Here is a 288,358-nt window from a genome sequence, read left to right as displayed (position 1 = left end):
AATTAGAAAGTAACGCCGAATATATTTGTCTTTTCATTGTATATTGCTATATCTGTGAATAGATTATTTCTTGATTTAATGAAGATTTATTGAGTAATTAAGTAAGCTTCCATTAGTCTGCAGTTATTAGTAAATGTATAAATATTTAGTAACTTCATATCTTGCTCTTCATTATCTAATTACGCAATTGTGTTTATGTGCTATTGTATTGACGAAATAAATACATTGAGATAATTATTTTTATATTTTAGATGGAAAAGTTATAAAACAACGAAATCTGTTTCCAAACATTCTGCCATTAACTATAGTCAGTATATTGGGAACTGTGCTTCAGATTTTATCATTCTTCCCATCTTAATCGACGCTGTACATGGAATTTGTTGTATTTACAGTATTTCGTTCATTTTTGTTCAGCTCTGCCATGTTATATCTTGTTTCGGCGTATGTATATATGTTATACTCTTACCTATACAAAATTACGGCGATGTGGTATGATTCCCAATGCGACAACCATCCACCCTAGACCAAATGACGTAGATGTGAGCATGTGGATTTATGTTCGGCTTTTAATCACTAATCACTCTTACCCAAATCCTTTTCGATGTCTGTGTTATTTTTGTTCTGTTTTCGAATATCACTATTCTCTCTCTATTGTCCTAAGAGTTTTAAAACTTTATTATTATGTCATAGTGGCTTTTGTACTATAATAACAGTTATATTTTTCTATCATTTCGCTTGATAAATATGCATCCAAAAACTCTATCACTTTGATAGAATGATGATGGATAGCTGGATGGATGAATTGGTGTTTAACGTCCAGTAACAAATTTTATGTGCATATCAGGACAATTTCATAAGATGATACGAATATACAAGGGTCAAATGCTTTTTAAACACATTTTGTCGTTCGTTGTTTTCTGTACTTTTTAGTTATTCTACTTATCTAATAAAAAAGAATGCTTTCAGTATTCAAAAACCTGGTTTCAAATTTTACCACATGTTAGTGTGCCTGGTAAATTATTTCCTCTGTTTCTATATATAAATATACCATGTACTTGGCAAATGTAAGATGTAAATAAACTCAAAATATATACCAGGATTAAAAGTTTTACGCCTGACGCGCGTCTCGTCTACAAAAGACTCATCATTGACGCTCGAATCAAAAAAGTTATAAAGGCCAAATAAAGTACAAACTTGAAGAGCATGTGCATTGAACAAGAGGAGGCGGTACATTATTGATATACTTAATGTATGAAATACTAGTATCTAACTTCGTGATGCAATTTTATTTTTCAAAAGAATACTTGTTCCATAAATCTAAACTCTGTCATCTTGCCATTATTATGCCCTACCCCTGAACAACGATGATCATTGAATCAGGTGATAATTAGAGAAAAACGCGAAGACTTAAAGAAGTATAGACTTCTTGTCGTCCGGATATATAAATTTGTATCCTCGTGCGGTCGGAAAGAGGAATTTAATTCCTATGGTAGGAAAGTAATAAAACACATGTAATAACTCTTTGAGAGTCCGTATGTGACCTATGATTGCAGCCCTAGGGCAAAATTTCTGCCCTACCAATGACACCTTCTAGTTCCAGTGGTATGCCAAATTGTTACTTTCCCATCCTTTATCTTGGTCGATCCACTTGACAGAAACACTTCTTTTTATATCTTATAGTAATTTAAAAGTTTATTCTGTTCAACTGAAAATGCGTGGAATATTTGCCACTGAAAATGTCCACGAGGTTGCAATCGTTGGTCATCTCGATTAATTTGTGATGAAGTTTTGTATGCGTTATATTAAACTGTACACTAACTTTGGCATTTCAAAATCCTAACCACGTTCACTTAGTCGTGAAATAATTGAAATACCATCTCTGACCAATAATTATATTTATTTTATGTCTCTATTAATTATTCTTCACGGTAAAATGCAAGATTTTGATTGGTTAATACCAGAGATATATTCTGCCCTATCACAGGACTTTTATTTTATTTACCTTCGGTGAGACAAAGTTTTTTCGAGGGGTAACAATCTGCGCTATCCCCTTCTTGTTTATTTGTTAATTAATTTAATAAACTGACTGTTCTGTCATTATTGTCTTTTAAATTTTAAATTGAAATAATACTCTATGACATCATGAACATAACAATCATTCGTATTTAATAATCCGTAATTTTACCGAATGTGTCCGATTTCTGACTGCTAAATTTTGACTGAGTATGTATTCGCATAGCGTATGATGCATGCATAGTAGGAAAGCTTACTATGTCGACGCATCCGGTCCCTCATTTTTGACTTTTGTCCCTCATAAATTTTAATTTTGAAAAAAGCTAGTATAAGGATTTTTCCTCTTGGCTAAATTTCTTTCAAGTAATAACTGCATCATGCGAACTAGTTTTTGATGCATGCTACCTGCTGCAGATCAAGAGTTATGCAATTTGATTTTTCTGCAATATACTTATTCACAGAGATAAAGCAAAACTAAAGAATTTTAATCCATACCGTGTACGTTTTGAAATATGTATTTCGTATGTATACTGTACATATAACAAGTTGGCTTTAAATCTTCATAAATGTTTATGTTTATGTATACCTTGTATTGTACAATTATAATATTTAAATATCAAATGCAATTAACCCTTTTCAAATTCAAAATAAATGTTGTTAGGTTACTTTCAATACATATATCATTTACCTTTAGTTATCTATTTAACTTTAGTGCATGTATATTAGTGACGACTATCAAAACTAACTTACTAATGCGTGAACATTAATCGTCGTCTGAATCTGATAATGATGTATTTCCCATTTGGTAATAGTGGAAGAAATATTTGACCGAGACATAAAAAGTTCTATAGGAATCGAATTTACGTACATGAAGAGTAACTCAGTGTTCGATTGTTTTTTTTTAATATACAAGCAACTTAGACATATAATGCATCCCCAATTCTGGAGATAGAACATTTCACTACAAACAATATTGTTTTAGAAATTTATCCGTATATTTCCATTGGAGATAAACCATGGATGTTTTAAACTTTGTTATATCCTCAATTCTGTACTGCTGGATTTGCTAAGAATTGCTTATAGATTGAGTTCAAACCATGCAAACCAGATTATCGTAGTATTACTAAGATAAGTTTGATTTCAATTATTTAACAGCAAAAATACATGAGTGGATATAAATATGATAGACAACGACCATAACCACCACTGAATTATAGGCTCCTGACTTGGGACAGGCACATTCAAAATGTGGCGGAGTTGAACAAATTTGTGAGTTCTTAACCGCATAACCTGGGGCTGTTGTGTAATAGTACATCATAAGAACAAACTGGACAAATCAAATCATATTTAGATATGTTGTGGACAAACCTTGATATATCACTATTGCAGACAGTTGCATTTTCTGCACTTCTTCAGCAGGATAAATACATTTTTCAGTTGCTCTTAGAATCGTAAGAGTACTGGGTATTTTTTTGATTTCTTGTGTTACCTGAAAGCCGTTTTGCTCCACGCAAAATCCCTTGAATGTAATTGGAAGTGGAAGTGACAAAGATAAAGACTTGTTTTAACAAGATATTCTATCTGATAGTACATTTTTCGTTCTTGGTACATACACTGCTATCAAATTAGAATTAAAAGAAAGTTGAAAGATACCAATAGGAATATTCAAACACATAAGTCTAAAACAAACCACAGTACACAAATCACAACATAAGGAATTAAAGACACAGCAAAACGAACCCCACAAAAAAAAAAACTGGGGGTAATCTCATGTGCACCGGAAGAGTTAGCAGATCCTTCTCCACATGTGACACCCATCCTATTGCTCATGTAAATACAAATCCGGTGAAAAGTTTAATTTGGTAGGTCACATTCGAATAAAAGAGGACGGGAAACGACACGTGGTTACGACAATTGAAACATATCCGTCGTCATCTGTGAAACAGACATTCCACAATGGTCACCACCTCGTGATGGCGTCCGTAACATTTTCGAATTTATGCTGTCAACTTCACAACTTGGAACTCTTAGTTCAACAGCTTCCTTGTAAGCAGCAACTTTCTATTAAAGAAATAATGATAGAAAATGCAAGCTCCGGAATATCCTATCAACTGGGAGATATATACTTGATGTGCAGGCGCTGCTGGATTGTTGCTACATTGAAATGGAAAGTTCACAATTGGGAAGCTGAAATCATCTCTTTTGTCTTAAAGGTTTGTTCTCAATCGACCTTCAATGACAATTTCTAGATGTAAGTCAAGATATGAGGCAGACTTGTCTCATTGGCAATCATACCACTTCTTCTTATTTTTGTTTAATATTAGCTGTATCTATTACATCCTTTATTCTAGTTCGATAAAATAATTTCGTTCAACATAGTCACTTAACTTTGAATTATTTAGTGAGAGGTTTCGTGGAGCCCTTAGAAGACCTACCAATAAAGTTGTTTGTAAGGACACTTATGTAATCTAGGTATACAATGCAGAGTAGGAAGATCCAGTTCTTCATCTTTGGTTTTTATTAAAAAAGAGTATATTACATACATGTACCAGAGTATTTACAACTTCCTCAAAATGCCTTTTTTTATCTTTATTTTTTAGCTTTGGAAGAATGATTAAAAACAACATATGGAAGTCCCAATGAGCCATAATTTCTCACAATCATGCCTTGAATTTTTTACTTTAATTTGAACTGATATGAGGAATCAAAGAAAAAATACGTACCATTATGACTTCAAAAGTTTGTTTAAAACTAAAATAATGATTTCAAAGAAAAAGATTTAAAAAACATATCAGACTAACAATGACTGTTCAAATGAGGACCAACATACAATATTTTAGGACGGACTGTCATGTAATCATCTTCTGGTAAGGCTAAGCGCTAATATCTTATTTAGTGGTGACAGTCAACATTTATTTCATTTCGTTAAAAAATTACAAATATATCGTAAGAAAATCATACCACCAGTCACACATAATATCATTTCAATCAGACATTCTCACTAGTAAATACAGTCATTAAGATCCGTTCTGTATATGTTCCGACTGTTCAGTAGTAGGTATTTACCTGAACAAATCAACATTATACAGAATTGTCTTAAAAGCTAATGAACAGTACTGAAATGACTACAAGCTAAGTGTCTGAACAGTACCGAAATGACCGCAGTTGATAAGTCTGAAAATTGACGTAAGGCTGAATATGACTGAATAATTTATTGCTCAGACTACAAGTGTGGACACAGATCAGTGTGGAAAGTATGTTTGGATGCTTGACAGTGTTTTGTATGACAAAAGAAGTTCTATGTTTTTCCCATAGGGTTCTATATTATTAACTGTGTTGCATAATTACAACCAGCCTGAGCATTAGTAGTGTTGTTTATTTAATATTTAGTTTTTTATGTTCAAGACGGGCATGGAAGAGACACTAATTGCATTAATTACCAAATGATTATGATAGAATATGTTCCACATCTTTGATTTTAGATACATTTTGTAGCTAGGAGAGGAACACATAATAGGTTCATTTTTTCATGATGTGATTTTTTTTATATGGGAGATGGTATCTGAGAACATGTATTTGCTTAATATTTGTATGGTTCTATTTATATTACGTTGTGGTGAATCAGCAGTATCATAAGTACAAGATTCCGTTTAAATGTCGAAATTTTTTCTTAGATTAGAAGACATTTAATGGTTTTTAGTAATGACAATGCCTGACATGATGCTTGGGGCTAGATAAGCTAGAAACTAAACCTCGGTGTTATTTTTTATTAATTCTTTGAAAATATCTCCTCCAAAGTTGGTCAAAGCAAAAAAAAGTTTTGACCAATATGAAAATGATATCAACAAAAGAACCTTTGTGAGTATGCTTCAAAGACTCATAACTACTACTGAAGTCATCTGATAAAATTTCAAGTGGATATGAACATCTACTTAATATGTCTAAAGATCTAAAAAGTAGATATAAAAAAGTAATACCAATACAGTAAGGCAGTTTTGTTGTGGTATGAAAGTGTACTGTAGTAATTAACATTTACTGTTAATCCACACAAATTAAGAAATAAACAAATGAATGATAAATGTTGAACATTGTTGTCTGCTGTTGTCTACTCTTTAGTCGGGTTGTTGTCTCTTTGACATATTCCCCATTTTCATTCTCAATTTTATGTACAATGAAATATAGTTTCAGAAATCAATTAGGCTAGATAGGCCTTATGAATTTTGGTCCTTTTATTTTTAACATACTGAATGACCCTTTACACTCAGGACTGAATCGTCAGTAGGCAGTACAGATGTATAAAAATAAAGTGTAACAAAACAACCTAGCATCATATTGCTAGTAGCACGAGTAGCATTGTTTGGTAAATTTGTGTGTTTTTTTTTAAATTTGGCTAATGGACAAAAATTTGTTGGTTCAAATCTAAATAAAATGCTTTTATCTCCCTATTATTTACATTGTACATAGAAAGGATACTACTTTGACAATTCCTTGTACATGAGAGTTGTCTGTCAAATCTTTATTTCACAAAGAATGAATTGCATAACAATGAACTGAGCTCAAAGCAAAGCACTTTCATAATACACTTAGACAAAGAGCTCAATCCAGTGATATACTTTGTACTACAGGTCCTTCATGAACATCTATCGACCAAAACCATATCTCAATAACATACCATACTACATGGTTGGATCAGAAGTCCTGAAAAAGACATGAATTTTATTATCGTATTTACCGGTTAAAACTTTCACAAATTTGTGGTAAAAGCATTAAGAACCTAGCAACTATCAATCGCTTCATGCACAAATTGATATAGGCTGAGTGCCCCTCTGTCGTAAATAAGAATTTACCTTCACCTAATTTTCATGATTTTAGTTAACTGATCAAGAAACATTCATAACTATACAATGTTATCTAAGACTTGTCAGTGTCTATTTACCATCACCACTGAATCAATAATATATGTATACATATCTAAGAGTAAAATTGACATACATATATAACACTAAAACTGACAGTCGGTCTTTACTCCACCTTCATTCCTCAAGTCGATGTTCAAATCTGAGTTCATGATAAAATAAGATTCCATATCTACAACCAATGAAATACCCCTCTAATAGACTAGCCGCTATGAAATCCCAGTTTTCTAAAATGGTAGGTGGAACCTAAAACGATATATTTTAAATATTGCTACTATACTAGTATACATTTCATAATAATTCTTCTAAAAAATTCGCTATATTTTTCCTTAGTTTGTCTTTTGTTTCAGACTATACATTGACCTCTAGATGTCTTTCAATTACATCCAGGTTGGCGTGGATTGATGTCTGATTGTTGTACATGTAATATATCGACGTGGGATTTGTTTATATAAATAACAACAATTCCCTAAAATTCAAATAAAATGGATGTAAGAAATTATAGGCAACCATATGCATATCACTTTCAATAAACAGCTGCGTCATGAGCGCATGATACCCTCGTCACATTTACAAAGAGAAAAGTTCAATTACTTCTCAATGTCATATTAGATTGAAATTTATGAAAATCAAAAAGGGAGCTTAAGCTACATCAATAGATATAAACAATTCACCAACGTTTAATGAGAATTGCTGAAAACATTATCCGAAACTGGGAAATCCCCCCTGTTTAATATATAAAACCCCATAACTTGGAAATGTAAAATTTATAAAACTCTAAAGGCAGCAGGTTACGTTACTAGATATAAACAGTTCACAAATGTTTCATGAAAACTGCTGAAAGATTTTTGAGTTATAGTCTGAAAACTGAAAAATACCCCTTTTTTTAAGAATAAACTTGGAAACGTAAAATCTAAATTTATAAAAAAAAAAAGAAACGGAACTCACGTCAATAGATACAAACAATTCACCAAAGTTTTATGCAATTTTATTAGAGCGTTTTTAAGTTAATGTCTGACATATTGACAACGGACGGACAGACAGGCAGACAACGGTATATCATTATAAACAGGCGTATAAAAATGAAACAAAAACCCGATCTGTATATTCTGCTGTAAAAGAGCCCAACATGTTTATATTGGGATTCAGTTTATATTGATATAAAGATTCAAGATTTTTAAAAAAAAAAACCTTTCATGACATCATAATTATTTGTATTTGTTCAGTTGATTGATAGTGGTACATGTATGAAGATTGGGATGAAATCAATTATATATAGTTCTGATCAACAGATTCATGGTAAATAAGTTGTAGTAGGTTGTTTGAAGTTTGCAGCATACTCAACTTTTAACATCTTTTTCAGGTCTGCAATCCATATAAAAAAATCAGTCTATGTCATATGCCAATGAGACAACTATCCACAGAGGTTCAAATAACAAAGTAATTATAGGAAACCATACAGCCTTCAAAAATGAGAAAAAAAAACAGTCCAGACATGTTAAATATGCAACAATTAAATTGAGAAAAGTAATGGCCTGATTTACAACTTATAAACAACAGGTTGGGACGCCCCCTAAAAAAAAAAGTTCTAAAGAAGATAAAAAGAAACTGTAGCCTTTTCAACTTATAAAGGGGGATCTGGAGGGGATTCATTACATTTGAAACAACTTTTCTAAAGGATGGATACATATAAAAATTACAATATGTAATATATATGATTTCCAATGAGCATGATGAGACAACTATCCACAGAGGTTCAAATGACATAGCAATTATAGGCAACCATCAGTTACCATGCATACAGCCTTCAAAAATGAGGAAAACTGTCCCAACATGAAAAGTATGCATCAATACAATTGAAGAGTAATGGCCTGGCTAATTCACAATTCCACTTATAAACAGGTTGGGAACATCCTCCACCCCCCACCCCCCCAAAAAAATGAGGGATATTTTGCGGTTTTAAAAAAAGGAAAACCACAGATGCAGCCTTTTTAACGTTTAAAGGGTGGGATTCATTACCATAGGAACAACTTTTTTAAAAGATGATTTCACTTATTTTCAATAAATAATAAATATTGAAGTGTATCTCGGGCATCTGGGAACAACTCAACAGTACATCTATACATGTATTAATATATTCCAAATTGTGGAGGCATTTTGGAACAGACTCAACAGTATTTCTATACATGTATTAATATATTCTAAATTGTGGACAAACCCGACATCAAATGTTCTACTTGAATGAATTTAGTGGATGAGATCAAATTAAAAAGACCCAGTGGTGATATACTCCAATGGCAGTCTTTCCTGCTAAAATGTAATGTGTAGATCGTAATATACTATTTTTAGGACTATATACTGTCCTTTATATTTAGGTCATTTTGACATAGCAAAATATAAAGAAAACGTTAACTATCGGGAAATTGAGTTCTTTTTCGCAAAATTAACCCACTATAACTCAACTTTGAATGCAAACGACCCTTAAATGGCTAACATATATTGGTATAAAGAATAGTTTATGAGGATTCTTGTTAAGAGTTCATGAAATATAAACAGATTCTGTCAGTTGAACGGAATAGAATGAGATTAGATATATATACATAAAGGTCTTTTCAACAGTTGTGGTGTAAATCAGTTGTATTTTTTTGTTGACACACATATATATATATATATATGTATACATATATATATGTATACATGTAGATCATTGGCTTTTCTACACATTGATATTTTACAATATCGATCATCTGTTTATCGTTCTATTGCTGGTATCTTTCACCTCCCTAAAACAGTTTTAACGCTAGATGAACTCAAACTTGGTAGGGTCTCCTCGCACATTATGACGTCGCTGAAAAATTTTGGTTGACATATGTATATATATCCTCTTTTCCTGGGTTTTCGTGCTATTAAAGTGTAATACTCACAAGGTCAAAGGTGCATGTACAGCTTACCATATTAGGTGAAATACCACCATTGATTTTCCCCTATTAGTCTTTGTTAAATTTGCACTTTTCAAAAAATTGTGCAGAATTTATCTTTGTTTCAAATAACGAAATACTTGGCATGAGTAAAGTTTTATCCTGTCCAGTACTATAGAAAATATTTCACATAACATTTCATTGCATATAAGAGAATAACCATCACTGGAAGTTAACCAATCAAATTTTCCCCTTTTATTAACCTGTTTACAAGCTTTAGTAACCATGTAACCTCAAGTTTCAAAAATATCCTATAGAAAAATAAAAAAATAATGGTGCTTTTAAATATAAATACCCAAGATATATGTTTATGACCCAGAAATGTTTTACTGCAATGAAATGTAGGATTGATTACCTACAACTGTCAAATTCAAGGGAATATTTTTTTCGACCTATTTTCGTACACAACCGGATGTGACGTACTATGATTTTGTGGTATTACACCTAAAGAAGACTTTTTTGTTCAATAAACTGAATGTGACTTTTTGTAATACTGGTTATTTCAAGCATTCCGGTCAAGTTTTGTCATAATCAGTTCAATAGTTTGAGAAAAATCTAGTATAATGTAAGACGACATCTACAGCGATTCGAGCAAAATTTCTTCAAAAGATCTAAACCAAGCCGCATCATGATAGAATATAGTGTGGACCAATAAATGATCAAATATTAATCTCATCTACCTACAAACAGTTGAATGTGATACAAAAGATTACTTTTAGAATGATAAATACCACTAAAGGACCTCTTCGTCTTCCTTATAAGGTCTGTTTTGGTCCATTTATGCCTCTCATTTCCTCAAAATTTCAACTTTTTAGGCCAATAAATAAAAAATTTGGGATAACTTTCACTCATTTATGATAGAAATGTTATAATAAATGAGTAATTGAAGTATTCAAGCTGGATGAATTATCAATATAAAAGTTTACAGTCTCCAAGGAGGTTTCAATAAGTCCTTACGTAAAACTTAAATTTACGCCGCGTTCCAGAGAGGGACATAAAAAGCTTCTCTTCTAGTGAATAATTTGTTGTTACTGCTTTAAAAATAATTTCATTTACTTATAACTATATATTTATTAAAGTATTTCTTAGGAAAATTTTTCTATTATAGCAGAATATAAGAAATAAGGAGAAAAAGCTCCCCAAAACACTAAGTATGGCTTGTTCTGTCAACTAATATTCATGGTAAAGTCCTATTTCAAGGAAATTTTCTCATAAAATGTGTTTTGGAGACTCAATCCAATCAGAATATTTCATTTTTTGTAATATTTCACTTAAAAAGCAAGAAATTTTAACACATGAGAGTACTCACAAGGTCAAAGGTGCATGTACAGCTTCCCATATTAGGTGAAATACCACCATTGATTTTCCCCTATTAGTCTTTGTTAAATTAGCACTTTTCAAAAAATTGTGCAGAATTTATCTTTGTTTCAAATAAAGAAATACTTGGCATGAGTAAATTTTTATCCTGTCCAGTACTATAGAAAACATTACACATAACATTTCATTGCATATAAGAAAATAACCATCACTGGAAGTTAACCAATCAAATTTTCCCCTTTTATTAACCTGTGTACAAGCTTTAGTAACCATGTAACCTCAAGTTTCCAAAATATTCTATAGAAACCCCAAATAAAAAAAAATGGTGCTTTTAAATATAAATACCCAAGATATATGTTTATGACCCAGAAATATTTTACTGCAATGAAATGTAGGATTAATTACCTACAACTGTCAAATTCAAGGAATATTTTTTTCGACCCATTTTCGTATGCAACCGGATGTGACGTACTATGATTTGGTGGTATTACACCTAAAGAATGCATTGTGGCGTCACAATTTCCATTGAAAAGGCATGCATAGTACGAATTCATATGACAAATGTATGACGTACGAAAACATATGATCTGACCATATATGTATAGATTATCGGCTTTTCTACACACTGATATCGACAAATATTAGTCAGTGAGCCGCAATGAACCTTTTTGACGAGTGAGCGCAGCTAATGAACTAAAATGAATCAAATTGTGTCCTCAATTGGTGATATTTAAAGGTATCTATACGGACTACGGAGAAAACCTGATTATCTGTTTATCGTTTTATTACTGGCTTTTTCACCTCCCTAACTTGGCCTAAGACAGTTTTACGGTAGACGAAAGCAAGTTTGATAACGACTCCACACACATATGTATAGATTATCAGCTTTTCTACACACTGATATCGTAAAATATTAGCCAGTGAGCCGCAATAAACATTTTTGGTGAGAGAGCGCAGCTAATGAGCTAGAATGAATAAAATTGTGTCCTCAGCGACAGTGGGTGATATTTTAAGGTATCTATACTAAGAAAACCTGATTATAAACCAATGAGCCGCAAATAAACATTTTTGGTGAGAGAAAAGTAAAATCACAAAAATACTGAACTCCGAGGAAAATTCAAAAAAGGAAAGTCCCCAATCAAATGGCAAAATCAAAAAAACAAACACATCAAACGAATGGATAACAACTGTCATATTCCTGACTTGGTACAGGCATTTTCTCATGTAGAAAATGGTGGATTTAACCTGGTTTTATAGCTAGCTAAACCTCTCACTTGTATGACAGTCGCATCAAATTCCATTATATTGACAACGATGCGTGAACAAAACAAACAGACACAATAGGTAAAAATGTCAAAAATAGGGGTACAGCAGTCAACATTGTGTTATCATCTTAATCACTATAAAAACAAACAAATGTAACGAAGAAGCACAAAAAGGCATACATCAAATTTAACATCCTCATTTTGCTTATATTATACGATTTTATCAATGTAAAATCCACCCATAAAGGATAGAAGGTTTTAAGTACTAGCGTAAAATCGCGCGTTTGAAATTCGCACAGGTAGACATAAAATAATTTTGTCGTTCAAAGTATGACAGGATACATAAATACAGAGTCACGTAAAATGGATATAACAAAAAAACAGACTTAACAATAAATGTAATGAGCGCAGCTAATGAGCTAAAATGAATAAAATTGTGTCCTCAGCGACAGTGGGTGATATTTTAAGGTATCTATACTAAGAAAACCTGATTATCTATTTATCGTTCTATTTCTGACTTTTTCACCTCCCTAACTCGGCCTAGCCCTAAGACAGTTTTACACTAGACGAAAGCAAGCTTGATGACGACTCCTCACAAATTGTGACGTCGCTGATTTCATCTCCTCAGACATTATGACCCGAGTTATGACGTTGCTGATAATGCTTGCTTTTGTCTCATAGCAGTGATACGAGAATTACGGAGCGACTGAGCAGGGTGACGTAGGGAAGGGGTGGGATATGCAGAATAAAATTGAGAATGAGTACATATATACTTCAGATCTGACTAGACTAGAGACTTCATGTGTACAAACCTGACAACAAGCTATGTACTATAGAAGAAGAGACACTTTTGTCTCTAAGCAGTGATACGAGAATTACTGAGCGACTGAGCAGGGTAACGTAGGGAAGGGGTGGGATATGCAAGATAAAATTGAGAATGAGTACTTCATATCTGACTAGACTAGAGACTTCATATGTACAAACCTGACGTAAAACTATGTACTATAGAAGAAGAGACAAATAATATCACATTAAATCCTATCACATTACATCTAAAGATAACAATAATCCAAAGTAAATTAAATTACGATGTCAATGGAAGAAATTCCCGCGCAAATGTCATGACTGGGATAGACCAAAAAGAATTTTAGGTCAATGTATCATCCACATTCCGATCAATTTACTCAGTTAAATAAAATATATATGTTAACTATATTTATATTGGTTTTGAATTTAGTTAATCTATCAGAAAAATGATTTATTTATCGCAGACAATCCTTAATCCTTAATACTATACACCAACTCGACACTGAAGCTAAAAACCCCTAAAACATATTGGTATATATGGAATCGTCCAATCGGATTTCCTAATATTGATAAAGGTGATAGATTTAGAATTGTGTACACAGACATAAGATCAGAAATAAAGCACTATGTAAGGTGAAAAAAAAACCAAACTGTATAACATCATTGTTTATTAAATTTGCTTGCATAAGAACCGTGAAGTTAAAATTTATAACGATAACGTGTATCCTGTCAACCCCTGAAAAAATAATAATGTCTTCTTGACTACTTCCGCGCGCGGTCGACAGTAAAATTAATATTTTATTATATAGTATGTTAATTAAGATGATGTTCAGATCAAAATGACTTTTTCAGACAAAAATTTGTTTACAAATGTCTGTTTACATGTTTTTTCAGAATTTAATTAGTTAAACTATTTCTATTGATGTGGCCGTCCTTGCCATTGTGTATGTTACTGTCTAGTCCACGTAGGAACTATCGATGTTTCTATATATTTCCATATTTTCAACATATTCAATGGACATTTTTTTTAACTGCAATGGCCTGTATCTGTGATTTCACATTGGCACAAAAACCATGAATCATAAGAAAAGACAATTAAATCATTACTCATACACTATTATAAACCAATATGTAAAGAAGTTCAGAGAAGGTGATTGGATATGTTTAATTACAAATGAACGACTATCACAAGAGGGTCACAATAGACATAATGTCAAGAGGAAATACAATTCAAATATATCTTGAACTTGAACATTAATTTCATTCAAACATATTACACTACCGTATACGATTTTTTTTTACTTTATACATATAGTTGATTAGTACATTAACTTCGTTTTAAATAAATTCTGTAGTGACTATTCTACCTGAAGATATGGGGATATGGGTACTAAGTCAAATCTGAATCGGAAGTTGTGATAATATTAAAAACCGGCATGGATAATTATAGAATAACTAATCGAAGAATTCAAATAGAGAAAAATATTCAACGAGTGACCGAACAACACATTAATTCACGAATGCGCGTAGCGCATGAGTTAATTATCAGTGTTGTTCGGTCACGAGTTGAATATTTTTCGATATTTGAATTCTTTGATTAGTTATTCTTTTTATTACATTGGCAAAAGGCTTTTTTCAATGAAATTAATGTAGAAAATGTAAGGAACTATATCTTTTTTCTACGAACTCACAATTTGTTTTGATCCGACGTTATCGACGTCTTGACAACGCCTATTGTTGTATGACGTCAGAGGGTGAAATAACCACGTTTATTTCACATGTGAAATTATCGGTTTTTATTTGACTGGGAAATCAATGTAATTCAATGCTACCAATGTAATAAATGTTTATAAACGATGTAAAAATGTTCAGGCTTTAATAAATCTTTGTTGGGTAAGTTGATGAAAGGATTATGATCTGTATTATTTCTTAGACAATATTAGAGGCAAATAATGTTAATACAATATACTATATGATGTAAAAACATGTTAGTTATGATCATGAACATCAAATGTTTTGTACATTTTTTCGAAGTGTAGGTTAGCAGAAATGTAAAAAAATAAATATACTTATTGTGAGTTATCTTTCGTTAACAGTCACTATCCTATACATTTACATGTACGAATGCTGGTTATATTGATAATTTAGAATCTTGATTGCAGTACTAAAAGTAATTGATTCTTGAACGCAGTTATAATTCACTCTTTAGATATTTCATTTGTTTACAAGAATGACCTCTCTTTGTACTATGTTTGAATTCCAAAAAGACGGGTAAATTTATGAGCTTATTGTCTCCCTTGAACAAAAAGGAAATGAAGAAAAATGAAGAAAAAGGTAGGTAAAGTAACAGTTTTTGGGCTTCCCGAAGTTGTACCCTTTAGCTTTACAGTGGTAGGTTTAGCTGTAACAGTAGATGTGGTATATTTGTTGTTTGTCTGTCCAGCAGGTATAGATGATTCAGTAGTATATCCTGCAGTGATCGTAGGCGTGGCTTGAGATTCTGATGTATAAATTTCAATAGATCCTGTACTTGTTTCACCTCCCACTGTCTCTTCTGCAGAAGATGACTTTGCATATTTAGTAGTAGAGCTAGTTCTATCTGAAGTAAGTGGTGTTGATACTGTGCTTGCAATGTCTGTAGATGGAACTGAAGAAACAGTATAGTCAGTTACACTAATAGTGATATTTGTCATAGAGGACATTGATGGAATACCATGATCTACTATCATCACCTTAAATTTATACACAGCAGTTGTATTCAGAGGAACTTTTGTTTTGATGTTTCCAAGTGTCTCGTCTATGGTAAAAACTGCTTTAATATCTTCATCATCTATCTGAAATGACGTTTGATCGTCATCAATGTCATAACCTGATAGTGTTAATATAACTGATCCAATCGAAACATCAAATGGCACAGTCTGTGAGTAACTGGTCATGTTGAATATGGGGGCATACATGTTACGTGGTCCAAAAGTGATATCATGTGTAATTTCCACATCCTTCTCGGCTGTTTCATTAGAGGGGATAAAATCAAATATATGAAGGAAGAACTTATTAAGAATATGTGTTGTCTGCCATACATTCTTTTCAGTTATTAGTTTCCTGTTTGAACTTGATTCACATTGTAGCAAATATTGACTATCAGCAGGATATGAACTTGTAATGTTATTCTCCATTCTAATGTATGTCCATGTTGATGTGTTTGCCGTTACTTTGAGATGTACCACTGTATAGACTTTGTTTTGTGATCGTACGTACGAGCTTGTGTATAACTGAGTAGTTTTTCCTGTATACACGTCATATACATCTGATCCATTCTGACTGTTATAAAGTTTATCTGGAATAGCATCACTGTCCACAACGTCATTCACCAAAAAATCATCAAAGTCATCAATAAAGTGTTCTGTATCCATTCTAACCAAATGAATAAGTTCATGATATTCAAGTTCATCCAATAACGATAACTGTGGATCTCCAAGGGGGTTGATGTTTTCAAAGGTAGCAGTATAGTTGTAGAATGTTCCTTTAAGAGTTGATGTCAAAAGCCAACGGGCAGTTTTTGTTTCAAAGGAACGAATGTCTCCAAAATCAACTGAAAGTGATGGAGCAATTTGATCATTTCCAAGTTGTGCACCTATAATCTTGAAAGTTATCAATAATAAAATTGAGAATGGAAATGGGGAATGTGTCAAAGAGACAACAACCCGACCACAGAACAGACAACAGCAGAAGGCCACCAACAGGTCTTCAATGCAGCGAGAAATTCCCGCACCCGGAGGCGTCCTTCAGCTGGCCCCTAAACAAATATATATACTAGTTCAGTGATAATGAACGCCATACTAAACTCCAAATTGTACACAAGAAACTAAAATTAAAAATAATACAAGACTAACAAAGGCTAGAGGCTCCTGACTTGGGACAGGCGCAAAAATGCGGCGGGGTTAAACATGTTTATGAGATCTCAACCCTCCCCCTATACCTCTAGCCAATGTAGAAAAGTAAACGCATAACAATACGCACATTAAAATTCAGTTCAAGAGAAGTCCGAGTCTGATGTCAGAAGATGTAACCAAAGAAAATAAACAAAATGACAATAATACATAAATAACAACAGACTACTAGCAGTTAACTGACATGCCAGCTCCAGACTTCAATTAAACTGATTGAAAGATTATGTCTTCATCATATGAATATCAGGCACAATCCTTCCCGTTAGGGGTTTAGTATCATACCATCATAACATATATGTGAAGAACATAACCCGTGTCATGCCAACAACTGGTTTTTAAATAAATGTGTTTAGTGCAGATGCATAACCTTTTTCATTTTCAATGATTTCTGGCTGAGCAGATGATATGCGCAGAGCCCGTGCCGTTCCAAAGCCATCATTCATTACAGACACTGCTAAACTAAATGGAACAATTGGCTCAGCAAAATCTGTTGTTAATGGATCATCTCCTCTTACATATTTTTCATGGAAATAATGCACCACCAAACTAGGATTAGGTTTTACAGTTATAGTGTCTGGTAGCAAAGGAACAGAGAAGTTTGAACCACCAACTCTGTATGATAACCGACCTCCAACATCATACAATGTATCCTCTTGTGGTGCTGCTGTAGAATATGGAATCATTAACCATTCAGCTGACCCTGACAAATCTTTTCCTAGGATCCCTTTTCCATCTACACCAGATATTCCTATCAAAGACGGTTTACCTGGAAAAGAAATACATGAAATATGTTAAGTCTGCGCAAACCTTAACAAACAAAAAACAACAAAAAACACAAACACAAACCCCTCTCCCTCCCCCCCCCCCCCCCCCAAAAAAAAAAACAAACAAAAAAAACAAAAACTAATGGCGACTTTGAAGAAATATCAATCAGAAATTTTCCTATTTCATCATTGCATCATATTTCGTTGGGAAATTGCTTATAATTTAATAGAATGCAGTTTAAAGTATTTACATAAAGATAAGTGTCCTATTATAAAAGAGAGGCGAAAGATACCAACGGGACATTCAAACTCATAAGTCAAAAATAAACTGACAACGCCATGGCTAAAAAAGAAAAAGACCATCAGACAAACAACAGTACACAAAACAAAACATAGAAAAACTACAGATCTTTAACTGGGTCGTATATTATTTCACTTTGTGTATGTGTTTATTATGAATGCTTTGTTCTTTCATTTTACCAAGTGGCCAAAATGTATTTCAAAGATGCAGTTTGTAATCATCTCTCCAATCTGATCAGCCTTTGAAAATGTTTTAACCCATTGCTATTGAACGGTTGCTAGTATGAAGCAAGTGCAGTGTAATAAGAATATTCTTGCCATCCAAATACAGTGATTTAGAAGAAGGCTCTGAATAGGCACAGTAAAAAAGTCAATTTTAAAACCCCCTGAATTATGGGAAAACATTTAGAACAAGATAAATATGCATCATGGCTTTATATGTGACAGATTACGTAAAAGAGTGAAATAAGGACATTGTTTTAGGAAAGTTGTAATACATGGTGTCTACTACCATTGTATATATAAGCCATATTTAACAACGAGAAACCCAAGAAATTCATATTTTATTACAAAATACAAAATTCCATTGAATACTAAATTTGTTTATTATTCGATCAAAAGAACAAACCGTGAATGGCAGTGGGATAAAAGGTATCTTTACTTTAATACTTAATAAAGGGAAAAACCAATATAGTACATGTAACTCTAACATTAAATGTTTAAGTACTCTGTCAATTCAAGACAAATTGAGATGAGGCTAAAACACCATAACAAATTATTTTTAATATTCTTTAAAATGGTGATAAAGTTAAAATATCATTAACTATCAGCCATTCTTCACAATTTGAAGCTTTTTTGCTTGTTTGCTGCGCTAACTCACAAAAAAGGTTCCATTTGTGTCTCGTGGCTGATATTTTACTATATAAACGTGCAGAAAAGGCCCGAATCTTTACTTATTATAGCTCAATCTCTTTCATATATTATACAATCCCTTTGATATTGATTCAAGATATATATGTTTTCTTAAACGTATGCTGATGAAGTGGTCATGCTAAAATGTAAGATTATATAAAAATGATAAATAGATAACTCATCTAAGTTTATTTCTTCACCTATGGAAAACTTATCCTGAGAAGACTCTCCATTTCCATATGTTTGAGTAATTTTTATCTCCACCATTATATTTTCCAATGCAGAAGTTTCTCCATTTTCTATCTCCAATCTAGCATTGAAAGCATCACGTGTGAGAACTAATTCCTGGACAATTCTTACTCGCACCTTTGCACAAACAGATTCACTCGAACCTCCACTACTTCCACTCTGTAAAATATTCCAAGAATGATCATTTTGTAGCTTGAAGAGACTGTTTATATATCAGAACAGTGAGTGAATTCACAAAAAGATGCCCTGTCGTATAATTTTGCTTATATTAACCTAAGCATGTCGGACAAGAACTGTTATCCTTTCGCTCATCCTCAAAATATATTCTATATCAAGTTTCATCAATATCTGTACAGTGATAATTTGCCACTGGACGTTAAGCAACCAACAATCAATCAATCTGTACAGTGATATAGATGGAGTTGCGCTTATGAGAGAATATTACGACATATAGCAACACTGAAGTCTCTTAGTTAGATTTTGATCATCTTTATCATACAGGACCGGGATTATATTCTTTCAGTTATTTCCTAAGGTAGTGTCCTCAACTGTATCAAGTTACAAGGCACATTGACACACACACTTATGGACAGGATGATTCTTTTAACTCCCCATAAAAGTTTGCTTGTCGAGTGTATAATTAATAAGATGATCAAGTTGTGAGTCTAGTTTGCCTTACTATGATAATACAACAGTCTTCATGTTTGGCTTAATATAAAAATACAGACTTATGTATACAGCATGATTTAATTGATTGTTTGTAAGTGTTGCTTTTGTTTAAATAATTATAAAGTGCGTTGTTTGTTTTGAAAACTTTACACTCAGTTAGTTTCGTCGTAACACATTTTCCTATCATAATATCTATATGATACAAAGTTGTGCTTATTGCTGATGCTAAAAATTACATTGATAAATATATCATCTATCAAGCAAACCTTTTCTAGTGTGGTCAAAATTTTGGAAATAATGAACGAAGGGGTTCCATACCTATTATCACTTACATTTCCATTCTTGTCTATTTTTTAGAAAATGTAATTACCTTGACAATTAAAGGTAGGTTGTGCATAAGGATACTAAAATATTATATGTAGATAGTAATGGTGTATATATAAAAAAAGTACTATATATGGAAGTTGTTTTTCAGTTCTAACAAGACTGCCCAACTACATATTTTATTTCAAGTTTTTTTTTAATCCAATAAATCAAAGACACCGTTGATGTTCTTCTGATCGTAGCAAGAAACAGTGGCTAGGCAAAATTTTGAACAGCAAAGACGATAGGATTATGAAACTCCTATGAAATTGACCGAAGTTGAAACTTTAAACTTTTTAAATTTAATGGTTCCTTATTAAACCCTTACTGTGATGCAATAAAATATCTCGAATAGAAAATGAAAACTGGGAATGTGTCAAGGAGACAACAACACGACCAAAGAGCAAAAAACAGCCTAGGGCCACCAATGGGTCTTCATTGCAACGAGAAAATCATCCCGTGCTTCAGCTTGCCCCTAAACAATAATGCATACTAGTTCAGCATCATGGACGCCACTCTAAACTCTGAAACATACAAGTGAACCAAAATTTAACACACAAGACAAACAAAGGCTAGGGGTTCCCAACTTGGGACAGGCGCAAAAATGCAGCGAGGTAAAGCATGTTTTGTGCGATCTCAACCCTCCTCCTTCACCTCTAACCAATGTGGAATAAACAAACAAACAGCAACACGCACAGTAGAACTCAGTTTAGAAAAATGAGTATTTATCTAGCCTATCGATTAAAAAGGTTTCAAGAGTGAAAAGTTGATCTTTTTTCCAATCAATTGCTCAGTGTTATAGAAGTTTTTTTTCTTTTTCCAAAGGTTTGCGGATGTTATATACTAATCACAATTTTTTTTTTTATTCCTTCATATTCATGATATTTGCAATCCTTAATCATAAATTATTAAAACAAATACTATTTTGTCTGAACTCAAATACATAAGTTATCAGAAATACTAAAATGCTGATACCTGAGCTTCTTGTTCAGCTGTTTTGTATGTTTTTGTTGCATGGTCGAAAACATCAAATATTGTGTCAAATCCCTTTGTCTTAGCGCTCTTGAAATCATTAATGTATTGTTGAATTCTTGAACTAAGATTCTTTAAGATGATAACATCAGCAGTACCGTCAAGTGTGTTTAATGTTCCATCCTTCCATGCTGTGGCTTAAATGAAAAATAACAAAAACACTTATGGAAAGTATTTATATACATTGTTATTTGCTGAACAACACTTTGAAACTATTTGAATCTTATATGTCAGAGCCAAATCTTTGCCCATTCCTATTGTTATGTTTAGGCAGGTCTGTCCTCTCCACAAACCAAAAAAGAAGACAACATATTCCTTGGTCATGATTAGATGTCTTCGAAATTGGCTTACTTCCCCAAAAGTAATTAGTTAATTAATAAAGGTCTTGAAAATTCTCCGAAACCATTTCAATTGGTTCCATCTCCAATTGTTATCTATAAAAATAATCTACTATTCCAGTATTCTGCAAAAACATGTGTTTCGTCGGTAATCGTACTTAGTATATTGCTTAATTCGTCTGATAATAGCTGGACTCCTAATGACAGTCTATCGATATTGACATTTTGAACATGTCTGAACCTGTAATATTTTCTCTATCGATATAGGTTTTTAGATGAAAGACTATACTTGCATTTTATTCATATGCTAAATCTTAGCCTTGTCGACCATGTTCATGATGTTAGTTGGTAGGGAGGATCATCGGACATATTTGTTGCACAGTGGGTGCCGAAAGGATGATTATGGCCAAGTTTGGTTCTAATTGGTCCTAAAGTTTCAAAGGAGAAGAGTTTTGTAAATGTAAATGAAAGACAGACTCCAAGTTAGTTAAAATAAAACAGAAATAAAGTACCTGTGTTGTTCCATCTTTCTAAGAATTTATTCAACGTAGATTTTTGTGTTTCGTCGTTAATCGTACTTAGTATATTGCTTAATTCATCTGATGATAGCTGCACTCCTAATGGGCTTTCATCAGATACAACTGTTCTAAATGTTCCATACCATGAGGAATCAACATCATACCTATAAAGAAAAATAATGATTATAATGAGGTTCTTCCTAGACTAATAAATTGTTAATAATGGTTTTACAGATTATTTGAGATAATTGTATGCTTTCAAAGTGCTTTTTGGAATAATCTTCTGGTACTAAGGTAATTGATTAGAAAACCAAAGATGCAGCTATATTATTATCAAAAAGTTCTAAATAGAATAACCACAAGTGTATTAGGTCAATTTATCGAGACAGCCCAGAAAACTTGGGAACACATAAGGTGCAAGGACTAGTACTACTTACAATGCAGTGAACAACCATTTAACTTAAAGGGGTAGATCTGCTTTATAATAGAAAAAAATCTAAATGGGAGAAAATCTAATAATCCGTCACAGCATTGGCCAAAAAAGATATTAAGAGTTTTCCAAAACGATGAAAAAAACGTCTGGATAAGGTTTATTTACAAAAACAAATTGAATCCAAGTGTTGCTTTGAATATCCGAAGCATTACAAGAAATTCGTTAGACCATATCTACATACCTGACTTGCTTTATTTTTAATTTTATAAAATATTTTTTTTGGTTTTTCAGTCCATATGTTTGACCTTTCAGTAATTAATCATCAAGATGGAGAGCAACAATATCGAAGCATTGTTCCATTAATTATACATAATGCATGTACATGTACATGTACAGTCTGTCTACTATCATTGTACGTAGATACTTTTGTGATCTTTAGTATATAAACCTGGTTATCTCTTAATTCTATAAAATGTAATTATTTTATTTACATGTTTTCATCATTAAGAATCTGCTGCATCATAGACAGAAAATTATCAACAGGCTTGGCAGCATCTAACAAATTGTTTACAACTTCACTACTAACATCACGTCTTCTCCTTCCACCATTCTCACAATCATTAGCCACATCAACCAGACATCTGAATAATGTCAAAACATATTGAATAATGATAAAATGTTTTCATATTAGGACATTAAATCTACTGCCAGACTTTGACCCATTATGACAAAGAAGTCAAACAATATTATATTTCTGAAATGGAATAAACCACACAGAAGAGAATTTATGGAGAATTATAACTGTTCTTTTGAGAACAATTGGTTAAGATGAGAAGTATGGCATAAATTTTAAAATACTATACTGGCCCTGTAAAACAATTTTGCATGTTAAATGTTAAATGTCCCTAAATTTCATTCTATTAACTTAAAGGTGTTAGCATAAACATTGTAAAAAAATACTATGAATATTCTCGAGATAGTAATATTCATTTTAGCTTCTTCTGCTTCAAGACTTAAAAAGTTCACATTGCAATCAGATAAATGAGAAAAAAATAAATCTTCAGGCAACAGATTACTCTAAATCTTTTTTCATACAAATAGTTTTTGTGAGAACAAAGGCTTGTCCATTACAACATGTACAATACATTTCAATATATTACCTAGCAGCTGTGTAAAGCGTTGAGACAATGCTGCCAGCAGGACCTAAAAACCCTGCTACACAACCAAAAAATGTATCAATTAGTCCAAGTCCAGCGTTCAGTGTACCAATCAGTGCACTTCCTCCAGTTCTATCATCCTGTTAAAAGAGCAAGCAAAATAATTTCTGGGAATATTTCGGCAAAATAAAGTTAAATCAATACAAATTCAACAACATGTTATGAACTAGTAAATGAATCTAAGTCTTTACTGACTCCAAGCGAAGTGTCTGAACAGTACTGAACATTAACTGAAAGACTGGAATCGACAAAGTAATGTATTATTCAGTCTTTTAAGAGCTCTTCAGATCAAAATGGCCGTTTCAGATCAAAATTGGTTTACTAGTGTTCAAAAGCTATCTAACTGTCTAACCAACCCTAATTGTATGCTAACTGTACTTATTTCAAAGTCCCACTGTATTTCCATGTTCCGTACTCCTAACAACAAAATTATGATATTTAAATTTACCTGTGTACGTTATTTTACTAAACGCCATTTGTCTCAGGTTAGAGTTGTCTTTTTGACACTGTTCCTACATCTTTTGTTTTAGTATTGTATTTATATTGTGTCATAGATCAAACTTATTCGTTCAGTGTATGTTTACTTGTTTTTGTTTAAATGTCTTTTTGAACAAGTTAAGTCATTTCAATTGATATTTTATAGTGTGTCTTTTTATGTTGTAATACTACACTATTGTCTCAGGTTAGGGTGAAGGTTGGCGCCTGTTAAAACGTTTAAACCAGCTGCATTTTTATGCACCTGCCCTACTCTAGGAGCCTGTTGTTCAGTGGTTGTAGTTTGTTGGTGTGGTTCATAAGTGTTCTCGTTTTTTATATAAATTAGACCGTTGGTTTTCCTGTTTGAATTGTTTTGCACTTGTTATTTTGAAGCCCTTTATAGCTTGCTATTCGGTGTAAGCCAAGGCTCCGGGTTGAAGGCCGTACTTTGACCTATAATTGTTTTCTTTTGATACATTGTGACTTGGATGGAGAGTTGTCTCATTGGCACTCATACCACGTCTTCTTATTTATATTATGTATTGTTATCAACCATGCGTAAACAAAACCCTATTAACAGTAAAGAACTCTTTTTGAAGTCCTGATTCTGAATGTGTGACATTAAGCCTGTCTAAACCAATCAATACATATGACAAAATATCTGTTTAAGTAATGCATGTAAAGTGTTTACACAGGTTTCACACTTAAAAATTGATTACCCAATCTGAAAACAATTTTTGAAATGGAACATGTGGAATGCACTAAGGTGACTTTTGATATGAATTGAAGTGTTTTCTTAGTAAAAGTTAAATGTTGCATTCATTTAAAAGTCATTAATTCGAAATGATATTTCCCAATTGTAAAACTTAAGGCAACAGTAGTTTACGGATGAAAAGCACGAATAAGAAAACAAAAATCCCGTAAATTTGTTTTTGGAATGCAACACACAGTTGATGGTTGAATCCCAAAAAATTACCAAATTTGAAACCTTCCAAGAAAAGATCCTCAACATAAAAATGACAATTTAACAACCTAATGGGACTTTGATACCATGTAGAAATGTCAAATTGATTATTAAATGCTACCGTTATAATGCAGCTAACGCTTCCAAATGCAATGGTGTAACAGTTGGCAACGGTAGCAATGAAAACACTTACATTTGATGCGACTGTCATACAAGTGAGAGGTTTAGCTAGCTTTAAAACCAGGTTTAAACCACCATTTTCTACATAAGAAAATGCCTGTACCAAGTCAGGAATATGTCAGTTGTTATCCATTCGTTTTTTGATTTTTTCCATTTGATTGGGGACTTTCCTTTTTGAATTTTCCTCGGAGTTCAGTACTTTTGTGATTTTACTTTTTACAACGGCCGGGATCAGACGTCAATCACGAAAGTCTGTTGCAAGTGCTATTGAATGTCAGGAATTGTGTTTTTGTTGTAAATAAATACAAGTTTTGTATTTTGAATACTTCTTTTCGAAACTATTCTAGTTATAGTTTTATTTATACTGTAAATGCTTGTATTAGCTATTTCCTTACATCATAATATGATTTATCATATTGTTGTGTTTTATTTCTGGTTAAATAGCAAATTTATACACTTGTTGAAACCGAACAAATTTTACAGTCCCGACTGTGTTCTATTCTGTTCAGAAAGGTGTCACTGTCGTTTGAACAGAAACTGTAAAGTTTCAACTACATTGAATCAACTCGTTCAAAGCATATATTTATCTATTACGAAAATGACTTAATGTAAAAGATTCGTGTGCAGAACTTTGATGACATCAAATCAGGTCTGTACATTTCTTTTTTACTTTTTCAAAAAATACAATTTTTGTTATCTTGAATTATGACATAGTTTTCATCATACATAGGAATTACTCGTGTACCTAAATATTGACATTATTCTAGTTTTCACGATGTTTTATTCATGAAATAGTACATTTTACTTTTACACAAAATCATGTTTGTCACCTTCCTTGTACCATTTATAAAAATATACAAATATCATATTTGCAATCAAACTATAAGTTGTATAAATCCTCCTTCTGTCTCTAGTGTATGTCTGTATAAAGGGCTATCATACTACATTTCCACATTCAAATTAATTAATGCACAGACTTAAATTGATCGATTTTGTCATTACCACACTGTATAACTTTTTTCCTTTTTCCAACCATTGAATCTGATTGGCAATAAACTAAACTTAAAAGTAATTTGGGAATAATGAGACAGTCAAATCCAGGATAACATATGTACATCCTTATATCATATATAAATTTATAAATCCTGTGAAAAGTGTGTATATGAATTCAATAGGGACAATTAAAGATCTATCATTTACTACAATTTCCCTTATTTTCACATGCCTGTTTCGTCACGAATGATATGTTACAAAAACATATTTTGACATCAAAATCAATTATTTGATCACAGAGTGCGTTTTCATACACTGAAAGTAAATTTCGCAAATATTTTTTTAGCAAAATTGTATCATAATATTGGTTATGCTGAAATGACTTGAAAAAATAAAAGGTTTAAGGTACACCAGATGTGACTTTAAAACTCAGAAATGCCTTTTTTTTTGTTAAAATTGTATTCATTGAAAACATCTATTCACTTTCTATACTATGAAAGGTCAAAGTACATGTTTTGTATTGGAAACTCCAAAATAGTGCAGAATGGCATTATGTCGTGAAAAATCCGGGAAAGTTTGATTGGAATCCATCAGGGGCAAGTCCAATTTTGTGTATGAAATCTCAGAAATCGTTCCGATCAGAAAGTAGAATAGAAGATGCACAATGGCATTACGTCATGAAGAATAAGCAAAAGCTTGATTACAATCCGTTCACTTGTTTAAGCAGAGTTGTGTATGGTGGATGTTCACCCCTATGATATGAAAGGACAAAGTCCGTGTCAAAAACGGTAAACAGGAAATTGTTGAGAGATGCATTTAAAAACGCATTACATGGTATACCAAACCAACCAGATGCATGATAACAAATTTCAGGAAGCTCTTATTTGTAGTTCCCTTGATGCAATACAAATTTCATACATGGTTATTGTATGTTAGAATATATAAGTATTAAGGTAATTCGGAGCGGGGGTATAAACATAAAAATGTTCTTACACTAAATGATGTTGCCAAAGATGATAAAGCTAGCCCACATCCTGCAATAGGATGAAAACCCAAAGCACAACTTTTAATCAAAGTAGCTGCACAGTCACATGAAAGTGGTGTCACAGGATTATATGTTATTGATGATCCAGATCCTGTTCCAGAATATCCCCCAGAATCTACAATGAAAAAATAATCAAATATTTCAGTTACTAGTTATAAATATATTCTCATAAATAGATCTAAAACTTTCGTCACATTTAGAAAAAAAATTACATCACATCATCCTTTTATAGAATGATGACATCCCAGATACACATTCTTAGGAATAATAATTAAGATAGTAATAAAATACTCACAAGATACTCCTCCTCCTTCTGCACCACCACCATCTCTCCCACCACCACCTCTACCACATGGAAGAGGTGGTCGGCCAGGATATTCTCGTGTTAATGTTATGTCAAGATTTCTTGTCTGTTTACTGCCACATATATAGTCATACAATACAGCCATTCCACATACTGAAGCTGCAATTAAACTTCTTTTCTTTCTTGTATTCTTTGGTGTCACTAAAATCAATACTTTGATTGACGTGTTTGCTGGGACGCTGCCAATCTCATCAACAGTCTGAATGAAAAGAGAATTTTGTTGAGCTCAAATCTATATTTGAGGCTTGATAAAACATGAATTGCTCACTATCATTTAAGACTATTGGCAACATGGCAGCCCCTCTCAACCCCATTAAACTTGTGTAATCGCCTTACTTAATGTGCAACTAGCTGGCCCAATACTGAATTTTCTGAAATTTAAAATCAATAAGAATTTAGACTAAGTGATGGCTCAGGTGGAAGTGTACTGCTTTTGTAGCTGTCTGTAATACAACTGAAGAGGGATGCGGGTCATCTATACTACTAAAGGAAGAGACCGATTTCATTGAGCCGCAACTCCTCTGAAACCATACAAAGTCGGAAATATTTGTGATATGACGTATAAATGTAGTGTTTTGTACTTCCTAAATATGTCTTTGAAACAATCTTTTTTCCACAGAAAACGCCAACTTTTGAGAAAATATCCAAATTCGGAGACCGTTATCGATCCGTGTATTATACGCCTTCGCGCATGCTCAGTCGACGTACTGTCCTATAAAGCGCACCACCAAACGGTGTATATTAGATTTGCTATAAACACGGGTCATAATCACACCTGAACTTCGTCATTAAATAGGGTTGACACTACTAAATTCAATCATTGTCACATTGTTTCCGGTTGTAGTACTTTAATCAGTTTGACTTTATAAGTAACAATAGGAATACTAAAAATCCAGACTTAAAATAAGGCGTAGGTACAGTTTCCAATTTGTTAGCCAGCATGACGTAAAAAACGACGAATCAAAGAATTCAACTTTATATATAACTAATATAGAACAATGCTGTTGATTACAAATTACACCACTCCAGACCTTTTGTTTTCTAAATATTTAATATTACAAATAATTAATAATTTCCAGGTCGACGGGTTCAAACAGAAAGATTTTGAAATCAAAGAAAAACCGTGCCTCTTATAATCAACATGACTTTATTATTACTAAAATTCCAGACTAAAAATAAGGCTTTATCATAATTAGATACTCTAATTCAGTCACGGACCCGCGACGTCGCGGGTGTGTTCTAGTGAACCATAATTTCTAAAGAAGATAGTTAGCCATAATTTTACAAACGTTTTGTTGCACTGTAAGTAGTTTGTACTTTATATCCTTCAGTTCCCTAAAGTCGGCCATTACCCAAAATCAGTCACATATTAAAATCACCATTTCCTATGGGTATACTGTAGATTTTCCAGCTCACTTATCATAGGTCAAGTGCATCTGGCACCATTGAAAATTACAAATGAAAAAAACAAGTAACATTCTATTGTTTCCTGGGAAAATTAATTCAGTTTTGCAGTATATTTGTCTTTTGAGTCATAAAAAAATCTTGGCGTATAAGGATAATTATTGGGTGAATGCCTTATTTGACATATTTATGCTGAAGAGTGGATAATGTTAAAATTAGGTTATTCATATTTGGTCAAACTTCCTAATTTCATTTAACTGGGTGCCTTTAACCATTTGTTTAAAAAGAAGTACCACTGAAACAAAGTTTTGCAGCAATTTGCTCTTTACATGATTTGTAACAAATTTTCTATTTTTTCCATAATGGTGGTGGCTATGCATGAAGGAATAAAGGAACATCAACCAATATTCTTGACGAGGATCATAAATGTATCATTTTAAGAAAGTATTTTTCCTGCACACGCCTTCAATGACCTTTAACATTTTTTTGTATTGGATTGTTTGTCCAATTTTCCTTTTTCAGAAAATAAAGGAAGTCATATGAATATTTGAGGTCATATTTTCTAACTCTTATAAGGTATAAAACCACTAAATCATAGCCCCATTGCTTTCTATGTTAAATTCTGCAATTTCAAGCATTAATTGCTACTTTGTCTTAAGTTCAAATAAAGTGGCAGTCATTTCATGTTAAAACTATACCTTATCCTGACTTCTGCTGAAAAATTCAACATACCTTTAATTGCATATTAGAGCGTACTGGTTCCCGGAAGTTTGATAGTAAAAAAACCGGTACTTCTGATCTGAACAACAGGGAAAATGTGCCCTTCTATTATAATTTTATATACTTCTTTATTATTAAAAAAAAACTTTCAAAGAGAGTTCTACAGTGATCCCAAGTCCCAAGGCTTTCATTTGATACCAAAACTATCCTAATATTTCACCTATTGACAAAGATGCAGCTATGCGGAGGAACTATTTTGTTTGAAATATGTACTACTTTCTTGTATGTTCTTTCCGACCGGGCCTGGATTAGTGGTTCTATACCATACAGGATTCAATTCTAGTGCTTTCAAAGTAAGAGATTTGCCATAAGTTTATGAGAAATGGCTTATAATGGATAAGGCATGAACGATGCAATTACAGGGTGGAAAAAGCTTAGACGGGTCATTTTGGCTACCTGGGTTAATAAGTGGTCCATAATGTAAAATAAAAATATCAATTTTTTTTATCATTTTTGAGCGGCATCTCAATTGAAACTTTCTTATGTACAAATTATATTTGATCTTGCTTTAATTTTGTTACATAGTTAGACTCAAACAAGAGTGCAAACGCTGAAATGTCTCGCATGCTTGAATTAGGATTGGATGGATGTTGAAAGTCTGTAATTTATTTGGCCGTTTTATTTCTTTCATTTATTATTCGAGCGTCACTGATCAGTCATTTGTAGACGAAACGCGTGTCTGTCGTACACAATTTTAATCTTGGTATTTTTGAAGAGTTTAAATAATGGTTTTGCTACAAATGTCATATAAAATTAACATTATCAATGATCCATGAAAATGTGTTCAAGGTCACATAAATCATGCCAGACAGACATATACACCTTATAATCGTTCCATACACCAAACAGAGTGGTCATATTGTTTGTAGTACCTGAGAAACAAACAAAACCACAAAAACTAAACATTGATCAATGCACGATGAAAATGGGGTCAAGGTCATATGAAATCTATCAGACAGACATGTACACCTTACAATCATTTCATACACCAAATACAGTTGACCTATTGCTTATATAGTATCGGATAAAATGACAAAACTATGAAAACTTAATATTGAACTCTTTCGTTGCAAGCGGGACAAAAATGCTTATTGCAAGACAAATGGGGATCTGTAGATGTTCACTTTACTTTTCCAGAATATATTCTTTTAAGTTCAATTATTTATAACTACTTACCATATTGAAATTGAGATAAGCATGGTTTAAAGGCAAAGCAAATCTGACATCATCGGCTCTGATCAACCCGTGATTAGTAATAGTAAACTCGAGGGTATCTTCTTCACCCAATTCATATGGAATAGTATTCACCTTTGCAGGGTCTACTGTAACTACTGGCATTGGGACCTGTAGGGTTACAAATATAGCAAACAAGTTATCACTGTTTATGCATGGTTAAAACTTATAAAGTCATTCTTTAATATATGTTATTAGACGCATAGCATGAACTTTATCACAATATACTAGTAATTCAAATTTTATATGGAAAGAAAACAACGCATTGCATGATGAAACTTCATACAGAACTCTATGTATCGATTCATTACTTTTAAATATCACCTGATCTGAAAACTTATCCTTCTATTACTTCGAGGGTTTACCAAGCTGAATGTGCCAGTGACCTCAAAGTAATACAAATTGTGCCTATTTCTCAATATGATTATTAACTTTGATATGAATTTCATAACAATCATGCAAAAATGGTATGCCTTTACAAGACAGTATGGACGGACGCATTGATACACAGATACACGGAAGGACACCTTGTATTTTAACATCACTATCACATCATTAAGGCGGAGGCATAAAGGAACCAGACACCATGGCCCCCTACAATTATAGGCAGGCATACAAACATATTAACACAGGATCTATCAGCTTACATGAGTTTCAAAAGTAGATTCCAATGTGATGACATATTTATCTTGGACTGTAGTTGGTGTTACTGTCCAGGTGTATTTTACAGCTATCCGTTGCAAGAAAACTTCCTGTTTATCACTGTCAGATGATGCTATGATGACAGCTGAATATGAACTATGACCCACTGCTTGTGCATAAAGAGTATACTGGTCTTCGTGTATATCTTCAAATATTACAAATCCTACAACATAAAACATACCATATCAGATTGTATGATATTTTGTATGATTTTAAATAATCACATCGATAAAAATTTCATAGCTTTTTACGGAAAATACATAGGAAGGTTTTAACTAAAAAGTAATATCAAATTATTGATTTCAAGATTCTCCTCTGCATAAAATCAGACGTCTTCAACTTTTAAAAGTGGTGTAATAGGAAAAACCGCTGCCCTGAGTACAAGTTGATGAATGTCTGGTTAAAAAAAAAAAATAACAAGTAATGGATCAGGGGATTCGCCAAAGAAATTTTATCAATGAAGTATGACCAAAACCACGACTGTATCAACCATTAGAGCCCCGTAACTAAAAAAAATACAATTCTAAGAATAAATAAAAAGGAGATGCAGTTAAAAGTTGTTATAGGGTTATGTGAAAGAAAACAAATACTTTGTTTAAAACATTTAAAGCTTTTAAAGCATCGTCGGTGATGTGATTCACCAAACTGAACTGAACATCCACAGTGTCAACCATTACATTACATTATTTCTTTACACACTCATGTAAGCTGATAGTTCCTGTGTTATTATGTTTTTATGCCTGCCTATACTCGTAGCAGCAGTTGTTGGAAGACCTCTTTTCAAGTACTCAAAGCAATATACATTTATGGGTAAAAATGATTCTTAATTTGATAAATTGTATTCGAGCAAATTCTTGTTATTTAAATGTATCATTTTCAACAGTTAAGTAAACTTTTGTAGATAATTCTCTTATCTACAATCATATCATTGATATGGTCATATTCATAAATTAACTGTTTACAAAACTTAGAATATTTTGGTATATTTAGGACTTTCTTCCCAAGGAATAGATTACCTTAGCTGAATTTGGCAAAATCTTCCGGAAATTTTCAGTATTTTTGTGATTTTACTTTTTAGGCCTCAATGCTATTCAACTTCGTACTTTATTTGGTCTTTTTAACTATTTGATTAGAGTGTCACTGATGAGTCTTTTTTAGACGCAACACGCGTCAGGCGTACACAATGTTAAACCTGGTATCTATGATGAGTTTGTTTTTTATTTAGAAATAGCAACTGTTCATCCTTTTAATATATGAGATTGAATTGTCACCCTTACGGATTTAGCTATTGGGACCATTTAATTTTTTTCTTTGTACAAACTCCTGTTTAACATTTCAAAACAGCTATCAAAACTCGGGATAAATTATTAATTGATTGATTTATGGGGTTTAATGCCACTTTCAGAACCACAATTGGCTATTTAGTGGCGGTCAGTTTTAATTGGAGGAGTACCTGGAGACAACCACCGACCTTGGGCAGTCCCAGTCATTTAAGACTGGAGTCGAATACACATGCAACGTGCGGGGTTCAAACTCACATCTTCAGCCTTGATAGGCTTGTGATACATTAGTTGAACTATTTAGACCACCCTGCCACTATAGCGCCTCAAAATGATTAATGATTTTAGCCCGAAAAGTAAATTTGAGCTCGGAACAGGATTTCTATTAAAAAACAACTGATAGAAAAGATTACCGAAAAGATCATAAATCATGAATCCAATGACAACAGACAACATAAGGATTAAATAAAGGCAACAGTAGTATACCGCTGTTCGAAATTCATAAATCGATTGAGAAAAAAACAAATCCGGGTTACAAACTAAAACTGAGGGAAACACATCAAATATAAGAGGAGAACTACGACACAACAGAAACACAACATTAAAATGTAACACACACAGAAACGAATTATAATATAACGTAGAACCAATTCATGTTTAGCAAATAATTAACAGAATAATTTTAGGTGGTATAAATCAAAATCAATTATATGCAGATAATCAAACCTATCATTTCTATATATTGACCATCTTACACAGTATTGAGGTCAAGAATTTGTATTAAGTTGTTTATTTAAAGTATCTGTTCAACTATGTAATGCAGGTCTTATGTAATGTGGTCAAATGGGATTGACATTAAAGAGTAGGGGATTTCAATTAAAACTCGACTGAGTGTAATTGTGTATTAATCATGACCGTTGCACTCATATTGGTATTGTATCAGTACTCTTACTTATTAGTAGAAATACCAAACTAGCCAGCAAATAGACAAAACTAATGACATCAACTTAGATAAATTGCTCTTAAGATATAACCCATTTTTTATCATTTAATGTTAGCACATTTACTAGACATGAGAAGTATGAACAACCTATTTCAAAAATGTTAAAATCAAACGAGAGCTTGTCAGTTTGGCACATTACATTGTTTAAAACGTGTAAATATACAAAAAAAAGCTAGCAAGAACTATCATTAGACGTGCTTAAAAATTGTTGAATTTCAAATTTTATAATCACTTTAACATTAATTATAATTTTCTTAGGTGCCGGTAATTTTTTGTGATTATGCTACTGATAATGGTTTTAAAAAATAGGTTATAAAACAAAACAATTGATGATTTCATAAAAATATCAAGCTCAAAGCTTTCTGCAAACTACAAAATTGATGGGGCAAGTGAGGTATTATTACCAATTAGCGTCTGTCGTTGCCCTTCAAATTTTACATAAATCTTCTCCGCTGAATAAAAGGGCCAACTGATTTAAACTTGGGTACAATCGTTATTCGAGTATTTAGTTTCAAAACATGTTAAGGAATCCTGCCATCCAACCAAAATGGTCGACATGGCTTAAAAATAAAGCATAGGGTAAAGTGCCAGTTTTGTCTATTATCATAAAAACCGCTATAGATAACAAATAATCGGACATGAACAGAAATGACCAAATGTTGAGATCTACGTACTGTCTATTTGTACCAAAACTAACAGAAAACTCCATATTGGAGTAATTGCCCTTATATGAGAATTCAAGAAATTAAGAAACATATATATTTTCTGATGTTATCTAAATGATGCAAGAAATGGTATAAACATATGATACTAATTTCATATTTACAATCATCATTTCAGGTACAAAACTTAAATAATACTTTCCATTACTATGAATGTGATAATCTTTAAAACAGAAATGTTAAACCCCACGAAGAAACGATGTTTTCACCAATCAGAAAATTGGCACTCACTAAAATTGTAATTACACAGTAATCCCATGAAGTTTGGAGTAGCATTAAAAAGTATTTACATTTCTTAAAACTACCTCAATGCAATTTAATATGTTTTTCCCTAACCAATTCTAACAAAATGACTGATTTTCTAAATAAGATATATCAATAACCTGTCTCATTTGTTGTGAATCTTTTCTCTGAATATTGTCTTCTCGGATTAATTAATCGAACTTCAGCTCCACTCACCAGTGGTGCACCAGATGCAAAGTATGTATACTCATCTTTCATCGTAATAGTCAGATTCAGCTTTATTATTGATGTGATATAAAATCTATAGGATATCGATGCTACTGTTAGATCTGTGTTCAAAACTATGGTACCTCTCATCTCCCCCAATCCATCATTTAAACCAGTTGTGACAACTAAAGACATCATGGCTATTTCATTTGGACCTATCGTGATCCCATTATTGTTTTCATTGCTGTCTAGACTGCCAATTGTTGCAAACGAAACCAGGGAAAGTCTGTTATCATTTGGAAGAGATACTTTGACATTCGTCGCAGCAACTTCCCCATCATTGTGAACCTGAACATCTAGTATTTTCTGAGTTCCACGTACAATGTTTTCTCTTAGTGTAGCAGGTGTGAATACAAGCAGTGGTTTACGTATTGAGAATTGCATGTTCACTTGAAGCCTTGTTTCTGTTCCTTCTGGAGTTGAAAATATTATATAAATTCGTCCATTCAGTGGTCGGGCTTCTGTCACAATAAAATCAAATGTATAAGTTTCAAAGGCATCAAAGGAATCCAAGAAAATATTTTTGACAGTACTTGACATCTTTGCTGACTGGAAATAGGTTCCATAAATTCCATCTACCTATTTATATAAAATTATATTAATTAAAAGTATTTTTTTTTATATATTTATACTTGTGTGGATGCAGATTTAATGTTTAGTATATATGTAAGACTCAGATCAACGTTCGGTCTCTAATCGACGTCAGTTTCTCAAATCGACGTCCAAATATGACGTTATAATGAAATAAGATTCCAAATCGACGACTTATTTTATGCCCCTCTAATCGACGTCCAATATTTGGCTTCTCCAATCGACGTCCCTTTTACGGACTTGCCACAATATTACGTCACAATTTGAATGAAAACAACTGTCATATTTCTGATTTGAAACAGGTATTTTCCGAAAACAAATGGTTTGGTTTAACCTAAAACTAAAACAGTTGTTAAAAAGATAAGATTTTATATCTTGCAGAGTCCAAATATTAATACTTTTCAACTATTGACTGTATTTCTTTATTCTGTTAATTGTTTGAGACTGTATATTGCTCCCTAGATGTCTTTCTATTATATTTGTCGTTGGGTTGTTGTCTCATTGTCGTATATCCACATGTCATTTATTTAAATGAAAATGAAAGGAATAAGACAACCGGTAGATCGAGTTGATTAACTTCTTTCACCAAAATATTTATATGCATGTACATGTAATATGACGTCAGTGCTTGTCTTATTGTCAATTACTGGTGTTTGTCCTTTTATTTTTATTTAGGTGATTATTTGGGACGGGATGTTGTCTATTTTGTTGATCAATGAGCGGATACTCCTATCGATAGGATATCGTTTTGGTAGTGTAATACACGGCGTCATATTGGACGTCGATTGGGGGTACAAATATTGGACACAGGTTTTAGAACGTGTCTGTACATTGGACGTCGATTTGAGGAACGGACGTCAATTAGAGACCGGACATCGATCTGAGTCTAACATATATACATAATATATATATATAATTCGTCTCAAATTTAGCCCAACAATGTAAGATCTGTCAATTTGTGTTCTTCCCTCAGCAGGATTTGAACCCTTGCTTCTGTGACATCGTGGCAACACCACCTGCAATGTTCAGGTCCTAGACGACTAAAATTGTGGTGAATTGGTGAACAGTGGTTGTCGTTGGTTCATGTCTGTCATATTTGTTTTTTTCGTAAATTGTTTTGTTATAAATTAGGCCGTTAGTTTTCTCAATTGAATTTTTCATATTTTTCATGTCGGGGCCTTTTATAGCCGACTATACGGAATGGTTTTTGTTTTATTGTTGAAGGTCGTACAGTTGCCTACAATTGCTAACATCCACTTCATTTGAACTTTGGTGGATAGTTGTCTCATTGACAATCATACCACATCTCCTTATTTTTATATTGGGTCTCAATTATGGTGTTTAGCCTGTCTAACCACGAGTTATCTGATGGAGAATGTCTGTCATAAAGTTGTCACATGTTAAGACGTATATATATATATATATATATTGGACTTGGGACCAATGGATCTTTTTCTCCAAAACTTAACATAAAAAGGTTGTTTTAGGGGCATTTAATAAGTTCACATGTTAGTATACAATTTTCCTTCTCTAAAAATTGCCAATTGATTTTGAAACAATTATATGACACTGAAAATGAAAAGCTGCAGGATGGCATGATAGAAGATATTTGTAAAAGTTAACAGACGACGGACGACGGACGCCAAGTAATGAGCTAAAAAGCTGCTAAGGGGGAGATTGCTTAGTACACAAAATACACAACTGATTAAACAGAAGTAAGAAAGGTATATGTAATCCCATTTATCTTTTCATTTAAAAGTAGAAGAAAAACTGAGACAATCTTATAAATGATGCACATACCTACTGATAATTAGCTCTAGACGAATATTTTAAAGTTTTGCATACTTACACGACTGGAGATACTGAAAATATGTTGCTCCCCTACATTTACTAAGGATGTTATATTTTTGAATACAACAGTGTTATTTTCTATGACAGCATTCCATGTTACATAATGTGGCACACATCTCATTCCCAGTACTGTCCAATTAAATGATCCATTTCTTGATGGTTCCACTGGGTGACTAGCAACCTAATAAAACAAATACAAAGTTTGAATTAAAACTCTGACTCAATAAGAACAGGATTTGTTTACTTTTAAGTTGTACTGAAATATTTCTTAACAAACATACGTGCCCATAAGAAACCACGCCTTGTTCCAAGTATTACAGGTGTTCTATTTAAAATTACCAGTCTTCTTTAGTTAGAAACCAAAACAAACAAAAGGGTAAACACATCGTCATTCAAAAGCAATCAAACCTGTATTGAGTTTACTAAAAATTTCGGCAATATTTGACTTATTTGTTGATCTTGTCTTGCTGATCGTTTTTGCTATTCTAAGTGTTCATATATCTTTTATAGTTTTTAAGATAAGAGGCCAACATGAAAAAAAGGTAAAAATCGTCATAATTAGGAGTCGACTAACTGGTCCTTATTGCTATTTAACGTTTCTCTCTATCCGTTATAATTTGTAAGAAAATGTGTAACAAAGAGCTGCGCCATGAGCGCATGATACGCCCGTCGCTTTTTCAACGAAAAAAAAAGTTCTGTAACTCCTCAATGTCATATCAGAAATTTATATAATAACTAAAGGGAGCTTATTTTAATAGATATAAACCAGTCACCAAAGTTTCATGAAAACTTCTCAAAGTACTTTTGAGTTATTGTCCGAAAACTGGAAAATCCCCCCTTTTTATGAATAAAATCCCATTACTCGGAAACGCAAAATCTAAGTTAAAAAAATGAAAAAGGGAGCTTACGTCAATAGATATAAACAATTCACCAAGTTTCATGCAAATTGGTTAAAGCGTTTTTGAGTTATTGTCCCACATGTTGATGACGGACGGACAGACGCGACGGACAGACGGACGGACAGACGGACGGATGAACGGACAAAGGTATACCATAATATGTCCCGTAAACAGGCGTATAAAAATGAAAGAAAAATGTGTGTTAAAATCGTCATTTAAGGGCAATAACTTCTATAAGCAGTCATCTGACAGTTTTGATATGCATAGACAGCAGGCAGATCATACTATTCTCAAAAATTCTTCCCTGTCAGATTTTAATTTTTTATAACGGTTTTCAAAATAAAACAAAACTTGCATTGTACTAGAATGTTCTATATCTAGCCTTGTCAGCAATGTTGATTGGCAGACAGGGTCATCGGACACATATTTAAAACAAGATACCTTAATAATGATTATGGGCAGCTTTCGTTAAATTTGGTCTAGTATATGTTCTCCCATTTATTTGTATTGTAGTCCTGTCATGTAATGTTGTCATTTTAATGTTATATTTAACATTGCCATAAAAGCGGGAGGTTTGGCTAGCCACAAAACCAGGTTCAGCCCACCATTTTTTTCTTAAAAATGTCCTGTACCAAGTCAGGAAAATGGCAACTGTTATCGTATAGTTTGTTTCTGTGTGTGTTGCATTGTCGTTTGTTGTTTTTAACTTCAGTGTTTCTGTTGTTTCGTTGTCCAGATGTACTATATTGTATTGTTTATTTGCATAATTCTCTGTCCGTAATGTTGTACTGTATTCATGTCATGTAATAGTGTCATTTTGGTGTTATATTTAACATTGCCATAAAAGTGCAAGGTTTGGCTAGCCACAAAACCAGGTTCAACCCACCATTTTTTTCTTAAAATGTCCTGTACCAAGTCAGGAAAATGGCCATTGTTATATTATAGTTCGTTTCTGTGTGTGTTACATTTCAATGTTGTGTTTCTGTTGTGTCGTAGTTCTCCTCTTATATTTGATGAGTTTCCCTCAGTTTTAGTTTGTAACCCGGATTTGTTTTTTTTTCTCAAACGATTTATGAATTTCGAACAGCGGTATACTACTGTTGCCTTTATTTAGGAGAAGAAGAGTTTAGTAAAAGTTAATGGACGATGACGACGACGAACAAAGGACGACGGAAGATGAACGGCAAGTGATGTGAAAAGCTCACTTGGCCATTCCGAAATTATTTACCTTCTCCAGGTATTTATCTTATACCCTTATTTCAATTCAGTTATTGCCATATGCATATTCCACAAAGTATGTATATCAGATTTTAACTTTGTCTTTGTTTCATATCTTTTTTTCAAATTCAGAAACATATTTTGGCCTTGACCTTGCAAATTATTATTTTTATTTCAATTGAAGAGTGGCAGCACATAGTTCAGGCCAAAATACATAAGAACCTTGATTCTCTTTTATGACCTATTGCCTCATTTTAAATGAAATAACCACTGCAGACATTTTATATCATAGTAAAATTGATAAGCATCATTTTGAGTAATATATATTTAAAAAAATTATATAAAGATAGGTTAGATGTAAACAAAGCGGTTTCAGGCACACAAAATATATCAGAACATCAATTCCTTACTCACAAGTTTTTACCAGCTTTAAATCATATTTCTAATAATCTTATTACTAGTTGAGTTTGAGAGTTGAGAATCTTATTACAAGTTTCTACCAGCTTTTTATCCTATTTCTAATAATCTTATTACTAGTTGAGTGGGGACCATTTATATTTTCTAGTTTGATTAGATTACCATGGCAAGAAAGAAAGGGTGAAAAAATGCCTGGTCATCAAATTTAAAATTTAATCATCGCTTCGCACGCATGAAATTCATATGTTGGTTTCATTTTTTAATTTATACTTACTGCTGATATGATTCCTACATCATCTGGATAAGGATGATATGTGGCAAAAAAACTACTAGAAGATAATGGGTCAGTCAGCGCAGGCAGAACTCTAATTCTTTTACTGTATGAGCTGACTACTCTAAAACGTAAGGTAGCAAATATGACTTCAAGTATATTTCATAAAGCAAATATGACTACAGGAGTATTCCATAACGCATATATGACTACTGAAATATTCCACAAAGCACATATGACTACAGGAATAAGACATAAAGTTAATATGACTACATGAATATTGAATAACGCATACATGACATCAGATATATTTTATAAAGTAAATATGACTTCACGTATATTCAATAAAGTAAACATGAATTGCTGTATATTTCAAAAAGCAAATTTAACTTCAAGTTCATCCCATCCAGAAAATATGACTTCGGTTACATTCTACAATGCAAACATGACGGCATGTGTATTCTATAAAACAAATATGACTTTAAATATATTACGTAAAGCAAAAATATGACTTCATTTATATTCCATAAGGCAAACGTTTTACATGACTTCGTGTTCATTCCTTAAATAAAGTATGACTTCATGTATATTCAATAAATCAAACTTGACTTTTAGAATATTACATAAATCAAACTTGACTTATAGAATATTACATAAATCAAGCTTGACTTTTAGAATATTACATAAATAACACTTGACTTTTAGAATATTACAAACTGAGATAAAATCATTTTACCGGTAAGGGAAAAGATTCGTAAATGTATGACGAGTTATTGTTTTTCAAGTTGTATTGAACTCAAACTTATGTGAATAAAAAACTTAAAAACTGCAAGTTGTCTAATTATAAATCGATTATCAATGTCTACAGACGAGTTAACGCACTTCAGCAAGGTCAAAATATCGATCAATAATTAGTTGTTTGCTGGTTTTAACGCCACTTTCATTATACTTGGCTTTCCATGCCAGTATAGAAAGCCAGAGAAAACCACCGGCATTCGACAGGAAAACGAGACCCGCCTGTCTATTTTAAAAGATTTAAGCAAAACCCATTTTGCCGAAGAAAGAACCAAAGTCACAGCTTCAGTTTTGACATGCTAGTGGCCATTTAAGTACTACGTAGACCACTCGGCAATCTAGTTCCCTACACATATCGACAGTTCCAGTTTACTTATGATAAATGAATATTCTATATCAAGGTTGAAACTCTTTAAAATGGATAGCATTTGTTGAATGTGGTTCGTCTTTGATATATCTGTAATATTTGCCACTGAACGACGAAACGATCTATTAGTCATTCATAGGGACGGCGGAAATGTATTCTTACAACTGGAGTAAAATTAATAGTTTAGGGAATTTTGACCATCAATATCATTTTCTACGTACTGTTAAGGGGACGACCATGAAATTGTTTGAGGAGAGGGGACAGTATATGATTTTCGGGTAGAGAATATCAATTTTCCCCTTTTGCTTAGCCGGCTTATTTATCTAAAATTGTCTTTTTTCAGAAGATTCATTAAATAGTCCCCCTCCCAGAATATCAAAAGGTCGTTCCCACATAAACAAAGAAAAACTTTATTATTTTTTATACATATTAATAGAGAAAATTGATTAAGAGATTTTTTGATAGCTGCGTAACATCAACAATCGATAAACAGTACACGTTAATGTTAATGCGAAATGTCTCAGAATATACTCTGATTTATGAAGACCGATACACTGAGTTGATATTTTAAAATGATGACTCCGTTAACAGTCCGAAAAAGAACTCATTGTTTAATATTTTGACAAGGCTTAGTCTTTGCTCTTATACTGCTGATAACTACAAAATTAATACCATTTGTAAAGTCTTTGGTTTTTTTTTGGATTTAGACAAACCCACGACCTCTAGGCCTGTACTTGGGGAAAATACACGCTACCGTGAAACTACCGATGTGGTTATACAAGAAAATAATCTAGAGTTAACTAGAACTTAATCAAAAGCAACAAAATTTGTATAGGATATTTCAGGTAAAAGACTTTCATTTATAACCGCCCTTTCAAATAAGGTTGACATATTATGTGTGCCATTCTTCCTGTGTGGAAGTACTCTTGTAAAAAAACTCTTTTCTTTTGAAGAAGACTTATGTACATACGATAATGTGGGGCCTGTCATCATGACTGGTACAAAATGTATATTATCTTTAATTTTGATCTCAATGTCGAAGTATCAATGTCGCATTATTCGTATTGAAGTTACCTGTCCAAATAAAGTCCTAATTCTTAACCTTTTTGACTTGATTTTAAAGGAGTTGGTGTAATTTATTTGTCAATCTTAATTGTTCATGATATTGGTACTCTTAAAAAGTTATCGGTTTCTACCTTTGTGTTCGTGTGACATTAAATCAAAAAGAAATAGATTTTAGGTTTGAAGGTTAGAAATTTTTCATACAATAACATCTTGAACTAATTTTAGCCAGACTATTAAATTCTGTGGTATTAGACAATCTGAGTGTAGAGAATATACGGAGAAGTGCTAAACGTCAAAATGTAATATTGGGAGGGGAATTGTGTTTTCGTCATCGGTTAAAATTGTTATAAACTGACTACTTAAATTTTCAAATATTTGTGCAAGCTTGTCTAGTTTTCATTTACCAAACAAAAAACGATATTACGATAACATTTACAGCTCGCCTTTCTCATATGATATTCAAATAGAAGCGGATGCTTCGCATGCTCAAGTCAATAGTTATTCCTGAAACACATTGCACACACACTTAATCTTACATGACACAAACATGCACAGTCATGCAGGATTCAAAGATTCGTTGATGGGTAAAATAGATACACATCTAGCATATTCGACAACACTTTAACTTTTTAAGCTAGGAAATCCAAACGGATCAAGGTTTTAAAAGTTCTTTAAAGGACTATACTTTTTTTAATTTCCCACGTATTCTTCTTTCGTTTTGATAGCAATCTAAACTAGGTGCGTAAAGATGGGTACGATGCCCGTGTTAAAGATTGAAGCTTGAAAAAGATTAAACAGCAACAGTAAGACCACATCAATCTGATATGTTGTTCTTCAGTCATCTACTGTAAAATTTAAGGAGGGGGGGGACGATGTTTTTTTGTTGATTTTTTTTAAGGCTCTATAAGAGAATTAAGCGATCTATATATATTTGTTTTTAGATTAACACCTTTTATACGTTCAGGAAGGATCGACGGCTTTTTCAATTCCAGTGTCAAATATACAGTAAATTCATATTCTGATCAGTATACACAATATAAGTATGTACCATGCTTTGTGATTCGACTGCCACACTATTTTCAAGTCTTTTGTTTGATACTGTCGGGGATTGAGTACACCACCTTTCACATTTGCAGAGAGCATGCTACTAAGATTTCAGTACAATAATGAAGATAGACTATAAGATTTAGTTCTAAATATTTAAAAACCCAATAGGGTATCCTGTCGAAGAGGTTAACATTTCAGTACTATAGTTTGCTTATACGGATAGGTAAGACTAGGATGAACCTAGCCTGTTTTCGTGTTTATAAAGAAATCTGATTACAGTAGTTGTCGTCTGTTTATGTAGTTCATACGTGTTTCTCGTTTCTCGTTTTTATATAGATTAGACCGTTGGTTTTTCCGTTTGAATGGTTTTACACTAGTAATTTTTTGGGGCCCTTTATAGCTTGCTGTTCGGTGTGAGCCAATGCTCCGTGTTGAAGGCCGTACCTTGACCTATAATGGTTTACTTTTATAAATTGTGATTTGGATGGAGAGGTGTCTCATTGGCACTCATACCACATCTTCCTATATCTAATTATAACGCATGTCTAGGCGATGCCCGGAAATACCGTGCAAAATGTGTAAATATGCAACCACGTAAAGCATGGTAAAATTAATCTGATTCTTCTTCTAAATAAAGTTAAACGCTCTTTTGCGCTTTAGAACTCTTCTGGCAAAATTCTGTGAGTGGTCGGAATGAGGCATGTTGTAAAAAGAAACTTCTATCCAACATATCTACTTTTATGGACAGTCCAAATATTCTGACGTAAACACGTTTTATGTTACAAGTATGATTGCAATCATTAATCATTACAAAATTGATTAAGATATTATTCATAGCATGGAAGTATTATATTGTCAATATAACACTTCCATGTTCATAGTAGGAACAATCAGAAACAAGCACATGTATGTTTTATATCAGTGAAGTTTTGAGCAGTCATGGTCCTAAATCCGACATCGGCGATTGTTACACCACTGTCCAAGTTAAGCGCTAACAGACATGTTTAAACCGCCTCATTTTATATGTTCCTGTCCCAAGTCAAGAGCCCGTAATTCAGTAGTTGTCGTCGGTTTTTCATTCTTGTTTGCTCTTAGGTTATTGTTTACGCATATACTGGCCGTACCGTTTAGATTTCATTTAATTTTCAATTGTTTTATATTGTTTTAATTGCTTTTAATTGATAGCTTACTATACGATATATCATTACAGTATTATTTATTTCAATGCTTATATTCTGCCATTGTTTGATTATTGTTGAAGTATATGGGGTAGTTGTTATGAAAGTGGGATCAATAAACTTAATAAGTTATTAAAGAAATCTGCAAGGGTTATAGTAGAAGCTGACATAATGACATCCTCCAGTTTATGGTTTAATAGTTTAAACTGGTTAAATGTGGAAAGACGAATTCAATATCAAAAGGCAATACTTGTATTTAAATCATTGAAGAATATGGTTCCTAACTATTTACAAGAAAACTTTCATTTTACTGATAATCAAAATTATAATTTACGTTCAGCTGATGAAAAACTATTAAATTTTCCGAAGCCAAAAACTAAGTTTTTGAAGAAAACATTTACATATTCTGGTTCTCAAATATGGAACAGTTTACCACAAGAAATAAAGATGATTAATACACTTGTATCTTTTAAAACAAAATGTTGCAAATTTCTCATAAATTGTGCAAACTTATATGCTTTTTCTTTAATATCTATATACAATTGTATATTGTGTATATATCAATATAATATTGTCATTATAATATTGTATATACTTTATAAACATGTTATTATTATTTTGAGGACTCTCAGGAAGATTTGTTTTAACTAATGGGATTATCCTCTTGAAATAAAGATTATTTATTTATTTATTTATTTATATACAATGAGTTTAGCCCATTGGTGACGGTCATGCGGTGAACCCATGTCTGTTGGTCTCTGGTGGATTTAGGTCTCATCCTAATTCTTGTACAAATCGGTTTTTTTATTTTTAATTGTAAGATAATAAAAATCTATAGAAGGCAATATTATTTTTAACATATCATCATGTCAACATAACCATTACACTGAGATTTACCTAGTACCATGGTCATATGTGTATTGATATCATGGAAAGATTGTCACACAAACTTGCATAAGAGTAGTGTCAATAGGCCGATTCTGCGGCACTTTCCATTTTAAGCACAAATGCAGCATAGGAACCCCAACCCCAAACATAAAATGCAAACGCAATACGTTTCAATTAGCCTAAGGGTAAAAACAAGAATGTCTTTCAGTTTAGCACAAAACCCAAACACCTAAGAAGGATGTAATCCTAGGGTAAATACAAATATGTCTTTTACACAAAACGTCAGAGATACCCCAGCCCCAAATACCTTAGAAGGAAGCATTCCCCAAATTGATATACATGAAGGGATGGCATCCAATAGTGTTGATATGAATATGGATCAGTTCAAAGAGAATGAAGAACTCAAAACTTGTGGTGCTCCACTCAAAAGAAAGAAGGGGTAGTTTTGTAAGAGTAAACCAGGGAAAGATGGTCTTTGCTGGAGACACAGTAAAGAACCACACCAGCAGGAGGATACCCCAGTTGTAGGGAATATTGTGGTGAAAACACCATGAAAGAACTTCGAAAAATCGCAAAGAAGGAGGGTCTTAAGGGATATAGTAGGAAACCCAAGGGGGAATTGGTTAAGTTAATTGAGACCAATACTGCCCACAAATTTACTCGCGAAGAGGTTTTTACCAAAAAGGAACTGAAGACCATTGCCAAAAGACGGGGAATTACCAACTATTCCCGACTAGGGAGAGCTGACCTGACCGAACTGGTGAAAAAGAACATTGAAAATGCCCCCGTTGAAGAGGAAATCAAAATTGTTAACCGACGCGATGCATTGAAAGGTGTATTTGGCACAATCACCATTGAACCCTTGAAACAGCATGATATGCTAACGTTTTTTAATGTAAGTCAAAGCACTATCGCCAGCACAATTTCAGATGCACTCACCAAAAAGAAGGCCCTAAAAGTGCAATTAGTACTACAGGTGGAGATGGTAAAAACAAACCCAGCGACCGGAGAAAATATCTACGTTATTCTCCACTTTAGATCTACCCTTACCACCATCGAGTTGGAAATAGCATTTATGGTCGAGAAGGTCAAAGAAAATATGGCTAAATACATGCGTGAAGGTAGTGGATAGACATTTGGTCATATTGAAAAGCTAGAAATCCACTTAAACAAGTTTAAACCTCTCAAGGGCAGTTCCTACATAGCATTGCCAAAACCGCTCGCTCAAAAGAAAGCTATCATCAATGTGCAGAATACTGATCAGGAATGCTTACGCTGGGCCATTCTTTCAGCCCTACATCATGAGGAAGTTGACAAAAACTGTACCAAACGGGTGGGTCAGTACAAAATGGGGGCTGATGAGTTCAATTTTGATGGCATTGAGTTTCCAGTCTCGCTAAAGGCCATTGACAAATTCGAGAGGCAGAACACCGACCTAAACATTAACGTCTTTGGCTTTGACGGTGTAAAGAAGGGTGAAGATGAAGAAGAGGACCTCCAAATATATCCCCTCAGAATATCTTAGAATACAGGTTCAAGACATGTGGATCTTCTGTTCCTGACCAATAAGAGCAAGCAGCACTATTGCTGGATTAAGAGCCTATCTCGACTTTTGAGCTGTCAAATCTCAGAGCATGGTCATGAACTGTTCTTTTGCCGCAGGTGTTTGTCTCACTTCTCAAGACAGGATATCCTGGATGAGCATATGGAGTATTGCAGTCAGAAGGATGCAGTAAGGATCGAGATACCAGAGGAAGGAACCCACATAGCCTTCCATAACCACAAAAAGTTGATGAGGGTTCCATTCGTCATTTATGCGGATTTCGAGTGTTTTACGGAGAAGGTCGACACTTGCCAGCCAGATCCATCACAGGCCTACACAAAGGCATATCAACAACATCGACCATCAGGTTTTTGCTATAGGGTGAAATATGCTCACGGTGATTACAAAGACTCAGTCATCTACTGTGGAGAGGATGCAGCTAAAAAGTTTGAACAGTGCATGGAGCAGGAAGTTAGGGAGATTGCTAAGCTTTACAAGGAAAACAAACCTATAGAGATGACCGACGCTGATAAGGAGATTTTTGGAGCAACCACAAACTGTCACATTTGCGGTGGTGAATTAGCTGGTGACAAGGTTCGCGACCACGATCACCTCACAGGTAAGTATCGCGGCGCAGCACACAACCAGTGCAACTTGGACTTCCAACTTCCAAGACATGTACCCATTGTTTTCCACAACTTGAGTGGATACGACGCCCATCTTTTTTGGTGAGCGAATTAGGAGTTGGCGAAGGTAAGATAAACTGCATCCCTAACACCGATGAGAAATACATCAGCTTCTCGAAAGAAGTAGATGGAGCATTGGAGATGAGATTCATAGATTCATACAGGTTTCTACCGAACTCCCTGGAAACCTTGGCAGGGAATCTTACAAAGGAACAATTCGGGGCAATAAAGAAGTGCTTTGGCGATCGATATGAACTGATGATCAGGAAGGGAGTATATCCCTATGATTACATGGATGGACCTGCCAAGCTAGAGGAAACACAACTACCACCCAAGGAGGAATTCTTCAGCAAACTCTATGGCACACACATCAGCGACGAGGACTGTGCACATGCTCAGCAGGTGTTTAAGGAATTTAGGTGTAAGACTTTGCGGGACTACCACAATCTATACCTGGAAAGTGATGTAGCCATATTGGAGGATATTTTTGAGGACTTCAGGAATATATGTATGGCTAACTATAAACTCGACCCTGCACACTATTTCACATCTCCAGGACTATCCTACGATGCAATGCTAAAATGTACAGGAGTGAGACTAGAACTCCTCTCGGACCCTGATATGCTGATGATGTTTGAGAATGCAACCAGAGGAGGTGTCGCCATGATCTCTCATCGACATGGCAAGGCTAACAATCCCTACATGAAGGATTTTGATAGCTCCCAGCCAACTAAGTATTTAACCTATCTTGACGCCAACAACCTCTACGGATGGGCGATGGTACAATCTCTGCCCACGGGAGACTTTGAGTGGGTAGAGCCAGAGGAGATTGAGGAGATCCTAGAGTACCCCGATGACCATGAATATGGTGCCATGGTAGAGTGTGATTTGGAGTACCCCGAAAAGATTCATGATGCCCACAATGACTATCCACTAGCTCCAGAGAATGTGGAGATAAATAAGGTGCGAAAGCTAGTGCCTCACCTAGGTAAGCGCGAAAAGTATACTCTCCACTACGGAAATCTCAAAATGTACCTGACGATGGGCATGAAACTCACCAAAACACGTCGGATTATCAGGTTTAGACAATCCCCATGGCTCAAACACTACATCGATCTTAACACCGCTCTCCGCACCAAAGCTAAGACCGATTCTGAGAAAGACTTTTTCAAACTTATGAATGTCTCAGTTTTCGGAAAGACCATGGAGAACATCCGCAAGAGAGTGGACGTCAAACTGGTCAATAGTGAAAAGCAGGCACTTAAGCTTGTAGCCAAACCCAACTTCGATCGTCGGGTCGTCTTTACCAACAACTTAGCAGCCGTCCACATGAAAAAGACCAAGCTTAAGTTTGATAAGCCTGTGTATTTGGGAGCCTGCATTCTGGACATCTCAAAGACCCTGATGTATGACTTTCACTACGGTTTCATCAGGAAGATGTACTGTGACAACGCCCAGCTGCTCTTTACCGACACTGACAGCTTGGCCTATGAGATTAAGACCGAGGACTTTTACAAGGACATTACACCACACGTCCAAGAAAAATTCGATACCTCCAGCTACCCTACCGAACATCCTTCAGGCATTCCCACCGGTGTAAACAAAAAGGTGGTTGGAATGTTTAAGGACGAGTGTGGTGGTAAAGTGATGACAGAGTTTGTAGGTCTCCGGGCAAAGTTATACTCCTACAAGATGAACGACCACACTACCACCAAGAGAGCAAAAGGAGTAACAAAGTCTGTTATCAAACAAAACATCACCTTTGCTGAGTACAAACAATGCCTAGACACTCAGCTGGAAATATGTAAGCCGATGAACATCATCCGCAGCCGCCTTCACCAGATCTACACCGAGGAAATCAACAAAATAGCACTCTCGGCCAAGGATGACAAGCGACATATTCTGGAGGATGGGATCAGTACTCTTGCCCATGGACATTACAAAATTAAAAAGGATATCTAAAGGTCACTTTTGATTCATATAAATAAAGTAATGGGTAAAAGTAAACGCAACAATTATACAAAATTCACCAGGTATGCTGGTTCGGGTCAAGAATGTATTAATGAATATCGCCAGAAGATGGAACTCTATGAAAAACAAGATAAACTCAGAGACCGTTTGGAGATTCAAAAGAGAAAGGCTGAAGAGATTAAAGAACAAGAAGCTGAAAAGATCTTAGCGATGATGGAATTTACCAAAAATTATTACAAGATTTTACAACACCTCAGCAAGCTAGGATTAAATAAATGAGCAGCATACGTGTGCACAACATAACCCTTCCCAATAAACCTCTTTCGAATGTAGACCTTGTGAAAGCCGCCAAGGACCTAGGAATCCCATGTTTCAGAGGGGTGTTCATGCGAGATACCCTACCACAAAGCCCGCGCCGCATCGAATGTGGAATCTTGAATCACGATAGCTGGGAAGGTCCTGGAACGCATTGGACCTGCTGGTATAAACGTGGGCCGGTAAAGTATTACTTTGACTCCTATGGATTGCCACCGCCTGACGAGATGGTAAACTACTTACAGCCTGAAATTCGATATAGCACCGATGAATTACAGCAGCAAGGCTCGGTGGTGTGTGGTCACTTTTGCCTATTCGTGTTGAAATTGCTGGTGACTGGAAAATCGCTGGAAGATACAATCTTCTCACTCTATAAATAAATGGATAAGTTTGGATCTCATGCAAGAAAGCGCGCATCCCTTTGGCGAATGCTGCAGGATTTGGATATGAACGACAATCGCATTACTAGCCTAGGACATCCTAAGGACAGCTCGGATGCTGTGACAAAACGGTGGGTAACCCAAGAGTTGAAAGATGGTATGAAAGATATTGATAAATTAGATTCTGAGTGTAAACAGATGCAGAGGACCATCACGCGAATGCAAAAGGAGTATGACTCATCAATCGGAGAACTCACAAAAAAGGTGATGACTCTAAAAGATAGTAAAGTCGATAAGTCAAAATGTGCCTTAACCAACGGTGGTAAGATAAACGCTGAGCTGGATATGCAAAAGTTTCACGTGCTGAATCTCCCACTCCCAGAAACTGACAATGAACCCGTCACCAAAGCCCTTTACGATCGTCTACAGTCGGATTTGGATGCATTGAGGGTTTTTGTTGAATTGAAGCATGCTTAGTTTTTCCAAATCTTTCCAGTCTCAAGGTTGAGACCGGAAAGGTTGTTGAGGATTATTGTAGATCTGATTGTGGGACCCACGAGTTAAAATTCTTAGGATAACCCTTCCACTTCACAAACACCTCATTAATCCCGTTCTTGGTTCGCCTGCGAAGGATCTTCTCTATGCGGTAGACGTCCTGATCAGTCTTTTGAAGTTCGAGCTCATAGAAGGAACCCTGAATTTCCTCGCCGCTAAAATCCTTGAGGCGATAGGTGGGCGGCTGCGTACCCAAAATTTGGGAGACGGTAAACACCTCTTCAGTCCAACGGGGTGTGTAACCCTTCTCAAATGTGCCTTTCTTCTTGGTAATTCGAACCTTATCACCTATACGAAACCGTGCCTGCTGCATGGGAGGGAGGTCTCCATACAAATTCCAATACACCTTGTTTTCATGTTTCTTGAGGCTTGCAATCACAGGAGTCATTTTAATGGATCTATGTTTGGCGGTGTTGTACTGGCGAACAAGATTATCCAAAACATTGATGTAGGTGCGTGTAGAGTTGGCCGAGAAATATTTCTCTTTCATGGTGCGATTCTAGCGCTCAATCACACTCGACTTCTCCTCATTTTCGGTGGAGTAGAGCTCAATATCATGCTTTTGAAGCAGCTGATTTACATCCTTGTTGTAAAACTCAGTGCCTTTGAAAGGCATCCCGCACCGTCACCCCCTTCTTGTTTTTGAGTGGTATCAACCAGCCATATTTGGAGAAGACATCGATGATGCTCAGGATGAACTTATTTCCCTTGTTGTCCCTAGAAAAGGCACTCATATCAACAAGGTCGGCCGCCCAGGTCTCATCCACACCACCCACTACCACGCGGCGTTTTTGAAACTTACGTCGAACTGGTCTGTGCAACTCCTCAGCTAAATCATCGGTCCAGCGAACTTTTTTTTTTAATACCCAGACCGAATCGAGCTTTGGTACCGATGATGGGTCCGACGATGCTGCGGTCCATGCGTTCGCGTGTGGTAGGGTTGGGAATGGTGTTAAGCGAGGCTAGCATAGCTTTGTTACAGATGGAGTTGCGTGAAGCGGTATCCTTATGCTGGGCATAACAGAGATCGTGGTGATATGCAGCTTGGTCAACTCGATTAATGGGTTTGGACCAAGCCTTTGGGGTACCATCGGGGAGTAGTCGCTTGCAAAGTTTAGTCCCTGGCCCGGTAAAGTTGTGTCCGGGTAGATGCATTTCCATGGGTAATCGGTTGATTAGTTTGTTCATGAACCCTGCACCGGTTGTAGCAACAAACTGAGACTTCTTGGCACCGCACACCTTGCAGTTGCCAACCTTCCTCCGTCGCCCGTTGCTGGTAATTGTTTCGCCAGGGTTAACTGTGTCCGTCTTCCTACGACATTTCACGCAGAAGATCATCGTTATTTTATTTAAATAAATGAACGTCGAAGACATTTCCTACAGTGCCAACGCCCCCAAGAGGAGCAATCACTACCTCCTACCGCAGCGGTCGATCAGAGGGTTGATCATTGGGAAGTCGGACTGTGGTAAAACAACGCTGTTGAACAACCTACTCCTGCGCGATGGATGGCTCGACTACGATCGATTATACGTCTTCGGAAAATCGCTTCACCAGCCCATCTACCAGCTGTTGCAGCAAGCGCTGGGAAAAGGCTTCCCTAAGGAAGATATTCGAGACCTCCTACAGTGTAAGAGCAATTCACCCTACTCGTTGATCGATGTGGTCGACGCCTTACCACCACCACGACACCCGAGTGGTATCGCCACTGTTTTCTTCGAGCAAGGGAGTGATGTACCAGACCCCCGAGAACTCGACCCCAGTCGCAAGAACCTCATGGTGTTCGACGATTTGATGCTGAGCAAACAGAACACGTGTGAAGACTACTACGTGCGCGGTCGCCACAACAACGTCGATTGTTTCTACCTATGTCAGAACTACTTCAAACTATCCCGACAATCGATCCGAGAAAATGCAAACTTTATCTGCCTCTTCCAGCAAGATGCAAAGAATCTCGACCACATCCGACGCGATCACTGCAACGATCTCACCAAGGAACAGTTCGACGCTCTGTGTAAGCATTGCTGGTCCCAACCCTATGGATTTGTAACCATCGATCTCACAAGCCCCAAGTCAGCAGGGAAATACCGACGCAAATTAGAAGAGTTCTATGAGGTATAAAATAAAAAAAATGGATCACTTGCAGGAATTTTTCCTGGAGAATCAACGGAACTTGGATCGGGAGTTTGAGAATGCTCCCAAGTCCTCACGACCACCCCCTGAATGCAAGCACGAGTGGGACTCGGTCGATATGACAAGTATGTGTTGGAAATGCGGTCGCACGATCATCCGCCCGATCGATAGCAGTAGAGGTGATTTCGACGCGTGGAATTCTGGCCGTCTATATGGTAAGGTGCAGCGTCCCCCACAACCCCAATGCCCTGCCAAGACGATTCGAGGCCACCAGTGCACAAACCCATGCCAACCGCGTAAAGACCTCTGCCTAAGACACTTGAATCTTTCGAAGAAAAGGGATCCGTATCAGCTGTGTAATACCTTCATGTGCAATTTATCGCGTATGGACGTTCGAACCAACGCTTCGGGGCGTTCACACCAACGCTTCGGGGCGTTCGAACCAACGCTTAGGGACGTTCACACCAACGCTTAGGGGCGTTCACACCAACGCTTAGGGGCGTTCACACCAACGCTTAGGGGCGTTCACACCAACGCTTAGGGGCGTTCGAACCAACGCTTAGGGGCGTTCAACAGCGTTCGATCCTATAAATAAATGACGTTTATCAAGATTACCGACCCTAAGCAGCGTGAGGCACTTGCAAAGGAGTTGCATGAAACTAAGCGGAGCATTCAAGCCAGCAACATGCAGCACCGCCTTGACAATATTGGACTCAGCCGAGACCTTTCCAAGGTGTTCAAGCCTGTGGTTGAGGCTCAGCGGGAAGCAGCTTCAAAAATCACCAAAACAATCGAAGATTTACCTCCAGCAGTGCCGGCCCTCCCTCCTCCACCGCCCGAGTTTGCCGACCCACTACCCATCGCACCACCTACAGACACCGTCCTCGGACCTCGAGCACAGCAGTATTTGCAGCTCAGTATGACTCCTTCCGCCGACCACACCTTTGGATTGCGATCTGAAAACGATGGTATCTTCATCGGAAGCTCACCAGTTACTTTTGACGATGATGATATTTTCGTAGATGGTGTGAGGTACAAAGGAACCCTTGGCCTCTGGGAACTCATGGTGAAAAAGAAACCAGAATCGTTTGAGCCCGACGACCTTTACGACTATGCAGAGATCCTGAAAAGTTCCGGTGCCATGTATCAAGGCAATTCCACCCTCTCGAGAACCCCGAAGGCGAATAAGAGTTACAAGTGGAAGGAAATCGTATCCCACATCTACAAAAAGGATAAGTTTGGCAGTGGGCTGCAAACCGTGTTTCTTCCTTCCAACTTCAAGCAGCTTCTCGATCGCTTGGAACTGTGTGCTGCAGCATACGGAGCAGGAAACAATGGTGTGCGCAACGAAATTGTGTCGATTATCGATGCTATGAAAAGGGGTAGACATATCAGCATCGAGGAATATAAGGCACTGCATCGTAGCATCCTATAAATAAATGTTGCAAATCAAGAAAGGTTACGCTCGAAAGTACGCCTACGGTGGTAAAGGACTGTTTGACACAATCGCCAGTTTGGCTGGACGCATGTTTACTTCCTCTGCCGCCCAAACCCTAGGAAGTAAGGCCATGAACGCTGCCACCAATGCAGCCTTGAAAGGTGTTGAAAAAGGGGCTTCCAAAGCCGTCGACCATGTGGTTGATAAAGTGACCCGCCCCAGGAAACGTATTAAAACCCCTCAACAGCCTAGTGTTCAACGCAAGAAGCCAAAGCAAGTTCGGTTAAACAATCTAATCTCCGGCTCTGGTATCAAAACCATCCACGACTTCGTCCAACGCTATAAATAAATACATTATGTCTAACATCCTTACAATCACCGAAGGGTTGACCTTCGACGAAAGTCTCCAGGAATAACAGGTTCGAGAATACGAACCACAAGCCGGTGCCCAGCTGAACAATCCCGGTGCTGAAATCCGAATCAACATCGAAACCCAGGATTTGTTCCTACACCCCGCCGAAAGTTATCTCGTGGTAGAAGGTCGACTTCTCAAGAATGATGACACAGCATATGCCGATGGCGATCTTGTGTCGCTCACCCATAATGGTATCATGTATCTCTTCAAGAGCATCAGTTACAGGCTTTCCGGTCAGCAGATCGAACATATTAACGACCCCGGCATCGCCACCACTCTGCTTGGAATGTTAACCTACCCCGACGACTTCTCCAAATCGCAGGGTCTCAACCAACTGTGGTATAAGGATTCTTCCGCCGATGCTGAGGCTGAGAACACTGGATTTGCAGCCCGCCATGGATACATTATCACCAAGCCCACCAACAAAGGATCGTTTTCGTTTGCCATCCCCCTAAAACATATTTTTGGATTCGCAGATGATTACAACAAAATAGTGTACGGGTTCAGACACGAACTCTCACTCGTTCGCGATTCAAATGCTAATGCCATTTTGAGAGCAGCTGCCGTCAACGATCCGGCAAAGATCGTCCTGAGTAAACTATCGTGGTTCGTCCCTCACATCACCCCCTCAGACGAAAATAAGATGCAACTGTACAAAACCATCCAAAGTAAATCCAAGATCCACTGTGGATTTCGCATGAGACAGTGTGATTCCATAGCCGTTCCCCAAGCCTCACAGTTTAACTGGCGCCTAGCTGCCAAGAGTGGTCGCGTAAAGCCTAGATATATCATTGTTGTCTTCCAAACCAACAAAAGTGGTGACCAAACCCATAATGCTGCCGTGTTCGATCACTGTCGATTGCGAAATATCCATGTCACCCTCAACGCTGAACGTTATCCAGCAGTCGACTATAATGCAGCTTTCAACGAAAATAGGATCGCCAGAGTGTTCAAAGAGGCCTCCGACTTCAGAAAGAAATTCCATAACATGGACAGTCTCCTCAGTAATGGTTGGATTAATCCCTCCGATTTCATCGACTTGTACCCCTTGTTTGTGATTGATGTGAGTCATCAGTCTGAGCGTTTCAAAGAATCCACGGTGGATATTCAGATCAGAGCCGAATTCGCCCGTAATGTTCCAGCCAACACCGAGGCGTTTGCACTTGTCATTTCCGACAGAATCCTACAGTTTGAATCCGATGGTCAAAAGATGAACGTTGTGTACTAAAAGTAAATGGATAAAATTCACCTACAACTCCTCTTTGCCAGTCACCCCGCCGAAGTCTATGCGATCATTGTGAAGGCTAGTAAACAACTCAAGGAGCAGTATGACGGTATCGAAGAGTGGAAGCAAAAATATGTGACAATGGTCTACCATAAATAAATGGACAACACATTGTTGCAGCAAATTGTCGATAATACCGACCCAAAGCATGGGTTTTCCTTCATCGTCTCTGGAAACGATAACCAAATCCTTACCCGGTTCAACCCCCCACTACAACTCAAGGAATCTAAGACCTACGAAATGGCATTAGTAAACCTGGAAACCTATAACTCCATCCCCAACATTCATACAGGTAACAATTCCTTCCGCTACTCCCCCGACGATGGTGCCAACTGGTTTCCCATCGCACTAAGCACAGGTTCCTATGACATCGAAGACATCAACAATGAGATCCAGCGGCGGCTACGGCTCAACAAACACAAAACGAAGATCATCATCGATGCCAACCGGGCGACCCTAAGAGCAACGCTGACCCTCGCCAGACACTATCAAGTAGACTTCAACGTTGTCAATAGCATCAACGCCGTCTTGGGATTCGAGCGGCAGATTTACACATTCGATATGATCACAAACGGCTATACGGAAGGGGAACATATTGTAAATATCATCAGCATCAACAGCATTCTGGTGAATAGTGATATCATCCATGGAAGTTATGTGAATGGTACACAGCAGTCTACCATCTACAACTTCTTTCCCGCAGACGGTCCTGGTATGAAGATCATTCAAACCCCAAAGAATCTAGTATACTTGCCGGTGACCTTGCGAACCATCAATCGCATGCAAACGTATCTCACCGATCAAGATGGTAGGCCCATCGATTTCAGGGGTGAACATCTCACCATCCGCTTTCATCTTCGTGAGGTATAAATAAATGACTTATCAAGAACATGGTTTGAGTTTGACAAAAGGTCAAGCTGATAAACTACAACGGGCGGCTAAGAAAGGTTGTCCGGTCTCCATTCGTTTGTCCCACGCAAACCTGCAAGGCGAACACAAGATGTGGCTCACCACCCGCCAGGTTCAAAAGATCGCCAAGCTCCTACAAAAGGGTACTGGTGGTATGGTCCTAGAGTTGAGTGCGACCCAATTGAAGGAAAACATGCAGAAGGTGGGTGGTTTTCTACCCATGTTGGCGGGGCTGGCAATGAGGGCACTCCCCATGTTAGCAAAAACCATTCTACCCGCCTTGGGTGTTGGAGCCTTGAGTGGTCTTGGTGGTGTAGCCGTCAACAAGGCCTTAGGGTCTGGATTGTACCTGAAACGTGGTGGATGCGTTTGCACCGTGAAACCTAGTGGCAACGGTCTCTACCTCAAACCTTCAAACGCCCGGATCACCTATGGTGATGGACTCTACTTGAAGCGTGGTCAGCAATTCCACGACGGAGCTGGTCTGATCTTAGGTGCTAACAGCCCCTTCAAAAATATTCCCCTCCTCGGTATGCTCCTATAAATAAATGGATGATTTAGATTCTGGATACCGACAGACCAGAGTCGAATGTATGGAAGATCAACTCAACGCGGATATACATAAGTATCAACATACCTTGAAGATCTACAAACGTCTGGACAAAGTTGTATCTGTAGCACTGGGTGTTTGTTCTGTGGGCAGTTTGGTGTTAACCAGCTGCACCATGGGTTCAGCTTTGACCGGTATAGGTATTATAGCCTCCCTTCCCCTAGGATCCCTTGCGTGCTTGAGTGCCACTGGCGTGATGGTACTCACACTAATCTCAAGGCGTATCATGAAAAAGAAGAAAAAACACCGCGACACCTTGCAATTGGCACAGTCCACAAAATTTTTGGTTGAACAATGTATTAGTACTGCTTTGGCTGATGATGAACAAATTGATGATGCTGAGTTTGGGAAAATCACCACCTGCCTCAAAAACTACTACGATGAAAAAGATAAGCTCCGACAACCTTCCACCACTTTTAGTGAGGACCTTAATGCGCATGCGCCGTAAAAAACGTCACACATCATTCCGTTACACTTCACTCCACACATCGTTTCACGATGTGCTCCATTCCGCTTCACTTCATGATGTGCTCCGTTTCAAGCATAAAAAAAAACTTTTCCAATCCGGCAGAAATGTCGGATCGGAAAAAATTTTTGTACCCCACCCGGCCCATTATTTTTTTTTTGGACTTAATTTCTCACAAGGTCGTAAGAGAAGTACTCCTGCTTGGTCTTTTTGCTGACTTTAAAGCCTGTACTTCTCACGAAGGCTCCTACCATGGGTCCTGTCTCTCTGTTCAGTCCACTGCAGGCCCACACCCTATTCGTTTCTCCTTCTCTGTTTTTCAAGGTGAGGATCTTACTCTTTCCAAACTTACCATCTACTTCCACCACTTCCAGGATTTTATAGATCACACCGGTTGAGAGTTCCTTCCATTTCAGGGTTTCCAGGCTCTGATCCTTTGCCTTTTCCTCGAAAACATTATCGTTCATAAAATCGTTGTCTACGATTTGTGGACTTCTGAGTTTCTCCATCTTTTGTACGAAAGCCATATTTTGTTTCTACCCTAGGATTACATCCTTCTAAGGTGTTTGGGTTTTGTGCTAAACTGAAAGACATTCTTGTTTTTACCCTTAGACTAATTGAAACGTATTGCGTTTGCATTTTATGTTTGGGGTTGGGGTTCCTATGCTGAATCTGTGCTTAAAAAGGCAAGTGCCGCAGAATCGGCCTATTGACACTACTCATAAGGAAATCTGTTTGCAATTACAGTAAATGTATTAGCAGATACGACAGGAATAAAATAAGATATCGAAAATAAAAAAAGAACGCATTTCTTCATCTCGTAGTTTTTGCTTCATATTTTCAATTTTCTTCTGCTTCTTATAATAAGGATTGGCCAGACTGTTCCAATTGTATTATTAATTTACATAAATAAATAGATATATGATTTGCTTAGAAAATAGCCTTTTCCTTTAACATTTTTAGGTATTGTACATCTTTTTAATTTGTTTTAACCTTGATCATATAACAAAATCTTGTATGTGCTGGCGTTGTTGTGCTCGTAAACAGAAAGATGAAAACGGGAAATAAACCAATTAGGTAATAGTTAATATTTAAGAATAACCAACTAAAAAGTCGCTGTAAACGCAGCGCAGTTAGTTCCCCCTGAACACATCTTTTGCAATCAAAGGGAGGTAAACTGTACGAGCATAAAGATACAATTTAGGATCCATAATGGAAAAACTCAGTACAATGTCTAGTTGTAGATGTATGCTAAACATTTACAATATATAATAACTTTATTGGAAAAAGTAAAAACCTTAACTATATAGATAATGCAAATGAATATAAACAATACAAATAATAACGAATGTACGAATGATAAATACCTGATTAAACAGTTTAATAGAATAATACAGAATATTTGATGTATATAAAATAAGGAGATGTGGTATAATTGCCGATGAACAACTATCCACCAACGTTCAAATGAAGTGGATTTAAACAATTATAGGCAACCGTACGGCCTTCAACAATGAGAAAAACCAATACCGTATAGACGGCTACAAAAGGCCCCGACTTGAAAACTATGAAACAATTCAATTGAGAAAACTAAAAACCTAATTTCTTGATAACCCTCGAGAGTGTTAAATTATGTACGAGGAAAATAGGAATTTGAATGTAAAAGAAATTATATTAAGATGGATAAGGGAGTAAAGAATTATGATCAACTTCTTGAAATCTGACAAAAAAAAATGTTTTCTTTAATAAATGATTCATTAGCCGATAAATCAAACCTGAGACTAATATACTGTACAACACTGAAGTCTCAGATCATACTACTCAAAGGTATATTAAACATCATACAAAAAGTCATGTCATAGTAACTTTCCTCGTAATCGGATAATTCAGTGAACAATGAAAAAAAAGATTAGAATAACCGGAGTACAAAATTAATGCTATATTTTTTTAAAATTTGGGTAGAAATATTATACTTTCTCAAACATATATATTTTTTCAAACGTAATTAGAAACTGGTTTTTATATGAAATTAAGTATTATCTTAAACTAATTTCCTTTAAACTTCTCCTAACTTTATGTGTACTATAAACAATAAATCTCATTACAGATGGGGTTAAATGTGATCTAATTAGACTTTAATTGCAAATAAACATAACAGAAAAAATTCTCTTAAGTTAGAAGTAGAAAATATTTTAGATTCGCGTTATTCGTTATTAAATTCCAACTGTAAAACATTCAATAAATTCTGATAAACTTGAAATATATTGTATTGTAAATTCACTTTAATGTGAATTAATTTTCAGATCTAAGTAATTCAGTAATTTCCGACAAACTTGTAGTAGAATTTGCCTTAAATTTTAAGTATATTTCTAAACTTAAGTAGAAAGGAATTTATTGAAAAAATAAATTTTAGTAAACGCATGCTTTCATGCAGTGAACATGACTTCGTGTTCATTCCTTAAATAAAGTATGACTTCATGTATATTCAATAAATCAAACTTGACTTTTAGAATATTACATAAATCAAACTTGACTTTCAGAATATTACATAAATAAAACTTGACTTTCAGAATATTACATAAATAAAACTTGACTTTTAGAATATTACATAAATAAAACTTGACTTTTAGAATATTACAAGAATCAAACTTGACTTTTAGAATATTACATAAAGCAAACATGGCTTCATGTATATTATATAAAGCAGACATGCATTCACGTATATTCCATAAATCAATTATGAATTCATGTAAATTCCTTAAATCAGATATGACTTTTATGAATATGCCATAACGCAAACATGCTTCATATATATTCCATAAAACACCCATGACTTCAGGTAAATTGCATAAAGCAAATATGACTACATGTATAGTCCGTAAAGCAAACGTGACTTCATATATATTCCATAAAACAAATATTCATTTGGTCAGCATAAAACATAAAATTTCCCACTAACTTAAAACTTATTATTTATTCAAGAGAAATGGGAAATGTTGTATTACATAGGCATACAACTTTGACCGTGGATAAACTAGCCTTAAAACCCGTAATTGTTTACATCACTATCATAGGCTGGGCATAATATGTTTTTTTCTCATGACTGATATTTATAATTAAGTAATAGTATTGGTGCATTATCAAAATTTTAGAAAATATTATGGAGCGTATAAAACATTATGAGAATGCACAATGCAATTATAATATACTTTTACATACCTTACATCAACTGGAACAACTTTTGGTTGTACTAAATTGTTGAAAGTCACCTTTCCCATTATTGTAACAGTGGTAGGCACTGGTAATATTCCTTCTGGTTCTATTTTTGTAACGGAGGCTGAATAGGAAATAGACACTAATAACTGCCATGACACAACATCTTTTCCTATGATATTGGTTACTGTAGCAGTGATCATATGGTGTGTCAGAGTAGATATTGTAAAACCCCATTGCACATGTCCAGTTCTTTCATCAATAGTCATACCAACAGGATACTGATTAAGAGCCCAAATTACAGGTAAACTTCCCTGTACAAGATTAAAAAAAATATCATAGATTATAATAATAAAGAATTGTACAATGACTTCATTATATGACCCCCCCCCCCCCCCACCCTCCTAAAAAAAAACAACAAAAAAAACAACAAAAAAACAACAACAAATAACAAGCGCATTATTTAGACCATTACACCAGATGGAAAAATCTGAACATTTTGGAAAGGTTAATTTAAAGATATCAAAACAGTTACACAATTTGATGGGATAACGTAAAAATACGAAACTCTCAAAAGCCTTTAAAAATCAAACGTTGATTGATAATCTCCTTTTTTAAACTTTGATATTATATTTTTTAAATAATAATACCCATATCAAAATAATTGATAAACAGGGCAAATTTCCATTCCTCGAGGATAAGTTTCCGTTGGATCCTTCTTAATAATAATGTATACTTCTCAGTTCGATCAAAGGTTTGAAATGAAGTTTTGGATTTCAAAGAACGGAATATTGTCATTTCTAAAAAACTTTCACAGCAGCTATATGGCTATCTTAAATCTACTGATTTCATCACAGATGATTATATAGAGTCTTATGATTGAAGTTTGATTCAGCAAGTAGGAATGATTTTAAAAAGTTGGTGTTTCACATCCAGTTTTAGAAAGTAGTATTGCTTATAAAACTAACAAATTATGAACTTGTCCTTCAAATTCGTTTCTTTGGCTTATAAGACTTATTGTTAAAGCATACCTGCCAACACACCAGTTCTACACATGCGGAGAAGGATCTGTTTATATTGAAGGAACACCTGAGATCACATCCGGTTTTTAGTGGGGTTCGTGTTGCTCAATCTTTAGTTTTATTTGATTTGTTTTGTGTACTTTTTTTGCCATGGGGTTGTCACTTTATTTTCGACGTATGAGTTTGAATGTCCCTTTGGTATATTTTGCCTCTATTCTAGGAGGGGGACTTCTCTTTTTTTGTAAATAAAATCCAATTTCCCCGATCCTGTTACCTGCGAAGGAGGTAAACGTTTCCCCCTTTGACAAAACACCCTATTTTCAACACCTTTCATTATTTCAGTTGTTTTGATAATATTTTCTGTGATTGATTTGCACCCTTTTGAAAAAAAAACAATACTTATTTGCATAGAACAAAAACATCCCATCTCATCAAGAATTGTTTTTACTATTTAAATCCTTCATAGAGAATCTAAAATTTTTGTTTTTATATGGAGAAATTTATTTTCTACTCCAAATTGGTATAGAACGGTATTAAACCGGAAAATATTAGGCATTCCTGTTAAATATGCTCACTCGGTGACAAAAAAGTAGTAGAATCAAATGATTTTGGCAATAATGCTTCATTTGCCAAATTTCTGTAATCGAAAAATGTAAAAGTGGATAAAAATCTTTTTAATGCCATACATGTACATGTGCTTTTATCGCCATCTTCATGGTGAATTTGATTCATTGAACCTCCAGCAATAACTTCGGGGAAAAGGAACTGTATTATTCAGTGCATTGCTAATCATAATCAGAGTATAAGATTATCTGGTTGTGAAAATAGCATTATCGATGTCGTTCTTGCTAAAATATAGCGTTTCTTTCTTATATGTTTCTTTCTTTCAGAATAAATTGATTGTAAATACTAACTAAGCATGATTATTACAATTCATTGTGGGTCAACTCAAAATGGATAATGTAAATAAAATATGATTTTCATTAGGTCAGTAAGTGTTTGCCATTCTGTTTGCATTGCCAGCTGTTTGAAAGCTTTTCGAAATTTTCAGAAATAGAAGAAAGTTTTGCTGATGATCCCGCATTCCAAAAAAATAAGACCCTCAACAATGCTGCAAGTATATCGAGAAGCAGTAAACGATTGTTTGAAATTTCAATATCGAGAAGCAGTAAATGATTGTTTGAAATTTCAATTTCGAGAAGCAGTAAACGATTGTTTGAAATTTCAATATCGAGAAGCAGTAAACGATTGTTTGAAATTTCAATATCAAGAAGCAGTAAACGATTGTTTGAAATTTCAATATCGAGAAGCAGTAAACGATTGTTTGAAATTTCAAACAATTACTATCCTTCTCCTTCTGCAGTTTTTACCCTAAAGCTTCTATTATTTATTCCTACATAAGATTGGGTGTTCTTGCTTGGTAAGTAGATGACAATGGTTTTAATGTAGAAAATGGTTATAAGGAATTTTGAATATTTCAATTATGGGTGTCGTGAACGTGTTTGACTGATGTAATATGATGCATTCTACAAGGTCAACAGAGAGAATTAGCTTCAATTCATCTCATGAATATCCATTAGTAATTTGCATATTAATCTCAGTGTGTATTTTTGAAATTTCATTGTGTAAATAACAATTCTCAGTGTGTGTTTTTCAATTTATTTCATCTCAGTGTGTCTTCTAAAAATCTCAGTGTGTAATTTTAAATTCTCAGTGCGTGTTTTTTATTTTTTTAAATCTCAGTATGTAATTTTGATTTCTCAGTGTGTTATTTTAGGTTCTTAAATCTCAGTGTTTTTTTTTTTAATTTTCAGTGTGTAATTTTTTCGAAAAAATGGTTAAAACATAGTTTTGACGAGAACGGCTTGCCATACTATAGTTCTATATTTGTCAAAAATATATGGTAAGGCATTTTTTTAATTCAAGTTAATGAAAAATGGGGATGCCATATGTCTTAGCTGCTCACCCTACCACAAAGGGTAGATTGAGAAGTGCATCGATTGTTTTGGTTTTTAACATAAATAAAATTATTAATATAAAAATAAGAAGATGTGGTATAACTGCCAATGAGACAAAACTCCTCCAGAGACACTTATTAACACTACTTTTTTATATTTTCAAAAATAGTATGCACATATACAATTGCTTAGAATTGTGTTCCACTTCTTCTCAAACTTTTAGAGATTTTGCATTCACAAAAATATATCTATTTCCCCAAACTAATATTAAAATTTTCACAAAAAGGACATCTACATCTTATGCACAACAATAATACAAACTTTCATCCGCTTCCTACTAAGTCTTGTTCTTTTATGCATACACGATAAATGTTGCCAGACAGACAGACTGACGACAAAAGTAAAACTATCCATGTGGGATTCTAATAAAACAAACAGGCAAACACTATTCCTCAAAACATTACTAAGAAAACCAAACATTGAGCATCATACACATAATCAAATTAAGTCAATAGTTCTAAATTTAATCCACAGCTAAGAACATTTTCCTATCCTCTAAAAAAGGTTCTGGAGCTCAAGGCCAATGCACGTAATACAATCTCTATTTAGTAAACTAATTATCTAACTGAAGGGATGTAATCACCGCAATTAAGGAATGTATCTCTTTCTTGGATAGCCCTGATTCATTGTAAGGGTCTCATCTGGTGCAGATAAATTGGTACTGTTAATGTTATGAAGGCTTATTTCAGAACAAAATAAATCAGGCAATAACAACATTCTATCAAATTCTTTAATAACAAACCTGAGTCAAGTTCAAACCATACTGGTATTTAGTTCCTTCCACAACATACTGAGATTCTTCTTGTGGCATTATCTTTGGAGCTAACAGTTCTATTGTACATCCATCTCCCGTCCATGGCAAGTTACAAGAACATCCACCAAACAAACACTGACCTCTAGGAGGCTCTAGGTGACGTCCACAAGCTCCTTGTGGGCATGTTGCATAATATGTAAACATTATCTGCAATGTATGAAATATCTGCATAAGAGGATGACATTCAAATAATGAAATGTTGAACAGTGAGCTATTGTTCACTAATGATACTCCCACTACAAGTATTCGATAAACAGGAAGTTAATGAGCAATTGATGTGAAAATGGGTCACAGCGTATAGCATACTGAAATAATTCTGGATTCGAAATTTCAGAAAACCCTGGATTTGTAATTCGTGAGAAAAATGCGGTGGTAGTTAGCTCATACGCTATTTTGAGATTAAAAATTAGATTTTTACAGTATACTGTACTACTTTTGGGACAATTTCAAAGGTCCTAACTAAAAATAAAGATAATTTTATGTTCAATGGTTCTTGAATTCAGTTTGACAGCTTCAAGCATACTCATTTTTTTAAATCTTTTTCAAACCGAGCAAATCACTACTTTAGATTCTTGACCAAAACTTGTAAGTGTAATTTCATCACCCTAAAATTATTTTATTCATAAAAAGTGAAGAAATAAATTGGGCATGTATATGAAAAAATGTTGCAAGTATTACAAACACACAATCCTCACCAAGAACAATATTTGTAGACAACGAAAATATAAAAGATGATATCCACTGTTTTCGGACCTACTATTCTTGATATTCAATTAAATATCAATCAACAAAATGTTTTACCTTATTATTCGTAAAATCTGTACCATTAGGTGATACTTCAAGGAATACGCTTCCTCCTTCATGCTGTGGTGCAGTACACGCGACATGGTTCCAAGCTTTCCATGTTCCATTGACTCTCTCTGAACCAAATTTACAAATGTACATATGCCCTATCAAGTCCGGGAAATTGTGTCCCAATACATGAACCACTGTACCTCCTTTGTCTGATCCTTGATTGGGTACTACTTGTAAAACCATTATCAAGGGGAGACAGTCAGGACCATAGTAAGTCTCACTGCACTTGTCACACAAGTAGCCTGACCAGTTGACACCAATACAATCACACATACCTGTTAATAACTATTTTATCAGCCAGTTACCACTTATATTCAACTAATGTTTATAAGAGGGTGAGGACAAACATTCATCTGCCTCAATCTCATTCTCTGCGTACATACAACCAATGAGACACTTTTAAATTCAAATTTAAGACTTCTTTTTACTTTAACTGTCATTTAAGCAAACTAACAATCAACCTTTCTTTGTTTTAAGTATAGATAAATATGAATAAAAGTACAGATTATCAGATTTCTAATTTATAAATATTTGATCGCACGGCATACCATGAAGGTTTTCGGAGGACAATCAAAGCTCCAATTGTTGATGTGTCAAGAAGAAATTTGACAGTAAATAGTTTTAAAATACATTTTATAATATGCCGTAACTGATAACCTATTATTGGTTAATATTTAAAAAAAAAATGTTAGACATGTTCTCTTCGCTTCAAATATTGCAAAACTTTTGATTACTCTTTACAGAATTATACATGTCTAGCAGCTAAACATAGGAATTACTTTAGATGAAGACAGAATGAAATGTTAATGAAATAAACAAAAATGTGCCATGTAAAATTAATAAGCAACAGAATTACATGTGATATAATATATACCTGTTGTAAGATTGCAAGTTCCATGTTGACAATCTGGACATTGACTACAGAAAGGTCCCCAGTGTAATGGAACACACTGACTACAGTCTTCACCATTAAACTTTGATGCACATTTGCACACTCCTGGTCTCAGACATATCCCATGCCCACTACAATTCTTAACATCACTATGAGGGATAAAATAAAACGATAGGAAATATGTGCGTATAAGCTTTTAAAAACTACTATTGATTTAATGGTTAACAAAATGTGTGTACATTTATGAAAAATATCTTTTATATGTTTCTGTTTTTCTTTAAAAAATGTGTAGCCCCCCCATATTCTTTGTGGGCCTGTCACAAGTCAGGAGCCTGTAATTTAGTTGTTGCCGTGTTAAAGACATGTTTTAATGAAGTCACAGTCAATTGTTTCATGAATTCACAGCTTTATTTACATTTGGCCATTATCATGATTATAAAAAAAAATCTAGAATCTGTCCTAACTTTTTTCTTAATTGAGGAGTTCTTTTGGTTTTTTTATCAATATTTTTGAAAACGTCTAGCAAAATATTAAAAATAGCCATTAAAATTGGGTTGGTTGATGACAATCTAGGAATTTGTTTATTTATGGTCCTTTCTGAAATGTTTTTCTGATTTTAAATGGTAGTGGCTCCAACATGATCAAATCTGACCTGCTACCTTGAGAGCTAGGAGGATGACCTTGCGATCTGACGTCTCATTGTGAACGATCTGTGATCTTTAAAAATGTTCAAAACTTTACTTAAAAGACTTACTTAAATTTGCTTAAAAGTGACATGGTAACCTGAGAAATTTTTTACAGCGACCTTGCGGCCTAAGGGGTAACCCTGCTGGAGCCCTATGATATAATACTGTTTTTGCCAAAATGATGTTCAGTGTTTGTCGTTTGTTGATGTGGTTCATATGTGTTTCTCGTTTCTCGTTTTTTATATAGATTAGACCGTTGGTTTTCCTGTTTGAATTGTTTTACACTAGTCATTTTGGGGACCTTTATAGCTTGATGTTCGGTGTGAGCCAAGGCTCCGTGTTGAAGGCCGTACTTTGACCTATAATGGTTTACTTTTACAAATTGTGACTTGGATGGAGAGTTGTCTTATTGGCCTTCATACCACATCTTCTTATATCTAATAACCATAATTCTTAAATAAAAAACCAATTTGTGGTAACTGGGTGTATGTTTTTAAATAAAAGAAACAACATATAAAGGCATTACTGAGAAAATTCACCTACAATGAAGGAGTCTTTCACAAAATTGCAAAGTATGCATTTAATATTAAATCCTGATCAAATAAAACTTTGATTCACATAAATTATTGTATCCACCATTTTCTACATAAGGAAATGCCTGTACCAAGTCATGAATATGACAGTTGTTTTCCATTCGCTTGATGTGTTTGAGCTTTTGATTTTGACATTTGATAAGGGACTTTCCGTTTTAAATTTTCCTTGAAGTTTGGTATTTTTGTTATTTTACTTTTTAATTAATAACAACTTTTCCATTGCCAGTAATGACAGATACTTACATACATAAAGCTACAATGCATGTATCACCTTCCCAGCCTGAATGACAATCACATTTGTTTGGTCCAACACATTGTCCATTTCCATAACAATGATTTACATCGGAACAGTCATACTCAGTACAGTTTTTTCCTATCCAACCTTCAAAATATGATATCAGTTTGAAAAGAGTCAAATCTGATTAATCAATAAAGAATTGAGTGATGTTTGTTTTTTTAATTTATTTTAAATAAAAGCTAGTGACCTTCACATTTTGCATGTATCAGTGAAGCTTTACTAATATATTTCTCATTTATTAAAATGAAAAAGTATATGTTGTTACAAACTTTGGCAGAAATTGTCGAGTGAGCTAAAATCAGTATCATTCCATATGAAATCAATTATACGTCATATAGCTAAAGTTGGCATTTCGATATAAATAGCTCGTAAAATATTTATAAAATTTCAAAGCTATTAGCTCGAAAAATATTTATCAAATTGCAATTATTATTATATACATGCGTATCATACTAAAAATAATAATATGTTGTTATGTATATAAATGAATTATACATATTTACAAGATATACTGTCAAATACTCTCTTTTCAAAATTATAAAATATGCGTTTAAAGCATAACAGTTTGCACAAAGTACATGTAGGCAATTAAAACAATATGGTAATTAATTAGGTGGGCGGAGCTTATAATTCTATAATATTCGGTTATGACAGAATCAAATGATTCATCTTTTGGCCATTAAAAGATCAGTATTTGTACCAGACTTGAAGACCTACTGTTAATATTCATTCATGACATAGGTTAAACTCTCAACTATAATCAAACTATACATATCTAATTAAAAGCTCCACCTGTGCTACTCTGTTGATGTAAATTGTAATTAAAAGCAACCAAACATCTCGATTGTCTTTCTTTGAGCCCATAAAAAAGTTCTCAAACAAATTTGACTTGCACAAAAAACTGTCACAAACAGTGAGAACCTTCTCATGTGAATATCTCCTCTTGAACCTACTCAATTCTTCATGCCCAGGGAATGTTTAAAAACATATATTTCTTTTAGCCAATATGATAATTGTTTTCTTTTTGCGGTACCATACACCTATAACGCAAACACATTTCCAAACAAGAAATAACAATCTTTTATAACATACTAGAATCGATCCATTCTCATAAGAATATTGTTTCATGGTGATGTCGTTTATACAGCCTGTTAATTCAAAAAGGAGCCATGTACATTCATTGATCCTTTGAATAAACGTATTTTTTAAGGTTGTCAATTTGTTTTTGTAGTAAGATCTTTGAACACTGCGTTTATCGATACTAACATTTATTTTGTTTTTGATAACAAAAACCATACTCATGATCCTACATCATTATTACAATGTCCATCAATATAATGTGCTTATATATTGTCATTGCACGATGTCATACTTTTCTGAGACTGAGTACTTATACATTGGATGTGTACTAATTGATGATTTGTGTTGGAGATAATGATTTATTTATTAGTTGTGATTGGCTTTGAACTGACTTTCAGTAGCTGAAAGAACTTTTCGATCGGTATTTTGTATCTTTTGTCTTTATGTTAGTTGTTTTTTGTGCTTTGTGCAAATCTGATGAGTCAATCCATTTGCAACTGATTCTAACAGTTTGTTTTTATATTGTGTTGCTACTCCACTTTCCCAGATTAGGAGTAGGGTTCAGCGTTCAAGAACATGTTTATCCTGCCACATTCTTTTCGTGCCTGTCCAAAGTCAGGAGCCTGTATGTCATTTGTTGAGAATGGTTGCTGTCTGTCCTATTTGTTTTATTCGTTGATTGTTATGTCATAAATCAGACCACTGCTTTTTCTTATTTGAATTGTTTCACATTTTGTCCTACCGGGGCTTTTTATAGCTGACTATACAATATGAGTTTTACTTATTGTTAAAGGCCATACAGTGACCTTAGGTTGCCTACATCCACATATTTTGGACACTAGTGGATTGTTGTCTTATTGGCAAACATACCACATCTTCCCATTTTGATACTAATCAGAACTAACATCATCATAGCTACCTTACCTGAAAAACACCTGCATCTGTTTGGGCTGACACATTGTCCTTGATTGCTGCAGTTGTTCACAAGAGAGCAATCTAATGTCCATTCTAGTAATAATGGTGCAACAGTCACAGACATTAGATTTGGGTCTTGTCTTCTGTCATAGATTCGATCATAAACCAGTGACAGCGTCATGTTACCAAACCAATTCCTTGTAGCATTAACTGTGTCATCTCCTACAAATCAAAATATAATATATATTAAAGTCATATAAAACTTCAAATTTTAAACAAAAAGTTGAATAATTTTTATATACTTATATGGCTAAGTTTTACTATAAAAGAAGTGTCCGTGAACTTTCTTGTAAAAGAAAATCCTTTATATTATCAAAATATTCATAAAAGTGCTGCTGATGAATTTCTGTCTTCCCGTACACTAATTCGTCGATATTTTCCCGTATGTAGTGACCTTAACTACGAGACCTCTCGTTAGAACTTCGACCACCACACAGCGCAAGTGCGAGGGGGAAAACTGTGATGAAAGAATGTAAACAAACGTGCACTGGAAGGTAAATAGTAATAACTGATTCTTAAAGAACAAATTTAATACAACAAATCATTGACCAACTATTAAGGAAAATTAATAAATGGGAACGCATGGAAAATAAAAAAAAAATAATATCATTGCTCTATCTATTAACTTTTTTGTTACGTGCTCCACATGCTCTGTGTTGATTGTTCATCATTGTCACGATCCGGGAAACGTCGGCAACAAACTCGAAAGTGAATTAGCTTGCGATCAACAATCATTGAATGAAATATTATGTATCGATAATACGTTATAGATTCGTTATAAATTAAAAAAAACCTGCATAAAGGACTTAGTTTAGTATATATGCATGCATTGGTGCAATAATTTCGATAACATTAAAATTACAGATTTTTCCTAATAAGGACTACAAAAATGTGTGTCACTATGCAAATAAATATTTAAGATAGCTTGACCATAGCTGACATGATTATCCAAAGAAGCCTGGTTGTTTTATTAAGAGAAAACGACATAATGTCGACAAACTTCAGAAGAAACCGTCTATCAGTAAAATTCTTTAGACGATTTCAATAGGTTTTAGAGATTTTCATCCTCAGGAATATTACATTTGTCAAAAAATGAAAAAGATCATCTAATAGTCTTATAAATTATTATCGTAATATTTTATGAACAAATATTTTTATAAAGTATATATTTGATTTTTTTTTTACCCAAATGGAAATTTAAATAATGTGATTATGCTTCATAATTTACATAACAGTAAAACAGTAAAAAAATGTCAGAGGCTCACGAAGGGTAAACAATGATGAGTATTTGTTAATTTAAAATCACGCTATTTACACACCAAATACTAAATTATGGCTGAATGTATTATTATAAAATATTGCCTACATTAGAAAATTATTTTCACTGCAAATTACAAAATTTTTCATGTATGTGGAAAAATATAAGGTTGTGCCTCAATGCTCTTCAATTTCGTTCTTTATTTTGCCTTTTTAACTTTTTTGATTCGAGCATCACTGATGAGTTTTTTGTAGACGAAACGCGCGACCGGCGACAATTTGTTTATCCTGGTATCTATGATGACTTTATTATCAATATTTCTGGTGGTAAAAAAAATTAGATATATGTATACTGAGTGGTGCATGTTCAACATATAACTATAACTGAATAAAAACACTTTGACAGGGGTAATCAGTAACATAAGTGTTGCTCATGTTTTATTCAGAAACTTGAATAACATGTGATATTTATTTATGAATATTTATTTTGTCCAGAATTTGAGATACAAAATGCCCAGTAAACCACGTATTTTAAAGTTTAAAACCTCTCTCGAGTAGATAAACATACTTATGAACGGGATATTCAAGTAGCATCTATATATCTTGCTTGTGATATGATTGGATGATATAACTGTTTGAATAACAGCTCAGTTTTTGCAGTCCAGGTCTTACCAATGAGAATGTCTATGAAAACTTCGGTGTTAAACACTACACATTTAAAGTATCCATATTAAATGGCAGGATAAAAACAATATATACATTGTATATTTATCACAATGCCTTATATACTACGGTTCTAGAGTCTTAAAGATTATTTAACTTAAAATAAGAGAGCTGTTGTGATTTTTCGTAGGACGTTTCGTAGGAATAGGAATTATGGCAAAGCACCTCTACGAAGGGAATCATTTTTGTTTTTCTGAAGACCAAAAATAAAATCATTTCCGTCCATATAAAACTGAAAACATTTTGATGAAAAATTTCCTTGAACAATGAGTAAAATTTCAAACTATCAGCAAACAGGAAGTGGCTGAATGACAGATGTAAATATTGCTTACACACTACAATATTATCAAACTATAGACCCCAAAAAAATCATTCCTTTTCATAGAAGCCACGGAAACTTTAACGAAAGTTTTCTATCCAAGGTCTTCTGACGGATGGACGGACGGAGTCAAGCGATTACTAGATCTGCTTTCGCCATTGGGGACGGAAGTCTAAATAACATATACAGTACAATAATATATACATTATTATTGTACATGTAACTATGTTTTAATCATTAATTGCTATTTTCAGGTGAATATGGCGAGAAACAGGGTCAGAAGAACCATTGAATTTAACAACTCTTTTTTTTTTAGATAGAAACTGCTTATTCAGCGCATTCACGCTTTGATTTGTTTATTTTCGGCATTTATTGTCTTCAAAATTTTTATACTTTTGACTTTCTAAATATCTATTAAATTATCTCAGCATACAAGGAGGTAGTAAAAATCCAAAAATATGTGAAACAATTTTTACTATAGAAACTTTACTTTTTCAGCGAATTCCCGCTTTGGTTAGTTTGTTGTTTTGGTATTTATTGATCTTCAATGTTTTATACTTTTGACTTTTATATTGTCTCCAGCATACCAGGTGGTAGTCACAATCCAGAAATCAAACACGTGTTGTGCATGGTTTAGGGAGCAACCATTTGATTTTTATGGGGGCTTGGATGATATCTGAAAAAAAGGCAGGACAGGAGTTTTGAGGGAAAAAAAAGGCAGGATGAGCAACTTTGCAAAAAAAAAAAGGCAGGATGACAATTTATGTACAAAAAAGTCAGGATAAACTAATAAAAAAAAAAGGCAGGACCGAATAGAGTGAAAATAAAAAGGCAGGACAGAGATTACAACTAAAAAAAAATGCAGGACAAAATTGTTCATCCTAGCCCCCCTCCCCCTTTCCCCATAAAAATCAAATGGTAGCTCCCTTATATGGTTTTAAACCCTTTCAAAATATTTTGAGGTATTAGCAATTATTTCTTTCTCATGTGCAAACAAATAAATAAAAGATGTCTTAAATAGCTTCTTATTTGCTTTATAACCAAGATTGTAAGAATGCTATTAAATCTGTTATTGTTGATCAGAAGGGAATACTTTGTGTTACTGATCCTTTTAAAGTGCACAGAACGGCATGCAAGGTACTATGATAACAGTCTGTTAATTTATACCTACCTGATCCAGTAGTATAGAAATCAAATGTAGAATCATGGTTGTCAAAGATGTTCTGAGAAATATTAAAGTATGACGTATCTAGAACCACTACACCACGAGATACTTCATTCAGGATAAAATTATTAAACTGCACTGTTCCCTTAGGATATGCAAAATGACTGTGGCTTTTTAACTCTATAACACAATAACCATTTATTCCCATGAATTTGTTCGTAAATATGTCAAAAACATGATACGATATGTCACGGAATCCATCTGCAGAAATACTGACGAAACACTTATCAATTGTTGGACATGAACTTCCTGTGAAATCATTGTCATGGAAACTAATATTAACACTGTCCCAAGTATTCAAGGTAATTCCACAGGTTTCAGTAAATGTGTTGTATCCAATATCAACAAACCTTTGTGCTCCATTTTGACTGCCATAGTAAGTTCTTCGGTAATTAGGTACGTTGATTTGCACGGCATTCCTTGAGATATTATTAAAAGAGTTGTCTCTAATTTTAATGCTGTTAGGAGAGTAGTAATTATCAACTATCAACTGAAAACCTGTCTGGGAATCGGTCACTTCCATGTCATGTATTGTAATATTTCCTGCATTAGTACGGTGTCTAAATTCTACATGAACTGCAAATAGTGACGATTTCTTTATCCCAATTTTATGCAAAGTTAAATGTCCAGTTTGATCAGTTATAAGTTGTATTCCTTCATATGAAGATGATATATCTAGTGCAGTAAATGAAGCATTAATATATTTGGATAGAAAAAGACCATGGTTTAAACAATTATTGAATAAACTTCCTTCAAGGTCAAAATTTCCTTCGGCACCTGAAAGCATCGACAAACATGCACCGGAACTGTTGTTAATGGTAATGTTTTTCAAATCTAAAAATTTATCTTTTGACTGTATTCCAATCTCTGTATTGCTGATGTAAGCATCATGGAGTTTAAAATAACCTATTAATAAACGACATTGTTTAAATAAATAGATGTCTACAATATAGAAAACCTTTATTAAAATATTTAAGTTAAATTAGTATGAAGTACTTTTAACTAATTTGATAATCCTTGAAACTTGGCATGATTTTTTTTTTCTGTAAAAAGACCTTAAATTTAAAACGTGTTTACTAAAACGTCACATTTATACTCGAACTTCACATTAACACTCAGACTGATATGTATTATTTATTTTTTGGCAGTCCAGATCAAAATGACATTGATCATTGTGAATGAATGACTTCATATATCACAAAACTACAGTAACATAGTAATAGAAAACATATCTTAACATAACTATAAGGTACAATTATTACATGCATCTGTGAACAACACAATGAAATTAACTTGGAGGACTGACTTTAATATTTATAATTTTGATAAATTTACATAATATTTCTAGTTTTACAATTTTTATTATGTTAAATAGTTGATCAAATTTATAGATATTAGTGTTTGACCAACTGTACTGTTGTAAAAATGTCGTTATTTCTAAATCAAGGGTTTTACAATTCATAATGTAATGGTACTCGCCATCAATGTCACCTTTGTCACAGAGACAGCAAACTCTGTCTTCTCTCTGTAAAACTTGTTACCACTCAGACTCATCTTGCAGACGGTGACTACTACGTATGCTGACCTATTTGCAGATATTGACTTACTGATCATTTTTGTTTTTAAAGTTCCTATCTATCTATTATAGCTTTCAAAATGATAGGCACAAGTGCGGGTCCTGAGGGTCACGCACGGTCGGCAAATTTGTCATTTAAGGGCACTAACTTGTCTAAAGAGTTGACAAACAATTTCAGAAATATCAACTTATTTGTAGATCTTGCCTTGTGGATCAATTTTGGTCTCTTAAATTCTCTCTCTATCTGTTTTAGTTTTAAAATGATAGACAAAAACGCATAAAAAGGATACAATTCGTCATTTGAGGGTGATAACTTCCAAAAGGAGTCAACTTTTTTCGCAATACAACTGATTTGTAGATCTTATCTTATTAATAATTTATACCTTTTTAAAGTTTTTATCTTTCTATTATAGTTTTCAAGATAATAGGAAAATATTTGAAAAAAAAATTGGGAAAAAATCGTCATTTACGGCCAAAGCACCTACAATAAGTCACTTGACAGTTTCCATGAAAATTTGCAGAAGTAAGATCTTATCATTGTGAACATTTTTGCCACTGTCAGATTTTCTGTATTTATAGTGGTTTTCAAGATAACAGACACATTATTCATTTTACCCGTATGTTCTATTTTGAGCCATGTCGGCCATGTTGGTAGGCAGGTGGGGTCATCGGAAACATTTTTTCAATTAGATACCCTAATGATGATTGCTGCCAAGTTTGGTGAAACTTGGCACAGTAGTTTCAGAGAAGATGATCTTTGTAAAAGTTGACAGACGACAACGACGGACTCCAAGTGATGGCAAAGGCTTCCACAGGCCATATGGGCCAAGTGAGCTGCAATTTAAGTTTAGAGAGGTATAACATATTGGACTGTAATGCTGGATTATTCCCTCATTTATGTAATTTGTATCTAACAATGTAACAAATTTCATGTCAACATACTATAAAAGTAAAAAGAGCTGATGTGGAAATTGTATTTTGAAGGGTCGGTAATTTGTAAAAGTCAATCATATCATGATGGCATCTATAAAATTTTCAAAGACAGGACTTCGATTTTCACATCTAGAACCTTTGTTTCAATAGCTATTTGTAAGCAGTAAGCTTCCATCAAGGAAATCATGATTGGAAAAATAGCCTTAGAATACTGTTACATTTGGGATACAAACTCTATAATCAGGGGCTGCCGGGATAATGCTAGAAAAATCTGGAAAGTTCACAGTTGGAAAACTGAAATCTTCATTCTTGTAATAAGAATAACCTCTTAACTGACCTTAGCTGTCAATTTCTATATTTTAGTCTTGATATGAAGCAGACATCTCTTTGTCTATGGGATTGATTCAATTAAACAAAGTCACCATGTGAATTATTGAGCGATAGGACATTATCTATATATCGGCCTGTGAAGTTAAAGGATAATGCTAGATTCTTTTCATTAATCTTGAAAAGAACCTGTATGAAATCTTCCTCGTACAAATAAAGGATCAACTCGGCAAGAAGAGGATCATAGCTGGCTTTCGTAATAATGACGATTGTCTGAAAAGGTCAATTAAACGTAACAAATCACGTTATCAAAATGAACCATCTTAATAATGTTAGTTTCATAGAACTTTTTGCTTGAATCTTTATGGTTCATAAGTTGAAAGAAGCATATTCATCAGACTTGGTGTCTTATTCCAATAAACACATGCTTAGTAGGATCTTATAGTGTACCTTATTTATGGACATAAGATAAGCCATGTAAGGAATTGTGATAACAATATTACTACAAAGGGTTTAAATCAGATGTCTGGATAAATTGATATTGAAATACATTGAAAAGATTGTAAGCACTAAGGTCTAATTGTTGCTTTTAGATGAATAATAATTACGTAACTTAGCAGTATCAGTGGTGCATGTGCAAAAAGAATCAGATATATAAATAACGGCTGAATTACAAGTTGTAGTCAGACACAGTATGATACTGATTTTTATATAAAGTTGCAATTACAATAACTCATAAGCTATTTATCACTTGAAGTTTAACTTTATGGGCAGATTAAAGCCAAAAAATATTTTGATATAAAAAAAAAATGCCAAAAAACGTGTGTGACATTATGAGAATGGGAGATTACTCAAGTTTATCAACTGAGAAATGGAAATTGAATTATGTTATTCTCCTCTAGATACATCCTATACAAGTTATAAAACTTGAGTTCACTTGGTATCCAAGCCTAAAAACAGTATTTGGTCTAATAAGTCAATACAATCCATCGGCAAATAAACTATAAAATATGGGTCACTTGAACTTCATCTTGAGGTCACTATTGAGCAGTTGGTAAACATTACTGACCAGTTGAACATTTTAATTTCATAAAACATATTGAAATTTGGTTAGAATCTTGAATGAATTTAAAATGGTTGAAAACAACATTATTAATCAAGTCACAGTAATACTATCCAACAAAGGATCATTGATCTGGCCTTGCTGCCATACAAATTTCGAATGCGATAATTATACTCAGACTCAACCAATCAGAATACTGGACTTTGTGTGACGAGCACACATTTTTTACTCCCCATACTGAGTAAAGTTTTATGACCGACAAAAAGTTATTTTCTTTTACATGTTTTATAATGTCCATTAAGTTGGAAACAGACCCCGTGCATTGCTATTTGTAAAACAAAGCCTAACAGATCAGTTCTCAGTAAATATTTAGTGATTGCCCATTCCGTAACAATTAAAATGGGGCGGTATCCTAATATTGAAATAAAACAGACCATTTGCCTGTATTGCAGCAGGTAATAAATTGAGGACGAATGCTAATTCCTCCAAATCTGCCCATGCTATGTTTATCGATCTTATACAACTAAATTGCATTCAATAATACAACTGAGGCATATGTCCATACTGTTGAGCAGCGGTTTACCAGTCATTATAAAAAAAACAATAGAAGTATAAATAAATTTTAAGTATGTGAACATGAACGTTAATGACTATAGAAGAATACACAAAAATTTGTAGTAATTTTTTTTCCACATGAAAGCCATGTTTACTGCCATATAATGTTATGATTGTCAGTGTAATTTGATTGTAACCATTGTTGTAGCCTTTTGTCCGACTGGGGATGAAGAGGATAAGTAAGTATGTAAATTATTGTGATGGAAAGACTTCCTTCTGAACCCTCTTCATTGACGAAATTAGTGTACACATGAATGAAAGGGTTTCAAAATACGGTCTTGCCAATGTAAACGTGTTTACACAAATAAAAGGCGTCTAATGTCCAAAGACGCATGTATTTGTCTCTCTCCAAGATTGAATTGTACAAAATAATACGTAGCTGTATAACAGCTGACTGAAAACTGACAGTGGATACACACTTAATACAGAAATAGATTTAGAAACCAAGGATGTTCAAATAGTGCCCCTCAACTTTAATTAAAAAATTTAGAGAATGAAAGAGAAGAGCTGCACTTACCAGTATCTTTTGAAGAAAAGACAATACCATACCATAAACTTGAAACTGATCCATTTGTAAACAAAGATTCACTTTCTCCAGCTTCAATATTCAGATTACCTGAAATATGTAAGAGTAATGTTCACAATCAATGAAATTAAATGGTTGTATCCTCGCTAGATTTCAAAGTTCATTTGACATCGATATTAACAAGATGTACTCTGAGCTATTACACTCTTATTGCAAGCTATGAAATTTCTAACTTTCAGCGTCATGTACATTCTTGCTTCTGATAGTGTTGCTCACTCTTGACAATAACTCCTGTAAGGAGTGGTCTGACAATTATAGTCAAAATGAACGGAATATAGATATGAGATTTCGAACTTTTCTTTGCCTTTTTTTCTATCTATCTATGTTTAAAAGCTTAAGATAAGAATTATAGAACCAGTTGACCTTTCATATCAAAGTAATGTTTCTATTTTATATCGCTACTTAAAAATTATTTATGGAAGCCAAAAGTTTATAAGAAATCTAACCATAGGTATGCCTATTTTTGTGAAACTTTTCAACTAAATGTATCAAAGTTAAAAAAGGGCAAAATTTGATCAAAATATAAGGCTAACTCATCGTAAAATTGAAAACGAAATAAAGTTTGTCATAAATTATTTAAATTCTTACGGCGAAATGTGCAAAAATACCTAGTGCTAGTATTAATTGGAAAATGCAATTAACAAATGTATGTATTTTACCACACATTTTATTGCTATGTCATCATTTGTTGTTGGTCTTGGTTTTTTAAGTATTTTTACTAGAACATATCACCAAGCACAAAATAGAAATTTATGAAAGAATCTCTTGTGAACTCTCATAAGTGCCAATAAGGTACAATTAATTTCAAACTGTAAGTTACCTTGTATATATATCCCACGTTTATCATCAAACTGCATCTTTATTCCATTTTCTATATGCAATGAGGCATTTGTCCTGCAAATGATTTGTACAAAAAAAAATAGAAAAATACATTCATCAATAGAAATCGTTGAAGGAAAATGAGTCAGTTCAATATAGGTGCACCTGCCTGCAGCACAAATATGTAGAAGAAAGACATAATATTGTCAAAAGAAGGTTAACCAGAATAAAAGACATGAATTTTAGGTTAAAGTAGTGGTTAAAGCTTGTTGAAAAAAGTAAAAAAATAGTATTTCTGAAGCTGTCAAAATGAAGTATAGACACTCATACCATAGAATTATCCATATTGTGAGTTACAGCTAATAAACTTTTCTATAAATTTGCTATAGTATGTTCCGAAAGTAGTACACTACTCTGTTAAAATTTTTATTGAAAAAGAGAAGGTGCGAGATATTTTTGTATTTATTGTCTAAAAGGAATGCATTTCGAAATAACTCGGGCCAGTACAGAAAATCGCACTGAGGTGAAAATATCGGGAAGTGATAAATTACACTTAACAATGTTACCATGTTGAATATCAATAAAAAGTGACAGTAGGTATGAATATGAACGTTAACAAAATAAAATGTTTATGCCATAGAAATTAAATAGTTATTTAACTGACAACACCATTGCAAAAATCGAGAAACGACCAAAAGACAAACAAAAGTATGCAAAACAAAAAAAATAAATAACCAACTACAAAAAAAAAACCTTGCGACACGAACCCCTTTAAAATTCGGGGTTGGTCTCGGGTGCTCCTAAAGATCCAGCAGACAATTATATAATAAGTAATGCTGTCAGACTGTGTACAATTTGTGTTTTACCCAAATTTGGTCGATACTTATGATATTCCGTACCATTGTGACGTGTAATTTATCACTTCCCTATTTTTCATTTTAGCGCTAATTTCTGTATTGTTTTTATCCTGATGATGGTGCCTCAGGCACCAAAACATATCGATATAAATTAAAATTACTGCAGCAATCCATGAAGTGTTATTGATATAACAGTCTTCACATTTTATGTATTTTCGTTACAACCCTGCATATCCACTTTAGGAATTCTATCGTTTTGAAAATTTACTAGTCATTGGTTCAGCATTGTTTATAGTAAACATATTATATTTTGTAATTAATTGTTAACAAAACTTCTGCAAATAAACAAATTCTACCTTAAAAACCAACACTTTTGACCAAATAATTAATAAGTTTATAAACATGTAACTCTTTGAATAATCAAGTAATCAAAATCTAGATAAGACATGGATGCATTCCTTTATTATGTTAAAAAAAATATTCTACAAAAGGAAAAAACCTAATATATAAAAATATTCCACTAAATAAAAAACCTTAGATGTAAACATATTTCAAAAAATAAAAATTAAACTTCGAGCTGAAACACAGGGAAGGATTTGAGCTCTTGGACTGAACACCGTTAAGTCATTGGCAAAGTATTCCAGTGAAATGGAAAAAAAAATCTTACTTCTAAAATGTAAACAAGTTTATTTGAAGCAACATTTGAGTCATTCAGTTAAACTAACAATATTTTTGTTTATAGATGGACAAGGGTAACAGCATGACCCCCTTCCCCCAACCACCCTCATTAATCATGGCAGCTGCTTTAAAAGTAAAGTCATGCTTTACCTTACAAATAAAGAGCGGCTAATTCTCTTTGCCTCCTCTGTGTATTCAATAGTAAACGTTCCTGTGATTTCCCCACCTAAGACATTCTGTACATCAAAATCATCTTGAGCATAGGCTACAAAGTCATTATTTTCTTCACTAGTGGAGAACGGCAGATAATACACATAACTTTTTTCCATCGATCTGTCAAAACCACATACCATTTCTACTACATCAACCAAACTACTACTTCCCCAATAATTATGTGTGGCATTGATTGAGTATGTCTCATCAAAAACAGGGGCTTGTAGCTCACACATACCAGTGGTTTGACGATTCATAAAGGTGTTTCTATTCACAGATACAACATGATAGGATTTAAGATTAAGACAAGAGTCTGTAAAAGTATTGTCCTTGAATATATTGTCAAAAATTCTAATCTCATTTTTTGACACAGAACTTGCAGAAGATGGGTTGACAGAAATTGTTAAAATATCTTTTGCAGTGTTATTAATAAAAGTGTTCTCAACTAGATCTACAGAATCTTCATCCCTCAGGACAAGTTCAATCAATGTTTCAGATGTTTCCTTGTTGTTGTTGAAGATATTATGACTAATGTCTATCTTTGCAGCATACTTATAATAATAATTTCGATAAAGATAAAGAATCCTTCTCTCAAAACTAAATCTATTAAACTTCATGTTAAAAGTTAAACTTCCAGAAGTATAACGGCTCTGAGCAAAATAAATTCCATTTTTCTGGTTGTATGAAAATGTGTTGTTCAGAAAAGTAACATTAAATCCCAAGATAGGTAACTGTTTATGTGTTATTTTACATGTACCATATGAATAATAGTAATCACGACTGTTATCTGTCACAAAACAGGATTCCAGTACAATCTTGTTTGTTGCAAGAACCTCTAGAGCATAAAATTTATTTTTATGTAACGTTGATGACTTTATTATAACATCTCCACCTTTAGACTGCTCTACAAGCACACCACGTTGCTTATTTTCTTGGATGAGGCAGTCTTCTATTACTGTTGCTATATTAGCATGTATGCTGAAACCACTTTCACCATTCTGGTACACACTACATTGTGATATTAGTATTTGTGTTACTGTTGTTATGTCTGCTGAATTTATTTGTATTCCATTTTTTTTATTATTCGCTGCCTCAAGTTCCTCAAATATTGAACAAGATATATTTCCACTTGTTTGCTGCAGATTGATTGTAAATCCATGTCCTTTAGAAAAGGTTGATGAAATATTTTTCATTTCAGCATAATTTCTTTTCAATACAATGCCTTCTAGTGTCCCATTGACATGTAAATAACACAAGGTTGTTGGGTAAACTCCTGAAAATATATTTCACCTTTAATAAATATAAATAAGAAAATGTGGTATGAGTGCCAATGAGACAACTATCCATCCAAGTCACAATGTGTAAAAAGAACATATAGTTGACTGACCGCAATGGGTCGTGGTCACGGCCAATTTTGAGAGTCAACAGGGTTGTGAAGGTGTTTCTGCTCATGCCATCCTCACTCGTTACGGTTAGCGCGGTAAAAGTCACATGTCATTGAGTTAATTTTTTTCTTTTCATTCTATAAATACTATTGGTCAAATACCAAATGCATCAAATAAAATAAAATATTTATTGTTAAAGTTAACTATAACAAATTAAATTGTTAACTGTCATTTGGGTTAACCTATTCCCTCCTTCATTCACTGTTATATTTGGTCAATATGAACATTCAAAAATATTGGCGTCATGTCAACGTGATATAAAATGAACGCGTCTATGTCCAATTATTTCATCTTTCTGAATACTTTCACGCTATACATATTGTTATATTTTAACACAAGTTAACCATCAAATGGTCTTTTAACACTTGCAACATTACTATTTCAAAAACCTGACTCATATCAAATAAGTATTTATTTCTGTTCTCTTTCTTCAACTTTATATTGATATTATTGGTACATACATGAAATGATATTTTAAAACAATTCTATTGTAATATCGACATGTTAATTCTTTACAGTGTTTTAAAGTGTATATCTGTCCAGATATAGGATATATGTATATATATTAAAGCCAGTTTACATAATAATTATACTGCTGTACCCCAAGTTTTTACATTTTTACCTATTATGTTTGTTCTGCTCACACATTGTTGGCAATATAATGGAATTCTATGCGACTGTCATACAAGTGAGAAGTTAAGCTAGCTATAAAACAAGGTTGAATCCACCATTTTGTACATAAGGAAATGCCTGTACCAAGTCAGGAATATGACAGGAGTTTTCTATTCGTTTGATGTGTTTGAGCTTTTGATATTGCCATTTGATACAGGACTTTCCGTTTTGAAATTTTTCTTGGAGTTCGGTATTTTTGATATTTTACTTTTTAATTAGAAATTGGTTTCTACTCAAGAAACATTTTATTCAATTGCCATAAATACAAACATTGAAATACAACATCCCATACATGTTTCCTTACTTTATCATTTAATTCTGAGAAAACGAATGATTACAATTTTTAGAACATACATGAAATTCTTAAACCAACAGATTTATACCGAAGCGAGACAAAACGTACCAAAGGAATATTTAAACTCATAAGTGGAAAACAAACCGACAATGCAAAGCAGAAAACTAAAAATGACGAAAAGTACAGAAAACTAAATACTGGGTAACACGAACCTCACCAAAAATCGGAGCCGATCTCAGGTACTCCTGTAAGGTGAGCAGATTTTATTCCATATGTGGCATTCGTCTTGTTGCTCATGTAAGTAAAAACCATGTAATAATTCTAATTAGGTCACATTCAAGTAAAATAGGACGGGATTGGGGTTACAACGATTGGAACATATCCGTCGTTATCGGAAACATATATTTGATAACGGTCCACCAATGCATAATGGCGTATGTACAATTTTCAAAGGGATGATTTCAACTTCAACACTTAAAACTGTTGGTTCAATAGCTTCCTTGTGAGCAGCAACCCTCTATCAATGAAATTATTATATTAAATGCAATCTATGGAATATTGTATCAACTTGGAGATATATATTCCATATGCAGACGCTATTGGAATGTTGCATCAATGAAATGGAAAGTTCACAATTTTGAAGCTGAAATCAACGGTATCGTTGTCAACCGACCTTCGTTGTCAATTAGATGCAATGCAAGATATGAGACAGACTCAACTGCATCTGTTGTCTCTTTTTTCAAGTTTGATGCGATAGATGCTTTTAACATAGTCACCAAACTGAATGAATTATTTAGTGAGAGGTCATCATCTATATAGCGGAATGCGAAGTTAAAGGATAATGCTTGCTTCGTTTTATTCTTTTTAAGAGGCTCCCGTATGTAGTCAGTCTCATATGAATAAAGGAACAAGTCGGCAAGAAGAGGAGCACAGTTGGTTCTAACGGGAATGCCGATTGTTTGTTGAAAACACGTCATTTAAAAGCAACAAATAGGTTGTCAATCAAGAGGTCAAGTAGCGTGATAATGTCAGTTTAAGAGAGAGTTTTGATTGAATCAAAGTGATATTTTATTAATTTGTCCCTCCCTAAGACAAGATACTTTTATCTACGTTGACCCATTTTTTTTATGAAACAAAGAAGGACCAGTTCTGTTAATTTTTCTTTTAGTTTGGAGTTGGGAATACTTGTGTATAGAATAGAAAAGTCAAATGTTTTAATACTATTCCAAGAGGAAAGAGACTTAGGTTTAATGTACTCTAACATGTCTTTGGTACTTAAGTACTTTTAAGTATCCATATTTTCACGCAGCCCCAAGAATATGTAGTTTCACAATAACATTAAAGCCCGGCTTTGGCAGCTGATACAATTGATGATTTAATACCAGTTTATATATAGACTGGTATTAAATCATCAGAACCCTAAACCATAGTTTGTTGTTATTGACATCATAAACGATCATGTTACAAAATGGAGCCCACGTAGTTTATGGATTGATGACACAGTCAACTCAGATTAGATATACCAGTATGTGTGTTAAGTGACCACCTAGTTAGACGACAGATGAGACCACGTGATGTGTTTGTTTACCAACCATGCGCAGAGGTCCAAAGATGCACGTGCTAATATGTACATCCGTTGATGTCCACATGCGTTTATTTACATTAACATTAACCGTTTCCAGTTTTGAAGATTTCTGAAATCGGAAGTTAAAAGACGTAAACATGACACTACTACATTAATAATTTAAAAAGAGGTTATGTGGATCACTTGGAAGACCCAGCAATATAACGTGTTTTATTAGGACACTTATAAAAATTGTGGTAACCAGTACAGTAAAGGAAGATCTAGTTCTTCATCTTTGGTTAAAATTCCGAAATTCCGGAATCAGACCTATGATTATTCAGGATACAATCGAACGATGTTTTTGGGGATTTATCTTCGCGGAAACAACATATTTGTTATGGAGGTAGGACAGATGCTTAGCAACATGTGAGTCTTTAAAGATCGATGTTCATATGCATTCATAGACCCATTCTTTTTTTTTAAGTCTAATTAGTATCAACGATCTTACAGTCTTATCTCATTCGAGAGTATATACGTTGCACGATAAGCCCACTGCCTCGCATAAACTTGACTGAATCCATCAGTATTTTGGAGTTGTTTTTCCAATTGACGGATTAAGGCTCACGATATTTCGGGCCTTTAATAGCACATGTTGCAGAAGTGTTAATAGCAATTTTCAGGTGGCCAGTAATAATTTGGCCAGCGGGATTATATATGAATGGGAAGCTAGGGCAGGTGCAATCAATCAGAAGATTTGACTTAATGTAGTCAGTATTGAGATACTGCAACACGTGAAAAGTTTAGTTTCAATTGGTGTGGTATAGGTATAAGATATAACATGTACAGATTAATCTTTAAAGAAGGTATTTTCGAGTTAACTGATTTATGATGACTGATATTGCCCAAGTTGCTTGCCTCGAAACTTTTGTTGGCAAAGATAGTTTTAGAAAAGATATCTTCTCCTTTTCATCTTTTCAAATGCGAACCGGTCTGAAAAGTCTGTGACTGGGAATATTCGAGATGATAGATATAAGTTTCTATTGGTTTGAATAGGGGTTTGAAATAGTGGGTCCTAACATAAGTTTTAAAGAAAATGAAGTTTTGAAAAGGGTAGTAAATAAAGCTTTGTGTGAATGTGATGAATACCTAACGGCTTTTGCATAAATGGCAGAAGGTCATTAATGGGGACAACATGAAGAGTAGGTGATGTAAAATGACGATGACCATAATTGCGTCTACGTCGAGTAGCAGAGTTAAAAATATTCATCCTATTTACCGACCTACAGGAAGGACTACATAGAATACCGTTACCATAAGTTTGTCATTGCAACCATATGGTGTCGCAGTTGCAAATTCTCGAATCTATTTGTCTTCATTTTGTGTCTACGGAGAGGTGTTGCAAGATGAAGACGGTTAGCCCTATGGTATATTTTTTGATATAATAAACTCTCATAGCAAAAATTCAATGATCAGACTGATTTAAATGCCGGTGAATAATGTTATTTGCGTTGTTGTTTACATCTGATGTATGCCCGTACATACGTTTATTAAGGCTTCTTTTCGTTTCACTGATAAATACTAATCCGCAAAGGTTACACTCTAATCCGTTGACGATATTTGTTGATTTACAATTCAGTAAGATGTTTTAGTTTAATTGCTAGTAATTTGAGAATCTGTTTTTAAAATGTTTCGGACTTTGCAGTGGATGTTCATAGCAAACTAGCAAAGCCGTATGATAATCAAATTCATTTTTTCAAACTTTTTTTGATTAAATGCTGTTCAAATTTACTGAATCTTTATAAAAATATGTTTAAAAGAAAGGGAAACGAAGAACAACACAAAACCCCTTTGAAAAGAACTAGAGGTGCTATCATGTGGTACGGAAGTGTAAGCAGATCCTGTTCCACATGTGGCACTAATCGTGTTGCTCGTGTAAGTTTAAACCCGGTGATAAGTCTTATTTAGTTGGTCAAATTCGAGGAAGAGGACGTGATTATGGTTATAGTCTGGTGTTATAACTCGAAAAATGGAGAGAATTTATTGATTTTAAATTGGGAATTCTGGATTCGCACATTTAATCATGGTGTCAGAAAAATCAAAAACAGTTTTAGATCAAAGCAGCTAGATAATTTAAAAGTTGATCACCGGATCACAAAGTCAACCAAGGTCTTCCTAACTAGATGTATGAGGAAATATTTATATGACGTTTCACAATATATAATGGTCAAAGGATTCTGGATAAAAAGCTTCTGAAAACAGGGAAATGTGACCTCGAATGTATATGCTTTGGACCCACAAAAAGTTCATGGAGAAACAAGCAAACCTTCTACAGTGTATATGTCTATTCCACGCCATGCTTCTCCGTGAACTGTTTCCAACATCATGACTGGCATTTCATTGCTTCCATTTACTATCAAGGTACCTGCAGTATAATGTAATTGAATCTATGAATTATAAAATAAACTTAGTAAATGTCTGAACATAAGTACAGTTTATAAGGAAACACATGGTACAGAATGATTTAAAAAAATTGACACTATATTTAAGGTTATACACAACCGCCCCACCAAACATAAATAAACATATACAGATATAAAGATAAGCAGATGTGGTATGATTTCTTATAGGAGAACTGGTCATAGACCAAAGTATAAAGATGAGAACAATTACAGGTTACCTTACATTCGTTAACAATGAGTGAAACCTATACCGTATTGTAATCTACAGCTTTGTTAAGGGTCGAAGCCCTTTTTAGATTCAAAGTGTACTAAAAAGTAGTACTGTCCAGGGGACATAATGGTTTTTACTTCGCAATATATTCTCGATGAACTATAATGAAATATAAATATTCTACCTCCATCATATTGAACTTACATGAGCAACACGATTGATGCCACTGAAGATTTTAGCTATTTGACTTATTTGTAGAGCTTTTCTCGCTGATTAGTTTTGCTGTCTAAAGTTTGTCTCTATCTATTTTAATATTGAAGAATAGCAAGAAACACGTCAACCATTTGAAAATAAAAAATCTTCATTTAAGGGTTATTAATTCGAGAAGGAGTCATCTGACAATTTTGGTCAAAATGGGCAGTAGGAAGATGTTGACATTCTGAACATTTTTGTAACTGCCAGAGGTCACTCAATCTATACCAATCTTCAATACATTAGCGATTTTGTACATTTTCCCCCTATGCCCCTTTTTAACTATTTTTGTTTTAAATCTTTCTGCAACTGGACGAAGATCAACAATAAAATCACTGTTCATTTTATTATCTGTTATATCCTAGTTTTCAATGAGACTTTTTTTCTGCGTGCACATCTAAAATTCTTTTTTTTTTAAATTCCATATGTGAAATATAATACCATAAATAAATATAAAGAAATGTTATAAATAAATTACTGTGTTTGCTCTGCTATTCTTACCCACAACATTAATTCCAAAATCTTTTTTAAACAATAACGTTACACCTGGTTCTAACGTTAGTGTATCAAATTCTCCAACTTCAATGTTTGATGTCACTGTATATGGACTTCTGTCAGCTGTCAATGTAAGTTCACCATTCACAAGACCCCCAATATCTCCAGTACTGCTGATGAATGGTGGGTCTTCATTTTGTATATCAGAGAAATTCCTTGATCCAAGATATGGTCTAAACATAACATCCATCAGCGTGTCATCATAATTCTTATCATAAATCTTCTGACCGATTTCTTTTACATCAGTCGTTCCCCAAAAATTAAGGGAAGCGTTTACTATTTCATTTTGATATTGTACGGCTGAGTTTACCTTGATATTGAATGTAGCGTTAGGATTCTCAAAGATGTTATGGAAAATGAAAATATTTGGTGATCTGAACAGTAATATGGTGTTTAGATTGTTTTGAAAAATATTCCCAGAAAGTAAAATAGGAGGAACATTAGCATTCGGTTGTAACAAATTTAATACGGCAGTTGATCCAACATTTTCAACAAACACATTGTCAGATATTGTCATATTTAAATCAGAATTATGGACATCTATTTTCACACAGTCCATGCATTGGTGGAACGTATTCTCTAAGATGGACGTTGCACCTACATTTCCATATATATAAACAGCATAATTCTTTACAGATGTAAAATAGTTGCCTTTTATGTCAAACAAATGACGAACATATGAAGCATACAGATACATGTACATGCCATACCGATTTATAGCTAAAGGACTGTGTGTAAAAACATTATCATACAAATGAAAGGAATGTATGTGACTGTTAGAGTAACGTTCATATACATAGAAATCATAGCCTGAGCTCATACCATTAAATGAATTATTAAAAATATTGATATTTCTTTCTAAATCAGTATTTAATTTTGAACTCTTGCTGCACGTAAATTGAAAATCAAAAGATTTTTCTGACATTCTAAATATGTTTTGTGCAACTTCAATATTAGAAGCTTGGGTACGAATATAAATGTTCCTTGAATAGGCATAGGTACATTCAAATGAAGATTGTCTTATTAGTGAATACAAATACCCAGAACAAGAATTAATATTAATTTGATAAGAGCTGTATGTTCCATATGAATTAAGATCACTTCCAAATAAATCAAGAGATATATTGGTGATACTATCTTGTATTTGTAGTTCAGAAATCTCAAAGATTTTTCCAACTTTACTGGAAAAGATGCTGGTATCATCTCTTATGGCTATACTATTAGATTTCCTGAATCCAACTCTAAGCATTTCATTGCTGACAGTAATGTTACTATTTCTAAAGTATATATTTAGCTCTCCAATAAATTCAGCAGCTACGAGAAAATTATCTGTTTTCAAAACTGTTGTATTATCTATGTTGACATCACAACTTTCCAAAACTTCTATACACATTTCTACATCTCTAAGTGTAACATTATGAAGGTTTAATCCTATAGCAGAAAAATTGATTAAAGTATGTAAATATGAGAGCATCAGACAAATTATGTATTAGTCCCATATTATATTAATAATACAAGTAACTGATTTCTTTATATAATAACAAGATTTTGAAAGAAAATTATACAGATAACCAAGCTAGCTTATGTACTTCAGCATAAATAAGCATGTCATTTATTCGTACATGTAATAATGAAATTCATTCTATTGTTGGGATTTTTTAAACAAGTATATATATACTATAAGCTTTTTGGAGATATGTGGCGTTACAACTAAGTTGTATGCCAACCAGCCGTCATAACAGGATGAACTTTTTAAAATCTCCATACCATCAACAGATCATCGATCCCAAAATGTTAAAAGATGAAAACTTGTAGTTTCAAAGGAGAAAAAAAAATACTTATTAGAATTAAGAGCTGGGCAAACATGTTCCTCATTTTGACTAAATAAGTTTGGAATTTTTAGATTTGATATTCCATACAATACATTATTCTTCTTTATATAAATGAAGCAAAACAATTACAACCAAAGGACAAGGATGTTAACAAACACAGGTCAACATAAGTTTGGTTCTGATTGGCTTTGTTTTTTTGCGATTGAATGACAAATAGGCATGTTAAATTGTTTCAATGAATTATTTTCGCTAATTGTTAGAGTACACGCGAAAAAAAACAAAAACATTGAAATATTCTAAGGTGAAAAAAGAACTTAAGCAACAGTAACCTTATTGATTGACAGAGACTCAGTAAACAAGAAATAGAAGTATTGGAAACATCAAAAGAAAGTAAACTATGTACAATGCGGCATTCTAAAAAATTACGATTTTTAGAATTTCTATGAAGGTATAAAAAACCATTTTAAAAGCATATTTATTATTTAATTTTGTACATTCTACAGTATGTGCCAATTAGTTCTGGCTTGACAACAATCAAAAGTTGTTGTTAAAGGGTTATAATAGCTATGATTTGGATAACAAAAAATAATAATGATTTGTTTTTGTTTTAAACATTTATAAAAACGGTATATTAAAATAATATTCCGCTTTTCGCTGTTAGTTTGGTTCAATTTTGTCAAAATAAGCTCAAACACATCGATAACGTATCATTGGCATGCAAGTCAATAATTCAACGTCATTTGAATCCGTATTCATGTAACCTCTATTGTGACCCCGGATAACACGTGCGATAACCGTGTTCATCATGTTCATTTATTAAAGAGAAAAGTTAAATAAAGGACTCACCATGAAAAATTATTTTGTTGATTGATTTGTCCCACACAAAATCATTCAAATGTAAGTACAACGATGATTGTTATTTTTTTCAGTCTATAACAAGAAATTAGGCAGTTTCTTACCTTTCTCGTAAATGTGAATCCCAGTCCATTTAAAGTCTGGTCCCTGTAGTTCAGAATTTGTAATTTCTAACTTTCCTGCAAAATTTTAGATTTTTATGTGCCTCAATTAATATACAAAGTCAGGACTATGTTATATTTATACATATGCTTATACTTCAATAATAAATAACAGTTCTTCTATTGTAAATCAGATGACACAAGTTATTCCAATGTATTTTGAAGAGCCGATCTCTTATACAAAATGCTATGTTGTCAAAATTTTATATTACTTTGACAGTATCATGGTAAAGTTTTCAAATGACAAATTTTATTTGTCTGCCAAAATTCAAAATGACAGCCACACAGAGTCCATCTTGGAAAATATGAAATTTACTATAATAGTACAAACAGAATCACATTCAATGTGATGTTTAATAATGGGATCTTTTAACAAACAGCCTAAAAAAACCCAAATCTTAATAGTTTCTTCTCGACCATTTTAATATTTCCCATGGTTTTTTTCTTATATCAGCTCTTAAAGAAGTAGGTCTTCTTATTCTGTTTTTTCTCTTTTGTAATTGTTATCTTGCTTTATAATTGGATCATCTTACATATCTATCTGATAGTGACATCACTTCTAAAGCCTTCACCATAAAGTCTTGTGTGCAATCCTAACATGTTTTTTATTATGTATCCTATTGGTTTTATAAAATGTGAAATACTTGACAAAATGCTTGACATGACAAGAATAATTAAAAAAAAAATCCCCAAGAGAAAGTTTCTGACAAATATCTCTAATTTCATATATTAATAAAAGAGACGTAGCTATTTGTTAATGAGTCATTCACCCAACACAACAAAAGACAACTTATGTATATCCTGCGACCTTGGGAACTACTTTAGGATTCCCATGGCATATATGAGCCAACAGCGTGATTTTCGTTCAGTTTTTGTAAAGAGATATTTTGCAAATTGTAACCTTGATATGAAATCTTATTGATTAAGTAAAAAATAAATCATCAACTTACATAAACTTTGTAATAGGACACATCAACTGAAACAAGAGGCTCCCGAGAGCCTGTACCGCGAACCTGGTAAAAATATACTACCGGTATTTTGATATTTGGTTTACCCTTACTTCAATCAGTTATGGCTATTTATTTATAAATCATTTTAGTGGCATTTATGTAGATATTTTTTAGATGATTTTTTTCTGTTGTTACAGTTTTGATTTACTTATTTCTTTTTTGTAGATAATTAGCAAAAACATGTAATGATTAAAACACTTTTGCCCACCTGTCAAATTTTTCTATATCTGTAAAGGTTTTCAAGATAACAGACAAAACTTGCATTTTACCCATTTATTCTATTCTTAGCCATACCAGCAATGTTAGTTGTAGGGCAATCTTCTTTCGAGAGCAATCACTCTTATGAGAGGTCGATTGACAATTTCGGTTATGTTGATTTATTTGTGGGTCTAACATTGCAAAATATCTTTACCATTTAAAGTTCAGCTGTACCTATCATAGTTTCTGCAAAAAACTTAATAAATATTGTCTTTCAGTGGCAATAACTCTTATAATGGATCAATTTACATTTTGGTCATTTTATTTTTTTGTAGATCTGAAATTGTTGACCATTTTTGTTGTTCAAAATTGCTATTTATCTCTAAAAGTTTGAAAGATGATACCTAAAAACATAGAAATTTCTTGAAATTTATTATTTCAGGGACAATAACTCCAAATAGGGTTGTGTGATATGTCTGAAAATTTTGTGGCAGATACATCTTAATATGCTTATCATTTTAATCCATATCAGTTTTGCTTTAACTGATCTATATTTTGAGATATATGCCAAAAGGCGCATTTTACCCCTATACTTTTGCCATGTCAGTCATACTTCTTGATTGACAAGAATAAAAACGAAACGTTATACTAGATGCCATAAGGATCATTCAGCACAAGTTTGGCTGGAATTAGTCCAGTGGTTTCAGAGTAGAAGATCTTTGACAAAGTTTACACCGGAGGACGGACAACGGTCTCGAAGGGATGGCAAAAGCTCACATGGCCTTTTAGGTCAAATTAGCTAAAACAAAAATTAGAACTACCCACATCAATAATTGTATTGCATACCATAACTCCTTATTCCTCTGTCCTCGCTGAAATTAAAGGATGCTTTGGATATCTGTACATCACCATTTTCTGTGATTAGTATACTTCTGTTTACAATAAATATACTATCCTCTGGGAAAAGCAGGGGAAGTGAACTATCAAAAATACCTTCAACTATGTATACATTTTCGTCTGATTGTTGAATGAATTTAAAAGCATTAGATATGTTAAGTGTTGAAAGCATTGTGACATCTATGTAAAATTGATCTACAGTTACCAGTGCTGCTCTCGAGTCAACAAAAAAGTCACAAATCTTTGACTTGATAGTATCTGTGTCTGTGTGACCCCAAAAATTATAACTGGCTGAAATTGTATGAGTTCTGTTGAATTTACTTTCAATCTTGATGTAACATGGCGTAAACAGGTTGTCAATAAATTTGTTCTCAGAGAAAATGTGTTCAACTCCATCTTTAATGTCTATAAGAGAAAACATCACGCAACTTTCCACAATATTTCTGGTAAAATTCAATCTAGCATTAGATATTGTAATAAAGGAAGTTTTGCTATTACTTGACACTTGGGTGTTGTTCACAAATACATTTCCTTGGATATTGATTGGCATAATACTGTCCGGTCCATTAACGGATATTACAGCATACGAGTTCCTGAATGTATTATCAATTACCTTCCAAATCTGATTTGTGTCCTAGTTTAGTGAGTCCTAATACTGGAGAGCTGCCAAGACAGTTATGGAAACTGTTGCCAATTATACTAATGCTTATCTGCCCTGAATGATAGACATCAACAGATCGGTGAAAGTTACTTTCAAATGTTGTGTTGATAACCTTAAGGACAGAATAGAAACAAGAATAACAGTACATATACACTGATTGTTGTCTATTGTTAGATAACTCGGAGTTCATAATAGTCATATTTTCTGTGTAAGAGCTTGCATACCTTCGATAGGAATAAATTCCAATTGATCCAGTATGGCCTTTAATGACGGTGTTATTAACAAAAATACTAGCAAGGCCCGTTGAACCTGAATATATACCATTATTGGAGTTACGTTCAAAAGAAGACATGTCTATATAAAGACGTGATAAAACATCACTTAATGCTCTATTGTACCAATTACCAATCTGTATTCCATATCCAGAATTAAGACTTATATTACATTTTTTTATGAAGAGCGATGGATTTTCAATCGTTCCTAGAAATTGTATTCCATATTGATTGTAGATAAATTCTGAGTTTCTGATTTTAAACGCTGTTTCTGGAATAGACTCTTCGTTTCTTACAGTTAAATTAATGCCTTCACTAACTCTCAATGCAGTATTACATGAATAGAAAGTGCCAAAATTTATATCCATGTCTTCACTGATTCCTTGTACACATATATCTCCTTGTCGTATAACTGAATGTGAAATATTCAAAGTACCTGAAATAAGATGAATTACTAAAATAAGTATTAAAAAAACAGGAGATACGGCAATATTGACCAGTAGACAACTACTAACCAGAGACCAAATGAAGTAAAAGTAGGCAATTATGCGTCCCCATATGACCTTCGACATTTTAATACAAGTGTCCCTTTTTAGGATTTACATAGGTACTATACACACAATCTATTTTTCCTACTTAAGTAACAGCATTTTACACTGACTACTAGTTAGATTTTATAGAACTCATGAAAATTCCAATGCTAGGAGTTAATACCCTTACTTGCATTGGCACTGGACGATGCATAATAAAAAGTAGCTATGTAAATTTATTGTTCACAAGTAGAGTTTGGTTTACATATTTTTCACAGCTACTTAAGGTCTCTTAACCTTCAACATATCTTCAACCCAATTGAATATTAATGCTGAAAATATATTTCAAATACTTTATACCGTATTCTATAACATTTCAGATCACAACATTTAAAAACTTATTGACAAAAAACGAAATGAAAAGCCTGCATTGACTACTTAATTTTGTCAGATTTTGCTCAATCATGAATGACAATTTGTGTACCAAAAAAATTCCACTATAACTGTTCTACAATAGATTTTTTTACAATGATTATTTTTATAACACTATGTCATTTCCATGGCATTCATGGACGAAATAAATAAAAAAAAAAATCATAGATGATTCAACAATTGTCTTAAGATTTCATAAGACTGGGTCAATCTACCCAACTACAACTACAGTTGTTGTAAATAACCATTGCTCCTGCAGAGAAAATACCATGAAAACGAACATAACAGTTCACCTATAAAATAAAATATTTTACATGTTTTATAGTTATCAGATTGGAACACATGGAAAATATTAAAAAAATAAACCCAAATAATCATCGCTCCATCATCTCACTACTTAATGTATACACATTCATTATTCTGTGCTAATTGTTTAACAATGTCACGATCAGTAAAACATTGGCACCAAAATATGAGCAGCCAAAGATTTCGATCAATAATCATAGCAAGATGCTCCTTAGAGCATGAATTGCTAAAATGGTTAGTATATGCCATTTTGATAGTAATTCTTACCTTCATTGCAATAAATTATGTTATTTTCGGACAATAACTCCTTAAAGAGTCATCCAATGGTTTCAGCCTTATTGGCATCTTTGTCGCTCTTGTATGGCTGATAATTTTTTGCTATTCATAATTTCTATCTATCTATTTCAGTTTACAAGATCATTGGAAAAATCATAAAAATTAGTACAAAAATGTTTTTTTAGGGCAACAACTCATATTGAGATTCATTCAATGGTTCAGTTATATTACCTTTTTTGTATATTCTGTATAACTGATTAGTTTTGATGTTTACAGTTTTTATCTATATTTCATGGTTCTTAAGATAAGTGGCCAAATCACGAAAATTCGTCAAAAAAACCTAATTTCAAGACAATAAGTCCCGTTTAAAAGATTCATCCGATGGTTTTGGTCACATTGTTTTCTTTTGTATATCGTATATTGCTGAACATTTTGCTTTTTTTTAAATTTGTATTTATCTGTTATAGTTCTTGAGATAATTGGCAAACACATCAAAATTTATAGACTTTCATATACCTTATATATTTTACCTTGGAGTATATTTGTTGTACGTTTTTTTTGTCAAAATTCGTCATTTAAGGACCATAACATCTTATTGAGTCCTCCAATGGTTTCAGTTATTATCAATGTTTGTTAAATTTGTATATGACGTTTTGCTTGCTTCTAATCTATCTTGACATTCTGAGCATTTTCCCCTGTCATATTTTCTCTATCTTCTTTAGTTTTTCAAGATATAGGTCTATTAATGTGTTTTACCCTTATGTTCTATTTTAAGCCATGCTTGTTGAATGACCACATACCGTATACAAGATGCCCTACAAATTATTTTCCACAAGTTTGGTTAAAGTTGGTTCAGTAGTTTCAGAGGAGAGGATCTTTGAAAACATTTACGAAGACGATGAACGACGGCCGACGCCAAGTAATGGCAATAGCTTAGATGACCTTATTGCCCAGGTGAGCTGAAAAACGGGGTCGACTCTATATCGGTTGTCTGTTTTAGCTGAATTACAGTTAGACAAAAGATCATTTTCCAGGTCATGTCTCGAAATCAAATTCGTTTCATAAGCAATGTCCCTACTAGAAGGAACATTTGTATAAACTCATATGGAACAAGATTGCTTTCAATTGATAAAGACTTCTAGGGATTTTCAATTTCATACTGAGAAAGAGTAGTTACTGAAGCAGTTGGGAATTTCATCTTAATTATAAATTCGTTCAGAATATTCATTTTAAAAAGTTGTAGATAGTTTCAACGATGAAGGCTAATCCAAACCACCAAGTATCCAACGAGGGTGTTTTTTAACGACCTTGGCTACCAACGAGGGTCTTGCACGGTCGGTAAGTAATCAATTTTAAGTCCATTGTAAATTTGATAATTTCAAGCAATTTTCTATGTCTTAAAGCGATATCGTCTACAAAATTCGCTCAACTAGAAGGAAACTCAAACTTAATCTGTAATTTCTGTAAGTAATATTGCTATATACCATTTTCGCGAAGTTTTTTTTTTAAGTCAGTTGACAGCCTCATCGTTTACCCCAGATTAACCTATGTTAAAGATATTAAACAAAATATAACATTTTGAAAGTATTAACAATGATATATATTTCACATTTGCAGGTTTGGAGAAAAGTAAAAGCAGGTCAATTGTTTCTTTATAAATATTTTTTGTTTAGTTAAATATATAAATGACATTAAAGATTGTATTTTTCACACGTTTTTTTTTTATCCCGACATATTTTTCTCAGCTTTGAAACTGAAATTGTCTCTTCTATTTGTAGTCGAAGTGAACATTCCTTACAAACTTCACTAGTCCAGCGATTTTTAATTTTGATATTTTACTACTTCAAGAAGTACAAGTGATTGCCCAACTTTTTTGGCTTTTCACGGGTGATATTTGGCTGAATCGTCGTTTATGTTTTCTTATAATTGTTTTTAACTGGCACCGCATATAGGCAGCAGTGTTTTACATACAATGCACCGGAACTTGTACTAGGTATTTATAATTGACAAATGCCAATATCCCCCAAAGGAATGCTGCTGAATATTTTACGCAGGGAACCATCCTATGTTTTAGGTAAAGTGAACTGAAGCACATTATGGGACACCGATTTAGATTATGCATTATGGCTAACCCGAGGAAAAAAAATCTATCATCAATCATTCATTTAATATCTAATCAATAGATTCAGGCATTACAGAAAAATGTAGAAAGCTGATATTTTCTGGCAATTTTCTATATCTAAGGGCAAAATCTCCATCCTAAATTGATCAAGTGCATTGAAACTAAAACTTAATCTATAACTTCTGATGATATCCCTTTAGTATCAAATTAGCTGATTCATACATTACAGAGGACAGAGTAATATTATATTGATATAGATACATTTTTTTTCCAAAGACCAAGACTTCGGCAAAAATTGAACAACAGGAAAATAAATCAAACTTAATATGTAACTTTTTAGGATCTGATTATACTAAATATACAAGCATTTGAAAACTAGAGGCTCAAAAGAGCCTGTGTCGCTCACCTAGGTCTATGTGCATCTTAAACAATGGACACCCTCCAACATTGTAGACTAGAATATAAATCATAACTTAAACTGCTTTTTTGTTAACATGTATTGCTGATCATTTTTTCCGTTTAGTTTCTCACTGCCGTTTACAGTCTTTGCTTAAAACACAAAGAGATTAAGAATTGTCATTTAAGGACAATACCTCCCATAAGATAACAACTGATAATTTCATCTTTGCTGACCTATTTGCAGATCTTGTCTAGGTGATAATTTTTGCTTTTATGGAATAATATTCAAAATTTAAGACAATAACACATCAAATTGGTAAAAATCGTCATCAAAGGGCAATAACTATTATAAGGAGTCCACTGACGATTTCGGCCATTTGACTTATTTGCAGATGTTGTTATTTTGACTATTTTTGTTAACTGAGATTCAATCTATCTATTTTAGTTTTCAAGATGAAAGGCAAAAACGCAAAACATTTATGAAAATCGTGATTGAAGGGCAATACCTATTGACTTACTTGTAGATCTTGTCGTTTTGGTCATTTTTTTTCTTTTTAAATTATCTGTCTATCTATCAAATTTTTCAAGATTTTCGGCAAAAATTTAACAAAATTGGTAAAATTCGTTATTTAAAAGCAATAACTCATATAGAAGTAGTCTGACAGATTTGATGTAAACTAACAGTAGGTACATCTCAACATTTTGACCATTTCTGATAGTGTCAGATTTGTCAGAACTAAAGCGGTATTCAAGATAGTAGACACAACTTGCATTTTACCCCTATGTTCTTTCTTGAGCCATGTCAGCCGAGTTGATTGGCAGGCGGGTTCTTAAGACAAAGATTTTGTTAACTCTATACCCAAATAATGATTATGGCCAAGTTTGGTTAAATGTGACCCAGTAGTTTCAAAGGAGAAAAAATCTGTTAAAGTTAACGGACCACGACGGACAACGAAGAGTCCCGACGACAGACGATGGCGGCTTCATTTTTAGGACACAAGTGAGTAGAGAGATTTGATTTCTTATCGGTAGATTTAGACCTCGAAAATTTACCAAACGGATCACGTTTACGCTGTTCCATTATAACATTGATGTACCGTCTGCTTCATAACAACAGGTAAACAACTATTCAAGGTAAAAAAAACGCTTGTAATATGAGGCGTATTTTAAAACGCTATATTGACGTAAGTTAATTCAGAATTTCAGTAAGAGTTATCTTTTCTTAGGTGTACGGTACCCCCTAAAGAGATACTTTTTTTTCAAAAGACATAATTCATATACAAAGATGTTTGATTTACCATTATATTAGTTTTGGAACATAAATGACATTCTTAATTCAGTTTCCGTTCATTCTGATCAACCTGTGAGTTGTGAAGTGCTATTCTGTCCTATGGTAAGAGATAAACAATATGAATGCACAGTTTTTCATCCACAATTTTTTCAATCTTCAACAATTTTGAAGAAAGCTAAAACTTTAGCATTATTACCTCCTGGTTTAAGTTCTAGACCTTTCCATCTGTTCTTGATGCTTGTAAGAGGATAATCTGAACTGAACATTGCTGTTAATCCTGGAATTCCTTTCGTAATCAATGAACCTTAAAAACATATAAAATATATTTAATTGTTACATTCAAATCGAGAAGGAGACAATCACAGGTTGCTCCAGTATAAAATTGGATGCTGTTTTTCTTATTTTTGTACACAATGCAAGTAAGTTATCATCACATTGTGCCGGATGTGGGAAGCACTTCCTGAAAAAAATGTTATGTTCACTTGCTTTCATTTCATATCAATTTTCAAAAATACAGCATTTCATTCTTATGTTTATATATTTCTAAAATAAAAAAAAAATATATAACGTTCAAATTTTTAATTGGAAAGTAAAAGTTTGAAAAATTGTCTAGTGAGATAAAAGCATATATTAAGTCATATTGCTGAAAATGGGATATGAAAATGCCGATTTTAAAGTAGATAGCTCGTCAAATATTTATCAAATATCAATCATTACTAGTATTATACATGTATAGTTTTCACAGGAATGATCATTTTCTGTTATATATTTATATCAATTATTATCAAAAATGGTCAACACTATTTTTTTTCAAATTGATGTTGATGGGCGTGTTTATCGTCCTTCAACGGAACTTTATGTCCTGAGTCAGATGGGTTTGTTAAATTATTAAAATTTGCAAATTGTGGCCGGGTTGGCCAAACTTTAATTACTCGTGATTAGTGTTCGTACTTGCCGACAAAGCCGCCAACAATTGGGCGTTTGAATGATTTTTAATACTACATGGAGGTTCCTTAGAATGAAATTATAAATTCTCCTGCATTAAGGTCCGTGCTCTCTATAAAGAGTCATAAAGTAAACACTCATATCATTATAACATCTCAGCTTGATGCTTCTTTTTAACATTTGAAGGTCCCCACTATGTATTGGTTACCTTAACTACAAAAAACCGTAAAATATCGTTTCATCTCATCCTCTTGTAAGTGTTCTACAACTAATCGTGTAGTGCTTATAACTAGTTCCTTAACTTCTATAACAGAACTTATAATTAACGTATGATATAAAGCATATGAAAAAAGTGGAATTGATTATTTTTGGAGTGTACAAAATTTGTTGAATGTTTAGATAAATAACGTGCCTTTGATGGTCCTTTTAATTTTGTTGACAGTTTTGAATTTTCATCTCTTTACACTAGACTTCAGCACAATCATATCAAACAAAGGTTTTCTTATTTAATTAAATTGTCGTTTTATAAAGTGATTGCTAATTAATTCATTTGCTGCAACTTATATAAAGAGTTCTTTTGTCATGAGCAAGTTAATACTAGTATGCTTGATATACTTACTTGACGTGTGTGATGAGATAATTAAAGCTTTAATGTTTTACTTTGACAACATACTTTTAAAGCAGACTTGTTCTTTTACTGTTACGAATCACAGTTTTAGGCCAAAAGTCAGTCAATACCTGTCTAATTTCCATTTAATTGATTAATTCAACAATACTCACCGTTATCTTGATGATATATTTTCATTGAATAACTCAAAGTTCTCTAAGTATACTGCCGAAATTTACCAAAAGAATTTTACTTTAAATGAATCAAATATAAACAGCAATGACTATTCTTTCCTAGATTTAGATATTTTAGTTTTATACGGTAAACTCTTCACCAAAATTTAAAAAGGGACGATTTTTCGTTCCCATTTGGTTATTTTTTTATTTTTGGACGATGATTTTCCTTTGGCACCATCTTACTTATTTTATGTATCCCAACTTGTTCGCTATACCCGTGTCCGTGGTGACGTTTTGGATTTCAATGAACGTAATCCCGTTCATACATAGTGAGAGGTTTAGCTACCTATATAACTAGGTTTAATCCACCATTTTCTACATAAGGAAATGCCTGTACCAATTCAGGAATATGACAGTTGCTTTCCATTCGTTAGATCTGTTTGAGCTATTAATTTTGCCATTTGATAATGGACATTCCGTTTTGAATTTTCCTTGGAGTTCGGTATTTTTGTTATTTAACTTTTTTTCATATATATAAAGGTTTGGTCTGAAAGTTTGTCTGTTCTTGTAGAAAACCTATTAGAAACCAAAGATCTTTTAGAGTACATCAAATCTAAAACTCTTTCATCTTGTAACGTACTAAAACATTTGACTTTTCTACACTTTACACAAGTATTCCCCATTCCAAACTAAAAGGCAAATTGAAATAGTTGGTCCTGCTTTTGTTTCATAAAAAAGAATGGCCAACGTAAATACGTAAATATCTTGTCTTAGGGAGGAATAAATGCTACTTTGTAAAATATCACTCTGATTCAAACAAAAAATTCCCTGAAACTGACATTATCAAGATGCTTGATTTCTTGATTGACAACATATTTGTTACGTTTGGAGGACGTGTTTTTCAACAAACAATCGGCATTCCCATGGGAACCAACTGTGTCCCTCTACTTGCCGACTTGTTCCTTTATCCATATGAGGCTGACTTCATACATGAACTTCTTAGGAAGAAAGATAAGAAGTTAGCAGTATCCTTTAACTTTACTTTCCGCTATATAGATGATGTTCTCTCACTAAATAATTCAAAATATGGTGACTATGTTTAACGCATCTATCCCATCGAGCTTGAGATAAAGGATACAACAGATACAGTTAAATCTGCCTCATATCTTGACGTACATCTAGAAATTTGACAATGAGGGTCGGTTGAAAACAAAACTTTACGACAAAGGAGATGATTTCAGCTTCCCAGTTGTGAACTTTCCATTTCTATGTAGCAACATTCCAGCAGCGCCTGCATACGGTTTGATACGATATTCCAGGGCTTATATTTCCTATCATGATTTCCTAGATAGAGGGTTGCTGCTCAAGCTTTTAAACCAAGAGTTCCAAGTGGTGAAGTTGAAATCATCCCTTCGTAAATTTTAGGGACGCCATCATGAGTTGGTTGACCGTTATGGGATATCCGTTTCACAGATGACAGCGGCTATGTTCCTAATGTCATAACTACAATCCCGTCCCCTTTTCCCGAATGTGACCTACCGAATTAGACTTATTACCGGGTTTGCACTAATATGAGCAACACGACGGGTGCACATGTGGAGCAGGATCTGATTACCTTTCCTGAGCACCTGAGATCACCCCAATTTTTGTTGGGGTTCCTGTACCAAGTCAGGAAAATGGCCATTGTTATATTATAGTTCGTTTCTGTGTGTGTTACATTTTAATGTTGTGTTTTTGTTGTGTCGTATATTTGATGCGTTTCCCTCAGTTTTAGTTTGTAACCCGGATTTGTTTTATCTCTATCGATTTATGAGTTTCGAACAGCGGTATACTACTGTTGCCTTTATTGCTCAGTCTTTAGTTCTCTATGTTGTGTTTTGTGTACTATTGTTTGTTTGTTGGTCTTTTTTTTAGCCATGACGTTGTCAGTTTATTTTCGACTTATGAGTTTGAATGTCCGTTTGGTATCTTTTGCCTCTCTTTTATAGTACATCCTAATTTTTACGGAGATGTTCTTCTCGCTGTATTGAAGACCCATTGGTGGCCTTCGGCTGTTTTCTGCTCTTTGGTCGGGTTGTTGTCTCTTTGACACATTCCCTATTTCCATTCTAAATTTTATTTACCTAGCCCGTAAATTTAGATACGATCCGGGTAAACTTATCGATCCTTTGAATAAATTTATTCTAGAAAATTACCAATTCAGCACTGTAATTTGATCTTTGAATGTTCTTTTTATGGGTACAAATATTGATTAAGTCATCAATAAATTAAAATCCAACTAAATATTATTGTTATACATATATTTACATCCACAGTCCTACAATTTGTCGATTCCTTTATTTTGGCATTGAACAAGGTCATGTTTTTTTCTGACTGGTAATGACAATAAACTAAACCCCAACTAAATAGTATTGTTATACATATATTTATATCCACGGTCCTACAATTTGTCGATACCTATATTTTGGCATTGCAAAAGGTCATGTTTTTCTTTGACTGGTAATGACGTCTTTACACTAAAGTTGGATGTGTACTGATTGATATGATAGTTTTTGATACATGATTTAAATATTATTTTTTATTGGCTTTGAACTATATTCCAGTAACTGCAAGTACTCTCAGATCTGTACTTTGCGTCTTTTGTGTTTTTGTCAGGTTTTGTTGTGTGCTTTGTATCGATCTGATGAGTTAATCCCCTTTCAACTGATTTTTGTATTGTTTTCTTATTTTGTAATGTTACATCAATGTAAGGGTTTGGCGCAAGCAAACGTGTTTAACCCAGTCACATTCTGTATGTGCCTATCCCAATTCAGAAGCATGTAATTCCACGGTTGTCGATTAATTGTTGCAATATATCATATTTGTTTTCGTTTATTGTTTTGTACATAAATCATGCCTTTTATTTTCTTGTAAATTTTTTTTTATATATTTGTCATTTTGGGGCCTTTTATATGTTACTATGCGGAATGTGTTTTGCTCTTTGTTGGAGGCCGTATGGTGACCTATAATTATTAACTTCTACGTCATTTGGTCTCTGGTGGAAAGTTGGTTTTTTGTAGCAATCATGCAATACCTTCTTTTTTTTGTATTATTGTATGGTGATGTCGAGCGGACGGGTATGTAGGCGGGAGGCTCAACTGAAAAGTGGGTACCTTGTTTGTGTAATCAACTTTTCCTAATATTTTCAACCCAGATCACTGAAACTTTACAGGGAAGATTGCAGATATGGTGAAGATGTGCACCTACTTTTATATAATTTTGGAGGAATTTTCTCACAATTTTCAAAACTTAGGAAATTTCTCAATTGTTTAAGAAACAATTTGCGGAACCCGGCCATTTGAGTCTTTGATATATTTAAACAAAAAATAATCGTGTGCACTAATTTCAAGAACAAAGAAAAAAATCGTTGATTAATTAGGTAAGCAAAGCTAATAGTTCTATACTGGGTTTCTTTAATTCTATACAAAAGGAAAGCATATGACATGTTCAAATGGTTCTTATTTCAGCCAATAAAAAATAAGAATTTGTATGAATTGAACATCTTCTGTAAATATTAACTGATGCAATAGGCTCTGCCCTTTCACAATCATAGTTGCCAACCCATAGTAATGAGAAATCATAAAAATGACATGACATGACTTGCTAAAAAGTGTGTAAAAATAGCTGTATTTGAACTTTTTGAGTGTCGTATCCCCGTCACTTTTTGGATGAAGATCGAACTTTAATGTAAATATGTAAGTTAAAAAGGTTGCAAAACGTGTTGATCAGCCTTTTGTCATTTTTTTTTAATTCTCGTTAAATGCCAATTCCCAAGCGTTAATAGATATTAAAGAACTGCTTCCTTTTTAAACTGAGCCGATTACTGGTCTGCCATTACACCTGTTTAAGTAAACGACCTCTTTAGCTTCTAAGTATCTAGCATTTCTTCTAAAGATTGCAAAACTCTCCAATGGAAACTAGTTATGACCTTAATCAGGTACAGAGATGAATTCAAACTGCAACTTTAAAGAAAAACAAATAGGTGAATTGATATAGTGAAAGAGCAAAACCTATTGTATAAGCACTGTAATATTTACCAAATATCTGTATTCCTGCTTCAGGTTTTGTAAAGATAACAGATACACCTGCATGTATTTCTAGGGTTACTGATGGCCTTATTTCAATTGTTTTGTTGATGATCACTGGGTTTTGACTTGGAATCCATGCTGTGTTTGTCTACACAAAGATATACCCGTATAGATCTTATATATATACAACATTTGAAAGAAACAAGTCCTTTTCACAAAACTTAGTGATGACTATATATATATTGCTTTTTTGTGTTGATATGAATTATCATTGATATGGTCATTATTACAAATGACCTGTTTACAAAAGTTTGATTTTTAAAAAAAATTTCTTTGTAAATTGAATGCCAATAATTTACTCGTAACCTGAAGTATACGGTTTTTTTTGTGTACTCATGAAATTGGTCTTCCTTCTGCTGACTTTCCTAGATTATTTGTTTCAGCTGACATTTTTTTCAATCACTGTACATACTGGACTCATGCTTAACACATTTCTGACAAATGGAATTTGGCATGTTTCCGTTGATCTTTGTTGAACACTTTTGATATCATAAAAAGACTGCTTAATCAATAGAAATTTATAATAAGAGAAATTATCTATTTAATCATTATTTTTAACTATGACAAATGCATGATGCATAATAAATTATAACATAGATATTTTAATGTTCTGTATAAATCCGAGACACCAGGAATTATATTGTTTGAGGGTTGATACAGTTTTTGATATTGAAAAATCCATATGCTATACACCTTATTACGTAATTCAAGTAAATATTTTCCAAGTGACATGACGTAGTACGGATTCAGGGTTCGATAATCCTTTTCAAATGTGACTGATATCGATGATCAGACGTCATGCAGATTAAGGGTTCGATAAAACTTTTGCAACCGTGAGCTATATTCTTATTTTCACGGATGGCATACACAGCACATTGATTGAAACACATGTATTTGTAATATTAATGTAGAGAAAGTGCAGTCATGGGTGTTGCATTTTATTGGAAAATAGAACATAACTGTAAAAAACTACATAATAGTGTTGTCTATCAATCAAAATCATTCAATCATTATGAAACATTTAATTAATGTAAATATTCACACGAGTCTTTCTACAAACGAAATAAAACTCCGAGCATCAAAGACTCTGCTCAAATTGGAGAGAGACCAAAAATTGATGATCACTCTTTTGCAATGAAAATGAATATTCATAAAATTAACATATCTGTCAAGAGTTCACATTGCTATGTCGTGACAATTTCGCCATTACTAAATAAGTGTACAATACCTCAACATCTTTGGAAAATTGGGTAACTGATTTTATTTCATCTTGCAAATGACAACCATATAGCTCCACCTTCAAAGATGGACGTCCATAGAAGTTTGTAGGATTGAATATTATATACCTTGTCTAAAATGTTGGAGGAAAACATAACTAAAATTATACAAGATAAATATGTGAAAAAAAAAATGAAGCATTTATCAAATTTTGAAGAAACAAAAAATTTTCCAATCAACTTATATATCCTACTGAACAGAATGTTTGAGGTTCTATGGTGTTTTGGTAATGATTATGACAGGTACTGAATTCTATGACAGTGCAATAATTGTGTACTAGAAAAACAAAAACAAGATTGCTAGGCCGAGATAAATGTCTTCCTCCCCTGTTTATATTAGGAAGACAATTGTAAGTACAGTATAGAGTTGCACAACAGAAACACAGATTACATTATAAAATGTATTTATATCTTTTGTTTTGTTGCTGTTGTTCTTGTCACGTCGAGGTAATCTGGTGTTTCTACAAAGGAAGGAATATGCATTATACTGGATTTTTATATATGAAAGGAACATTTTGAGACAAAATTGGGAAGGTATCTTAACAAGAATTCTGTGTAATCAAGTTGTCCAATACAAACCGACATGAAGATTATGATGCATTCATAAGGTGTCATCATTAAAAAGGCCAACCATGGTGCCATTATACATTGGAAGTACAAAAGTATAAAAATGTTCCTTAATTAGGTAGAACCAAAATAACAATAAAGTATGGTAAACTCCACTTGATGGGAAACCATCCAAAGAGTATGAGAGATTTTTGTAAAACCTTGTCAGATATGTTGCTTCACAAGGTGGTACGATAGTCCAAAAATGGTGAAAGTCCAATGACTCCCGTAAGATTGATCGAATCCAAAAAATAATATTTCAATATGTCAACAAAATATGATAACAAGCAATCCTGCCAAATATAAGAGCTTTCTGAAAAAAAAAGGCCTCAGAGGAGTTGCGTTCAAAATGTGTCATTTTGTTACAATATGTTTCAATAGTCCAAAGAATGGTCAAAGTGCCATAATTCATTAAATCAAATCGAAAATAAAATAAGGTTTGAGATTTTGATGAAATATTTCAGTCAAGTATGCAGAGTTTCCACCAGACCATCTCTGCGTTTTGAAGTGTTTCAGACGAACGGACGGAAGGAAGAAAACTATATCCTCTAAAGCAAGCGGTGGGGTACAAAAAGATATCAAGTGTCAACATTCATAGAAAATGTTTCATTTGTATGCAAACCAAAAAAAAAACCATCTTGCATGACTGGTCACGATGCCCAATAAATGTTTGAAAGAAATCATCTCAGGAAAATTCAACAAACAGTTGGTTTCCTGTAAAACTTAATGTTGCAAAATTTCAAAAATACATAATGCAAACCTTCAAGAATTTCAAATCAGGAGATACTTCAAAATTATCGTACCTTCCAATCTCTATTTCGTATTATCAAATTAAACCTGCAACCCCATATTACCACACGATAAAGTTAATAATTATCTTATCAATTGTAAACAATAGCTTATGAATCATGTGAGATATCCTGAACATTTAATAAGTATAAGTTATATAAGATATTGTATTAAAATAAACAATATCTTATAACTTTAATTTATAAGATATCTAATATAATCTATTAGATATCTTTTTATTTTATGATTTAACTTTATTAAACAAGTAAGAAGTTGACACTGCTGACAGATGCTCCCAAACTCTCACATGTATTGAGAGATGCTTCCTCCGGACCCTTGATATACATCAAACTATTGATAGGCCCTTGGTGATTGACTTTCGATGAAACTGGCTAACCCACAAAATCTTAAGGCATATGCCCAATAAAAATATCTTTGAAAGGCTAAAGGCTACAGTAAAGATATCCCAACTTGAAACCCAAGATTTGAAGAATTTCAAAGTTATTTTTAGTTTATGGGACATTTGATCAAATGACCTTCAAATTAAGAAGATTCATTGTTTTCCTTCTACCAACTATTTCTTTAAGTATTATTTAATCCAACAAGAGTACCTCAAGTTATCATCGCAACAAAACGTAACATTTATTTGGTTTTTGTAGACTAATTTAGTAGCCGTGATCTTGACTTTGGACCTGAATATTGAAGAGTTGTTCTCCTTCCATCTAATTTCTTTTATATTAAACATACAACGGAAACTCAATTCATCATCTGTAAATCAATGTTTTGTTTCTTAAATATATTTTTAGTTATAGGATTTTTAAATTTTTAGCCTACAAATTAGACCCCAAAATCAACAAGCTTCTTCACCTTTGCTTTATCTTCGATTGGTTTAAGTTTTTTTTTCATTCAAATTAAACAATGGAAACTCAAGATAAGTATTTTTTATATCTATTTATATTAACAACAACAGGGAGCAAAAAAAAGTTAATAAGGTATCACATGAATTAAAGAAGAGAAGATATCTTATTAATTTGTATACTGCCCCGAAAGTGTAAATTCGCTGTTTATAATCTTTAAACAAATGCTTTCATATCTTTGCAAGATATCTTATATACTTCATGAGATATCTTAAACATGTATGCTGTAAAATGTATCATAAATAAATGAAAAATGTGTCCATTTTTCAATTTACATATGGACATCACTGAAGACGGCGAAAGTGACGCCACCCAAATTCGAACTTGATCTGTGTTTTGTGGTAATAAGCATTATGCAAAAGTTTTATAACATTTAGTTGAGACAAACTAAAGTTAGAGTGCGGAAACAGCAAATTTAGCAATTTATCTATTTATAAAGGGACATAACTCGAGAACGATGAAAGTGACGCCATCCAAATTCCAATTAAATCTGTGTTTGGTGATATTAAGCATTGTGTATAAGTTTCATAACATTTAGTTAAAGCAAACTAAAGATAGAGAACGGAAACTAATTTTGGGATGTACGGACGTACGTACGTACGGACGGACGTGCAGACGGGCAAGGGTAAAACTTAATTACAAATTTATAGAATATCTTATATATTCTATTATGGTTCGATATTTCATTAAAAGTGAATAATATGAGAAAGAGTTCCTTCGATATCATATAAAATTTATACGATATATGTCATAAACAATATTAAATATAATTCATAACATATCCTAAATAATTTATAACATATCTTAAAATGTCCAGAATCAGTAAACTTAAAAATGTCGCATAATAAAATGCTAAAATGAGTAAATGTGTTTAAAGTATAAATGTAGCTATCATTGAATTTGTACAAAAATTGCACAAATCTTTATATTTACCTCAATCAAAGGATCAAAAGTAATATTGGTTTCTGAACCAGTTCTATCAAACTCTTCCCCAAACACATTACTAGACAGACGAGAGTTGTAAGGAATCCATTCAAAATTGTTTTCACTGTACAAAACCCTAAAATCATTTTAGATAATCCAATCAAATACAAATACAATAATAATTAAAATAATAAGTACAGAATTGTTTTTAAATTATAGCACCTTTGAACAACAATTTAAATATATTCCTAAAGGCGTTAGCAGAAATCTTTGTTTCACATATGATAAATGTTGTCAGTGTACAACTGAAAAGGCCGACTACACAAAACTTAATTCCTTTTGTCGGTCAAATACGGGGGGAAATTAAACTTTTTTTCAGATGCTATTTCTTGATCATTAAGATGCTTCTATTGAGTTTCGCTTTTTTCGATGAAGATTAATGTTAATGTTAACTCCAGACTGTATGTAGAAGTGAACTGCAAAACAATAAGTCCATCTATCAGTAAAATACTGAAAAAAAATATATTTTCCAAATTTGGATTTATAAGTTGTTCATTAAAAATCTTCTGTCAAAGTTTTTATGAAGGTTTGATAAAGTTATTGGTGTTTTAAAAAAACGTTAACTACAGACTGAACCTAAATTTTGATGACGCTCAGAACGCAAATGACAATAGAATGTAGGATCTCTGCATTTTGCTTCCACGACTCTCGTCGTTAGCGAGATAAAAAAAAAGGTAACATACAGAAAATCTTCCTGTATTTTATACTCTGACATTTTGGAAGGAGAAATAAACCTTTGTCTCATGTCATGTCCAAATTTTAAATATATTAAGCAGAAAAGTCCACGAATTGGTATGAGAAAACATCTAATCCACTAAAATCAAAAGCTAAAATAGCAGATGCACAATTTCATGTCCTGTTGAAGAATTTGTGCAAGTTTGGTTTAATTCTGACAGTCACTTTTAAGGAATTGCAGGTGAACAAAGTGAAATGTTGGAAAACAACTACACTAGACAACAGAACTGATCCCTATGCTCTGCTGTCAGGGAATGCAAAAATATTCGATGAATCAGTATTAGGTAAAGAATTTATCATTAGGATCAAAACAAGAAGTCAAATATATTCCATTACATTTCAGTATTCATAATACTATATCCATGTTTATTAAAATCTACATAAAGTTCTGATATCTGACTTATTATTTGAAGTATTTCAAGGTACTTATGCTTTCTTTAAAAATGTTCTTCAATAATCAAACAAAATTATATCGGCATAGAGTGAAAATGAATAATTTTGGGGAAAAGTTTTCCTGCATTCAATCGGTCAGTATTAAAATAATAGTGATAAGTATAATTAACCTTTGTTTAAAATACACTTTTAACTTAAATGAACTATATATTTCACTTTTTAACATGAGTTGAAGTGTCCAGGTAAACTCTGATCCTATTAATTTACTTCTGATAAATATATTTTAATTTCACTATTAAGGGTGGATTTTATATTCTGAGACTGTCTCATTTTCTCAAGAGTAGATTTTTTTAAGAATATTGCAAAAAACTAAAATTTTAGCTCAAAATGTTATAATTTTATCAATATTCAAAAACTTACCAAAGTTTTCTTTTTTCATCTATATTTCTTCTTTCTGAACATTGATGCAAAAGAACAAAAGCTCAGGCAAAAATATCTCTGCACTTGTTAAAATATATTTCAAGGACAAGAGATAATCCCAAATGAGCAATCATTTTTATTCAGCTGTACAATCTTCATCAGTCCTGAAGCAATAAAAAGAATCATAAGATAAAATTTTAGCTTGAATCAATAAGTAACTTAAAGGAGAGCTAAAATTTTAGCTGGTTCCATTTCAGACCAAAAGCTAAAATTTTAGCTTCCATCATGTCCATTATGATAAAATTTTAGCTTTGCAGAAAAATGATAAAATTTTAGCATTATTAACAGAACATAATATTGCAAAGAAAGATATAAATTTAGCATAAAAGTTATAGATATTATAACATCGATGATGGAATTACTCCTGTTAACCTTGAGATTAATTGATTTTTGGTTCCTTTATGTTCAGTGGTAAATAACACATGCATTTTGAAGACAAGAACAAATTAACAGACAAAAGATAGGTCCTGTAATAGGACTCAATAGGGATGAAATTTGAACTATCACTGGCTGGTAAATTGGACAGACCATATGGTAAGAAATTTGACCTTTCAAAAACCCACCTATGCACCACTCATCAAGAAATAAATGGTGAAAAATTCCTCACGGTTATTTGCATAAACAAACAAGTGACTAAATGAGTAACTAGACATCAGGTCATATTCATGTACTGACTCACTGACATTAATTCTGAACAATTCCTCATGATTATTGGTATGAACAAACAAAACAAGTGGCTATTTGAGAAACTGCACACAAAGTCATATACTGACTCACAGACATTAACAGTAATAAATGCTGAACAATTCCTCATGGTTATTAGTATAAACAAACAAGTGGCTATATGAGAAACTGGACATATGGTCATACAATGATTCATAGACATTACTAGTAATAAATGCTGCACAATTCCACATGGTTAATGGTATTAACAAACAAGTGGCTATATGAGTAACTGGACATCAGGTCATACACTGACCCATAGACATTAACAGTAATAAATGCTGAACAATTCCATATGGTTATTAGTATAAACAAACAAGTGGCTATATGAGTAACTGGACATAATGTCATACATTGACATACAGACATAAACAGTAATAAATGCTGAACAATTCCTCATGGTTATTGGTAAAAACAAACAAGTGGCTATATAAGTAACTGGACATAAGGTCATACACTGACTCACAGACATTAACAGTAATAAATGCAAAACAATTCCTCATGGCTATTGTTATAAACAACCAAGTGGCTATATGAGAAACTGAAGAAAGGTCATATACTGACTTTCAGACATTAACAGTAATAAATGCTGAACAATTCCTCATGGTTATTGGTATAAACAAACAAGTGGCTTTATGAGTAATTGGAATAAAGGTCATACACTGACTCACAGACATTAACAGTAATAAATGTGGAACAATTCCACATGGATATTGCTATAAACAAACAAGTGGCTATATGAGAAACTGGACATAAGGTCATACACTGACTCATAGACAATAACAGTATTAAATGCTGAACAATTCCTCCCGGTTATTGGTATAAACAACAAAGTGGTTATATGAGAAACTGGACAAAAGGTCACACACTGTTTCATAGACATTAACAGTAATAAATGTGGAACAATTCCTCATGGTTATTGGTAAAAACAACCAAGTGGCTATATGAGTAACTGGACATATGGTCATACACTGATTCATAGACAAACAGTCATATATGCTGAACCATTCCTAATGGTTATTGGTATAAAGGAAGAAAGGGCTATATGAAAAACTGGACATATGGTCATTCACTGATTCATGGACATTAACAGTTATAAATGTGGAACAATTCCACATTGATATTGGTATAAACAAACAAGTAGCTATATGAGAAACTGGACATAAGGTCATACACTGATTCATAGACATTAACAGTAATAAATGCTGAACAATTCCTCATGGTTATTGGTATAAACAAACAAGTGGCTATATGAGTAACTGGACATAATGTCATACATTGACATACAGACATTAACAGTAATAAATGCTGAACAATTCCTCATGGTTATTGGTATAAACAACAAAGTGGCTATATGAGTAACTGGACATCAGGTCATACACTGACCCATAGACATTAACAGTAATAAATGCTGAACAAATCCATATGGTTATTAGTATAAACAAACAAGTGGCTATATGAGTAACTGGACATAATGTCATACATTGACATACAGACATTAACAGTAATAAATGCTGAACAATTCCTCATGGTTATTGGTAAAAACAAACAAGTGGCTATATAAGTAACTGGACATAAGGTCATACACTGACTCACAGACATTAACAGTAATAAATGCAAAACAATTCCTCATGGCTATTGTTATAAACAACCAAGTGGCTATATGAGAAACTGAAGAAAGGTCATATACTGACTTTCAGACATCAACAGTAATAAATGCTGAACAATTCATCATGGAAAGGTATAAACAAACAAGTGGCTTTATAAGTAATTGGACTAAAGGTCATACACTGACTCATAGACAATAACAGTATTAAATGCTGAACAATTCCTCCTGGTTATTGGTATAAACAACAAAGTGGTTATATGAGAAACTGGACAAAAGGTCATACACTGTTTCATAGACATTAACAGTAATAAATGTGGAACAATTCCACATGGTTATTGGTATAAACAACCAAGTGGCCATATGAGTAACTGGACATATGGTCATACATTGATTCATAGACAAACAGTCATACATGCTGAACCATTCCTAATGGTTATTGGTATAAAGGAAGAAGGGGCTATATGAAAAACTGGACATATGGTCATACACTGATTCATAGACATTAACAGTAATAAATGCTGAACAATTCCTAATGGTTATTGGTATAAACAAACAAGTGGCTATATGAGTAACTGGACATAATGTCATACATTGACATACAGACATTAACATAAATAAATGCTGAAAAATTCCTCATGGTTATTGGTATAAACAACAAAGTGGCTATATGAGTAACTGGACATGAGGTCATACACTGACTTACAGACATTAACAGTAATAAATGCTGAACAATTCCTCATGGTTATTGGTAAAAACAACCAAGTGGCTATATGAGTAACTGGACATATGGTCATACACTGATTCATAGACAAACAGTCATACATGCTGAACCATTCCTAATGGTTATTGGTATAAAGGAAGAATGGGCTATATGAAAAACTGGATATATGGTCATACACTGATTCATAGACATTAACAGAAATAAATGCTGAACAATTCCTAATGGTTATTGGTATAAACAAACAAGTGGCTATATGAGTAACTGGACATAATGTCATACATTGACATACAGACATTAACAGTAATAAATGCTGAACAATTCCTCATGGTTATTGGTATAAACAACAAAGTGGCTATATGAGTAACTGGACATGAGGTCATACACTGACTTACAGACATTAACAGTAATAAATGCTGAACAATTCCTCATGGTTATTGGTAAAAACAACCAAGTGGCTATATGAGTAACTGGACATATGGTCATACACTGATTCATAGACAAACAGTCATACATGCTGAACCATTCCTAATGGTTATTGGTATAAAGGAAGAATGGGCTATATGAAAAACTGGACATATGGTCATACACTGATTCATAGACATTAACAGAAATAAATGCTGAACAAATCCACATGGTTATTGGTATAAACAAACAAGTGGCTATATGAGTAACTGGACATGAGGTCATACATTGACATACAGACATGATAGACATTAACAGTAATAAATGCTGAATTAATTCCTCATGGTTATTGGTATAAACAAACAAGTGGCTGCTATAAGAGTAACTGGACATAAAAGATGTGTAAAGATGTTAATATCAGTGTCTATACACCTGCCTCATGAAAGTGCAGTAATTCCGATTACATTTATGGCCCCAGTTCTCATGTTTTAAAAGGAGACCTTAACATCGTTCGTGACCGAGAGTTGAAATCATTCCTCAGTAACGGACCTAAATATCGTCCCCAGTCAATTATTAATTGAAATGAGTGTCGTAACATCATCCACTACTCACTCCGTACTTACTGCTCTAAATAGATAAAACGAGAAAAAGCTGACAAGAAATCATTAGATTCTTTTTTTAATTCGGTAATGAACATCATGAACATTGTTGATATATGTATTCAACATTTTCAAGATCATTTTACTCCTAACAACAACCATAATAGCCCAGTTTCTCGTATCAAACATAATCTAAAAGAACTCGCCAAGGAATTTGTTTTTGTCCCGGCTGATTAGGCTGCTAACAATATCATTATTGTTTGACGTAAATTTTATATTGAGGTAAAAAAAAACGTTCTACAAAAGGAAATCAGGAATTCACCAACATTCCAACTGACTCCATTTTCGGAAAATGACATCTGTAACAAACATAAACTTTTAGCAACCTCTTTACAAGCAGAACCAAATACAATGAAAGTTCCAACTATGTACTGGCTTCCCAAGCTGCACAAAACTCCTTACAAATATAGATTTATTTCGTCTTCAAGCCATTGTTCCACTACTAAATTATCTATTCTACTTACTAGTACACTTGGTACAATCAAAAACCTGGTAATAAATTGTTCAAATAAGGCCTTTGAAAATAGTGGAATTAATTACTTTTGGAGTGTCAAAAATTCGTTGGAAGTACTTGATAAATTGCATGCTTATATTGGTGATTTCGAATCTGTTCAAAGTTTTGATTTTTCTACCCTATATACCACTTTGCCTCGATCTAGCTTATAATCTTATTAAGAAAAAATTCACACACCTGATTAAATGGGCATTTAAAAAGTCGGAATTCGAATATATAAATGTTCAAACTCTTTTAGGTCATTTTTTAGTAACAACAAACAAAAGAACTATGTCAATTGGGCGTGCTTTGATACTATAAGTTATAACTGCCCTTGAATTTTTACTAGATAACATTTTTGTTCGCTATGGAGATTCGGTATATCGTCAAGTTATCGGAATTCCCAATGGGGACTTACTGTGCACCACTTATTGCGGACCTGTTTCTGTATTGTTATGAGTTACAATTTATGACTAATATCAGCAAAGACCCATCGAAACAACATCTGATTCAAAAATTTAATAACACTTTTAGATATTTAGATGATATATTGGCTCTCAATAATGACGACTTCAGTATGTACACTAAAGAGATTTATTCTACCGAACTGACTTTAAATAAAGCTAATACTGACAATGAACACTGCCCTTTCCTGGATCTTGATATCTTTATCTTTAATGGGAAGCTTAATACCAAAATTTATGATAAAAGAGATGATTTTTTATTTCCTATTGTTAATTATCCATTTTTAGATGGTGACGTTCCCTTGTCACCATCTTATGGTGTTTATATATCTCAACTTGTTTGTTATACTTGTGTATGTAACAACATATTTGATTTCAACGAAAGAAATCTCTGTATTACTGAAAAATTATTACACCAGGGTTTTGGATATCACAAACTAGTCAAAACATTTACTAAATTTTATCATCGGTACAAGGACATCATTCCTAAATATAAATCAACATGCAGACATCTAATTATACGTTCAGGTATTTCACATCCAATATTTTATGGTAATATTCTTTACAAAGCACAAAAATGTCGGCATTCACCTCAAAAGCTAACCAAACCTTTAAACAGACTTATTCGGAAAGGATATAGTTATGATACTGTTGTCAGGTCATTAAGGATTGCATATTTTGGTATTATTATTTATTCACTCATAGGGTCTTTGCATCGGAAATAAACACATTTATTCTAAAACCAGTTGTTGATACAGGTTATGTTCTTCTCATATATTTTATGATGGTATGATACTAAACTCCTAACGGGAGGGATTGTACTTGATATTCATATGATGAAGACATAATCTTTCAATCAGTTTAATTGAGGTCTGGAGCTGGCATGTCAGTAACTGCTAGTAGTCCTTTGTTAATTTATGTATTATTGTCATTTTGCTTAGTTTCTTTTGTTACCTATTCTGACATCGGACTCGGACTTCTTTTAAACAGATTTTACTGTGCGTATTGCTATGTGTTTCTTTATTCTACATTGGCTAGAGGTACATGTATAGGGGGAGGGTTGAGATCTCACAAAACATGTTTAATCCGGCACATTTTACCGCCTGTCCCAAGTCAGGAGCCTCTGGCCTTTGTTAGTCTTGTATGTTTTTTTAAATTTTAGTTCATTTATATCTTTTGGAGTTTAGTGTGACGTCCATTTTCACTGAACTAGTACACAATTTATTAAGGGGCCAGCTGAGGACCACCTCCGGGTCAGAGCATGAAGAATTTTTTGGCAGGCCACTTACCCAAGGGAAAGTGATGAAAAAAATACACTTTCCCCATGTGCAAATCCACTATCCCCAGTTGAGACCCGCAAAGCGGGTGGAATTTGTTAGGGGGGTTTGGGGCCATGCTCCCCCCCCTGAAAATTTTGAAATTTAAGATGCAAAGTCCTGCAATCTGAGCATACTTTTAAGGGTTTAACTATCAACTGATTATGATAATTTTGTGTGACTTTTTAAAATTTATATACTATAAGCAATAGACAATCCATATTATGTGTATGGAATTATAATTAAACAGGTGAGACATTTCAGCGTTGCACTCTTGCACTTGAAATGTCAAAGTATCTATGCAAGCTCATTTTATGAGTGTCTGCAATATTTACAAACTGGTTCCCGTGCTACGAACCGGATATCGTAAATTAAAACCAGTCCGCTAACGATCTAACTAAATACCAAAATGGCACATGTGTAAATCGCGTAAAAATGTGATGAAATCATGGAAATTCGATGCTCAGATGATCTTACAGAAGTACTTTGACATTTAAACAAGTAATAGGGACAAATTATTTTATTTATTTACCGAAAAACGACTTTCCCGAGGGGATATTAGCAACTGCAATGTCACTTTCCTGTGTAATAATTTACTTTCCCCGGGAAACGGGAAATGGTAATGTTTATGCCCTGTGGGTGCGGGATTTTCTCGCTGCGTTGAAGACCCATTGGTGGCCTTCGGCTGTTGTTTGCTCTTTGGTTGGGTTGTTGTCTCTTTGACATATTCCCCATTTCAATTCTCAATTTTATTTTATAAGGTCATACACTGCCTCACAGACATTAACAGTAATAAATGTGGAACAATTCCACATGGTTATTGGTATAAACAACCAAGTGGTTATATGACAAACTGAAGAAAGGTCATATACTGACTTACAGGCATTAACAGTAATAAATGCTGAACAATTCATCATGGTTATTGGTATAAACAAACAAGTGGCTATATGAGTAACTGGACATAAGGTCATACACTGACTTACAGACATTAACAGTAATAAATGCTAAACAATTCCTCATGGTTATTGGTATAAACAAACAAGTGGCTATATGAGAAACTGGACATATGGTCATACAAACGTGTACACTGACTCACAGACATTAACAGTAATAAATGTGGAACAATTCCACATGGTTATTGGTATAAACAAACAAATGGCTATATGAGTAACTGGACATAAGGTCATACACTGACTCATAGACATTAACAGTAACAAATGCTGAACAATTCCTCATTTTTAATGGTACATGTACATGATGTATGAACAAACAAATGGCTATATGAGAAACTGGACATATGGTCATACACTGACTGACAGACATTAGCAGTAATAAATGCAAAACAATTCCTCATGGTTATTGGTATAAACAACAAAGTGGCTACATGAGTAACTGGACATAAGGTCATACACTGACTCATAGAAATTAACAGTATTAAATGCTGAACAATTCCTCATTGTTAATGGTATGAACAAACAAATAAAATTGGGAATGGAAATGGGGAATGTGTCAAAGTGACAACAACCCGACCATAGATCCTCATGGTTATTGGTACAAAACAAACAAGTGGTTATATGAGTAACTGGACATCAGGTTATATACTGACTCATGGACATTAACAGTAATAAATGCTAAACAATTCCTCATGGTTTTTGGTATGAACAAACAAGTGGCTATATGAAAAACTAAAGAAAGGTCGTATACTTACTCGCAGACACTAACAGTTATAAATGCTGAAAAATTCCTCATGGTTATTGGTATGAACAACCAAGTGACTACATGTGTATGCATGTGATATGAGAAACTGGACATATGGTCATACACTGACTCACAGACATTAACAGTAATAAATGCTAAACAATTCCTCATGGTTTTTGGTAAAAACAAACTTGTAAAGTGATTCAATATTATCGATAATTGCTGTACTCGTGTTATTTGGCATACATGTATTATGTTCTGTTTTACGTCTTATTTTGTACTCGTTTAAAAAGGGGGACGCGGATTGCGTAAGTCAATATAAAAGCATGTGTTTGACTTTTTAAACTCTTTTCTTTGTAACTTGATTAAAATTTATTTTTTAATCTAAATTTTCATTAGCATTTGTTGAAACGTAATTAAATAATGCAATCAATCGTCTATCTTGATCAAGTGTTCTGTCAGGTGTGTCGATCTACCTGTACAAGTGATTAGCCATCTGTAACCGGATATCCCTCAGGGCTCAAGGAGGATCCTTTGGATTATAATACAAAAAGCCTAAGGGTTATGAAATTACATGCAATTGATTATAATTGCTAAGAAAAATGGCCGCGGCAGAGAAACGAAAATAAATTTTGACAATGGCGGGGATCATTTGACGATGGCGGAAGATAATTTAAAGATGATTATGGAGGGGGTTATTTGATGGTGGTGGACGATATTTTAACGATGGCGGTGAGCCATAATAAAACAGGTCATGGAGATCCCTGAGTACAAATCCTTGAAGTAACTATTTCATTACAATTTAATATATTAAATATAGTGTTATTTTCAAAGAAAAGAAATCGTTATCATCATAATTGCTTATTGTATTTCAATAATATGCACATAATAGTTGTTTATGCATTCATCAAAAGAATAAAACCGTAGAGTTCGCGAAAATGGTCGGTCCTGTCGGTCAAAATGAGGCTCGGACCAGTATTTTGAAGGCTAGTGCCAGTCCCGATGACCAATGTAAAAACAGCCGTTGTAGTGCATATTTCGGCACTTTTTTTACATTGGTTATCAGTGTACCGCAAATGTTTCCAATAAGTGTTTACATCGGTTATCAGATGTACCCGCTGCCAATTTCCGGTACTGATTTAGGGATTTATTATAAACAAACCAAAGCGGCGATCTACACATGGCCTACTAAATTTGTTCATAGAGCCATCCCTGGCAAACAATCGGCGATTGAACCCTACAATGGAGCAAACAAATACTGTAACAGCCAAAAAAGTGATTCAGATGATGAAATGGATAGTGAAGATGACTATAAATAAGAACAATCAGAAGACCTGAACTGGTCCTTCATTGTTAATTTGCCTGTGGGTGAATAATATTAACATGATTAATAAAGTTATTATTCGATAAAATATGTTATTAATTTTATTTCAGGATAAAATTGACAGATTTTGTAGGACTGGCTAAAATTTTGTAGGAATGACAAATAATCATGCTTTGTAGGTCCCATTACCGACGGGTCAAAAGTTTTTTGCGAACTCTGAAACCGTACTCTGCTTGGGTCAAAGCTAGGGTCATAAATGCTTGTAAATGATAATTGAAACCATACTACGTTTACTATGTTTTTCTTACGTGCATTGTTACTTCTCTTTTGCAGTTTTTTTTTTTTAGAAATTTAGATGCTCATGATGACGAATACCATTACATCTTTAATTGCTAAGCTTTTTGATGTGGTATGATTGCCAATGAGACAACTCTTCACAAGAAACCAAATGACACAGAAATGACAAATGTAAACAATTCAAACAAGAATTATGTCTGTAATTGTATATTGAAATAATGATCTGTATTCCTTCATGCACATGGTTAAATCTTTGTACATACTATGTTTTCTATATCTTTGCTATTTATTAATCCTCTCGATGTTTTAGACATACACTTGCCAATACCGTTAACAATAAACCTGTACACGTGTCATAATTAATTACTTAATCAAACTATGGGTTGTAAACACCCAGGCATGAATCTTGACTTATCACTACTTATCTTTTAAAACAGTGACTGTATTTACCAGAAAAAAAAAATGTCAAAAACAGTTACTTTAGTCAATAACATTGACGTCACAGAAATGATGATACTTATACTTCTTTCTGCTTTATTTCACCCAAAAAAAAAAACAAGATACATTTCTAAGGTTTTCATAAGTATTCATTTAATAGGCTTTAATTCAGTACAGTTTCATTCTTTTATTCATAATTGGGGCGACTTGGAAGACGTACATTCAACGGGATTGCATCCATTTTCATAAGTGGGGCGAGTTGACATGACTTATTTCATCGTGATTTTTCTATTTTTCATAAGTGGGGCGAGTTGGCAGACCTATATTCAGCAGGATTTTAACCCTCAGGTTCATACCTATATTTTTCTATTTTTCATAAGTGGGGCGAGTTGGCAGACCTATATTCAGCAGGATTTTAAGCCTTTTCATAAGTGGGCGAGTTGGTAAACAAGACTGGGGCGATTTTTAAAAAGTGGGGCTAGTTGGTGGAAAAGTGGGGCGAGTTGTCATAGATTCTACAATGCCATGCATATCAAATAAAACTGTAATCATCAAACTTAGTTTTTATTGCATAAGACATATTTTCCCAAATTATCATACAGGTTTACAAAAGGAAAAAACAAAGACAACCCAAAAAATGTATGACTAAATAAACAAATATACTACACATAAATCTCCGTTATTCAACACATTGTTTGTTACAATAAAACCATAAATGCCTCCAAAGTAATTTATTAAAAAATGTCCTTTCATATGAAATATACAGAAGAAATGGACTTGAAATTGCCGGTTTTTGCCATGTACTGTACTGTGAGTGTACACTGATTTACACAAATACAGTAATATACGGAAATATACATTAAAAAAAGTTGGAACGGTTTGGAACGAATCGGACTTGGAACGAATTGACTAGCATTCACATGATGTATCATGATAACATACCTTTGTACATGAACAGCTCTATGAGTGACATGGTTTTTTGCGCCAAGCAACCTACCGGAAGTATCAGAATTTCCAAATCGTACCGGTCGGTATTAGTCAAGTCGCCACAAACGAAGTCGTCCTTTTACGAGGGTCGTAACGGTGGAATCTTCATGACGAATAACGAAAAAATCTTGTCACGTCAATTCGTTCCAATTCCGATTGGTTCCAAACCAGTTCGTCCCAGATTTGGTCAATTCGTACCAAGTCAATGGTCAATTCGTTCCAACTGATTTAGTTCATTATTAATCAGACATAACAATTTGTTTCAACTTTTTTTAATGTATATTTCCATATATTACTGTGTTTGTGTAAAACAGTGTACAGTACATGGCAAAAACCGGCAATTTCAAGTATATATATATATCCTCGTCTCATGGGTTTTCGTGCTATTAAGAATGTATTGTGACGTCACAATTTCCATTGAAAAAGCATGCATGATACGAATTCATATGACGTACGAAAACATATGATCTGACCATAATTTGACGAATCACGTTAAAATTTTTAACTAATATGATACTAACTGTAGCGGAAAATTACTGGTCGACGCCTGACGGTAAATGGCATTCCTACCCCCTTTTACGAGAAAGACAACTCAAACACCATTTAAGAGTTTGGCAAGTCGCTCGCTCAAAAAATATGTATAAGCTAGGTTTGCTTGTTAACATCAATCTTGCCATGGCTTTGTAAATTGTTCGTTTCTGAGGTTTTCTAGTTTTGGACTACACTGGGAGATATACTGTATCAACTTATTTCACCAGTTTACCATGACTATTCCAGGGGGCGGATCAAGCCATTTTTAAAAAGGGGGATTCCCAACTCAGGATAAAAAAAGGGGGGGAGTAATCCAATCTAACACAATTGATACAAGTACATGTACCTTGCAGACATTTATAGTACATGTATTCTGCCGACGTTAATTGCATTGTGCAGATGTAAATAGCATTGTCAGCTGCCCAACTTAGTACATGTATTATTTAATAGCTAGACTACTCTATAAACTGTTTACATTTATGGCTATTGTTGAAAGCTGATGGATGACCCCTCTGAACTATATAAGGTCCAGCTTTGGACTCGAACAGCAGATTCCGACACACAGGAGATTCGGCCAAGGTCTCCCCCCTCGTGGGTAGGCTGGAATTAATCAGGACCGAACAGTTATACCGCTATACGATCACGTGTTCATGTGACAATTCGCTAACACCAGAATTCGTCAGATCACGGCCAGTGTCACAGTGCAAAACAATTATTGAACTTTCGAACTAGTTATCTTTAGAAACTTTGTAAATTATGTAATAAATTATAATTGTCTTAGACTTCTTTACATAAGTCTATTTTTGGTGCAGGATCGACTTGGATTCAAGCTAAAACAACGCAAAGGAATATAAAACGTAAGAACTAAGTTACTTTCATTTTTTCTTTATGGACAATCAAGATGATATTTCTATGTCAGCGCAAAAAGTAGAAATGGCTTTTCAAGGGATGGCACACATGTTAAGTAAAGTTTTTAATTTTAAAGGAAGTGAGGCCGTATATTTAAAAGGCTTAAAATCTAAAGTTTGTTCACGAGATGTGGTTCGCAGGAAATTTTGTATTCGAGTATTTTTAGGTATTGTACGTCAATTTAAGAATTTATGAATACACATTTTTTAAAAGAATTAAAGGTAGTTTGTTTTGGTTATTTTTATATATAGAATAATACATGGCAAAATCCGTATCGCATGCTGTATCACCACGAGAAACCAATATCAGTCCCGAGGGCCGAATGTCCCGAGGGCTGATATTGGTCGAGTGGTGATACAGCATGCGATACGGATTTTGCCATGTATTATTCTGTTTATCATATATTTTAATAGAATCAGATTCATGGGATATCCATTTTTTTTAAATCGTCCGAAATTATAAGCTAGAAAAGAACATAATGATTTTCCTGTATTTTTCCAGCTGACTTGGTTTTTTATAGACTTCCTTATTTGCTTAATATCCACATTGTAATATCCCCTATAACCTTATTACATTCTCAATATACGTTAAAGACCATGTATTAAAATGCATCCACCAACGATACTGTCCTATTATTTCAACTAAAATTAATATTTATCAAATAAATATCGTAAGATGTAGAAATGTTTAAAGTTTCACAATGTTAATTTGGCGATGATATTATTCATGATCATTTTAATTTTCTGACGAGGTGAACAGCAAGAAAAATATTCCTTGAAAAGTTTGCTATATATATATATATTCTAACACAATTAAAATTTGCATTTGTGTTTAATCCATCAGGTAATGAAAGCAAACTTCACGAAAATTATGACCAAATAAACAATAAAACTTCAGATATTTCTACATATTATTGTGTCTTTTTTTTTTTTTTTTTTATAAAAATCGCTCGTAAAGTTACTGGGTAATAATTTTTGGAATAATATCGATTTTAGTTCAAATGATAGGACATTTTTTTTAGTGGGAACTCATTTTTTTTCCTATGCCAGGAAATACAGCAACTGGACGTCATATGTCAAACGTTGACGTCATTCGAATTATGACGTCACGCCAGGTATGCGATACGGGTTTTGCTATGCGATACGGGTTTAGCTATGCGATACGGAATATGCGATACAGGGTAGGTGATACAGACTGGAAAAAGAACCTTTATTAGATATACAAAATTGCTGTATTTTGTACTAAATATATGATAAATGAAGTTATCTAATAGATAGGATAAATTATATATATATGATTCTTAAAAATAAAACGTTTTTTCGAAAGTTTGAAGAAGCTAGTTTTTCGTTTGGAGTAAATATGCCCCAAAAAAAACACAACTAAAATGTCTGATACTATAGCATTTTTTTTCGTATTTAATGGTGGTTTTTGGTGTTGTTTTTTTGGAGATGCATTCAATTATTTTAGAAAATATATATGAGCTTCAAATCTATGTCCAGCCTCAGATCTATGTCCTTTCCGCAAATCTATGTCCTTTTTAATATTGCGTCATAGACGTTCCAAATTTATGTCCTTTATTGTCTCAGATCTATGTCTCTTATTGTCTCAAATCTATGTCCTGTATTGTATCAAATCTATGTCCTTTATTAACTCAAATCTATGGCCATTTTTTCTCAAATCTATGTCCTTCATCGAAATGTGGTGACGTAAGACAAAGCAAGACGTCAAGTATATGACGTCACTGCAAAAAGGAATGATGGCGGAGCAGGACACAATTCCAAATGAGGGATATGTTATATCTAGTAAGCGGAAAAAGGGTATTTCAAAGGATCCAAATCCAGAAGCGTTTTGGGCGGATATGCCTCACATTATACAGATTGCTAAAACCAAAGAAGAATATCAAAACTGGGGAGCAAAGAAAATTGTTGACGAATTGAAGGTACCGTTTTCGGATAGAATGATAAAAAAGTTTTTGTCGCTTTACTTTTATGACCAAGAATCTAAATGTATATACAAGAAATCTCAAGACTTAAATAGCAATCATAGGAAATGTTTGGACAAAGAGTAACTGATTGATATGATAAGCAAAAACCACATTAAGGACCACAGAAAATATAAAGCAATTTATGACTGTTTAAGAAGTACAATATTTCCTGTTGTCAGAGAAAACTAAATAGATATCAGCTAAGACCAAAAAGTTAATATATGTGCCATTGTGATTCACAAATTCTTCAATTAAAAAACTGATAAAACACAATTTATTTTTAGCGATTTAAAATCATTTTTTGTTATTTACTGTAATACTTTTCTGTCTATGAAGAAATAACATCAAAAATGTGGTGCACACTGAATAACACACATAGCGGGTTATTTTAATGTGTGCACCACATTTTTGATTTTACATCAAAAATATTACAGTTAAATAGGTGTCTGTGTTTATAGCTTACGATACAATATAGGTTTTAATTCATTGTTGAAGGACGTATGTATCTTAAGTTGCTTGTATACAGATGTCATTTTGTCTCAGGTTGTTTATTAACTTATATTTCCTATTTGTTATCAAGACGTAATGAGTAAAGGGAAGTAACGATAATTACTACAGAACAATTAAACACTGGATCAAGAAAAGCAAACAATTTGAAAATGTTGTAGTTTTACAATAAAATGTAAATCATACAATAATTACACACACATGTAAAATTTTTGAGCACACACATGGAGAACACATCCCAAATTAACAATGAACTATGGGAAAAGACTTCAAGTTATAAAACAAAAATCCTATAAGGCATTACTTATTGGACGGGCATAAATTTACGCACGGCGAAACAAACTGGATAAAGATTTAAGAAAAGGACACAGATTTGAGGCAGTATCATTTTTAACGGACATAGATTAGCGATTGACGTCACGATGGGGCACAGATTTGAGAAACGGACACAGATTTGAGGCCGTACACAGATCTGAGGTTTACATATATCTTACGTAAAATAAGTAGAGCACCGGTATGTATGAAGGTTGATTTAGAACCTTTGGTAGATGAAGTTAAGGGTACATTGTGGGTACATATGTTTGCGATGTTATAGCCATTGCCGATTATGGTTTACGCAGTTGGGTAGTGTTTACGCACGTTATTTAGAGAAAACAAATAGTCTATAATTTTAGATTCCAACCCTTCTTCGGATGATTAACATAAGTGATGTTAGTAATTAAATGGTGCAGGTTGTTTTAAGGTGTTAGATTACGCCTAATTTACATAATGTTAATAGATAAAGAGAAGTATCTTCAGAAAATAGCACATTAAAGATAAAAATTTATATGTTTTGCCCTAAGGGATTTACAACTTTAGATTGTTTTAGTGTTTATGATGAAAGTTAAGTTGTAAACGAATTAGAATGAATAAAATATGACCGGACTATTTTGACTGTGCAGTGTAAAAATAGTTTTTAAACAACACTATTAGTAAGTCAATTGTTTTAATGTATTTCAATATTTTGCATATATTATTCTAGACTTTGTCGTCAATTTAGACATAAGTGTTTTACACAGATTAAGTGTCATAATCTTGGACAAAGGACGGAATTTCATGAAGTCTTTTCATTTAAATATTTATGTCATGGTAAGTTCTTGCCGGACTGCTAAAATAAAAGTTTAAGGAGCGAAATATTCCTTCTTGATTTCAATATAGTCGGAACGCTATTTTACCAGGCTAAAAAATCTCAACATATACATTTAGTCATATTGAAATGTATAAAAAGATAGGCAGTAGGTTGCTGAAGTTTTAAAGCAAATAAAAAAAATATATATAAAAAAGAAAGGAAAGATTATGATGAGGAAACTATATACAATTTTTGGAAAAATGTAATAGATAACGGAGAAAGACATTATTTTCGCAACACGATGTTGTTGTCAAATATAAAATATAGAGTCAGTAACAGATTGCGCAAGACGTAGTTAAAATTTTATCAGTGGAATCTTAAATGTTTTTTTAAGAGTGATGATAATTAATCTGTGGTCTTTATTTAGCGTTAAGATTAATTAATGAGAAACTAAAGTTAAAGAAGTAAAAGTATTACAATTGGTAACAAAGTAACACATATAATTGAGGTCTTTCCTTTTTTTATAAGGAAAGACCTTACTGTATTTCTTCTTCTGATTATTATTAAGGTCTTTCCTTTTTCAAAAAGAGAATGTTTACGAGGTTTCGGAGGGATAACTTCTGACCGACAAAATTTTACGACTCACAGGGTGAGTTCCGGATAGGTATTAATGACACGGATACAAAATGTGAACCTGAAAGCAATATGGCTTACGGTTACGGAGGGAAATTTTGTCAAAGTTTGGCGGAACAAAAAGAATAATAATTAAAATGTCAATTGTTCTTGAACAATTGAGAGGTCTTTCCTTTTCATTATGTATAATATATGTTTAAATAAGCGTATTGAAAAGCTCTAAAACACACACAAAACCCTTAAAATATGGTCAAAAACACATAATTAGGAATTTGGGACATGACCTTGACTTTTGACCTTATGACCTTTGTCAAGGCCATTGGTCCACGATGTCATAACAAAAGACCCCATGGGTCTAGGACCTTTGGTTCATTAGTTAAAGCTTATTCTGTCTTTTCTAAAACAGATAACAGGGGTTATGCCCCTTACGGATATGTCAAATCTCTTCGGTCAAAATGCGCCTTTATGTCCCAATTATTTTTCACTATTTACTATTTCTGTAAGTATTATCGTTTTTGAGATATCCAATAAATAAGATTTAAGTTCAAAGGTCAAGGTCAACCTCTAAAAGCTTTAGAACACACTAAAAATCCTTAAAATAAGGTCAAAAACACATAATTCGCTATCTGGGACATGACTTTGACCTTTGACCTTTTGACTTTTGTCAAGGTCATTAGTCCCCAATGTCATTGCTGAAGACTCCATGGGTCTAGGACCTCTGGTTTAACAGTAAAACCTTATTTTGTCTTTTTAGAAACATAAACTAGTGGTTATACCCCTTATAGAAAGGTCAAATCTTTTCGGTCAAAATGTAACGAAGTTGCGCCTAAATGACCCAAACATTTCCCACTATTCAAAACTTCTGTAAGTATAATGGTTTCTGAGATTATCCCATAACAAGGTGTTAGGTCAAAGGTCAAGGTCAACATACAAATTTGACCTTGAGATATTTTTCAGAGTCACATCAATGGATGATGATTGTTGAAGATCCTAGGTGTCTACGAAAAGATTCAACGACTCATTGGTAGGGTTATGCCCCTATGAAAATTAACCGGTGTCGGTTGGCCACCAAAACTCAGAAACCGTAAGTTGTAGACACCTAGGATCTTCACCAATCATCATCAATTCATGTGACTTTGAAAAATTCCTCAAGGTCAAATTGGTATGTTGACCTTGACCTTTGACTTAACACCTTGTTATGAGATAATCTCAGCAACCTTAATACTTACAGAAGTGTTGAATTGTGGAAAATGTTTGGGTCATTAATGCGTAACTTTGTTACATTTTGACCGAAGAGATTTGACCTTTCTGTAAGGGGCATAACCCCTGTTTTAGGTTTCTGAAAAGACAAAATCAACTTTCACTATATAACCAAAGGTCCTAGACCCGTGGGGTCTTCATCAATGGCATTGGGGACTAATGACCTTGACAAAGGTCAAGGTCATGTCCCAGATAGCGAATTATGTGTTTTTGACCTTTTTTAAGGATTTTTTGTGTGTTTTAAAGGTTTTTAAGGTTGACCTTGACCTTTGACCTTACAACTTTTTATTGGATATCTCAAAAACGATTATACTTACAGAAATAGTAAATAGTGAAAAATGTTTAGGTGACTATGGCGCAACTTTTTTACATTTGACCGAAGAGATTTGACATATCCTTAAGGGGGATAACCCTCGTTAACGGTTTCTGAAAAGACAAAATTAGCTTTAACTCTTGAACCAAATGTCCTAGACCCATGGGGTCTTTTACAATGACATCGTGGACCAATGACCTTGACAAAGGTTATAAGGTCAAAAGTCAAGGTCATGTCCTTAATAGCGAATTTGTTGTTTTTGTCATATTTTAACGGTTTTATGTGGGTTTGAGATCTTTTCAATGCATTCTACGTCTATTAGAACATGTATTTTATATTACGAAAAGGAAAGACCTCTTTATTGTTCAAGAACAATTGACATCTTAATTTTTAGTATTTTTTTTATAGGTATCATGTAGGTGTAGGGGTTATACAAAAGGATCGAATTGAACTTATTTGATTGTAAATTTATAAATATATTTCTTATGTCTTGTGTAAATAAACATCTCTTTGTTTTTATTATGTAGGATTCTCAAAATTGTAGACGTTTTTTTCCCCTTCTGTTTTTTGTTTTAACCAGATAATTCGATATTTAAGAGAACATATTGATTATACCTAGAAATTGTTTTATTAAATTTTGCTAGGCTTGAATAACCCAGTGAACTAAAGGCGATTAAGCAAACCATCGTAATACTTTAATTGATAAATTAAAGAAATTTAAGGGGAATTGAAAACGATATTGAATTTCCAAATTGGGGAGTATGTTTATCCGTGGGCTTAAGTGCGATCATCATTGGAATAGCCATATTTTGTACTGTTAAATTATTAAGAATATATCTTGGTTAGTTAAAAAGAAAAGTGTGAGTTCTGGTTCTAATGCCATGAACGATGGGTACAAAATGGTGTCAACGCAATTGGTTGGAACAAATGTTACTGCTTCCAGAGAGATGTCTTCCTCTGCGCCATTGATCAGGGACGAAACTTAACCGAAGACCGATGTTAATAGTCTCTTTAGAAAGATGTACCTAGAGCTAGATACGTCAACAACTTAGTAATTGGACTAGAGTGTAAACCTTACAACGTTGATGACCGATTTCACTAGCAGATGATGACCGACACTTGTACAAAGAATTGCGCACTTTCCAGTAGTTGAGGAACAATATGCTATGATGGTGACGGGAAAAATATGAACAATATATACCCAAAAATTGAACTTTATGAATCATATGAACTATAAATATATATATATATATATATATATCTAGATATTGAACTTTATGAACTCTATGTATCCAGATGTTGGGCTTGCGAATTTTATTGAACTATATATGTGGTGATGGTTACCGAAAACAAGGAACTACATAATTTATAATAGCATCAATAAAGAAGGACTATCGTATTTTACCGAACTTTCGTTCTTATTGCGATGGGAGGAATTTTTATGTAACACAATGTGTGAAAGAACAATATTTACCAAGGTGTATTCAATAAACTCATCATAGATACCAGGATTGAATTTTTTTATTTACGCCAGACGCGCGTTTCGTCTACAAAAGACTCATTAGTGACGCTCGAATAGAAAAAATGTTAAAAAGGACAAATAAAGTACGAAGTTGAAGAGCATTGAGGACCAAAAATTCCTAAATGTTTTGCCAAGTACAGCTAAGGTAATCTATTCCTGAGGTAGAAAAGCCTTAGTATTTCAAAAATTCAAAGTTTTGTTAACGGTTTATAATTATGAACATATCAATGATAACTCAAGTCAACACAGAAGTGCTAACTACTGGGCTGGCGATACCCTCGGGGAATTAAAACTCCACCAGCAGTTGCATCGACCCAGTGGTTGTAAATAAACTCATCATAGATACCAGGATTAAATTTTTTTATTTACGCCAGACGCGCGTTTCGTCTACAAAAGACTCACCAGTGACGCTCGAATCAAAAAAATGTTTAAAAGGACAAGTAAAGTACGAAGTTGAAGAGCATTGAGGAATGTAACTTAATTGATATAAGTACATGTATCCTGCAGACACTTAATAACAATGTGCACGAATATTATAGTACATATACCTTGCAGACAATTAATGACAACGTCCACGGCTTAATTAACATGTATCCTGCAGATGTTAATTGCATTGTCCGATGCTTGACCTAGTACATGTATTATTCAACAACTAGACTACTTTGTAAACTATACCGACAGTTATGGGCTATTGTTGAAAGCTGATTGATGATCCCTCTGAACTATATAAGATCCATCTTTGGACTAGAACGGCAGATTCCGACAGGAGATTCCACCAAGGCCTCCCCCCTCGTGGGTAGGCTGGACTTAATCAGGACCGAACAGTTATACCGCTATACGATCACGTGTTCATGTGAGAATTCGTCAGATCACGGCCAGTGTCACAGTGAAAAACAATTATTGAACTTTCGAACTATCTTTAGAAACTTTGTAAATTACGTAATAAATTATCATTCTGTCTTAGACTTCTTTACACTACAACAGAATTATTCACATGTTATTGGTAGCGAAATTTACATTGCTATGCAGACATGATGCTTACCTAGTATCTGAATCCGATTTCTTTCAGTGTGTACATGAAGCATATAGCAAGACCACTCAATATACTTTCGGTCATTGTTGAACTGTTCCAAGTTTTAAGTTGCCGTAGTGCAGAAAATGGTCGCTCACAACTGCAAGATCATACATGCAATGATAACATAAGTAATAATATTTGTCTTATATTTGGACAGAACTGCGTAATGTGCATTCGCTTTAAGCTTGTTCGATAATTATAGAATAACTAATCGAAGAATTCAAATAGAGAAAAATATTCAACGAGTGACCGAACAACACATTAATTCACGAATGCGCGTAGCGCACGAGTTAATTATCAGTGTTGTTCGGTCACTCGTTGAATATTTTTCGATATTTGAATTCTTTGATTAGTTATTCTTTTTATTACATTGGCAAATGGCTTTTTTTAATGAAATTAATGTAGAAAATGTAAGGAACTATATCTTTTTTCTACGCATTCACAATTTGTTTTGATCCGACGTCATCGACGTCTTGACAACGCCTATTGTTGTATGACGTCAGAGAGTGAAATAACCACGTTTATTTCACATGTGAAATTATCGGTTTTTATTTGACTGGGAAATCAATGTAATTCAATGCTACCAATGTAATAATACAATTTGATCCCTCGTCCTTTAAGTAATATTCAAAGTTTTGCACCTGTTAACCTCTTGGGGTAAATCATCAGGATATAAGATGTCATTTCGAAATTTAAACAACTTTAGCTATAAATAGATTTAAAACTTTGTCCGTTAAATTTCTGAAATACCGTGGAAATAACTAAAAACAATAAAGTATTGGCAAAATGTCGTCCGGCTATCTGTTATCTAGATGTTTTGTGATGTGATTAACACTAGGAGTAATTTAAAAATGTTTATCCTGAAATGATGTTCCACGGTTTCAGATCGGTAGGTCTTTTCACCACCGAACACACCAAACACCGAAAAAGTGAATTAAAACTATATAGACTTCGACGTTATACCTTTTTGTACGCTTTGGCTATTATTTGCTTCAAGTCTAGAGAACCAGTGTATAATTCAAGATTACAATAAGACTAACTTTAGGGTCAGTTATGTGCTAGGGCTAGCATTATTCCCCCATTATAAATGCATTTTATTTAAATCTAAATGTTGAATTTACCTCTTGTTGTTGTTCACTGTTTACAAATCCAAAGAAGCGGGACCAGGTAGTACATTAACAGCTTATGACATGGAAGTTAGAGCACTGGTATAGGCTCCTCAAATTATTTGTTTTACTATGACAAGCGGGCAACGGGATTGGATAGTACAATAACCTTGAACTATTAAACTAACATATATAATATTCCCAGCAATATTAAAATTCATTCAGATCATGCATTCCTCTAAAAGTACAGTTAACTCACTCTGAGACTACTAAACATGTGTTATAGTAGTCTCAGACTCACTCGAAAATCAGATGTAAAATTAAATTCATGTTACAATTTTTGAAGAACAAACGATCGAACTATCACCAGGTTTTTAATGTTGTTATCATTCAGACATTTGATTTGTGTACGTTTATTTAGCGTAGTGAACAATTTGGTGTTGATAGTCCTGGTTGTTTTCCCATAATCTATAGATGAGGGAATTCAGAGCTGATTCAGATATAGAAGAACCAAATGCCTCTAAGTGCAGGATAATTGGATTACTACAGTAACTGATCTAAGTGATATCTTGAGATCAATATTGCCAATACATTTCAGATATATCGGTTGTATTTACATGCTATTCTGTTCAAAGTCAATGCATAGTCCCTTTCTTATTCGACAATGAGAGAAAAACCATGCTCAGTGGGCACAATAAATTAATATTCAAAGTATCAACATCAAATTCAAGGTTTTTAGGTGAGTTTGTACATGTTGTAATGTCCAGTCTTTAGTTTTCTATGTTGGGTTTTGTGTACTGTTGTTTGTCATTTTGTCGTTTTTCTTATTATTTTGCCATGGCTTGTAAGTTTGTTCACAACTCATGAATTTGAATATCCCTTTGCTGTATTTAGCTTCTCTATTACTGCCTAATAACATATCGAAAATGACAGTATAAATGGAGAAAATAAAGTTCCAATCCAAATATGAATCCATTCCTGCATGGTAACAAAAACTTAGTAATGTGTACCAGGAATAGATTACCTTAACTGTAAGGTACCATTGGCAAAATCTTTCGGAATTTTGGATCTTCAATGCTGAACAACATCTTACTTTATTTGGTATCTTGAACTTTTTGTAGTCGAGTGTCACTGATTAGACTTTTGAACACGAATCTCACGTCTGGTGTACACAATTTTAAGCCTTGTATCTATGATGAGTTTATTAACTAATGTTATTTACAGAGCATTGAGAAGGTCTGACGGGATGATTGTAATCTAATAGAAAGTATGTGATGTTATAATCCACGACAAAATCTATTTTGTTTCAACTAAACAATGCAGCAGTAGTTTGCGTGTTTTGCACGTAAATTTCACAAAAACTTTGATGACCAGATAAAGTTAATTCCAGAAAAAAAACTTGTACACATGGATATCAGTATCATTATGTTTTTTTATCTTTCATTCTTTCTCAATTAAGGAAGCCAAAATGATGATAACAAGTATGTAACAAGATGGGTAGCAATTCAAATTACTATACATGGTATGACACACACAAACAAGAGTAAACCAAAAGAAAGTTAAACATCAAATGCAAGTGCATGTATGAACCTAGTATTGTGCTTACCACAATCACCAGCTGGCCACATTAATTTACTTCTAATATAAGTTATAATTTTTATTTTTTTAAAACAAAACATGAGAAATACATTTATGCAGTATAAGGCACAATGCACAAGAATTAAATAACAATTTTAAAGATATATATATAACATAAGAATACTACATATATTCGAAAATATGTTATTTGGTCGAATGATTACTTTTTATAACAATGAAACTTTTGATCTACTCTATTTTTGTTTTTGCAAGGGTTAAGATTTTCTATACTAAACCAATGTTCAAAGTATTCTATCCTACAATAAAATTTGTATAAAAAAAAAATCGTGTCATTACAAAAACCTTCTTTATCTACAAATTTATTTTCAAAATTGTCTAACTTAGAACTAAACCTGCTATTATAATTTACCATCTGTTAGTAACTACAATGACCATATCATATAATCCACAAAATTGGTATGATATTGTACTCTAATGAAAAAAGTCTTTGTATTAAAAATAGTCTTATACCGTACTGTGACCTATAATGGTTTACTTTTATAAATTTTGAATTGGATGGAGAGTTGTCTCATTGGCACTCATACCACATCTTCTTATATCTATTTATTATTTTCTAACACCAATTATAAAAACTGAAAGAAAACATATTTAGTATTTATAAAAAAGATGTGGTATGATTGCCAATGAGATCACTCTCAACAAGAGACCAACATGACACAGAAATTAACAACTACTTTAGTATAGGCCATCATAGTATTCATTTTCACAATGAAACCCAACTTGTGTAAAGTAGTTTGAGAAAAATATTGCAAACAATTGCAAAACATTTATTTAATATGATCATCTGCATATTGGTTGTTTGATCTTTTGAATAGAATTGTGAAATTATACTACCTTACCTAGTCAATGATCCTTCCATTACAAATAAAACATTAAAAAGCAAAACTTGTCTCCAAAAACATTTTTATCAAATTTAGTCAAGGCTAACTATAATTATAATTTTATGATGTTTGCTTTATGCTTGATGTTTTCAAACTTCAAAATTAGCATTTTCTCCGTACAGTCAAAACCATTACTCAGGAAAAACAAATTTGAAATATGCTATGAGTAAAAGCATACATGTATTTAGATATTGCTCATTTTGCCACACGAACATATTTTAGAACCTAAAAATATTCAGGACTGCCAACAGCTACTTAAAAATGTGTTTGATAATTGTCATCTCCTCTTATAAGCTTTACAAGTCATTGATGTTGGTAATGTCATTTCAACGCAATAGTTTTCTATCATTTTATCACAAATTGATTCATGAAAGCCAATAATATTCAATGTAGATCTAAAAATTAGTCAAATATACATATGCAATATGTAATCAAGTATGTCATACTGTTATTGTATATGTTATAAAGAAATCAAAAACATCAATGCTAACAATTAATTTAGTGCAATTCACATAGTAAGAGATGTTGACATTATCAGATCTTAAATAAGAATTTGGTTTCTTGTTTTGCAAGTCAATGCTCACTACAGAAATCAAACTCTGTAGAATTCTGGTTTCATTATTATATATATATTTAATCTTTTTATGCAGTAGCATGTTTTTTCGTTGAATAGATAGAAAGTCAGGTCTCTGTATTTCTAGCGGTTTTGTTCTTCCTTCTTTTTGTAACAACCTATAACAAACAAAAATAGATCTACCATAATTGAGTATTAATAAACATAAAACATAGCGCACACTATCTAAACATGTAACATTTAAATCAAAAACAGGAATAAAGTGATTAAAATATGGGCACACCTCTTTTATTATAGTGTCCATGACATATTTGAATTCAACAATGATTAAGTTACATTTAAAGTAAAGAACAAAAAATCAGCTTTTTATGATCAGTATTCATAAAAAAATATATGAAGATGTGGTATGATTGCCAATGAAACCACTATGAACAGACAGGCAATCTGTCGGCATGTGCAATACTATATAATATATATCCTCTCATTCTAGTTACCTACAAGGATTATAATGAACCATCACTATCAATATGTGAAAATGTAAATGTTAAATTTTGATTGTGTTACTTGAAATAAAATATTGAATAAACATAACCATAACTCGTACCTTTACTTATTCCTATCAATATCAGAATTAAATAAATAATTGTTATACTGCAGACTGATGACTCTATAAAGGAAAACCATTGGACAAGTAACCACATTCGCATGAAGATGTAAGAAGTAATAGATAATGCCTTACATTATATAAAGTGTTATCTTCAATAACTATGTTAAATGCGCATACAAAAGTAAACTGAGGCCTACATGTAATATTAAATAAATGAACAGCTGATGAACAACGTTCTTTTTTAAGTAAATTATTATCATTACAAATTTTTTAACTGCAAAATCATACATACTTCCCTGACTTCTTCTTCTGCATCTAACATTGGTCTTAAACATGAAGTTCCTAAATTAACCTGTGGAATTATCTGCATATCCTCTAATCTGTGCAATTTTGCGATATTTGATAGTGGCCAGATGGCTTCATTGTTTTGTACAGATGTTTGGTTTCTGAAAAAGTTCTGCCACCACTCATTTTCCTCATATGTTAAATATACTTTCATCTTCTTAATAGCAGCGGCTCCCAGAGTCAAATTCAATTTTTCATAATCTGGCTGGCAAGGATTTGGTTGTCCTAAAATAGAAAATGTGGACCATAAGCAACAATTAATTGAAAAATAATTTGAATATAAGCAGGCAACACAAACTGACAGTTCTGACAAACAAAAAAGGAAAAACAAAGATTTTAATATGACGACTTAATAATATATCGTCTACCAGTATAATCACTGTTTATCTACATTTAGCACAAACGCATTTATACTCAAAATTTGCTGTTCCGCTTTATACCCACCTTATTTATACGAAAAGGAAAATTCAGCTAAATTATGCTTCTGTCATCAAATGTTAACACCGGGCGTTTTCAGGCTTCTTGTACGTCTCAGAATGTAACAAAATTAGTGCCATAAGGATTCAAAATACAAATAGATTATCATGAAATAAATAAGTGTTGAATTTGTTTAATGCTCTTTCTATGACTTTGTTGGAGACCAAAGAATGAGTAAGGAAATCTGATATTTCTAGAATTAAGCTCAACTTTGGTAATACATGATATAGCTAGTATCCTGATAAGTACCTGTTGGAATCTTTTGTTCCCCATTTATATCTAAATCAAGTATTTCCAATTGCATTTCATCTTCTCCTGGAGCCCAATTATCTGTAGACCACATCCTTGTTTTTAAAGTTACATGATTTGGACGATCACAATACAACCTGAAGCAAAAAAGTGCATCAATTCTCAGATGTCAATTTTCATTATCAATATTTTAAGTTCATGGTGACAAATTTTGTTATACCACAATACTCAGTTGACAGTGATGTTTTTACATAGATTTTGAAGCATTAGCCTAACAAAGCATATAACAATTGTTTTATTATTCTATCGAGAGCAGATGAAAAAAAAACTAAAGACTTAATCACACATTCTAAGCATGAGATTCTGAAGACAAATCAGTCAATCCCAATTGATAAATTTAATTAACTTTTATCATTTATCAAGCAATTTTCGAAACATGTCAGACCGATTTAAATGCATGTCGAGTTAAAAAAACTGTTATCGTTTGTATTGCTATGACTAATAAAACATTCATATAAAAGACTTAACAGAACACGTTGTCCTTAGCCTACAAATGCCGCTGTTATCGTAACAGTTATCTTGACTGCCAAAATTAAGTCCATTTATCAAATGCAAAATTAATGGAAAAAGACATTTTTTTCAGATCTTATCTCTTGATTATTAAGATGCTTCTGTTAATGTTTTGTAACACTGCATTAAGGTTTTTACAAAGCTATTGAATCCTAAAAAGGAAGTACACATAGATCTGTCAGTGAAAAACCATCATTTTTCTAAATATTAAATGCAAACAAAAACTGAGTCAAGTTTTCAGTAAAATGAAAAAAAGAAAGAAAACAAAGTTTCCTCTGATGTTTTCAATTCATCCTTAAAAAGCCTTGTTCCTACTTTAAAAAAAACAATGGATGTTTGTCAAAGTTACTAATGTACAAACCATTAAACCTCATAATTTATCCAAATATTAAATGTAAAAGAAACATTGTAAATTTATCAGACAAACTGTAAAAAAATGATACAAATGTAATCTCTTAATCATGGAGTAGCTTCTGTCAATATCATAACATTCTGTTAAATTTTGAGGAAACTATATAAACATTTTGATCTTACCAAAACTGATGTGGGTAGGAGTGGTTGCTTATATTATTTATGAAATCATCTATCCATTTCTTTACATCCCACACTGTTCCCATTACTTCCACAATTGGTGTCTGCAAGAAACTACCTTCTACAGCCTTTTGAAGTTGTGGCAAGGTCATTGCATTCAAAGTTCTCAAATGCTGTGATATAACCGAGAACCTTTGATCTATGTCCTCATGGGTATGACCCTTTAATAGGAAGGATAGATAGATCTAAAATTGAAAACATAAAACTTTCACTTTTTGTTTTTTGTTAATTCATATTTTTGTCTATTCATACCTTGGTGTATATGCTAAAAAACAATCAAAACCATGATGCAATAGAGGTAAAATTATTAGCCATTTTATTAAGTATAAATACTTCACAGGGATTGTCTATGTATACTAAAAAAAGATTATTTTACTAGGTCATAAATTTCATCATGACATTAGAATAGCAAAAATACAGAAAAAGGTTTATTTTTTTAAACGTTAACCTTTTAATAAAATACAAAGTTGTTTTTGAATTAGCGTTAAAACAAATTAAGGTTGAACTGAGCTCTTATCTTGACAATTTGTTCAAAGTAGTATTCTTTGTCTTGTGTGAAGTGACATTTGTGGCAACCGAGACAAAAATTAACATTACACAGCTTTGCAAATAGATTATCATCAATCGTGCAAATGCAAACTTATAAATACATGACATTTCATATAACCTGTAACATTAAAATATGAAGAATAAATGCAGTAGTGGAATATACTCTGCTAAGTTGATGTCAACCACTATTTTTGGTGGGATCTTTGATTTATTCCATTCGCTTGGTATTACATGTACTCTCATTTGTTAAATAATCAATACTTGCCTCCTTTACATAGCCTGCAACACATAAGTAAGCCAGGAAACCCAAAACATATTTGTTTTTGTTCTCCCTCCCACAGTTATCACATTGAATATACAGCTTTGGCGGAAAACTTCTTCTTCCCAGACACAAACTGTTCATTAGGCATGTTATTGTCATGTTCGGGTCATGTGGCCATTGATTTAAATCAATATAAAAATGGTTAGACTGTCCGTGAATAATAGCTCCTGTTATATGGGTTTTCAAAACCATAGATCCACTCTATTAAAAAGATTAAGAAGAATTCAAAATAATGACAGAAGGTATATTACGTTAAATCTTTAATATAACAAGACTTTGTCAATAGTACAAGGATGCCCCACTCGTACTATCATTTTCTATGTTCAGTGGACCGTGAAATTGGGGTCAAAACTCTAATTTGGCATTTAAGTAGAACTAGAAAGATCATATCATAGGAAACATGTGTACTAATTTTCATTGGACTTCAACTTCATCAAAAACTACCTTGACCAAAAACTTTAACCTGAAGCGAGAAAGACGGATGGACGAACGGACGGACAGACGGACGAACGGACGGACGCACAGACCGAAAAACATAATGCCCCTAGGTGGGGCATATGAAATACTTATCTTAGTCTAAAAATTTTCCTAAAACTCTTTTATGAATAAGAAATATGTTCTAAAATAAGGATATATTTGGTGTAAATTAATTTTGATTTTGCCATATCTAAGGGATTTTGATATGATAGTACCATTCAGACATAAAACAGACATACAGCATTTTGTTCAAGGTTATGGTTGTCTTTCTGAAATTGTTTAACATCTCACCCCTTATTTTATTGATTTTGTATTTACATTGTATCATAGATCAAATTATGTTCGATTGTTTGTGTTAATATGTCTTTGATTGAGTTAAGCCATTTCAATTGATATTGTATAGCGTGTCTTTCTATGTTGCGATGTTACACTATTGTTTCAGGTAAGGGTGAAGGTTGGTACCTATTAAAACGTTTAAACCCGCTGCATTTGTTTGCACCTGTCCTAAGTCAGGAACCTGATGTTCAGTGGTTGTCGTTTGTTGATGTGGTTCATAAGTGTTTCTCGTTTCTCGTTTTTTATATAGATTAGACCGTTGGTTTTCCCGTTTGAATGGTTTTACACTAGTCATTTTGGGTCCCTTTATAGCTTGCTGTTCGGTGTGTGCTCCGTGTTGAAGACCGTACTTTGACCTATAATGGTTTACTTTTATGAATTGTAACTTGGATGGATAGTTGTCTCATTGGCACTCATACCACATCTTCTTATATTTATCTATGAAAGTGTTTGTCAATATGAGTGGAAAATTAATGTTCCTTTTTTAAGTTTGCATGGGTTGTATTATATGGAAAAACAAAATTATTCAGAGTGTCGAAATTTATTAATTAATTTTTATTTATTTTTTTTAGGGGGGGAGGGTAATTATGGGAAATATGTAAATTATGTCTGGTAGGAGTATTTAAAAAAAAAAGTTTTGAAAAGTTTATGTATAAACTAGGTCCTACATGAAATATTCCTCCTCTTTCTAGCAGTATCTAAATAGCTGAAGCAGTGATATATTGTTGATTCAAACAGCTTGAATCTAATTAATTCATTTTATGCCTTTTTGTTTAAATAGCTCCGGACATTTCTACATATTTCAAAATACACCCCTTTTTTAATATGTTATGCTTTGAACATTTCTGATGAAGATTAATCCTGAAAAACTCCTCGGACGCACGTAATTTATAAAGTGTTAGCTTCATTCCCTTGAAGTCTGGGGAAAGAGAAAGGATAATTTCAAAACTATTTTAACATTTTATTATTTCCTTCAATTACATTGTTTGCAAGAAAAATTACATAAGTTGTCTTTACAGATCATTAACAGCGACTTTTACTTGTTTCGTAGACATAATGACTTTAAAGGAAAACAATTCATAAGACTGTGAAACTTAGTTCAATACCTTTGGTTTACACCATCCTCTAAAATGTGGTAAGTTGGTCTTTGCCTGGTCCATTCCATCCACGATAATACTAAGTGCCTCAGATGGTGCCATGCAGGCATCTTGTCTTTTTCTGTAATAGTTCTTCCTTTCATTGCTACAAAAAATTATATGTAACAAATAAGTGTTTCTAAAAATCTATTTTTAAGGATAAAAAATCTCCTTCACAAGCTCAAAATACCTATCGTAAATTACTGATTAGTTTGAAAATTTAAAATATTTCTTTTATACACTTTTAATAGTCCATGCTAAACACGTGTTATAACTTTTGTTTACGACTGTTGTTGTTTTTTCTAAATGTCGTCTTCTGAATTTTATTGTGTGATTAGGTTGTTGTGCCATTAAGCTTAGTAATAATTTCTTTTTTCTTTTCTTTTCATGCTAATCTGTTATTGAAGACTATACATTGACCTCTTATAGATTAATTTAAACTAATGAAATTTCTTAATTGGCAAATGAAATTGTTACTGGATGATACATATATCATGAAATTTGAATAAATATCTTTTCATTGAAAATATAATCAAACTGAAAAATGTTCCATCTCCTGTGTCATTTTTTTAGTAACATAGAATAACAAGCAAAACAGATACAATGCTTTAAACATTATGTAAAATTTGTCATCAATATTCTTGATAACAAGCATATGTGACGAAATGTATTCTACGAAAAACGGCTTGTGTGTTTGTTAAATTTAGTACCAGTATTCATTAATAGTAAAATAGCTTATAGTAACATATATTTTAGCTGTAAAGATATGTTCATGTGTTTTTGTGTGTGGTTATTCATAAGTAACCTCTGTCGTTCAAGATGTATTCCCAAGTCTCTTTTCAATTGGTGTTTGTCTCCTGTGTCATTCAGCTTTGGTAACTCATTCTTAGCTTTAAGGCAAATATCACATGGATTAATATTTCTAGTCTGAAAAATAAAAAGTGAGAACGTTTGTAAAGGGTTACACAGAATAATGTGTCTCGCATGGGATTGTTGCTGTCAGTTTAAAAATGTAATGTTGACTATCACAGACTTAGTCCATCTTTCAGTATAATACTGCAAAATATATCGATTTTCAAGCTTCTGCTTCAAACCTTGTCCGAGACATTGCTGATATAAACTTTTTATATAAAATTTTGAAAAACTGGTAACTTATATCTTTAATTGTGAGAATTAAATACCAGTTTTTAATGTTTTATATACATTAAACATCAATCAATCAAAATAGAAAGTTATGTAGTGTAGCATACTGCTTGCGTTTGCTACATTCGTGAGATAATGATCATAGATTTTCCTTAATTGTTTTGTTATAAATTAGGCCTTTAGTTTTCTCTATTTAGTTGTTTCATATTTTTAATGTCCGGGCCTGTTATAGCCGACTTTATAGTATTGATTTTCTCATTGTTGAAGGTTGTACGATTGCCTGTTATTGCTTACATCCATTTCATTTGAACTTTGGTGGATACATGTGGTTGTCTAATTGGCAATCATACCACATATCCTTATTTTTATTTTAATATTATGAAGTATATGCATGGATAATCATGATAATTGACTTTATTGGCTGGTTAACCACATATTTTCTCTGTGGTTTAAATGCTCAAATTTTCTATTTTTAAAGTTAAAAGTACATTCATAAGTCCCTCCCCATATATTTTAATTTAATTCTGCTTAATCACCCAGATGATTCTTTGGAAGAATTAGCGTTTGCGGTAATGACAGGATACAGAGGGTAACTGGAAGAATTTTTTGGCACATTTGACAGTTATTTGGGTGGCATTGGACAACCGTTCCTTGTTATGGCCTTTTTATAGAGCATGGCGAGTCTCGAGATTCAGAAAACCAGGTTAACTTACAACAGTGCAAAATAATATTCTGTTTACATAAAAAGCACATGTTTTCCCCGGGCCAGGGGAAGACAAGGTGCACAAATTGTCAGAACATTTATGACAAGTGCAATGAACTATGATTATATAATTTTCTGACTGTAAAAATGGGAGGGGGTATGCAATATATTTTGTTCACATACAAATGCTTTAAAATTATTCCCTGTTGATAATAAATTGTACGCTATCGACAGGTTGGTAACAAACCCTCAAATTGACAAATGAGGCATAACCCCTCAATGTAATGACTATCTCTTCTATGAGGAGTAATTTTTTCAAGTGTCAAAAAAATATTAAAGGTTGAAAATCGATATATTTTGCAGTATTTTACTGAAAGATGGACTAACTCTCTGATAGTCAACATTACATTTTTAAACTGACAGCAACAATCCCATGCAAGACACAATATTCTGTGTAACCCTTTACAAGTTAACCCTTGAAGTTAAATGGTTGCTCCCTAACTGACAAAGTTATTGATATCTTAATAAGAAACTTTATCCACAAACTTAACGTTTATGTTGACTCTAAATGTAGAATGTAGAATTGATATGCATCTCTTCTGAAACCTTAGAACAGAGGGTTTAAACCAATATGTACCAGATATGACCCCTACATTCAAGAGAAAATGCTGCACGCTTCAATCTTAAAATACAAGAAATGTTAATTTTAAAGTACGACGTGTACCTCTCGTGTGAATGTTTTTATATTTAAGTCTTTCAATTTAACAGATTATGATTATTAAAGAGATACATCTCTAGTTCAAGACAAACACATCCCAAATGGTCTCTTATGTATAGTATAAGGAATATTCGCAAACAATTTGATAATGGCCAGTTTGGATAGTGCATATACATTATTTACATGGATATCAGTGTAAATAAATACAATACAGCATAGTACCAAGGATTTGTTTAGTAAGTTTCTATACAAATCCTTGATAGTGCACACAAGATTTTCACTTAGACTTAATTTACATAGAAGCGACTTTACATACAGAGACGGATTTAGGGGGCAGGGTACCCGGGCCCCCCTTTTGTGGGGAAAAATTGGTTGATTATATAGGGAATCACTGAGGCATGACTGGAGCGGGCCTCCTCTTAGGCAGTCAGTGACCACCCCCACCCCCTTTTATGAAATTTCTTGATCCGCCACTGACATATATAGCATAAGAGAGAAAAACACAAGTTTCAAAGGAAATCTGGAATTGACAGAAACGAGGCTATTGCTTTCAAGAACAATTTATTTGTCTGATATATGTATAAAAATGTATAACTTCACATTGTATTCGATATATATTCAAACAAGAGAATTTTGTTAAACAAGATCAACCTATTTGAATGTCCCTTTGGTATATTTCGTCTCTCTTTTATCACAGGCTCAATGTATGACTGGAAGTTAACGAGAGTCACATTTATGTGTTGCAGACAGATAGGGACAGCAGTAAATCAGCATACCTCTTCCTGTTTAGAAAGATATTATAACTAAAAAAAACATAGTGGTACTGACATTCAGTTGAAATCAAATGGCAGAAATAGCACTGTCAAGTTGTGTGTAAATATGGTAAATATGTCTATTGATCTAGGAGTAGAGAACTATTTATTTAGTTGAGTTTAAGATAACGGTGAAAGTTTTCTCATGCAACTAGCTACGGTTTACTTAAAATTGTTCGAAGACAAAATTACATGTGTACTTTATATTCGTAATGTTGAAACATACTTAGGAATTGATATACAGTACACAGACTTTTGAATCATAAGATCAGTTGTATATAATTGTGTATTACCTTTGCGAAACTGACTACTTTCTCGAAGTTCTTCCTAAAAACACAGTAGAAATGTTTTTCTTTTAAATGAGGGCCTGGGCTTTCCCTGTATTCTTCATAAATGTATTTCACATTTATGCATGATGGCAGGAGAACTTTTTGTCTTTCTGGACTACTATCACCATACTTCTCCAAGAACCAGCTAATGAATCCACAGGCTGAAAGTCCTACAGATCAAGGATTAAAATCATATTGATCTTCTAACATTATACAAGTAAATAAAAACTATTTATTTATATATAAAAACAATAATAATTCGTCTAAATAACAGCCCAACAATGTACCCGGTATATATATAGTACTTTATAAATTTATGTTGTCCGAAGCATTTTTATCAGGAACGACAAACCAAAGCTTTGAAAGCCAAAGATGTATCAGACCTATGCAAGTGAAGAGCTATATGACCAAAAAGGCATCTAAAATTAAAACCACATTCATCTTATGTCAGCTTTGCTTGCGGGACTTGGAACCTTAGTTTTATAATATTTTCTGAATTCATCAACATACTTTTAAGGGTATAGAACCGCTAATTTGGGCCCGGTCAGAAAGAACGTACAAGAAAGTAGTACATATTCTAAGCAGAATAGTTCCTACGCATAGTTGTAACTTTGTCAATAAGCTTAGGGACTTGGGATCACTGTTGAAATCTTGTTAATAGTTTCATTTTAATAAAAAAAAATTATGAAATTATAATTGGAGGGTACATTTTCCCTGTTGTTTAGATTAGTAACCTCCGGTAACCAGTACGGTCTACGATGCAAATAAATGTATGTTGAATTGTTCAGCACAAGTCAGGATAAGCTATGGTTTTGATATGAAACAACCGACACCTAATTTGAACTTTAAACGAACTAGTCATTAATGCTTGAAATTGCAGAATTTAACATAGAAAGCAATGGGCTATGACTAATTGGTTTTATTCCTTAAAACTTTTCTTAAAAGTATGTCAGTACCGAACTACTGAATTGATGACACTCTCGCGGATTAGAACTCCGCCAGAAGCTGTTTCGACCCAGTGCTAGTAGGATAACACATATATATATACATTTTTGTTTACTAAAACATTCTTACCTTTCACATTTGAGCAAGTTGATTTTCGTATCTGGTCACATGAGTAAAATCCTTTTCTTACCAGAACAAGTGCTCTGTAGTAAGTTGCTTTACTAATTCCGAGCAAATGTACCCATTTGTGCCTGAAAACATGTACACATACAACATTAGGTGATCAAGGTTAATTGGCAAAGTGATAATTTTCTACCCATCACCAAAGGACAAGGATGTAAACAACCTTCCGTCACAATAAGACCTTCAGCATTGAGTAAAGTCTATACCCTGAAGCAAGCTATAAAAGCTATAAAAGACCCGAAGTAATGATAAAAGAGGAACTAAATTGAAAGAGGAAATCATTTAACGATCCAATTTATGCTAAACCACAAAACCAGAAACAAATTTGACCGGCAATTACAAACAACTGTATGCATGTTTCATTTTCAGATAGAAACCAACAACAAAAGCAAACATGTTTCATCTTCTGACACATGTAAAATAGATCATCATAAAATAACTTGGATAGGGTAATATTGGGCGCCCATAAGGAGATGTAATTTGATTTTACATATATGTTTTCAGATCATAAAATTGAGAATGGAAATGGGGAATATGTCAAAGGGACAACTACCCGACCAAAGAGCAGATTACAGCCAAAGGCCACCAATGGGTCTTCAACTCAGCGAGAAAATCCCGCACCCGTAGGTGGGCCTCAGCTGGCATGCATTTATCATTTAGTAAGGATAAAAAAAGCTTTGCTCCAATAGAATAGAAAGACACTTGACTTTAAAATAACAGTTGCAGGTATACCCAAATAACGTTCTATTATACTGCAATATAAAACTTCTAAGAATCTTATACAAGCATGTATTTAATTTTCAAAAAAGTGCAAAACTAGTGGTTCCACCAGAAACTTAACTTAACAGTTTTATTACATTTGTATGTTGCACAAATATATATAATAAAAATTGATTACGTTTTATGAATTTTGCAGTTTTATTACATTTGTATTTTGTTTCGATGTTTCAAATATATTTTTAAGTATCAAACTACAGCCCCTCACAGAAACACTTTATTTTGTTTCAAACAAACAAATTAAATGCTTTAAGTTTGTACATCATTGAAAAATGAAATGAAAGTACATTTGGCTATTTTCTAAACTTACATGCAAATTACCTGACCCATAAAATTATGTAATCTTAGACTTCCATCAAGTTCAGCACTCATCGATGTGCGTATTAGATCTAACAATTTTGTTGTTCTTTCATTTCCAGTCTTAGTCATGTAGTATTTTGCTCGCATATCTTGCACTGGCTTGAAAATGTTAGAGTCATTAGAAATAATGTCTGCACATTTTCTTGCACAACAGTTTTTCATTACATCTGCCATAATTTTATCGATATGCAGTTTATACCCAATTCCGTCAGAAGGAATATCTACAAAACAAAATTTGCATTGCATTACCTGACGAGGAAAACCCTTGGTCGTTACACCTTAACCACAACACCTCATAAAACAAATAAATGCATACAAACAATTTCATAGTATGCGGGGAAAAAAATCAACATCCCAATACTAGGAACAAAATGCAGAGAATACAAACAATGAGTGTGTATTTGTATATATAGGATTGGTTCTGGACTCGTCATATATACGAATTTATTTCGGGCCTCTACGTTGATCCAAACTTTCATATTATCTTTTAATCTTATTATGAATGCATTTCTGAACGACTATTCTACTTGACAAAATTCTGTGAGAAATATTGTACAAGAAAACAGTTTGCATAAATACCTTTCTTTTAATTTTGTGCCAACAATCAAAACATAAATTAGCAATATCAACAAATATTCTTGCAAAATCTATCGCATGAAAGCGTAAATTAGACATGTGGAACTAAAAGCTCACAACTTTACTTCAACAAAACAATACAAAGCACATTGAATTTGATTATCTGTGGGATTGACCACCTAGTAATTTTGTCAGATGTATTCTATTGTTTATAACGAAAACGGTGTTCGTTACTGCAAAATCAACATATTACGCCAAAGCCCAAAATTGGCTCTTGAAACTCATATTCAAGTTTTGACCAATGAAAATTAGTATTATGAAAAATGATTTTTGTTAATCAAACCAGTATAATTGCTATAAATACTGAATTTTGCCTAAACCCAGAAACACAGAACAGTCAACATTTTATAAGCTAATGAACAAATCTCAACTTCGTCTTGGTAGCAGAAAAAGTAGTATGAACAACATCTCTGAATCGGATATTGAAATAGTTGATGCAGCGAATGAAATACCTTGTAGTGTTAAAATCACACCAAATTATTTTTGACATAGAAAACCTCGTAAACAAAAACAGCAACGGCAACAACATAAATATTGAACGTAATATTGACAGATGTATTGATAACATGGACATCCAAAAGACACCCGATGGTAACTCCTTTAAGAGACAAAAGGAGATATGACAGTGACAATATGCCAAACTATGCAACAATTAACAAATCATGCATCTTTCGCACCACGTTTTGGGTGGGATAAAGCTAGTGCATACTGTAAACTTAAAATGCAGGTATTTAACACAGGCATGAAAAATAAATTCCGTGAATTGCTTTTGGAATCCATAAAAGAATATGCGGACAAACTGACCACTGAAGATGAAGAATATTGGCACAAAGCAACCTCTAATACCAGCAACGGGCAAAGCATTTAAATTAAATGACAAAGTGAGAAATCACAAGGAGAATATAAACAATAAACTAACACTGGGGATACCGAGCTGGACAAAATTGAACAGGTTCCTAGACATCAGACAGCTAAAGACAGACCGGACAGTGAAATGGACATAATAAAGAGGGAGATACATAACCTCAAGCATACACATGGACATAGATACAGTCGAGTGAACCATTCAAGAGGCTGTAGAAACTTCCGGAATAACTATTACTAAAAGTGCATCAGTGTACTAGTGTACTTCATTGGATTATTACATGTACAATAGTAAAACCATTTGCATTGTTATCAATAAACATTGATATTAGTAATCATTCAATTGTAAACAGAACATGTATTTATAAAGGTTACTCGGGAACACGTGTATTTGTTTACTTTTAACACGTGTGTTTAAATCAAAACATGTTTATGTTTAATTTGATTGGACCATCAGTAAGTTATTACCGGTTTAAGTTATATCAATCATGATAACTTCATGCTAGAATTTTAGCGCTAAAATTATAATAAGATATCTAGAATTGTCATTCGAGGTTCGCCTATCCGACAGAAAGGTTCGTTTTTTCTTAAATCGCCACTTGGTAAAATGTCCGAATCTTCTCCACGTCTGGAATTGAATGAAGACATACTACTCGAAGGAGATAATAGTTTACCGCCACCTAATATTCATAAAGCAGCTGATAAGTCGTCTGATTTGGTAGATACTGTAGAGCTTTTTAAGACAATTTTAGACAGCAAGTTAGGTGAGTTGAAATCTGAACTCATACAAGAACAAGATTGCCTTAAGAGAAAAATTAAGGAGGACGTCACTCTAAAATTTAAGGGGGAAGGAAACAGAATTCAGTACACCTTTAACGAGGAATTATTAGACACTGTTAATAAACTTTCAAAATTCATCCCTAACTCCAATACTCAAGCCTATAGATTAGTTCTTGACATAACTGATAAGATCAAAAGCCGTAATAAGAAAATACGCATAGCTGATGCTTCCCCTGCTGGTTGGGGAACCGTTAGGGAATACGAATCCAATGCCGTGGCTTCAGATTCTGAAGATGAGAGAAAGATACGACAAGCTGAGACCAGAGCTATCCGTACCTCCAAGGAGAAGTCAAAATCTCGCCAGCAACCTTACCCAAAAAATCCGCCTCGTCAACAACCTGCGGAATCTTATGGTAACCCTGCTTACGCTCAGCATTATCAACGTAATCAGCAACAGCCCTTTCGTGGGAGCTTCGCAAGGCGTGAGCCTTGCTCAATCGACACGTGCCACTACTGCAAGCAACAAGGCCACTGGAGAAAAAACTGTCCTCTTCTCGCCAGTCTCAGGTCATCTAACAGCAACTCCACAACCTACCAGAAGTAGTAAAGTAGGGCCTGAACGTCACTCTCCAGTCATTGTGAATGATAAGTATTTAGACACTATTAATGACCAATTTTCTACATGTTTTGTTGATAACGATTATATAGAATCTTTTTTAGATCAAGTTCAATATTTTGAAAATTGTCAGTCATATGATAAATTTAAAGGGGTGAAAGGTAGATTAGCTTGTCATGTAAAGTATTGGGAAAATATAGGTGCTTGTCCTTTTGTGCTTGATACAATAAAAAATGGTTATGTTATTCCATTTATAGATACACCTTTTAAAATGTACCACAGAAATAATAGATCAGCACGGCAGAATACTGAATTTGTCACAAAGTCAATTGAAGATTTAGTTCAAATAGGTTGCGTAATTAAAGTGCCTTTTCAACCATATGTGGTAAATCCATTGAGTGTTGCTACTCAAAAGTCCGGTAAGAAACGACTTATTTTAGATATGAGTCAATTGAATAAACACATAAAGCGCGAAAAAATAAAATTTGAGGATTGGAAGTTAGCTATACAATATTTTGACAAAGATATGTATCTGTTTAAGTTTGATTTAAAATCTGGTTATTTTCACTTAGACATATGCTCACAGCAACAGACTTTCTTAGGTTTTCAGTGGGAAGGTCAATTTTATTGCTATACTGTTTTAGCTTTCGGAATTACTACCGGTCCGTACATTTTTACTAAATGTTTGAGGCCACTAGTAAAATTTTGGCGTGGAAACGGTATAAAAGTTGTTTTGTATTTAGATGATGGATTTGGCATGAGTCCAGATGAAAATACATGTAATGAGCAATCGTCCTTCGTAAAAAGGTCTTTGATTGATGCTGGTTTCCTTATTAACGAGGAGAAGTCTGTTTTTAAACCTGTTACCAAGTTAGAATGGTTGGGAATAGTTTGGAACTCGAAAGAATACAAATTATCTATTACTCAACGTCGAGTTGACGATTTGATTTTCTCATTGAATGTAATTTTGGCTAAATTTCCCTATGTTACAGCTAGATCTTTAGCTCAGGTTGTAGGTAGAATTATTTCTATGACTCCCGTAATCGGAAATGTGGCTAGAATTATGTCAAAGTTCTGTTACATGGAAATTGAAAGTAGAATTGGGTGGGATATTCCCATTACAGGGTACAAACCCGTCGAGGTTTTATCAGAGTTAAAGTTCTGGTTAGAAAATGTCACCATGATTAACTATCGTAATTTATGTCATTACAGTAAATCTTCTGTTGTCATATACTCAGATGCTAGTAATATTGCCGCTGGTGCATACACCGTTGAATTAGAAAATAAGATTTTCCATAAGATGTGGACATGTAGTGAAACGGTACAAAGCTCCACATGGAGAGAGCTGAAAGCTATAGAGTTGGCCCTTTTTTCTTTTAAGAATAGTTTCACAGGAAAAACTATAAAGTGGTTTACTGACAATCAAAATTGTGTCAAAATTGTTAATTCGGGAAGTATGAAAGAAAATCTTCATGTTATAGCAAAATCTATTTTTTCATTTTGCATTCAAAAAGGAATATCAATTGACATTCAATGGATTCCCAGAAAAGAAAATGAAAAGGCTGATTATATCAGCAAAATGGTTGATTTCGAGGACTGGGGAGTCACACATATATTTTTCAATTTTTTAAATGATATGTGGGGTCCTTATTCGATTGACAGGTTTGCAAGTGTCGAAAATAGAAAAGTTATGAGATTTAACTCCTTATTTTGGCAACCTGATTCTGAAGCAGTTGATGCATTTTCTCAAGTTTGGACCAATGAAAATAATTGGCTAGTTCCACCAATTAATCTTGTGATACGATCGATTAAACACATTATAGCTTGTAAAGCTCGAGGCACGTTAGTTGTGCCTAAGTGGATTTCTGCTGCATTCTGGCCTTTGATATTCGATAAACATCTGATTTATCAAGATTACGTAAAAGATGTTATTGTGTTTAAAAATACTGATGGTATTTATAAGCAAGGTTCGAATAAGAATACGATATTCGGAATTGAACCGTTTGGTTCGCCAGTTTTGGCTGTTTTGCTAGATGCATCTTAGACATGGCCCTAATATATATAGATATATTTTAGCAGGCATGGTCTGTTTGTGACATGGCCCTAATATATATATAGATATATTGTAGCAGTCATGGTCTGTTTGTGACATGGCCCTAGTATATGTATATTGTAGCAGGCATGGGTGTTTATGTTGACATGGCCCTAGTATCGGTAATGATATTGTAGCAGGCTTGGTTTTTTTTTTTTATTTGACATGGCCCTAGTATCTATAATGATATTTTAGCAGGCATGGTAATTTGTTTTACAGTTTATGGCCCTAGTATCTATAAAGATATTGTAGCTGGCGTTGAAATATTTGAATATATATTATATTTTACTGTGTATAGAAATCTGAAATATGCTAATAATTCGTCCTCTGTATATGTATATAAAATGTTATTGCAATTTTACGTTTTTCAGATATTTTTTCAGTAGGACATTGGTCAGACTTTAATTCACAAGTTGCCTCTAATAATGATCTCAGCAGTTTGTTCAAACAGTTACCAGAATTCCTTCTTTCGTCCAAGGCTGCGAGTACTCAGAAGAAATATAGATATGCCTTCAATTCATGGTGTAAGTGGACTAGTCAATATTCTTTTTCACCATTGCCAGCATCTCATTTACATATTTCTTTATATTTAATTCATTTGTCTGAAACTGCAAAATCGGTTTCAAAATTAAATGATGCTTTTTACGCCATAAAATGGGCACATAAATTAGCTGGCGTTGCTGATCCCAGTGAAAATAATCTAGTTGCATCTGTTCTTGAAGGGGCTCATAGAAAAATAGGTCATTCAGTTGTCAAAAAAGAACCTATCACACCGCATATTTTGAAAAATATTGTATGTAAATATGCTAATAATACTTGTAATTTAAAAGATGTAAGAATAGCATGTATGTGTTTATTAGCCTATGCTGGCTTTTTAAGATTCTCCGAGTTAGCTAACTTGAGAAGGTCTGATATACAGTTTTCCCCTACTTACCTTACACTTCATTTAGTCAAGAGTAAAACTGATGTATATAGGGAAGGGAAAGATGTTGTCATTTCAAAAACAGGGAATATTACATGCCCGGTAGATGTACTTCAGCGTTATCTAAAGTTAGCTAACATTCCTGAAGAATCGAATGATTTTATTTTTAGATCTATTTGTTATTGTAAATCTTTGAATATATACAAACTTAGAAAGAGTAGTCATATTTCTTACACCAGAGCCAGAGAGTTATTGTTATCTGCACTTGACAGTTTAGGTCTTGATAAAAAACAGTTTGGCTTACATAGTTTGAGGTCAGGAGGAGCTACTGCCGCGGCAGAAGCTGGAATAGATGACCGGTTGTTTAAGAAACACGGGAGATGGAAAAGTGATAAAGCCAAAGATGGTTATGTTAAAGAGAGTATACTCAACAGATTGTCAGTATCTAAGAATTTAGGATTGTAATTTATATTGTTTGTCCCCCCTTTTTCTTTATGTCCCTTTCTTTATCAATCGAAGCTTTCTGTGCTGTCGGGGCGAGCTGATAACCAAAAACTGTGTTGAGTTTTTACTTTGTAAATGCTTTATGTTCGTTTGAAGTATTGAATAAGAACATAAATGTATTTATAAAGGTTACTCGGGAACACGTGTATTTGTTTACTTTTAACACGTGTGTTTAAATCAAAACATGTTTATGTTTAATTTGATTGGACCATCAGTAAGTTATTACCGGTTTAAGTTATATCAATCATGATAACTTCATGCTAGAATTTTAGCGCTAAAATTATAATAAGATATCTAGAATTGTCATTCGAGGTTCGCCTATCCGACAGAAAGGTTCGTTTTCCCACCCACCCACCCCTTTTATTAAGACTTCATAGGAATGTGAATCAGTATGTTATGTAGAAAATAGTTGATAGAATACATGTATGTAAATCGAAATGATTTTTTCTTCAACTTATAGAACATTTTTCTATTGTAGATTGTGTTTATATGTGATGGCAGCGGTCGATGACAGCAAATTGGACATTTGTTTATTGTTTATAATAAAAATAAGCTTTCTGTGCTGTCGGGGCGAGCTGATAACCAAAAACTGTGTTGAGTTTTTACTTTGTAAATGCTTTATGTTCGTTTGAAGTATTGAATAAGAACATAACATAATATAACAGCTATTGATAAAACAGGTCTGCTTACTTTGTATAATTTATTTTTTATTTTACTAATTAGTCATACATTCATGTATAAAACCTAATGCACAAACGGATGTACCAAAAAATATTAACGAGTGACCTTACATTCTTCAAAATTTATAACATTTCATTAAAAAGCATATGAATATAACCGTTGATAATTCATGTATTTTGTAGGGTTATGAGGCCATTTTTAAAGTTAAAAGTCTCATATTTTATATTATTACTCAAATTAGTACAATTAGTTGACATGAATAAGAAGACGTTTGCTACTATTTCAAAGCCTTAATGGTGGTCATCATCAGAACTAGAGAGATTCTATATTGACCTTAAACATACCGCAACACATATAAAAGGTATTCATTTTGGACTGCTTACCTTCAATGTAAGAAGCAATATGGCATTCACTTGTGATGGGTTCAAATTCATCATCGATGAGAAATGTTATATCTACAGTATCTAAAATAAAAAGAAATTACAAAAAAAAATAAGATGACATAGATGTAACCTAATAATAGTATTAGATTTTAAAAACTAAATTGTGATTTTGTAAATGTTACAGTTGAACTGTTGATATCCTTGCTGCAGTAATTTTACTTTGGGTAATTATCTATCACATTGACCATGACTAAAACGGTCTACATTTGTTTTTAGATAGTTTTTCAATAAAAGGCTCATTGAAGGAATAATGTTTTTTGAAGTATTAGATTTATCATCATCGATGTCTAAACGTTCCATCTACATCTAGAATGATCTATAATCATGATGATTGTTGCCTTTTGACGTAGTATAAGTACATATTTGCTAGGTGTACTATTGGCTTTACATTCCCCGCGTTCTTTAAGTTTCTATTTTAATCTTAAACATACTATTTTGTCAATATTTAGTGTATGTTAAAACCTAATGTAGTATTTGTCTAATCCCTAATTTATATAAAACATTATATTTTTCATTACCCTTCTGAAAACAAATTAGTGTTTCAAAAAATTTAGAAATAAAACAACGCATTTAACAAAAGCACCCCTCCCACACATGTATGACCGGCGCTTTAAATATAAGCAAGTGAAAATTAAAAGGTTTCAATAGAAAAAGTTAAAATTATACATGCAAGTACATATCATGGAAAGATCAGCCTTACGAATAATAAAGCTATAGTTTAGACATTTTTAATGTCTATCCCACAGCCAAATGGGAATTAAACTTTATAAGAAAGTATGCTTTTAAAAATTATATATAATTTTGTACTAAATTACAACATTAATTTTCGGATAGTTTAGCTATGCGAAATTTTATGAAAACATGTTAAATTTGCAATGTTTTGTTTTAATAATGCATATGACAATTGTACTTAATTGATGTTTGTAAATGCGTTGGCAAATCATTCAGTTTAATGAAAGTCAGTAAACAAAGGCGCATCTGTTCCTCATCAAGTGCAAGAGTATAAAAGTCAACATTTATCTAGATTTATATACCATGCTGACTTAACGATACATTCTTTCACTGTATTCCCAGCAAGGTCATTCACCGTAATTATAATCATTCATCGCATATTTTCTGGGTGCATTGACCGCATTATCGTTTAAAGCAGATATGTTTATATTTCAAATCATTTATTTAGAGTACTACAACTGAATGTTAATTAATAAACATAACCAATTATCGTCATAAAGAAAATGGAAATGCAAAAATGAGTTATAAAAAAGTCTTAATGATATATATAAGGTATAATTCTTTTGTATTTGATTTTTTATATAATCTCAAACTAGTCTCTTGTCTTGATACAGTATAACTGTGGATGAATTAAGCTTTTTTTTGTAAACATAATATATTTCAATAGTTTAAATCGAAAATGCTTTTTACATATGTGTGTATTGTTTTTGGTCCGTATGGACGTTATTAGAAAATACATTTTCAAATTATAGACGGACATAGTATTTTTAATTAATGAACTAGGTTCCCATCTTCTTCTGCTTTTATAAAATTCTCTACTTTATATCCATAAGTAAGGATTTTTATAGTATGACTATTCATATCAAAAACATTAATCTAACAAATTGTATTAACATTATTATTATTATTATTTTCAGTATCATTATCATAAATAATAATATGAAGAAACCTACGGGTGGCAGCATGCAAAGAAAGATATATATCCTGGTTTCTAGTATGATGAAATTATTTACACTGTCTGGTTGACAAACCTGGTCTCAATACGTTTTGTGTTCATGGGATTCATATTGCAGACCATCCCATATTCGTATGTCGAATCACAGCGCCTGTCAAAAGTTTGAAATGCGACATGGGTTATACTCAATGTTGAAGGCCGCATAGTAACCTTTAGTTTTCCACAACAACCTTGTCAAATGTTTACGCATATATTAAACAGGAGTTTAATAGAAATCGGAATATTACCTTCTTATTTACTGAAGTAACCAACCCAGATGGTCAAATTGTTTTCCATTTTCTACATCGTTGTAATTCCATCTAAGTTCTGATCCTGTTGATATGCAGACTTTTGTAACAATAAAAAGTTTAATATCATCAGGTTTTGTATCCATTACTTTTACCAATTTACAATTTGGATTCTTCCTTGAATGATTAAGAAATCGTGCTACATTTTCATCGTTACTAAATAGGTTTCCAAATTTGTCACGATTTCCGTCTAATACAAGACCTGTTCTTTTATCATGGACGTCTACAGGGGGTAAGTCTTTTCTTGCATACATCACTTCTCTTTCATCGTGTATCTTCTTGGAAACCCACTGACCTTCATACTGTAGAACTCTTGTTCCTTGTTGAATATTGACTTTAGCAAACACTCCATGACCTATCTTATTATCAATGAAAATTTTTTCGCAAAGCACTTTCGGGTTAGTTGGATTATGATTTACGTTTTTATCTATTCGACTACGGATTGTTCGATTTATTGAAATGTAATACCCCCGTGGCTTTGTCCTGTAACGGAAATTTCGTTTATACGATTCAATTCTAAATTGACGAAAGAACCCTTTCTTAGCGTGGTCTAATATCTTTGAATCCGTACTCTGCATTTGTATTTTCACATATTGTAAATAAATTTGCCGAACCACAGAAGTCTTAATGTAGTCATCAGAAGGCACCAACGTGTCACAAAAACTATTCAGAAAAGCACAATGGTTTCCTGTCTGTTTTGGAAACGCGTCTTTTCCTGTATAGAAGTAAACAATGAGTAAAGATGCGGTCTGTTTAAAAGGAAGCATATTCAAATATAAAAATAAAGAGATGTGGTATGATTGCCAATGAGACGACTATCCAACAAAGTTAAAATGAAGTCGATGTAAGCAATTATGTGTAACCGTACGGCCTTTAACAATAAAAAAAAACGCATACAGTATGGTTGACTATTAAAGTCACCAACATGAAAAATAATTGAAAAACTAACGGCCTTATTTATAACAAAACAATTACCGAAAAACAAATATGACAGATATGAACCAACGACAACCACTGAACTACAGGCTCCTGACTTGGGACAGGCACATAAAGAATTTGGCGGGGTTAAAAATGTTTAGAGCGCTCAACCCCCTCCTAACCTTAGACAGTGTCGTAACAGTACAAGAACAAACTATAAAAATCATTTAAAAACGCTTAACTCATCAGATGGATACACATAGAAAAAAGTAAAATCACAAAAATACCGAACTCCGATTAAATTCAAAACGGAAAGTCCCAAATCAAAATACAAACACATCAAGCGAATGGATACCAACTGTCATATTCCTGACTTGGCACAGGCATTTCCTTATTTTCTTATAAAATGATAGAAATGCATCTAACAAAAACATAGAGTGGACGTGGACGGGTACTAATACATTCCCAAAACAAAAAGACAATAAGTACAGAATTGAGAGTACTCGAAGAACTTTACTCACGGCTTGTTCAAAGCCAATAACAACTAATGATAAAAATCATGTATCTAAGACTTAAATATGTGTTTTGTTTTAATTGTTGTTGTTTGGAAATTTAATTATAATTTTATTTATAATTTTTATTCCGAATTGTACATAAATACTCCATCAAAGAGAAGTGCTTATCTTTAAAATTGCTTTTGAACGCATATCGTTTATTCGTAAACTTAGCTGTACAGAAGACAATGTTCACAGTGTCTTAGATGTAAAGTTATAATTACTAGTAGTTAGTTACTGATACAGAAATAAAAGTTGATTTCATTGGATGAGTAAATATCGAAACAATAAAATCATAATCACTAGATTTTATATATTTATATTTGTTTAACAAAAGGGGTTTAAGGGAAGAACACATAATTGGAAATAACAATGAGAGGCTCCAAGAAGCCTGTGTCGTTCACCTGATATTTTTATTTACAATTGATGCATGAAATAATGCAACCGTTATACTTTTGCTTTAGTTTCAGAGATACAGGCCAAAAACTGCATTTTACCCATATGTTCTATTTTAAGCCATGTCTATCATGTTGGTTGGCAGGCAGGGTCATCGGACACATTTTTTAAACTAGATACTCTAATGATGATTGTGGCCAAGTTTGGTTAAATTTGTCTCAGTTGTTTCAGAGGAGAAGACGTTTGTAAAAGATTACAAAAATTTACGAAAAATTGTTAAAAATTGACTTTAAAGGGCAATTACTACTTTTGGGGTCAATTGACCATTTTGGTCATGTTTGACTTATTTGTAGATCTTACTTTACTGAACATTATTGCTGTTTACAGTTTATCTGTATCTATAATAATATTCAAGATAATAACCAAAAACTGCAAAATTTCCTTAAAATTACTAATTCAGGGGCAGCAACCCAACAACAGGTTGCCTGATTTGTCTGAAAATTTCAGGACAGATAGATCTTAACCTGATGAACATTTTTACCCATGTCAAATTTGCTCTAAATTCTTTAGTTTCAGAGATATAAGCCAAAAACTGCATTTTACCCCTATGTTCTATTTTTAGCCATGTCAGCCATGTTGGTTGGCAGGCTGGGACATCGGACACATTTTTTAAACTAGATACCCCAATGATGATTGTGACTAAGTTTGGTTAAATTTGTCTTCGTAGTTTCAGAGGAGAAGATTTTTGTAAGATTACAAAAATTTACGAAAAATTGTTAGAAATTTACTATTAAGGACAATAACTCCTTAAGGGGTCGATTGAGCATTTTGGTCGATAGACTTATTTGTAGATCTTACTTTGCTGAACATTATTGCTGTTTAAAGTTTATCTCTATCTATAATAATATTCAAGATAATAACCAAAAACTGCAAAATTCCCTAAAATTTCCAATTCAGGTGCAGCAACCCTACAACGGGTTGTCTGATTTGTCTGAGAATTTCAGGACAGATAGATCTTGACCTGATAAACAATTTGACCCCTGTCAGATTTGCTCTAAATGCTTTGTTTCAGAGATATAAGCCAAAATCTACATTTTGTACCCCTATGTTCTATTTTTAGCCATGGCGGCCATCTTGGTTGGTTGGCCGGGTCATCGGACACATTTTTTAAACAAGATACCCCAATGATGATTGTGGCCAAGTTTGGTTAAATTTGTCCCAGTAGTTTCAGAGGAGAAGATTTTTGTAAAAGTTAACGGACAACGGACGACGACGACGAAGGACGACAGACGCCAAGTGATGAGAAAAGCTCACTTGGCCCATTTGGCCAGGTGAGCTAAAAAAGGTAACACACGATCAGAACACACGAAGAAAGGAGTAAAAACATTGATGTACTTGAAAAGACTGTTCCACAATAATGCAAAATAATTAATTATATGTTAAAAAACATTTTGACAAAGGTTGGTGGTTCCCTCCGGGTATTCTTGCTTCCTCCGCCTTGATATAGCCAAGTTTGCTGAAAGTTACATCAGCAACCAGTTAATCAATCAATCAATCATAAGCATTTAGGGGCCGACTGTTTGTTTTTGGGGAGATCATGCCCTGGCAATCAGCATATCAAATGGTCGGTTCCTTATTTTAATAATCATTTTGATGAGATTTTAAAGAAGCTTACTGTAACATTTTGCATAACAAATAAAAAAGAATAGATTGTATTTGAATTTACTGTTAAAGAACCTAAAAGGAAACGGTGACACGGCGATTCTTCCAATGACTTTATTAGTATAATGTTGAATACATACATATGTGATATACTTTACTTCAATAATTAAAACAATAATAAGTTCCAGATCTGTCTTTGTAGTTTTGAAACATGTGGAAAATCATGTGTTGATCTTTTATGTTTTCTTATGGTTGATTCAACCCTACTCACTATTACCTTTTTATTTTGATTTTTCTAAAATCAAATATATGTTATCTTGTAAATCTTTAATCAATGCAAACTTTTCTGTTATTTCAATTCAGTCACGGAAACAAAACCGTGAATTTAGATGGCACTGGTGTGCAAATAGGATAAAGTATAAGTGTGTAAAAATAAGTTATGATCATTTAGTTATCTCTAATTAATTTTATTTTTAAAATAATTGAAAACCTACCCTTCATTTATTCATCTTTGATGACTATTCTTTTTAAATAATAAAAAAAACTTACCTTTTAGTTGTCTGTTTCTCGGCATTATTCTTTTCGATTGTTAGAATCTCTTATGACGCGACCTCGAGAGAGTGATCATTTGCAACGGTTTGTACATGTTGTATATATTAAGGCAGATATAGAGGCGTATTGACGGGGGAAATAATGGTTATGTTTTAGCATGCCAATTGACTAATACCAAACATATTTTTTTCATTAAAATCCATGCAGTTTTTAATCAATACTGTCTTTAATGAAAAAGGTCATAACATGAATTAATAACAAACATAAACATGGCAAAAACATACACATAAATATACTCTTGTTCTTTAGAAAAAAATTACTTTCATACTTTCAAAGTAGATTGTCTTTTATAAGAAGATATATATCAATAAATGTGGTTGAAATCGCATCGATTATCACATGGTAGCAATCTCGCCTCAAGAGCGGGAGGTCATGAAGGATATCCACAGTCGGGTTAAACTATAGACCTAAAAAAAGGTCCGCCAGGTTCTCGGTATTTAGACATGTTACGTATAGGAAGAGTAAATAGTAGGACTAGAAGTAATATCATATCTCTGGGTTAGTCTCGATTACCCAGACGCATATATAAATATAGCGTCTGGGTTGATTAACCGGACTGGTCAGATATTTATAGGGGGCGTAACAAACAATTAAATATAGAAAATCATCCATAAATAGCACTTCCGTTATCCACAAAATAATAATAAAAAAAAAAACAGTAAGCAGTGTACTAGTGGTATATCTATATGTGATTATTAAACTGACATTCTATGTTCTAGTAGCTCACGCAGTGATGCCAACTTTACAGTGATATGTATTTTTAATAGAGACATGATGTCAAATAAATAAAACGGCTCCAAATACCATTTCACACGTATTCTTGTCTCAGTGGTTTATAAACATTTAGTAAGATCTAAAGTCAAAATAAAGCTTTACACCGTACTTATTCAGATTTCGAATATTTTTTTCGTTGATTAAAAATACTTATAAGTTTTAATCATTTTTTGCCATGATTTTTATCTATAAATAAAGATTACTTTACTTTACTTTATGATTTTTATCTAAAAACTTTATCATTAACTACTTGTCTACCTTAAAAAAAAATGAATTGGTAAATGCTCATACATGATCAGTCCAAGTTTTCCAATATAGAACGTGAATGTCTGTTCTAAATGTTAAAGCACTCGTGTATAGAGGGTACCACGCTCTCTGTGCGCTAAGAGAGGGGTTCGTATGTGAACCGTTGTACTAAAGGCTAAATTTCTGCCCCTTTGCAGGTTGCAGTCATAATTTCTCCGACCTGTATCCCGGCCTCTATTACAGGACCTTAGTTTTCTCGTTTGATTTGTTTTACATTGTGATTTCGGGGCCTTTTATAGCTGACTATGCGGTATGGGCTTTGCTCATTGTTGAAGGTCGTACGGTGACCTATAGCTGTTAATTTCTGTGTCATTTGGTCTCTTGTGGAGAGTTGTCTCATTTGCAATCATACCACGTCTTCTTTTTTATACTTATTATATTTATTGTTAATTTCTGTTCGTCCTGAACATGTATGCAATATATTTACCACTAGACGATAACCAAGCAACCAGCAATCAATCTATTTTTATATTCTAGCACACCACGGTATTCTCTTATCTTCATACTATAAAACACCATTATTCTCTATTGTTCATATTATAGCACACCACTTTTCTCTATTTTTTATATTGTAGCACACCATTAGTCTCTATTCTTTATTTTTTGGTCCATTTTTCTTAGTTTTTTTCCATTATTCTCATTTCTGAAACTCCTGTTATAATTTATGCTGTCCTTGTTATGTATTCTTTCAGATATCTAATACACCTGAGACTACTATATGTGTTAAAGCGCAGTCTCAGGATACACATACCTTAAAAAAAACACACATCAAGTTACTTCTATGTAAAGAAATCTAATACAAATACTAAGAATGCAATGTAAAAAAATTTCCTCAACAGCTATTACTTGCAGATCAGTGAGATCACACAATCGGCCAACTGAATTTTCATTTACAAAATAAACTGCAAATGACAGAATAGTATCGCCTAATCCTTTTGGGAAGAACAAATTTATGAACCAACCTTCACACAATACCACTGTCCCAGTGTTACCCCGTGTCCATAGAGGAAATACAGAACTTAACCAGTCATTCATGAAACCCAATACTCTTTGAATGCATGTTTGTATCATGCACATGGAGAAGATGGAATAGGATTTATCCCATACTGCATGGTAACTTGTAAAAAGACCAACAACTCAAAAGTGTATTCTACTTCTTAAGAGGAATATCCTTATGATTGTTATTAATTAACTGATTTATTGTTTCAGATCTCCATCATTTCTATTATAATTATAATATATATCATGTATTAGTATAAAAGAAAGTACAGCTTCACAAGAATGTCAAAGAGGCAACAACCCACCAGAGTTTAAATGACGTGGATATAATCAAATATAGTCACTGCACGGCCTTCAATATTGATAACCTCTATACCGTATAGTCAATTATAAAAGGCCGTGACATAAAAATGTGATACAATCCAAACGAGAAAACTAACTGTTTAATTGTTTATATGCTCTGACATGTCTGACAACAATGTTGTTCTTGATTTTTGTTTTATAGACTTAATATACGTCTGTGTACCTTTTTTGGCTTTGTGGTTGCTGTCAAAATAATGTTTACCCAACATTCTTGGTACTGTTTTATACTTCAGTATTTAAAAAAAATATCTTTGAATCTTATTCTTATAAAATTGAAGCTGGTTAAGCATGATACAATGAATATCCTGAACATTATATTTTTTTAATTCTTGACATTCATCACATAAAATCTGTGTCCAGAAATCATCATTGGTTTGTCTACAAAAGAAAATAAATATTAAAATCATATCAATTTTGGTCACCAACATAGCATATATATGGGGAAAAAAATTGTTTGAGAAAAAAACATCATACAAATATATTGTTTAAATTAGTGTCCAGGGACAAGGTGAATCACGCCTCCAGAAAGGGTGATTTTCTCACTGCATTGAAGACCCATTGGAGGCATTGGGCTGTTTCCTATTCTTTGGTCGGGTTGGTGTCTCTTTGACACATTCCCTGTTTCTATTCTCTATCCAAACCATGCATGCGTTTTTCTCATTGTTGAAGGCCATACAGTTGCCTATAATTGCTCACACCCACTTCATTTGAACTTGGATGGATAGATGTCTCATTGGCATTCATACCGCATCTCCTTATTTTGCATAACAACGTGTCCCATTTCTAATCTGTATTGTTCAAGCAAAGTGCATATGTTTTTTTTTAAATCGAGTATAGAACATTTTGTCCGTTTGTTGTATATACAAAATGGCATCTTCTAGATACACTTTGTCTGTTTTTCTTCTACTTATGGTTTTGGATTGCGTTCCCTCCTTTGAATATGTACATCATTATGAATCTCTCCTCTTCCCCCTTTTTTTTTACACATAGCAAGAGGCAAACTCCCTTTTACAGATAGATACAACAATCTTATCTTGGATGAAGGTCATATTTCGGCATCATAGCTCCTTTTCATCAAATATTTATAAAGTTAAAGATTCTACATATCAACCCCAAATTGTATTTATAGCATGTACGACTATTCGAGTGGTCCCAGTCAATACAAAATTTGTCATTTAATTGTATAACTATTAACTCGTTTGCATAGCACGGACATGCATGAAAAAATATAACTACTCAATGTATCAGGTTGCATCGAAATTTATGTTACAGTTTGTATTGTTATAACATCTTACCAAGCCCAAAGTTGGCTGTGCTGTTATTTTCCTTCGCGGCCAAGACATGCTGTCTGGTGTTTTCCATGATTTGTATAACGTCACAAACAAATAAAAATAGCTTTAAACGACGTCATTCGACTAATCCAAACAACAATCGAAATCAACATATAAATTTCCGTGTAATGTGTAGCATCTATTCTTTACTTTGTATAAATTTTACGTTGTATTCATCTTAAACTAGAGTCGATATTATCGATATCGACAATAACAATTCAATATCGACATTTAGATTTTTCCCTTGTAATGTGTTTTTGATTCATAACTTTGCATTCATTTCTAACAAGTGTCAATTTCAACAATATTGATTCAAAATCAGAATTTTTGTTTCGCTTAGTTCATATGTTTATGTTAAAAAATTCTCGTCATAATGTTTTCCTATTAATATGCTTACTTTGCAAACATTTTATGCAAGTGTAGATTTTGCCTAGTTCATCTTGCAAAATCAGCATTTCAAAATTCCTTCTAGATTTGATCTTTTTATTTATCTAAAACGTGTTTCCTCTATCTTAATTTGTTTCATTTGTATCCATTTTTTGCAAGAGTCCTGTCAATAATTAAATACATGTGTAGCATTACAGTTGCTCTAAGCTCGCTTACTTATATGTACGTTAAAGACAAAAATTTTACAACCTCAAATTTAATCTGTCAATATCAAACTTTAAGGCTGAAACATCTAGTGCTTATTCATTGTGATAGTAATGTTTTAAAGGTAATAAAACAATCCGCTAAAGAAGTTGACGACGAAAATTAACAGTTTACTCATAAAGATATTATTGATATTCAAGCCAAAATTTCCTTCTTCATTCAGTCTCCACGTATATGTCTAAGATGCACAAATCATCAGTTAAAAATTTAATAAATGTTTTACCAGCTTACCTTTTTACATGTTTTGGTATGTTTGTCATTTTCAGTTATTATTATATATTAACAACTCTCTACCTGAGACCAAATGACATAGAAGTTATCAATTATAGGTCACCGTATGGCCTTTAACACTGAGCAAAACCCATACCGCATAGTAAGCTAGTTCAAAGCCATTACAACTAATAATTGATGTTTCTCAGGTTAATGGCTCTTTTCTGTTGTAATCTCTCTTATAATTAAAAGAACTGTCCTTTACTTTCTTCAATAAACATAAGGGGCGTAATAAAGTATCTGAAGAGGTTATTTCGATATTTTTACCTCAAAAAATGTTTCGCCTCGCACCGCTCGTCGAACATTTAAATTTGCGCCCCCTAACCTAAAATCATGGATCCGCCCCTGAACATTGTAAGAGAAAGTAATACTTGTATTATTTCTTTTCTAAAACATATTTTTCATAATGGATTAAATAGTCTATTTAGTAAGAATTTCAAAACATATTTACATTTTCTGTTTTTCAATCAAATAGTTTTATTTCGTGTCTAGTATTCATATATTTTGAACATATATAATGATTAGAATATAAATACAAATACAATGTACAAATGTTAATGTTTGTTATTAGATCTTTAAACTGTTTTCTGTTTCTTTGAAGGGCACAAAATATTTTCGTCCCTATACTTCTAAAGTTTTACTCCAAATAAATTAAGTTTTCTGTAAACTCCATCATAATGTCCATTGTAACATCCGACATATCAGTCTTTATAAAAACGACTGTTACCCTGCCTCCAACATATCGACATCTGGTATGTCTGGGTTTTTCATGGATGTCTTAAGCAAAAATCGATATCGATTCGATATCGTGTCGACATTGTCGTATGTCTTGGTGTGTCATGGATGTTTAAGGCAAACATCGATATCGATTCAATATCGTGTCGACATTGCCGATATCTACAATATCGACATCTGGGTACATCTTGGACAGGATTGGTTCTTCTTGATTGGATGATAAATTGAACACTCCTCTGTATCCAGCCCTTTCATGAACACATTGAAGCGATTTGTACCATTATCAAAATGAGAAGCAACCATTTGAGCGGCAATAGGATTGACAACACTTTATTTATCTAGTGTAAAAAGTTCATCAGTTTCTTTCATAAATGGATTGCCCATATCTTTCATTACAGTATACAGCTTCTGTACTTTATCGAGGAAAGTTTTTTGTGTGTGTTCTGTCTGTTCGTGATGTTTGGTACTTTCATTGACATCCTTGACTACAGATGCCGATTCATACTAATTAACTTCAGGTCCGGCTACCATCCAACGTCGTAGTCTTCTGTCACACAAGTGGCACAACCATCAGCTTTGATAACAGCATTCGCTTCTCATGTGCCTGGTCAATAGTCACCGCTAGAAATTTACGATGAGATTTGTGAACAACAAATTTTCTGTTATGGAATTCTGCAGCCAACTGAAGATGTGTATGCTCAAGTAACAGCATGTCTCTGAGTTGAATCGGAAGCTATCGTGAATAGTTCACATTGCTGTTGGCAAAAAAAGAATGGCAACAACTCGCACAATGATTGATGGCATAACGAAAAGTCTAGAAATAATCGAACCAGGAACAAAATTGTTAATTCCATTATTAACACCAGATTTCAGAATTGAAATTTTGGACTTTCAGTTTTGCGTCTTTTGCACCAGTCTACGATACTTAGCACATCCTGCGTTTGGTCACTGGCCTCTGAGTCTGAACAATTACACATGTAGGCTTCTTTAAGAAACTTGTAGAATGTGCTTACTGTAACCTGGTGCATTTTCCGTGTTCAATGACACTTGAAGCAGAAAGAAAGGATTCTCCTGTCCCATCTGAAGTAATCCCTGCCAATGGCTCTAGTCCATCCATTATTTTGGAGGCGGTTTCCGATGGACTTAAATGCTGCCATTTCAATATGCAGACCACCCAAACATAATGACAAACTTGTCTTCGTCATACTTTTCTGAAATGGATTCAAATATGCCTCCGTGTCTTTAATCTTATCAATGACATACCGTAGTGTGGCCACTGAATGCGAATGGTCACGGAGGAGAGGTACCAACGGTGTTATACTCACATCAAATACTGGACCGCTTTTCTAGGATGCATGGTGCGCCGACCATGTAATGTTGTCGTCTTCATCATATGCCTCTATTCGGCTGACTTTCTCAAGAAAACACAAGTTGATATGCTTCCATTTCTTCAGACAGTTTGCTGTCAAGCTGATTTTCAACTGTTACGTACTAGATAAGCCATTTTCTTGTTGTACAGAACTGTCAGACAAGAATAGTGATACTTTTGCTCTTGTGCAACAATATATCCTCCATTGAGTGCAGTCAGAAGCTTTCCATCAACAAGATTTCGGGCACATTCATTTTATCAAGCTGCATTGTCATGGCTTGTCGCAGTTCCGATGTTCGATTTTCCTTATCGCATAAAAAAAACCACATGCTATACAATGCGTGTTCTTGTAACCTTGCTTTGTCTAGCTATTGGTGGGATCCAACTTATAGCTGACCTCTTCTTTGCCATGTCTAACTTGGTTTTATTTAACAATAACCCACCGTTCTGGTGATATTAGGGATTGCTCCGTCTCAGTGTGTCTTCAATATCACCACCTTCAACTGATGGGATTTAAAATAATCGGAAGTTGGTTGATGGCTTGAAAGAGTGGAATTTTTATTGCGATAGTATAGTAGCCATCATACTGCATGAATAGTAAGAATTTAGATCTTCAATTTTTTTCTCTATCTGACAAAGGCAACATTTGTTCCAATCAGCTTGATTTTTTGCATTTAAATGTGGTCACACTTGACATTCTTTTAATATTTATCTTCACAATTTTAAGGTTATAATTATTTTATCCTCTTGCCACCTTATACTAAACGCTGGTTATATTAATGACTTTCTCCTGACAAAATGTAAGGAATCCGATATAAATCTTGAACTTTATACAATTTGAATTACCTTATGAAATTTGTAAGTTTGTGCCAAAATAAAAAGTTAAATAGAATATAACTGCAAATTGACGTATTTACAATAAAAAAATGAGACGGAGGAAGATGTGTCTATCCGTAATTGATAATGGGAACTGTCTAAATTATTTAAATATTATATAGTATTTAGCTTATGTATAAAAAGCAAATGTAATTTTTGACCTAAAAAAAAATTAAAATGGAACTACTAAGATTACTTTTATTTATGACTTTTTTAAAAAATCAGGATTTGTGGCCATCTTGAAAATGGCCACCGTTTTGAAGAAGAAGATGGCTTACCGAGTTTTTTCAAACAAGTACCCTAATGGGAGTACCCATGCAATTGTTGATGCTTGTACAACAAACTGAACGATTTTTCTGAATATTGACGTAATCTGCCGGCTTCTTCGGCAAGCTATATGAATAATAACATTAACAGTATCAATTTTACTGAACTAGATGTGCATTTCGACAAAAACTGTTACTTCAGTGATGCTCGAGGCTAAAACATTTGAAAATCCAAGCCTAATGTAGAAAAAAGAAAAGCTAAAATAACAAAAATGACAAAAGAGTAAAAGCCAAGGCCGGTCAAGGAATGAGAGCTTTGCATGAGGGAGATGTATTCCTTGATTTAAGGTTATTTCCAAAATTTTGTAACAACAATATCCATATTTTCATGCCGGGTAACAATTTCTTACTATTTTCATTTATTGAATATTGAATTTTGTATGTTTTGTTAACTTTACTTAGATTTTAACAATAAAGGATTAAATTCTATCTGATATCACAAAAAGTGTATGTATAACATTTGAAATTAAAACGTGCTTGTCATGTGGACACTAAGTTTTATATTCACTATAATGGCATGTTAACTATTTGCTTATTTTGCAGAATACAGTTTCAACGGAACAAGATAAAGCCTGTAAAAATTAATGTGATCTGTCACTTTTTGAAAATGAAATATGTTAACGCACCTAAAACAGGTGTGGGAATTGCACTGTGTGAAGTATTTTCAAGACGTGTAAATTATTGCTTATTATGCAGAATAAGGTTTTGGCCGCTATAAACGATAGTTCTTATACAAGTTATTTGCCATGTGTATTTTGATTTGGTTTAACCATTAATATTATTTCAAAAATGTATTTAAATATTTTATCACATATCCACAGGCAACAACCGGCTTTTTGTTATTTGCAAAACAGTGGTATGCAAACGAATGACAATTAAATATTTTTGTATATTTAATATATGTTAATAAATAAAATAAACTGCTATGCCGAGCGCAGCTGGATACGACCGCAGAGGTTCAACCCTGAACAGTTGGGGCGAAAATGGACACAATATTCAAGCTTGGTACAGGTCTGAATTTGGATTGTAATTAAATATTTGACACATTATAGGTTTCTGACACAGAACAAATGTAGTCAAAGAACTTAAAATTGGTTATATGATTTGAATTTATATTCAATTGAAGATTTCTTGCTTTTGTGCAATACACTGTGCACTGTGCTGTTGCGCATTACTTAGTAAATCTGTATTCAGACTATATACAAAGAATGAGCAATTGTGACACCCAATTTTTCTATGGAAAATTGACAAATTGACAATTTCTTAAATCTTGCAGAAAAAGATTGAATCCCCCCCCCCTTTTTCCAAAAAAAAAAATCTTCAAATTTTTAATTTCTTAAATCTTGAGGATAAAAAATTGTCCCCCCAAAAAAAATTTTTTCACCCCCCCCCCAAATTTTTTTAACCTCTCCCCCCCCCCCCCTTTTCCCCTTTTCCAACAAAAATAACATTTGAAGAAAGTTTTCTTTTTGTAAAATGTGGTACAGTTTAAGAGACACCAATGCACTTAAACACAAGTTATTTTCTGAAAACTAGAAAAATGCTTGTTTTAGATCCTTGTTGACCCCTAATTCCTGAACGATTTGGGCAATTACCCTCAAAATGAATCCCAACCTTCGATTTGTGGTATTGAACCTTGTGGTACAATTTCAGAGCAATCAAAATACTTATACACAAGTTATTGTCCTGAAACTAGAAAAATGAATGTTTTGGGCCCCTTTTGGGACACTTAAATTTAAGTTATTGTCCGGAAACCAAATGTCTTCGGACGACGACGACGACGACGACGACGACATGATAGCATTATACGATCCCCAAAATATGTTTGCGGTCGTATGAAAATAAGGAAATGTGGTATGATTGCTAATGAGACAACCATCCACCAAAGTAAGCAATTATGGGCAATCGTACGCAGCCTTCATCAATGAGAAAAACCCATACCGAATAGTCAAATATAAAAGGCTCCTTCATGAAAAATATGAAACAATTGAAAAACTAACGGTTTATTAATAACAAAACAATTTACGAAAATCATGACAGACATCAACCAACGACAACCACTGAACTACAGGCTCCTGACTTCGGACCGACCGGTACATAAAGAATGCGGCGGGGGTAAAACATGTTTGAAGTCGCCAACCCTATCCGTGGCAGGGTATTTATACATCCCTCACATAAAGAAGGACACAAAGTACAAACCTTTTACCGAAGCTAGCATTTGACATCAGCTTGACCCCTTCTCCCATATAACTTGATTTCTGATACACTTTTTGTAAACACCACCTTAGATTCTTTATGTAATGTTTTGCAAACGTTTGACAATATGGGTGCAGCAGTTTATTATTCTATGCTAAATATCTTTTTTTTTCAACTTATAAGAAAGAAAATACAATTTTGCGAAAACAAATTAATATTTAGGCGCGGATCCATGAATTTGAAGAAAAAAATGGGGAGCTTGCAAGCCAACTTTGGGAGTGATACTTCTATGCATTTATCATATATGACGCTCCATAAGAGGAGGGGGCACACGAAAAAAAGATATCTAGCAGGCAGCATACAGTGATCAACAAAAGAAGGTGTCAAGCTCAATAGTCTTCATTACTGTTGTGAATGAATTTAACAGAAACAATCAAATCTGCTGATAAAACCATAACATCCAACTAACGCAAAACTTATATATTATACGTAGAAAAATTAGATGTTTTATTTTTCATCAAATGAGCTCACAAGGGGTGTATTATATATGACACATGTCAACTAGATATAATTGTATGTGGCGAGGGTTAAACTCGTTTACTCTGATTTCGTCCCCCTTTTTGGTAACTTTGACCAGTTGATTAACAAAATGTACATATAAGAACGTACAATAAATCTCAGTATCAGAAAATTACTTTTCTAAAAAATAACGGTACTTTAGGTAACTGAATATAACGTATTGAGGAATGCACGCGTTTACTGAAAGCATGCTCAAAGTACTTAGCCTGCTGCTAAGAAATCATATCGTCCTGCATAAAAAAGAACTGAATGAACCTCTATCAAATATTGTTGAAAATTAAATTAATTATGTTACTGTTTTGTTTACATACAAGTGCTTCTTAAAAAATTTGGTCTTGCAACTAAAATGGGTATAATCCCGATTGTCATCGATATAGACCTTTCACGTAAACAATTGTATTCATCATTTGAATGTAACATATGTACACCACTTCAGCATTAAAACGGCAACCAAAATTTCTGTCTAAAGACACGACCATTTGATATTCTTGGGGATTAAAAGGGGGAGGGGCAGGGAATTTTTTTGTCGGATTGACTATTCATTTTCATCTGTTGCTACGTATGCTTTTTTTCGCAGTGTGAACATTAATTTGCACTTTTGTACAAAATTGTTTCCTCGATTTTGTCTTGCAGAATATTCATTTTCATCCTGTATTACGCACGAATATTTATTTTTTTAGCTCTTACCGGGCCAGAATATTCATTTTCAAAAGTAACTTATTTCCGAAAATTAAATGGTCGTCCCCTAAGATACCCCATGTTATTATGGGTTGATATGGAAATCCACAAAACGATTAAATTATCACTGAAACACAACATTATAATAGATTTAGAGGATTGACACAAAAATAAAAATGTCTCTCCCTAATGCAATTTTTCTGTTTCATGATAATGTACAGTATGAAATGACAAGAGATTTCTGTTTTGATCAACATATAGATTTTGTAGAAGACATAGTATATGGCCATAGTACACTGGTATTGTTCCAGCAGGAAGAAATGGCATCCCTTGTAACATTTTGTTATGAGCAATCAATAAGATTTTCTGTGTTTGCTAAATTCATATAATCTAGATTAAAGATCAAAATACAAAATAATAGAAAAAAAAACAGAAAAAAAAAAACAGAAAAAAAAAAAAAAAAAAAAAAACCAGAAAAAGCAAATAAAATGCTTACTTTTCAGTAATTATATGTAAAAGTAGTTATGATTTTCTCTATTTTGTTTGATGGATGTATTGATGGCTGTTTAACGTCCAGTGGTCCATTTTGTTTGAATTAAAGGAGACATGCCAATAAGACACTAAATTTGATTTTATGTAGGTGTTCTCGTATGAGGATTGATATACCTCGGCCATACATGCATATACATATATATTATCAGTTGAAAGCCCAAAAAGCAAAAATATTTTTATATTCGTTATCACGGATAAAAAAAAGATTATGGAGAATTGGTTTTAATACATTTTTGATTTGAATCAACGTCTGCTGATCTTAAATTGCTTTGTTAGAAGGACGAGTTTTAATACGTTTTTCAACATGTGTACACATTGGCCTTGTATTATAGAATGCGGTAAGGTAAAAGAGAAGCGAAAACACGGTCAGGAAATACTGTCAATTAAAAATGATATACATAGACAGTTCAAGTCATGCACATATCACAATTTCTAACGAATAACAGATCCATGCTGATCTTAAGCCTCGAGGTTCATTCATCACCAATACAAATATCATATTTCCACGAAAGAAAATCAAATCTTTCAAACAGAAAATGTATATATCTCTTGTCAACAAGACTATTTACAAGAATTAAGAATGTCAATTAAAGATCAAATTAAATTTCATTATTTTTTTCCAAATACTGTGGATTCATTATTTTTCGTTGGATACCAATTTTCGTGGGTTTCGTGGGTACAGGTGAACCACAAAATCAAATGTTCAACGAATTACAAATGTTAATTTGGCTTTGTATGCAGAGATTGGCAAAACCACGAAATTAAATATCCACGAAAATGCAAGTGTTCCTCAATCCACGAAAATTGATACCCACGAAAATAAATGAATCCACAGTAAGGAATAATTGTCTTGGTCAGGATACTTGATTGATTGATTGTTGGTGTTTAACACCACTTTCAGCAATCTTACCTGTATCGTTGTAGCCAGTTTTGATTGGTTAAAGCTGGATTGCCCAAAAGGTATCTCGCCCTTTAGCAGAAAAACTGGCAATCATGTTTAAATAAAGATCGGAGTCGAACGCACCAGTCACGTGTAGGGTTCGAACTCCCAACATCAGTGTTGACGAACTACTCCGCTTTCGGCGACCGAGGCCCTCTTCAAGATTTTGATGATATCTTATATAGATATAAGAAGATGTGGTATGAGTGCCAATGAGACAACTCTCCATCCAAGTCATAATTAGTAAAAGGTTAACCATTATATGTCAAAGCACGGCCTTCAACACGGAGCCTTAGCTCACACCGAACATGACTAGTGTAAAACTATTCAAACAGGAAAATAACGGTCTAATCTATATAAAAAACGAGAAACGAGAAACACTTATGAACCACATCAACAAATGACAACCACTGAACAACAGGCTCCTGACTTAGGATAGGTGCAAACAAATGCAGCGGGTTTAAACGTTTATATGCATGTTCTTATAAAGAGTCAAGCGAAAACTGTAGCGAGCTATTAGCTAGCTATTAGCTTTTATTTATCTTACTTATCCTGCAGAAAGCCTGCAGATAACCATGCACATTGGTATTTTTTAGTCTTTCATAAATACCTTTATAGCCTCTCTTTTAAGCTTCTCTGAAGAACACTGATCTGATTCCGATCGATTTTTATTCTGTACTCTAATCTATAAAAGAGAGGCCAAAAGATACCAACCTGACTATCAAACTTACAAGTCAAAAAAGAACTGACCATACCATTGCAAAAAAAAAAAAGAAATACGCCAAAAAATACAATATACAAAACACAACATGGAAAGCTAAAAACTAAGAAACATAAACCCCACCTGAACCGGGAGTGATTTCCGATGCTTCAGGAGGATATTGAGATCCTGCTTCACATGTGACACCCGTCATGTTGTCCATGTAATTACAGACCCGGTGATAAGTCTAATTCGGTAGGTCACATTTGAAGAAAAGATGATGGGATTCTGCTTACGGCAGTTAAAACATGTCCGTCTTCATTTATGAAACAGATATTCCAAACAATAAATCAACCAATAGAAATTGTTATATTTAAGTGTTTCTTAATTTGTTATTTGGTTGTATGTGGCATTTAAAGGAGAAAAACGTGTGTATGACGCTTAATTTAGAAAACAAACTCTGTAATTGTATATTGTATTAATTGAAAACATCGGGGGCAGATCCTGGATTTTGGGATATGGGGGCGCAAAGTCAAATTTTCGAGGTACAATTATCGAAATATTCTTTAATAAGCTGAGGACAACCCATGATTTGCACAATTTAGGCCACGCACCCGCCTAAATCCTTTACATACATGAACGTCTAGAATCTAACAGTTATATGAGTTATAAGCTATCTGTTTTTCGGGAAAATACGAAACGAAGACGTTCAAAAACCAACCAGTCTGTCTTATTAAAAATCGGCTTCTACAAACTAGTAAAATAATGTGTTTTGATAGAGTTAGTATGTACTACTCAACTTAAACTATAAGTAAGGCCTGTTACGACATACTGCGTAAAAATGTACGAGATTCCAGATTTTCACAAAAGGTGCTAATTAAGAGTAAGTACATGTTGAACTCGACAAATTCTGGATAAGATTAATTTAAAAAACTATGCTGTGACACGAACCTTTTTTACAGAACGGTTATAAAGAAAAGAATGGTCGACAGACACAAAACAGTCATAGAAATTAAATATAATTACAAAACACAACAAAGCTGAATAAACAAAACCATTGTAGCTCTAAAATAAGTTACGGTCAGGTTCTCTAGAGAACCGTAGATGTCAAAAGTAAGCATTCTCTGATTCGTTGTTGATTCTCTGTCTCTCTGTCTCTCTGTCACATAAACAGACAATGGACTACAATTACAACTTTTAACACCTGTAACCTCTTATAGTATGAATGTATACCGATTATCTAATCCTTTGATTTAAGTATTTTAGAAAAGCAAATGTGATTTATTGAGATTTTCTTTTTCAAGGTCCATTGTTTAGACAAAAATACACACAACCGGAACTAATTTCAAAGTTGATCTGTAACTTCTTGTGGTATTACTTTCCTAGTATCAAACTAATAGATTGGTTGCCGTTTGCTTAGCATACATGGCCAAAATTTCATGCATGGTTAAGAGAAGAACATATTAACAATCTATGCAATATGAAGGTCCTGTAACAGGGATCGACTGCGAAGAAGGATGGGAAATTTGAACTGCCACTGGGAAATTCACATGGCAAAATTTAAGATAACTTGCTAATTTGCATAGCGGCCATATTGCCTTATCATGAGTATAGCCATTACAGTTAGATTATACATTCTACTTTGAAAACTTTCGGCCTTTTCTGTTTGAATATCAAAAGCGTAATCGTTGTTTAATTGCTATATAAAGTTACGAAAACATCGTTACAAAAGCCAGATTCAAAATAGAAATCAGTAAAAGATAATGCATATTTTAAGGTTTTTTAGGTCGTAGAACACACCCGAACACGTGCATTTTTGCGCCTGTCTCAAGTCAGGAGCCTCTGGCCTTTGTTAGTCTTGTATGTTTTTTAATTTTAGTTCATTTATATGTTTTGGAGTTTAGTATGACGTCCATTTTCACTGAACTAGTACACATTTTTATTTAGGGGTCAGCTGAGGCCAACCTCCGGGTGCGGGATTTTATCGCTGCGTTGAGTACCCATTGGGGGCCTTCGGTTGTTATCTGCTCTTTGGTCGGGTTGTTGTCTATTTGACATATTCTCCATTTCCATTCTCAATTTTATATTGTACCAACTTAGTTTACTATGTTTTTTTTTCTATTTGTAATGACATTTTCATCGCGGAAAAGCAGATTATTTTTTCAACAATTTTTAACAAATGAACTATTCAGAATTATTTTCCTTTGAATGGCAATACATTTTTTTTTCCAAAAGAGAATCGGGATTTAATTCTTTACTCTCCCGACCCCAGTGTGAGGTATGTAGCTGTTATTCTATAGAATATACGAATATTTGATCACTTGATTATTTGATAGAGCAAAAGGTATATATAGGTGTAAAAGGTTAAGAACTGACACGAAGAGAGCACGATATCGTGATACATGAATGTGTAACACGAAAACGAATAGCCATACATTTAGGTCAAAGTATGATTTCCAATTCATTGTGAATGAATGAGATTTTCAAAATCTTAAATCTGGATTGTTTTAAAAGTGTTATGAAAAGTTTTCATTTTTAAATTCATCTCACATATATGATAATGTCCCTTTATTGAAGCGCTCACAAACAGGTTTTTACCCGCCACATTCAGTATGTACATTGCCCAAGTCAAAGGTCTGTGCTTCAGTGGTTGTCTTTGGTTCATTGTTGAAGGTCATATGGTTGCCTATAATTGCTTACATCCACTTCATTTGAACTTTGGTGGATAGTTGTCTCATTGGCTATCATACCACATCTCCTTATTTTTTGTCTATCTTATACTTGATTTGTTTATAGATCTGTTTATTATGGTTTAACAATTATAATAAATGTAGGTGCATAATTTAGGAATTTTTTTTTTGTGCATCTTATATACATGTAAAACCCTTGACGACAGACTTTACAAGTGGATATTAAAAATGCATAGCTTCCAATAATTCGTCTTCCACCTCTGAACATATTTAGTCTGCCCTTCCATGAAATATTAGATTAAAATTTGTTTTAAAGTTTTTATAAATTTCTTCAATTCACCCTGAAAACCGATAAGACAATAGTTTTAAGCTGACAAAAGGCATAATAGTACATTAATTGAATCTTAAAAGCTAGTAGATACATATGAGTTTTATAATATACTGTAGATGTCATGAAAGAACGGTAACGATACAATGTGGATAAATTTGTCGGTTTTCAAGAGCTAAACTGACAGCGTATCATCGCTACAATGGATTACATGTTTGCTATTGAAAAACATAGGTGGCGCAATGGGGAGATAATTTGGACGAAGTATAATCATGACTGAGTAGTTTGACCATTTGATCACCAAGTCCCTCACAAAGTTAGGAATGCATGCGTGTTTATTGTGTAGTCATTATTAGAAACAGTATAGGCAAAAGTTGCAAGAGAAAAATATGTATGAATGTTTAGTTTCACGAAAAAAAAATTAATGGTTTTCATTTTGTCTGATCTCGCATCTGAACCTTTAATTTAGATTTCAAAATAAATTACGCATAGCTGTACAAATCAATGGTTATTGTTTCTATAAATAACGAAAGTATGCTGTATTTCCGTGCGTACAACACTGCCGTATAGCTAAATCTCACCATGTGCGTTTGAGACCAAAATGTTGTAAGGTCAAAACATTAAACATTTTTGTGAACACAGAAAGGACAACCAATAGTGTATGTACTCAACATTTACAGAAAAATCAATATAAACTGAATTCTGCAAATACAGAAACTCTGACGGACGGGACCCATGGGTACCACCAACATCGATTCTGATCCAATTCGAGAAAAAGTCATAAAAATACAAAGCTCATAATAAGTTAGTATGACATAAGCGGGTTTCGTCTATATTCATTTTTAAACCCTCAGTTGTATAAAGTACGGATAATCGTAAAAATCTGTGAACGGAGCTTGATGATGTTTTGAAAGTTGTTTTTATTTACACTAAAGCCTACCCATTAAAAACTTGAACAGTTAAACAAGAACAGGAACATTACATCCCGTTAAAAAAGGACTAACTTTCACCTCCAATATTATATGCATCAAATTGAAACCAGTAATAACAGCATTGTCGGAAAGAGTAAAAAAAGTGTCTGTTCATGTGTCGGTCATTCAAATTTCCAGCTGTTAAAGAAATAATAGTAGTTTTCACCACGAAAACAGATATAGCTAAACATCTTGAAGTCGAGCTGTATTTAAAAGGGTTTACAATGTAAATAGGACATGTTTATACAGAACTTTCATTGTTACCAAAGTGCCAAAAGGTGTAACTCTGAATGCAATTAAAACATTAATATGATAAGAGGAATAGCTAAACATATTGGATAGATCACACCAATCCCAACACCCTACTACTTAGCATGGTTTAGAAATAAAGACCAAACAGTTGCAGTCTTTTTCCCTTAGAAATTTCCATTTTCGATGAATTGCTTCCAAGATCAAATACAAAGTGGTGTGCTCATGAAAAACAGGGGACATGCCGTAATCCTTCTGAAGTGCTAGCATTGTCATTATAGAGAATGAACTGTTTTACAGGAAATAAGACCGTTCCGTTTCATTTTAAAACAAACTTTTGGACTAACATTCACTGTTGATTACTTCGAGGTTTTAAAATCATTATGCCGTATTTCAAAACATATAAACAAATTATGAATGCCAAAAAATTGGATAATACTACATTTTTGATCGAATTTGGTAAATTTAAGGAATTATCGCATGGGACAAAGTCTTTACAAACACCAACATTCTGTTTGAAGTAAAATTAGGTTTTTCTTTCAGATACAAATCAATTTAGGGATCAACGATTCCCTTAAAAAAAAAATATTACAAAAACTTTAAAATTCGAAATTGCCTAAAAACTGTGGTTTCAACATCGATAAGCATTCAATTAAATTTTGAAAGTATTGATATGTTTAAAACTATTATATTAAAAATCTTTATCTTTTTTATTTTTTTCGATTTTAGATAATCGTGTGTTTTGTTTACTTTCCTTTGATAGTGCTGAAACATCATTTACTTAATAATCTTTAATTCTGATGAAACAACCGGATTTGATGGTGTGACCCCCATTGCTTGATTGATATGTTAGACAAAAAATGCTTATCTCGCGGAAATGAAATATATTTTAGAAGCGTTAATAAGAAACTGAAACTCAGCAGAAAAGTTTAACAGGTGTCTGTTTTGTGAGAGCTGTAAAGTTAAACATAACTTTGGCGCCTCTTACAAATGTACAACAAAATAAGTTAACTAAAGAAATAAATAAAATTCGCTTTTACAAAATGTTAAGGATGTTCGCTCCTCTTGCTTTTAAATTTTTGGCAGATGTTCAGAATCCTCTGGTTTTATCCATGTAGTACCACTAAAAAATTTCCCCCGATAACCTCTACTTTTCTTTTTATAATTTTATTACATATAGTTTAAAAAGCCATATTTGAAAATGCTATGATTCTTTGTAGACTTAACTCGCGTCTGGCGTACAACATCAAGTTTAATCCTGGTATCTTTTTATATCTTCATATCTTTTTATATAAATTGGCTCTTTTGAGAATATGTTCAGGTATTCATAAAACTTCTGAAAATAAGATATTCTTCAAAACCAAGTTTTCCTGTAGAATATTTGGATTGATTTAAGTAAAATCAGGAAATCCCTAAGATTTGAGATGTTTTATGAACCCAAAATAAGTCTCTATATAAGAGGTCCCAATGAAGCTAGTGTGTTACTCTCAAAAAAATAATAAATTACGAAACCTTCTTATAAGTTGCATGCCACAGGGTTTCACTTATCATGGAAATATCTATACAATATCTTCAATGAGCACAGACAGCTTCAATAACGAGTTGAGAATAATTTAAGGCATCCAGGAAACAAAATATGAAGATATGATAGATAAAAATAAATGCAGCAGCATTATAAAGCAAACTGAGTGCTTAAATTTATATTGCAATTGTTTGTGCAATTTGCATTAGACATCCGGTTTGTAGAAACTGGGATTTGCAAAAAGGTTATGAAAAAATGATGTACACTCCCAAGTAATAAATAAAAAAGTCGAGCCTTAAAAATGTATATTCAAATAAATCTTCATGCCAGATGTATCATGTACTGTGTTACTTGGATGGAGAGTTGTCTCATTGACACTCATACCACATCTTCTTATATCTATATACAACTCTAGATTATACTGACGAGGAAATGTTACACTAGGCCGCCGAAAGCTGAATAATGTAGTTCAGTCTATGTGGCCGTGGGGTCTATGGCGCTGGTCACAGTGAAGGGGGTGTTGTCTCGATATCCCAATAGCATGAATTCGAATCCCGGCGAGGGAAGAACAAAAAATTGCTTCTGCAAATTTGCAGATTTAACATTGTTGTCCTGATATTTAGAGTGACCCAATGGATGGATCTGTCGTAGAGTTATCACTTGTTTAGAAGTATACTTATCAAAATAATCATTTCTGTGACTGTATCTTATGATCCTTCAGACATATATTTAGCTAATCTGCAATCTATTCCATCTTTATGCCTGATATATCATGTACTGTGTTACAACTCTAGATTCTACTGACGAAGAAAGGTAACACTAGGCCACCGAAAGCTGAATTATTTAGTTCAGTCTAGGTGGCCGTGTGGTCTAGAGCGCTGGACACAATGCAGGCGGTGTTGTCTCGATATCCCAATAGCATGAATTCGAATCACGCCGAGGGAAGAACAAAAATTTGCTTCCGCAAATTTGCAGATTTAACATTGTTGGGCTGATATTTAGAGTAATTACAAATAGTAGCTGTATACACTATTCTATTCACAACTGTATTTAACATTGCTATCAATTGACTTGTGCATGAATCTACACACAATTACATATATTTAATAAAAGTGTTTTAACATCACACTTATCTTATTCTATTCACAGTCAATTAATTCAATTCAAAAGCAAACAAAAATTTATCAACATTTTTTTGGTGACTAGTCATCGGTCTTGGGCTCACGTATTGCTTTTCTTTTTTTAAAGAAAGCAACTTTTTTTTTAACATTTAAAAATATTAAAGTATTCGGACATGTTGCTCATATGTGTTTCTCTTTTTTTCGTTTTTTACATAGATTAGGAAGCAACCATTTAACTTCAAAAGGAGGGGGTTATGTTTTTTTTGAGTCAGAACATTTTTATTTAGTTTTTCGACGCTTTCAATCAAATTATTTTTTTCCTCTAAGAACCCATAGCTAACACCAGAGACAAGAAAAAAATTGAAAAGATTTTTTTTAAAAGGCGCAAAGTATAACACACATATTACAAGCGAATAAGGAACGAATAAATAGCAGGGTATCAGTCGAGCGCTGAAACGGGTACATACGCGCTAATGGGGTTATTTCACCTCCAAGAACCCATAGCTAACACCAGAGACAAGAAAAAATTGAAAAGAATTTTTTTAAAAGGTGCAACGTATAACACACGTAATTCAAGCGAATAAGGAAGGAATAAGTAACAGGGTATCAATCAAGCGCTGAAACGGGAACACACGCGCTAATATGGTCACTTTTACCAGAGATAAGAAAGTAAAGCACGAAAAGGGGGAGACATACTAGAATCGAATAAGTAACGAATAAGGAATAGGTAACGAATTGGTAACGAATAAGGAATAAGTAACGAATATGTAACGAATAAGGAATAAGGAATAAGTAACCAACTTGACGACCCTGTTCTTTTGGTGGAACTAAACACAAGGTCAATGTGGTAGTTACGGTAAATTATGTTGTCTCTTCCAGACCGTTATTCTCCAAAATAGTTGTGAAACAAACATATTTTTTTCTGTATAATAATAAGTACATCTACTAATAATATAAAAATCATATAGATCATGTAATATTCTGTGCTGTTTATTGACATCGCGCAACACGTTGCGGGGGCATAGAAATACTGCGCGTTTGTCCGTCCGTCCGTCCGTCCGTTCGTCCGTCCGCTCGTCCGTCCGTCCGTGCTTCTGTCAGTCCGTGCTTCTGTCCGTCCGGTCTTGTTCGCGCTCTCTCATGTACGATTCTAGCCAGATTGTAATGAAACTTAAATGAAAGGTTTCTATCAGCAATGTCTTAGGCAAATTCGAAAATCAGTGCCGATCAATTATTTTTAAAAGAGTTATGCCACCTTCGAAAAATTAATTATATCGGATATTGCATTGTATTAGCTCCGAAGCCTTCATCTATCTAAGATATTTATCTTTAAAAAAAATTGCAACGCGGGAACATTGGAACTTTATTTTGTTTGTTTTAAAGGACTCACTACAAAACCGTTATTCTAAATACAATGTTTATAGATATAGAAGCGACATTGGAATGCAAAGACTTGTTTCACCTTTTAAGTGTGATTAAAGTCATAACTGTACTTATGTTCTATATTCACTGTGTTCAAACGAACATAAAGTATTTATGTGCTACATCTCTCTAGATTTTTTTGTATAGCATACATATCTGAGCACATTCAGATACTATGTACCTTTATACGATAAAGGCATAATAGAAAACTATATACATATTTGGGTACTGTTAGGCGCAATGACCATCTCAATTTTAATAAGATCCAGAGATCACAATATGTTATCAAACGTATTGTCAAACAGTTCATATTTTGAATACGGAAACCATGCACATCTACGAAAAAAGTCCTTTATAAACATCGCAAAATCTCAATTTGATCAACAATACCGGTAAAAGACAGCAATCAAGCATCTACAAAATATATACAAAACATATTAATTCTTTACATACAACTTCAATACATTAAAAAAAAAACAGAATTCTTAATGAAAATTAGACTTCAATACTAAACAAACGTACGACAATGGTCACTGCCCAAACCTCGATAATTAAATCTCGTGCAAACTTTCTTTATATACTAACCGCCAAAACCGGTTTACAACTATTGTGAAAACACAATAGAATAAATTACATACTTCAAAAATCATACGCGAACCGCACATAAATATATATAAGATTGGGTATGTGTTTATATTTTGAAAGTAAGTAATGAGGATTTAAAATTGTTTTACATGATCAAGGACTATCAGGGGATAAGTTCGCCTACACCCTCCCCCCTAACTGAACATTTAGTTTTAGCATATTTCTTTCTGGTTTTTGATAGTTGCTCTGTTGTTATTTACATTGCCTCCTCCCTTTAAAAGTATCTTATCGACCGATTATGAAAAATCGTTTTATGTGCGTCCCTGACAGAAAGCATGCAATCGTTAAATGAAAATTAATTATTGTTTCGAGAAACGATATAGGATAAATTTAAGGTTGTTTGGATGCTATATTTCACAACCAGCTCAACTATACCCAATACATGTACTCTTTATAGTAACATGCCATATAAATAAACCCTAACTTATGAGGTTTATTGTTCCATCGTTATAAAAGGACCTCTAACTGGAGGAATAAAATTAAACTGTAACAAGGAACTCCATATTTATAGATCACTAGTTGTCTCATGTTGATAAAGAATTAAGTGTTGTGTTTAAAGTATAGCGCTGGAAATATAAATTCTTATCATCGAATATGTAAACCTTACCGCTGGAAATATAAACTCTATCTTCGAATATGTAAACCTTAGCGCTGGAAATGTAACTCTATCATAGAATACAGTGGCGGATCCAGAAATTTTCATAAGACTGCCTAAGAGGGGCATGCTTCAGTGATTCCCTATATACTAGTAATCAACCAAATTTTTCCCACAAATGGGGGGGGGGGGGGGGGGGGGCGGCCCCTTCCCCCCCCCCTAAATCCGCCTCTTGAATATGTAAACCTTAGTTCTGGAAATAAAAACTCTATCATCTAGTATGTAAACCTTAGCACTGAAAATTTACTCTATCATAGAATATGTAAACCTACTACTAACATTGTAGACTTCAATCTTCAGACGCGGATCCATGATTTTTGAAAGGGGGCGTAATTGCAGAAAACGTGCTAAAAATATTGCCGAGCGGAGAGAGACGGAAAATGCTAAATCTGAACATGTAAAGTCAATTGCTATATAGAGATTGATATTTATAGTAGAGCGCTTGAGACAATAAATACATGTACAGTCCAGCGCTTATGATAATAAGTACAACGCGCTAGCAATGATAAGTATAATGGTTGATATGCAAATTTCGGCCTTTCGAATGTAAAATTCAGAAGCCTTTAATTCATTAGTTGTCGTTGATAGCTGTCTTTTTTGTTTTATTTTATCAATCATCAGACTGTTTTTTTTTCTTCTCGTGAGCATTGTATCACAATTCGGGGCCTTTTATAACTGATGAAATGGAGCGGATTTTCGTCATGGTTGAATGCCATACGGAACCCTTAAGTTAATTGCTGATATTTAAGTGGAAAACTTGTCGATTAGTTCCTATCACTATGTATTCTCAATGTCCAAAATATTTAAAACACGTTGTAAAAATTTGTTAATTAACACGATTCATAAATCTCTAATTACAACCTTACATTTGTGAAAAAAGCAACCTATATATATATCAAGTGCATATATGTTATGTATGTTTCGTTTCAGATTTTTTAGTGTTGCCATTATACTTTTAGAAATTATCATAGTCTTTAAAACAATAATAATAATAATAATAATAATAATTCTTTATTTAAAGAGGGTTACACAGTTAGCTATAAAACTAATCTTCCCTGAGGCCTTCAAATATAACTGTTTATATGTTAAGCTAAATATTGCTACTATGGCTATTTGGGAAGTTTATTATTCAATATAAAGGAATGAAAGCTATTTAAAAATATGAAGAATAAAAATGTTACGAAAAAATATCAGTCAGGCACACTTGGACAACCATGACTCAAACTTATCTTGCTTATCAGCTTTAAATTATTCATGGTCACGAAGAAAATTCGCTGATATCAGCATTTTGAGTTTAGGAAGTAGGTGTGGCTTTTATTCTGATTGGCTCTCAACTAGCTATATTTACAAAACTAGAAAAGCTAAAATTTTATTTCAACCTTTTGACTTAAAAAAAATCCAGGATAATGCCGTCGTATGAAGAATGGACAGTTTCCACACAAGTAGTGAATGATAAAACCGAACTTCATTTGATGTTTGACGGAGAATCAGCTAAAGATTATTTTCGATCTGGTGAGTTCTTTTTTTAATAATAATTTTAGTTAAAACTTCTCTCAAATATAAACTACCTTTGCAATTATTGTTATTGCTAGATATAATAGAAACGCTATTTTAACATAATAATTTGTGTGTCGAAAAAGGCGAATCAATTCATTTATTGTATATATGTTCACAAATTTCTCTAGTATAGCACGATTCGATACCAGTTTAATTTATCTCAGTACTTTGGCAAATACGAACATTGTGGTACTCAAATTATGTTATTAAATAACGGATAAAATTTCATGATTAGGAAATTACTATTTTTACGAAATTTTATGAAAAAGACTATTAACCTATCCGTTATTTCATCAAAAAAATCACTGGAAATTTTCCAGTGCTTTCTGTATCATTTGAATTGACTGCCGAAACTTCCGAATGATTGTTGTTTATACTGCAACTGTGCTATTTGCGCATTCAAATTATTATGACGCCAATGCAGCGACTTTTTTCACAAAAAAATCTTAAGAGTAAAAATACTCGTAAGTCATACACATTTCAGTATAACTTACGATCAATTTTAATCGCAAGATTATTTTGTAAAAAGAGTCGCTGAATTCTACGTTGTCCGCTTCAATTAAATAAAAAATGATGGGTTACCCAGAATGTTTCCGTTGGAACAGTCATGAGAGTAACAGTACAAATAAATTAACTATATGTTTTCTCGAAATATATACTAGTCTCTTTCTGTCATAATAATAAAACACTTATGACTACGAGAACATTTCTAGCAAGTTTATTTTCCACCTCGAAAACATGCAACTATTTAATTTTCCCTTCGCTTCGTGTCGAGAATAGTTGGTGCCTCGGGAAATAGTTGGTGTTGATCTCTAAACGTAGTTCATTATTTGTCGTTAACTTGGGTTGATGTTTAATATATATACCAAAGATTTCCTTCATTTTGAGAAGTTCTACGTGGTCATCAATAAATATTCCTGTCGAACATCATTATAATCGAAAATTCAGGCTATTCTCATACGGTTATCACATATTTAGAATTTTAAATTACACGCATTTTTGTAGTCCAAATAATTATGACGTCCGAGACGGCTAAGGCGTCACAGAAAAGATATAAAATAGCCGTACCAGACTTGAGATTATAATCGGAAAAATTACACGTCTTTTCCGAGTAGAGTTTTCAATTAAAATCGCTGAATCATTTCCGTCGACCATTGTCGACCAAACGGTCGCTAAGAGAAATAATCTGACTAAGTTAAACTCACCAATGCAAGTACTTTATTTGCTAGATAAAATGATATGCATAAATTATGTATTTGGACTGGATATCAGAAATCTCATCAATATTCAAATAGTAAAAAAATATGCATCTGCAAGATGATCTTGCCTGTGCCCGCTGGGGTTGGGAATATGATTTCCTGTACCTGTTGCCATTGTTGGAACAGTTAAACTACCAATTTAGACTAATCACCAGGTTTGTACATGCATGGACAACACGGTGATAGGAGCAGGATCTGTTTAGTTACGCTTCTAGAGCACCTGAAATCATCCCTGGTTTTTGCCAAATTTTGGTGGGGTCCTTGTTGCTCAGTCTTTATATTTTAATGTTTTTGTATGCTGTCTTTTTTGTTTTTTTATGCAATGGCATTGTCAGTTTCAATGACAGTTTTTTATTGACTTTGAGTAAGAATGTTACTTGTGCATCTTTTGTCTCTCATATTTTGACACAAATCTTAAACTGTTAAACAGGTTGGGAACAAACCCTCTATATGGTGTTTATACCTGTATAGAGGGATTATCCTTCTATAGAGGGATAAAATTATTTCTCTATAGAGGGATATTTTTGTTTAGACTGGATTTAAAGCAGGAAAATTGCAAAATGGCAAGCCCCTCGCTCTAAATTTCATAGTATATACATGTACCTTTTCATAGACTAACCTAGACATAGAAATCTGTTCATTGAGGCATAACTGAGTGGAATTTACCTGAGCATCACAGCTTTCAATTATGATGAACAATAGATTGTATATTCAGTCAGTTTAGCAGTGAACTGGGCATGTGCATATTAAATTAAGTACATCAACTGTTATCAAATGATGCAAGTAGAAAATGTCATTTTGCCCTATTTTGCTTTAAATCCAGTCAAAAAAAAATATCCCTCTATAGAAGGATAACCCCTCTATACAGGTATAAACACCATAAAGAGGGTTTGTTCTCAACCTGTTAAATACAAGACAGAATTAGATAATGAAATATGGTCATCAATGCAATAAACATTCCCATGCAGTGTACTGTTCATTATCGAAAATGAATACTTTATATCATATGATATGAACATTATGTATGGCTTTGAATAATTAATATCAATAAACAATATTGTAAGATACTACTTGATGAGCTCCCTGATGTTATTGATGTAAGTTTATTTTACAATAAATTGTCATCCAAAGAAGTCATTTTAGTGTAAATCATGAAAATAATTAGTAAGTCTATTTTGATTTTTTGCTGTGACATCCCTATACATATTTCGAAGGAAGGGGTCTCAGCAAAAAATTGAAATAACCCTTCAAGACGCAATAATTATTTCATCTATATGTATACAACGGGCATGCACCTTTTTGTAATTGGATATTAATTTTATGCTGCTTTTGGTGTATTAAAATTTACTTTAGATTCAAATCATATGATTCTTCATTATCAGTCAGGGGTACTACTTAAACAAGTGATTTCAGAATCACTTCTTCAAGTGATTTTGGCTGTGAGATATTAAAAATTTTAACAAAAATAGACACTTTTAAAATCACTGAAACAAGTAATTTGAGAAGTTAAAATGTAATCACTTCAATAAGTGTTTATAACATTTTCTTGATATTTTTCCCACAAGGTTGATTTTTTTATTGGTAAAAAGACAAGAATTCCATTGAAAAAACAACTATGTACATGCAAAAATTGTCTTTTGCTTGATAAGCTTGTCAGTTTTTACAGTTTATTTAAAATATGCAAAAACTGGAATAATTTGTAGATCAGGACATAACCTTGAAGTAGATCATTCTACATTTTGTAACTCTAAAGAAAACCAATCAGGTTACCTAATATTGTTGACCTTTTCTGATAGCAAGAGCAGTTAATGAATATTTGATTATAGAAAAATTCCCAAGGGTACTTTTAAAAGCTTTAGCACACTTACTTACTGCCCAAGCACACTGGTGAAATTAATATACAAAGAGAAAGGGATAATTGATATATATGTAGGAAAATTATAGAGAAGTTTGTCAAAATATGGAAAATCAATGAAATTAGCATTTGAAGATCAAAGGAAACACCAAAATCACTTAAATAGGTGATTACTGAATTTATCAAATCACTGAAATAGGTGATAATGAAATCATTTGTTTAAGTAGTACCCCAGACTGATTATAATTAATGAAAAATCCTGTCAAAAATCAAAATGTGGAAAGGAGCTTCTCAGTTGTTATACAAGTTTTTTTATGATAGTGCTAACCAACTGTAGACCAAAATTTACCTTTCTAGCAATATAAATTTGGTTTAAATCTAAGATTACCATGTTTAATAGTAATCTGAGAATCTGCTTTTAAATCTTATTTTGCTTAAATTTTAAAACCACCTTCAATAGTTAATGTGATTCTATAGCTAGGTCTGAATAAAATTTTAAAAAAAATCACTGCCTTTTTCTCTGGAGTCCGTTTAAAAGCTGTTTATTAATATTAGAAAATGAATAATTTGTATTTAGTAAAAATCTTTGATAGCAGAAAATGTTGAATACATATAATTATATATCAAACATGTCAAAATGGCCATGATGGCATTGTATTTATGCAAGGTACAAATGTAAGGTCATGAAAAATAGATTGTGGCCAGTCCCCCCTTATACATGAAAACCCTGCCAGGTGGGGGTCAATTTAATTTATTCATAGATGAAAAAAGAGCAAGACTCTCTTCTTATCAATGTTGCTTTAATTTGATTGCCTGATGTCTTATTAAAAGTTTTATTTGTCATTTTTTAAAGACTAAAATATAGCTTATATCACAATATAGATCAAGATATAATGTCAAAACAAGTTTTTTTCCATGAACTTTCTGTCAGTGGTTAAGAAAAATCTATATAGAAATGCATACGCCTTGTTTGATTTAAAAAAAAATGAAAGTTTTTCCTGTCTGTCGTATCCTTTTATATTTTCTTGTGTTATAGAAAACCAACATCCAATTTTCAATGGCCTAACTGATTTTTATTTGAACAATAGAATATGTTTAAGCTATTTTTTTTTATATAATAAGAAATCATATTTAGAATTTGTTTATTTTGAGTTTTATGGTTGTAAATAAAATTAGGTTAAAGCAGTAACATGATAAGGTTTCTTTTAATTACAACAAAAGAAAAATTGTTGACTTTGTATTCATGTCCTGGTGAAGACTGGTTGTTTCAATAATGAATTTCAATATAAGCTTTTTTGTAGGAAAGATAAGAAAAGAGATAAATCCAGAACAGCACAGTGTCCTACCAACATCTTCATCAATAACGTCAATCTTACCTGTAAAAGAAGATGACTCTCGTATAATGGTAAAATTTTAGTACTTTGTGTATTACCAATAAAGAGACACCTTCAAAACCTCAGTCAGAGTTGTCCTGCAATTTTTCCAAGATAATTATTTGATAAATACTAGATTTTAAGCCTTATTTGTACAAGAGAGGCGGAAGAGACTATTTTGAAGGATAGTCAAACTCATAAGTTGAAAACAATCTGACAATGATATGGGAAAAAAGAAATCAACAAATGAACAAGAGTCTTCAAAATACAATATATAGTAAACTAAAATAACATATTAGTTATTTATTAGAAGATAAAGGTATATATGCAAATAAAACTGCAGTCTAAATCATAAATCTCAAAAGACATTCAAAGGTCAGCATATCATCATGTGATAATCTTCAATAATTGAAACTGTCTAATCATTATGCCTAGATCTTAATTGTTCAAGTAATTAAAAGTGAATACATTGAACAAAGGCAATATATATATCAAAAAAGATGTCATCATCATTCTTATAGAGGTTACAAAAATGGTTTTACAACAGAAGGATTCAGATCCTTTGAATATATGATACATGTATTAAAGGGGCACTAGCTATGAGATATATATAAAAAATCTAAAGTATGATTTTTTTGTTCAATCATTAGTGAAAGCGAAATAGTGAAATAATAATTCGCCTTTAGTAGACAGTTTGGTTCAATTTTGTCAAATTAAGCTAAGAAACATTGATGATGAATTATTCACTTGCAAGTGAATTGTGCGTGTTCGGTTATTTAAAGGAAAACAATGTTAACATTGAAAGTGAAACAAAGGTAAGTCATTTGACTGATTCGATCCACTAAAAATTATTTTTATACCGGTAAAAACGATGATTAACATATATTTTTAATCTATAATATGAAATTAAACAGACCTAGAAAAATCCAATTGCACGAGTTCCTTTTCTATTTATATCTATATTTATGTTTATATATCGCTTATATGACCATCGGAGGTCAACTCGATAGTTAATTAGATGGCGTCAAGACTAAAATACACACGAAACGAAGCTACATATAATCGAGCCCATGCCCTGTAAATTGTTTATTTTAGACTTTTTATAATTTGGATAAATGTTTTACATGGTTATAAATCAAATAAGAAAATTTCAGTCAAATCAGTGAACATGAATTTGACAGCTAGTGCCCCTTTAATTATGTTAACCACATATTAAGCAAAATTAAGTAAATCTGCAAAATTTACCTTGTAATTGTGAATTATTTTATTTGACATTGAATCTTTTATTGAATGATTTCCAGGTTTCATTAGGTCAAACTAGCATTAGGTTACTTGTGAACAGATTCAAGAAAACCTTCCTGTATAATAAAGCAATTGAAAATGTCATTCAGCTGTATGAATTTTGGGAGATAGTTGGCGGCTTCTTGGCCTGGTAAATTAATTTAAAGCTTACACACATGACTTCCCATTGCAAAGAAAATAGAGTCCTTAAGATATTTGAGATATTCAATATACTTATCTAATTATATGCAAATTATAACATTTAAAACACTTGAATACAGCTAAAGATTTCATTATTTTTGCAATGAAATTTGATAGCAGACTCAGTAGTCCGCAGAATTTTTCACACTTGAACATTTATTTAGATTTAAACCAGTTGGATTACAAATTTTGAAATTGGTACAATTAAAAAACCAGAAAAAATAGATATTTAGAAGTCAACATAACGGTATTCAACAATGAATAAGTTTCCAACATATATGCTGTAAAACATCCAAGCATAGAAAAGTGTAATGATGTCATTGTTCTCCCATGAATTTTCATATTACATAATTGTATATACATGTATATCTTTAAATTATGACACAACATTTATTATGTTTATATCAACATTCTATTAAAAACTTATTCAGATAGTACCTTGGTAAAAATCATAAGGTCCTACGGGTAGAGAGCACTAGTGTTATGTGTCTGATGATAAAATATTTTACAACATTGCACATAAGTTTAACAATGATTGTGTTGTGTCACATTCTAAAACCTCAAATACATTATAGACACATTGAACATACATGTATGTAAAAAGATAACACCATGTGTTGATTAACAATTAAAGCACAAAACAATTTAAACACTTCCATTTGGCTACCGTACTATAATTTCAGTATTTAGACAACAATCAGATGTTCAAGATATACCATGTTGTAGAAAAAAGTGGAAAGGAATCATGCAAGTTTAAGTCATCCTATCACAATTTTGTATTAACACATTTTAAAATGACATACTTTTTAGTGTTCACATGGTACAGTTAAATTATAAGGAATCAGCTGAAATAACTACATTTCGTTATTCACCATGTTTTTATAAACATGAAAATTACTATATATTATACTACTTATTGTAGGGTCGCACCTAAAAGTAGTTCTGATTCGGATGCTGAAGAGGAAGGTTGTTCTATTGAATTTTTTGAAAGTAGTTTAAATGAAGAAAATGGAATTACTGAAAATCAAAGAACTTCTATAGATCTTTTTGAAAGTGGTAGCCTTGATGCACTGGAAACGCCTGATACAAAAAGTGGAGATGACACCTTAGGAAACATAGCTGCAAGGGAAGAAGAAACTTCTGGAACCTCCTATAATTCTGATCAAAACCCTGATTATCCTGTTTCCAGTGATGGAGAGATGGGGGATAAGCAAGATACTGTCAGTAGGGATGAGTTAATTACCTCGCTCAGCAGCAAAATGGTAGCCTTCAAGGTTTTAGATGTATTCTCATTACATCCACCACCTCCTTCATACAGAGTAAGAGAAGTTGATCCAAATTTTGTTAAAGCTCTGATGGCAAAAATGATAGAAAAGAATTCTGTTGCCGTTGAAAACGCCCCTAATATTGTAGGCTTTGTAGATGTTGATTTACAAAATTTTAGAATTGAAAAACTATCAACATATAGAATCCATGTCATTGATGGCAACCATAGCTTAAAGGCTCAAAAGGCAGCTTATAGAAAGACAAAAGATCCAACATTTAGATTTAGAGGCGTAAATATATATTGTGACCTGAATGAAGATGAGGCATTGTTTCTTGGTGTAAGCCGAAATGAGGACACCAGCTCATTTGTAAAATTTAGTGATTATCAGAAGGTTGATCTGATCAGAAGAAAACTGTATTCCATGACAAGGACTAGTCAAAAAGAGGAGCCTCCTAAAACACCAAAAGGTTTTAAAAACATGTTTGCCTGTATGCTGAACTTGAAAGAGGTAAAATAACTAAAGATTGATATTAATCAAAGTTGTTTGTTTGTTAACATGAATAAATAATATATATGTGGGGTTTACATACATTTTAATGAAATTAATATGATAAAGCACACACACACACATACACACACAAAGCAAACAATTAAAGATGTCTGGAGAAGGACAATGTTATGCAACAGCTAAATCTACCATCTAAAAAGAAACTTTTAAGACAAATAAAAAGTGGCACACAAATTGATAAACATGTTTCAAGATATTTGCTGAAAAAATAGAGGTTGAACAATAGAAATGACACCATACTGCTCATCAAGTTAATTGTATTAATTACGACTGAGATATGTATTCAATGATTTATATATGTTTTGGTTTTTTTTTGTAGAAAAATGCAGTTGATGGAAAAAATATCATCAAGTTTCTTGCATGTCTTCCAAACAATTCCTATATCTTATATAAAGACATCTGTTCAAGAAAGCCAACGCTTCCAGCATCAAAATTTACATGTTTAAGAGGATTGACAGACAGTGATGCATATGTCTGTTTACATAATTTGTCATTAACAGAATTAGAGAAAAAAGACTGGCAATATTTTGCAAGTAGTTGTTTACAAAGACAGAAGAAAGTAAGAAAGGTATGTAGTTTTACATATTTTTAAAAGAATTTCTGAAACAAAACAAAAAAACAGCTTAAAGGGGCTGTTCAAAATATATACAATATTGACAGTAATACTAGAAAAAAAAGATGTATACTTACATTATAAAGATTCAACCTAAATTGTAATATCATGTTTCAATACTAGGAATATTCAGAAAATCAGTAGGACTGCATTTCAAATGAGAACAAAAGGTTGTGGTAGAATGTTTTACATCTCTTGAAAACAAATTGGTAAAAATGACAGACAATATAAACATCTATGCCCCAAATACTTTATTTTATACTTGACATTTTTTACATACAATTACTGACAAAATAACTGTTATCTGTGAATATTGTGTTTTTATTTCAGCATAGAAAAGACGTAACAGCCAGAATAGAATTTTCTGACACATCAACCAAAATTTATGTTAACCAGAAACCAATGCCAGGAAGCTGTCTTTGTTTTAAATTTACATGGGACCAAAAAGAAGTAACATTGACAAGTGAACAGTTACAAGATAAATTGTTTGGTATATATTTTTTAAATATTTATAATATAGTATTGTTAGAAAGAAAGACAATAATATTTGGTAAAAAAATAAATGGTTTATTTACTTCTAAGGATTTTATTTTGATTTCTATAATTTTTTAAATGTATAAGTGTAGGTCATTTATTATTTTAGTTTTATTGTTTTCATCTAGAAGAAAATTGTCATGTTTCAAATTTAATAAGGATTTGAAATATACATGTGTAAATTTCAATAATATTAATTAATACAGATTATTTTGTTTAATTTGAAGGTCTATCAAATAAAAAAAAAATAGAATCTGCAACATATGAGAGAATTCCAGTCAGATTTCAAACATGTAAGTCAACACTTACCTCTGAGTTGCAGTCTTAAGATTAATTTAATAGGAAAATAGCCCAAACTTTATATCTGTTATGTATTGTTTTTAAAACTGATCGCTTTGAATTGAGCCTAGTGCTGTTGAAAAATTTGTTTGTTAAAATCAACATTGCTCTTGTAAGACTATATGATTCCATGATTTTAAAGCCTTGCAATGTTTAGAAAAAGAAGTTCTAAAAATTATGCAGATCTGTTCAGATGTAAGAACATAAATTAACACTTCTTTAAGTTTTGTGTTAATAATACTATACATGTTTGTAATTGTTGGAAACTGTAGAAAACTCTGTTCGAAAAATTCTATACACATGCTTGCTGACATATTCTCTGAATAGCACAAGGAAACCAATTTTTTGGTCAGGAGGCGATTTTTTTGTCTTCTGTAAAACTAGTTGGAACATTGATAAGCTTTATGAATTATATTGTTACCAGGGAAACTTACAATACACAATTGTTTAAAGGTATGCTGAAGTATAATTACACCCATGCACATTCTTTTATGCTTTATTATCCATGTTTTTTCTTGTGTATATGTATTTCCTAATGTTTCATTTTTTTGAATGAATACTAATTAATCAGTTCTGCTCTGTTCAATTAAAGTCTAAAGTTAATTGAAAAAAATGTTTAAGTCTAAAGTTAATTGAAAAAAAAAAGTTTTAAGTCTAAAGTTAATCGAAAAAAATTAGTTTTTTGAATTAAGTTTGATTTGTAATTTTAGGTAGTCAAAAGAATATAGATTTCATTAAGAAGACTAATGAAATAGAAGAAAGACCACTCAAAGGTACGTGGTTTATATTGAACAGGTCTAAAACATCTTGTATGTGAAGTTATAATGAGCCAAATTAAAAGATTGATGTTTTGTGTGAATGAAAATTTCAAAATGCCATAAAATAAAAGTTAAGTTTGGTTATTTAAACAAACACATATAAACGAATCATTTTATTCTATTTTCTTTAAATTCTTTGGAAAAGTCTTTTGACTTCACCCATTTCCTGGTCATTGATCTGAGTATATACAATTTTTAGTATCAGAATGCTATCATGGTTTAAGTATGTAAAAGATATTATTAAGGATGCAAGATTTATGGCAGACATTGTGATATTTTGCATGTTTTATTTTACTTTTATTATTTTAGGTATATCAAATATATTTAGTCTTGATGATATTTACTCAAATAGTGAACAAGTGGAGCTTTCTGATGAAGATGAAGATGATGAAACTGGTATGCAAATAAACCACTAACACATTATGACATCTTACTCTTACAAAGACAATTGTAGATTAATAGACTATAGTCATATACATATTAATTTAATAGTTTTGTGCTGTTTAGAATGTACACTGCTGAAAAATAAAAATAAAAAAACTACATAGATGATGCCTTCTTTGGTTGGATAAAATGTCTCTTGATTATTCATATAACTTTTTATTTTAATTTTTCTAATACATAAAACTTAATGGCTGATTTCTTAATACAAAAGAAGAAATATTTTTGTTTGTTTGGGTCATATGGATTAGAGATAAGATTTTTACAGCAATACAAATAAACAGATTTTTAAAAAATTAGGTCATAAAAACATCTTTTGTGTTTTGTCAAATTTTCTATTTATAGCTAGACTGTCACTGTTAGAACCCCATTTTGGTGGGGTTCGTGTTGCTTAGTCTTTAGTTTTCTATGTTGTGTCTTGTGTACTATTATTTCTCTAATTCTTCGTCAATTTATCCCTTTCTGCACCCATTGTATAAAAAAAAAATTAATCAACGTGTGGTTCGTTTGATCTCAGTTCTTCATTGGTTAAAATCCGATTATGACGTCGAATTCTCTTGCTTTCCTCTGAATTTCCTATTGTGACGGCATGAAAAAAGGCGACCATGCCTGATGACGTCACATAGAAAGAACACATCTTTTTGCAGATCATTCGAAAAGAAGGAATAAATTTGCCTGCGTATTGTTTGAAAATCATTAGAGAAACAGATTCCACCACCAAATCTCGTGTAATACGATATTTATCCACTCTCGGCAGTTAAATTTTAAATATTTAAAACGCTCAGCGAGCCTCGCGTTTTAAATTTGAAAATTTAACTGTCTCGAGTGGATAAATATCGTATCACACTCGATGCAGTGGTAGAATCTATATTTGTCTGTTTGTCTTTTTATTTTTTAGCCATGGCGTTGTCAGTTTATTTTCAATGTATGAGTTTGACTGTCCCTCTGGTATTTTTCGCCCCTCTTTTAGACCTTTGTGACATCTTCAAATCTTTTGCTAGATGACAATTACTAAAATTAGGTAACTCAGTATCCTCTCCTCAGTAACTTAAACATATGTTATACAATCAAAATAATCTTATAGTATATCTAGACAATGTGTGATATAAGATTCACATGCTAATATTAACATTAAATTATGTATTACAATTTCTTTACCTCAAGAATATGAATGAACAGGAAACTTTTAATGCCTAAACACTTGGGTCATATTGTTACAGGTGTCTGTCAATTCCTAATTATAAATTCTCAACATTTGTCAAAATTTTTCCTTGTCTGTAGATATCCAGGTGATTTTTGATCAATTAGTAAACTGATGACTTTTAGATCAATTCTTTGCATTGCATAAAAGCTTTACTCATGTTTTTTTTATTTTGTTTATTTAGTGATACCAGATAGTCCAAATGAAACAGGAGCTTCCTCAAATGGATACTCAATAACAAGATTTACCTCAAGGTCTAGTCAGAAGAAGCAAGGTAATATACCATTTATAATCACCAAAAACTTTGCATGTGATGTTATGATATATCAAACAGGGCTGTTGTTTTTAATATATGAGAAAAAAATAATTGTAGTACAAAATCAAAATTATACTGTGTACACTGTCCAATGTTCATTTATACATCAAGAAATTAACACAACAGTACAAGAAAAAAACAGAAATTTTAAGGGTAAAAGGTAATACTATTTTATATTTTTGTCATAGATGAAAAGAACAATAATGTTTCAAATGACATAATAATAAAGAACAGGGAGGCCATACATGTGTATATGCTTGATATTTAATATTCAAATACTTCTTTCATTATGATAAAAGAATATACACAAATTTGATCATCTTATAAAAATGGGGAGATGTGGTATGATTGCCATTGAGACATCTATCCACCAAAGTTCAAATGAAGCCCATGTAAGCAATTATGGACAACCATGCCTTCAACAATGAGAAAAATCTTTTCCATAAAGCCGACTATAAAAGACCCCAGCATGAAAAATATGAAACAATTCAATTGAGAAAACTAATGCCCTTATTTATGACAAAATAATTTACAAAAAACAAATATGACAGACATGAACCAATGATAACCACTGAACTACAGGCTCCTGACTTGGGACATGCACATAAAGGATGGCACCAGTTTTTTACAGAATTGTGAATTTAGTTATATATATGAATATATGATTGCGTCGATCTGTACAAATTCAGTGTCTGAAGTTAGCTTTTTTTTGTGGTATAATCCTACTTTTTTTTTAAGTTATTGAAATTGTCAATCCTTATTTCAGTTAAAGCTAGTCCACTGATGAGTAGTACCCTGGTAGATACTTTAGCTAGTGATCAAGAATCAGGCAAGTAACAATTACATTTGTAGATGTCAGGAAAAGTCTATGATAGTTGGTACTAACTTTTGCAAGCAAAACTTACTATGTCAAATTATTGTTCTCAAGAATCCTCTTAGTTCAATAGGTCTACATTGAAAAATTATTTCATCAGATTTTGTCCTTGACTTATGGTGTCTTCCTCCATCTTGGATTTTGAAGTAGCAGATAACAGTTGGTCTTGATCTTTAATGAAATGTGCAAATTTTGAGAGTAGTATGTAATTCATGTGTAAGACTTTTGATGTAAATCATGTGTTATATCATATTTACGGCTGTAATTTCTAAACACCATATTTGTTTGATTATTTTTTTTTTCAATTTTGCCAAATAAGGGGAGATAACTCAGATAAAGTAATTTTATAATAGAAAGTGTTGTGAATTTACCTATTTTAACATGTAGCAAGAAAACAAGTTCGGTGACCCCATTTTTTTTTTCTTATCTGAAAGCATGTTATAAGAGCTATCTTCTCACATCTTATCCTAACATTCTATCATGTAGTTTTCTTTTCATCACACCAAATTGGATTTTCCATGCATAATCTATACAAAATCTGACAATTTTGCACAACCTGTAGCTTGAAAAAAAGTTGAACAAATTTTGATATTACAGTGGCTGGGGCGTCTTAATTAAAATCCATAAATTTTTTTAATAATTTGTCAAAATGGAGTTTTTATCATGTTTTTTTCAAAAATATAATAAAAAGTATGGGTCACCGGACTTGTCCCATACTTTTTATTATATTTTTGAAAAAAACATGATAAAAACTTCATTTTGACAAATTATTAAAAAAATTTATGGATTTCAATTAAAACTCCCCAGCCACTAATATTAAAATTTGTTCAATTTATAATTAATACAAACAAATTTTCAGAAAACCTAAATGAATACAATGATGGAGCATCATCTTCAAACATAGATATTTTAAACAAGGACTCAACAATTGATGGTTTGACAAGCTACACAGATTTAAACCTGGAAGAAAAGAGGACATCTAAAACTTCAGATGGTATAGTACTGTTTATAAGTTATTTAATGACTGACTACTTTTCTTTAGTTTTTGGTATTAAAGGTTAAACAACCACAATCATTACTATTGAACAAATAAGGTATTCCATAACAGAGTTAATTATTTGGACACTGAAAATGTTTCATTCTTGATAATTATTCAGAAAAGGATATACATATTTAACATTAACTTTTGAAATGTTATACATGGATATATGATAATTTTATTTATTGTCTTTCAGAGTTTATAAAAATTATAGTGGATGAAGCTGCTAACATGAAAGCTAAGTTATATGGGAAACAAATTGAAGAAGACGAAGTAGAGACACGTCCAGACATGTTGTATAATCATATGGAAGTACTTTTAGATCCTGTCATTCAGGAAATGTCCAAAAAGTACTTTACTGATGATGCATGGATGGTTGTCACAAATGTCCTTAATATTTTACAAGGTAAAAATAATTGTGTGATGCTGCATTCATTATTTTGTTGGCATGATTATAAATTGGATTTTTTATGCCCCACCTAGGGGCATTATGTTTTTCGGTCTGTGAGTCCGTTCGTCCATCTGTTAATCCATTCGTCCCTCTGTCCCGCTTCAGGTTAAAGGTTTTTGGTCCAGGAATTTTTTGATGAAGTTGAAGTCCAATCAACTTGAAACTTAGTACACATGTCTTCTATGATATGATCTTTCTAATTTTAATGCCAAATTAGTTTTGACCTCAATTTCAGGGTCTGCTGAACATAGAAAATGATAGTGCCTGCTTCAGGTTAAAGTTTTTGGTCAAGGAAGTTTTTGATGAAGTTGAAGTCCAATCAACTTGAAACTTAATACACATGTTCCCTATGATATGATCTTTCTAATATTAATGCCAAATTAGAGTTTTGACCCCCAATTTCATGGTCCACTGAACATAGAAAATGATAGTGCAAGTGGGGCATATGTGTACAATGGACACATTCTTGTTTTAATATGTATGAGTGTTTAAAGATATCTTATCCTGGGGTAATACAGTACAATCTAGATTAGAAATTTGTTTTAGTCTTTATGTCTCTCCTGTTACAGTCAGACAGGGATATATTTATATCACAGTTAACCTTTTTAAAGAAAATTGTAATTTGATGACTTATCAATGCAGTTATAGTCATGTAACATGTAATAACATAATGGGAGATGATACTAAGCGGGAATCAAAAACAATAATTTGGAAAAACACAGACAACACTATCAAGACTATGTATGGCCCCAAAAAATAAGATGTTAAATATTTATAAAAAAAACTTAAAGAACCTTTAGATATAGCAACAGGAACCACTAAAACAGGAAGACAAAATCAGGTGCTCTGGAAGTCACAGTAGTTAATTAAGTTGCATGCATGTCAATATTTTAGTTTACTAGGACACTTTTTGTCGAGCCTGCGACTTTTGTCGCAAAAGCGAGACATAGCGATCCTACATTCTGTCGGCGGTTAAAGTTTTTCAAATTTTAATAACTTTCTTAAACTATCCTAGATTTGTACCAAACTTGGACAGAAGCTTGTTTATAATCATAAGATAGTATCCAGAAGAAAATTTTGTTAAAAAAATAAATCCTGTTTTTCTGTATTTTACTCATATATGGACTTAGTTTTTCTGCCAGTTAACATAACATTCACTCTGTGGTAAAAGTTTTTCAAATTTTAATAACTTTCTTAAACTATCCTGGATTTGTACCACACTTGGACAGAAGCTTGTTTATGATCAAAAGCTAGTATCTAGAAGGAAATTTTGTAAAAATTTATTTCCTGTTTTTCCATATATTACTTATAAATGGACTTAGTTTTATTCCAGTTAACATTACATACAGTCTGCAGTTAAAGTTTTTAAAACATTTATTAGATTCATAAACCTTCTTGGATTTTTACCAAACTTGAACAGAACTTCTTACAATCAAAAGATAGTATCTAGAGGAAAATTTTTAATAATTTTTTCCCCATTTTTGTTGAGCCTGCGACTAACAGCAGCAAAAGTAGGCGAGACACTGGGTTCTGCGGAACCCTTACAAATTTTATAGTTTCAAAACAGTTTTCCCATTATGTAGGAAAAGTATTTGTTGTTGTTATTAGGCTTGTTCTTAAGATGCCATTGCTTTTAAAGACATATGTAGTAAATCAGTTGTCTACTTGCTTTAAGTAAATGCAAACAAATGAAACTTTCTTTTTGACCCCTTCAAAGTTGTATATGATAACAACAATAATTTGCGTTTACAAGATTGATATCTATATTACGTATAACTTTTTGACCAATTTTAATCTTTTCTTTCAGCATATAAATGCAAACAAATTGAGAGGAATAAGGAAATGGACAAAGTCTTAGGAAGCAATAAGGGGAAAGCTTTATGTGGAACAAAAGGTAAATAGAGATCAAATACAAAATGTCTTTCTAGCATTATGATAATAACAAGTGGTATGTCTGTTATAGTGACAATGACCAACAGAAGACCAAGTTTATAATAAATGATTTATGAATCTCAAGTTAATCATTCATTCATTTATATGTTAATAGACAAATTTTACCAATCCTTTCCCAAATGTTTGCAGAAATTCACCAAATGGATTTTATTTTTTATCTTTAAATCTGTTTAAATATGCCTGATTTTAGAGAAGTTAATTAATTGGAATATCTTTTATATTGAGACTATTTAACTATTATCTAACATTTAAAAAACAATCAAAAATGTAGCTGGTATGATTTGAAAATAAGGAAATATCCAAGTCAGTGAAACAGCAACCAAACAATGCAATAAACTTAAACAAAGACACATATAGAAGTCCATAAACAATCTTCAATTGAAAAATATCAACACTTAATGTCAATTGCTTCAAGTATAAAAGACAATTTGTGAATAATTTAACAGTAACAACAATTTAAGTAATCAAGGACAATTACAATGGAATGGGACTTGCACAAATGTACATTAAGACTGAAGAAATAACACAAGTTTAAGCAAAAAAAGATGCTAATAACATTTGGTATATAACTCTGACATGTCTATCTTAGTTGGATCCTTATAAATACAGATAATTTGGATTTAAATACATAAGGGGAAAATGTCATAAAAAGAAAACCTAAGAGATCACATGAAGCTATTTAAAGAATATATGGCTTTTTCAATATCACATCTGTATCAACCCAAGACACCAATATATAGAGCTCTTGGAATTATATTGGTGTCTCAAGTTGATATGGTGTGTGATATAGAAAAAAAACATATCATATACACTATTATATACACTTGAACCTCAAGTAGATGTTTTTTCCAGGTGACATGACATTATACAAATTAGGTGTTTGATTAAACAATGACTGATATTGATGATGCGATGTCATACAGATAAGGGGTTTGATAAATCCTTTGCAACTGTGACTGATATTTGTATCAAAATGGATGGTTTATGCAGCATAATTGCTATTGATCGATTGCTATTGATCGTATCACACATACAATTTATCTATATTTACTACTTAATATATAATAAATAACCTTTGTTTTATAGGAACAAACTGTTTTAAAAACAGAAAAGATGTGGGAAGAGATGCAAAATCATCAAGTATGTTTCCATTTTAATTATTCTACACTATTTCAGTTGAAGATATATTGCAGTCACTCTATAATCCCTGCTTTGTCACTAATTATTATGGGAAAAAGCACTAGTTTTAATGGAGTTAAAGATCAATCTATATCAAATATTTGGTAGGATATTTACATATCAAATATATAAAAATATTTCCTCTGAATAACAACAAGCAAGATATTGGTGTTGTGAACAAATATCATACTTTTGTAAATGTGGTGTCTCTATGCAACTAGGAACTTTGAAATGTATACTGGCACTACGATTACATTAATGCATCTTACTTGTTTTTCTATATTTCAGGTAAGTCAGAAGATATATCTAAGAAGAATGTTGAATTTACAAAGACTGGCAACACAAGTAAAAGGAAAAAATCCTTAAAAAGTAAGTTTCACAACTGATGAAGTATTCCTATCTCTGATAAAACAACATATTTCTGAAACAAAATTGAAATAAAGTTGACGTTGTTTGACCGTTTATAACATTATGGAGAAATGGTTATTGTAAGAAATCACATCAAATTTATTTTCAATTTCATTTTTATTTTTATTTATAGTTAACAAGCAAAAAATCATGAAAAACATTTTATGATGTCTGTTATGAATTTGTGATTTTAAAATGTATTATTTTGAATGAAAAAAGTAGTTTTTGTTATTATTTAATTAAAGGGGCATTGGCTGTCAAATTCATGTTCACCAATTTGACTCAAATTCTCATATTTGATTTATAACATACTGAAACGTATATCCAAATTATAAAAAGTCTTAAATAAACAATTTACAAATCATGGACTGGATAATATTTTGTGTGTATTTGACTAAATGCCATCTATTTAACTATCGAGGTTGACCTTCCAAGACTGCTGATGGTCATATAGCGATATAAACATAAATATAGATATAAATAGACAGCAAACTGTGCAATTGGATTTTTCTAGGTCTGTTTAATTTCATATTATATGTTAAAAATATATGTTAATCATCATTTTTACCTGTATTAGAATAGGTTTTTGTGGAATCAGTCAATCAAATGATTTACCTTTGTTTCACTTTCAATTTTGATAACTGGACACGCATAATTCATGCGTAATCCATCTCTAGCTAAGGGGTTAAATTGAAGGTTACATGAATACGTATTCAATGAGCAAGTGAATAATTCATCATCGATGTTTCTTAGCTTATTTTGACAATTGAACATCCTGGCAGCTAAAAGCGAATCATAATTTCACTATTTCACTTTCACTAATGATTGAACAAAAAAAATCTTGTTTTATATTTTTTATACATCTCATAGCTAGTGCCCCTTTAAGGTATTATTAATTTATGGAGAATATTTAATACATATATCTAACATATAAATACATTTCAACTAAAAAAATACTTTACTAAGTAGATTGTAGATTTAAATAATTTTTCCTTTATACTTGTAGGAAAGCGTGATGTATATTCATTTTCAAGTAATGATTCACCTGTAAAAGCCTTTGGTATGTATTATTAGGAATTGAATGCAACAAGAAAAAATCTAAAAACAGGTTAATGGTGTAACTAAATGATTCTGACCTGAAATAATGTTTAGCAGTCAGAGCTCTGACATAAACAAGTCAGAATAAAATGACTTCTTAAAGTCAGAAAGTGTTTTGAAATTCTGACCTGTACGCGTCAATTTTTGTTTTGCGTAGTTTTCACTCGAGTCCGTCAAACCAGAAGTTATTTTGAATTTGCCGCCGATCTACGACACATACGATCACGTGGTTTTTTGCAAGAGATCACGTGTTTGAGAGTCGTTGTTTTGGAAGTGTCTCGAACGAGAAGTCATTGAATATTATATTGATTATTTACGATTTTTAGTGAAAATCTAGGTCATTGTGGGCATTTTTAGAAAGGTAATTCATATTACCTCCGTATTTTCATGGGCATTTTTATATTTTTTGCCTATAAAGAAGTTCCTTGCAAGTGATTTTTTTGCTGTTTCATGAAGGCGCGCGACCTGTAAATACGGACGCGTGGTCTTTGAGATGACCTGGTGTTTGACAATTCTGACTTGTTCAAGTCAGAAAATGTTGTTATGATAATGAATTGTTATTTTCGGGAGATAACTCGTGTTGTCTTAAACAATATTAACATTATTAACCAGTCAGTGCAATTTAAAAAGTAAAATTATTGCTTCGAGCTGAACATCGTCACGTGATTTTTCTATTTTTAAACTCAATCACGAATTGATTTTAACCTTTCCGATTCGTTTCTCCCTATGAGAAAAACGATCATTGTGAATATTGATATGATGATAATGAAACGAAAATGGAAAAAAATTTAATAAAAGAAAAAGGAAGGGAGGGGTTTAACTAAAGAATTTTTTTTTTATTTTTAAAGTTATAACTTAAAAACAATAAGTGATGCACACACCTGGTCTTCATTTATGATCATGGGACATGATAAAACAAATCAAATGAAATGTAGGGCAAGTCTCCAGGGATCACCCCTATCCCTGTCATTTCTCTATTCCTCTTTATAATGTCAAATTGATTTGAATGAAATATACCTTGCTAGTCTCCAGGTTTACCCCCACCCCCTGCCATTTGTAAACGGTAGAGATCCCCACACCTAAACCATATATATTCTTGTATGGGACAATTTAACAAATCAAATGATATGTTGGGGAGGTCCCTGGGGGTCACCCCTACCCCTCCTGTTTGAAAACTTGTAAACGGTCGAGATCCCCACCCCTAAACCATATATTTTCTTGAATAGGACAATAAAACAAATCAAATGAAATATATGGGAAGTCCCTTGGGGTCACCCCCACCCCCTCCTGTGTTAAAACTTTTTAACGGTCGGGATCCCCACCCCTTAACCATATATATTCTTGTAAGGGTCAATAAGACAAATCAAATGAAATAAAGGTGAAGTCCCTGAGGGTCACCCCACCCCCTCATGTTTGAAAACTTGTAAACGGTCGAGATCCCCACCCCTAAACCATATACATTCTTGCACTGGACAATAAAAAAAATCAAATGAAATATAGGGGAAGTCCATTGGGGTCATCCCCATCCCCCTTTTTGAAATGTTCTGGATCACCACCCCTAAAGGTAAACCATATGATATTCCTGTTCGTCATTTCAAGAAGATTTGAATGACATGCAGGGTCAAACCCTAGGCGTCACTTATGCATATCACTTTACTAGACAAAACCAATTTGTACTGGAACTTGCCCAATGTCAGGCAACCATGGGAATGACGAATTACGGGAGCTTTGTTTGGGAGACTTCGTAACAGCATCCTGTTACAATTATTTCTTGTTTATTTTAATCTGCTGAGAGACCACCTTTACATATTATATTTATCAGTATTTGTGCAAACAGAATTGTCTATTCAGTATTATTTTCCTCTCACATGCATCACATCTTATTAATTACATGGATATAGGAAGATGTGATATGAGTGCCAATGAGACAACTCTCCATCCAAGTTACAATTTATAAAAGTAAACCATTATAGGTCAAGGTACGGCCTTCAACACGGAGCATTGGCTCACACCGAACAGCAAGCTATAAAGGGCCTAAAAAAATTACAAGTGTAACACCATTCAAACGGAAAAACCAACGGTCTTATCTATATAAAAAAAAAATTTTTGGCATATTTGTTTTCCCCTGAAATTACACATCTATAATTCTTACCCCAGATGCTTAGCCACATGAAGCATTTACCTCTTATTTAAGACATAGATAGTCTTTGTTTCTACAGAAGTGAGAAGAACATTGGAAGTCAGAATGTTCTGACTTATAAAAGTCTGAATGTTCTGACTTAATAAGGTCAGAAAGACTCAGAATGATCTGAAAATACTGACTTTTTTTAATGTTTAGAGTATTTTAGACTATGAATGCACTTGTCATGCTAGTACCATAAGAAACCCTGACAAGATTTTGTTCCCAAACAACAATTTTTAAAGATATTAAGAATAACAAGTGTACAATGGAACATAAATTACAAAGTTATAAGTGTTGTGAAAAAAGCTATTTAAAAAAAAAATCAATAGATAATTATCTTTCAACTTTTACATGTATTTAAAAAACAGTGAAAATATTATGGATTATATGTACGGCTTCTTGAAGGACAACAAAGTCACCATATTTGGTCTGAATTTGTATGTTTTTTCTCCTCAAAATTTTTTTAACATTAATAATGTCGGCTTTTTTCTTAACTAATTTTAAACATTCTTAATTATAATTAAATTTCCCAAACATTTTGCTTACAAACTCTTTAATTTCTAAAGTCAAATTGAAAGTTGTCTTCACAGATTCAATGTGTCTGAAAATGTTATATTGAAAAAACAATACTTTTAAATCCTCAAATAAAATGGGCATACCATGAGTTTAATGGTCATGCAGATATGCAATCCAGGATGTTAACAATCAGAGTTTAGATTACAGTCATATAGTAATAGGCAGAGTTTTTCTTATATAATCAATAACCAGAGTAAAGATAATTGATTAATAGAGGTTTAGTTTAATATAAGTAATAAACAAAGCTAATTAATACACTTGCAATCACATACATGTAGTTAAATTAGTAAATACAGAATATTCATACAAAATTCAGACAGAAATACTGTAATAGGTCAAGTCATTAGGGACGACATCAAAAGTTCAATGTAGGATAAAAAACTTAATTCACATCACATAGTTTTTTCACTGACCCACCTACCCCCCTCTTAACTTAATTTGGGAAAGATTGATTGACCAATATGGATTTATGTAAAATCGATTTTGGATAAACAAAACTTAAACTTTAACCCCACCCCCACCCCCAAACTATTTGATTTAAGTTTTTTTATCCTACATTGGTCTTTTGATGGCATCCCTTAGAATGTGCTGACTTTGTACATGAATTGTAGTGATAGTTATGGCACCCATACAACATGTAGGAATCAGTCAAAAGGAGAGAAAAATTCCCAAAATTTGTCACATAGTGACATTTGTGAGTCGGAATAACAAAATATAGACTCATTAATCTCTCCATCTTTTCAAAAATTATGAACCAGATTTTATGCATATCCATATAGTTTTTGACGGACTCTTTTAAGTCAGAACATGATTTGACCTGTTTGAGTCAATTTGCAGAACAAAATTTCAAATCAAAGCTATGTGTTCTTCCTCTTAGCCCCCTTCTGAATCTGCCACTGTTGAGTTTATTAATTGATTTTTCCATACATTATCATTAATATCAAATGGCAATGCCTGACTTAATAATTTCAATAAATTTAGTTTTTGACTGATTTTTTAAAGTCAGAACATGACTTGACCTGTTTAAGTCAATTTGCAGAACAAAATTTCCAATCAAAGCTAGGTGTACTTTCTTTAAGCCCTGCAATGCCCAGCTTAAATATTTCAATAAAATTATTTTAGTTTTGGACTGACTCTTTTAAGTCAGAACATGATTTGACCTGTTTAAAACAAAATACATTTAATATTGAATATACCAAATAAACTTTTTTATAGTCCTCATTATTGTGACTTATGGGGACTTTATTCTCTCTGTCTTTTATCTGGCTCACCCATACATTTTTAATTCAATATGACAATACTATACTTAAAAGTTGTAATAAGTTTAGTTTTGTTTGACTCTTTGAAGTCAGAACATGATTTGACCTGTTAAAGTCAGTTTACAGAACAAAATTTCCAATCAAAGCTAGGTGTACTTCCTTTAAGCCCTGCTTCTGAATCTGCCATTTTCAAGTTTATTATTTGATTATTTTTTAGAAACAATTAAGTCAAATGGTTATTTATTTTAGGGGATCTTACATATATTTCCTGTGTCTTTTATCTGACGTTCCCATACATTCATTAAATAACATATGGCAATGCCCAGCTTATATATTTCAATAAATTTATTTTAGTTTTGGACTGACTCTTTTAAGTCAGAACATGATTTGACCTGTTTAAAACAAAATACATTTAATATTGAATATACCAAATAAACTTTTTTATAGTCATCATTATTGTGACTTATGGCGACCTTATTTCCTCTGTCTTTTATCTGGCTCACCTATATATTTTTAAATCAATATGACAATACTAGACTTAAAAGTTGTAATAAGTTAAGTTTTATTTGACTCTTTGAAGTCAGAACATGATTTGACCTGTTAAAGTCAGTTTACAGAACAAAATTTCCAATCAAAACTGGTGTACTTCCTTTAAGCCCTGCAATGCCCGGCTTAAATATTTCAATAAAATTATTTTAGTTTTGGACTGACTCTTTTAAGTCAGAACATGATTTGACCTGTTTAAAACAAAATACATTTAATATTGAATATACCAAATAAACTTTTTTATAGTCCTCATTATTGTGACTTATGGGGACTTTATTCTCTCTGTCTTTTATCTGGCTCACCCATACATTTTTAATTCAATATGACAATACTATACCTTAAAGTTGTAATAAGTTTAGTTTTGTTTGACTCTTTGAAGTCAGAACATGATTTGACCTGTTAAAGTCAGTTTACAGAACAAAATTTCCAATCAAAGCTAGGTGTACTTCCTTTAAGCCCTGCTTCTGAATCTGCCATTTTCAAGTTTATTATTTGATTATTTTTTAGAAACAATTAAGTCAAATGGTTATTTATTTTAGGGGATCTTACATATATTTCCTGTGTCTTTTATCTGACGTTCCCATACATTCATTAAATAACATATGGCAATGCCCAGCTTATATATTTCAATAAATTTATTTTAGTTTTGGACTGACTCTTTTAAGTCAGAACATGATTTGACCTGTTTAAAACAAAATACATTTAATATTGAATATACCAAATAAACTTTTTTATAGTCATCATTATTGTGACTTATGGCGACCTTATTTCCTCTGTCTTTTATCTGGCTCACCTTTATATTTTTAAATCAATATGACAATACTAGACTTAAAAGTTGTAATAAGTTAAGTTTTATTTGACTCTTTGAAGTCAGAACATGATTTGACCTGTTAAAGTCAGTTTACAGAACAAAATTTCCAATCAAAACTGGTCTTTTCCTCTAAGCCCCCCCCCCCCCCCCCCCCCTAATCTGAATCTGCTACTGTTGAGTTAATTAATTGATAAGTTTGTTTAGAAACAATTCAGTCAAATGGTTTTTAAAATAAGATTTTTTATAACCAAAATTTCCATATGTTAACTTAACAGAAAAAAAAGTCATGAAAATGCAGAAATAGAATAAAATTTTAAGATAATTTGATGAAATTTGTAAACAAAATACATTTGAATATTAAATATACCAAATAAACTTTTTATAGTCCTCATTATTGTGACTTTATTATTGGGTGTCTTTTATCTGATTTTCCCATACATTCTTAAATGCATATGACAATTCCAAACTTAAAAGTTGCAATAATTAGTTAAAGTATAGTTTTTGACTGACTCTTTAAAGTCAGAACATAATGTGACTTAATGTTCAAGTCAGTTTGCACAACAGGATTTACCTCAATGAAATATTAAGATATCAAATATATACCAAATAAACTTTTATATAGTTCTAAAAATTGTGACTTAATATTTGTGATCTTTTTTCCTACTTGTATCCATACATTCTAACAATCACATCACAATCATGACAATGCCTGACTGTTACAGTTGCAATCCATTTAGTGTTTGACTCTTTGAAGTCAGAACATAATTTGACCTGTTTAAAACAAAATACATTTAAATATTGAATATACCAAATAAACTTTTTTATATAATCCTCATTATTGTGACTTTAGGGGACCTTATTTCCTCTGTTTTTTATCTGGCTCTCCCATACATTTTTAAATCAATATGACAATACTAGACTTAAAAGTTGTAATAAGTTTAGTTTTGACTGACTCTTTGAGGTCAGAACATGATTTGACCTGTTAAAGTCAGTTTACAGAACAAAATTTCCAATCAAAGCTAGGTGTACTTCCTTTATTCCAAGAAAGTCCTTGCTTTCAGACTGCTTCTGAATCTGCCATTTTCGAGTTTATTATTTGATAATTTTTTAGAAACAATTAAGTCAAATGGTTATTTATTTTAGGGGATCTTAACATATATTTCCTGTGTCTTTTATCTGATGTTCCCATACATTCATTTAATATCATATGGCAATGCCCGGCTTAAATATTTCAATAAATTTATTTTAGTTTTGGACTGACTCTTTTAAGTCAGAACATGATTTGACCTGTTTAAAACAAAATACATTTAATATTGAATATACCAAATAAACTTTTTTATAGTCATCATTATTGTGACTTATGGGGACCTAATTTCCTCAGTCTTTTATCTGGCTTACCTATACATTTTTAAATCAATATGACAATACTAGACTTAAAAGTTGTAATACGTTTAGTAAGTCAGAACATAATGTGACTTGTTTGAGTCAGTTTGCACAACAGTATTTACCTCAATGAAATATTAAATAATAAATGTTTTGCTCTTAATACATTTAGCTTAAAGTGGATGAGAATATATCTTTTATTAACATAGTCTTATCATGAATAAGTGTCTTGTTTTTCCTTGGAAGATTTGAAGTATTGTCATGGTACTAGTAAATGTATCCAATATTGTAATTTGTAAATCTTTTGATATTCAGAAAATTGTATGATCCATTTTTTCTCACCTGGTTCTTCTTTGTATTTTGAAATAATTGAAAGTGATGAGATAAATATATTATGTTTAGATTCTGGAAAGGAGAAGGTATGATGTCAGATGAGCCCCACTTTTTAAAACTCTTTAATTCGAAACTAGTAATCACCATATTTTTATGGAGATTGATAACAAAGTGGTAGTAATGACTGCTTCAAATCAGAACAAAAATGACCTCTCGAAGTCAAAATGCATTAAAAAGGGGCATAAATCTTATTAGAATATGAAGATATTAAGTCACAATATTTTGTGCAAAAGCTGACCTGTGGAAGTCATTTTATGATAAATTAAAGTCTGACATAAACTGACCTGTACAAGTCATATTCTGTTGAGTGCAAGAAGGGAGACAACACTTACATCAAATTATATCTGACCTATGGAAGTCATTTTATTCTGACTTGTTTATGTCAGAGCTCTGACTGTTTAGTGCAGTTGAGAATGGTCAGAAACTAGATAATTTTATTCAAAATTCATAATTTTAACCTTCATTGCAAGAGGCAATTGAATACTCTCTATGCTTAATGTTTAGATAAGCATCTGTGTATTATTGATCACAGATCACCTGATTATAATGTATTTTGCAAACAACAATCTTTACAACATACAAAAAATGCCTTTATAATATAATAATTATCATAAATATATTACGACATCCTCCCATTAATTATTATTTTTATCCCCTGTAGATAGTTTCCAAAATTGAAGTCTGCAGCTTACTGTACCTTTTAAAATTTGACAATTTACATATCACTTATTCTCTTATATATATTAATGTCATTATTGTATAGTAAACTTAAGATTTTTGTTCTAACATTTCATGAAAATCTTATCACAAATTTGAAAGTTGTCATTACATTACAGCCATTAGTTAAATTGTGATTAGGTCAGTTTCTGTGGAATCACTAGTGGTAGGTCTCTGATATTTGGTATGCAGTTGTATAAACATCTGTATAAACATCGACGCATTTTAATTGTCATGGAGATTTAGACCAGCCCCATTAGTCATGCTCTATTGCCTTTGATGTTTTTGCTTAGTTTGAATGTATTTGTTTATTAATAGGTTAGTTTATGGGGAACCACTAGTGGTAGGTCAATGATATTTGGTATGCAGTATTGTTAACATTGAATCATTTCATTTCCATCGAGATTATTTGGCCCTGCTCCCTCTGTCATGGTCTTTTGACTTTAAAACGTTTGCTCAAAAGTTTCAAAGTTAAGTTTACATGTATTAGTTTGTGATTAGGTCAGTTTATGGGGAACATCTAGTAGTAGGTAATGATATTTGTTATGCATATGTATTAACATTTGCACATCTCATTTCCATAAAGATTATTTGGACCAGCCTTCTTAGTCATGGTCTATTGACCTTGAATATTTTCCATAACTTACATGTTAAAGTATTCCTATTTTAATTTCAACATTTGCATTTAACTATCAAAATAACAAAAAGACAAGACATATCTCTGTGTTAACAGTTTATTGTAACTCCTGGCATTTTAGCCAATCCATATTAACTATGAAAAGGGATCAAGGATTGGGAATTTGACTATAACACCTTAAAACCATATAACACCCTTAAAACCAATACTTCATATTTTGATGTTCGTTCTGGTTACTGATAGTAAATTTATATGGGTTCAGCTAACTAACAATTTTACATTTGAACTGTGGATTTTCAGGTGACTTAAGTATATGCTATACGCTTTACGTATGCGATAACATTTGGAAAAATGGCACATGTACTCCTATACCGGATGTTGACCTAACTTGACAATGATACAGCTTGGTTGGCTTAATTACATATTTCATTTGTATGAATAAAGATATGTGAATCTTACATTAATTTATGTAGATCATTTGCCTCAAAATCTGTCCTGTTAATAACCTAAGTTTTTGTGATCTCAGATTTGAAAGGTAGATATGTTTAAGCTAGCCATAAAACCAAGTTCAATCCACCATTTTTTTTTTAATGTCCTGTTCCATGTCAGTGATATGACAGTTGTCATCAAATAGTCTGTTTCTATGTATGTTGGTGTTTGTTTTTGTTGCAGTTCAGTGTTTCTGTTGTTCCATTGTTTTCCTCTTATAGTTGATGTGTTTCCCTCAGTTTTAGTTTGTAACCCAAATTTGTTTTCTCTTAATCAATTTATGACTTTTGAACAGCGGTATTCTACTGTGGCCTTTATTTTAGCAAAAATATTTTTCAAATTTGATAAATTGGGTTTGGGCTGTTTCCTGAGTTACTAGGGTAAAATTTTTAACTGTAGGATCCATTCACACATCGTTGTCAATATGATGGAATTTTAAGCGACTGTCATACAAGTGAGAGGTTTAGCCAGCTATAAAACCAGGTTTAATCCACCATTTTCTACATAATAAAATGCTTGTACCAAGTCAGGAATATGACAGTTGTTATCCATACGTTTAATGTGTTTGAACTTTTGATTTTGCCATTTGTTTGGGGACTTTCCATTTTGAATTTTCCTCGGAGTTCGGTATTTTTGTGATTTTACTTTTTTTGAGGTATTTATTTACTTCATAACTACAGTTTTTTTAAGTACAATTTTATATTACAGAAATTCCAGTAGTTTCCATCCCTGCAATTGAAAATGAAGTGAAGATAAAAGAGAAACCACAAGGTGACATTTCCTTTCACTTTACCTATCGTGACATATTGATTTCTTTTGAGTTTTTGGAAAATCAATAGTTAAAATAAAGTAAAAAACAATATATCTTGTGCTTTTTATAAGCATTTTGAACATTATAGCATTGTTTTATATTCCAATGCTGTATAGAGAGACCTTAATGCATTCAAAATCTGATAAAAATTCAAAATACAACCCATTACATATACCTCATATAGAAAAAAGCATACATAGCTTTCACATCTGTGTTCATCAGTAGTTTTATTTGGCATGATTGTTTAACCATCACTTTCATATAATTTGGTGAAATCTACTGAATTTAAAAATAATTGAAATGATATCGGTTAAAAGTTCAAAAACTGAATATATAAATTAATTTATTTTGTTTAGGAAGGGAGAGGTCTGTCTTTGAAACTAAAAAAAAAAAAATTTAAACTAAATTATATATTGGAGAGAAAAAAAAAATCATTGTATACATTTCATTTGCACAGGAAGATATGATAATTAACATTATAATTATTATCTCATGCTACTCATGTCACAGTTATTGTTGATTAAATGTATTTTATATTGTAAAGTTTTAATTTTAGGTTCATCTGTGAAAAAGGAACTCAGAATAAGATTAACTGATATTAATACAGTAACTGATATTGGAAAATATACAGCTTCAAAAACAGCTAAACAGTCCAAGGGCAAATGGAAAAAAGATTGAAACAGATAGAAATTGTATTAGAGTAAAAGCGCAATATTTTCCAGATGACTTTAAACAGGACCATGTGCAGAAATATAAAGCCTTATTGTAAGAATATGGTAATAGACAGTTTTGTTAAATTTTTAATCGATTAATCAGAAAAATATTTCTTTCCTCATGCCGTTAGTGTCATAAGCCTGAATGTAGAAAGTAACACAAGAACTCATTTTGATTGAGATTCAAGAAATAGTTTTTATTTTATTACTTACAAATAATTTAATGTCATAAAGAAGTTTTCTTGAATAATGAAACCAGTCAAGTAAGGATTTTGGATGTTACTTTCCTCATGCTGTTAGACTCGTTAGCCAGAATACAGAAAGTAACACAAGAACTTATTTTTATAAAGATTCAAGAAATAGTTTTGATTTTCTTACTTACAAATGATTTGATTTAGAAAGATAAGTTTTATAAGACAAATGAAAGAGGTTAAGTAAAGATTTGGGATGTTTCTTTCTTCAAGCTGTTACTGTCACTAGCCAGAATGTGGAAAGTAACACCAGAACTCATTTTGATAGAGATTCTAGAAATTGATAAGATTTTCTTACTTACAAATGATTTAATGTCAGAAAGATAAGTTTTCTTAGATAATGAAAGAGGTCAAAGTAAAGATTTTGGATGTTACTTTCCTCATGCTGTTAGCGTTATTAGCCAGAATGTAGAAAGTAACACCAGAATTCATTTTGATAGAGATTCTAGAAATAGTTATGATTTTCTTTCTTACAAATGATTTAATGTCAGAAAGATAAGTTTTCTTAGATAATGAAAGAGGTCAAGTAAAGATTTTGGATGTTACTTTCCTCATGCTGTTAGCGTTATTAGCCAGAATGTAGAAAGTAACACCAGAACTCAATTTGATTGAGATTCAATAAAATAGTTTTGATTTCTTACTTACAAATTATTTAATGTCAGAAAGATAAGTTTTCTTAGATAATAAAAGAGGTCAAGTAAAGATTTAAAATGTTATTTTCCTCATGCTGTTAGCGTCTTTAGCCAGAATGTGGAAAGCAACACCAGAACTCAATTTGATTGAGATTCAAGAAATAGTTTTGTTTTTCTTACTCACAAATGTTATAATGTCAGAAGATAAGTTTTCTTAGATAATAAAAGAGGTCAAGTAAAGATTTTAAACGTTACTTTCCTCAGGCTGTTAGCGTCTTTAGCAAGAATGTGGAAAGCAACACCAGAACTCAATTGATTGAGATTCAAGAAATAGTTATGATTTTCTTACTTACAAATGATTTAATGTCAGAAATATAAGTTTTCTTAGATAATGAAAGAGGTCAAGTGAAGATTTTGGATGTTACTTTCCTCATGCTGTTAGCGTTACTAGCCAGAATGTAGAAAGTAGCACTGAATATAAGTTTCATATAAAACGTTATGATTTTTTAACATCATAACACATGATTGATTGTTAGAAAGCTTAATATTCTAAGCAATGCTAGAAATTGAGTGATTTTTTCAAGCAAAATTTGAGTTATTAATTTTTTTATGCTATAAGGACATAAGCCAAAATTTGGAAAATAATAGTAGAACGTAGAAGTAATAGTATAAAACCTAATATAGATTTATCAAATTGTAATCATAATTTTAATCTAGTTGTTTTCATTAAATATTTACAACAGTTTGATTCAGATATCAAAAGATGCAGAAACAGCAAAATGTTTTTTTTTACCCCATTTATTACATTGTTTCAGCTTGATAAAGATTATGTAAAAATTGTCTTGCCATGAAAAAATTGTAAACAAATTTTAAAGATATATATATGTTGTGGTTATTACTTTTGTACAAGGATATAATAAGTAATATTTATTTATTTGATAATTTTGATGACAATACAAAAGATATTTTTAACTTCAGATGATTTCAAGCATTTCATATTTTAAGTCAAAGGATATTATAAGTACTTTTTATTCATTTGATTGTCTTGATGTCAGTACAAAAGACATTTTAAGTTTAGATGATTTCAAGCATTTTATTTTTGAAGTCAAGACTCTACATGATGGTTACCTGGTCAATACTTTACCAACATGTACTTGTGAAAAGTGTACTTCTTTCCGATCTAATAGATCAACTCAGTTTTATGAAGGCACTTATCCTACACCTTGTTATGGACCTATTTCAAATAGTCCTTTTAAGAATATGTGAGGTCCTAAGGCCCACCAATTTGGTGGTGGTAGACCAGGTTAATTATCCCAAAAAAAGTTTAAGATGATACTTTCCTAATGCTGTTAGCATCATAGGCCAGAATGTGGAAAATAACACTTATTTTGATTGAGATTCAAGAAATACTTTTTTAGTTATTTTACATCAAAACATGATTGATTGTTAGAAAGCTAAGTCTTCTAAGCAATGTTAGAAATAAAGTGATTTTTAACAAGCAAAATTTGAGATGTTACCTTCTTCATGCTGTAATAAATGCAAAGAGCTAGAATTTGGAAAATAAAAGAGAAACTTTTTCTATTACATGGTAGTTGTAAATAGTATAGAACCTAATATAGATATATCAAATTGAAATCGTTATTTGATAATTTTGATGTCAATACAAAAGATTTTTAACTTCTGGATGATTTTAAGCATTTTATATTTGTCAAACGATAAGTTATATTTATCTGTTTGATAATATTGATGTCAGTACAAAAGACATTTCAACTTTAGACCATTTCAAGCATTTTATTTTGAAGTCAAGACTCTACATGATGGTTACCTGGTCAATACTTTACCAACATGTACTTGTGAAAGGTGTACTGCTTTCTGATCTAATAGATCAACTCAGTTTTATGAAGACACTTATCCTACACCTTGCTATGGACCTAATTCAAATAGTCCTTTTAAAAATACACGAGGTGCTTAGGACCACCAATTTGGTGTTAGTATAAAAGAATTAAGATGTTATTTTCCCCATGCTGTTAGCGTCATATGCCAGAATGTGGAAAGTAATTCTAACATTCATTTTGATTGAGATTCAAGAAGTACTTTTTTTAGTTTTTATACGACCGCAAAATTTTTTTTGGGTTCGTATAATGGTATGATGTCATCGTCTGCGACGTCTGCGTCATCCGAAGACACATTTGGTTTCCGGATAATAACTTTAGTTTTAGTGAATGGATCTCTATGAAATTTAACAAGAAGGTTCAATACCACAAAAGGAAGTTTGGGATTGATTTTGGGGGTTTTGGTACCAACAGTTTAGGAATTAGGGGCCAAAAACAAGCATTTTTGTAGTTTCCAGACAATAACTTGTGTGTAAGTGTATGGATCTCACTGACATTGTACCACAAGGTTCCATATCACAAAGGGAAGGCTGGGATTAAGTTTGGGGGTAATTGCCCCAAACATGCAAGAATAAGGGGCCAAAAACAAGCATTTTTCTTGTTTCCAGACAATGTGTTTAAGTGTATGGATCTCTCTTAAATTGTACTACAAGGTTCAATACTGCAAAGGGAAGGCTGGGATAGAGTTTGGGGGTAATTGCTTCAAAGGGGGGGGTTCAAGATTGGGGGGATTTTTTTTCTTCAAAATTTTTCCAATTTCAAATTTTTGAAAAGTTTCAAGAAGAAATCTTCAATTGCACAGTATTACGCAATAGATTTTTAAGATCTATGACCACATTTAATTTGTGTTAGAAACCTTTATTTTGTCAAAAATTTGATCACAATCCAAATTCAGACAGTTTCAAGCTTAAATATTGTGTCCAAATTTGCCCAAACTGTTCAGGGTTTTACCTCTGCGGCTGTATCAGGCTGCGCTCAGCGAAGCATTTTATTTTTACATATATAAGATTTAATGTTGTAGAAAAAAGTGTATTGAGTAAATTCAAAATAAGTGATTTTTTTTTACAAGGAAAAATTGTAGATATAACTGTCTTCATGCTACAAGGGTTTTAATCTAGAATGAAGAAAATAACAATGAAACTCATTCTTCTCAATATCCAAGAAGTAGTTTTTATTTTTTTCCATATATATATGAATGATTTCCAAAACCTACCCTTAGGATTAAGTGTTAATTTATTCTAACATGTCTAATTCTGAATAGGTATGAAATATTTACAATGCACATTAGGTAACAACATCCATATCTAGAATGTCATCTCCAGGTAAACATAATAGTGTTCAACAATGGACAATTATCTCTCCTATGTCAAGATCTTATATACATGCTTTGTAGAAATGAAAATTTGTTTAATTAGCAACATGTTTACGCTAAAAATCTTTTAAGAGGAGCAAAAACCAATTATAGACTGAGTCTGGCATAAACAGTGTTTAAAATCCATGAGGCAGTATAATACACTCCTCATTCCTTTTTGGGGCGGGTCAAATTGTCATCTTAAGAGGAAGCTATTCATATCAATAGTGGGAATACAAAAAGGAAAGAGGATTGTCTTAACTAAACATGGATAAAATTGTTTTAAACTTTTAACTTTGGTCAGGATGGTGGATCAAATATGGCCACCATCGAGCCCCAGGCCAAAGTAGAGTTAGTATTAAAAAGAAGCGAGTATTTGTTAGATATTGTAATTAGATATATTCAATTACATGGTAGTAGTAATAGTATAAAACTTAATATAGATATATCAAATTGTAATCGTAATTTTGCTCTAGGTTCTTTCATGAAATATTTACAACAGTCTGATTCAGATATTAAAAGATGCCGGGACAGCAAAATGTTTTTTTTGACCCCGTTAATTACATTGTTTAAACTTGATAAAGATTTACAGCAAAATGGTTTTTTTGACCCCGTTAATTACATTGTTTAAACTTGATAAAGATTTTGTGAAAGTTCTTTTGCCAAAAAAAATTTGTAAAAAAAATTCTAAAGATATTTATTCATTGCGGTTATTACCTTTGTACAAGGATATTATAAGTAGTTTTTATTTATTTGATAATTTTGATGTAAGTACAAAAGACATTTCAACTTTAGACCATTTCAAGCATTTTATTTTTGAAGTCAAGACTCTACATGATGGTTACCTGGTCAATACTTTACCAACATGTACTTGTGAAAAGTGTACTTCTTTCCGATCTAATAGATCAACTCAGTTTTATGAAGGCACTTATCCTACACCTTGTTATGGACCTATTTCAAATAGTCCTTTTAAGAATATGTGAGGTCCTAAGGCCCACCAATTTGGTGGTGGTAGACCAGGTTAATTATCCCAAAAAAAGTTTAAGATAATACTTTCCTAATGCTGTTAGCATCATAGGCCAGAATGTGGAAAATAACACTTATTTTGATTGAGATTCAAGAAATACTTTTTTAGTTATTTTACATCAAAACATGATTGATTGTTAGAAAGCTAAGTCTTCTAAGCAATGTTAGAAATAAAGTGATTTTTAACAAGCAAAATTTGAGATGTTACCTTCTTCATGCTGTAATAAATGCAAAGAGCTAGAATTTGGAAAATAAAAGAGAAACTTTTTCTATTACATGGTAGTTGTAAATAGTATAGAACCTAATATAGATATATCAATTTGAAATCGTTATTTGATAATTTTGATGTCAATACAAAAGATTTTTAACTTCTGGATGATTTTAAGCATATTATATTTGAAGTCAAACGATAAGTTATATTTATCTGTTTGATAATATTGATGTCAGTACAAAAGACATTTCAACTTTAGACCATTTCAAGCATTTTATTTTGAAGTCAAGACTCTACATGATGGTTACCTGGTCAATACTTTACCAACATGTACTTGTGAAAGGTGTACTGCTTTCTGATCTAATAGATCAACTCAGTTTTATGAAGACACTTATCCTACACCTTGCTATGGACCTATTTCAAATAGTCTTTTTAAAAATACACGAGGTGCTTAGGACCACCAATTTGGTGTTAGTATAAAAGAATTAAGATGTTACTTTCCCCATGCTGTTAGCATCATATGCCAGAATGTGGAAAGTAATTCTAACATTCATTTTGATTGAGATTCAAGAAGTACTTTTTTTAATTTTTTTACGACCGCAAACTTTTTTGGGGTTCGTATAATGGTATGATGTTGTCGTCTGCGTCATCCGAAGACACATTTGGTTTCCGGATAATAACTTTAGTTTTAGTGAATGGATCTCTATGAAATTTAACAAGAAGGTTCAATACCACAAAAGGAAGTTTGGGATTGATTTTGGGGGTTTTGGTACCAACAGTTTAGGAATTAGGGGCCAAAAACAAGCATTTTTGTAGTTTCCAGACAATAACTTGTGTGTAAGTGTATGGATCTCACTGACATTGTACCACAAGGTTCCATATCACAAAGGGAAGGCTGGGATTAAGTTTGGGGGTAATTGCCCCAAACATGCAAGAATAAGGGGCCAAAAACAAGCATTTTTCTTGTTTCCAGACAATGTGTTTAAGTGTATGGATCTCTCTTAAATTGTACTACAAGGTTCAATACTGCAAAGGGAAGGCTGGGATAGAGTTTGGGGGTAATTGCTTCAAAGGGGGGGGGGTTCAAGATTGGGGGGATTTTTTTTCTTCAAAATTTTTCCAATTTCAAATTTTTGAAAAGTTTCAAGAAGAAATCTTCAATTGCACAGTATTACGCAATAGATTTTTAAGATCTATGACCACATTTAATTTGTGTTAGAAACCTTTATTTTGTCAAAAATTTGATCACAATCCAAATTCAGACAGTTTCAAGCTTAAATATTGTGTCCAAATTTGCCCAAACTGTTCAGGGTTTTACCTCTGCGGCTGTATCAGGCTGCGCTCAGCGAAGCATTTTATTTTTACATATATAAGATTTAATGTTGTAGGAAAAAGTGTATTGAGTAAATTCAAAATAAGTGATTTTTTTTTACAAGGAAAAATTGTAGATATAACTGTCTTCATGCTACAAGGGTTTTAATCTAGAATGAAGAAAATAACAATGAAACTCATTCTTCTCAATATCCAAGACGTAGTTTTTATTTTTTTCCATATATATATGAATGATTTCCAAAACCTACCCTTAGGATTAAGTGTTAATTTATTCTAACATGTCTAATTCTGAATAGGTATGAAATATTTACAATGCACATTAGGTAAAAACATCCATATTTAAGTGTTTTGTCTAGAGAAATTATGATTTAAAAAACATTTTATAAATATCTAGAATGTCATCTCCAGGTAAACATAATAGTGTTCAACAATGGACAATTATCTATACTATGTCAAGATCTTATATACATGCTTTGTAGAAATGAAAATTTATTTAATCAGCAACATGTTTACGCTAAAAATCTTTTAAGAGGAGCAAAAACCAATTATAGACTGAGTCTGGCATAAACAGTGTTTAAAATCCATGAGGCAGTATAATACACTCCTCATTCCTTTTTGGGGCGGGTCAAATTGTCATCTTAAGAGGAAGCTATTCATATCAATAGTGGGAATACAAAAAGGAAAGAGGATTGTCTTAACTAAATCATGGATAAAATTGTTTTAAACTTTAACTTTGGTCAGGATGGTGGATCAAATATGGCCACCATCGAGCCCCAGGCCAAAGTAGAGTTAGTATTAAAAAGAAGCGAGTATTTGTTAGATATTGTAAATAGATATATTCAATTACATGGTAGTAGTAATAGTATAGAACTTAATATAGATATATCAAATTGTAATCGTAATTTTACTCTAGGTTTTTTCATGAAATATTTACAACAGTCTGATTCAGATGTTAAAAGAATCCGGGACAGCAAAATGGTTGTTTTGACCCCGTTAATTACATTGTTTAAACTTGATAAAGATTTTGTGAAACTTCTTTTGCCAAAAAAAATTTGTAAAAAAAATTCTAAAGATATATATTCATTGTGGTTATTACCTTTGTACAAGGATATTATAAGTAGTTTTTATTTATTTGATAATTTTGATGTCAGTACAAAAGACATTTCAACTTTAGACCATTTCAAGCATTTTATTTTTGAAGTCAAGACTCTACATGATGATTACCTGGTCAATACTTTACCAACATGTACTTGTGAAAAGTGTACTTCTTTCTGATCTAATAGATCAACTCAGTTTTATGAAGGCACTTATCCCACACCTTGTTATGGACCTATTTCAAATAGTCCTTTTAAGAATATGCGAGGTGCTAAGGCCCACCAATTTGGTGGTGGTAGACCAGGATAATTTACTCTATATGTTATGTTTATATTGACTATGAGTTCTGTTTTATTTTTCTTCTTATCATGTTTATTAATACATTGTATTGCTATGAGTTTTTTTATGTAAACATTATTTTGTTACACTTTCGGCACAACCTGAAATAGTTCTTTTAGGATATGTCCATTGGTATGTCACACTTTAATGTTGGTGGTAAATTTGGATAATTATCTGCTAATGATCTCTTTATATTAAAGATGACTTCTGTTTTATTTTTCTTATAATTAATACATTTTATTGATATACACATATTGCAAAAAGAATGTGTATAGTACTTTAATGCCTATATGATGTAATGGAATGGTTTATATTAGATTAAACATGAGTGGTTAAAAGAATAAAAAGCTTTTTATGGGTGGATTAAAGAAAGCTATACCAAGGGAAGAAACATAGAAAAATAATGCTTCTTTTATTGAGAATGATATTTGTGTAATCATTGGAATGTGTTTGGTTTTGGTCACCTTGTGATGATATAATAAATCTTTTCTAATATTTTTGTTGTTTGAGTTTATAGTTTCTGTGATAGAGTCCAAATTTGAAATACATTTCTGTGTAGTTCTTATTTGCCAATGCACTTCAAGAAACTAGTAATTATCATATTATTTACGTTCTATTGAGACAGAACTATTAAAATAAGATTAACACACAGAAGTCAACATGCAGCCTCCAACAATGAACAGGAATTTATAATGTTAATGAACTAAATAACTCATACCTTCAGAATGGATCGAAAGTGAAAACCTTTGTAGAAGTATTAATGATTTAAATGTTTGCTATATTAGTTTACCCTTTACATTGGTGTAGTTTTTGTCAATTGGTAGTTGAACAAAACCTATTAAGATTGTGTGAGGGTCCATTGTGATAAACCAGAGCCTCATGAAACGACATCTCTCACATCAATAATTGACGACTATTTCTATGCTGAAACATGGCACACTCAGCCATTGTTTTCTAATGCTGACCAGTTCCATAGAACCATATATGCTGCTTCATGGCTTCCTCCATTGTTGGTGTAGTTTTTGAAAAAAAATATTTATTAGGGCCCCACCTAGTGGCAGGTCACCCTATAGTGATCAGTCTGTCCGTCCGTCCGTCCGTAACAAATTGTGTCTGCTCTATATCTAGAGAACCGTTATAATTTCATACTTTATACTTGACATGTATATTGACCAACACCAGAGGGTGTGTCATAATGTATGTACAACTTCCTAGGTCAAAGGTCAAGGTCAAAAATTTTGGTTTCAGTTGACAACCCCATGTCCTATGGTAAAGAATGTGTCCGGTCTATATCTTGAGAACCGTTATGATTTCAAAGTTTATACTTGACATGTATATTAACCAAAACCAGAGGGTGTGTCATAATGTATGTACAACTTCCTAGGTCAAAGGTCAAGGTCAAAAACTTTGGTTTCAGTTGACAACCCCATGTCTTATGGTAAAGATTGTGTCCGCTCAATTCAAAGTTTATACTTTACATGTATATTAACCAACACCAGAGGGTGTGTCATAATGTTTGTACAACTTCCTAGGTCAAAGTTCAAGGTCAAAAACTTTGGTTTCAGTTGACAACCCCATGTCCTATGGTAAAGAATGTGTCCGGTCTATATCTTGAGAACCGTTATGATTTCAAAGTTTATACTTGACATGTATATTAACCAACACCAGAGGGTGTGTCATAATGTATGTACAACTTCTTAGGTCAAAGGTCAAGGTCAAAAACTGGTTTCAGTTGACAACCCCATGTCCGCTCTATATCTTGAGAACCGTTATGATTTCAAAGTTTATACTTGACCTGTATATTAACCAACACTGGAGGGTGTGTCATAATGTATGTACAACTTCCTAGGCCAAATATAACACTTTAACTAAAACACATAGAATAAAATCACTCTCAGCACATAACGAGACTATGCAATAACTTAAAAAAGTGCTTTATATCAGCTTATCCATACAAATTTTTTACAACACGTTATTTACAGCGGGGCCCACAGAGATGGCTTAAATCTCAATGATGTCTAGTTTATATAAATTCCAACAAATACAATAGCATTTTCAACATATATACGAAATGTCAACTTTGCTTGACGTTGTGGTGCATTTTTGCTGGAATATCATTCCACAATTTAGTCAAATTATATAATTGAATAACAAACTAAAAACACTGTTCCTTTGCTTTTGTTTTTATCCATATACCTGAAATGAGTTTGTCTCATGAATAGGTACAACATATCCATTCTTTTCCATTAACCTGTTATAATGCTTGCTTCAGGACCCAGTCATATTTTGTAGTTTTAGAAGTGACACACAAAAACATATCTGCACATTTAGTATTTAAATAATTAAATAATTCAAGTACCAAAGAACTTGTTAGTAGGAAAATGGTACCCTTGGAGACTAAGTCCACAAGCAGCCATCATGACCAGATAGTAGTAGAAGATCATAATTTAGTATTATTCATAAGGAACCAAACACATCAATTGTATGAAGTTTTAAAAGACCTTGTATTTTCTTTAAAGACCATATTCGAAAAATAATAAATCAGAGTCGAGATGATTCTTTGTAGAGCTTGGTCTTCAAATCATCACATCTGTTACATTTTAAAGGGTTTGGCTATGCAGTTTCAGAGGAGATAGTATTTCAAAATTGACCAAATAGTTTCCATAACCACTACTGGCAGTGTAGTTTATTGCCTGAGCATGATGAAATGAAATATATTCATCAACAGCCTTCCGCTTAATATTTCTAACATGATTTGTCCTTATCTTCTTATTTGTTTACTAGTATGACAACAACAAAAAAACATGCTGCTTTTTTTTTTTGAATTTCATCTTGAAGATCAAAGTCTTGCAGCAGTTATCATATAAACTTCACATTAATTTATTAATTATCCTTGAAAATAAGGTCAACGTGAAATGTTGCCTTTGAGACAGACATGCACACCTTGCAAACATTTCTTACAACAAATAGAGTTTGCATATTATTTATAATATCGGAGAATTTAGTCTAATAACAATAACTTAACATTGACCAATGACCAGTAAAATGAGGCCCTTGAGAGATGAACCGGGCGGTCATTACATTTGAATCCTTTCACACACCAAATACTGTTGACATGGAACTAGTAGCAAAAACATGTTGACTATTGAACCATGAAAATAAGGTCACGGTCAGATGAACTCTCTTAGACTGACATGTACGCAATACAATCATTTCATACACATAATATAATTGACCGTTTCCTTATTATATGAATAACAGACCAATTCACCAAAACAATTATCAACTAATCATGAAAATTAAGTACAATGATCAATTAACCATGAAAATTAATTATATAGGTGAACACTGTCAAGATAGACAACTTACCATCATTATTGATACTGTTTAGAGTTAACCTTTTATATTTTATCTAAAAAATAGACTTCATCACAACAAGAGTGCAAATGCTGAAATGTCTCGCCTGCTTTACTGCTTAACATGATTGAATTTATGTTGAAAATCTTAAAAGAAACAGGTTATACAACACATGTTACATAACATTAACATAATCAATGGTCCATGTAACTGTAAAAGTTAAAATCACAAAAATACTGAACTCGGAGGAAAATTCAAGACGGAAAGTCCCTAACAAAATGGCAAAATCAAAAGCTCAAACGAATGGACGACTGTCATATTCCTGACTTGGTACAGGCATTTTCTTATGTAGATGACAGACGCAGATGGATACCTAACAATCATTCCATATACCAAATATAGTTAACCTATTGCTTATAGTATCTGAGAAACTGATCTAACCAAGAAAACTAAACTTTGATCAATAAACCATGAAAATGAGGTCATGGTCAAATGAATTCTGCCAGACAGACATTTATACCTTGCAATCATTTTATACAAATGTAGTAACCTATTGCTTATAATTATAGTATCTGAGAAACCGACTTTACCATGAAAACATAAAGCTGACTTTTGAACCATAAAAATGAAGTCAAGGTCAGATGAACCTTCAAAACAGACATTTCACACTTCATATACATTTGACTTAATGCTTATAGTACCCGAGAAATAGACCTCACCATAAAAACTTGACCTTATTATTAAGGTCAGACAAATCCTGCACAACAGACATGTTACATGTATACACCTTACAATCAATCCATACACCAAATATAGTTGACATATTGCTTGTAGTAACTGAAATATGTACTCGACCACGAAAACTTAACATTGATTATTGATCCATGCAATGAGATAGAGGTCGGGTGACTCTTCTGAGACCTTGCAAGGATCCCATATACCAGATATAGTTATCCTATGACTCATAATAAGTGAAAAATTCACATGACAATAAAAGAACAGAGTTCCAACGTCCCCCTCATTGCACATATTTTATCTATTCAAGGGCAATAACTAAAAAAAATGCAAATATTTCCAAGGGCCATAACTCTTTTAAAAATACTTGATCGGCACTGATTTTTGAACATGTCCGAGATATTGCTTATATAAACCTTTGATATAAATTGGTAAAAATCTGGCAAAAATTGTACACATGAGAGTGTTTACAATGCAATTTTCCATATCATTAATATTTCAAAGGGGCATAACTCTTTTAAAAATAATTGATCAGCACTGATTTTCGAACTTGTCTGAGCCATTGTTGATATAAACCTATGATATAAGTTTCATAAAAATCTAGCAAGAATTGTACACATGAGAGCGCTAACAAAGAAATTTTCCATATAATTAATATTTCCAAGGGGCACAACTCTTTTAAAAAATAGTTGATCAGCACTGATTTTCGAACTTGTACGAGACATTGCTAATATAAACCTATGATATAAGTTTTATAAAAATCTGGCAAGAATTGAACACCTGAGAGCACTAAAAAGACCGGACGGACGAACACCCCCGGTATTTCTATGTCTCACGCAAAGTGTTGCGCGGGGGACAAACAAACTATAGATTTTTTAAGCAGTCACTGAACATGAAAATGAGGCCAGAGACAATAAACATATTAATGACGTTAACTTGGAAACATAACACATCTGTATACAAGGCATGGAGCATCCAGGTTTTTTACCCCCTGAACTATAAAGCTTTATACAACAATATTGCAGTTGTCACTACCAAAAAATAGTAGTATCTCTATGTCGTTATTTCTGCAAAGTCTGTTACAGACAAGACAAAAATATGATTTGTTATTGGGTTCAATGGAAACCTATGTGGCACCATTAAGGCATTTTCTCTTACTATGCGAACAGAATGAAATTCTCCAGTGGTCTTATATGTTTTGGGGGAATTTTTTTTTGCACATGAGTCCTTACACACCTTGATTACTTGTCACACTAGATCATTGATGATCATCTTAAGTTGTGTTATGTGATAGGTAAAAAACAATATTTAGACATGAACAACTCACCTAACAAATTTTTCACTTCACTAATATGTTATCTATAATATGTCTATTAGGGTATAAATGTATTAAACAACCAATTAACTATATCAAATTTATTCAATATCTATAATTATATATAAATACATGACACTTTTAACAACATAAAGTACTTGAAAAGCAAACATTTACATTTTTGGAAAAAGAAAAAGCCTAGAATTCAAATAATTCACAGATTTAAATATTCAATTGATTTGAGGTAAATGTGGTATGAAAACAAAAAACCAAAAAAATGTAATACAAAATAAATAAATGCAAACAAGAAGCTATTATTAAATATTTATCTGGCATATACCTATTGAATATCACGTTTGACTAAATATATAGATATTGTTCCAACTAAAAACATTGAGATCACTAAAAATTATAGGAATGCTGTACAATTTATATAATTTGTAAATTAAAACCATCATTTATTACCACTCCCAAAGAAGTATAAGAAAAATATGTATGTACAAAATAATTGTTTACAATACAGGACAATGGCTGATATAATGCCATAGTTTTTTTCTGCAAGAGGCTCAACATTAACCTATATAATGGAGATTGAAATCCCATAACAATTAAAAAACTAATCTTCTATTCATTATACAAAATCTGCTAAAAAAACCTGAGTTATCATAGGACTTGCTTGTGATTGGCAAACTTTTGATGATTATGAAGTCCAAAAATTCAGGGATCAAACAAATCTGAAAATCATCTAAAAGGAAAAAAAATCAAAGCAAGCTTGATTTAAAGGAAAATGAAATTAGATGAATAGGAATTGTGCACCATTATCTTTTAGTTTTGCATTGACAGGCATACAAAACAATGTGTCTGTAGATACTAATGAAATGAAAATGATGATTACAGAAATAAGAAAAATACTATACATAACACTCATTAGTTCATGTAAAGATGGACATACTTACATATAAAATGTGCAAATGCTAATACAACTGTATACAAAATATCAGCAACTTACCATTAGTGGTTCCCCTTAAACTGACCTAATCAAAAACTTTAACAAATTATTGATGCATCTCGCTTGTATATATGGTACTGCCTTAGTTACATTGTGTAGTGGGTGTGAAATCTAATATCATCGAGCCACCTTAAGTTTAGGTTCAATTAATAACATTGTGGAAAGTTTGAATGGAAAAGTTTTAGCCAGAAATTTTATTACTAGGGGAAATGAAAGTTTATTATGGTCCATGTGGGCTAAAAAAAACAGGTTACTTTATAAACAAGATGTAAATGACATTAAAATTCATTATAAGACCAATTAGTTAGCCCCTCAACCTGTGAACTCACAGATTTGCAAATTTAATGATAACACTCCTTTACACAATTATTTGATAAGGGAATAAAATGCTCCACTGGGCGCAGCTTGATACAACCGCAGAGGTCGAACCCTGAACAGTTGGGGCAAGTATGGACACAACATTCAAGCTTGATACAGCACTGAATTTGGATTGTGATTAAATATTTGACACAGCATAGGTTTCTGACACAGAATGAATGTGGTCTAAGAACTTAAATTTTTTTAATTTACCTATTCAAACCATATCATTATTATTTGCTTTTATATATAAATCAGAAATAACTAATTTAAAATGGAAAATTTTAAAGAAAAAAAAAGGAAAAAAGGAAAAAAAATCCCCCACCCCCAATTTTTTGAACCCCCTTATGATTCATCACCCCCAAACTCAATCCCAGCCTTCCCTTTGTGGTATTGTACCTTGCAGTACAATTTCATAGAGATCCATACACTTGAACACAAGTTATTGTCTGGAAACTAGAAAAATGCTTATTTTTGGCCCCTTATTCCTAAACGTTTTGGGCAATTACCCCCAAACTCAATTCCAGCTTTTCCTTTGAGATATGGAACCTTGTAGTGCAATTTCAGAAAGATCCATACACTTACACACAAGTTATTGTCATGAAACTAGAAAAATGCTTGTTTTTTGCCCCTTTTTTGGCCCCTAATTCCTAAAATTTTGAGGCAATTACCCCCAAAATCAATCCCAGCCTTCCCTTTGTGATATGGAACCATGTGGTACAATGTCAGAGAGATCCATACACTAACACACAAGTTATGTCTGGAAATTACAAAAATGCTTATTTTTGGCCCCTTTTTGACCCTAATTCCTTAACTGTTGGTACCATAACCCCCAAAATCAATCCCTACCTTCCTTTTGTGGTATTGAACCTTATGGTAAAATTTCATAGAGATCCATTCACTTAAACTAAAGTTAGAGTGCGAAAACCAATGTGTCTTCGGACGACGACGACGACGCCAAAGTCATACCAGTATACGACCACAAAATTTTTTGGCGGTCGTATAATAAAATAGATATATAAAAGGTACAGAATTTGTTCAAGATGATATAAACAAAAAACAGCTGCTCCATGAGGGCATGATACGCCCGTCGCTATTTCAAAGAATAAAGTTCAACAACTTCTCAATGTCATATCAGAGAAAATCATGAAAACTAAAGGGAGGTTATCTTAATAGATATAAACCAGTCACCAAAGTTTCATGATAACTGCTCAAAGCATTGTCCGAAAACTGGAAAATCACCCCTTTTTTATGAATAAAATCACATAACTCTAAAACGTAAAATCTAAAATTTATAAAAATGGAAAGAGAGCTTACATCTACAGATATAAACAAGTCCCCAAAGTTGCATAAAAACTGCTGAAAGCATTTTTGAGTTATTGCCCGAAAACTGGAAAATCCCCCTTATTTTAATGAATAAAACTCCATAACTTGGAAACGTAAAATCTAAAATTAATAAAAATCGAAAGGAAGCTTATGTCAATAGTAATAAACAATTCACCAAAGTTTCTTGCAAATTGGTGAAAGTGTTTTTGAGTTATTGTCCGAAAACTGGAAAATCCCCCTGTTTTTATGAAAAAAAAACCCAAACTGGGAAACTTAAAATCAAAAATTTATAAAAAAACGAAAGGGAGCTCACGTCAATAGATATAAACAATTCAGCAAAGTTTCATGCGAATTGGTTCAAGCGTTTTTGAGTTGTTGTCCGACGTTGACGACGGACAGACAGACAAACAATGGTATACCATAATATGTCCCGTAAACGGGCGTATAATAAACGGGCGTATAAAATTAAATAAATAAAAAAATATATCAAGCCATTTTACCACAATATCAAAGAGTTTTTTTCAAAATATGATTCTTGTAATATCTTAATCATTATGTCTGTATATACACATGATACAATAATTTTCTTAATATTTATGAATTAAAAAGTAATAGTCTGATTACTTTTTAATTCATATGTGTAAAGTAATACAAAAATAGCAATTTGACTTCTGTAAAAATAAGTATTATGATAAAATCTTAAATAGACAACAAACTTCACTTAATTAACAATTCAATAATGACAAAAAGCACCATGTGCAAGGTAAATGCTGTACAAAATTCATTCCGTTCAATTCAAAAATAAGTTGTGAAATTGTAAAAAGCACTGACATACTTTATAAAATTTACCTGCAAAACAATACTTTATTAATACATGCAAGTGTGCAACACATTGAGCAAAATGTACATGTTTTGTTATAGAGTTTGTCCTTTCTTAATGTAATAATAGTACCATAAATGAAATAAAAAAATATTCACTTACCAATTTAGCATGCCCTGTTTTTGCTTTGTAAGACAACATGATAGACATACATAATGACCCAATCCATCCTTTGAGGGCATACAATACAGAAAAGATCTCTCTTTAATTTTTTCTTAAAATTTTGGCACAAAGTCAATTTTGATATGCACTATGGAATATGCAAAGAAAAATATACCTTCATGACTTACTTTTCAAGATATTTCAGTTTGAAAATTGCATATTTAAGGGTAAAAATACAAAATTTCATTTTTGAATACTTTTCCGAAAAATGGGTCAAAGTCTCAAATGGCTGGCTTTCAATCAACATGAATCAATATTTGTGACTAAATTTAGCTGAAAACATTCTGAAAGTAAGTCGATTGAAAAAAGAAACTAGAGGCTCTCAAGAGCCTGTGTTGCTCACCTGCATCTACTGTGGTTTTGGTATCATGTAAAATAAGCATGATAAGGTTAAAATCATAATAAATAGTACTAGATACCCCAAAAATGATTTAGACCAAGTTTGGTTTAATTTGGCCGAGTAGTTAAATTAAAAGCAGGTCATCCCCATTGTAGTCTTACAATAGTTACTGAAGACCCCTTATCATTATTTGAATTGTGTTTTCAAGTTGTGACAATTTGAAATTCCTTTTTTACAATTTTCCCATAGACTTCTATAGTAAACCCCTATGTTCTTTTTTTAGCCATGGCGACCATCTTAGTTGATAGACGGGGTCATCAGATATATTTTTAAAACTAGATACCCTACGGATGATTTAGGCCAAGTTTGGTTTAATTTGGCCCAGTAGTTTCAGAGAAGATTATTGTAAAAGTTAATGGATAACGACGGACGACAAGTGATGAGAAAAGCTCACCCTTTTGGGCCAGGTGAGCTAAAAAAAAGGGGGTCATGTGCTAATTTTTTAGCTAGAAATAGAAAACCTAGTATTTTAAATGTGTGCGATCCTATTTCCCTTTTTTGGCACTATATTACATCGTAGTGTATTCTTAATGCAACATGCAGGTATTCCCCCGTACATGAACCCATTATAAGAATTACTGCCCCAGCAGTGGATTTCATGCACTCTAATATACAATAAGTTTGTTTTCTGTTAAAAATACTTTCAAATTTATGTACTAGTAACTGATTTGATGATGTTAGCTATTTTTCCTTGAATCTTGGATGCTTATTATTAGCAATGTTGTGAAAACAATGCATTAAATTTGGATGCATTATTATCTGCCCTTGCTTCTGTATCGTATGCCCTCAAAAGACTAATAAAAGCAATTTCAAACAATCAAGGTGAAAGTGACTGCAGTGTGGGTGGACATAAGTATGTAGGGTATACATTTTTTGGCCTAAATACAATAGACTTTATAGGATTAGAACACACACACAACATAATAAATAACAATAATATAGAAATTTGACAATTCAATTAACTCTAAAAAAAATTATTGAATATTTGCTCTATTTGGTACATACATGTTTGAAAAAAATACCAAATAATTTAACATGACTTAATCCAATGTTACTGAAAACATAAACTAAGAATTTGCAATGAATAACACTACTACACTATATAACTTGACAACTTAAAGCACAAATGTGCATCTAGACTCATCTGATTAAGTAATGAGTTAAAATTTATACTTGCTACAATCAATTTTTAAAGCTTATGCCAATGGACCTAAGGTTTGTTGAAAACAAGCAGTTCTTTTTCAGTGTTGCCTTGAAGCTGAACTATTTGTAATTTTGATAAATGACAGTAAGGGAAAACAGGAAACACCGAGCAATGCAAGTCTTGTCATTTGACAAAGTGTATTTGATGAAATTAATGACATTTAATTTTAAACAATTAACTACATTATTGATTCATTTAAACATAACTTTCCCAACAAAACAATAAGAGTCTCACACTGTTTAAAACGGTGGACGATTATAAAAAAATAAGACATGATATTTTAATACTTATAACATGTATAACAAGAGACTTTTAATAAATTTCAGTAAACCAGGCTTGCTTAGATAAAATGCTTCATACATGTCTTATTAAAGCTTAACAGAAGCAAAAATAATGGGAAGTCACTGGGCTCGACATTAACTTTTTTAACAACTTGCCCTTTGGGCAATTGACCATGATATACTACCTGTCACAGTCTCAAAGAGAAAACCACTAGTCCAAATTTTGTACTTGCTCAAGAAATTTCCAAACAGCCATTTATGGACTTAAAATCATGTAAAATTCAGCTTTCTGTTTTTCTGGTATTCTGCCACAAAACGTCCCCCCCCCCCCCCCCTATCTATCTTGGACAGAACAGCACATCAAATCAGAAAAGCCAATATCTTCAATAATTATTTTGTTTTCCTTATGCTTTTTTTTTAAATACATATTATCTTGACTTACCATCTGTAAGGTATTTTATTGATAAGTCTTTGATATATATTACCAATTGCTATTTAAATTCAGAACACTTTACATCTATAACATGTACATGATGTACAGCATTGTAAATTATCCTATAAAATCACTGTGACGGCATATTGGTTTTGAAATTAGTTTATTATACAGATCTTTCTCCTTCTTATATCTTTCAGCAAAATAAAGTTGAAACAATCTCAAAGATATTGTCTTTTCAATTTTCTTTACTTTCCTTTAGTTAAAATGAGTAAGATAAGTGGGAACAAGTTTTAAGAAAACACAATTCCACTGTCAATAAAACTTGTCATGCTTGTAAAGACAATTTCATTTGTGATGATTGTTGCAAGTAAGATTCAAATTTCCTTTGCCTGTATTAGCTCAGAATATAATGGTTTTGTAATCCTTTTTTCTGTACACATCCTAACCAGAATAATAGATCCAGAAGTCCATTCCTATGTTCTGCTTTCATTATATCAAATATTTGAGTGTACTGTATATGTGAACGCATATTTTCAATATCTTTAGATCTTTTTATAGCCATAAAATGTTTGTTTGAAAGCTGGAGGTAGTTGAAGATAACCTGAAAAGTAAATATGTAAGGATTAAAATAAACTTACTCTTAAAGGTTATAAATTTAATATTCTAGTTAGACAACTGAATATTGTCTTTATAGGTAAGAACAATGATTTTATTTTCAATAGCTTAATACACCAGCTGTATGAGAGCACATACGATGAAATGTAAGTCTTCTTTACTAAGCATGACTGTATTTTGTGTTAAAAAAAAAAGGTTTTAACTACAATTATTAAATAATCTTAACAATATCACCGATTCATGAATATGAGGCCAAGGTTATTAGAATAATTAGACAAGTTACATAATTTACCCTAATTTCCTTATTTTAGTCATTGTGGCCATGTTGGTTGATTGGTAGGAACAAAAGACATTAACCGTTAACATATATATACAAGATATACCTATCAAAGAATCTTTCAGGCCAAGTTTGGTTGTAATTGGTCCAGTGGTGTCAGAGATTTTTTAAAAGTTTATGACAATGACTGATGACGACAGCTGACATGGCCCATAGCTAAAAACAAGCAAATTGTCATTAGAAGTAATACTTCATCATAAGTTAGTTGTTAAACCAAATCAAATGCATTCTTCCATAAACTCAACAGCCAAATCCCTGCTTGTGACACAAGGTAAGTTTATCAAGGATGCAATTGCATACTATATGACTGTATGCGTGTTTTAGAGAACTGTCTGTGGACACACAGACACAGATACTGATGCTTTTACTTTAAGGTATAGCTTTTCTTTCAAATCTGTGACAGATATAATGAATATAACACTTCGTATATCATGTAGTGGTTCTCATTGGGGTCTAAGCGTGACACGGGATTGGCCAATTTTTTTTAAGCGTGACATGTGAAAGTCAAATAATTTAGCGTGAAAACGGGAAACGAAGTCGGGCGGGACACGGGAAATTACATGCGCTATTATGGCAACCAGAAGCGGGATACAGGATTCTGACAAAACAATAAGCGAGATCAGGGATCAGACCCCACCCCCCAATGAGACCCCATGTATATCAATGTTGGATTGTAAAAGTGGAGCAGAAACCTTTTTTTCAAAGTTACACCATATGTTTACCTTGGTTTTCATGCACAAGATGCCTAGAATTTCAGGTACAAATATTGAGTTGTGACATTCAGCAAGCATTTCACAACCAAGCTGAGCTAAAACATCAGGCTGAACTTTACTGTGAATCCATGGTGTTTTGTTTGGCTTTTTTTCATCACTTGTAGTTGTGGTATTTTCAATCTAAAATGATCATGGTAATAAAAAAGTTGCATGTTTACCAGTCAGGTGCGTTACTTAAATATTATGTCAAACAAATTACTTTTCAAAATTATCTATACATGCTATAGACATGATAGATATAAGTTATGTTTAGTTTTGTTAATTTGCAAATCAATCACTATTGGCATTTTTTTTCTTAGCAACTTAGATATTAAGGTTTTAAACTCAAAGACAGCAAAAACAAATCCTGTGACCATGGTGACACCCCTAATATTTTCATATCATTAAAACCTAAATGTTCACAGCAACAACATATAATTTTTGAACACAAATTCGTTTTCAAAGGAGTAGGCCCAGTAAGACCCCCTTTTGGCCCCAAAATATAGCAGTTTTACAAAATTGTTAAAATGTAAACTTTTAGTTATTCATTGAAAAGTAGAATGCTTCTGCTGCATAAATATGGGCTGTTTATGACAAAACAAAGCACATATATCGTGAACTAGCATCATTAAGTCATGCTAAATTACTGAAATCTTCACAATTTTAGCATTTTAGTTAAATTTTAGACGGTTTCCGTCTTAAATGAAAATGGCCGCATTTGTGTTCATTCTTAATATTGAAATGTAAGTTGTATTTGATGATAATACATAACATATATAAAGGTTGAGGATGAACACGGATGCGGCCACTTTCATTTTTGACAAAAACCATCTGAAAAGTGGCATTTTTTGGCATATTTGATAGATTTTTCATATTTAAGCTTGAATCGGAGTGTTTTTAATGACTAAATCAGTTAAAATATTTCCCATAAACTAATTGAATCAACTGAAATAGACACTTAAGTGCTTAAAAAGTGTCCAAAATCTTTCGTCAGATGAACTTGAAATTTGAGGCCAAAATCGGCCCTTACCGGACCTACTCCTTTGACTGCTTGTTTCTGTCCAGGCACAGCTATTTTTTCTAGACTTGCAATTGTTGCAGTTCCTCAACACCTTTTCGGGCACTTTTTTCTTCCACATTTCATCAACTTTTATTTGTTCATTTAACATTTTTTAACAATAAACGACAATAAAGACAACAACACCCATCAATTACCGCATGGTAGGAGTTTATTTTGGTCGACATGTTTCGCCAACAAGCGTGGCGTCTTCAGGACAATATTATATATGAAATCAAACAGTGAAGTACAAATTTTGGGGTTGTGTGGTTCGCCGAAAGTAACGTAACAATAGAGGTTGTTATGACAACGTTATAGATATAAATAGAAAGTGAAAGTAAAATAAAATAGAATCTAGTTAAGTTAAAAGTGAAAGTTAGTCAATAAAGTCATCATTATTTTACTTTCACTTTCTATTTATACCTATAACGTCGTCATAACAACCTCTATTGTTACGTTACTTTCAGCGAACCACACAACCGCAAAATTTGTACTTCACTGTTTGATTTCATATGTAATATTGTCCTGAAGACGCCACGCTTGTTGGCGAAACATGTCGACCAGAATAAACTCCTACCATGCGGTAATTGATGGGTGTTGTTGTCTTTATTGTCATTTATTTTACTTATATAGTGAAAGACAACTGTGAATACCTTTCGGTATCCACCCACTATTACCCAACTGCACGATTACCACTTCAGGTGTTGGTTCACCTTGTTCAAATTCATTTTTTAGCAATGTTTAATGTAAACTGTTTCTGTTTTTCTGTTTTGAAGCCATGCTTATAAAACTAATTGTATTGAAATCAACATTTAAAAATGCTAAACTAGGCATGTTAGGTATGATTAGTAATGAATCATCTTTGGCTTGGGTGTTGTTCTAAGTCCTGATAGTTGTCAAAATATACTTATTCTACAATAATGTAATATATGTTCCCTATCATGCCTATTGGAATTTTTGAAACAAAAATATACTTAAACAGCAAAACCTGCCAAAAATAATTAAAAAAAAATTCTAAAATATGCTTAACATAGAAAACAATTATATATAAATCTATGGCAAAATAGTATGCTTAAGCAGCTTTATAGAATTTTTTTTTAACAAATTCATCTTAATACATGTTAGAATGTGTCAAAAACTCATATTAATGGCATTTAGATTAACTTTTTCAATAGCTGTTGATCATTCAAAGAAATACATTTAAAACAGTGATGATGGTTCTTTCGATTTATGCTGCTGCTGTCTTCTTAAGCAGGTGATCTCTTAAAACAGTTGAAATATATAATCTGATCTTTTTTGGGATGGAAAGGTGATCGCATAAAGCAGTTTGTCACTACATACAGGTGGTGATTTAGACAAGTTTCACTGTAAATAGTTCAAAATTTGAATCGGGATAGGACAAACATTTGTGTAGCACAATTATCTTCTAGCAAACAATGGAAAAAAAGTGTGCAAAAATTAAATAATAGTGTGCAAATAAATGTTTTTCTAAACTGTTTCTACCCATTACTGTATACTGTAAACTATACATACTGTACATGCTGTACTTGTATCTTTACTTTTACTGACTTCACGCTCTTCAGTATTTTCTGAATTCCTAAATGCGGCAATTTTAACCTGAAAACATACATGTCTGGAAAATACAAATAAATCATGTAAATAAACAAAGCTTTTTTCAGTGGTAATATCTCACCCTCTTCCTAAAGAATTTAAAGTCAAAGTTGGAAAACCTAGTAAACTGAAACTATTTTTTAATAAACTGTTATCACAGAGAAATGTCTCGCCTTTTTGTAATTTTGATAATGCAAATGTTGAAATTAAAATAGCAACACTTTAACATTTAAGTTATGCAAATATTCAAAGTCGATATTATAAGTCGTTCCCTTTAAACAAACCTAAACACAAACATTAACTTGTAAACTATGTAAAAGTTTCAAAGTCAATGAACCATGATCAGGGGTGGGGCTATATAATCTCCATGGAAACGATACTTGCAAATGCCAATAAATTTGCATACCAAATATCATTGACTTAACATTAGCAGTTCATCTTAAACTGATCTAATCACAAACTAATACATGTAAACTAAGCAAAAGTTTCAAAGTCACTAGACCATGACTGAGGGGGCGGGGCCAAATATTATCCATGGAAATGAGATGTGCTAATGCTTATACAACTGAACACCTATTAACATTGACCTGCCACTAATGGTTCCCCTTGAACTGACCAAATCACAAACTAATACATGTTAACTTAGAAAAATTTTCAAAGTCTTTAGACCATGACTAAGGGGGCGGAGCCAAATAATCTCCATGGAAATGAGATATGCCAATGCTTATACAACTGCATACCAAATATCATTGACCTACCACTAGTGGTTCCCCATAAATTGACCTAATCACAAACTAATACATGTAAACTATGGAAAGTTTCAAAGTCAATAGACCTTGACTGAGGGGGCAGGGCCAAATAATCTCCATGGTAATGAGATGTGCCAATGCTAATTCAACTGCATACCAAATATCATTGACCTACCACAAGTGGATCACCATGAACTAGACCTAATCACAAACTAATACATTGTTGAGGCCGTCGCAGACGCCGGAAACAGCATACCTACATTGTATGTCTCGCTTTTTGACTCCGTCAAGGCGAGACAAAAACTAGATGTGTCAGTAAGACATGAATGTTCTCCGCCTACAGCCAGGTTGTGAAAAATTGGTCAACAGTTACAAAAGGCAAACTCTGTGAGTCATCATTTAAACAATAATATAAGATTATGTAAAACAAGAGTGCACACGCTGAAATGTCTCGCCTTCTTTACTAATCATTGATATTATGTTGATAGTCCTAAATATAAAGCTTTATTACAACTGTCATATAAACTTAACATTAACCAAGTAAACTAAACATTGACCAATGAACCATGAAAATGAGGTCAAGGTCAGATGAACCATGCTAGGCAGGCATGTACAGCTAACAATTCTTCCATACAACAAATATAGTTGACCTATTGCTTATAGTTTAAGAAAAACAGACGAAAACACAAAAACTTAACACTGAGCAATGAACCTTGAAAATGAGGTCAAGGTCAAATAAAACCTGCGTGACTGACATATAGATCATAAAATATTTCCATACACCAAATATAGTTGAACTATTGCATATAGTATTAGAAAAAAAGACAAAAACTCAAAAACTTAACTTTGACCACTGAACCATGAAAATGAGGTCAAGGTAAGATGACACCTAACAGTTAGATTTGCAGGCAAGTACAAATTAGTCCAGTCAAGTACTAATTTCTAAAGTCCAAGAACCATGATTTCAATCATAATGTGTTCAACCAAAAAGAAAAAAACTCACTCTTTATACAACAAGAGTGCACACGCTGAAATGTCTCGCCTTCTTTACTAATCATTGATATTATGTTGATAGTCCTAAATATAAAGCTTTATTACAACTGTCACATAAACTTTACATTAACCAAGTAAACTAAACATTGACCAATGAACCATGAAAATGAGGTCAAGGTCAGATGAACCATGCTAGGCAGGCATGTACAGCTAACAATTCTTCCATACAACAAATATAGTTGACCTATTGCTTATAGTTTAAGAAAAACAGACGAAAACACAAAAACTTAACACTGAGCAATGAACCTTGAAAATGAGGTCAAGGTCAAATAAAACCTGCGTAACTGACATATAGATCATAAAATATTTCCATACACCAAATATAGTTGAACTATTGCATATAGTATTAGAAAAAAAGACCAAAACTCAAAAACTTAACTTTGACCACTGAACCATGAAAATGAGGTCAAGGTAAGATGACACCTGCTAGCTAGACATGTACACCTTACAATCATTCCATACACCAAATATAGCTGACCTATTGCATGCAGTATTAGAAAGAAAGACCAAAACTCAAAAACTTAACTTTGACCACTGAACCATGAAAATGAGGTCAAGGTCAGATGACACCTGCCAGCTAGACATGTACACCTTACAATCATTCCATACACCAAATATAGTAGACCTATTGCATACAGTATAAGAAAAACAGACCAAAACACAAAAACTTAACTATAACCACTGAACCATGAAAATGAGGTCAAGGTCAGATGACACCTGCCAGTTGGACATGTACACCTTACAGTCCTTCCATACACCGAATATACTAGACCTATTGCTTATAGTATCTGAGATATGGACTTGACCACGAAAACTTAACCTTGTTCACTGATCCATGAAATGAGGTCGAGGTCAAGTGAAAACTGTCTGACGGGCATGAGGACCTTGCAAGGTACGCACATACCAAATATAGTTATCCTATTACTTATAATAAGAGAGAATTTAACATTACAAAAAATCTGAACTTTTTTTTCAAGTAGTCACTGAACCATGAAAATGAGGTCAAGGACATTGGACATGTGACTGACGGAAACTTCGTAACATGAGGCATCCATATACAAAGTATGAAGCATCCAGGTCTTCCATCTTCTAAAATATAAAGCTTTTAAGAAGTTAGCTAACGCCGCCGCTGCCGCCGTAGCCGCCGCCGCCGGATCGCTATCCCTATGTCGAGCTTTCTGCGACAAAAGTCGCAGGCTCGACAATAATGTACCATAAATCAGCTCCAGATCAATAGGCACTACAGAATTTTTTCAAACAAATGATTAGAACAATATTCATGAAAATGGGCCAACAGGGGATGAAATACAAACTCAATCTGTAAGTAATCATTACACACCAATGCATACTAACATACTAAAAATCATGTCAGTGAAACTTTGATTTCAGTAGGATTGAAAGACAGACAAATTGCAAGGGTAACACTATATGCCCTGGTTACTTAGAGGCAAAGACAAACAGAATAGAAATAAAATATGAAATCATTTCTTACTTCTGCTAACATTATTAATATGTTTCTGTTTGGCATGGATGACTGCTGCCAGTAACGAATGTCAGGAAGGCATCCAACTCTTTTATTTCTAATCCATAAGTCAGTTTTAGCTCCTTCGCCAGGTCTGAAATTATTTCAATTCTGACATGAAATGTTCTTATCCATACAAAAGTTTAGAAGGATTCTATATGGGCTGCTTAACAATCTATCATATGAAAATGATATGGATATGACGTGGATTGAATACTATGTACTTTTACCAGTTTACATAACATAAAGATGTACAAGTACCTGCTTTCCATTTGCACATGTTGATTAAATGACATGAGTAAAATTGGGTTATTTTGAAATCCTAGCTCATGATTATTCAAATGTGATAAAAACCGACTCATGCCAGCTGTTTTAGAAGAGAACATTTTAAAATGTACAATCCTTAAAATGGTGTATTTAAAAAGGTGGCAGACAAAGACATGTAAATATAAGTTTGATATAAATGGCTTTCAAAACTTAGTTTTGACTTGTTAGTGAATTGTTTGTGTATTTATTGGGATTTCATTTGAAATACATTACATATAATATCATGTTTTTTATCAAGTTTATAATACTATTTTCCTTTTGTAAAATCAAACTAAGCAAATACAAATAAACTAGAGGCTCCAAAAGAGCCTGTGTTGCTCACCTGGATTTATGTGCATCTTCAAAAATGGACACTCTTCAACATTGTAGACTAGAATATAATTCATGACTAAAATCTCATTTTTGTTGACCTTGTATTGCTGATATTTTTTCTGTTTAGTTTCTATCTGTTTATAAATATTTTTTGCATAAAACATAAAAATGGGTAAAATTCATCATTCAAGAGCAGTAACTCCTATAAAAAATGTACTGACAATTTTTGCTTTGTTGACTTATTTGTTGATCATGTCTTGATGATGATATTCTTACTGTTTTTAGTTTCTCTCTATCTCCTATAATTTTTGCCAAAATTGTAAAATATTCATGATATTGTAAAAAAATCTTCATTTAACATGTTTATGGGTAATCACTTCTACAAGTAGTCAACTTATTGACCTTTTTGTAGATCTTGTCTTACTGATCATTTTGACAATTAAAGTTTATCTCTATCTATTATAGTTTTAAAGATAATAGGCAAAAAATGAAAAAAAAATGAAAAAAAAATCATCATTGAAGGGCAATAACTCCTACAAATGTATAGGAAGTGTTTGATGATTTCGGCCATGTTGACTTATTTGTAGATCGTATCTTGCTGGTAATTTTTGCTTTAAAGTTTCTCTCCCATATATTATAGTTTTAAAGATAAAAGGCAAAAATGAAAACAAGAGTGCACACCTACTTTACTGATTATGATTGAATTTATTTTTAAATTAATTTTAAAAAGGAGTTAAGAGGGAGTTGCAAATACAAAATTGGTGCACCCAAGATAAAGCAATTGCAATGTCCGTGATTCCCTGAGGGAAAACCCAAAATTATCAAACACAAAATAGCAGATGCACAATGGCATTACATGGTGAAGATTCTGTGAGGAATGAATAGGCATCCCAATTACTATTTATACCGCCCCTTCAAAAACAGAGGGGCCTCGGTGGCCGAGTGGTTTAAGTAGTTTCTACTGTAATCATTAGCCAGTCAACACTGAGGTTGTGAGTTCGAACCCCGCTCGTGTGGGTGCACTCGACTACAATCTTAATTGACTAGGATTGTCAGTTTTCCTATCGAAGGTCCGTGGTTTTCTCCAGGCACTCCAGCTTCCTCCACCAATAAAAACTGGCTGCCACAAAATAGCCCAAAAGCGGTGCTTAAAAGTGGCGTTAAAACACCAAAAATCAAATCAAATCAAATCAAAAACAGGGTATAAAAAGTACAAATTCAGATCACTTAGCCTTGACTAAATACATCTATCATGTCTATATAGGCTTTCAAATATCTTGATGAAATTGTTTTTAAGTTGCTGTTTCACTGATGTTTACCCCACATCTTCTATTCATCAAGAACATGAATACAGTTGTACCAAATTAAAAGGTACTTACTCCGGACTAAGAAAGCATATTTCTGTAAACTTCATAAAAAGATAAGTAAATGAGCCTTCTTTTATATGAAGTAGACAAGTTTGCTTCTTATGTTCAATTTTTTCCAAAGCCTCATTAATCAACAAGTTTAGCAACTGGACAGCCTGATCTATAAAATCCACAACTTTGCAGTACCATCTTTCAAATAAGCTGAATAAAAAAACAATTATGGTCAGAAAAAGTTCTTGCTACAACAAATTGCCCTGCAAATTTGTATGGTGCAGCTCTTCAACGTCAGGTTTACTGTGCCAAATAAAAAAAAAAACGTTGATATTTTTTCTGACATTGAGTTTTGTTTTATACTGCAGCTTTAAATGCTACAATAATTGCCCTTAAAATGTGAAAACCAAAATCAAAGGTATTTCGTGTCATTAAACATGCTAAGGGAGTCATTAATTATGAATGAACCTGATTTAAATGAAATTGACAGTGTACATGTTGTATGAAATATAACTTTGTTACTATATTTAGCAGGTCTTCAAAATAAAGAAAGCAGGAAGTGTTCCAGCTGCAGTATAAATTATACTCGAGTATGTAAACGTAACATGTGTGACTAGTATAAAATTTACTCTACATTTTAACACTTAGTGAAGTGATATCATATGAAAAGTCTTTGTGTATTCTGGTTATTTGTGTCATTAGGGCGTTGTCTCGTTGACATATACCGTATATCTCCTTTTATTCATGATGTTCATATGAATAAAATGCCTAACAACTTAAGCATGCTAAGGGAAAAATGAACCAAAACTATTTTCTCAGCATGCAACAAAAGGATCAGCAATTTTCAGTCAGAATTCCTCTATCATACACCTGATTTTATTATGATAAGTACACAGGCACTCAAACATGTCAAACTAGTCAAAACTTTCTTCTAAAACTTGAAGAAAAATTGGTTGAAGCATACATTGGAACAGAACAAATAAAAACACTTTAGGCTGCAACAATAAAAAGAAAACCATCCCCTTAAAAAAATTTCACCACTTATAGTCACCAATCCCATTTCTCTGGTTAACTTTGAAGAACATTGGTCGAGGCATTTCTTCACTGTGACATCTAATTTTTTAAAATGCGTATAGAAAATGTAGAATAGCTAATCACTAATCGAAGAATTCATATATAGAAAAATATTCAACCAGTGACCGAACAACACATTAATTCATTATAAATAAGATTTCCCTCAACCAACATACATAGCTAAACTCAAGACTCAAAACACTATCCCTATGTCGAGCTTTCTGCGACTAAAGTCGCAGGCTCGACAAAAAAATTACTTATACAACAGTCAAGGGTGTAACTTGAATAAGTTATTAGAGAAAAATAACATACATGTGTTATTATAGATACTTTCTCTTAATCTGTAGTAACATATGTTTGTTATCAGTTAAATGTACCATAACAATTTTTATTTTCAGTGGGCACTTGGGAATTCTTGAAACTTGCGCAGTAACTTAATACATATCCTTGAAAACTAATTTTCCAATTCAATTAATACATTTTTGATCAACCATGGTAAATCAATGAGACAAGGCTTTTAAGTGATAACTTAGCTGTAATAACAAGGCTTAGTTATAACAGGCATTTAACTTATTACATGAGACACTTGGGAATGACTAGGAAGCTTGCGGCAGAACCTCATTACATGCTCTTATCATTATTTATTACAATAAATTAAAATACATTGTGATATACATGATATATGTAGTAGAAAAGGCTTTGAAGAAGTGTAGAGAAGCTGTAATAACACCCTTTAGTTATTACAGGCATATTTTTTCTGTAATAAGATGGTTGTGTTATGCATGATTGAAATTGATTGGCAAACTATGGACTGTCATATCTTTGTAAAGTTTAATATACATAAAGACAATTATAATATCAATAGAACTAGTACACAATTTAACAAAATTAAGGATGCATAATATCCTTTGAAACATGTAACATACATATGTTATCACAGATTTTTGATTTTTTAACCCTCAATAACAAATGTATGTTATTTTTCTCTAATAACTTATTTAAGTTAGACCCTTGACTGTACAAGTAAATTTTTTTAGAAAAAATTAAGGGGAGATTATTCAAACATTATAATTAACTTATGTAAGTATATTATTATTTACTTCTTCAAGTAAACAAAGATTACTTGTACAAGTAGTACCCCTGACTGTATGTAGATTAATTGGCAAACACAGTGAAATTTCTATTTTGTGAGGTGATGTCTTAGGAAAGAATTGTAACAAAAGGTGGTGATTTTTTATAATACTGATGATTTTGGGTGATTCACTCTGAAATATCTCTTTGTGTATCACATAGGTAAATTCATGAGTGTTTTCACTTCTAAACATCAGCAATCTGACGACAAGTTTCACAGAATCCCTCAATACAATAAGCATGATAAGAACAATTTTTCACTGAATCATTGTAATGTGTACTGTATATCCTTTGAAAATACATACTCTCGATTAATTGGTTCTTCATCCAAAAGTTGTGCTTCTTCAGAACGTATCTTATTAGCAAACATTCTAACGTTTTTTTTTGTGTTTATCAGAATCTCTATTCCTTTCTCTTGTTCTGGTCTAACAGATGAATCACACATTTGCCACGTATTCTCATCGATTGTAAAGTTTAGGCATTCTTTAGTAAATCCAATCAACGTATTGACTATTTTTGGTACATCCTCTAAATCTCGTCTTTTTTTTAAAAGGCTAATCAAAGTTTCCATTGGCAAATATTCAGTGGCAAAGAAAATAGACTGTAGGTCAAGATCTTCAATTTTCCATGTTGATGCTGAAGTTGAGGGTTTTTTAGTTGGAAGACCTGTACTATCCTCAGTAGACTCAGATGCTGAACTAGTGTATGTTTTACCATGTTTACGCTTTCTTGGTATTTCAGATGATGACATGATTCAAGAAAAAATATATATGATTCAGCTAACAAAGAACATGAAGTACAAACTTTCTGAAATCTAGGGAAAAAAAGGATTAAAGATGAAAAGTTATACTACATCATGTATATAAAAGACAGATTCAAAATGTAACTGAACATATTTGAACTATGTTGAAGTGTAACATATGTAAATAATGTACATGCATGTTAATAAAGGAAATCAAGATTATGTGCCTGTCCAAAATCAGGTTCTTTTAATTCAGTGGTTGTTGTTAGTTTCTGTCTGTCATATTTGTGTTTCGTTATTGTTTTGTCATAAATCTGGCCATTGGTTTTCTCTTTCACATTTTTATATTTTTTCATGTTGGGGTCTTTTAAAGCCGACTATGTGGTATGGGCTTTGCTCATTGTTAAAGACCGTAAACGGCATGTACAGTGAAATTTAGTTGCTTACGTCTACATCATTTAGACTCTGGTGGATAGCTGCCTCATTGACAATGATACCACATCTCCTTACTTTTTTATTGATAGCAGTCAAACCTCATTCACAGTCATTGCAATATATTCCTTGACCTATACATATAATTTGAAAACTGTCAAACATTGGATCATTTCAAAGGCTAGACACACCAATTTATATGTCAAGCACCGACATGAGACTAATAATATATTGCCTTAAAGAACCCTTACGTCTAAAAAAAATATAAACACAACCTAAAAATAAACTGTTGATCATGTTGATAGATGATCAATGCAAAGATATATGTCTCGCCTGTGTGTAATTTTGATTGTAAAATGCAAATGTTGAAATTAAAATAAGGATACTTTAACACATAAATTTAACCCAAATAATTCAGTCGTTATGTTCCGCTGATCTACGAAGGCTACATTAACGCCTGAACGTCTTCCTCGATCCTTCCGGAAATTTCACACCGCTATGCAATATGGGAATTTTGATTTAAGTTGGCAGCTAAAGAAGGAGGAGTTAATTGATGTTAAATGATGTAAACTGATGTTAATTGATGTTAATAAATTATTATCGGATTTGTGTTAATTGAACACAAGTGTTTGGTAAGACAATTACAAGACAGTTGCGCAGACTCATTATCCTGATCGCCGCCGATTGGCTCTCTCTCACAGAGAGCAGGCGATGCGTCCAATGATAATAAGAAGTTCAAGCCCTCGTGTGGGAGAAAATCGGACACGGAAAGGGCTTGAATTATTCGAGTTACACATAAATTATGCTAATATTAAAAGCCAATGAACCATAACTGAAGGTTCAGGGCCATATAATTTATGTGGAAATAAGATGTGCCAATGCCAATACAACTGATTACCAAATATAACTGACTTAGAACATTTACAATGTATTATACATGTAAGTGGTTCCCCATAAACTGACCTTATCACAAACTTTACCATGCAAAATATGCAAAAGTTTCAAAGTTAATAGACCATGACTAAGGAGGCAGGGTCAAACAATCTCCATTGAAATGAAATTTTCCAATGCTTATACAACTGCATACCAAATATCATTGACTTACCATCAATGGTCCCCCTTAAACTGACCTAATCACAAACTTTAACATTTAAAGAAAAAAATTAAATTATTTTAAAGTCAATAGACCATGACAGAGGGGCATCACCAAATAATCTCCATGGAAATGACATGTGCCAATGCTTATACAACTGCATACCAAATATGATTTACTTATTATAAGTGGTTCCCTTTAATTGACCTAATTATAATCGTAAACTATGCAAAAGTTTCAAAGTCAATAGACCATGACTGAGGGTGCAGCACCAAATATTATAAACTCCATGGAAATGATATGTGCCAATGTTTATACAACTGCATTCCAAATATCATTGATTTACCATTCATGGTTTCCCTTAAACTGACATAATCACAAACTTTAACAAATTGTTGCCGCTGTCATAAACAGCAACCTTAGTCTCGCTTCTTAGTCTTACTCTGTCAAAAATTGTGGAAAAAGAGGGGCGAAGGGAACCGAAGGGACATTCAAACTCATAGATGGAACTGTTCAAAGAGGTACATAAATAACAACAATGTTACCCTCAAAACAGTGAAAAATCAATGTTGTACCAATTTCTTCTGCACCTCAGAGATTTCTAATACTGTAAACCCACTCATAATGACAAACTATTTTTTTTCACAACTTACTCTAGACATGCTAGAGATACAATAATGCAAATTAAGCCCCCAAAAAAATATATGCTTGTTTCCTGCTTCCAGACCCTCCAACCCTAATTTTTTTTCCGTGCATTTGCGAAAAAGTTGTCCTAATCAGTCATTGATTCCTGTTTTGTATTGTCTCTTCCAAATATTAACAAAATGTCAATCAGAAAAGTACCAAATAAAAAAAAATGATGTACATCATGTACATGTATCTAGCTTTCTTCTCTCCCACAATGTTCAGTAATACTCATTTGGTATCAGTTTTGAGTATCCTCCATTCTGAAATTTACCTGTATCTCAGTTAAATAAAAAATCCCTACCTACATTGTGTACCTAGTACCTACCCTATTTTTTCAGCTTGGGCATGTTGGAGGCAGGAAACAAGCATATATATGTTTTTTGGGCCTTCTACAAAAGTGGCATAAGCGTCAAACTTGGATCTTCATGAACATGAACAAAGTTAGAAAATTGTGAACATAAATCTCTATGAAATTAGCTGAAAATAGCTAAATACGATAAAAAAGTATAAGTGAAAATAAATTGGTTTACAGTTATCATGTCAGTAACTGTGAAGTCTTGTAAGACTAAGAGATTGTAAGTTTATAGATTAAGTATTAAGGTAGCAAATTAAAAAACAAGAGTGCACACGCTGAAATGTCTCGCCTTCTTTACTAATCATTGATATTATGTTGATAGTCCTAAATATAAAACTTTATTGTAACTGTCACATAAACTTAACATTAACCAAGAAAACTAAACATTGACCAATGAACCATAAAAATGAGGTCAAGGTCAGATGAACCTTGCCAGGCAGAAATGTACAGTTAACAATTCTTCCATATAACAAATATAGTTGACCTATTGCTTATAGTTTAAGAAAAACAGACCAAAACACAAAAACTTAACACTGAGCAATGAACCGTGAAAATGAGGTCAAGGTCATATAAAACCTGCGTGACTGACATAGATCATAAAATATTTCCATACACCAAATATAGTTGACCTATGGCATATAGTATTAGAAAAAAAAGACCATAACTCAAAAACTTAACTTTGACCACTGAACCATGAAAACGAGGTCAAGGTCAGATGACACCTGCCAGCTAGACATGTACACCTTACAGTCATTCCATACACCAAATATAGTAGACCTATTGCATACAGTAAAAGAAAAACAGACCAAAACACAAAAACTTAACTATAACCACTGAACCATGAAAACGAGGTCAAGGTCAGATGACACCTGCCAGCTAGACATGTACACCTTACAATCATTCCATACACCAAATATAGTAGACCTATTGCATACAGTATAAGAAAAACAGACCAAAACACAAAAACTTAACTATAACCACTGAACCATGAAAATGAGGTCAAGGTCAGGTGACACCTGCCAGTTGGACATGTACACCTTACAGTCCTTCCATACACCGAATATACTAGACCTATTGCTTATAGTATCTGAGATATGGACTTGACCACCAAAACTTAACCTTGTTCACTGATCCATGAAATGAGGTCGAGGTCAAGTGAAAACTGTCTGACGGGCATGAGGACCTTGCAAGGTACACACATACCAAATATAGTTATCCTACTAATTATAATAAGAGAGAATTTAACATTACAAAAAATGTTAACTTTTTTTCAAGTAGTCACTGAACCATGAAAATGAGGTCAAGGACATTGGACATGTGACTGACGGAAACTTCGTAACATGAGGCATCCATATACAAAGTATGAAGCATCCAGGTCTTCCACCTTCTTAAATATAAAGCTTTTAAGAAGTTAGCTAACGCCGCCGCTGGATCACTATCCCTATGTCGAGCTTTCTGCGACAAAAGTTGCAGGCTCGACAAAAAACCTGTTGCTGATCATGCTAAAAAGCAAGCCATAAACAATGATAAACAGAAACCAATGTGAACAAGTCAAAAATTGATTTCATCAAATACATGTAAACACATTTTGACTCGCAGAAGTAAAAGAAGGAATATTGAAGTCTGAGTTCTGGCTGATGATTTGAACAAAGGTGCTGTTGCATATATATATATACCTTAATGAGACAACAACCCAATGACATAAAAATGCTCTGCTGGGCACAGCTTGATACGACCGCAGAGGTCGAACCCTGAACAGTTGGGGCAAGTATGGACACAACATTCAAGCTTGATACAGCACTGAATTTGGATTGTGATTAAATATTTGACACAGAATGAATGTGGTCTAAGAACTTAAAAAATTTTAATTTACCTATTCAAACCATATCATTATTATTTGCTTTTATATATAAATCAGAAATAACCAATTTAAAATGGAAAATTTTGAAGAAAAAAAAGGGGAAAAAAATCCCCCCTTAAATTTTTTGAACCCCCTTATGATTCATCACCCCCAAACTCAATCCCAGCCTTCCCTTTGAGTTACAATGTATGGTGCATTGCAGTACAATTTCAGAGAGATCCGTACACTTGAACACAAGTTATTGTCAGGAAACTTGGAAAATGCTTGTTTTTTTGCCCCTTTTTGGCCCCAAATTCCTAAACGTTTAGGGCAATTACCCCCAACTCAAACCCAGCTATCCCTTTGTGATATGGAACCTTGTAGTAGAATTTCATAAAGATCCATTCACTTACACACAAGTTATTGTCCTGAAACTAGAAAAATGCTTGTTTTTTTGCCCCTTTTTGGCCCCTAATTCCAAAAATTTTAGGCAATTACCCCCAAAATCAATCCCAGCCTTCCCTTTGTGGTATGGTACCTTGCAGTACAATTTCAGAGAGATCCATACACTTGAACACAAGTTATTGTCTGGAAACTAGAAAAATGCTTATTTTTTGCCCCCTTTTGGCCCCTAATTCCTCAACATTTTGGGCAATTACCCCCAAACTCAATTCCAGCTTTCCCTTTGTGATATGGAACCTTGTAGTACAATTTCAGAAAGATCAATACACTTACACACAAGTTATTGTCATGAAACTAGAAAAATGCTTGTTTTTTGCCCCTTTTTTGGCCGCTAATTCCTAAAATTTTGAGGCAATTACCCCCAAAATCAATCCCAACCTTCCTTTTGTGGTATTGAACATTGTGGTAAAATTTCATAGTGATCCATTCACTTAAACTAAAGTAAGAGTGCGAAAACCAATGTGTCTTCGGACGACGACAATGACGCCAACGTCATACCAATATACGACCACAAAATTTTGTTTGCGGTCATATAAAAACAACCGAAAGACATCTAGAAGCAAAATACACTTAAAGTCTTTCAGCAATCTACAGGTGTCTATACACATGATACAATACAATATGTCAAGTTCTAAATAGTTCAAAGTCTATAAAAGTTGTGAATAAATTAATCAGAAAGAATCAAAGATCTGCCATCTACATGTACATCAAATTCTCCAAATAAGAAAAAAACAATAAAACCACAGACAAGGTTTCCGACTTGGATCTGTGTAAGCACATGAATATGGTGGGGTTAAACTATTTTTTTCATAGATCTAAACCCTCCCAGTTTTCAATCATGATCAGTGGACTAACATATTTAAGAAGTTTAGAACATACATGTTTACAAATTTAAAAATCAGTTCAAATTAAATAAACAGAAAAAGCATTTATCTGAATATCAGTATAATAGGTACATGTAGCAAAAACATAACAAGCATTCTGAGAGTATTGCATGGCAATACATAGTCCCCTACGGGTTAAGAATTCATTGTACTGGAACAAAATGCTAACTTGATCTATAACTAGTCATGGTGTAAACTATATAACAAATATCAAGTCAATATATTCAAGCATGATGAAAAAAAGTGTGGAAAACTGATTATTTGAGTGAATTATCTGTCCAAGGACCATAACTATGCACAAAATAATCAGACCGGAACAAAATTCAAACTTGATCTGTAACTTGTCATGATAAAACTATATACCAATTATTAAATCAATATCTTCAAGCATGACAAAAAAAATATGGAAAACTGATTATTTAAGTGAATTTTCTAAGTCCAAGGACCATAACTCTGCACAAAATGATCAGACCGGAACAAAATTCAAACTTGATCTGTAACTTGTCATGATAAAACTATATACCAATTATTAAATCAATATCTTCAAGCATGACAAAAAAAATATGGAAAACTGATTATTTAAGTGAATTTTCTAAGTCCAAGGACCATAACTCTGCACACAATGATCAGACTGGAACAAAATTCAAACTTGATCTGTAACTTGTCATGATTAAACTATATACCAATTATTAAATCAATATCTTCAAGCATGACCAAAAAAATATGGAAAAATGATTTTTTAAGTGAATTTTCTAAGTCCAAGGACCATAACTCTGCACAAAATGATCAGACCGGAACATAATTCAAACTTGATCTGTAACTTGTCATGATAAAACTATATACCAATTATTAAATCAATATCTTCAAGCATGACAAAAAAAATATGGAAAACTGATTTGCCGGACTGATGGACGGACACACAGACAGACAGAGTGCAAACCTAAAGTCTCTTCAACTTCGTTGGTAGGGGACTAATAAACAATATAATAGTCACAATCATGACAATAGTTATTCATATGCACATGCTGTAGTTACTGAAAGCAAGCTTAGAATATTAAAGATGAGAAATTCTACAATAAAATAACACATCATTATTTGCATGTATGAAGGGCATACTACATGTATTAGATACACCTTGAAGGGCGTTAGCCAGAATGGGTGTATATAATTTACACCAAGATATTATTGTAAATGCAGAATGATAGTTTTCAATAATTTAGGAGGGGGTCTTTCAGCGATTTGACCATGTGTTACTGAAAATCATGATATATGCAGGGTATCCAATATCATTTAACGACATCTTGGTGTAAACTTGTACACTTGTAACAATATTTGGCAAAGAAGCTGAATATCAAAAGCATACAAGTTGAATAAAAACAAACATTTGTTTATTGCATACTACTCTCCTATGGGGTTACTACTGGTTAATTAATTGATGACTGCATAACATTATCAGCAAAAGGGGTTATAGTATTACCTTTAAATTCACACCATAAAACTTATCAAGTAACTGTACCTTAATTTAAAATTTTACATCCATTGATCATGTTGATACTGATTGTAGGATTGGAAGAGTGCCATATTAAAGAAGACTTATTACAACTCTTCCAGAGAACCAAAGGTGGCCTGTTACAAGGCAAATTTTCAACCCCTGTCAGTGTCAAACAGTTTTCAGGGACAATCCAAATTTCCAGCCCTTCACATGTCAGAACACTTTCTTATCTGTAGTCTCATTCATAGACAACTATATATATTTCACATCTATGCATTTTCCTTTACATTTCCAATGTCTAAATGCTAATGTTATTATGTCACAATAAGAGTCGATTGTTCAATGATCACTGGTGTCATTTACACAGATTGAGCTCAGGTCAACAGGGTATTCCAGAAAAGTCTGTAACCCATAATGAAGTTGCTAGAATTTCCAGATGAAAAAACTTGAAAAATTTCTGCTAGGTAAAAAAATGGACTTTGCATATCTCCCGACATAGGTACTTGACTACAGGTCAGTTATATAGCCCGTTAATTTACTGCAATCATGTATCATTTGTATTCATTTGCAACTAATTACAGATGTAAGGAATGAAAATATTTAGCATGTACCACTTGTACCCATCGGTACCTGGTTACAAATGAAAGGGGGAAATATTCAACACTAATTTCTTGACATATATCATGTATATCATGTATATGAAATTATTAAGGTTGACAGTCACTATATAGATGTTGTTTATTTTATATTATGTGTCATGTCCATTTTGTTATTGGAGATGTTAAGTTTAGGCACTGTGTCTATTATAAATCCAATCTAATCTAAGTGTCTGAGACTGAACTCAACGAAAAATTATGAAGACTCCAAGGCCTCCATTGGCTCAAAGCCAGTGAAATCTTCCATTTCATGGTTACTTTCTCATTTAACCTGGATATATGCGTTTTTTTTCAATTATAATAGTTCTTTCTGTTTTTATCATAAATATACTGTAAAATAGACCAAAAATTACCTAAATATATAATAAATTAGCTATGTTGAAATTCCTTGTTCAAAACCTATCTTTACTACTTTAGGTTTCTTTGTCTTGGTTGACCATGTGCAAAGCTAGGTAAAGCCAGAGACTATTCGAACGGACATTTTCAATATCTGAAATTCACCCAAATTAAGTAAAAAGGCATGTATGGAATTTGTTGAAACATTCATTGGACAAACTGTTTCAGTAAAATATTCTATGATCGAAATATTGGAGTTACCTGTTACCTAGTCTTTATCTTCCTCCTCTAGCAGGAGCTTCGCTTCTACAGCGTACTTATTTATTTGCACCCTAACCCTTACACACAGGGCACTCTTAAAATTGCTAATAGTATATGTTCATAAACGTAGTTATTAAAACAGTAACATATATACAGCATGCGGACTAATTGATCATGTAACGAAGTACTTTTAAAAAATGAGCACGAAGGAGGAAACGAATGTTATGCGCTTGCGTAAAACAAAATTATTAATAAACTTCCGTCCGCCTTTAGCTCTTGTCCAACAGATAAAAAATCAGCCAGAGATATAGATGATATCAAGGTAATCCAATGCACAATTAATATTTAAATATTAGCCTTTTTCCACTTAAGGACACAGTTTTGTATATTACGGTAGGAATCACATCATTGGAATTCTGAATATTTTTTTTATTGATCCATGCTATTTATCACTATCAGGTTGGGAACAAACCCTCTAAATGGTGTTTATACCTTTATAGAGGGATAATCCTTCTATAGAGGGATAAAATTATCCCTCTATAGAGGGGTATTTTTGTTTAGACTGGATTTAAAGCAAAATAGGGCAGATTAGCATTTTCTAGTTATATTGGCTATAATCTATAGCATAATTTATATGCATCAATAATTGCACTTTACTAAAAATTGGGACGCCCAGTTTTCTGCAAAAGTGACAGAACTTGCAACCTATTGTATACCTATCTGAACTCCTGATCAACAACAAAGGGGACAGTTGACCTTTAAATTTTATGTTAAATCTAACAATAGAAATTCTGTTCAGTGAGCCATAACTGAGTATAATTTACCTGATCATCACAGCTTTCAATCAGGGTAAACAATAGATTGTATATTTAGTCAGTTTAGCAGTAAACTGGGCATTTGCATATCAATCTAAGTACATCAATTGGTGCATCAAATGTTGCAGGTTACTGCCATAATAAGTACAGAATGCCAATATGCCCTATTTTGCTTTAAATTCAGTGTAAACAAAAAATACCCCTCTATAGAGGGATCATTTTATCACTCTATAAAAGTATAAACACCATATAGAGGGTTTGTTCCCAACATGTTTATGACTAGTAAATATTTACTTATAGATTTGTTTAACACTTGATTACAAGAGCGATCTTTTAAAACTCGATTTACCATTGTCGATTTATCGTCTGCTACTATATTCACGTGAAGTTAGGAGCATGCGAAATGTGCATTTCTTGTAAAGCCTCTTGGAAGGTATAAAAAACAACAAATGTTTTAATTCAAAAGTGTTTTATTTTCATAAAAAAATATTTTTGTAGCTCGTTATCGAGCACTGGTCATGTAAAATTTGTTAGTAGAAATGGATTGGAAGAGACTACAGAACAAAAATAAGATTTAATAGATGAAAACTCAGAATTTATAAGTAGAAAAAAGGAGGGTCATATTAGTTTTTGGGTTTCTCTAACAAAATGCAGCACAAAATGTCAGAATCAATTACATGTCATCACTAACAGACTAAGTGGTCATCAAAGCTTGTTATGGTTAATGCAAAAATATGCTCCAATATGTCTTAGATTTTTATTTGGATAAAAACTGCATTATACCTCAATTGGTGTATCTCATTATATGTCAAATGGTGGATTATACCTGAATTGAGGTATAATCCACCAATTAATGGTTATTCCTGACCTGTTGAATTCGGGGGTCCGTTCGCCCAAATACACAATCGCGCCCATTCACATTCGCCCCTTTCACTTTCGCACCCTACACATTCGCACCCAAAGTCCGTTCGCACCCTTTTTATTGGTTTTGTGTTTAATAATTTTGTAATCGAGTGAAGTGAGATTCTGACAACATTTTTTTGTGGTGAATAAATCTTAATCATGTTTTGGTTAGTGTATCACATAAAAAAAAAAATTTCATTGTTTCAAAAGAAAGTGAGATTCTGACAACGTTTGTTTTTTGTGTTGAATAAATCTTAATCATCTTTTGGTTAGTGTATACACCTTATTGCTATTTGGAAATCTGTCCCGGTTGACCCGAGAATCTGTCCCGCTTGAACTATTGACGTCATACAACAATCACTTTTCCATTGTGGTGTCAGATATTTTGAATTATGAAGTCAAAATTTTACGGGAACCTTTGTGATGTACAGTAATGGCGGACAAATAGCGCTACATGTATAAATTTATGTTGAGATTCTCACTTTTTTTTTTTGTGCTGAATAAATCTTAAATTGTGTTTTGGTTAGTGTTGTGATATAAATTTTTTTTTCATTGTTTCAAAATAAAGTGATATCAAAGGGGCCAAGCTGTTAAAATCAATTATCTTTCATGTTTTTATTTTAAAATCTTCAATGTTTTACTCATACCAAGCTAAATACTTGCAGTATTTACATCAAAGCAAGTTAAAACAACCATCATGATTTTCAAACATGTACACACAACAATAATACCAAATTTAGCTGTGTATAAATACCAATTAGCAGTAATCATACATTTGTACATAATTATTATTAACATTTAATAATCATCAAATTGATAAAAAAAAAAACAAAAAAACATTCATATAATAATTCCCCAATTTTTATTCAGGAAAATATTTATTTTTTTGGTATATACATATAAAATAATATCTAATAATCCAACTTGAATTTGAATAAAAATTGGGTGCGAACAGACCTAGGGGGCGAACGTGAAGGGTGCGAAAGTGTATTGGGTGCGAACGGACCTGATACCGTTAGTCTTAGTCCAAATAATTATGACGTCTTGAAAGGCTATAATACTTTTACACTGTAAGGCGTCAAAGCAAAAAAGTATTATAGCCTTTCAAGACGTCATAATTATTTGGACTAAGGTTAGTCTGTACTCTAGTAGTTTTTGAGGTGTAACTGTGAAAATTCTAAATTCCTATAGTACAGAAACAACACACTTACATAGATATGTCTGATCTAATACACAAGTTGGAAAACATTAAGCCTTTTGCAGATTGCTGGCTTTGCAGTTTTGATGTAGTATCAATGTACATTAATTGCCCGATTAATGAATTACATGTATTATTGGCGGTTAGAATTTCGTATGATCAGTTTGATAAATCAGATTACAAAATCAAATGCCCACCTACGGACGATTTAATCTATCTCCTCAGATTGATTTTAGAAAACAACATCTTTGATTTTAATGGACAGCTTTATAAGCAAAAAATAGGTGCCGCGATAAGGGAGCAGTGCCAAGCCCGGAAATCTGTGATATTCTCCTGTATAAAATTATGAAAGAAATTCAAAGTTTGAACATAGAAAAAATATCTTATTCTATGGAAGATATCGTGATGATATTATATTGATATATCACGGTGGCATGAAAGAAATAAAGGATTTGTTAGATTTAGCAAATAATCATCATCCGTTCCTAAAATTCACACTAGAATTTTCATCTTAAGAAATAATAGCCGATCTATTGACATCGACAAAATTAAAATAAATTGATAGGTGAATCCCTGATGATGGCGGGCCTACAATGCTTTTGCTACAATACAACCCATTCATAAATGTAATACATTTGTCATTAGCATAATACAAAAACCGCCAATACACTAAATTAGTGTCGGTTTGATGTTAAGCATTTGCAAGTATAGTAATACTAGCATGATTAGATCATTATTTTGTAATATAATTACAATAAAATACTAATAGTATGTAGACGGAGTCTTCCGAATAAGATTTTTTTGCTATTGGAATTCAGATTGATGTTGGAATGCGTGGATGTTAGGTGTCACTTTTATACAAAGTTTAAGGGGGACTATCGAACATGCACAACCCAAGGGACAGGGGGTCAGTCATTCGCAAGACTTAAGCGATGGCAGGCATAACTATAAAGCAAGCAGCAAATTGTAACAGTTTTATATAATAATAGATCGAAATGATAATAATGATGCACACTGGACGTTAAGCAACCAACAATCAATCAATAATAATGATGCCAAAACAATTTACAAATAAATAAATCTAAATGTTCCAAATTATAAAGTCACTTGAAATCAAAATGATTCCGCTAAATGTTTCATTATCACGTACTTGAAGTCCAAAGATTGGTTGAGTTGAGTTGATCAAGTTTGAGCCTTTGAGTTGAAGATTTTCCTCAGAGTAGCTGAGCCTGGTTGGCTTTGGAAGCACTCCTTTCTGGATAACACTGATGAGACTAGACTGACAAATAACTGTTCGACCCCGATATTTAAGGCGAAAGCTGAAAACTACTCATGAAATGACAGACACTGATAATTGAGATATTTAAGATAATTTGAGTATTAATAATATTGTTCAAAAATGTCCAAAGGTGATATGAATAATGTCAATTACAGAGATACAAGTTAATTACATTTATGATTCTAATTAAAACATAATATTGCTCAGATTAATTAATGACAATTGACAAAATACCAAAACGTTGCTCAGAGCAATTATTTACAAGCGACATGTTTCACAAAATTTACCTGAGTAATTAAATTAGAATTTGACATACAATTGTTTCATAATTTCATATTTTCTAAAAATAATATATTTTCTCAATAAAATTCACTTTAAAACTTTTACATAAAAGAACACCTAAGATAACCCCCCCCCCCCCCCCCCCCCCCCCCCCCCTTCTCAAATATGTTTGTCCTCAAACATGAGAAAATATACATATGTACAAAAATATATACAAAAACATTAAGAATAAGAGAAAATAATCGTGAAGAATAAATTTTTTTTTGTGGAAAATGTATATATAAAGATAGCATATTTTGCAAGACAAGATGAAAAATGCAATTTTAGACAGAATTGCTAGATAAAGAAAATTGCCAGATAAGATATGAAAAGCAAGACTAATGAAACTGAAAAATAAGACGAAGTCATATGCAAAGAAAAATTCAAGACTGTATATTATATAAAAACAAAGAAAATTTTATGCTGTATGCTCCTTGTATAAGGTGGTCAGCCCTATACAAGTGCAGGGTGTGGAGTTGAATGACCAGTCCAACTCCAAATGGTTTTAATCATCATGATCATAGATCATTAATATACTTTAAAAATGGCTAAAAATGGTTAAAAATAGAACATAGGGGTCAAATGCAGTTTTTGGCTTATATCTCAAAAACTAAAGCTTTTAGAGCAAATCTGACATGTGGTAAAATTGTTCAATTGGTCAAGATCTATCAGCTCTGAAATTTTCAGACGAATCGAACAACCCATTGTTGGGTTGCTGCCACCGAATTGGTAGTTAACAAAATTTTCCATTTTTTTGTTATTATTTTGAATATTTTTATAGATATATATAAACTGTAAGCAGCAATAATGTTCAGCAAAGTAAGATCTACAAAAAAGTTAATATGACCATAATTGTCAATTGACCCCTTAAGGAGTTATTGCCCTTTAAAGACAATTTTACACAATTTGTTCATCAAGTTTGCTAACATTTAAAAATCTTTTCCTCTGAAACTACTGGGCCAATTACCTTCAAACTTTAACTAAATGTTCCTTAGGGTATCTTGTTTATAAATTGTATCTGAAGTTTGTATCCATCGACAAACATGGCTGCCATGGCTAAAAATAGAATATAAGGGTCAAATGCAGTTTTTGGCTTATATCTCAAAAACTAAATCTTTTAGAGCAAATGTGACACGGGGGTAAAATTGTTTAATTGGTCAAGATCTATCGGCCCTAAAATTTTCAGACGAATCGAACAACCCATTGTTGGGTTGCTGCCACCGAATTGGTAGTTTTAACAAAATTTTGCAGTTTTTATACGACCGCAAAAATTGAAAATTTTTTGGTCGTATATTGGTATGACGTTGGCGTCGTCGTCGTCGTCCGAAGACACATTGGTTTTCGCACTCTAACTTTAGTTTAAGTGAATGGATCTCCATGAAATTTTACCATAGGTTCAATACCATGAAAGGAAGGTTGGGATTGATTTTGGGGGTTATGGTACCAACAGTTAAGGAATTAGGGGCCAAAAAGGGGCCAACAATAAGCATTTTTGTAACTTCCAGACAATAACTTGTGTGTTAGTGTATGGATCTCTCTGACATTGTACCACAAGGTTCCATATCACAAAGGGAAGGCTGTAATTGATTTTGGGGGTAATTGCCTCAAAATGTTAGGAATTAGGGGCCAAAAAAGGGGCAAAAAACAAGCATTTTTCTAGTTTCATGACAATAACTTGTGTGTTAGTGTTTGGATATTTCTGAAATTGTACTACAAGGTTCCATATCACAAAGGGAAAGCTGGAATTGAGTTTGGGGGTAATTGCCCTAAACGTTTAGGAATTGGGGGCCAAAAAGGGGCCAAAAATAAGCATTTTTCTAGTTTCCAGACAATAACTTGTGTTCAAGTGTATGGATCTCTCTGAAATTGTACTGCAAGGTACCATACCACAAAGGGAAGGCTGAGATTGAGTTTGGGGGTGATGAATCATAAGGGGGTTCAAAAAATTTGGGGGGGGGATTTTTTTTTTTCTTTTTTTTTTCTATTTTTCTCTTTTTTTTTTCTTTAAAATTTTCCATTTTAAGTTGGTTATTTCTGATTTATATTTAAAAGCAAATAATAATGATATGGTAGGAGATACACACCAAACAGGATGTGTAAATTATTATATAATAAGTATTGTGCAATAGCAAGAAATTTTCAATTGCACAGTATTGCACAATAGCAGGAAATCTTCAATTGCACAGTATTGCGCAATAGCAAGAAATCTTCAATTGCACAGTATTGCGCAATAGCAAGAAATATCTAATAGCACAATATTGCGCAATAGCAAGAAATTGTCAATTGTACAGTATTGCGCAATAGCAAGAAATAATCAATTGCACAGTATTGTGCAAAAGAAGATACTTCGTATAAATTGCTTATTTCTTGATCAATTTCAATGGGGTTTTATTCTTGAATTCTTGGGGTTCTGTAATATGCTGAATCTAACCGTGTATTAAGTTTTTGGATTTTGGGCCCCGTTTTTAAATTGGTCCACATTGAGGTCCAAAGGGTCCAAAATTTAACTTTGTTTGATTTCATCAAAAATTGAATTATTGGGGTTCTTTGATATGCCGAATCTAACCGTGTATTTAGATTCTTAATTTTTGGTTCTGTTTTCAAATTGGTCTACATAAAGGTCCAAAGGGTCCAAAATTAAACTTAGTTTGATTTCAACAAAAATTGAATATATGGGGTTCTTTGATATGCTGAATCTAACCATGTATTTAGATTTTTGATTATGGGCCCAGTTTTCAAGTTGGTCCAAATCGGGGTCCAAAATTAAACTTTGTTTGATTTCAACAAAAATTGAATATATGGGGTTCTTTGATATGCTGAATCTAACCATGTATTTAGATTTTTGATTATGGGCCCAGTTTTCAAGTTGGTCCAAATCGGGGTCCAAAATTAAACTTTGTTTGATTTCAACAAAAATTGAATATATGGGGTTCTTTGATATGCTGAATCTAACCATGTATTTAGATTTTTGATTGTTGGGCCCCGTTATCAACTTTGTCCACATTGAGATCAAAAGGGTCCAAAATTAAACTTTGTTTGATTTCATCAAAAATTGAATATATGGGGTTCTTTGATATGCTGAATCTAACCATGTATTTAGATTTTTGATTTTGGGCCCAGTTTTCAAGTTGGTCCAAATCGGGGTCCAAAATTAAACTTTGTTTGATTTCAACAAAAATTGAATATATGGGGTTCTTTGATATGCTGAATCTAACCATGTATTTAGATTTTTGATTATGGGCCCAGTTTTCAAGTTGGTCCAAATCGGGGTCCAAAATTAAACTTTGTTTGATTTCAACAAAAATTGAATATATGGGGTTCTGTAATATGCTGAATCTAACCGTGTATTAAGTGTTTGGATTTTGGGCCCCGTTTTTAAATTGGTCCACATTGAAGTCCAAAGGGTCCAAAATTTAACTTTGTTTGATTTCATCAAAAATTGAATTATTGGGGTTCTTTGATATGCCGAATCTAACCGTGTATTTAGATTCTTAATTTTTGGTTCCGTTTTCAAATTGGTCTACATTAAGGTCCAAAGGGTCCAAAATTAAACTTTGTTTGATTTCAACAAAAATTGAATATATGGGGTTCTTTGATATGCTGAATCTAACCATGTATTTAGATTTTTGATTTTTGGGCCCTGTTATCATTTTTGTCCACATTGAGATCAAAAGGGTCCAAAATTAAACTTTGTTTGATTTCATCAAAAATTGAATTCTTGGGGTTCTTTGATATGCTGAATCTAACCATGTATTTAGATTTTGGATATTGGACCATAATAGGTGAATGTCCAATTTAAAATTTTTAAGTTCTTAGACCACATTCATTCTGTGTCAGAAACCTATGCTGTGTCAAATATTTAATCACAATCCAAATTCAGAGCTGTATCAAGCTTGAATGTTGTGTCCATACTTGCCCCAACTGTTCAGGGTTCGACCTCTGCGGTCGTATCAAGCTGCGCCCTGCGGAGCATTTTATATGCTATTATTTTGAATATTATTATAGATGCATGTATATATAAACTGTAAGCAGCAATAATGTTCAGCAAAGTAAGATCTACAAAAAAGTTAATATGACCAAAATTGTCAATGGACCCCTTAAGGAGTTATTACCCTTTAAAGACAATTTTACACAATTTGTTCATCAAGTTTGCTAACGTTTAAAAATCTTCTCCTCTGAAATACAGGTGAGTGATTCAGGCTCTTGAGAGCCTCTTGTTCTAATACTATAAGCAATAGGTCAACTATATTTGGTGTATCTGCATGGAATGATTGTTAGGTGTACATATCTGTCAGGCTTGGTTTATCTGACCAGGACCTCATTTTCATGGATCATTGATAATTTTAAGTTTATGTAATACTTGTAGTGAAACTTATCTTTAGGACTATCAACATAAAATCAATCATGGTTATAAGTAAAGCAGGCGAGACATTTCAGTGTGTGCACTTTTGTTAATTATTACCATTTTACCAATATTCTTATAACATTCATAAATTGATACACATTTTTGTCAAAGACAATGAATATAAATTTTATGATTAAAACATATTTTCAATAATGGGTCTTTCTAAAAACAATTATATTTTCCTCCCTTTACATGTATATAAACATGATAAACATTAAAACCATGGCCCAAACAATTGTGCAGTATGGCTGAAACGTCTTGCATTGAAAATGTTATGTCGTGGCCTTTAATAGCTTACTAGTATAAGGTATTGGTTTTGCTCATTATTGAATATGAGTATGATGACCTATAGTTGCTTACGTCTACATCATTTGGTCTCTGGTGGATATCTGTCTCATTGGCAATCCAATGATACCACATCTTCTTATTTGATATACGTATAAAAATTTTTACTCTGGAACACATGTAACTATACCGTAATGAATTAATGTGATGTATCAAATGAGTATTCTGTTTAAATGATCACTTTACACTGCAGAACATTAAAAATGCATATTTTGGATAAGTACACATCTTAAAATTGAAATTTTTCAAATAAAACTTTAAAATTGTACATCCAAAATCAAATATATAGAAATGGTCATTGTCATTTTGCTTAGTTTTTTTTGTTACCTATTCTGACATCGGACTCGGAATTCTTTTTTTTTACTGTGCGTATTGCTATGTGTTTCTTTATTCTACATTGGCTAGAGGTATAGGGGGAGGGTTGAGATCTCACAAAACATGTTTAACCCCGCCGCATTTTAGCGCCTGTCCCAAGTCGGGAGCCTCTGCCCTTTGTTAGTCTAGTATGTTTTTTAATTTTAGTTCATTTATATGTTTTGGAGTTTAGTGTGACGTCCATTTTCACTGAACTAGCACACAATTTTAAGTTAGGGGCCAGCTGAGGACCACCTTCGGGTGCGGGATTTTCTCGCTGCATTGAAGACCCATTGGTGGCCTTCGGCTGTTGTCTGCTCTTTGGTCGGGTTGTTGTCTCTTTGACTTATTCCCAATTTCCATTCTCAATTTTATATTGTCTTTAATACATCTCTTATTCATTTGAAGCTTGGTAAACTGTCTTATAATATACATTTTGTACTTAGCTTACATATATTCATGTACAGCTTTATTAGAATTGGTTAAATTTTTTACTGCTTATAGGTTTTATACATGTAGGTCTGAGAATACAGTTACATTAAATAAGTCTTTTTGTCCCCCTCATGTTGCGCCACAGGGTAATTGAGGGGATATGTTTATGGTCATTGTCTGTCTGTACGTCCTTCTGAAACACATCAATACTCAGGTGCCATTTGACAGAAAGTTTCATACTTGATACATATAAAAATAAGATGTATGATTGTAAATGAAACAACTTTCCACCAGAGACCAAATGATGTAGACGCATGATTATTTGTCATCATATTCTCCTGACAGTGGTATATCGACAGTTTGATATGACAATTTTTACTGCATGGGATTTGGAATTTTGATTTGTACAGTCATGACAGTACAAAAAAGAATGAAATGAATATAGGATACAAATTGCAAGATATATCATTGTAGAACCAATTATTAAAGCTCCGCAAGCAAACAAGCACAACTTTCTCTTTTAAGTCTCAACACTTCTCCATATCAGTTTCAAAAAGAAAAGTCACTTCTCCCTATGATTTTCATGTACATGTAGTGTGAGCCCAGAATTTAGCATGTGGAATCGTTCAGCATTCATTACTGTAGATGTCTCTTTGTCCAATTTCTCATATAGCCTCTTGTTTATTGATACCAATGAACACATTGAATTGTTCAGCACATATTACTGTTGATGTCCAGTTTATCACATAGCCACCTGTTAGTTCATACCAATTAGCAATGATTAGGCCTAAAGAATTATACCTGTGTTTCCTCTAAAATGCTGCAAAAATAGGGTTGGAAGGTGGGCAAATAATTTTTATTTTTCAAAAAGTTTGGTTTAAATAGGGTTAACAGTCCAATTTTAATATAGTTTTTTTTTTTTAAATGACAAAAATCTTTACAATCATACAAGTGATAGGTTTAGCTAGCGATAAAACCAGGTTTAATCCACGATTTTCTACTTAAGAAAATGCCTGTACCAAGTCAGGAATATGACAGTTGTTGTCCATTTGTTTGATGTGTTTGAGCTTTTGATTTAGCCAATTGATTAGGGATTTTCTGTTTTGAATTTTCCTCGGAGTTCAGTATTTTTGTGATTTTACTTTTTTCTCTAGGGTAGGCACTAAAAATTAGGGGAGGTAGGGTTAGCAAAACTGGACATAAGTTACATTTGTACTTAGTTTATACATGCACATACAAACAGACATCAACAGTAAATTCAAAGTTTTTTTTAGGTCTCTTCAAGTGGAATCGTTCAGTATTTATTATTGTAGATGTCTGTTTGTCAGTGTATGACCTTATGTTCAGTTTCTCATATAGCCACTTGTTTGTTCATACCAATAACCATGAGGAATTGTTTAGCATAAATTGTTACTGTTGATGTATGTGAAGTCAGTGTATGACTTTTATGTCCAGTTACTTATAAAGCCACCTGTGTGTTCATACCAATAAAATAATTGTTCAGCATTTCTCACGATTGACAACCATGATTGATGTCTGTTTTTATGCCCCCGCCGTAGCGGAGGGGGCATAAAGTTTTACCCTTGTCCGTCTGTACGTCTGTATGTCCCAAAGGTGGTTTCCGTTCTCTAACTTTAGTTTGCCTCAACCAAATGTTATGAACTTATACACAATGCTTATTCCCACAAAACACAGATTGAGTTTGAATTTTGGTTGCGTCACTTAAACCGTTCTAGAGTTATGCCCCTTTACAAATGGAAAAATTGCTGAATTTTTCGTTTCCGTTCTCTAACTTTAGTTTGCCTGAACCAAATGTTATGAAACTTATACACAATGCTTATTCCCGCAAAACACAGATCGAGTTTGAATTTCGGTTGCGTCACTTAAAACGTTTTAGAGTTATGCCCCTTTACAAATGGAAAAATTGCTGAATTTTTCGTTTCCGTTCTTTAACTTTAGTTTGCCTCAACCAAATGTTATGAAACTTATACACAATGCTTATTACCACAAAACACAGATCGAGTCTGAATATCGGTGGTGTCACATCTACCGTTCTAGAGTTATGCCCCTTTACAAATGAAAAAATTGCTGAACTTTTCATTTCCGTTCTCTTTCTTTTGTTTGCCTCAACCAAATGTTATGAAACTTATTCACAATGCTTATTACCACAAAACACAGATTGAGTTTGAATTTCGGTGGTGTCATATCTACCGTTCTTGAGTTATGCCCCTTTACAAATGGAAAAATTGCTGAATTTATCGTTTCCATTCTCCAAAGTTTGCCTCAACCAAATGTTATGAAACTTATACACAATGCTTATTACCAGAAAACTCAGATCAAGTACAAATTTAGGTAGCGTCACTTTTAAAGTTCTTTTGTTATGTCCCATTATAACGTTGTATGCAAGTGGGGGCACCATCTGTGTCCATGGGGACACATTCCCGATTTATTTTTAGTGCATTACATGCATGTATATATATATATATATAAGTGGCTAGTTTCTCATAATCATGATAATGTAGTATATATATAACCTTTAAGGCAAATTTACAGTCAATTTATTCATGAATGATAAAAATAATTTGCTTGTTCAGATATTGAATTACATTACTTTGGTCAACTCACAATTTATATTTGTAATATCGGCAATTTATATAATAATAAGTTTGACCTGCTTATTAATGGGAACTAGTAGTCAATGATGTTTTTCAATTGGTCACATATATAAACAATCATTGAGTATTGTGTTAAGTGATTTTTACATGTAGGTTAAGAACCACAAGGGTGACTGGGGAAAAGAAACATGGTCACTCTTGGTCTTCTTTCAACCGACAGTAAAACCCTTGCCAAAGTGTGGCGTCTGTTTGTTCATACATGATACAAATAACTGTTTGGAATTTTTCAGCATTTATTACTGTTGATTGTTCATATCAATTACTTATGAGGAATGTTCAGCATTTATTACTGTTGATGTCTGTGAGCCAGGGTATGACCTTGTGTTCAGTTTCTCATATAGCCACCTTTTGTTGTCCATACCAATAACCATGAGGAGTGTTCAGCATTTATTACTGTTGATGTGTGTGAGTCAGGGAATGACCTTGTGTTCAGTTTCTCATATAGGCACCTTTTTGTTCATACCAATAACCATGGGGAGTTGTTCTACATTTATTACTGTTAATGTCTGCGAGTCAGTATATGACCTTATGTCCAGTTCTTACATAGCCACCTTTTTGTTCATACCAATAACCATGGGGAGTTGTTCAACATTTGTTATGTTAATGTCTGCGAGTCAGTATATGACCTTATGTCCAGTTTCTCATATAGCCACCTTTTTGTTCATACCAATAACCATGAGGAGTGTTCAGCATTTATTACTGTTGATGTGTGTGAGTCAGGGAATGACCTTGTGTTCAGTTTCTCATATAGGCACCTTTTTGTTCATACCAATAACCATGGGGAGTTGTTCTACATTTATTACTGTTAATGTCTGCGAGTCAGTATATGACCTTATGTCCAGTTTCTCATATAGCCACCTTTTTGTTCATACCAATAACCATGGGGAGTTGTTCAACATTTGTTACTGTTAATGTCTGTGAGTCAGGGAATGACCTTATGTCCAGTTTCTCATATAGCCACCTTTTTGTTCATACCAATAATCATGGGGAGTTGTTCAACATTTGTTGCTGTTAATGTCTGTGAGTCAGTATATGACCTTATGTCCAGTTTCTTACATAGCCACGTTTGTTCATACCAATTAACATGAGGAATTGTTCATAGTTTACATGTATTACTGTTGATGTCTGTGAGTCAGTGTATGACCTTATGTTCACTTTCTCATATAGCCACTTGTTTGTTCATACAAATTACCACAGGGAATTGTTCAGCACTTATTACTGTTGATGTCTGTGAGTCAGTATATGACTGTATGTCCAGTTTCTCATATAGCCACTTGTTTGTTTGTACCAATAATCATGAGGAATTTTTGGTTGTACGGGATGTACTATAAATTTGTCATGTTTGTTGTCACGTCTGGTTGGAATGAGGACATTAAATCTGATGCCTCATGTAGAGAGAGTGCCATGCTCTCTGCATTTGAAAGAACCCATAACTTTATGAGTTGTCTGTACATTGTAGGTGGCTTTTTGAAAGGCCAAATTTCTGTCCCTATCCAATTTACCTTCCAGTGGTAGTCCAAATTTCCCACCCCTTCATCCCCATCGAGCCCTATTGTCTGTATTGTTAATTTGTTCTTGTCCTGAAAATGTATGGAATATTTGCCACTGGACATAAAGCTACCAACAAACAATTTATCTAGAGGTTAAGAGCCATTATGCTGTCATCATTGTTAAAATACCTGTGTCTATACATGCTAAAATTTTATCTTTGTATGTTTGCTAAAATTTTATCATTTTTCTGTAAAGCTAAAATTTTATCTTTATGAAAGCTAAAATTTTAGCTTTTGGTCTGAAAAGGAACCAGCTAAAATTTTAGCTCTCCTTTAAGTTACTTATTGATTCAAGCTAAAATTTTATCTTATGATTCTTTTTATTGCTTCAGGACTGATGAAGATTGTACAGCAGAATAAAAATGATTGCTCATTTGGGATTATCTCTTGTCCTTGAAATATATTTAAACAAGTGCAGAGATATTTTTGCCTGAGCTTTTGTTCTTTTGCATCAATGTTCAGAAAGAAGAAATATAGATGAAAAAAGAAAACTTTGGTAAGTTTTTGAATATTGATAAAATTATAACATTTTGAGCTAAAATTTTAGTTTTTTGCAATATTCTTAAAAAAATCTACTCTTGAGAAAATGAGACAGTCTCAGAATATAAAATCCACCCTTTATTGTGTTATGACTATTAGTAACATATTTAATAATATAATAGAATATAAGCCATATAGACAGACAGTTTAATAAATTATTAAGAATAATATGTGTTGTTTACGAATGCAAAAATAAGAAGATGAGGTGTTATTGCCAATGAGACAACTATCCATCAGAGTTCAAATGTTGTTGATGTAAGTAACTATAGGTCATCCAGTCAATACTATGATCATTTGAAAATTTATTTGAAATAGACATATTGTGAAACTCTTTTACACTGAATAGCACAAAAAGTGTACTTTTCTACGTGAGCATCATCCAGATTTTCCTGTTTTCATATTATCGTAGTATGAAAACGATTTTCTTTAATTTAAATGTATGTAATCAATTGATTAACGTCTAAATATTTTTGAAAAATGTATATCCTTGTAACAAACTCATTTCTTTGTTGTCGGTCTTAAGGTAGCACAATACAAAGATTTTATACCTCCAACTCCCCAGTTTTAAAATGCTGTAACTGTCTTTATAATGCTTGAAAATTTATAAAAGTGGTATTTATGGATAGCTAACAGATTACTCTTTCAAATTAATGCAATGTTAGTATTATACAACAATTATGTAATTAATTATAATTTTAACTGTGTCTACAAAATTTTACAAGAAATTTCCACTTTCAATTGAAATTAGCTTCTTCATGGATATCCCGAGAGGGTTGATTTTATAATATGTTGTTCCTTGAGCCATTATCTACAAAAGAGTGTCTCAGATTTTGGATAGAATGTATAGATCAAATTTTACACCTAATCAAATAATCTCTACTTTTATGTGGTAAGGATGTTTACACTAATTACAGATTTATGAGAGAATGGAATACGATAGCGATAATTTGAGACATCCTTTTGTAGCTCCTGCTGTGTTGATTAAGATAACGTTAAAATTTCTTGTGTAGTTATAGAGATGTCAGAGCTAAATTCATTCAAGTGAACTGACCAAGATTTTGCCATTAATTGCATAATAATTGATTACATAATGATTGCATAACAAAAATATTGCATTCATATAAAAGATTAATCTTTTATCTATCTATATATACCTCTTTTATTAATTTGTATGCAGTCATAAAAAAGTAACATCATTTTAAAGGTTGGAGATTGGAAGTAAAAAAATCTTTGTATTGTGCTACCTTAACTGACAATTTCCATAATAATAACATTCCTTTAAAGTTAAGATTCAGTCAGCTGCCTGATATTCTGACTGTGATACTGACTAGGCTACAGAAATGCGACTAATTTTCCTCCACCCAATATTTGGGTCGAGGATGGAACTAGTAAAATTGAGAGTGGAAACGGGGAATGTGTCAAAGAGACAACAACCCGACCAAAGAGCAGAAAGCAGACCAAGGCCACCAATGGGTCTTCAACACAGCGAGAAATCCCGCACCCGGAGGCGGGCTTTAGCTGACCCCTAAACACAAATCTGTTGTAGTTCATAGAAAATGGACGTCACACTAAACTCCGAAACATATAAATGAATCGAATAGACATGTATTTGTCTGAATCTCTTTCCATGAAAACTCAGTAAAGTTTCTCTTCTTTGATTTGTTGAATATGCGAGTCATCAGTGGTGTAGCTTAACCCTTATTTCTATTCGGGCAAACAATGTGCATCGATGGAAAATTCAAAAAACAAATCTTCTCTCCCCCTCCTCGAACACTATGAAGCTGCAATCTTATAAAAATATAGATCTGAGATTCCACTTTGCTCATCGACAAGAAAACGAATTACGATAGATCTGAATTTTAATCAGATTAAAACGTTAGTGAATTATACAAAGTGTAATAAAGAGCTGCGCCATGAGCGCATGGTACGCCCGTCGCTTTTTCAAAGAATAAAGTTCCATAACTCTTCAATGTCATATCAGAAATTTATTAAAAAAAAAAGCTAAAGGGAGGTTATTTTAATAAATATAAACCAGTCATTAAAGTTTCATGAAAACTGCTCAAAGCACTATAGAGTTATTGTCTAAGAACTGGAAAATCAACCCTTTTTTATGAATAAAATCCCATAACTCGGAAACGTATAATCTAAAATTTATAAAAATCAAAAGGGAGCTTAAGTCAATAGATATATACAATTCACCAAAGTTTCAATAAAACTGCTCAAAGCATTTCTGAGTTATTGTCCGAAAACTGGAAAATCATCCTTATTTAATGAATAAAACCCCACAACTCGGAAACGTAAAATCTAAATTCTATAAAAATCGAAAGGGAGCTTAAGTCAATATATATGAACAATTCACCAAAGATTCATGAAAACCGCTCAAAGCATTTTTGAGTTATTGTCCGAAAACTGGAAAATCCTCCTTTTTAATGAATAAAACCCCAGAACTCGGAAACGTAAAATCTAAAATTTATAAAAATCGAAAGGGAGCTTAAGTCAATAGATATGAACAATTCATCAAAGTTTCATGCAAATTGGTAAAAGCGTTTTTGAGTTATTGTCGACGACGGACGTACAGACGGACGGACAGACGAACGGACGGACGGACAACAGTATACCATAATACGTCCCGTAAACGGGCGTATAAAAATTGGTATTATTTTGTTTTATTATGAGAATATATAAACAAAAAGAGCTGTTGTTGTGTTTTGTTATGTTGTTATGTTGCTAGCTTATTGAATTGTGCACCAGCATTTCATTCTCTTAAGGTATTCAAAGGAAAAATACTGTCTTTGTTTGTATATCTATTTTCTTGGAGGAGTCACTTATTGGTGTATGGTTTGATCGGTTGCATTAACAAGTATCTTAGGGAGGAATTAATCGTACTTTGTGTCAAAAATCACTCTGATTGAAACAAAAAAAAATCTATGAAACTAACATTATCTTGATTGACAACATATTTGTTACGTTTGGATGACGTGTTTTCATCAATCAACCGGCATTCCCATGGGAACCAACTGTGCTCCTCTTTTCGCCGACTTGTTACTTTATTCGCATGAGGTTGACTTCGTACAGGTGCTTTTTAGGAAGAATGAAAAGAAACTAGCATTAATCTTTAACTTACTTTCCGCTATATAGATAACTTATCACTAAATAATTCAAAGTTTGGTGACTATGTTGAACGCATCTATTTCCATCAAACTTGAAATATAGGATACAATAAATACAGTTAAGTCTGCATCATATCTTGACATAGAAATTGACAATGAGGGTCAATTGAGAGCAAAACCGTCCGACAAAACAGATGATTCCAGCAGCGCCTGCATATGGAGTTTATATCTTCAAGTTGATACGATATTCAAGGGCTTGCGTTTCCTATCATGATTTCCTTAATAGATGGTTGCTGCTCACTAGGAAGCTATTAAACCAAGAGTTCCAAGTAGTGAAGTTGAAATGATCTATTCGAAAAGTTAACGGACGCCATACAAGGTGGTTGGCCGTTATGGAATATCTGTTTCACAGATGACGACAGATATGTTCTAATTGTCGTAACCACAATCCCGTCCTCTTTTTACGAATGTGACCTACCAAATGAGATTTATCACAGGGTTTGTACTCACATGAGCAAAACGACGGGTGCAACATGTGGAGTAGGATCTGCCTACCTTTCCCAAACAACTGAGATCACCCCGGTTTTTGGTGGGGTTCGTGTTGCTCAGTCTTTAGTTTTCTATGTTATGTTTTGTATACTGTTGTATGCCTTTTGTTTTTTTTTTTTTTTGCAATGATGTTGTCAGTGTATTTTTTTTTAGTTTGAATGTCCCTTTGGTATCTTTCGCCTCTTTTGCACATATGCAATTTTGAATCCACAATCAACTTAGATGTCAAGTCGTATTAACATTAGAAATAATCCCTTAAACTTACACTACATTAATCTAGAAGTATAAATAGATTTCATTTTTGACACAATGACATATTCTTCAGAATCTACACAGCATAAAGGCCAATATGTATTTATCAGTTTGATTATAAGGGTATAAAATACATGTATGGCAAAAGTCTCATAACTCCTGTAAAAATTGTCAGCTCAAAATGAGAGTAAAATATGGTCAACTTAACATGATGGAAAACAATATTACCAAGTTCTGTATGAGAGCTTCCTGTAGAATGGTCTCACAGAAGTTGCATTCATAAGAAGTTGTTGTCACAAAACTCCAAATTAAAATCCGACAACTCCCATAAAAATTCAGATCTAAATGACGGTACAATAAGGTCAACTCAGAGGAGTTGCATTCACAAGGTGTAATTGTCACCATACTCCAAAAAATAGCCAAAGTCCGACAACACCCATAAATATAGTCCGATCAAAATGATGGTATATTATGATTAACTACACATGATGACAAACAATCCAATAAAGTATGAGAATTAGTTCCTGTATTGTTATGAATCACAGTTTATAGGCAAACTCATCAAAAAGACCCGTCTAAATTCCATTTTATTCATAGTAGAAACAGATTTAATTCCAAACAGGATAGCACATCTTTTCTTTCACAGTGATGTTGTTTATCTAGACCTTAAATCTAGATATGATCACGATGATCCAGGTTAACTTACCGATCCTCTTAAAATAACTTACTCTAAAAGGTTTTCATTAGGTATTTGAATATTGTTTGTTTTAGATGATATAAATATTGATATGTTATCAATCAATTAAAACCAAACTAAATATTATTGTTATACACCTAGGAACATTTACTTTCCTATAGTCTGTCGATACCTATATTTTGTCATTGCAAAAGAGGCAGATAAAGAAGTATTTACACTAAATCCATTTGATGTTGATTGTATTCTGATTGATATTTTAATATTGTTTACATGATCTTTTTTTATTGTTTTATTCGCTTTGAACTAGCTTTCAGTAACATTGAGTACTCTCAGATCTGTACTTTGTGTCTTTAGTGTTTGTGCTTTTCTTCTTTGTATCGTTATGAGGAGTTAAGAACTTTTCAACTGAATTCGATAGTTTATTCTGATGTTGTGCTGTTGCGAACTTCTGCATCATTTGGTCTCTGGTAGAGAGTTTTCTCATTGACAATCATACCACATCTTCTTATTTTTATATAACAAGGTCAAGAGGATATGATAACAAATAATCCTACTGAGTATAAAAGATATATATCAAACAGGCTCTAGGTATTGATGTGTATCCAATGGACAAAGGACAGAGATCATTGTCATATTTCCTGCTGCGTGACACACGGGGGACAATGACGAATAAACTTGATGTCCTTAGATCAACTTTCAGATAGTCTGCAAGGTCATCTTGGTAAAACATTTAGTGAGGCAGTTGCCTGACTGCCCTCAGAATGGAAGCTACACTGCTGGTTGTGTTTATTTTGAAGCCAGAAGGAAATGAAATGAGAGTAATGACGTCACAAGTTTAAGAAATATGGAAGCTGCCTTTGAAGTGGGTAATTCAAAAAGGTTTATTTAGATATACCAAAATAGTGACCTTCTGACATTCTTTTAACTTGGAACTATTTTAAAAAGTAATAGATTGAGTTAAAAATTAAAAATTACATTGCAGTTTGGTTTCCTTCTCCTTTGAGTTAATTATTGTGGGTAAATAAAGGATGAAACATCTATACTGATAATGAAATCACCGAAAATACTAAAAATGATAAAATAGTTACGTTCTATAGTATTGATATATATATATATATATATATATATATATATATATATATGTGTGTGTACCGTAAGGTCTTGGTGTACCAGCCATTATTTATCCGACTAAACAATATCCCTGTAATCTGCCATACACCATTTAGGTCAATTTTAAGGTACTGGAACTTGTCATACGTTAATGTTCCCCATCCAACTATAAAAAATGTTAGTTTAAAGACTCAAAATTGTAAGAGTAATATATGGTATCAAACAAAGCTCACAATCTTTACTCAATCTAGTATATATGTGTGTTGATTTGTCATTTCAGAGGAAATAACTCAATTTACTCACCGTTGCTCTACCTGCTTTGGTTTTTGAAATATAAGCCAAGCAAACTTTTGAAGTTTACTAAAAAATGACATTTCAGGGGCAATTACTCCAAAATGGACTGTTCGATTTCAAAACGAATTACACTGAATATAGACCATATCCTGCTGATAATTTTTACAATTTGCTGTAACTGCTTTAATTTTTTGTTTGATATCAGCCCAAAACTTTGAAACTTACCAAAAATTGACATTTCAGGTGCAAAAAAAAATCTAAAATGGGCTCGATTTTTCTGACAATTCCGGAGGAGTTAGACATTGACCTACTGATTACCCTATGTCAGGTTTGCTTTTACTACTTTAGTTTTCGAGATATAAGTCAAACTGCATTTTAACCCATGTTCAATTTTTAGCAACAGCGGCCATGTTTGTTGATGGATCAATCCCAGAATACAATCTTTAAACTAAATACCCTAAAGATCATTCAGGTAAAGTTTAGTAACATTTGGCCCAGTACTTTCAGAGGAAAAGATATTTAAAAAGGTTCCAACGACGGACGCCAAGTGATGACGAAAGCTCATTCGGTCTTTTAGGCCATGTGAGCTTAAGAAAATAAACATATATTTAAATTGTATTGAATTGCATTCTGTAATATCACTGAAGAATATTATGCAGCAGTTCGCCAGTCATTATAGAAATCACTGCAAAAATTGTAACGACAACGGACGTGCGACGACTACGGACGCCTAGTGATAGCAAAGGCTCACATGGCCTTTTATGCTCTAATATTAATTATAACTAAAAAATTTAAAACTGGCAAACTTAAATATTGAATTTATAATCTTCAATATACAGTTTTCATGTATGTACAATCCACTGTCTTTTACTCCATAATTTAAATTTCCAGACAGGGATACGGATTATAGAGTACCACATGCAAAACAGAAGAGAGAAGACTATTTCGTGATGTTTGTTTACATATTTCCATGCTTTGTTCCTGAAATAGTAGAGGGCACCCTTATTTCTTTTTTATATTCTTTAATCATTTACCTAATCTATATTAATTTTATTTGCACTTTTAATTTAAAAAAAAATATTAACTTATATAATATCAAATATAAGGCTTCATTACAACTTTATTTTTTCGTTTCACTGCATTTCATAACGATGAATAAACTTCAAAACTTAGTACATCGTGTCGGTTATTCATTACGATTTAGTGTTTCAGACTGGTACCAGAGTTATGTTTAGCTAAAGATCTATCACACATTCAACTGATGAATTTATCTAATAGTTTTTTTTTTTATTAAAGGACAACACTGTTTTACTTTCAAAATCGTATTTTTTTGTAATATCTATATATTAAGTTCTTGATTTCTGCACACTTGCACATAATTCCTTTAACATACTATTTTATTTCAGCGTAATGACAATACAACTTTCCATTTTTTTAATTTTTTTGTTCAGCTTATTGTAACACTTGTGAAGCTTGAATGATTTACAAACACTTTAAACTTTTAAATGATGAAGGAAAGTGTGTTTTCCGTGAAATACAGCAAACGACAACACGTACACAACTTGAAATAACCGGAGTTCAACTTTTAGTTCCAATGGTTGGTCATCCAATTCAACTTCAAGTAACAGTTTGAATGAAATTCTGAGTGACTACTCAACTTGCAGATGTAGTTAGTGTTATCACCTAAATTACACAGCCATTAGCAGTTATCTATGTTATTGTTAGACAGTAAATAATTTGAAATTTACTATACGAATAAAGTTCATCTGAAAATAGTTTTATGAAAAGAATAATTGATTTCTAATGTATCTGAAAAAGGAAAACAGTTTTCCAAGAGTAAGCTATAACACTGAATGAAAAAAAAAGAACCAGTGCATATTTTAAATGAAATAACGCAGGAGTCAACTGACCATTTTGGTTATGTTTGACTTATATGTCCTGCGTAGCTGATCCTTTGTGCTAAAAGAGTGTCTTTCTATCTTTTAGAGGTTTCAAGTTTATAGTCAAAAGGTAGTAAATTGAGGGAAAAATTCGCCGTTTAAGGACATAAACTATTATAATCATTTAAATGACGATTTTGGCAATGTTTACTTAATTGTAGATCTTGTCTTATTTGTCATATTGCTTCGGTTAAGATTTTCTCTATCTAGTTTTGTTTTCAAAATAATACCAAAAATGCAAAAAATAGATGAAAAATATCATCATTTTTATTTAAAGGTAATAACTCCCATAGAGAGTAAATTGACAATTTTTTAATTGAAAAAGTTTTTAGAAATAATAAAACACCAACTTATTATCGCAAAAGGTATGACAAGGACATATTTATTGGTTCATTGATATTGAAAACCAAAAAAGTATACAGAGTGCCATATGTTAAGTATTTTACAAAGCCTAAATGTGCCAATAACGAGTTAATCAGGAAAGCTCTTTTAAGTGTATGTGTGCATGAATCTCTTCAATGATAAATATTTACACGTCTAAACATGCGAATACTTTATGACAGACTTTCTCCATCGGATAACACGTGGTTATACAGGGCTTACACCATAATGTAATATATAATTCGTCTCAAATTTAGCCCAACAATGCTAGATTTGCAAATTTGCGTTAGCAAATTTGTGTTCTTCCCTTAGCGGGATTCGAACCCTTGCGTCTGTGACATCATGGCAACACCGCCTGCACCGTGTCCAGCGCCCTAGGTGGTCGAGTCGTCTAGGGCGCTGAACACGGCAAGGGTTCGAACCCGCTAAGGGAGGAACAAAAACTTGCTAACGCAAATTTGCATATATATATATAAACAAGTCTAAATTGAAAACAACGTTCAAACCTATGATTTGCGTTGGATAAAAACCACAATTTTTATACGTGTGCATGTAAAACAAATGTCTTGATAGAGGGGTCTAAATACAGCACAAACAACATTTTCCAAAAGACCAAAAAAGTGAAAAAGTATATTTTAACAAAACGCATTTGACTAACAGGTCGAACAACAGATGTTCTTAAACCCTGCTGACTACCATTGGCGATTGCCAAATAAACGGATCACCAGATGTAACAAAATGGATCTTAATTATTAATTTAATACCAAACAGAAAACAATAAACTTGCGGAAAAGATGGTATCCGCAAACAAAAGGTGCAAAAATTAGTACACCATATCCGGATTTCGACAATTAATGTCTCTTCAGTGATGTTAGGGATCGAAACGGTATTTGGAAGGCCATATAATTTACATCAATTTAGGATAGACTCTTGAATTTTGAAGAGTCGAAATGTTAGAAATAGGATGAACGGATCATATAAACCCGAAGGAAAATATAATACAAGCCGAAACGAAAAAATATAAACACATCTAAATTGAAAACAACGTTCAAACCTATGATTTGCGTTTGATAAAAACCGCAATTTTATACGTGTGCATGTAAAACAAATTTCTTGATAGAGGGGTATAAATACAGCACAAACAACATTTTCCAAAAGACCAAAAAAGTGAAAAAGTATATTTTAACAAAACGCATTTGACTAACAGGTCGAACAACATATGTTCTTAAACCCTATATATATATATATATATATATATACCTCCATTTAGATTGCCTTCTTGTGCAGTATAAGAACCATATTCTGTCGATGCACTCCACTGATCATCCCTAAGATTTATTGTTGATGGATTTATACAGTCACTACCATCTGAAAGTAGACAACAAATTTCAGTTTTTAAATGTTTGGGAATATTGGTTCTCAAGTTATATAAATTTTAAATCTGATTAATTTGTTAGAATAAAAAAAAAGTACTTAGACAAGTAAATCTTTGGTACAAATGATATACATAAAAATTCCCGCAACATGTTCATGGGTTACTTTATTTTAAATCAATCTTTCTATTTGTTGTTGATGATTTAAAGCTAAGCATGTTCAAACGAAGGAGTGTCGCAAATTATAAAGGCTTTCAAATGAGAAATCCAATCTTTCACTAAAAAATCATGAAAACCCACTTGAATTTACCTTTTAATTCAATATCAAGAGGCTCACCTGTCAAAAATGTATTTTGAATTGCTGATCATTTTGGCTTTAAATTTCATTGTTTCTACCTATCTACTTCCGTTTTCCATATGGTATAATAAACAAAAACTTGAAAGTGAGTCAAAAATTGTCATTTAAAGGCAATAACTCTTATGAGGAGTCACCTAGTTGATTCAGGCATATTAGTATTTATTTCATTTTGTATCGCTCGTCGTGTTTGCTATTCACAGTTTTACACCACGCTGAAGTACGTCCATTATTCATTTTTTATTATTCAAAATTCAATAATGAATAATGAAATAGTTCATTATTCATAATTCAACCTTTAGTAATGAATAATGAATAATGAAATAGTTCATATTTCACTATTCAAGTTGAAAAGTGAATAATGAAATAGATAAATTGACTGTGACACTATATCCAGTATTTCTGAATTCGTCATTTTAATGTTATTTAACAAATATTCAAATTAATATAAGAAAAGAAAATCAAAACACTCTTCGAAATTTTTATCTTTAATTATTTAGTTAGTTTCGGAGGAAACTATTTTTAACAGAAATTCCTGGTTTTAATGTATGGACGACCTGAATACCAAAACATATATAAAAATAAAAATATTATACATTGGATTTTTTTAAAATTTTCACTGGACCTTTGCTATTCTTCATCCCTGATTATAGATATAACTTTTCAATTGCGCCGCAATGCCCATTAGAGGGGTTACGGAGGACATAAATGCCAAAATACGCTGAACATTAAGAAATAGCCAATTTTGAATAATGGAATGGATATTTTGAATAATGGAATGGACTGCTGCGACCCTTCAGCCTCTAGTTACAGATATACCTTATACGTCATTCGAAAGGTTTTCAATAGAGGAACAAAAGGTATATAGTCAATATGTTTCGCAACGCATATTAGAGGAGTTACGGATGACCTTAATGTCGAAATACGCGTGTACATTAAGAAATAGCTTATTTTGAATAATGGAATGGACTGTTGCGACCCTTCAGCCCCTAATTACAGAGAAACCTTATACACCATTCGAAAGCTTATCGATAGAGGAACAAAATGGTTATAATCAATATGTGCCGCAATGCCTATTAGAGGGGTTACGGAGGACCTAATTGCCAAAATACGCGTGAACATTAAGAAATAGCCAATTTTGAATTAAGAAAAGTAAAAATAACGATTTACAAACATTGTTGGCTAGTTTCGAAAAATACCGAGAAGAACAGAAAGTTCGTGAAGATGACCGGCTGAGGTTGATGAAAGAATTCCATGACGAGGAAATGAAGGTCACTAACCGGTTTCTGGACATCATACAGCAGTGTGTCCAGTATAATTCTGATGATTAAAAAGTTAAATTTCTGTTTGATCTAAAACCTGTCTTTACAAAATAAGTACTAGAGAAAAATCGGTACAAAAAGAGTATAGAATTATAGGGTGCAAAACAAAATGAAAGGGAATAACTGATACAAAAAAAAAAAAGAATTGAGAAAAATGGCCTTAACATTAAAGAATACGGAAATTAAAATCTCCCGTTCATGCCCTCTAACAAGCTTATGACACCGATTTCTGCGAGTATATCACCTGTTTCTGTAATATATTTTATCAGGTATGTGTTCGGGACGAAAAATGGGAAAAATGTAATTTAATGCTAAGCATGCAAAGTGAGCATGTGAGAACAAAAATGACAGAACTGTAAAATCGTCGAAGATGATAGTTATCAGGTGCGGATCCAGCCATTTTGAAAAAGGGGGGGGGGGGTCCAACCATATGTCCTCATTCAAAAGCATTGATCGTCAAAAAAAAGGGAGGGTTCCAAACCCCCGGACCCCTCCCCCCTGGATCCGCTTCTGGTTATGATACAAGATAATAAACAATGGTTACATTTACTGATAAACCTGTCTGGACTGACTTCGAAAGCTTAGAATTACCCCCTCGCGTAGTACATGCGTAAATAATGAAGTTATTAAAAATGTTAAAAACGATTATAATGAAAAGGCAAATGCTTTTTTTTTTTTAGCTCACCCTGTCCGTCCGTCGTCGTTAACTTTTAATCTTCTTCTTTTTTTTAACTACTGGGCCAAATGTTACTTAACTTTACCTGAATGTTCCATTATTCAAAATATCCATTCCATTATTCAAAATTGGCTATTTCTTAATGTTCACGCGTATTTTGGCATTTAGGTCCTCCGTAACCCATCTAAAGGGCATTGTGGCACATATTGATTATAACCATTTTGTTCCTCTATCGATAAGCTTTCGAATGATGTATAAGGTTTCTCTGTAATTAGGGGCTGAAGGATCGCAACAGTCCATTCCATTATTCAAAATAAGCTATTTCTTAATGTACACGCGTATTTCGACATTAAGGTCCTCCGTAACTCCTCTAATATGCGTTGCGAAACATATTGACTATATACCTTTTGTTCCTCTATTGATAAGCTTTCGAATGACGTATAAGGTATGTCTGTAATTAGAGGCTGAAGGGTCGCAGCAGTCCATTCCATTATTCAAAATATCCATTCCATTATTCAAAATTGGCTATTTCTTAATGTTCACGCGTATTTTGGCATTTAGGTCCTCCGTAACCCCTCTAATGGGCATTGCGGCGCAATTGAAAAGTTATATCTATAATCAGGGATGAAGAATAGCAAAGGTCCAGTGAAAATTAAAAAAAAATCCAATGTATAATATTTTTATTTTTATATATGTTTTGGTATTCAGGTCGTCCATACATTAAAACCAGGAATTTCTGTTAAAAATAGTTGGGGTAACCCACTTGTTTATCCTCCGAAACTAAATAAATAAATAAAGATAAAAAATACGAAGAGTGTTTTGATTTTCTTTTCTGATACTAATTTGAATATTTGTTAAATAACATTAAAATGACGAATTCAGAAATACTGGATATAGTGTCACAGTCAAAAAATATGTTTTCTATTTCATTATTCACTTTTTACAACTTGAATAGTGAAATATTAACTATTTCATTATTCTTTATTCATTACTGAAGGTTGAATAGTGAATAATGAACTATTTCATTATTCATTATTGAATTTTGAATAATGAAAATGAATTATGGATGTACTTCAGCGCGGTCAGTTTTACCTATCTATTTTCGTTTTCCAAATGATATTATAGACAAAAATTGCTGATCATTTTGGCTTTTCATTGTTTCTACCTATCTACTTTCGTTTTCAATATGACATATTAGACAAAAACTTGAAAGTGAGTAAAAAATTGTCATTTAAAGGCAATATCTCTTATAAGGAGCCATGCAATTGTTTCAGTTATATTGGCGTTTATTTCATTTTCAAAAATTGTATTGCTGGTCATTTTTGCTGTTTACAGTTTTCAAGATAAAAGGCAAACACTTGAAAATTAGTACCAAAAAAACATGTAAAGGGCAATACTCAGGTTTGTGGTCATCCAATGATTTCAATCATGTTGGTATTTTTGTATATCTTGTGTTGTTGGTTATTTTTGCTGTTTACAGTTTCTACAATTCTCTTATAGTTTTCAAGATAATAGGCAAAAACTACAAAATAAGTCCAAATCATCATTTAAGGGCATTATCTCATACTGGGAATTTTATGAAAAGTTTCCAGAACATTTTTTTGTTTTAAATATCTTTTTCCTTTTACCCGTTTTTACTGACAAGTTGACAAAATATTTTACAGTAAAAATTAAGATACAGTCTAAGGTTAAAGTTTTTCAGTCATCAATTATAACTTTGTCAAACCTTCATGGAAATTTACTTTTTTATGATCAAATTAAAGATAATGATCAAAACATTATTTTTTATTTTCCATGTTTTACTGATAAAAAGACTATTAGTAAGATTGTTTGCAGTTAACAAGTAGATACACTCTGGGGTTAAAGTTCAGTATTTTGGTCTGTTGTTTTTGTGTGCTGATTTCTATAGTTTATGTTTGTGCAAATAAATAGTGTCTATTGTATTAACGTAAATAACATACACATTAAGTGTTTCGTAAACGATTGGTTTCAATCGTATTGAAATACAGATAATTGGACTGTTTTGAAAATGAATATTATTTAACAAAATTAAAGTTCTCATCATTATGTGTGAATCTAGAGCTGTGAAAGGTGAAGACATTGTGCTGCAGTTAAACTCATTAAGATACCCGGGTTCAGATTTTGTACCCCAGACGCGCGTTTCGTCTACAAAAGAATCATCAGTGACATTTGAATCAAAAGAGTTAAAAAGACCAAAAGAAAGTACGAGGTTATAGAGCATTAAAGAACCAAAATTCCGAAAGGTTTTGCCAAAAACAGCTAACATTTCAGACGCAGTTTAACATTTTCCCATTTTTCCGAGAACTTTACTTTAACCCCGCGTATGATTTTCCTTATCTCTTTCTCTTATGGGTGTAATTTGAATTAGGAAGAGCTAGGACACTTATTTAAGTATTAATTTTACATTTCTAAAAAAGGGTTTTCAGAACTTGAAAGTGGATTCTTTTTA

General features: G+C 32.8%; 6 protein-coding genes and 1 long non-coding RNA gene across 14 annotated transcripts; 2 read left to right on the top strand and 5 right to left on the bottom strand.

The window, feature by feature from the left end:
- Nucleotides 1–8,223: 8,223 nt before the first annotated feature.
- Nucleotides 8,224–83,323, bottom strand: LOC127729013 (uncharacterized). The gene is made up of 25 exons (XM_052236586.1): nucleotides 82,564–83,323; nucleotides 80,880–80,953; nucleotides 79,991–80,089; nucleotides 74,906–75,865; nucleotides 71,385–71,597; nucleotides 69,326–69,464; nucleotides 67,786–67,952; nucleotides 66,858–67,186; nucleotides 65,985–66,203; nucleotides 62,209–62,516; nucleotides 40,949–41,069; nucleotides 38,139–38,321; nucleotides 35,572–36,277; nucleotides 32,129–32,346; nucleotides 31,425–31,592; nucleotides 27,996–28,263; nucleotides 27,649–27,815; nucleotides 23,985–24,121; nucleotides 23,316–23,465; nucleotides 22,386–22,555; nucleotides 21,479–21,672; nucleotides 19,423–19,630; nucleotides 17,614–18,012; nucleotides 15,671–15,943; nucleotides 8,224–8,294 (listed from the first exon to the last, which is right to left on the bottom strand). The coding sequence occupies exons 1-25, from the start codon at nucleotides 83,241–83,243 to the stop codon at nucleotides 8,224–8,226; spliced, it is 6,621 nt and encodes a 2,206-aa protein (XP_052092546.1). The 5' UTR covers nucleotides 83,244–83,323.
- A 5,582-nt stretch (nucleotides 83,324–88,905) lies between these two features.
- On the bottom strand, nucleotides 88,906–91,195 carry LOC127729011 (uncharacterized). The gene is made up of 2 exons (XM_052236585.1): nucleotides 90,026–91,195; nucleotides 88,906–89,024 (listed from the first exon to the last, which is right to left on the bottom strand). Exons 1-2 carry the CDS (start codon nucleotides 91,002–91,004, stop codon nucleotides 88,906–88,908), a joined length of 1,098 nt encoding a protein of 365 aa, XP_052092545.1. The 5' UTR covers nucleotides 91,005–91,195.
- A 20,539-nt stretch (nucleotides 91,196–111,734) lies between these two features.
- LOC127730163 (uncharacterized) lies at nucleotides 111,735–283,524 on the bottom strand. Its single transcript, XR_007994986.1, has 3 exons — nucleotides 283,423–283,524; nucleotides 279,590–279,713; nucleotides 111,735–111,825 (listed from the first exon to the last, which is right to left on the bottom strand). It is a non-coding gene; the product is annotated as an uncharacterized LOC127730163 (long non-coding RNA).
- LOC127730159 (uncharacterized) lies at nucleotides 138,517–140,359 on the bottom strand. Its single transcript, XM_052238417.1, has 3 exons — nucleotides 140,229–140,359; nucleotides 139,450–139,727; nucleotides 138,517–138,708 (listed from the first exon to the last, which is right to left on the bottom strand). The coding sequence occupies exons 1-3, from the start codon at nucleotides 140,320–140,322 to the stop codon at nucleotides 138,658–138,660; spliced, it is 423 nt and encodes a 140-aa protein (XP_052094377.1). The 5' UTR covers nucleotides 140,323–140,359; the 3' UTR covers nucleotides 138,517–138,657.
- LOC127730157 (integrase/recombinase xerD homolog) lies at nucleotides 152,604–157,265 on the top strand. 4 transcript variants are annotated; one of them, XM_052238411.1, is made up of 3 exons: nucleotides 152,604–153,494; nucleotides 155,539–155,691; nucleotides 157,072–157,259. In XM_052238411.1, exons 1-3 carry the CDS (start codon nucleotides 152,684–152,686, stop codon nucleotides 157,086–157,088), a joined length of 981 nt encoding a protein of 326 aa, XP_052094371.1. In that variant the 5' UTR covers nucleotides 152,604–152,683; the 3' UTR covers nucleotides 157,089–157,259. The 4 variants fall into 4 exon arrangements, 3 of the variants coding, with proteins under 3 accessions (XP_052094371.1, XP_052094370.1, XP_052094369.1); XR_007994980.1 differs by having other exon boundaries at nucleotides 152,604–155,691; nucleotides 157,072–157,265; XM_052238410.1 differs by lacking the exon at nucleotides 157,072–157,259 and having other exon boundaries at nucleotides 152,604–153,104; nucleotides 155,530–156,999.
- Nucleotides 189,857–221,589, top strand: LOC127730156 (uncharacterized). The gene is made up of 19 exons (XM_052238408.1): nucleotides 189,857–190,112; nucleotides 193,114–193,217; nucleotides 194,487–194,617; nucleotides 195,590–196,442; nucleotides 196,822–197,070; nucleotides 197,446–197,605; nucleotides 197,877–197,942; nucleotides 198,699–198,761; nucleotides 199,116–199,202; nucleotides 200,633–200,722; nucleotides 201,531–201,593; nucleotides 202,498–202,632; nucleotides 202,874–203,083; nucleotides 204,936–205,022; nucleotides 206,168–206,221; nucleotides 206,549–206,629; nucleotides 207,675–207,728; nucleotides 217,468–217,530; nucleotides 218,127–221,589. The coding sequence occupies exons 2-19, from the start codon at nucleotides 193,215–193,217 to the stop codon at nucleotides 218,246–218,248; spliced, it is 2,571 nt and encodes an 856-aa protein (XP_052094368.1). The 5' UTR covers nucleotides 189,857–190,112; nucleotides 193,114–193,214; the 3' UTR covers nucleotides 218,249–221,589.
- LOC127730158 (uncharacterized) lies at nucleotides 233,511–259,248 on the bottom strand. 5 transcript variants are annotated; one of them, XM_052238414.1, is made up of 7 exons: nucleotides 259,013–259,248; nucleotides 250,078–250,586; nucleotides 247,589–247,777; nucleotides 245,541–245,664; nucleotides 242,169–242,252; nucleotides 239,549–239,719; nucleotides 233,511–238,475 (listed from the first exon to the last, which is right to left on the bottom strand). In XM_052238414.1, exons 2-7 carry the CDS (start codon nucleotides 250,521–250,523, stop codon nucleotides 238,269–238,271), a joined length of 1,221 nt encoding a protein of 406 aa, XP_052094374.1. In that variant the 5' UTR covers nucleotides 250,524–250,586; nucleotides 259,013–259,248; the 3' UTR covers nucleotides 233,511–238,268. The 5 variants fall into 5 exon arrangements, 4 of the variants coding, with proteins under 4 accessions (XP_052094374.1, XP_052094375.1, XP_052094373.1 ...); XM_052238415.1 differs by lacking the exon at nucleotides 259,013–259,248 and adding an exon at nucleotides 258,769–259,006; XM_052238413.1 differs by lacking the exon at nucleotides 259,013–259,248 and having other exon boundaries at nucleotides 233,535–238,475; nucleotides 250,078–250,598.
- Nucleotides 283,525–288,358: the final 4,834 nt, after the last annotated feature.

The sequence above is a fragment of the Mytilus californianus genome, unplaced genomic scaffold (assembly GCF_021869535.1).
Source record: "Mytilus californianus isolate M0D057914Y unplaced genomic scaffold, xbMytCali1.0.p SCAF_2, whole genome shotgun sequence".
In the NCBI taxonomy this organism is placed as follows: domain Eukaryota; kingdom Metazoa; phylum Mollusca; class Bivalvia; order Mytilida; family Mytilidae; genus Mytilus; species Mytilus californianus.
The sequence above is the reverse complement of the archived record's forward strand: the minus strand, read 5'-3'. Positions and strand labels throughout refer to the sequence as shown.

Excerpts from the sequence above, each read along its gene's own strand:
- LOC127729013 (XM_052236586.1), bottom strand. The coding sequence starts at position 83,243 with ATGAAGTTTAATAGATTTAGTTTTGAGAGAAGGATTCTTTATCTTTAT. Across the intron at positions 75,866-79,990 it reads CTTTTCTTCAAAAGATACTG|GTTATTTTAAACTCCATGAT; the intron begins GTAAGTGCAGCT and ends GTTTATTAATAG. Across the intron at positions 22,556-23,315 it reads ATTCTTAATGATGAAAACAT|GTATGATGTTGATTCCTCAT; the intron begins GTAAATAAAATA and ends TTTTCTTTATAG.
- LOC127730159 (XM_052238417.1), bottom strand. The coding sequence starts at position 140,322 with ATGTGGTCTACAGATAATTGGGCTCCAGGAGAAGATGAAATGCAATTG. Across the intron at positions 139,728-140,228 it reads GGAACAAAAGATTCCAACAG|GACAACCAAATCCTTGCCAG; the intron begins GTACTTATCAGG and ends TTTCTATTTTAG. Across the intron at positions 138,709-139,449 it reads CAGAAGAAGAAGTCAGGGAA|GTTGTTACAAAAAGAAGGAA; the intron begins GTATGTATGATT and ends TGTTTGTTATAG.
- LOC127730156 (XM_052238408.1), top strand. Across the intron at positions 197,606-197,876 it reads GTTACAAGATAAATTGTTTG|GTCTATCAAATAAAAAAAAA; the intron begins GTATATATTTTT and ends TTTAATTTGAAG. Across the intron at positions 197,943-198,698 it reads TCCAGTCAGATTTCAAACAT|GTAGTCAAAAGAATATAGAT; the intron begins GTAAGTCAACAC and ends TTGTAATTTTAG.
- LOC127730157 (XM_052238409.1), top strand. The coding sequence starts at position 152,684 with ATGCTTCCCCTGCTGGTTGGGGAACCGTTAGGGAATACGAATCCAATG. Across the intron at positions 153,495-155,538 it reads TGTTGCTACTCAAAAGTCCG|ATATTTTTTCAGTAGGACAT; the intron begins GTAAGAAACGAC and ends TACGTTTTTCAG.
- LOC127730158 (XM_052238414.1), bottom strand. The coding sequence starts at position 250,523 with ATGTCATCATCTGAAATACCAAGAAAGCGTAAACATGGTAAAACATAC. Across the intron at positions 247,778-250,077 it reads GAAGAACCAATTAATCGAGA|CTTATTTGAAAGATGGTACT; the intron begins GTATGTATTTTC and ends TTTTTTATTCAG. Across the intron at positions 245,665-247,588 it reads ATATGCTTTCTTAGTCCGGA|ACCTGGCGAAGGAGCTAAAA; the intron begins GTAAGTACCTTT and ends AAATAATTTCAG.
- LOC127729011 (XM_052236585.1), bottom strand. The coding sequence starts at position 91,004 with ATGTCAGAAAAATCTTTTGATTTTCAATTTACGTGCAGCAAGAGTTCA. Across the intron at positions 89,025-90,025 it reads TTTTGGAATTAATGTTGTGG|GTACCTTGATAGTAAATGGA; the intron begins GTAAGAATAGCA and ends ATTATACTGCAG.